We start from the raw sequence: 276,728 nt of genomic DNA, 5'->3' as shown, positions 1-276,728 counted from the left end.
CACACATACTGTATATACATACATACACACACACATACATACACACACACACACACACTCACACACACATAGACACACAATTTATAGAAAACAATTGTAGAAGAGGGCATATTTATCTGACCTTTTAGCTTTTCAAATTAAACTAAACACTGCTAAGTCCCACTTTTCCACTTTCCCCACTGTTTCATAACAGACAAAAGCAGGAAAAGTTTGCTGGAGACACAACATAAACTGATACTGGCTGTGTGTTATATGACCATGCAGAGTGGAGAAAGAAGGCAATAAAACCAGCAGCAAAAAAAATGGAGCATTTTTCAAAGTAATAAACTTACCTACTTATCGGTTCTCTCCTCCATGCTGAAAGCCCCCCCCCCCCACGCCTCCTTCTGTGCTAAGTTCAGCAAGGGAGTTTGTCTGCTCTCAGCGCTCAGGCTATTGCTAGCGCTGTCATTTTACAAGGCTTTACTGGGAGAAGTGTGGCTGTCATCCCTGCACTTCTTCCCAGCCATAGTGTGTCTAACCTTTCACCTCACTTAATATTCGGGGTGTACAATGAAACCGGAGTGTACTGGACACAATCCAGAGTACATACCAGTATCAGAAACCAGCCTTCCGGATCCCTCTCCACGTGCTGAATCTCACATGCCACTGACTTATGGACCATGATGGCAAGGCCTCTCTTTTTAGCTGGGTGGGAGGCCGTCTAACAAGTTCAGAATAACTTAGAATTCTGTATTAACATAGAACCTTGAGGCCAATGAGTCTCCTGGAGGAAGGCAATTTTTACATTAGTTTTTAATAGGTATCGTAGAAATAAATTCCTCTTTGTAGGCGAGTTCAATCCCTGAGTGTTCAGGGTGGCAAGCTTAAGTGCCATGCTGATTTAGGCAGGGGAGGAGGAGAGAGAGAAAAAAAAAAAGAGGGGGAGAGGAGGAGGGATAAGGAACCCCAGAAGACTAAGATTAATGGGGAGTAGCTGGGAAAAGACGAGTTAGCTATCACTAGCTCCACCGACACAGACTATTGTAAGTTTTAGTTTCTGGGTCTCTATTCGTGGATGACTCGTTTCAAGTTTGATTTAAAAGGTAAGGTCTGTGATAGAATAAACACAGCCAATATTTGCTCTATACCTTAAATAAGAGTAGAGCAGATCAGATAGTGGTGGGGGGAGGGGGTGCCGAAGACACAAATAAGTTATTGAGTAGAGTGGATTTTACAAATAGTAGGCTGAGTGGGCCCAGTTAAGGTGAACCTGAGCAGTGAAATAAACCTTAATAAGTGAGATTTATTACAGCTTTAACATATCAAATTTTGGAATTTCTAGTTCCAGTATAGTGCATAATCTTAACTTAGTGAAAAATCGAAATTACATAAGAAATTACATATGAACCTGGATCAACAAATATATAACAAGTAATTACAGAGAAATGAAGACATACCATCTTGAGTGTAAAGGACTGGTCAGAGGGTGTGGCCTCCAGTAGGCAGTTAGTACCTTGGTGTGGTGGCATCCCATCCCGTGGTCTAAAATTAGAGTTGACCAACTGGGCCGACCAAGCTTTCTGGAGTGTGAGGCCACCACACAGGAAGAGGAGGCAGGATGAGGGGGTGAGGGGGTCATATGAGGATGAAGATGGGATGCCCTGGTGCATGGTGGGGGTGAAGGATTAGGAAAGGGGGGTAGGGGGAATCTGGAATTATCTGGTCGGGTTGAGCTTGGGGTTAGAATACCTGGAAGGTTAGAGGCAATTGCCCCTGGGGTTAGTAACATACTCATTTCTATCCCATTATAACAGAATTAATACATGTAACTGATTTCAACCAAAACAGAGTGTAGGCAAATAATCAGAGAGTGCAGAGCTAACCAAATACTAACACAAATGTCATTATACAGTCTTCCAGGGTACCTGAAATGTGCTAACCTTTGCTACTTATTTGGTTTTAATGAGATAATACTTGACTGCCGAACCTTATTTATGTAGTGGTTTTCAAGCTGGGTGGAATAGGGCCTGGAGGGAAGTGGCATTAAATCGGATAAGTAAATGAAGGAAGGAGGAAGGTCAGGGTATAACCTGGTTGTGGGGCTCAACAGAGCAGGGGCCGGAGTCAAATAGATTGGTCAGTAGCTTTGTCCCATCTGTGAGTCTGTACACCTAGGGGGAGAGAATAGATGCAAGACCACAAAAAAAAACATAACCCCGGAACATTAACAACACTCGTAACATTTATAGGTTAAACATAGTCTAGCATGCTTTTCAAAAAGGATATGGGGTTAAGTATTCCAGCCATTTAAATGACCCTCAATTTAGGGTGATTAGTCCCAATGGAAATAAATGCTCTAAAGAATTTTTCACGGAAAGTATAGTAGTGTAATCTCACCACCACATCTCTTGGTTTGTCGTCTGAGAGAGCTCTCTGTCTGACTGCCCGGTGGACTCTGTCAATGAGAGATTCAGGGTCCTGTAGGGGACCAAGGGCAGTTGTGAACACTTCCTGCAGAGAGGATTGTAAGTCCTTAGGGGGAACACTCTCAGGAATGCCTCTCAGGCGGACATTATTATGCCTGGAGCGATCCTCCAGGTCTGCTATCTTTGACTCTAAGGTTGTGATTTGCCCTGCCAGATTTTCCGAATATGATATAAGGTTTGTGTGATCAACTGAGAGATCCTCTTGCTTGCGCTCCAGGAAATCAGTGCGCTCTCCAATTGAAGCAATATCTCTCTCTCTTCTAAACAGGACTTATCAAACCTTTTGCAGATAGACTCGTGATGAGAAGCCAATAGAGTTTTTATCTGGTCAATCATATTGTTGTTTGCACCTGCTATATCTGACAGGCTAGCTGGTAAAGATGTTGCGTTGAGGCCCTGCTCATTACTTGGTTCAGAGAGACAGGTTGAATTTGAGAGCTCATCTTCTGAACCCTTCTCTATACCCCTCTGGGACTGTTGAAAAAATTCTTTTACTGTCCTTTTTAGGCTCGTAAGACCCTTGAGTTTTCTTATCGGGGCCTGCGCCATTCTCCCACCTGGGTTGTTTTTGTAGTGTGGCAGGTGGGCAGGTAGTCCAGGTATGTGAACTGGGGTGATGTATGAAGGGGTTACTGCACTTAGAATGCTGTAGTGTTGCTCAGGAGCACCCTGTGGGCCCTAGCCCTAAAACATTATCTAGCCTGCGTTCATATTACACCCACACAGACAGTAACAGCCCCTCACAGAGCCACGTGGCTAGTTGCGGAGGGTATAAGACATGTTTGGACAGTCTGCGGGCCTGGTCAGGAAGATCTGATATAGTGGAAGAGGAGGGTAAATCCGTGCTCAATAGGGCAATCAGATTATTGTAAGAAGGGATAGGTTCAGGAGAGAAACTCCTCCAAAGCCCAGAAAAGTGGAAATATGTTGTTGGTCACCCAAAAAACTGTGACTTCTACTGTTAAGAAAATATTCCTTATGTCCCACTGTCTGAAAGATTGCAGCCTTATGTGTGGAATTCCACCTGAGGTGTTTATTGGGCTGACTGTCCTGCCTTAACAGTTATTACTGGGAGATGGGGTTTTTCCTCTCTGTTGCTGTGTTTCTGACCATTACCGGTTCTCCTAACTGCTTAATACCATCACGTGAAAAGGCCTTAGGCCTCCTGACTCACCGGGTCTCCCCAGAACTTGCAGGTCAGCTGTCTCCAGATCCCTCTGAACCACCCCGCCCGGGATAAAATTGAAGCAGAACGCCTGTGACTAATTAGGTACGCACCTGGAGAGGATTAGTGAGCCACGCTGCTGGGTGCTAAGGCTCTGATGGGTGACTTCACCCTGAGTGAAGTCGTGTACCGGATGGTCCCTAATGTCGGGGGGAGTCCCACTGAAACAAGCCGGGTTGAAGCAGGTCCTCAAATAAGGCGATATTCTTCTGTTCATCTCCCAAGATGGCGGCTTGTCAGCGTGGGTTACGGGATGGATATTGCGGTCAGGGCCATTGTTAGTCTCACATCTGCACTGAAGTTCTTCATTTAAAGCTTTGCTTCCTGTTGCTTACTGCTCCGGAGTGAAGCCCCGACCCTCCGGAGCATGGTATACTTGTGAGCTCAGATTCAGCAAGATGACAGCACGATCAGGGACTAAGTCTTTTAGAGATCAGCCTGCTGTACTTTTACCAAGTCCAGAGGTTATTCAAACCACCCCAACAAGTCCTTGGGCAGTTCAGATTGCTTTTAAAAGTTATATCAAGTACCTCTATTTAGGACTTCAATCTTTTATTTCTATGTTTAGACCGGAGCTCCCTGTAATAATGTCCAATCAGTATGGCTACAGGCTCTGCCCCCATATATTTACTATTTTATATTTACCTTAATGTTATAATATGTTTTTTTATATAATGATATATTTTTATATAATGATATATTTTTATATGACGGTATATGTTTTTAATACGTAACATACAGTATTTATATGTACCTATGTACAATAGAACATCAATACGCTAATGGACATTTTCTATGATATGGGATATGTATCCCTTTATATCATATAGGATCCAATGATTGGCCAACTTTTAGACCATCCAGACATTATATAAAGGCAAACTAGGCAGAAATAAAGCATCTTGATAAAGGCCTTGAACGTCTGAAATGCGTTGATGATTACTTGGATTACTGCCTGAGAATTATTCCTTTTTGAATACAGAGCGCTCTGTTTATTATATTTGGAATCTGGACTTTTTAAGAAGCAAGTTTGAATTTACCGCGATTGACACAGCTCACAATAGGATCACTATTGGAGAATATCAGTCACGTGACTACTACTGACCAGAGAGGAGTGTGACCCCCGGATAACAGCGCATTGGAGAAGTACCACGCCAGAGTCTGATTGCAAGGTAATCGACTGATATTGGGCTTACAAAGTACCATAACACTTGGGGGAATCATGACTGTCTCACTGACTTATTCATCTGTCTGTAAATTGGTTGAGCTGATAGCTGCAAAATAGTGATCGCAGGTAAATACTTTATTGAAGAATACTGAACTTTTTCCAGTCTTCCATGTTGATATCTCCAAACTTTGCCTAATCTATCCTATCCTAGGATCACTGTTAGGCGTTATCTTAAAAGGGGGGGGGGGGTGTCAGTTAGCACTTAGCAGTATTCTACACCTTCACCTGGAACTGAATGGGTTACCTGATGAGATATCTCGGGAACAGAAATCAGACACACAGCAAGAAAAATCTAATCACTGTTCTGTTTATTAAAAAGCGCACCATACTTTTATAGAAAATGGCTACAGTATATGGGGTTAAACAATGACGTATAATAAATCACACCATTTTACACAGCATGAGTTAAAACAATGGGGCACAGTAAAATATAATTATACCAAGAAACTAACAGTTTTAGATAACGGTGTATCCGGGCACATCGCAAAGGACGTTACAAGATACAAGTATTTCTAACATTAGCATATTTTCTTCACAGCATAATAAACTAAATTATAAGAAATATAGTAAACACATCTTAAAATGGTGGTTACACAAAATGGAGTCAGTCATGCTAAATATAGTCTAAAATTCAACCCTTTTATTCTACCAGAATAACATACTATGAAAATGAAATGACTATATAAAAAGGCTAACGGCTAGATTTAGAGTTTGGCGTTAGCCGTCAAAACCAGCGTTAGAGGCTCCTAACGCTGGTTTTGGGCTACCGCTGGTATTTAGAGTCAGTCAGGAAAGGGTCTAACGCTCACTTTGCAGCTGCGACTTTTCCATACCGCAGATCCCCTTACGTCAATTGCGTATCCTATCTTTTCAATGGGATCTTTCTAACGCCGGTATTTAGAGTCGTGGCTGAAGTGAGCGTTAGAAATCTAACGACAAAACTCCAGCCGCAGAAAAAAACAGGAGTTAAGAGCTTTCTGGGTTAACGCCGGTTCATAAAGCTCTTAACTATTGTGCACTAAAGTACACTAACACCCTTAAACTACCTATGTACCCCTAAACTGAGGCCCCCCACATCGCCGCCACTCTATTAAATTTTTTTAACCCCTAATCTGCCGACCGCACACCGCCGCCACCTACGTTATCCCTATGTACCCCTAATCTGCTGCCCCTAATACCGCCGACACCTACATAATATTTATTAACCCCTAATCTGCCGCCCCCGCTATTGCTGACACCTGCATATTTTTTTTAACCCCTAATCTGCCGCTCCGTACACCGCCACAACCTACATTATACCTATGTACCCCTAATCTGCTGCCCCTAACACAGCCGACCCCTAGATTATATTTATTAACCCCTAATCTGCCGCCCCCAACGTCGCCTCCACCTACCTACAATTACTAACCCATAATCTGCCGACCGGACAACACCGCTACTCTAATAAATGTATTAACCCCTAAAGCTAAGTCTAACCCTAACACTAACACCCCCCTAAATTAAATATAATTTAAATCTAACGAAATAAATTAACTCTTATTAAATAAATTATTCCTATTTAAAGCTAAATACTTACCTGTAAAATAAACCCTAATATAGCTACAATATAAATTATAATTATATTGCAGCTATTTTAGGATTAATATTTATTTTACAGGCAACTTTGTAATTATTTTAACCAGGTACAATAGCTATTAAATAGTTAATAACTATTTAATAGTTACCTAGTTAAAATAATTACAAAATTACCTGTAAAATAAATCCTAACCTAAGTTACAATTAAACCTAACACTACACTATCAATAAATAAATTAAATAAACTACCTACAATTATCTACAATTAAACCTAACACTACACTATCAATAAATTAATTAAATAAAATACCTACAAATAAATACAATGAAATAAACTAACTAAAGTACAAAAAATAAAAAAGAACTAAGTTACAAAAAATAAAAAAATATTTACAAACATTAGAAAAATATTACAACAATTTTAAACTAATTACACATACTCTAAGCCCCCTAATAAAATAACAAAGACCCCCAAAATAAAAAAATGCCCTACCCTATTCTAAAATTAAAAAAGAAAAGCTCTTTTACCTTACCAGCCCTGAAAAGGGCCCTTTGCGGGGCATGCCCCAAAGAATTCAGCTCTTTTGCCTGTAAAAAAAAAACATACAATACCCCCCCCAACATTACAACCCACCACCCACATACCCCTAATCTAACCCAAACCCCCCTTAAATAAACCTAACACTAAGCCCCTGAAGATCTCCCTACCTTGTCTTCACCACGCCGGGTTCACCGATCGATCCAGAAGAGCCTCCGATGTCTTGATCCAAGCCCAAGCGGGGGGCTGAAGATGTCCATGATCCGGCTGAAGTCTTCATCCAAGCGGGAGCTGAAGAGGTCCATGATCCGACTGAAGTCTTCTATCAAGCGGCATCTTCAATCTTCTTTCTTCCGGATCCATGTAGTTCATCCCGCCGACGCAGAACATCCATCTTCACCGACGACTTCCCGACGAATGACGGTTCCTTTAAGGGACGTCATCCAAGATGGCGTCCCTCGAATTCCGATTGGCTGATAGGATTCTATCAGCCAATCGAAATTAAGGTAGGAAAATTCTGATTGGCTGATGGAATCAGCCAATCAGATTCAAGTTCAATCCGATTGGCTGATCCAATGAGCCAATCAGATTGAGCTCGCATTCTATTGGCTGATCGGAACAGCCAATAGAATGGATGTTCCGCGTTGGCGGGATGAACTACATGGATCCGGAAGAAAGAAGATTGAAGATGCCGCTTGATAGAAGACCTAAGTCGGATCATGGACCTCTTCAGCTCCCGCTTGGATGAAGACTTCAGCCGGATCATGGACATCTTCAGCCCCTCGCTTGGGCTTGGATCAAGACATCGGAGGCTCTTCTGGATCGATTGGTGAACCCGGCGTGGTGAAGACAAGGTAGGAAGATCTTCAGGGGCTTAGTGTTAGGTTTATTTAAGGGGGGTTTGGGTTAGATTAGGGGTATGTGGGTGGTGGGTTGTAATGTTGGGGAGGGGGTATTGTATGTTTTTTTTTTACAGGCAAAAGAGCTGAATTCTTTGGGGCATGCCCCGCAAAGGGCCCTTTTCAGGGCTGGTAAGGTAAAAGAGCTTTTCTATTTTAATTTTAGAATAGGGTAGGGCATTTTTTTATTTTGGGGGTCTTTGTTATTTTATTAGGGGGCTTAGAGTAGGTGTAATTAGTTTAAAATTGTTGTAATATTTTTCTAATGTTTGTAAATATTTTTTTATTTTTTGTAACTTAGTTCTTTTTTATTTTTTGTACTTAAGTTAGTTTATTTCATTGTATTTATTTGTAGGTATTGTATTTAATTAATTTATTGATAGTGTAGTGTTAGGTTTAATTGTAGATAATTGTAGGTAGTTTATTTAATTTATTTATTGATAGTGTAGTGTTAGGTTTAATTATAACTTAGGTTAGGATTTATTTTACAGGTAATTTTGTAATTATTTTAACTAGGTAGCTATTAAATAGTTATTAACTATTTAATAGCTATTGTACCTGGTTAAAATAAATACAAAGTTGCCTGTAAAATAAATATTTATCCTAAAATAGCTACAATATAATTATAATTTATATTGTAGCTATATTAGGATTTATTTTACAGGTAAGTATTTAGCTTTAAATAGGAATAATTTATTTAATAAGAGTTAATTTATTTCGTTAGATTTAAATTATATTTAACTTAGGGGGGTGTTAGTGTTAGACTTAGCTTTAGGGGTTAATACATTTATTAGAGTACCGGTGCGGTCCGGTCGGCAGATTAGGGGTTAATTATTGTAGGTAGGTAGAGGCGACGTTGGGGGCGGCAGATTAGGGGTTAATAAATATAATATAGGGGTCGGCGGTGTTAGGGGCAGCAGATTAGGGGTACATAGGGATAACGTAGGTTGCGGCGGTGTACGGAGCGGCAGATTAGGGGTTAATAATAATATGCAGGGGTCAGCGATAGCGGGGGCGGCAGATTAGGGGTTAATAAATATAATATAGGGGTCTGCGGTGTTAGGGGCAGCAGATTAGGGGTATATAGGCATAACGTAGGTTGCGGCGGTGTACGGAGCGCCAGATTAGGGGTTAATAATAATATGCAGGGGTCAGCGATAGCGGGGGCAGCAGATTAGGGGTTAATAAGTGTAAGGTTAGGGGTGTTTAGACTCGGGGTACATGTTAGGGTGTTAGGTGCAGACTTAGGAAGTGTTTCCCCATAGGAAACAATGGGGCTGCGTTAGGAGCTTAACGCTGCTTTTTTGCAGGTGTTAGGTTTTTTTTCAGCTCAAACAGCCCCATTGTTTCCTATGGGGGAATCGTGCACAAGCACGTTTTTGAAGCTGGCCGCGTCCGTAAGCACCGCTGGTATCGAGAGTTGCAGTGGCGGTAAATATGCTCTACGCTCACTTTTTTGGAGCCTAACGCAGCCCTTCTGTGAACTCTAAATACCAGCGGTATTTAAAAGGTGCAGGGGAAAAAAAGCATGCGTAGCTAACGTACCCCTTTGGCCGCAGAACTCTAAATCTAGCCGTAAGAAAATTAGTAAATCTAATAACAACAATATAAACCTAATACTTCGGTATAACATGAATCTATGTGATAATACTGTAGAGAAATGTATTCACATTTACTGCTATAATATATAGACAAAATTTAAAAACTGAATAGGCCAATAGGGCACAGTTTGTCACTGCTCATAGGTGCGGTCCCTCCAATACTCTGCGTCTACCTCCCAGCATCCCCAAACTACTGGTCTATCTGCACAAAGACCCAACCAGCCCCCTATCTACCCCCAAACAACACTGCATCTTTATTTCTCAACCTGCATTGCTAGCACCCCCAAATAGCATCAACAGTTTCCTGCTCTGTACACTCTCCACAGTGAAGCATAGCATGGGAACAGCACAAGTATCTCTGGGTGGCATCTGATCACTTTAAGAACAGTCTTTGTCCTCTTAGAGCTCCAACTCCCTCAGACACTCTGCTTCAATACCATAGTCCATTTGCAGTAGGGTTGCTTTGCAAGTGTCCATCTGCAGGTTCATGCTGGAAGTCTGATGATTTGTTCATGGGGTGACAAGGAAAGCAGGTGTATCCTCATAGCAAGCAGACACTTGAGTCAGAAGGAGTCTAAGAAGGAAACAAGATGAGCACACACCCTGAAACAATCACAATTGTACCCAACAAAACGTCTTTCACCTTTTTCTAAGCATCACCATTTCCTTTAATAGCTTAACTTATCCTGTGTAATTTAAAACCAGGAAAACGTTGTGGATATATAATACAAACTAAATACATTGATTACTTTTACAGAGAATAACTCACAGCTTCTATATACAATTTAAATTATACCTTAAACATGAATACTAAGCAAGTAAAAACTGCTAGACTTCATCAAGAGGCTGCAAAAATTAAAAATAAAACAGTCAATAAAAACATTTTCTTTAAAATTAATTCCTTCACACTTTCTCTTTGAACTACCAAAAAAATAACCTATTGTTGTTTTATTCTGCAAAGCTACTATATGTAATGTTTAGAATTCTCCAAATATGATCTTAATAGAATCAGCTGTCTCATCTGATATAGACACTACTAATTTACTAATTATTTTATGCAACCTAAATTCTCTCGCACTCCTGTATGATAAAAGAATACAATCATAACATTATTAAAACTACAAAATCTCTTGAAAGGTAAACACATCTTTATGGTAAGAAAATTCCTTTTCGCTGACAAACACCTGGAATTACAAAAGTCAAATTGCAGATACCATACCAGTTAATAAAGGGAACTAAATACATTTGCTTTCATAACACAGATCCAATAAGAGCCATTGTAGGTAGAAAATATACCATCAATACCATTATAATTATACTACTCCCAGAACTCATATTTCTCTGTATAATTGATATAAATTTCTAGCTGAGATGTGTCCTCACTCTCTTTATTTCGATTAGTTTGATTATACACTAAAAAATTATTAAAATGGGAAATTCCTACAAAAACTTCCTATTCTCATACCCTTCTCCACTGCAAGACACATATATCCTTTCTTCGCTTAAATATTAAGGGCCGTATAGAAACATGGGTGAACCTTCTGTGTTCTACAATGATGAAGGGTCTAGAATATTTTGAGATATTGCAGCATTTTCTTTAAACTATAAAGGTGCAAACATATTCTCTATACTCAGTGGGCCATTCAATAGGTTACAATACTGCAAGGTTTAGAGTTACACTTATCTGGAAGGTTACTTTGTTTAAGTACATAAACTATAATGTGTACTAATACAAATAAGGCATACTTTTCAGCAGACAAAGCTATATGCCTACTTCTTATAACTAATATGGTCAATAAAAATAACACAATTACAAGAGAATTCAAAACAAGCAATATAAGTAAACAAGTTAAAACAATACTCCCCTAATTTAGCTGTGGATGACTCTGTAACAGCGTAACAGGTCCTCAATTCCAACAGGCAAGGCACAGTCAAGAGAAGGATAGTCTTTATGTTCTGAAGACACACATCATAGGAAACAGTCATAGATTACCCAGAGTCCAGTTCTGGGGCTGGTACCAGCGTGTAAAGCAAAGAATAGATCCAAAAGATAGTTCAGCAACTTTTACTGCAGTATGGTGGTTAAAATAAACTTGTCAAAAGGTCTTTTATCTTCTTTTTCTTTCCTTCACCTAGGTGCCAGGCATCTCTTTATTTAAAAGGTTTACTTGCATTCAATCTTCAGTCTTTTGGAGAGTGCACTATGGAATTTTATCAGTACAGATTTACCTAAATATGAAAAACTCAAAAATAATTTAGTTAGTGTTTTTACTTTCTGGATATAGTTTCATGATCTCATCCTGCAAATACAAATATTGTGTTAATAACATATTAATAATAAAAAACATTTTAGGTTCATTTTCTTACTTAAAAACAATCACCCAAATCACATAAAGATACTCATCGATACTCATTGATACTCCTCCCTTTGTTCGCGTGAAACACCCCATGTGTTACGCAAACACAATATAACAGCAAAACGAAAAGATAATCCATGCACTCCTAAAAGAAGTAGTATACTATTCTTAAAATCAGGCAAAATCAAATACACCTCAATATTCCATATTCCATTCATACAGCACCCTTCCACACACATTAACTACAAATAAAAACATAACATTCTCTTAGAAACCACTTAAAACCAACTGTCCATTAGACAAAACAAAACATTAACAGCCGGCACAAACTTTTAACAACCACAATCAACCTGAAATTCAACACATATACTTACATTCACTGAAACACAGCACTGAAAAATCCTACATTCTAGCAAAACACTACACATAATTAAAATCCTATAACAACCTTCTATTCCCTGGTTTTGCAACTTCTACCATGCACAATACTATGAGATCACCCTAATAATGCAATCACTTCAGAAGATCAATAAACTGCGCACATTTACAAATAAAATCCCTAATTTGATATTCAACATTTTGCAGCTCTCTGACTAAATATAACAATTGTATAAAAACAAAATGAGATTTCTAAAAATAATAATAATAATAATAATTTACACTAATAGATTAAAAGGACAGTTTGCCCAATAAAATGTCCCCTTTAAATTGTTCCCAATGATCCACCTCACCTGATGGAGTGCATTTAATTGTTTACAAATTGCTCCTTTACCCCTATTTTGGCATTTGAAATAACTGCTTCAGCCTGTGGTAAACCCACTTATAATTAAAAAAATTATATACTGGAGTCTCATCTATTGAATAGCCTAAGTAAACACAGTCAGAAGACGAAATCACATTCTCCGTAGGGCACAGGATAGTAAAGTAATAAAATTACATTTTCCATTGCTCTGTCTAAGCACTGAGCTCCGGTTTTCCAGACATATATCAGATAAGGACAATGAGATATGCTAATACCTGAAACTTTACCCATTGTAATAGGCTGTGATTTAAAAGCACAAAAGCAACTACTTCATATATACAAATAAACCTGAAAATACAATTTCTCCTACTTTTTATACTACACAGCTGGAATAGCAAATCATTGAAAACACATCAACATAAAAACTATTTTACAGTGTACTGTCCCTTTAAGGACTGACCATTTATAACATGTATATTACATATACTGTATAACCTAGCCATGATTAGGAAACTTGTATTATTACCATTAAAATGATATTTCTTTACTGTATCATAACCTGCATATTTAAATAAGAGCCATCACAGCATAAATAATATTACACAGTAATATGTAACCAATTTATATTAAAACTCTACTGAATTGCTCTACTTGCAACAGAAACATACCCAAATACTTTAGATACATTTAATAACATACAGTGTATAGTCTTTTCTTTTCTCCTTTTTTTAGCTCCTTGCATGAATCTTACATTACGCACATAACTCATTTGTATTTACCAGAAATAAAATCACTCCCATCATTACACTTTCCTTAGTTACTTCACTTGCAAAAACAATATATTTTATGTGCCTTTAACAGGAGGAAAACACACTAAATCTCTCTTCAGTCTTTATTTGCATTAAACAAATATCACTTAAAACTAAAAATGCTATTAATAACACACAGAATTAATAAGAAAAATATGACTTTTCTTTAAAATACTTCATTACAGCGTCACATTTCTTAGCTAAAAAACACTTTTATATACACACAGCTCTTGTCTGAATGCTTACCATTCAGAAAAAAAAATGCACCAAGGTCAGCTTTTATAGCGATACACACACAAGCACAAGCTTATATCAACTTGCATACCGTAAATTCACTCCCAAAATTGAGCAATTTTAACATACATAGCAAACTTTTTAAAGACACTGAAAACATATTTTATTAACGTTCTCTCTCTTTCAGGAAAACATATATTTCAAACATTCCAAAGACATTTAGAAATACAATAAGATTAACTTTCCACCAAATTTAAAATGCATGTGAAAGTGTCCGAATTTGCAAGGAATGGCCATTTTCCCAGCAGATTGAGACATAAACAAATTATTTTTAAACAGGATAATAAATCCTCAGATATTTAGTGTGGAGTAAACCTTTTACACATAACACGGGACACAGTGAAACATCAGACATACAAACACTTCTTACACAGCACTGGTCCCCCTTCTGTGCCTGTAACATTTCTGAATGCAGGAGAAAACTTTCTAGCTAAATTTACAGGGCTGTGATTACTAACATCTTGGAATCCTCCGTCTCCCTCCCTTTTCGGAGTGCACAGCTCCTTCCTTGAAATGAAACTGTTAACCCCTTCGTAGACATTAAAGATACAATAGCATTCTCCTCTTCTCTGTGCATTATTTAAAGCAGCTAGTGAGGGAAACATTGCAGGTGGAGGGGGCAGGGTGTTACAATCACACAGAGAGCATGTACAAAGGAACGGATTTGTTTTCTGAGGGTATAACGCTTCTGTCCAGCCTGACAGATTATCATTAATAAACACCTGCAAATCTAATTGCAAAATCTCTTGGTATTTCCCCTTTAACTGTTTTAGGATTTATGGTACGGAAAGTATTCTAACCAGCGCTAGATGGAATATTTTTGACAGTTTTATACTAAGTATTACTTCTCTGTATCTCAGCATTATTATCAATATTTTGATGTGAACAGATCCCATTTTAACAACAGTCTAATGGCAGCAATAAAATAATATCAGCAATTACTTTAATATTCTTAAGCACAGCACAAAAAGCAGTGAAGCACAAGCAATTAAGCAATAAGGCATCTACTTATCACAGCGTCAATTGAAAATACGCCCAAATTCCACGTCGTACTTGTCGCGAGATTGAATCGCCGTAATTATCAAAGTCTTAAGATCGCAAAAATTAGAAATTTATAACGTAACATACGATCCGACGGTCTCAATTCAACGCAGATCGATGCGAATAGAAAACCTCTGGAATTCTCGCGTAATTCTGTGTATTTGCCATGGTATTCGACACAATTTGAAGCTTTTCAAAAGTTATCAAAAAATTAACACTTACGCTCGCGTCTTATCCGACGCTGCGTATCTAGTTTTCAATCCGTCGCCTTAGAGGTTGCGGATGCTATAATAGTCAATGGGAATCAGAAAACTAAAATCTTATGTTGGATGTTGCTATAGTGAAGCATATCACCTAATAAAACTCAATGTAAAGCATTATTAAATATGTATACCCTTAAAAAAGAATGCAAATATATTATTGATCTACATTTAATGCATTATTAGATATAGGGATAAAAAAAGTGCTTTGGATGGATTATGCTCCAACTTTGTCTCTCTTTAAAAATCAGGGATTACATATTTTGTACACAGTTTTGCACTTGACTTGTCGCAATAATAGATATACAGAGAAAACAAAAGAACTACATAACAGGCTCAATTAGCAGCTAGCTCCCACTATTGTAAATTAAATATTTTATTTCCTATCCCTTTCAAATAGCGATAGATTTGAAATAAATACATATGATACTCTGATTACGTTATATTTGCAACTTAAATGTGTGTGTATATACATACTAAAATATGTATATACAATTTTAAAAATAACTCTAATTCCCTCTCCATTTTGCTAAGAATATGTTGCTACTTGCTATCTTAAAAAGTTGATTTAAAGAAAAAAAATTACAATATCTATATACAATAATGTGCTGAAAAGAAATGTGCTATGTTCGTGGACTGTACTGAAATGATATAAATAAAGTTGGGAAAAGCCCGAATAGCTGCGACATCGATGACTGTTAGTTAACACCAGTCCGATCCTCTTTGCACCGTACTTGACGCGCAGGTTTTTGACAGGTTTTTTGATAATTATGAGAGCGTATTGAGATCCGCGGCTGCGATATGTAGCAAAGTTTGGTGAGCGTATTGACGCCCGTGAATGCACCATAGTTGACGCTTTGATAAGTAGATGCCTAAGCGTCAACAAGTACCCATACCATTTCCAGTGATATTTAAAATAAACTATACTATATGCTTATATAAGGAAATATAACCAAGGTGAGACTTTAACTCACGCTAAAATTGCGCTACAACTTGCGCTAGGACTCAAACCTCCGCAAATGTACGCTTACTTTTGCGTTACAACTTGCGCTAGGACTCAAACCTCTGCAAATGTACGCTTCCTAGCAGGACTCAAACCTGTCTAGGGAAGTTAATACAGTGGAAAATGTAGAGAGAAAAAATGGATATAACAGAGCACTCAAGCAGAACTTATTAAGGATAATTCTCTAGAAGAGTGGATATGCAGGACTTGGGTGTATCATATAAAACATAACTTTTAATAATTAAAAAGTAAAAATATATATATTAATAGTGACAAACATTCACACAATAAGGTGTATATAAAACCAGTTAAAATGAATGATGAATGCTGAAATGCCAGGTATTGGCCATATAAGGTGTGTTAAGTGGGTAGATCTGGTAAGAAAGCACCATAGAGTGCTCGCGGATTGCACAGATACTGATCTGTAAAAGAAGATTAACTTCCACAAAATTGTCTAATTAGTGCAATGCTGGAGCGATGCTAGCACTTGTCAGAGTCCCACACTATGTATAATAGCACAAAATTAAGTTAAACAATCGTACCCATAAGTGTACTGGTCTGTTATATGAGCCAATACAAAAACTCAACAGTCAGATAAGGATACTATCAAAGTAACTTGTGTGTTAACATCCATGTGTAGCTATTGAAGGTTTAACCCACATATGAGGTGTGTTAGGTGGGTAGGTCTGGCAAGGAAGCACCATAAAATGCTCACGGATTGCACAGAAACTAATCTGCAAAAGAGGATTGACCTCACACAAAAATTATCTAACTAGTGCAATGCTGGAGCGGTGCTTTCAGTTAAGTTAATACAGTGCAAGTCTCAAACTTGCGCTATAAATTGCGCCAGGACTCAAACCTGTTCGTGGGAGATTAACCCCTTATATATCACTAACGCCATCCAGACTTTGGGTTCAGATTCACAGAGGGAAAAGCAGAGTAAAAAAACATTTATCTACTTACCCAGTGCGAATCCCATGCTCTGACACCAGAATTGTTAGGCATTATCTTAAAAGGGGGGGTGTCAGTTAGCACTTAGCAGTATTCTACACCTTCACCTGGAACTGAATGGGTTACCTGACGAGATATCTCAGGAACAGAAATCAGACACGCAGCAAGAAAAATCTAATCACTGTTCTGTTTATTAAAAAGCGCACGATACGGGGGATGGAATCAGCCAGGGAATGGAGCGGTCATGTTTGAACACAGCTCCGCTGTGAATGCAGTTATAGGGTCAATTTGGGACTGCTACCTGGGTGGAAAATGATGTTGTTAGGCTACCTAACTCATTGGAGCCAAAGAATATTCAATTGATGGTTGGCTGAGACTTGCATACACAGAGCTGGACATATTTTTCAGTCCGCGATCAGAGATCCAGCAACACGAGTGTGGCCATTTTGCCTGGAATTTTCTAAAGCACCACAGCCTCATAGCATACAGTGATGGTGGAACACATTCTAATGGAGATAGAGAGTCTCCTGAAACACCACCATATTACCCTGATTTAGTCCTTGCGGACGGCCACTCAGCTCTTCGTGCTAGATGTGCAGTCTCTCTCTGTGGGCGAATTCATAGTGGAGACGCAGGGGTTCAACAACTGTAAACCAACAAATTGCAGAAGAAATAGGGTCACCGATCTCATGCAAGCAACATGCACTGCAACTTTGCTGTCTGGTGTAACTATAGAAGGTGGCGCACCAAAAATTGTTGTACAGACTTTAGGCTCACTCAGATTTTAAGCATGACTGCTTAATAAATCGGCCCCCAAGACTAGAATTGGCAATCTTGTAATCATGGCCAGGCTAGGTCAGCAACATGGAAGCAGAAACTAGGCTTGTGGTCTTCAAATGTGGAATAGTCCAGATCAGTAGTTTGGAAACATAAACTGAATTTGGCAATCTCATAATCGGAAACAGGCCATTAACAAATTGTAACTGGAACTAGAAAATATGTATCCTGGAGTAGGACATTCAGCAGCAGCAACTTGTAGACCGGACTGGACAGACTCTTAGTCAGGATGGAACAGGCCAGCAACTTGTAAATAAAACAAAACAAGCTTGTATTAAGGTCAGACTTGTAAACTGGACAGGACAAGTTAGTAACTTAGTCAGATGGATCTGGTCAACAGCTTGTAGACAGGACTTGACAGTCACTAGGCAGCATTAGGGAATCCCTACAGGAATAGACATACTAACCTAATGCAAAGGAAGTGCCTTAGCCTTTTATAGGAAATGGCATGTGATGTTACGCCACATTGTTTTTTTTTGCCACTGCAACTTTAACTTTAGTATTAAGATAGTGTACAGGATCAGCATAGTAAAGTGTTATAGAAGACAGAGCAGTGTGACAGCTATGGTCAAAAATCTGTAAAAAAACTACCAAGTTTAGGAGGCGATGGGTGGAAAAGGCCTGTGTGAGAAGGGAGGATTGTTACAAATTTAGAAGACAGTGTAATCTAGAGGCAGAAATAAGAAATCCAGTTGAGAAGTGTGATAGTGAGTCTGGATTTATGTTAAGAACATTCTCCCAACTATAACTGTTAAACATCACCTTGCTATTTTGGATAGTAGACCAGTTCTATAAGGTGTAGAGAATTCTTTAAATATTTTTTGGATAGTGTGGATGAGCAGATCAGGGAGTGTGTACATGGTGCTATACATATGGGCATCATCTAAACAAGGGAGGGAACTAGTAAGTCTATAAAATAAGAAGCAAAAGAACACAATTTGTAAAGAGAAATCTCAAAAGCTGTAATGATCTACATTATGTATATACTGTATAGGAAGTTGGGGTCTCAAAGAAACCCCTGAAGAGAGAATATACTACATAAATAATCAGAAGACCAAAAATATGAAAGAGGGAATTCCAATGCAGTTGGCGGATTTAACACTTTTTTCATCAATCAGGTTGATGCAGTAGAAATAAAAAAATCCTTGTAGGAGCTGGTACATACCTAGCCCCCCCTCCTCCAGCAATGGGCTCCAGCTTCAGATTCAGCATGGAATGCCAAAGGTTCAGTGCCTGCATCTGAGTTCCATTCAATAAACTGTAAGCCTTACTAAACGTCAATTATGGAACTTACGGGAGTGGGTGATGCCATCACCAACCTGACCCAACAACTTACCAGTTTAGCCTAATCAGTACTTGTCTTACAGGAAAATAAAAAACAAAAAACACATTGGACCAACACATTGAAGGGCCTCTTCCTTCTACGCCACCAGAGGGTACCATTGTGCCTGAAGTAGTAACTAGCTCCACACTAGAACTACACTTTGCAATTCCTTAAAATATTTTAAAGAGAAGACAGCTGTCCATACAGACGACCCTTTCGAATGTTCCTAAAGCTCCAGCAACTGTTTCTGCAGAAGAACCCATGCAAATAGGGAGTGTCCAAGGCCATCTCACTGACTCGGAATATAAAAGGAGGTCTTTGAATTGTTGTGTCTCTACTAAGGAAATTCTGACTATTTGGCCAAAGAAAGCTGAGCTAAACCTAAGCCTTCAAGAATGAGAGTCTTGTAGGTTTTCCCACTGTGACTGGCTTTGGGGTAAGTGGATGTTTCATGGATACTCCTCTCAAAACATTATGGATATGTTGTCTCCACAAGTAAGTTTCAGTCCATATTCAATTCATAGATGGATCGAAATTGAAAAACGGACAGTTTTTTACCTACCTCAGAGGTTACTCTTTGGCAGGGGCGCTGTCAAGAGATAGTACTTACCTAGATCCCACCAAGTTCCAGCAACTGGCTTCAGCTTCGTTGTGAAATGCCTGATGCATGCCTGATGCTCTTTTGGCATGTGTGCGTACCACTTCCCAGGTTTAAATGGTCTATGCTTAATTTCAGGATCTCCCACCTAAGTGGTCTTAGGTGTGGGAGTTCCTATATAAACTTATTTAGCCCACAAGTCTGGGGTGAGTGATTGTAGAGGCATCTACCTTTGGTATGATATCATGTCTGATTGCCTTATATCCTGCCCTGTATCCTGCTTGAAATGCTGATGGGTACCCTGTCTGGCTGCCTTACATGTTGACTGGCATTCTGCCTTGTATTCTGCCAAATATCTTGCTTCAAGGGTTTCACCCTGATTTCAATAGTTATTTGCTGCTTTTTATCTTGGCTGCAATTTTGACTCACCTGTCTTTTCTCCTCACCTGTAGCAGAGTGTGTACGCTGCTCACTTCTCCCAGGCTCCCTTTTCTTTACTAAGATATGGTGAGTCCACGGCTTGAGTAATTACTGCTGGAAATATTACTCCTGGCCAGCAGGAGGAGGCAAAGAGCACCACAGTTAAACTGCTAAGTATCACTTCCTTACCCACAATCCTCAGTCATTGCCTTCGGTGCATGGAGGAGGCGAAGTTTAGGTGTCTGAAGAAATTTTTTTATTTAATCTACAAGCAAGTTTTGGGATATAGCCGTATTCCACGTCATTCTTTGCAGTCGGGTAGTGCTGGCTTTAAAGAAGTTAGGAACTTGTAAAGAGGTACTTACTGAGTTTTCCTAACAATTGCTGCCCTAGTTTAGAAAGCCAGAGTTGGCTACTCTGTTCTTTCTTTTTCAAAGGTCTCTCTGAAGAACTGTGTCTTCTCATACCTTGTAATTGTCTACATGCCAGACATCGGAGCAGGTAAGTGCTTTTTCTTGGGGAGACCATGCACTGAACAAATTAAAAGACACTGCTTTTTATTGGGACATAGATAATCCTGTTGTATGGGTTACACTGGGGCATGAAGCAGGCACTGTAGCATGTGTGAGACTAACATTTAAACTCTTTTAAAAAGAAAGGCTTTATTTTCTGACCCATATTTACTTGAAAAAACAATTCAAGTTTAAACTGAAAGTAAGGCTGCATTTTCTATTTCAGCAGCTTATTCATGTCCCCTTTTCTTTAAAATAAAACAATGCAACATTTTAAACTGTCAGGTTTGAAAAACCGGTTATTTCTGGTACTCAGTGTACCAGGAAGTAGTGCCTCTCTGTGTCGCAGCAGTAATTTGACAGATGCAAGGATAGCACATAGCAATAGCAACAGCCCAGGAAGCTGAGGTCCTAGGTTCAATCCCAGGGTTTGACAGTACTCCCTCCTCAAGGACCTCTCCGAGGGCCACCAGGCTTATAAATTTTAGCTGGGGATTGATCCTAATTTGGGATAAAATTGAAAGTGTATTTTTCCTTGGCTTATTTTAATTGAATATTAAAATCTTTGAAACTTATCTGTACAAGTTTATTTACTGTTTCACAACATGTCTGATATGGAGCAAGAGCCTGCTCTCATGAATTCATTCTTATTATGTTTAGATGCACAAATTGCAGTTCCTATGCAGTTTTTTTTTCTTCATGTGTCAAAAAAAACATGCAAAATAAAGGTAACATTTTTGAGCCTAATGTCTCTCATGATAATGCTGTTAAAATAATACCTCAGCTTTCTCCTGCTACGTCCCAAACCTCAATGGCATCACATGCAGTGCCCTGTGGTTCCTCTATAACTCCTAGTGGTGTTTATTTAAAAGCAGAAATTGCTGCCCAGGTATCTTCAGTGGTATCTGTGGCATTAGCTGCCATTCCCAGATTACACGGAAAATGCAAGAGGAAATCTAGAAATTCAGAAAGTAAGGTGCCTGTCCTCAGTTCTGCTTCCCAAGTTGCCCTTTCTCATAAGTCTGATGAGGCAGATACATTGGGACTTTCTGAAGGGTGAAATCTCAGATACGACGGTCAAGAAGCTGGAGTCTTATTTAAAAAGATTTATGTTCATCAAGGTATCCAATGGAAACCTGCGGTGTGTATTGCCATCATGACTAGTGCGGTATCTTATTGGTTCGATACCTTGTCTAATTCTAAGTAGAGACTTCCTTGGATGAAATTCAAGATAGGATTAAAGCTCCTAAGTTAGCCAATTCCTTTATTGCAAATGCCATTTTACAGGTTGTTAGACTAGGAGCTAAAACTTCTAGTTTCACTGTCCTAGCCCGCAGGGCGTTATGGTTGAAATCCTGGTATGCGGACGTTTCCTCTAAAGTCAAGCTTCTGGCGATTCTTTACAAGGGAATAACCTTGTTTGGACACGGTTTGGCAGAAATTCTCTCTGATATTATGGTTGGAAAAGGGTATTTTTACCTCAAGATAAGTAGAATAGGCCTAAAGGATGTCAGAGTAATTTTCGTTCCTTTCGTAACTTCAGAGGAAAGCTTTGCCCTTCTTCTTCCAAGCAGGAACAATCCAAGTCTTCTTAGAAACCCAATCAGTCTTGGAACAAGGGAATACAATTAAAGAAACCAGCAACTGATTACAAATCAGCATGAAGGGTTTGCCCCCGATCTGGGGGTCGGATCAGATGGGGGGGGCAGACTTTTTCAGTTCTCTCAAGCCTGGATACGAGATGTCCCAGATCCCTGGACTGTGGACCTAGTATCCCAGGGTTACAAATTAGAATTTAAGGCTTTTCCTCCCAGAGGCAGATTCCATCCCTCAAGATTATATGCAGACCAGATAAATAGAGAGGCATTCTTGAAATGTATACAACATCTTTCCTCCTTGGGAGTGATAGTTCCAGTTCCAGTGCAGGGAACAGGGTCTCGGGTTCTACTCCAACCTATTTGTGGTTCCCAAAAAAGAGGGATTTTTCTGTCCCATTCTAGACTTGAAGTGTCTAAACAAGTTTCTCAAAGTTCCATCCTTCAAGATGGAGACTATACACTCCATTCTTCCTTTGGTACAAGAGGGTCAGTTCATGAAAACCATAGACCTAAAGGATGCATATCTTCATCTTCCTATTCACAGGGACCATCAAGGATTCCTGAGATTTGCCTTTCTGGACAAACTTTTCCAGTTCATGGCCATTCCATTTGGTCTAGCCATGGCTCCCAGAATTTTTTCAAATGTTCTGGGGGCTCTTTTGGCAGTGATCCGTTCTTATGGAATTGCTGTGGCACCCTAACTGGACAACATATTGGTTCAGGCGCCATCTTTTCAGCAAGCAAAATCTCACACAGAGATATTGTTGTCTTTTCTTCATTTCCACGGATGGAATGTGAATCTAGAAAAAAGCTCCCTTTCCCCTGCTACAAGAGTAGTGTTCTTATGGACTATAATAGATTCTCTATTAATGAAGATTTTTCTGACAGAGGTCAGGAAAAACAAAATAATTTCCTCTTGCCTCTCTCTTCAGGCTACTGCTCATCCTTCAGTGGCTCAATGTAATCGGTCTGATGGTGGTTTCGATGAACATCATTCCTTTTGCTCAATTCCATTTAAGAGCTCTCCAGTTGTGCATGCTCAGACAATGGAATGGTGACCATGTGGATCTATCTCAGAGAATAGAGTTATATCAGTCGTCAAGGGACTTTCTCCCATGGTGGATTTCTCAGGAACATCTATCTCAGGGGACATGCTTTCTGAGACCTTCCTGGGTGATCGTAACCACGGACGCCAGCCTACTGGGCTGGGGAGCAGTCTGGAACTCGTTAAAAGCTCAGGGCCTTTGGACTCAGGAGGAGTCTGCTCTTCCCTTCAACATCTTGGAGTTGAGGGTGATTTACAATGCTCTATTGGCTTGGCCTTGGTTGTCCTCAGCCCAGTTTATGAGGTTCCAGTCAGACAACATAACCTCTGTGGCTTACATCAATCACCAGGGAGGAACTCAGAGTTCCATACCATGAAGGAGGTTACTCAGATTCTTCAGTGGGCAGAGACTCTCAATTACTGTCTATCTGCCATCCACAATCCAGGAGTAGACAACCTGGAAGCAGATTTTCTGAGCAGACAGACTTTTCATCCCGAGGAGTGGGAACTCCATCCGGAGGTGTTTTCCAGCTTAGTCCTCAAATAGGGGCTGCAGGAGTTAGATCTGATGGTGTCCCGTCAGAACATCAAGCATCCAAGATACGGTTTAAGGTCAAAAGATAAGCAGGCCTTTCTGATAGATGCTCTGGCGGTTCCTTGGGTTTTCAGGTTGGCATACCTGTTTCCTCCATTTGCTCTCCTTCCACGAGTCATTGCTTGTATCAAACAGGAGAGGGTGTCGGTGATTCTAATAGCCCCTGCGTGGCCTCGCAGGATCTGGTTTGCAGACCTAGTGGAGATGTCATCTCTCCCACCTTGGAGACTACCTCTGAGGAAGGACCTCCTGATTCAGGGTCCCTTCCTTCATCCAAATCTCGTTTCTCTGAAGCTGACTGCTTGGTGATTGAATGCTTAATTCTGTCTAAGCATGGTTTTTCAGAGTCGGTCATTGAATAGAAATATCAATCAGGAAATTGTTGTTCCCTCTCTGTGTCCTAATCCTTCTTCTTCCAAAGAACGTTTGTTACACAATTTGGATGTTGTATGTGCTCTTAAAATCTACTTACAGGCGACTAAGGATTTTCGGCCAGTCCTCTGCCCTCTTTGTCTGTTTCTCTGGGAAATGTAAAGGTCAGAAAGCTACTGCTACTACTCTTTCTTTTTGGTTACGAAGTATAATTCGTATGAAACTGCTGGACAGCTCATTCCACAAGAGCTGTTTCTTCTTCTTGGGCTTTCAAAAATGAAGCTTCTGTGGAACAAATTTGCAAGGCTGCAACTTGGTCTTCTCTACGTACTTTTTCCAAATTTTATATTTTTGCCTCGGCCGAGGCTTCTTTTGGGAGAAAGGTTCTTCAAGCAGTGGATCTTTCTGTTTAGGATTGCCTGTCTTGTCCCTCCCTATTTATCCGTATCCTATAGCTTGGGTATTGGTTCCCAACAGTAATTACTCAAGCCGTGGACTCACCATATCTTAGAAAAGAAAAACAAAATGTATGCTTACATGATAAATTTATTTATTTCCGGATATGGTGAGTCCACGGCCCCACCCTTTATTTTAAGACAGTTGTTCTTTTGACTATAACCTCAGGCACCTCTGCACCTTGTGTTACTCCTTTTTCTCCATTTCCCTTCGGTCAAATGGCTGGGGATTATGGGTAAGGGAGTGATACTTAGCAGTTTACCTGTGGTGCCCTTTGCCGCCTCCTGCTGGCCAGGAGTGATTTTCCCAACAGTAATTATTCAAGCCGTAGACTCACCATATCTTAGAAAAGAAAAACAAAAAGTATGCTTACCTGATAAATTTATTTATTTCCGGATATGGTGAGTCCACGGCCCCACCCTTTATTTTAAGACAGTTGTTCTTTTGACTATAACCTCAGGCACCTCTGCACCTTGTGTTACTCCTTTTTCTCCATTTCCCTTCGGTCGAATGGCTGGGGATTGTGGGTAAGGGAGTGATACTTAGCAGTTTACCTGTGGTGCCCTTTGCCGCCTCCTGCTGGCCAGGAGTGATTTTCCCAACAGTAATTACTTAAGCCTTGGACTCACCATATCCGGAAATAAATACATTTATCAGGTAATCATAAATTTTGTTTTTTTTTGGCCAAACTAGAGAACATCATCAGAGAGAGACAAGTTGCAGTCCCAGGATGATGATGTCATCACTCCCTATTTAACTGCCTCACTCCTGTTTGCCATTGTCCTTGTGTTGTCTAAGATCTCTGTGTGAGTTCCTGTGGTCCTGTTTCTGTGTATAACCATGGCCGATTCCTGATCCATGGCTTTTCCTGACTTTGATGATCTTCGTATTCCTGACCCGGCTCGTCTGACTACTCACTTTGGTTCCTGAGCCAGCTCGTCTGACTATCTGCTCTGGGTTTGACTCCTGGCTTCCTTTTTGGCTTTTGGATTCGTTATATTTTTTTGTTATTTTTTTAATAAAGGTGTGATTAATTTAGCATTTTATGTCTCTGTCTGCTTCCTGGTACCCTGAAACTTGCCTGGTGTCTTGCGATATATCCTGCCTGGCTGCTTTGTATTCTGCCTTGTATCCAACCTAGTATCCTGTCAAAAATCCTGCTATGTTTAGGTTTCTCTGGGCTCTAAAATCGCTCTATTTTTCACAACAATAAAACAGTGATTGTGACACTTCTTTTGAATTTCATTGTTGTTAAGTGATCACTGTAGCCCAGTATCTTGCTTATGAGTGATAGCAGGGATGGGTAAAGCATTATATCATGCACTACTATAGTGCAGAGAGGGATGGGAAACCTATCATTTGAAAAAAGAGGTACCGGTTCAGCTACCATAGAAATGGCAAATACCTTAGCTCACTCATGTTGTTCTTTTTTGGATGAGATAAGGGACTCTAAAGAACCCACTCCTTATACCTACAGTCAGGGCAGGACTGGGAATAAATAGCAACCCTGAAAAATTTAGACCAGCCCTATTTTCTGTTCACTCAGTATAATGTGCACACCCCATTTTTCTCAAAGGGGGTTACTGGGATATTCCTTCCCTCAATATTTTGTTTTAGAATTATATTAGTTTATATTTTTTTAAAAATCCAGATTGTTGTTATATGCACTCTAAAGCCCAATTACATCAATTAATGACCCCTTTAAATTGCAGCTTTCCAGCCCCAGATGCTACAGCCCACTGGTTAATCTCCCGGTATCCTGGAAGGCCAATCTGGCCTTGCCTACAGTTATCAGATATGTTATAAAGACTTGCATTGGTAGCTGCCTTGCAATCATCATGGTAATAACAATAAAATAGCACTAATATGTAGGCATTTATTGGCAGATATCACAGATCCTGGTTACTTTGTTGGTATAAATATTTTATGAATTGTGTTGCCATAGTCAGTAGGGGTACAATAATGCACACAGTCACTACTCTTTATATTGCTAAGTCTTGCGTAGTTTTCAAATACTTTTAATATTGAATCATTACAGTTTTCTCTCATTTTATATAATGATAATAATCTAAGAATATCTAAGAAAAAATAATTTCAGTGCCTAATTGCATCAGTGATTTTATTAGAAAATATAGAATAGACTAAGCGAAATTGCAGCAGATGATTAAAGGAACAGTGTACAGTATCCGCCCCCCCCCCCCCCTCTTTAATGTGTTTCTAATAAGCAATTTTACCTGCTGGAGTGTGTAACATTGTTTGGAAATAGCTCCTTTACATTTACCCACCTATACTGAAAATTGTAATACTTAAGTACTGGTTTTAGAAAAGCTGTGTAATTAAGAAGCTGCTCTCAGTGGGGGTTTAGAGAGATAGGTATTAATATGTAAATTTTCAGTAGAAAGTGGTGACGCCGCTCCAGTAAAAAGGCGTGAGACACAGAGCCAATCCTAGCAGGGATCCTCAAAGCGGACAAACAAACCCCGCCCTCAATAACGGCGTGTGTACTGGAAATGAACTGGTTGAAGGGTGCAAGCCTAGACAGAGCCAAGCTCAAGGTATCAAAGGTAGTTGAAAAAGGCAGCACTCCAGAAATCCGTAGTTAAAACAAAGTCCTTTATTAATCCAAAAATAAAAGCAAACTCACATAGTGATATCATGGTAGGAGGAGGCTGGGGTCCTGACATGTTTCATGCAATGCAGCACTTAATCATAGGATAATGTTGATAACAATCCTTTTGTCCAAAATATCAACTTATTTATGAGGTTTATTGATGATTTGATTTTTGTAGTTAGAGGTACTTTTGTATTTGAGGAATTTTTGAGTTATGTAAATGATAATGATCTCGGCCTAAGTTTCACAGGAGAGATCCAGGAAGAGAAAATTAATTTCTTAGACCTTACACTTATGGGATTGGTTGAAGAGAAAAAGATAATTACTAACACTTATAGAAAGTCCTCATCTGGTAACACTATTCTGCATGCTAAGTCATGTCACCCTAATCACCTCATTAAGTCTATACCAAAAAGTCAGTTCTTACGATTAACAAGAAATACTAACTCTGATGAGCTTTTTGAACAGCAAGCCAATAAACTAATTGACAGATTAGTAGTTAGGGGGTATAACAAGGAGATCCTAAAACGCACAGTAAAATGTATTAGAGAGACTCATTCAAACCGAGTCTCAACTAATCACAAATAATTTCCAAAGCAGCATAGATTCAATGATGATACAATAGTGTTTTCTACTGAGTTTTCCTTACAGTTCAATCAACTTTGTAATATTATTAAGAAGAATTTACCTCTTTTGGAAGGGGATGATTTATTATCTAATGTCACAAGCAATGTAAAATTTGTTTCAAAGAAAGCTCCTACTTTGGCCAATACGCTATCTCCAAGTTTAATCACTAGTCATCTGGGCAAACATGCGAGCAATTGGTTTTCTAAGAAAGGCACTTTCAAATGCCTATCCAGGAATTGTGTTACATGTGAAGTTATTTCTTCTGGTGATAGATTCAAGAGCACTGCCACTGGCGAGAGTTTTAATATGGAGTATTATGCAAACTGTGGCACAAACTTTGTTGTATAGTGTGAACTATATCAGGAACAATACATGGGTCAAACCTTTTACGCTCTTTACGCTCCAGAATAGGGGAACACAAGAGAGACATTAGAAATTATAAGGACTCTAGTGTAGCTAAACATTTTAATGGAATCCATTTTACAAATGAACCCAAAATTTTGGTATAGGTAATTTGTATAGCTAGGAAGCCATTGTGGGGAGGTAATAGGTTTAATATCATCACCAAGAAAGAACTGTATTGGATTTGGAAATTAGGCACTAGGGAACCAACAGAATTGAATAAAGAGACATTAGCTATTTTGTGGAATAAGACACATAGCATATTATATAATTTAATATAAGATATGTCCCCTTTTGTTTCAAACTGTCTCTTTGGTTATATTATTTTTTCTGTAGTTAATTCTAAGACTTAAGTCCTTTAGTATGATAGTATTGTGGTAATTTTCAGTGTTCTTAACATTGCGCAATTGTGCTGATGTAGCTTCAAATGAATTTTTTCAATAACAACCTTCTTTTATGGCTTGAGAAATATATATTTTTTATAAGACGAGATATTGTGCACTGATGGTCTATCACTATTATTATTACTATTATTATTAGACTGTTGAGGCTTAAAATGAGTACAGTACATTGTTAGACCAGATTTGTTGGTTTGAATATATTTGGTATTTTTTAATATGTTTTTTTATCTGTATTTACGTACTTATGCTGCACGTTGGTTTGGAGGTTGGCTTTGTTTCTGTACACAGCCGTTGATATGGCAACCATTATGGTTGCTTTTATTTATTGGCTGTGGCCGATATAAAGCTCTCCCCTTACGTGTAGGAGGTTAAGCCTATGATTAAGTGCCGCAGGGCACGGAACATGTAAGGTCTCCTCCTCCTTCTCCTAACATGTTTATCACTATGAGTGTTAATTTTAAACTATGAAATAAAGAAGTGCTTTTATTTTTTCACCTGAAGCCTTTTGGAGTGCCGCCTATCTTTCCTTTGTTCTGAATATACCTTGGATGGCTTAACCATCTTTTGGTTGGCACAACTCTATTGCGTACGTCGCATCTTGTGCACACCGGACTGCTGGAACCCTGCTGGGATTGGCTTTTGAATTCTGCCGCTCGCTCACGGACTAGAGCAACACCGATTCCCAACTACTTAACCCAACACTTACATAGCACACCTTTTAAAGCTAGCTAAAACCAATCAGCTCACTTAAAAAATCATCTCCTAGGAAACATTAGGTGTGCACTGCAAATGTGTTAAACACATATATGTAAAACAATAGTTAAAACCAAATTGAGAGATACAAAACCATTATTAAACTAAGATATAAATTCACCAAAGTGAAATATATCCAGCAGTGAATGGACCGAGTAGGGTGTAGATAAAAAATAACTTTTATTGTTATCCAAGGTAAAAATTGACTATAGCAAAGTCAATTATAGCAAAGTCAGCTGACGAAGTGCTGTAACGGCACGAAACATGTTGGATGTGAAACCACTATGCTGTTAGGTTGACTCTCTAGCTGTGGTATTGTTACTTTTTTGACTTTGCTATAGTCAATTTTTACCTTGGATACAAATAAAAGTTATTTTTTATCTACACCCTACTCAGTCCATTAACTGCTGGATACATTTCACTTCTGTGAATTTATATCTATGTGCCATTTCTTTTTAGCGGTCCTTATTGGGCTAAACCCGCTACCAGCAGTAAGTAAAAACACGCTTACCACATAGACTTTTATGTTTAAGTTCATATACAAACAAGATATCGCCTGCGTACCAGCACCAAACTTCACTATGTTTGTGAAATACAACCATCAAGGACACAAGTGATCATCAGCATATGTAGAGAGACAAACAGCCCCTGCATGGAAAGGACTATTGGTGAGTGACCGTTTTCTACTTTCTTTACTTAGGTTCAATTGCTTATACCGCTACAGATTATTCTGCTATATATATTTTGGCAAATTACACACTGATGCGGATACAAGTGTTTTCCTAAGGAAAAGAGCTACAGTGTTTACTACAACACCTATTTTATACGTATTAAAATGTAACTGTTAGCTACTGACTATAAGGTCCAACACCAAAAGCAAGAAGAAGAAATCTTTTTCCCCAGGCTTTGCATACAGCACTGCTAAATACGCCTGTTAGGGATAACATTCAGACTTTCTTTGTGTCTTACATTATTAAACTAATACATATATTGTATCAAATACAACAAGTCAGCCTCAATAAGAATTTGAAAATAGTAACATATTATACAGGGAGTGCAGAATTATTAGGCAAGTTGTATTTTTGAGGATTAATTTTATTATTGAACAACAACCATGTTCTCAATGAACCCAAAAAACTCATTAATATCAAAGCTGAATAGTTTTGGAAGTAGTTTTTAGTTTGTTTTTAGTTATAGCTATTTTAGGGGGATATCTGTGTGTGCAGGTGACTATTACTGTGCATAATTATTATTACTTAACAAAAAACAAATATATACCCATTTCAATTATTTATTTTTACCAGTGAAACCAATATAACATCTCAACATTCACAAATATACATTTCTGACATTCAAAAACAAAACAAAAACAAATCATTGACCAATATAGCCACCTTTCTTTGCAAGGACACTCAAAAGCCTGCCATCCATGGATTCTGTCAGTGTTTTGATCTGTTCACCATCAACATTGCGTGCAGCAGTAACCACAGCCTCCCAGACACTGTTCAGAGAGGTGTACTGTTTTCCCTCCTTGTAAATCTCACATTTGATGATGGACCACAGGTTCTCAATGGGGTTCAGATCAGGTGAACAAGGAGGCCATGTCATTAGATTTTCTTCTTTTATACCCTTTCTTGCCAGCCACGCTGTGGAGTACTTGGACGCGTGTGATGGAGCATTGTCCTGCATGAAAATCATGTTTTTCTTGAAGGATGCAGACTTCTTCCTGTACCACTGCTTGAAGAAGGTGTCTTCCAGAAACTGGCAGTAGGACTGGGAGTTGAGCTTGACTCCATCCGCAACCCGAAAAGGCCCCACAAGCTCATCTTTGATGATACCAGCCCAAACCAGTACTCCACCTCCACCTTGCTGGCGTCTGAGTCGGACTGGAGCTCTCTGCCCTTTACCAATCCAGCCACGGGCCCATCCATCTGGCCCATCAAGACTCACTCTCATTTCATCAGTCCATAAAACCTTAGAAAAATCAGTCTTGAGATATTTCTTGGCCCAGTCTTGACGTTTCAACTTGTGTGTCTTGTTCAGTGGTGGTCGTCTTTCAGCCTTTCTTACCTTGGCCATGTCTCTGAGTATTGCACACCTTGTGCTTTTGGGCACTCCAGTGATGTTGCAGCTCTGAAATATGGCCAAACTGGTGCAAGTGGCATCTTGGCAGCTGCACGCTTGACTTTTCTCAGTTCATGGGCAGTTATTTTGCGCCTTGGTTTTTCCACACGCTTCTTGGGACCCTGTTGACTATTTTGAATGAAACGCTTGATTGTTCGATGATCACGCTTCAGAAGCTTTGCAATTTTAAGAGTGCTGCATCCCTCTGCAAGATATCTCACTATTTTTGACTTTTCTGAGCCTGTCAAGTCCTTCTTTTGACCCATTTTGCCAAAGGAAAGGAAGTTGCCTAATAATTATGCACACCTGATATAGGGTGTTGATGTCATTAGACCACACCCCTTCTCATTACAGAGATGCACATCACCTAATATGCTTAATTGGTAGTAGGCTTTCGAGCCTATACAGCTTGGAGTAAGACAACATGCATAAAGAGGATGATGTGGTCAAAATACTCATTTGCCTAATAATTCTGCACTCCCTGTATATGTATATAAGTACACTTCACACAAAGTTACAAACACAATGTAATTAAAACATAACACACTTCAATTGTCTCCACATAATATAATAAAAGGTTTTCATGGGAAAGAGAGACATCCGATATTCATAGAATTTCACAAATTCAAAATTTCCATAAATTCCAGATTTTAAACTTTAAATTTTAAATTCTAAATTTAATTAACTTCAAATCTAAAGCCTATTCAATTTCAGAACACTTGCATATGGATATGTTATAGATGTGTATAAACCTCAATTGATAACCTGTATATTAAATAGGTGCAAACATACACATCAACATATCCAATGCCAATTCAATACTACATAGACATAGGACCAAAGTGGCACAATGGACTAAATAAAATCCACACTATGACACTGTAATCAAAGCAAGTAGTACACGTTGGTTTAAAGAAATGTGCTAGTGTCTATACAAAAAGGGAGAGACTATTCTACAAAGTAGCTTATGTCCCATTCTTTATTTAGACCCATGGGTACCCTGGTATCTAATTTCCAAATCCAATACAATTCTTTTTTAGACAGAATTTTATATCTGTTTCCACGCCTAATTGTTTTTTTTTTTTACTACATCTATAACTTTGACAGTAAATTTTGGTTCATTGGTAAAATGCAAACCATTAAAATGTCGTACCACTCCTGAATCCTTATTATAATTCTTGATGTCCCTTTTGTGCTCACCTATCCTAGAACGTAGGCAACGTGAGGTTTGACCTACATATTGTTCCTGGCACAGAACACATTCAACCAAATAGACTGCAAAATTTGTGCATAATGTTTAATATCAAACGTTTCCTTTGTGCTAAAACTCCTAAAAGTTACACCTGACAAAATTACTGCAAATGTTGTACAGTTTCTAGACAAACATTTGAAGGTTCCCTTCTTTGTCAGCCAATTACCTTCTACTCTCATTGAGCTACTATTTATCATACTGGGAGAAAGTTTGTTTGCCAAACTTGGAGCTTTTTTGGAAACAAATTCAATCTTGTCTACCACATCCGAGAGCATTACATCTCCCATCAAAATTTGCAAATTCTTTTTAATGATTTTGCACAAATCATTATATTGTAGTGAAAATTTTGTCGAGAAAACTATTGTTTCTTTGTTGAACATATTCTTTTTCGACAATTTATCAGATGTATTGATCTGTGTAGTCACATAATTAGTCTTAACTTGATGTAAGGTTTTTAGTAATTCTGATACGTCATACCCTCTAGCACTGAGTCTATCTATAAGCTGATGTGATCAAACAACTCATCCGAGTTAGTGTTAATTCTCAATCTTAAAAATTGACTTTTTGGTATCGATCTAATCAAATGCTTTGGGTGGCATGACTTGGCATGAAGAATTGTATTGCCTGCTGTAACTTTTCTATATGTATCTGTAAAAACCATGTTAGATTCAACTGAACCAACCAATGTAAATCCAAAAATTGTATCTTAGTACTTTATACTTCTCCCGTAAATCTTAGCCCTAAGTTATTATCATTGACAAAATGTAAAAAGTTCTCAAAATCAAAATCACCTTTAGTCACAAAAATAAGGTCATCGATAACTTGCATATACATACAAATATTATCAATGAAAGGACTATTGCTACTGTAGAGGCTGCCCAGTCCCCACCATCCCACAAACAAATTCGCAAAAGAGGGGGCAAATGTTGCCCCTATTGCGGTACCACATATCTGCAAGTAGTACTCTCCATCAAACATAAAATAGTAGTGGAATAGTAGGAACTCGACAGCCTCACACAGAAACAACTTAAACTCAGCAGAATAATTTGTGCGGGTATTTAGAAAAAATGCTATTGCCTGAATCCCTAGACAATGGGGAATACTTGAGTATAATGATACTGCATCGATCACCACCTACCTATAATCCTTTAATTTGTAAATTTTCAACCTAAGTACTGACTTTTGGGTAAACAGCGATAATATTGAGCATAGAAATAAAGATAAGTTATGGGTGTGCTTTTTAACTAGCAAAAACAGCTATTTCATATAAAAAATAATTTTACAGTATACTGTCCCTTTAATACATTAGGCTTTATTCTTCGATTAACACTGACTAAGCTGGTATCTTTTTTCCTTTTTTGTTCACTAGAGTGATCTATTTTTCTATCCATTACCAGAGAATTCTATAAGTTGGTGTTTGGTGTTGTTTGCTAATAGCTATATACTCTGTACAAATGTTAATTAAAATCCCTTTTTTGCATCCTGGGTTATAGTTTTCTGCCATTTTTCTAGATATCATCAAACAACAGCATAATAGCATATAATGTATATGAGTAACTCAACAGCAAAATAGTGAAAAGGGCTGAAACTGATGCTTAAACCCAGAGCATAAAGTTACAAACAACTTCAGCATAGTGGTAAGAAATGTCTCAACAATAAAGGGGTTAAATGAGCAGGATGTTCTTGTTTGTGTTGCCATAAAAGTATTAGACACAGTTAAATTAATCAGAGAAAATGTAAGAAGTCTGCTTTCTGTATATTGTATATTAGTCTAGGTCATCTAGGAATGCACAACTCTGTGGATACTATGGGATTAGTATGGGCTATGAGGTCTTCTAGTGGTCCCTTCCTCAGATTCTTCCATCAGGACAAATTTCCTGGTTTCCAGAAACTGTTCTGGCTCTGCCCATGCCATATTTCAGCTCCGCCCCATCCCCAGCCATGACCTATCCTGCTTACCTCACCTGTCACATCTCTGCCCACAAAACACCTCCACTAATACCAGTATATAATAGCAATAAAAAACTTCAAAACCTTAAAATTTAAAACATCAAAGTGTAATGCAAATTGTTAAAGAACAATATGATACATTGGGTGAAGTACCAAATAGATTGACAAACCTTATGAATAAATGGGGGAAATAAATAAATATACCACTAATACAGTCTATTATAGCTTACATCCCATGGTAGACTACTGGGGACTTGAGACTGTAGATATAGTTAGATAGATAGATAGCTAGATAGACAGACAGATTATAGATAGACATATTATAGATAGATAGACAGATTATAGATAGATAGATAGATTATAGGTAGGTAGATAGATAGACAGACAGATTATAGATAGATAGATTATAGGTAGGTAGATAGATAGACAGACAGACAGACAATCTGTTCTCTCTTCAGTTTATTGTTTGCCACACATACATTGGATTCTAACATGATAAAGCTACAAGATGGCCCCTATGTTGGATGAATGCTGTAGGTTGCATGCAGCAGTGCAAGGCACTATATAGATTAAAAAGCTCAGGTAAATAGTTTGGCACTTTCAGCTATTTCAGATGTTTCAAGTTTTTAAAATTATTTAAAAAAAAATAAAAAAATAATAATAATAATAATATATACAGTATATACATACATACAATTTCATGTCCACAATAGTCCATTATCTTATTTTTTTATGTGTTTCAGGTTAAACCCCTGAAAGAATACCAGAATAAATTAGTGCAGACTGCATTTCCAACTAGCTGCAATATGCATCCTTCACCATTAGAACACAATTTAGTTCCATCATCTTGCCCACACACCACTCATTAAATCAATTGTGAGGGTAAAATAGATAGATAGATTATAAGTAGATAGATAGATTATAGGTAGATAGCCAGATTATAGGTAGGTAGGTAGGTAGACAGATATATACAGTAGATATATAAAGATACATTACTGGTAGATAGATAGATAGATAGATAGATAGATAGATAGATAGATAGATAGATAGATAGATAGATAGATAGCTGATAGATATAGATAGACAGACAGATATATAGATAGATAGATAGATAGATAGATAGATAGATATAGGTTTAAACTGAGGTAGCAATAATCAGTTACTGTCACTAGGTGGCGAAATTGATTCCCATTTTTGTGACTCCAGCCGAAGAAACCGTTTTTTAAACTACCTTACACGAGTAAAGCAATTTAGTAACCAACATTGTTGTTAATATTAGAGTGCATAAACTGTGGAGATTATGGGAAGCAATGCAATACATATTGTACTTCATACATAAATCATAAGGCACAAGTCCACCTGTGCACGCTGCACTAGATTTGTAGAGATGACGTAATGCTTTGTGACAGACATAGCTATGACAGGGACGCTGTCTTTACACTGCCTTTAACTCTTTGGCTGCCGACGGCAGCTCTTATGTGTTTTTGCCAAAAATCTTCTTTGGCTGCCAAAGAGTTAAAAGATTTTATCACCGATAAATGAAAAGCAGACTGTCCTCAGCACCACACACTACTATCCTATCCTTGTGCTTTATCACTTGATCAGCACATTGTACTCACAGTGATCATCTATCTTCTTCCTGTGCACAGAAGCTTTCCCAGGGAAACTGAACGGTTGTCCATCCTCCTCCCATTCTGTGTGCAGCATCTGTGGGTAGCAGTGCTTCCCATGCAGGCGATCAGTGAGAGAGAGAGCTTGGGAGTCACAGCTAAGCAGCCAGGCATTGTGTGAACCGGCTGGGAGGCACACTGGGTGTTTATTTGTGGCCTCACACGTGGGGTGAATGAGGTTAATGTTACTGTGCTGTACCTGGAGCGAAGAACACATGGGAGAGGAGGAAGGTGAGTGAATAACTGGGTGATGTGCTGGGCATGTTCTGTTTGATCTAAAGCACCACCAGGGAGTACATGATCTGCAGGGTATTACTGGGTGCACGGCATATGTGTGTATTCATTCATTTATTAATGTATTGCATTATAGGCAATTGGATATGGTTAGTGGAATGTTTGGTTTCAGAGGCATTTGATTATGGCTGGTACATTGAGGATTAGGTAGAGGCAGCAGTGAAAAGCATGCACAGTAAGGATTTTGTGGGTGTGTATGGGGCATTGCATGTGGTGTAAGTGCCTGGTGTTAAGAGTAATGTAAAGGGATATTCAAGTGCAAAAATAGGAAATGCCCTGATGTGTTAGAACATTTTATTATTGCATGCAAAGAATTATGTGCTTAACCCCTGCAAAGTCCTCTTCACTGCAGCAATGCATTAACTGGTTGCTAGCTGAACACATCTGGTAAGCAAATGACAAAAGGTATGTGTGTAACCACCAATTACAGCTAACTCCCATTAGTGTATTGCTGCCCCTGAGCATACCTAGGTATACTTTTCAACAAAGTATACTAAGAAACAAAAAAGGAAATTTGATATTAGAAGCAAACCAAAATGTCTCTCTATCTGAATCATAAAAGTTTAATGAATAGGAGAAATATGGTAAGATTTCAAATTTCCATGGTACCTGCATCTCCTGTCCAGTCACATATTCTACTATGGGCCATTTTATATGGTATACAATACAAAACATTTAGAAATTATTACTTAAACAACACAAAATACTAAGTTTAATGTGCATAAAGCTTTAATGGCCTAGTATTTTATACTGCTTGTATCTCTCCTCATCAGGGAAAGTAGAAGTGCTGCTGAGATACACAAATCTCAATGAAAAACTTCCCTTTCCATAATGGGGGAGATATGATACTTAAAAGAGATGCAACATAAATATACAAATACACTACTCAACAAATGCCTCACTGTTTCAATGAAAATCAATAACATATTTTTCCTTTAATTCAGAAGGCAAGCTCATTGATTACATTTTCCCTGCACCCATTCCCAGTTCTTGTCCCAGGTATTGTAAAGCCAGTCAATTGCACCTGCATGAGGGTATTCCCATATTACCAGCTCTTATGTGTTTTTGCCAAAAATCTTGTAAGATTATGCACAAATCTATCAAGTGTGCAGAAGTCACATACAATCACAGTGACCGCCCACAAAAATGTGCGAGTGTGCTAAATAGCTGTTAGCCTCTCTTGCATCAGTGATGTCATCACTAGCTTTTAAGAATGCAGGTGATTAACAAGCTGGAAAACAAGTTTGCATATAGCTGCAGGTTGTCTGTTTTCCTCTTTGAGAAAACTACCGGACGTTGAGGCAGAACAGTAACTGATGGCAAATTGGATACATTGGGTAAGCTGTTTCCGAATAAATCAAGTAAGTTAGGGACATTTTATTAGGACCCATGAACATTTACTTTTATTTGCCCCTTTAAACCATGCCACATAGCTGGTAGATTATTATCTCACACTCTGTGCCTGATGGTCTAAATCTTTCTGCTCTGGAGAGATTATCTAAAATGTCTCTCAAACCTTTTTATAAAGACAAATATTAGCTTGAGAGCTGTTTATCTGTCTATGCTGGGTTCTGCACGAGAAGGAAAGATTTTTCAAGATGTTTTGATCATCAGATCCTCGGTTATAGCTACAATGACTCCAGACCAGTGTGTACTTTAAAGGGTCACTGAACCCAAATTTTTTCTTTCGTGATTCAGATAGAGCATGAAATTTTAAGCAACTTTCTAATTTACTCCTATTATGAAATTTTCTTCACTCTCTTGGTATCTTTATTTGAAATGCAAGAATGTAAGTTTAGATGCCGGCCCATTTTTGGTGAACAATCTGGGTTGTTCTTGCTGATTGGTGGATAAATTCATCCACCAATAAAAAAAGTGCTGTCCAGAGTTCTGAACCCAAAAAAAGCTTAAATTCATTCTTTTTCAAATAAAGATATCAAGAGAACGAAGAAAAATTGATAATAGGAGTAAATTAGAAAGTTGCTTAAAATTGCATGCTCTATCTGAATCACGAAAGAAAAAATTTGGGTTCAGTGTCCCTTTAAGGAGCAGCTTATATTATTTTGATGGGGGTGATGATGTTAGATGCAATAAATGGCAGATAATGGCTGTTTTATTATTGCAGGTATATAAACTTAGGTTGGGGTGCCTTTTGGGGCTTTGAGTGAGGGCAAGTGCATTATAAGTGAATAGATTTCTTGTAGTAATAAAGCAGTAGCTAGCTGAGTGTCCGCTGGTTCCATATGTGCTGTAGATACAGGTAGGTAGATTTAGTGGTTCAGGAGCTTTCTGTGGGTGAACTTTACAGTAGATAGTGAAAATTGTAATTGGTACTGACAATAAAATGCTGATTTTTAGGGGCATGAAACTAAAGTTTTCTATAATGTGAATGAGCAGTAATGAAACGTCTTAAAATATTGTTTGCATGGAAAAAAATCTAAATTGTTTACACTGATGAAAATGAATATATATAAGCGGCAGACCAGATAAATGGGTAGAGGGCTCTGTCCATGAGTGGATAACTGTTGTAGATCACCTTGCACAAAGGACAGCTGGGCTTGTAAGCTTTTATGCTTCCTACCACTCACCTATTGGTATAACATCAGTATGAAAACAGAATTATGTTTGCAATGTCTTTAAATTGTGCCATTGTTTATTAACATGGTAAAATCATTGTCCCTTTGTTTCAATTGCATTCTATCTAAATCTAATTGCTAATCTAGAATATTAGTGGGGCAGTACAGTCATAATTAATCTGAAACTTTCCTGTTTTAGAAAGGGCACACCATTTTATACAACTTTCCAATTTGATTATATTATCAAATTGGCTTCATCCTTTTGGTATCCTTTGTTGAAGCAACAATACACTATTGGGATCTAGCTGAGCACATCGGGTAAACCAATGACAAGAGTCATTTATGTGCAGCCAACAATCAGCAGCTAGCTCCCAGTAGTGCATTGCTGCTCCTAAACTTACATAGGTGTGCTTTTCAACAAAGGATACCAAGAGAGCAAAACAAATTAGGTAACACAAGTAGATTGGAAAGTTGCATGCTCTATCTGAATAATGAAATAACAATTTTGGGTTTCGTGTCCCCTTTACTGAATCTCTGTGAATTTGTATGACTGATAAAAGATCATGTAGTAGGCTTCATTACAAGAAAACTAACGTTTTACACTGATAAGTCTAATGCATCAAGTTCTAAAGTCTGCCTTGGTCACGTGATTGTCTTATGAGGGAATATCATTACATTCAAGGCCTAGATCATTATCTATGGTTAAAGGATTTACAGTGTCAAAATAAAGTTAATCCCACTTTAAAGATTTATCTTTAAGAATATTAATATCTAATCCTTAATAAGCGTAGATTATCGTCTAGGATAATCACAAACTATTTTCTATTACAAAACAATAAGGCTGACAAACTGTTAGCTAGTAGATTTAAAAGTAGTCAACTAAAATCTCAGATTAATTAGATTTAATATACCCAAAAGATATTTGATTAGTATTATAAAAAAATGTCATGTAAAGGTGAACAAGGGTTTATTAAATCAAGGTGAGATGGCTAAATTCTAAGAATGGTTCAACCTGCCTAAACTCTCTGAGGAACTATCCAGTAATTTGAACAATCTGAAAATAAAGGGAGAATATCCTTTTATGTCTTTAATTCCTTGGGCTCAGATGGATTTTGAACCTAATAAAACATAATTTGTTCTAAAGAGATTGTTTCCCTTTAAACACAAGTTTATAATATAATTATCATATAGAATTCTTTATAGGAAATTTTGTATGGAAAGAGCATAGCATTTCCAAATGATCTCTGTTAGCAAATTGTACAAGTTAGTTTTAAAAAGATGTTGGAAATGGTCATTGCTGCAACCCAGGCGAGCGGTAAGGTGTAATGGTACATTTGTTGATTGAAAATGTATTCACAATTAGTGGTTTAGAATTTGATTGTAATTGTTGTTCCATATTTAGCAGCAGCTGATCAGATTGATTTTATTTCTCGGTCTGGAATGAATATTAAGAAGTTGATTGATATCGAGGGATATTTAGAAATGAGATGGGGCTGTACACAGGTGTGGTGTCCGTCGGGCCAGCTGGAAATTCCTGTACCACCGTGACTTGAGTGTAGTTGTCTGATTAGAGTTGCTCCTTTATGTAACTTTCCTTATAAACTGCAGCTAAGGTGACAAAGACTGCAGACAGATAGGCGCAGGTAAAGGGGAGTGATATGAAGATATCCTGTTGTCATGTTTAAAAGGAATAGTCTAGTCAAAATGAAACTTTCATGATTCAGATAGAGCATGACTTTTTAAGCCACTTTCTAATTTACTCATAGTATCAATTTTTCTTTGTACTCTATTTCAAGTCGAAATATAAGCAGTTTTGCAATGCACTTCCCTTACCAAAAATGTTTCTAATAAAAGTTATTACTGTGTTTCTGCGGCATACGTACATATCCTGCAAGGGCCGTGCACCATTATTCAAACGCCAGACCTTCTCAGAGAGTCAGCAGGGGCTTGTATGGCACAAATTACATCGGAGCAGGAGTGGTTTTTTAATACTGGTGCACAGGTCCTCACAGTATATGTAAGTATGCTGCAGAAAAACAGTTATTACTTTTAGTAGGCACATTTTTGCTAATGGTTGTATATTGCAAAGATGCTTATATTTCAAATTGAATTAGCGCTGCGGAATCTGTTGGCGCTCTACAAATAACCGATAATAATAATAATAAATGCACCTATGCACATTTCAATTTTAACCTTTTTATCCCTTTACATTTAATTTTAAATGTAATGGATAGAGCATGACATTTTTTATTAACTTTCCATTTTACTTCTGTTATTTATTTTGTTCAATGCTCTTGGTATCCTTTGATAGAGAGTAATCCTAGGTGAGTTTAGGAGCGTGCACATGTCTTTAGTCTTTTAGAAGCATTGTCTGCAACAATGTTTGTAAGAATATTACACATTGTTGCCACAGAATGATAAAGACACATGTATACTCCTAAGCTCCTATCGCCTACCTAGGTTTACTTTTTAACAAAGGATGCCAAGATAACAAATGAAGGCCACATTACAAATGGTGCGCTAAATATTGCTTGTGTGCAAGTAATACCAATGCAAGCTAATATGTGCTGGTATTAAGCGCAATGCGAACAAGAGCTCGCGTTCACATTGCTAGGAAGGATTGCGCTCACAAGAGCTCTCTTTCATAGGCTCCAATGGTAAACTCGCTCTGATGCGTCAGAGACAGCATCAGAACCTAAGAGCAGTGAAGGAGGTAAGTAGCGCAGCAAATATAAATATATATGTATATGATTAAATACATATATATTTGTGTGTAAATATGTGTATATACATGCATATTAGCACATAAATATATACTGTATGTATATAATCATATACATATATATTTACTGGGAACACACAGTTCCCATAGACCGCAATGCAAAGTCATTTTTCAGTGCCCTTTTTTTCTAACACCTCCCACCCCCCAACTTTGCCCCCAAAATACTGCCTAGTTATATATTTTATCAATGGAGGGGAGGTAATATAGATAAATATCTCCTTCTGAAAGAGGCAGAATATATCTACAAATATAACACTTTGTATCCAGCAGGTTTAAATTCCGAACTGGATATTTCTCCGTTTCTGTTAGATTAAAATAATACACTTGGATTATGGGTTAGATTTAGAATTAAATCATTCCAAACACAATGCACTTTTTATATATTTTTTATTATTTATTTATTTATTTATTTATTTATTATCTCTTTATGTTTAACCCTTTCATGACATAGGCAATTGTTCAAGTTCTGAACGTAAACAAAACCTTGAATTTCAGCTATATGTCTTTTCAACCATAATTTACCCCTTTCACATTAAGTGCACCCACACTAATTATATATTGTTTTTTAGAGGACAGATAGGGCTTTCTTTTGGCATAAAAGATTTATTTCTCAACTATAATTTTAAATAAAAAAATCAAAGTAAGTGTGAGAAATTAAGAAATTTGATATCATCCTGATATATGTTACTGCAATAAAACACCCATACTTGTGTTAAGCGATGTCCCATGAGTATAACGATACCCCCCATGTACAGGTTTTTTGAGTTTTCTGGAATTTACAAGGCCCAACATACGGCCTACCCATTTACATAGAAATCTGGCACATTCATTTTCTGGGCTTAAGTTGCCTTTCATACATTATAGCAGCCCAGGAATGAAAATAACCCCATCATGGCATACCATTTACAAAAGTAGACACCCCAGGGTATTCCAAAAGGGCCATGTCACATCTTTTTGTGAAGCCCCTTAGGCATAACATCTGGCCAAATGTAGTGCTCATTTATTTTTAATGCGTTTTTTGCCCAAACACTGCATTTTGGCTGTTTCTGTCATCAAGCTTTTATGTTTTACTGCTATAAAACACACATATAAGTGTTTTTCAATGTCCTACAAGTACAACAGTACCCCCCATGTAAAGATTTTATGGGGTTTACAGAAGTTACAGGGCCAAATATGGGGTCTGCCCATTTACATGAAAATTTGGCACATTCACCTTCTGGGCCTATGTCCTCTTTGAGACATTATAGCAGCCCAGGAATGAAAATTACCCCATCATGGCATACCATTTTTAAAAGAAGACACCCTAGGGTATTCCAAAAGGCCCATGTCACATATTTTTGTGAAGCCCCTTAGTCACAACACCTGGCCAAATGTAATGGTCCTTTTTGTTGCATGCGTTTTTTGCACAAATACTGCACTTTGGCTGTCTCTGTCATCAACCTTTTATGTTTTGCTGCTATAAAACACACATATTAGTGTTTGTCAAGGTCCTACGAATAAAACAGTACCCCCCATGTACAGGTTTTATGGGGTTTACAGAAGCTACAGGGCCAAATATGGGGTCTGCCCATTTCAGTTTTTATGCATGGAAATTTGGCACCTTAATTTTCTGTGCCTATGTCCTCTTTGAGACATTATAGCAGCACAGGAATGAAAATTACCCCATCATGGCATACCATTTTCAAAAGAAGACACCCTAGGGTATTCCAAAAGGCCCATGTCACATCTTTTTGTGAAGCCCCTTAGTCACAACACCTGGCCAAATGTAATGGTCATTTTTTTGCATGCGTTTTTTTTGCACAAACACTGCACTTTGGCTGTCTCTGTCATCAACCTTTTATGTTTTGCTACTATAAAACACACATATTAGTGTTTGTCAAGGTCCTACGAGTAAAACAGTACCCCCCATGTACAGGTTTTATGGGGTTTACAGAAGCTACAGGGCCAAATATGGGGTCTGCCCATTTCAGTTTTTATGCATGGAAATTTGGCACCTTAATTTTCTGTGCCTATGTCCTCTTTGAGACATTATAGCAGCACAGGAATGAAAATTACCCCATCATGGCATACCATTTTCAAAAGAAGACACCCTAGGGTATTCCAAAAGGCCCATGTCACATCTTTTTGTGAAGCCCCTTAGTCACAACACCTGGCCAAATGTAATGGTCATTTTTTTGCATGCGTTTTTTTGCACAAACACTGCACTTTGGCTGTCTCTGTCATCAACCTTTTATGTTTTGCTGCTATAAAACACACATATTAGTGTTTGTCAAGGTCCTACGAGTAAAACAGTACCCCCCTTGTACAGGTTTTATGGGGTTTACAGATGTTACAGGGCCAAATATGGGATCTGCCCATTTACATGGAAAATTGGCACATTCATTTTATGGGCCTTTGTCCTCTTTGAGATATTATAGCAGCCCAGGAATGAAAATTACCCCATCATGGCATACCATTTATAAAAGTAGACAACCCAGGGTATTGAAAAAGGACTATGTTTAGTCTTTGTTTGTAGCCACTTAGTCACAACATCTGGCCAAAGGTAATGTTCATATTTCAGTTTTAGTTTATCACAAAAACACTGCCTTTTTGCTGTTTATATCATCCTTGTATATTTTACTGCTATAATACACCCATCTTTGTGTTCAGCGATGTCCAATGAGTACAACAATACCCCCTATGTACAGGTTTTATGTGGTTTCAGGAAGTTACAACGCCCAATATAGGGTCTGCCAATTTGCATGGAAATTGGGCACATTGATTTTATGGACCTTTGTTGCCTTTGAGACAGTATGGCAGCGCAGGAATGAAAATTACCCCACCATGGCATACCATTTGCAAAAGTAGACAACCAAGGGTATTGAAAAAGGACTATGTTTAGTCTTTTTTTTGTAGCCACTTAGTCACAAAACCTGGTCAAATTTAGTGGTCATATTTTTTTATTTGCCTTTTTCACACAGTCTTTTTTCTATTTAGATCAACATCATTATATTTTTTACTGCTATAATACACCCATATCTGTGTTCAGTGATCTCCCATGAGTGCAACAATACCCCCTATGCACAGGTTTTATGTGGTTTTATGAAGTTACAGGGCCCAATATAGGGTCTGCATAGAAATTTGGCACATTGATTTTCTGGACCTATGTTGCCTTTGAGACAGTATGGCAGCCCAGGAATGAAAATTACCCCCCTCATGACATACCATTTGCAAAAGTGGATAACTCAGGATATTCTAAAAGGAGTATTTTAGTTGTTTTGTATAACTTATAATGGCCTTAGAGTGGATGGGCTTAACATATAAAGGGACAGGACAAAGTCATGGGATTTATGAAGTTAGGAATACAGAATAATAAAATAAAATAAATTAGGAACACATACAGATTGCTTTCAAATTAAAAGTTTAACTCTGTGTGATATATTCGAAAGCAATCAGTGATACAGAGGCCAGGTTGAGAGGGGCAGTCAGGGCAATGGTAACTAGAATCCCTCCTCCCTCCTTTTTTATAGCAGACTCTGCATCTTTTCTGGGGTGTTAATTTGCAGGCAGTGGGGGGGATCCTAGTGGGAAAATGCCTGCCACAGAGTCGCTCGACATTTTCAGATTGAACAGTGGGAGGATTAGGGGTCTGGTTAAACAAAATATCAGATGTTACATTTAACACAAATTCCAAAAAAGTATAAGTTTTCCCTGTGCCTGTTTTTTTGTACAGCGCACATGCATTATATACTGCGATCTGCATAATATAAAAGGCTACTTTTTTGTACCAAGTTCTAGTTTTTCTTTGAATTAGATATGGCTGCAGGCACCGGTCAGCTAAATCTACCCCCCCCATGTTTTTGTTGTACTCCACAATGCACTTTGGCTTTCGGATCTGTGCAGATCTTCCCTTCACAGACACTGGCACTGTAGCTTCATCGTGCATTGTGGAGAGCATGTACACATCTTTTTTATCAGTGTACCGAAGGGCCAGTAGCTCATTGTGGCGTAAAGCTGACGTTGTGCCCCTACTTTTTTTTCCATATGTCAGCTTCTGGGGGAAACCTTTGCGATTTTTTCTTGTTGTGCCACAGGCCACGGTTTCAAAATAAGATAAAAATTTTAATAGCTCTGTGCTGGTGTAAAAATTATCGAGCCACAAATGGTACCCTTTATTTAGCAGGGGTAGTAGGAGATCCCACACAATTTTCCCACTTGTGCCAACGGAATCTGGGCAGCCAGGTGGATCCAAGTGGCTATCCTTTCCCTGGTAGATGCGAAATGCCCAGGTATACCCAGTACTGCATTCACAGAGCTTATAAAATTTTACCCCATAGCGGGACCTCTTGGATGGTATATATTGCTTGAAAAGCAATCTCCCCTTAAATTTCATGAGGGACTCATCAATGCAAATGTCCTGCTCAGGTATGTAAACTTCTTTAAATTTTTGGGACAGGTGGCTTATCAGGGGCCTTAGTTTATATAACCTGTCATGCAGGGGGTCATTTTTGGGGGGGCACTTGGTATTATCATTAAAATGGAGAAACCGCAGCAATTGTTCATATCTGTCCCTCTTCATAACCCCTGGAAAAAGAGGGGTAGCCAGGATGGGGTTCTGGCTCCAGTATGAACGAATGCTGGGTTTCTTCACAATCCCCATTATTAATGTCAGGGCCCAAAACTTTTTAATCTCTGGTGTGTCAGTGGGGTGCCAGCTATTTTTTCTGACATACAGAGATTGGGGATTTTTGGACAGATACTGGCTGGCATATAAATTTGTTTGAGCAACTATATGCTCAAACATGGTATCTGTCAGAATCAGGGACATATAGTTTATTGGCTCACATACTGGAACATCACTTGTGATGCCAGGAGTCTCAGTAAATTCTGGCATTTCTGGGGCAGTGAAATTTGGGGGTATCCAATTTTGGTCATTTGTGCGACGCCTCCTTTTAGGTGGCGGGCAGGGAGCACCAGCATCAGATGTATCACTCAGGGGCTCTATATTTGATGCCGTAAGGGTTGCGCTGTCAGACAGAGCAGAGAGGGTTTCACTCCCTGAATCTGCGGCAAGAATGGCATAAGCCTCTTCTGCTGAATAGCAAGCCATAAGGGATTTTTTTCAGTACAAATTACCACTTCACCACCACCAATTCCCACTTCACCTTCCCCAAAATCCCACTAAACCACCCCAATTACCACCTCCCAATTACCATCCACCTATTCCCACCCACCCTATTCCATCAGATTTTTTTTTTTTTTTTTTTAAAAATTATGAGTTTTTCTTTATATATATATATATATATATATTTATATATTTTTTTTTTTTTAGAAACTAAAAAAAAAAAAAGGAACTGGGAAGGGTAGTGATTGGGAACAGCAGGGAAGGGGTTAATAATAACTAAAGATCCCCACAAATAAACTTTTGGGCACTGATTAAAGCCCTGACAGGCTGATCACTGTAATATTAGGCTGATCACAGTAGCAGCTCAGTAATCAGCAGCAAAAACAATATATATATATATATATATTTGTAACCCCCACAAATAAACCCCCAAAGCTTTTGATCAACACTGATCAAAGCCCTAACTGGATAGCCAAGTTATATTAGGCTGATCACAGTAGCAGCTCTGTGATCAGCAGCAAAAAAAAAAAAAATATATATATATGGTATTTATTTTTTTTATGTATATTTTCCCCTCTCTAGCACTACAAAACTAAACTGTCTTCCTCTCTCTCTCAGATCGCACTGAGAGCAGAGAGGAAGCGGATACACTTGTAACAGCCAATGATTCCACTCATTGGCTGCTACAGTGTTACAGGGGACAATCGATACACCCCCTCCATGCTGATTGGATCCTGGGGGAGTGCCAGAGGTGCTAGGCACATCCCCCAACCGGATCCACAACAAACAAAATATCGGAGGGGGCACAGGAGCTGAAAACCGTTATGCCGTTCTATTCCGTCATAACGGCTCTAAAGCCCAGTGTAATTATGACGGAATGGAACGGCATAACGGCGTTAAAAGGTTAATACTGTTCACTAATTGCTTGTCCTTTTTTTTCTTTTCTTTAACCAGCCCTTTTAACTGGTTATTTATTGTCAATATGTCACCATATTAAAGTCAATAACTAACAGTATCTACTGTTATTTTTGATGCAGTATAACTATAAGTGTGTGATCACAATTGTTTTATTATTATAACACATACCTATCACTTTAGTTGGTATAAAAAATATTGCCATCATGTAATTTAGTCATATAGACATTTCCTCTAATATTTATTCAGTTTTTATACCACCTTATTGCCTAAACCACTGTTTCCACCTTTTGGTAAACTATTGCCAATACCACCTTTAACATTAATTAAAGAGCTCAACCAATGAAAAAGTTTGGACAGACTTTAAAGGAAGCTTTGGACTGCAACTCCTTTATCTTGAAAAAGCCCTCACGAAGGGAGAAACGCGTTGATGTTTTTTAATAAGTTGCAGCTAGAATAACCTACAATATTTGAACTTGTCACATACTCTCTGTGGGAACAGAGTTTTCTGCTGGGACTTGTCTATAAAAATATACCCAGGCTGAGATACCGAAAAATCGGCACATATACCCGAAGCCTGTGTCTACATCCACTAAATCTGCACTGCATAAGTGCCAAAGATTTTACTATCCTCTGCTGAAAGAATTTCCGTTGGAAATGCTCTTTAAAAGTTCTCAAGCACTATCTTAGTATCCAGCGTGCTAATTGCACTTAAAGGGACATTAAACACTTTGAGATGGTAATATAAATTTATTTTGTCCTCTTTGCCTGTAATTCCATTCTGAAATTGTGAGCTTTTCAGTTCCTGTTAGAAATGGAAGTGCAGAACACTGTTAAATCCAGCACAACCATTGGCTGCACACTCTAGTGACCTATTTATAATTGACCCTAATTGGCCACAGCAGAGAAGGTAACACAAGTTACAACATGGCAGCTCCCATTGTTTTATAGACACTAAAACTTTACACTTATTTTGTCATTTTTTAAAAAACTAATGAAACTTTAAAAAATACATCTACATGTTAGTCATGGACTAATCTTTTCTTTGAATGCATAATTCTATCTAGCATGTATTTAGTGTTTAATGTCCCTTTAAGAGCGGATACGTTCTCTCATCACATCGGGAGCATACAGATCAACCAGCTGGAAAGTTTTAAAAAAAAAAAAATCGACACCAATCAATAGGATCAGAGTACTCTGACAGATCCTGCACATGTGACCACAATGGTCGGAGACTCGAATTTTCACGGAGGTACAGCAGCCTGTAAGTTTGGTTGTTTCCTGTGTTGAACACCACCCCAAAGAAGTAAGGTAATATGTACTTATCTGCTCTAGGACTGTTAGTATAACAAACATTCAGCTGTGGATCCAAATTGTTTTTAACTGCCTGGAACTTTGCTATTTTTTCGGCAATCCTGCCTGGAACTTTGCTATATTTTTTTGGCAATCGTGCCATATGTGTTTAAAGGGACACTCAATCAAAATTAAACGTTCATTATTCAGATAGAGCATTTTAAACAACTTTCCAATTTACTTCCATTAACTAAATGTGCACAGTCTTTTTTTTTTAAAACTTTTTGAGTCACCAGCTCCTATTGAGCATGTGCAAGAATAAGTGTGTATGCATTTGTGATTGGCTGATGGCTGTCACATGGTACAGGGGGAGTGGAAATATACATAACTTTTAAAATTGTCAGAAAAAAAATCTACTACTCATTTGAAGTTCAGACTAAGTGCTATTGCATTTTCTTGTCATCGTTCATTTGTTGATTATGCAAATCTACTGTGTTGACTGGTCCTTTAAATCAAGTGGTGGCAATAATCTATATCTATTGATTTTATATTTGCTTCGTAACTATATCGGAGACGCCCGATTTTTATATTGTACATATTATTTACAATCCATCTTTGTTACAGTTTTTATTTACCTGAATGTGAGGTCTAATTAAAACTTACTTATTGATACTTTTGGTTATCTAGGAGTTCTTACATAGTAAGATATATCTATATTCCACGTATACTTTAATAATACCTATGTCGGTTTTGTCTGTAAACCTTTAGCCTTTGAGCGCTCCTAATATTTGTTTTGAATAAAGACTATTACTTAGGACAGACACCAGCATATACAGTTGTTCCTGCTAAGGCTGGTTTCCAAGCAGTAGGAGGATCCCATTTTTGGTACAAGCCGTGTGCCATCACACATATATGATCATGTACCAGCTATATACTTAAGGCATTTATAGCTTTATTAATAGAGCATAGTTCTAACACATAGGGCCTGATGATCAAAAAACTTGCTGGCATGGAGGGAAATCACACAAAATCTTTGGAATATTTGGAGTCCTGCATAGCGAGATAACAATCTCTCAATCCAAAATTTGCATTTCCAAATTTTTTTGAGGAACCTTACACTACTGACGAGACCTCTTAGATCATCTCACCTGAGCGGAGAGCTTTACATCATTGGGACAATGGAGAGATACATTACAGTTTTACAGGAATAGTCTAGTCAAAATTAAACTTTCATGATAGAGCATGCAATTTTAGACAACTGTCTCTTGGTATCTTTATTTGAATGTAAGCTTAGGAGCTGGACCATTTTTACTATCCTCTGCTGAAAGAATTTCCGTTGGAAATGCTCTTTAAAAGTTCTCAAGCACTATCTTAGTATCCAGCGTGCTAATTGCACTTAAAGGGACATTAAACACTTTGAGATGGTAATATAAATTTATTTTGTCCTCTTTGCCTGTAATTCCATTCTGAAATTGTGAGCTTTTCAGTTCCTGTTAGAAATGGAAGTGCAGAACACTGTTAAATCCAGCACAACCATTGGCTGCACACTCTAGTGACCTATTTATAATTGACCCTAATTGGCCACAGCAGAGAAGGTAACACAAGTTACAACATGGCAGCTCCCATTGTTTTATAGACACTAAAACTTTACACTTATTTTGTCATTTTTTAAAAAACTAATGAAACTTTAAAAAATACATCTACATGTTAGTCATGGACTAATCTTTTCTTTGAATGCATAATTCTATCTAGCATGTATTTAGTGTTTAATGTCCCTTTAAGAGCGGATACGTTCTCTCATCACATCGGGAGCATACAGATCAACCAGCTGGAAAGTTTTAAAAAAAAAAAAATCGACACCAATCAATAGGATCAGAGTACTCTGACAGATCCTGCACATGTGACCACAATGGTCGGAGACTCGAATTTTCACGGAGGTACAGCAGCCTGTAAGTTTGGTTGTTTCCTGTGTTGAACACCACCCCAAAGAAGTAAGGTAATATGTACTTATCTGCTCTAGGACTGTTAGTATAACAAACATTCAGCTGTGGATCCAAATTGTTTTTAACTGCCTGGAACTTTGCTATTTTTTCGGCAATCCTGCCTGGAACTTTGCTATATTTTTTTGGCAATCGTGCCATATGTGTTTAAAGGGACACTCAATCAAAATTAAACGTTCATTATTCAGATAGAGCATTTTAAACAACTTTCCAATTTACTTCCATTAACTAAATGTGCACAGTCTTTTTTTTTTAAAACTTTTTGAGTCACCAGCTCCTATTGAGCATGTGCAAGAATAAGTGTGTATGCATTTGTGATTGGCTGATGGCTGTCACATGGTACAGGGGGAGTGGAAATATACATAACTTTTAAAATTGTCAGAAAAAAAATCTACTACTCATTTGAAGTTCAGACTAAGTGCTATTGCATTGTCTTGTCATCGTTCATTTGTTGATTATGCAAATCTACTGTGTTGACTGGTCCTTTAAATCAAGTGGTGGCAATAATCTATATCTATTGATTTTATATTTGCTTCGTAACTATATCGGAGACGCCCGATTTTTATATTGTACATATTATTTACAATCCATCTTTGTTACAGTTTTTATTTACCTGAATGTGAGGTCTAATTAAAACTTACTTATTGATACTTTTGGTTATCTAGGAGTTCTTACATAGTAAGATATATCTATATTCCACGTATACTTTAATAATACCTATGTCGGTTTTGTCTGTAAACCTTTAGCCTTTGAGCGCTCCTAATATTTGTTTTGAATAAAGACTATTACTTAGGACAGACACCAGCATATACAGTTGTTCCTGCTAAGGCTGGTTTCCAAGCAGTAGGAGGATCCCATTTTTGGTACAAGCCGTGTGCCATCACACATATATGATCATGTACCAGCTATATACTTAAGGCATTTATAGCTTTATTAATAGAGCATAGTTCTAACACATAGGGCCTGATGATCAAAAAACTTGCTGGCATGGAGGGAAATCACACAAAATCTTTGGAATATTTGGAGTCCTGCATAGCGAGATAACAATCTCTCAATCCAAAATTTGCATTTCCAAATTTTTTTGAGGAACCTTACACTACTGACGAGACCTCTTAGATCATCTCACCTGAGCGGAGAGCTTTACATCATTGGGACAATGGAGAGATACATTACAGTTTTACAGGAATAGTCTAGTCAAAATTAAACTTTCATGATAGAGCATGCAATTTTAGACAACTGTCTCTTGGTATCTTTATTTGAATGTAAGCTTAGGAGCTGGACCATTTTTGGTTCAGCACCTGGATAGCACTTGCTGATTGGTGGCCACATTTAGGCACCAATCAGAAAGCGATACCCAGGTGCTGAACCAAAAATCGGCTCGCTCCTATGCTTACATTCTTGCTTTTTCAAAAAAAGATAACAAGAGAATAAATCAATAATAGGAGTAAATTAGAAAGTTGCTTAAAATTGCATGCTCTATCTGAATCATGAACGTTTAATTTTGACTACACTAATCCCTTTAAGGATTCACTGTGCATTAGCAGCTGGACCAAAAGAAAGTTGAATTCTAGTAACATTTACAATACAAGATGCATGTAGTATGTTATCCCAGAACATTGTATGGCCTGACCTATAGGCTAAGTGCCCCAAGAGAAGCTGGAGTGATCTTGCATGCATTTTTATTTTGTATTTATTTATTAATAATTAAATGCTATGTCAGAACCATAAAAGTTTAATTTTGATATTGATGTCCCTTTAACCCCTTAATGACCAACGACGTGCAGGGTACGTCCTCCAAAAAAATGTCCTTAACGACCAAGGACGTACCCTGCACGTCGTTGGTCTTTGAAAGCAGTGGAAGCGATCCTGATCACTTCCAGCTGCTTTCATGTTATTGCAGTGATGCCTCGATATAGAGGCATCCTGCAATAACTTTTTTAAGCAGTCCGATGCAGAGAGAGCCACTCTGTGGCCCTCTCTGCATCGGCTATGATCGTTGGTGGGTGGGAGCGTGTCCAGGGAGGCGAGTGGGGCGGCTATCAGTAGAGGAGGGGGGCGGGATCCCGTGTGCGCACGTGCACGGGAGCGTGCGCGCGTGCACGTGTCAAACTGCCCAAAAGTTAGAATTGAAGTGGAAGAGGCACAAGGTGGGAATCAGTGGGAGAGAGGGTGGGAATAAAAAATATTAATGATCTGGGAGAGGGTGGGGGGTTGGGTGTTAAGGGGGGTAAGCTACACTACAGAAAATCTTAAAATAAACTTTTGATTTCAAACTGGGTACTGGCAGACAGCTGCCAGTACCCAATATGGTGCACAATAAGGCAGAGGAGGGGGGTAGAGAGCTGTTTGGGGGGATCAGGGAGGTTGGGGCTAAAAACAAAAAAAAACTTTTATTTTAGTACTGGCAGACTTTCTGCCAGTACTTAAGATGGCGGGGACAATTGTGGGGTGGGGGAGGGAAGACAGCTGTTTGGGAGGGATCAGGGGGTGTGATGTGTCAGGTGGGAGGCTGATCTCTACACTAAAGCTAAAATTAACCCTGCAAGCTCCTTATAAGCTACCTAATTAACCCCTTCACTGCTAGCCATAATACACGTGTGATGCGCAGCAGCATTTAGCGGCCTTCTAATTACCAAAAAGCAACGCCAAAGTCATATATGTCTGCTATTTCTGAACAAAGGGGATCCAAGAGAAGCATTTACAACCATGTGTGCCATAATTGCACAAGCTGTTAGTAAATAATTTCAGTGAGAAACATAAAATTGTGAAAAATTTAGCGTTTTTTTCAATTTGATCGCATTTGGCGGTGAAATGGTGGCATGAAATATACCAAAATGTGCCTAGATCAATACTTGGGGTTGTCTACTGCACTACACTAAAGCTAAAATTAACCCTACAAGCTCCCTACATTCTCCCTAACTAACCCTTTCACTGCTGGGCATAATACACGTGTGGTGCACAGTGGCATTTAGCGGCCTTCTAATTACCAAAAAGCAATGCCAAAGCCATATATGTCTGCTATTTCTGAACAAAGGGGATCCCAGAGAAGCATTTACAACCATTTATGCCATAATTGCACAAGTTGTTTGTAAATAATTTCAGTGAGAAACCTAAAGTTTGTGAAAAAATTTGTGAAAAAGTGAACAATTTTTTTTATTTGATGGCATTTGGCGGTGAAATGGTGGCATGAAATATACCAAAATGGGCCTAGATCAATACTTTGGGATGTCTTCTAAAAAAAAATATATACATGTCAGGGGATATTCAGGGATTCCTGAAAGATATCAGTGTCCCAATGTAACTAGCGCTAATTTTGAAAAAAAGTGGTTTGGAAATAGCAAAGTGCTACATGTATTTATTGCCCTATAACTTGCAAAAAAAGCAAAGAACATGTAAAAATTGGGTCTTTCTAAACTCTGGACAAAATTTAGAAACTATTTAGCATGGGAGTTTTTTGGTGGTTGTAGATGTGTAACAGATTTTGGGGATCAATGTTAGAAAAAGTGTGTTTTTTCCATTTTTTTCCTCATATTTTATAATCTTTATTATAGTAAATTATAAGATATGATGAAAATAATGGTATCTTTAGAAAGTCCATTTAATGGCGAGAAAAATGATATATAATATGTGTGGGTACAGTAAATAAGTAAGAGGAAAATTACAGCTAAACACAAACACCGCAAAAATGTAAAAATAGCCTTGGTCCCAAACGGACAGAAAATGGAAAAGTGCTGTGGTCATTAAGGGGTTAATTTGGAGTTGTAACCCTTCCATCCCTATTGCATATTATCTTATATACTGTAATGTTTCTAATACTTTGCAGTACAAATTAATATTTAGTATCCCATTAATGGACCATTTTGTGGCTAACAGGACAGTATAAGTTCTTGAACTGGATGGTGTAAGTTATACTTCATACTTTATTACTAGTTTGATAAAGTTATTATCTAACATTTTAACAATGCATAAAATGTTTAATTATTGAAAGAATAACATTTTTTGCAATATACATTTATCATTAATTTTGCTGCCTTTTGCTGTAAAAAGTCTACTTGATTTTTTTTTGTTTATAAAATAGATAATCCCTGTATTACTAATTCCCCAGTTTTGTATAACCAACACGGTTATATTAACTCCTTAATGACTGTGAAGTACCCTGTATATTGCTGGACGTTAAGAGTTTGTCTGTTTGTAATAGCGTGGGTCTTGCCGCGAGCAGCAAGACTACGCTATTAAACCCTCTCTCCATCCTGCAGACGAGACCGTGCTATTAAAAAATAAACCCTCATAGAAAGACCAGCGACGTATATAGTTAATAAACTTTTTACCTCTATCATTACCTTGTATCTAAGCCTCTGCAGACTGCCCCCTTATCTCAGTTCTTTTGGCAGTCTTACATTTAACCAATCATAAATAACTCCATTGGAGTGAGCACAATGGTATCTATATGACACACATTAACTAGAACTGTATAACTGTTGAAAAACTGTCAACATTTTCTGAGATAAGAGGTGGCCTTCAATTGCTTATAAATCAGTTTAGGATCCTACCTAGGTTTAGCTTTCAACAAAGAATGCCAAAAGAACAAAGCAAATTTGATGATAAAAGTAAATTGGAAAGTTGTTTAAAATTGCATCCCCTTTCTTAATAATGAATGTTTAATTTTGACTTGACTGTCCATTTAATGTTCCTTTTTAAGCATCAGCCTTTCTACTGCTATTATATGAATTTGACTAAAAACGGTTTGTAAATTTGAAAACACTAAAAATATGGAAAATTAGATTTTGTTTACACTATTCCCTCATTGAGTAATTCCTTATGTTTGTGCCAAAAATACATTTTGGAGAGTTTTTAAACAAATTGCCTAAATAAATGCACATAGTATCTGTAAAGTTTGTGCACCAGGGGGTCGATCCGATAAAAATTGTCGCCCGCAAATGCCGGCGACGCCAATATTTGCGCGGGTTTGGTATCCTATATACGGCGTAACCTAGAAGTTACGCGCGTATATTTCTGCCGTCGCCCGTAGTTTTTTGGGCTATAGGCAGGTATACCAAACCCGCGCAGTTTGGTATCCAATATGCAGCGTAAGGACTTACGTGGCGAAAATGGAGAAAACTTACTCCATTTTCACCTCGCCACAAAAAGCAGCCGTAAGAAGCCTTACGCTGACTATTGGAGACCCGTAACTTCCTAAACTGGCAGCTAAAATAAACCTAACACCTAACGCATGCGCAATGTCTATCTCCCTGTCAACCGCGATCTTCTAAAATAAACCTAACACCTAACGCATGCGCAATGTCTATCTCCCTGTCAACCGCGATCTGCTAAAATAAACCTAACACCTAACGCATGCGCAATGTCTATCTACCTGTCAACCGCGATCCCCCCCCCCCCGAAATCCCTAATAAAGTTATTAACCCCTAAACCGCCGCTCCCGGACCCCGCCGCCATCTACATAAACTAACCCCCTACTGTGAGCCCCTAAAACCGCCGCCATCTACCTTATCTATCCCCTAATCTGACCCCTTACACCGCCGCCACCTATATAAAAATTATTAACCCCTAATCTAATCCCCCTATACCGCCGCCAGCTATATTAATATTATTAACCCCTAATGTAAGCCCCTTACACCGCCGCCATCTCTATTAAAATGATTAACCCCTAATTTAATCTACCTACCCCGCCGCCAGCTATATTATCTATATTAACCCTAAGTATATTATAGTTAATATAGGTATTACATTATATATATTAACTATATTAACCCTAATTATATTAGGGTTAATATAGTTACTATAGTATTTATATTAACTATATTAAATTAATCTAATTCATTTATAAACTAAAATATTCCTATTTAAATCTAAATACGTACCTATAAAATAAACCCTAAGATAGCTACAATATAATTAATAATTACATTGTAGCTATGTTAGGGTTAATATTTATTTTACAGGTAAATTGTTAATTATTTTAACTAGGTATAATAGATATTAAATAGTTATTAACTATTTAATATCTACCTAGTTAAAATAATTACCCAATTACCTGTAAAATAAATCCTAACCTAAGTTACAAATACACCTACACTATCAATAAATTTAATAAACTACAAACATCTATCTAAAAATACAATTAAATTAACTAAACTAAATTACAAAAAAAACAAACACTAAATTACAAAAAATAAAAAAAAGATTACAAGATTTTTAAGCTAATTATACCTATTCTAAGCCCCCTAATAAAATAATAAACCCCCAAAATTAAAAAAATTCCCTGCCCTATTCTAAATTAAACAAATTTCAAAGCTCTTTACCTTACCAGCCCTTAAAAGGGCCTTTTGTGTGGCATGCCCCAAAGAATTCAGCTCTTTTGCATACAAATACAATCCCCCCCCCATTACAACCCACCACCCACATACCCCTATTCTAAAACCACCCAAACCCCCCTTAAAAAAGCCTAACACTACCCCCCTGCAGATCTCCCTACCTTGTCTTCACCACACCGGGCCGAACTCCTGATCCGATCCGGGCGATGTCTTCCTCCAAGCGGCAAAGAAGAATTCTTCCTCCGGCGATGTCTTCCTCCAAGCGGCAAAGAAGAATTCTTCCTCCGGCGACGTCTTCCTCCAAGCGGCAGCAAAGTCTTCATTCTTCCGGCGGCATCTTCAATCTTCTTTCTTCGCTCCACCGCCGCGGAGCATCCATCCCGGCCGACTGCTGTACTACGAATGAGGTACCTTTAAATGACGTCATCCAAGATGGCGTCCGCCGAATTCCGATTGGCTGATAGGATTCTATCAGCCAATCGGAATTAAGTTAGAAAAATCTGATTGGCTGAATCAGCCAATCAGATTCAAGTTCAATCCGATTGGCTGATCCAATCAGCCAATCAGATTGAGCTCGCATTCTATTGGCTGTTCCGATCAGCCAATAGAATGCGAGCTCAATCTGATTGGCTGTTCGGATCAGCCAATCGGATTGAACTTGAATCTGATTGGCTGATTCAATCAGCCAATCAGATTTTTCTAACTTAATTCCGATTGGCTGATAGAATCCTATCAGCCAATCGGAATTCGGCGGACGCCATCTTGGATGACATCATTTAAAGGTACCTCATTCGTAGTACAGCAGTCGGCCGGGATGGATGCTCCGCGGCGGCGGAGCGAAGAAAGAAGATTGAAGATGCCGCCGGAAGAATGAAGACTTTGCTGCCGCTTGGAGGAAGACGTCGCCGGAGGAAGAATTCTTTTTTGCCGCTTGGAGGAAGACATCGCCGGAGGAAGAATTCTTCTTTGCCGCTTGGAGGAAGACATCGCCCGGATCGGATCAGGAGTTCGGCCCGGTGTGGTGAAGACAAGGTAGGGAGATCTTCAGGGGGGTAGTGTTAGGCTTTTTTAAGGGGGGTTTGGGTGGTTTTAGAATAGGGGTATGTGGATGGTGGGTTGTAATGGGGGGGGGGATTGTATTTGTATGCAAAAGAGCTGAATTCTTTGGGGCATGCCCCACAAAAGGCCCTTTTAAGGGCTGGTAAGGTAAAGAGCTTTGAAATTTGTTTAATTTAGAATAGGGCAGGGAATTTTTTTAATTTTGGGGGTTTATTATTTTATTAGGGGGCTTAGAATAGGTGTAATTAGCTTAAAAATCTTGTAATCTTTTTTTTATTTTTTGTAATTTAGTGTTTGTTTTTTTTTGTAATTTAGTTTAGTTAATTTAATTGTATTTTTAGATAGATGTTTGTAGTTTATTAAATTTATTGATAGTGTAGGTGTATTTGTAACTTAGGTTAGGATTTATTTTACAGGTAATTGGGTAATTATTTTAACTAGGTAGATATTAAATAGTTAATAACTATTTAATATCTATTATACCTAGTTAAAATAATTAACAATTTACCTGTAAAATAAATATTAACCCTAACATAGCTACAATGTAATTATTAATTATATTGTAGCTATCTTAGGGTTTATTTTATAGGTAAGTATTTAGATTTAAATAGGAATATTTTAGTTTATAAATGAATTAGATTAATTTAATATAAATTTAGTTAGGGGTGTTAGGGTTAGATAGACTTAATATAGTTAATATAAATACTATAGTAACTATATTAACTATATTAACCCTAATATAATTAGGGTTAATATAGTTAATATATATAATGTAATACCTATATTAACTATAATATACTTAGGGTTAATATAGATAATATAGCTGGCGGCGGGGTAGGTAGATTAAATTAGGGGTTAATCATTTTAATAGAGATGGCGGCGGTGTAAGGGGCTTACATTAGGGGTTAATAATTTTAATATAGATGGCGGCGGTGTTAGGGGCTCACTTTAGGGGGTTATAGATATAATATAGCTGGCGGCGGGGTACGGGAGCGGCGTTTTAGGGGTTAATAACTTTATTAGGTTGCGGCGGGGTACGGGAGCGGCGGTTTTGGGGTTAATAGCATTTTTATTGTTAGGCTAGTGAGGGGGGATAGCGGATAGAGGGTTAGACGTGTCGGGCTATGTTAGGGAGGCGTGTTAGACAGTGCGGGCTATGTTAGGGAGGCGTGTTAGACAGTGCGGGTGTTTTAGACTTTAGTCAGGTTTTATAGGCGCCGGCAGTTTCTAACGTGGCGCAAGTCACTGGCGACGCCAGAAATTTGTACTTACGCAGATTTCTGGACATCGCTGGTTTGTCAGACTTACGGCATGTTAGCATCTGACGGCGACTTATATGGGATAGCTCGAGTTGCGAGCTGAAACTGCGGGCGACGCCGGTTCCCTCGCTTGCGCCGCAAACTGCGATCTATATCGGATCGCGCCCCAGGTCTTAAATGATAGACATATAGGTGTATATACCTTTAAATCTCGATCAATGTGGCAGTGCAACATAGCATATTCCAACCTCTCGCTTTAATATAGCCAGGGAACTATAGAAGTGTATGTGTACCCACAAACATACAACACTACTGTTGTTATATACTAGTGCCATCATTTTTTCCCATGACTCCCCTTATTTATGTCTGTTTGAACACGTTTATTATTATCATCATCTTTGCGTTAGTTGTTTGTTATACTTATTTATAAGGAGTGGCTTTTTGCTACCGCAAAATATGTACTTTATTTGTAAAGATTTCCGTGATGATTTAGTTAAATAGATGGTGTTTTTACACATTTCATATTTTCTTACTGTTACATATATACACTGCCGTGAGTAGATGAAACTGAATTATTTTCTGTATATGGATTGGGGAAAGTTCAGCCAATGACAGAATGGGAGTTTCTTTATTTTTGAGTTTTAACCAATGAAATGGAATTTTTGGCTATTTAATGTGAACATTTAGATGTGGAATCACAGCTTTGGTTACAGCGCAAGCTGAAACATGTCAACTGATCCAGTCTATGTTTGCCCTCATTTTATGTTGCCTAAAAGAAAATACATAGCCTAAAATAATTCAGTTTTTTTTCTAGTTAAACTGTTTTAAATGGAAATTTTAAAAGTCACCCTCAAGCTCAGGAACATGGCAGGGTTTTTATCTCAGAGCTGGGAAACGCAATACTTACTTCAACATCAGAGAATGTAGGTTCTCTTGTTAGATACAACTAACACTTCTTGTAATTCCACTTCCTGAAGGCATTGTTTCATGACTGCAAAACGGAAATGCTCATACAGCATAGATATTACTTTTGTTCTGTGTAACTTGATACATATATATATATATATATATATATATATATATATATATATATATATAGTATCGGAAAAAAGCAGGCACTCTCCGTTTATATTCACAAACTTTTCTTTACTTTGTATCCAGTAACTGGATACAAAGTAAAGAAAAGTTTGTGAATATAAACGGAGAGTGCCTGCTTTTTTCCGATACTGTCTAAACTTGCTGCTGTGCACCCCGGATAGAAAGTTGAGAGTGCTAAACCTAAAGGAATTATATATATATATATATATATATATATATATATATATATATATATATATCTTGCTTGCTGTGAGTTTGCCCTTGCCTTCGGTCAACCACCTGGGTGCGATGCGTTTATAATATAACTCAAGTAAGCCAAAGCACTCACAGACTTTTCCAGAAAGTGAAATTTATTGTGAGATTTCGGGGATAAACAAATCTCCATCCTCGGACAAAGTAAATCAATTCCATGTGCAAATGTGTGTGTGTGTAAATATATATATATGAGTCAGCCTCCTTTGAAGTGCTGTGTGTAAGAAAGTAACTGTGTGCAAATTATCATTTCAGCTTGAATTGGATGGAACTTCCATACTCATTCGTGGTCACATGATATGTGTGCGTTACATGCATGTCCATATTGCTATAGAAATGAGTAAACTTCTTTGTCATGTGACATTCTATCTCAACGTGCTGTATAATTTAGCAGGCGCTACCCAGGTGCTGAACCAAAAATGTGCCAGCTCTGCTGCTTACATTTCTGCTTTTTCAAATAAAGATAGCAAGAGAACAAAGAAAAATGTATAAAAGGAGTAAATTAGAAAGTTGCTTAAAATTGCATGCTCTATCTGAATCATGAAAGAAAAAAAAATTGGGTTTTGTGTCCCTTTAAATATGCAAAAAATGGTGTATTAATTCCAAGCTGGAATCAAGGCTGTTTCTATTGCTACAAAAATACTTCTAATTAGAAGTTGCGCTAATTTACCAAGCTGTAAACATATAGGGTCGGACGTGTCCCATTTATCAAGCTGCAATAGCACTTTCGGGGACCCCAGTAAATTGGAAAGTCGTTTGAAATTGTATGCTCTATCTGATTTAGGTGAGACAATGACAAGAGGCATATGTGAAACCAGCAGCTAGCTGCTTCCTTCCCAGGGCATTCTTTGTTGAAAAGATACCTAGGTAGGTATGTGGAGCACTACATGGCAGAACATAGTGCTGCCATCTAGTGCTCTTGCAAATGGATAACATTCTTGTAAAACTGCTGCCATATAGTGCTTCAGACACGTGCATACTCCTGAGCTTACATCCATGCTTTTCAACAAAGGATACCAGGAGAAGGAAGAACATTTGATAAAAGAAGTAAATTATAATGTAATTTACAATTACATGGTCTATCTGAATCATTAAAGAAAGAAAATTTTTTCATGGTTCTTTAACTCACAAAAGAACCTTCACCTCCAGCTAAAAACCACATCATGCTCTAGACCAGAGCCATAACCATTTACAGAACGTATCTCTAGAAATGGTGGAGCCGCTGATTGAAAGCAGCAAGTAGTCAAATTTTAGTCACCATAGCGACCTGATTCCCGGTATTTGGCAAGCCCTGAGATATGGTATTATATTTTTGCATTTAAAGGGACATTGTACACTAGATTTTTCTTTGCATAAATGTTTTTTAGATGATCCATTTATATAGCCCATTTGGGAGTATTTTTTTGTAATAATGTATAATTTTGCTTATTTTTTAATAACACTGTGCTGATTTTCAGACTCCTAACCAAGCCCCAAAGTGTCAAATGTAGATTGAAGTGTACAGATTCCTACTTGCTACTCTTCCTGCTTTTAACAGCCCCTTTCAGTGGTTGTCCCAGCCTAACCTCATCAACACTGTAATCTGAAAGGTTATAGGTGTTGTTTTAAATAAACATAGCATATGCATTTTAAAACTAATCCAAAATGTATTTACCCCTTGGGCCAAATGGACGTAGATCTACTTTGTGCGGTACATAGCCCATCGTTTTGATAAGTAAATAAAAAACAAGGCTCTATTTCTGTTTTAAATTGAGTGATAGCAAAATGCTAAAAATTCCCTGGTATTTTGAGCAAGTTTTTGTTGAAAATCCCAGTAGCGAAGGGGTTAAAAAAAATTAATGAAAAAGTCTGGATTTTGGAATAATTCTGAATTGGAATTTGTGGATTTGTAACTATAATATTTTATAAGTATAAATTTTGCTAATTTGTGTAAGTTTGCCTGTATTTTCCTTATCAAATTCAATAACCTCATCTGTACAGTTTTCAGTTGGAAACTTGTAGTTTTAAGATAAAGTTTTGTACCCAAACAGTTTAATCTGCTGAAGGCAAAATGATCTCCCAGCAGAAACATTTTTTTTCTGTATTTTACTACCAACATTTCATTTATGATAATTTTCAATTAGCATAATAGTTCATTATTATTAATCATCATAATAAAAAAAAATATTTGTAAAGCACCATCAAATTCCTTTGAGCTGACCTCATAAAGTCACTGTTGTTTTCCTTCTAAATAGATGTACAAAAGTTAAATGCTGGATTATGCGGCTGTTTTGTAGTGGAAAACCATGTAACAACAGGTGGTGGATAGATTGAGAAATATATATTTTTTTAAAAGAGTTCAAAAATAGTGTAGAAGATCTGCTAAAATCACACTGCATACTCCATAAGAACAAATATAGATGAACACTATATCCTGTGTTTCCTTACAATTGATTCGCACTAAAATTTACAATTGACTCACACTAAAAATAGATACTGTATTTTGGTGCAAATTATGCTGAGATAAGAAAAGTCCTTTTATAATACAATATATTCTGCTGCTGTATTTTTGTTTATGATACAATGAAGTACAAGAAAATATTGTACAAAGACCTTGAGTATGTACAAACTCTCTATTTTCTTTTTAAAAGGTAAGAGTCCTCAGCTGCATTCATTACTTTTGGGAAATACAGAACCTGGCCACCAGGAGGAGGCAAAGATACCCCAGTCAAAGGCTTAAATACCTCCCCCACTTCCCTCATCCCCCAGTGATTCTTTGCCTTTCATCACAGGAGGTTGGCAGAGAAGTGTCAGAAGTTCGATATAGTCTCTTATGGAGGGTAGCACTCTTCGCAATGGGACTGGAGTTTGAAGTAATCCTGTCAGCCTCTCAGTGAGAGCATGGATGAAAGTTAGAGTCCGGAGATGCAGGGAGAGTTTTCCTGCGAACCCATCCTGACTCATATTAACAGCTCCTTGGTAATCAGCGTTGACAAGTTTCGCTGCCTACCTTTCTTCACTCAAGTCCATGTCAGAAGTGAGGCTCCTATCTGTCACACTTGAAGGGCCGTGTTCCTGTTCCACGGCGTAGATTCCGGTAAGATTGTTTCATTTTATTTCGATATGTGAATGTAATGTTAACGAAACAAGGTAGGGTCCCAGTAGGATATCTTAATAAGGAATCATGGGTTAATATCTCCTGAGGGGGGTTATTGAACAGGGGGGGCTTTTAATCATGTTTGTTATATGGTTCTATCTGCAAATGTGTAGCTATACTTAGGCTCACGACCTTTGTAGAACACAATGATGCGATCTTTCAAGATTGCACGCCCTTTTCGTGACTGGCACTTTGCACCTTGTGATGGATGCAGTTACGTTGTTTCTCACTTCCGTATGCTGACTGTGTGCGACCGATAGAGTCTTGCTCGTAAGTTGTCTGATTCACAGGAGGTGGTGAGTGCCCCAGCCATTGGGGGTGTTAAAGGGAGCCAGTTAGTTTTTTGTCTTTTTTGTAATCCCAAGATTATGGAGGATTCTGATATACGAAACACGGATGCCTCCGATACGGAGGATGTGTCTAGTGATGAATATGAAATGGCCCGGGTAATCAATGCCCATCAGTTATGTTCCTATTGCTTTTCTAGAGTACTCTCTTCTCCCGAAGCAGGGAGCTTAGAGTGCGTTGAGCCATCCGCCTCCAAGGTTTCCATGACCCGTGAAGCGAGTGCCCCAGTCCATTTCCTGGCTATGCAAGCAGGTGTCCCTATGGCCTTTACTTCTCCGGAGGGTGGCTTGTTTCCTCCAGAGGTTATGGCGCAGTTCTGCATGGGCATTTCTATGGCGCTGAATCATTTATATCTCTTAAGTGAAGTATTTCTAAGATACTGTCCGTGTTCCGTTAACCAAGGCCCGTCGAGCATTGGATCGCCCGATTCAGTTCGGCCTTCTATGGAAGTGTTGGCCCCTGAGGCTTCAGGGGCCCCTATCTCGGGGCCAGGGTCTTCAGTTGATCCAGCAAGGGATGATTTTGCCTTCTGTTATAGGCTGGCTTGCCTTCGTGTTCTTTTAAGACATGTTTTGGCAATGTTGGAGGATCCCAGTCCTAGCGGGCCGAGGGATCCGAGACCTTAGAAGCTGGATGGCAAACTCGATATGACGTTTGGGGATGAAGCCAATCTCCTTAACGTCACCATTTTTTTTTTATTTATGTTTTTTTGTTTCAAGTTCTGAGCTTGGGTGAATGGGCCTTTAATCGGCTGGTCCCGTTGTCGTCCTCATTCACCTTGGAAGTTCACCCGATGGGTGCTGCCTTCATTTTATTTATTTTTTTGATCCAGATGGATGTGTTTTTAATTTGTGTTTTTTTCATGTCTGTTAGAATTTCGTTTTTATGAACATTCTTCTCTGGAACCATTACTTGCGACTTAGGTCGTGTGGGCACTTCCTTGGAATTTGCGCACTTGTTGAATAATAGAATTATGTTTTTTTCTAGTTCATTTATCGATCCTTCGGGACAAATTTTCTTGGACCTTGGGCAGTTCTAGAGTGTCCTTATACCAGGCAGGTACTGGTCGGATACTTTTTCGGCTATTACCAGGGTTCATGTCACCCTCGTGGTGCTGATTAATCCTGCTGGATTCTGAATGTCACTTGGCCTATTCTATGGACTCCGGGCTCGGATTCTACCAAAGTATGAGGCCTGTTGTTTAAATGCAACCCCTTCGAACGGAGGGTTATGAGTGCCAATCTAGGTTGGTTGTTCGGGCTTCTCGCCTGGGATACGGATCTGTTTTTGGCTTGATGGACTCTAGGACTGAGTGGTTTTAGTTCGGCTTTGCCGGCAGTGTAACTAATGTGCAGTTAACTGGGCTTCGAGTTTTCACCCGTGTCGTCTATACTTTTTTAGGGTGTCAACTAATCAGGCTGTGGTGCCTTTCGAAGGTGCCACCTTTTGTACCCACCCATTGTTTGCATTCAGTGTCCTCTAGCTTGGGTATTGTTTTCCCAAAAGTAATGAATGCAGCTGTGGACTCTTATACAAAGTGTGACCTAATCACCCAAGGGGGGGCGCTGGATGATAGAAGTTCAATATAATAAACAATGGAAATTGGTGTACAATTCAAACATATAAATATGATCTTGATTTAAATATATATATGTATAGTGTTCTTAACAAAAATGAAATATAAACAAAGTCCTTTTGTTAGTGTAGACTGTTTTCAAGTAGTGGCTGCCTCCTCCTCACTGGCTGGTCCAGGTGAAACTATAGAAAATGAAGAAAGACAGAGGGGCGCCTCATGTGAAGTATCGTCAGGTGGAGACACAAAAAAATAACAAAATAGCCAAATGAGTACTCACATACTCTAGAAACACACTTATGTGTTAGTAGGGACAGGCTGCAGATTTGTAGAGGTGTGACAGCTCACCCGTTCAGTCACACTCTCAATGTTGTAGTGCTGAGGATGGAGTGGAGACACAGAAAAAATGCACTATATGTGCAGACCGTTAAACAAAACTAACAATGTTTGCTTAGTAGTATAAATGGGTACTCACATACTCCAAAAGCACACCAATGTGCTGGTAGAAGCCGGCTGCAGATTTAGGCAGGTGTGGCAGCTCACCCAAACGAACAGACTCTAGAAGCAGGTGCTGTTGTGACACGGTAGGCACAGTGATCAAAAAATGAGCTGCACTGAATGTTAGGACTACCTCTTGTAAGTAGTATTAGGCAATAGGTAGGTAGAGAAATCCACTCATAAGTAAAAGTGCAGGTATTTATTAAAAAAAAGTTTAAAAAACAACACATAGGTTTGTTATAAAAAGTGGATAGAATCACCCCAATACTTGCAACGCGTTTCTCGGTTAACAAACCGTTTCATCAGGCATATAATCTAACCTGATGAAATGGTTTGTTATCCAAGAAACGCGTTGCAAGTATTGGGGTGACATTGTTAACCCCTCTATCCACTTTTTATAACAAACCTATGTGTTGTTTTTTAAACTTTTTTTTAATAAATACCTGCACTTTTACTTATGAGTGGATTTCTCTACCTACCTATTGCCTGATACCACTTACAAGAGGTAGTCCTAACATTCACTGCAGCTCATTTTTTGATCACTGTGCCTACCGTGTCACAACAGCACCTGCTTCTAGAGTCTGTTCGTTTGGGTGAGCTGCCACACCTGCCTAAATCTGCAGCCGGCTTCTACCAGCACATTGGTGTGCTTTTGGAGTATGTGAGTACCCATTTATACTACTAAGCAAACATTGTTAGTTTTGTATAATGGTCTGCACATATAGTGCCCTATTTCTGTGTCTCTACTCCATCCTCAGCACTACATCATTGAGAGCGTGACTGAACGGGTGAGCTGTCACACCTCTACAAATCTGCAGCCTGTCCCTACTAACATATAAGTGTGTTCCTAGAGTATGAGAGTACTCATTTGGCTATTTTGTTATTTTTTTGTGTCTCCACCTGACGATACTTCACATGAGGCGCCCCTCTGTCTTTCTTCATTTTCTATAGCTGTGGACTCTTCCCTTCAGAAGAAAATGAAATTATCAGGTAAGCATACTTTATGTTTTTCTCTCTTTCTTTCTCCCCTTTGCTATATATTACTTTCATGTTTGCACCCAGGTGGCTAGGGCAGGTCTACTGTTTCATAAGTGATATATATATATATTTTTTTTTTACACTAGCCCTGGACCATAGTATAAGATGACGTGAGAATGGGTTAACAAAGCTCCCCTTAATATACCACACATCTGATAATATGGTAGCTAGGAACTTAACACCAAGTTACCTTAGGCACACACTGGCAGTCAAGGGATTAATTCACTGCTACATAACATTCATCAGCTAGAGTAGAAATGCATAATTAACAAGTGCCTAATGAAAAGTCAATGCAATGGGGGCATAGTTATCAAGCTCCGTCTAAAGACCGCTGCTCCATAACCTGTCCGCCTGCTCTGAGGCGGCGGACAGAAATCGCCAGAAATCAACCCGATCGAATACGATCTAGTTGATTGACACCCCCTGCTAGCGGCCAACTGGCCGCAAATTTGCAGGGGGCAGTATTGCACCAGCAGTTCACAAGAACTGCTGGTGCAATGAAAATGCAGAGAGCATATGCTGTCGGCATTTATCGATGTGCAGCGGACATGATCCGCTATATCGGATCATGTCCGCTTGCACAATCATAAATAGGCTCCAATAACTCTTTTTCTGGAAAATTTATATTTTCCCCATTTGCCGGCCCCCTGTATCATGTGACAGCCATCAGCCAACCACAGACTAGTATAGGTGTACCCTGTGAACTTGTGAAAATGCTCAGTAGGAGCTGGTGCCTCAGAAAATTTGTACATGAAAAGAATGTGCAACATTTGACAATATAAGTAAATTGGACAGTTGGTTTCCGCTAACACAAAATAATCAGTTGTTTATTTGACTTTGATTCTGTGTTATCACAGTTCTCTGATGTGGTCATCGTAATCACAATTTGAAATGTGCAATATTCCTATTGTGACTGCAGGGTACACATGTGGCTGTTTTTGTCCTATTTGAATTGCACACTGGATGGTTGTTTATAGGAAATACTATTCCCATCATGATGAACGCAATGCAGCATCAGCATCACTGAGGGCAACACACTAGTAAGCTGTGCTTGAACCAAGGGCTACATGCAGTAGACAATTCAGGGCTAGAAACGTTTGGAACATACCTATTTCTTGAGGTGAAATCGGAACCCGGGGCACAATTACATATACGGCGTAGACTTCAGCGCAAGCGCTGCAACCCGCGCCGCCCGTAATTTCACCTCGCACATCGGGGTATTACATAAATCCCGTCGGCAGTTCATAAAGTGCCGTAAGTCTGATAAACTAGCGAAGTCCAGAAATAAGTGTAAATACAAATTTCTGGAGTCGCCAGTGACTTACGGCACTTTAGAAACTGCCGGCGCCTAAGAAAAATAAAGAAAATAACAAATCTCCCGTAAAAGTCTAACACGCCTCCCAAAAATAAGCCTGACACGTAAAAACCCCTATATCCGCAATCCCCCCTCTCACTACTAATAATAAATATTTCTCCAACATAGGTGTGTCCGGTCCACGGCGTCATCCTTACTTGTGGGATATTCTCTTCCCCAACAGGAAATGGCAAAGAGCCCAGCAAAGCTGGTCACATGATCCCTCCTAGGCTCCGCCTACCCCAGTCATTCTCTTTGCCGTTGTACAGGCAACATCTCCACGGAGATGGCTTAGAGTTTTTTAGTGTTTAACTGTAGTTTTTATTATTCAATCAAGAGTTTGTTATTTTGAAATAGTGCTGGTATGTACTATTTACTCAGAAACAGAAAAGAGATGAAGATTTCTGTTTGTATGAGGAAAATGATTTTAGCAACCGTCACTAAAATCCATGGCTGTTCCACACAGGACTGTTGAGAGCAATTAACTTCAGTTGGGGGAACAGTGAGCAGTCTCTTGCTGCTTGAGGTATGACACATTCTAACAAGACGATGTAATGCTGGAAGCTGTCATTTTCCCTATGGGATCCGGTAAGCCATGTTTATTACGATCGTAAATAAGGGCTTCACATGGGCTTATTAAGACTGTAGACTTTTTCTGGGCTAAATCGATTCATTATTAACACATATTTAGCCTTGAGGAATCATTTTATTTGGGTATTTTGATATAATAATATCGGCAGGCACTGTTTTAGACACCTTATTCTTTAGGGGCTTTCCCAAAGCATAAGCAGAGCCTCATTTTCGCGCCGGTGTTGCGCACTTGTTTTTGAGAGGCATGGCATGCAGTTGCATGTGAGAGGAGCTCTGATACTTAAAAAAGACTTTCTGAAGGCGTCATTTGGTATCGTATTCCCCTTTGGGCTTGGTTGGGTCTCAGCAAAGCAGATACCAGGGACTGTAAAGGGGTTAAAGTTCAAAACGGCTCCGGTTCCGTTATTTTAAGGGTTAAAGCTTCCAAATTTGGTGTGCAATACTTTTAAGGCTTTAAGACACTGTGGTGAAAATTTGGTGAATTTTGAACAATTCCTTCATGTTTTTTCGCAATTGCAGTAATAAAGTGTGTTCAGTTTAAAATTTAAAGTGACAGTAACGGTTTTATTTTAAAACGTTTTTTGTACTTTGTTATCAAGTTTATGCCTGTTTAACATGTCTGAACTACCAGATAGACTGTGTTCTGAATGTGGGGGAACCAGAATTCCTATTCATTTAAATAAATGTGATTTATGTGACAATGACAATGATGCCCAAGATGATTCCTCAAGTGAGGGGAGTAAGCATGGTACTGCATCATTCCCTCCTTCGTCTACACGAGTCTTGCCCACTCAGGAGGCCCCTAGTACATCTAGCGCGCCAATACTCCTTACTATGCAACAATTAACGGCTGTAATGGACAATTCTGTCAAAAACATTTTAGCCAAAATGAACACTTATCAGCGTAAGCGCGACTGCTCTGTTTTAGATACTGAAGAGCATGACGACGCTAATAATAATGTTTCTGAAGGGCCCCTAACCCAGTCTGATGGGGCCAGGGAGGTTTTGTCTGAGGGAGAAATTACTGATTCAGGGAACATTTCTCAACAAGCTGAACCTGATGTGATTACATTTAAATTTAAGTTGGAACATCTCCGCATTCTGCTTAAGGAGGTATTATCCACTCTGGATGATTGTGACAAGTTGGTCATCCCAGAGAAACTATGTAAAATGGACAAGTTCCTAGAGGTGCCGGGGCTCCCAGAAGCTTTTCCTATACCCAAGCGGGTGGCGGACATTGTTAATAAAGAATGGGAAAGGCCCGGTATTCCTTTCGTCCCTCCCCCCATATTTAAAAAATTGTTTCCTATGGTCGACCCCAGAAAGGACTTATGGCAGACAGTCCCCAAGGTCGAGGGAGCGGTTTCCACTTTAAACAAACGCACCACTATACCCATAGAGGATAGTTGTGCTTTCAAAGATCCTATGGATAAAAAATTAGAAGGTTTGCTTAAAAAGATGTTTGTTCAGCAGGGTTACCTTCTACAACCAATTTCATGCGTTGTCCCTGTCGCTACAGCCGCATGTTTCTGGTTCGATGAGCTGATAAAGGCGGTCGATAGTGATTCTCCTCCTTATGAGGAGATTATGGACAGAATCAACGCTCTCAAATTGGCTAATTCTTTTACCCTAGACGCCACTTTGCAATTGGCTAGGTTAGCGGCTAAGAATTCTGGGTTTGCTATTGTGGCGCGCAGAGCGCTTTGGTTGAAATCTTGGTCGGCTGATGCGTCTTCTAAGAACAAGCTACTTAACATTCCTTTCAAGGGGAAAACGCTGTTTGGCCCTGACTTGAAAGAGATTATCTCTGATATCACTGGGGGTAAGGGCCACGCCCTTCCTCAGGATCGGCCTTTCAAGGCAAAAAATAAACCTAATTTTCGTCCCTTTCGTAGAAACGGACCAGCCCAAAGTGCTACGTCCTCTAAGCAAGAGGGTAATACTTCTCAAGCCAAGCCAGCTTGGAGACCAATGCAAGGCTGGAACAAGGGAAAACAGGCCAAGAAACCTGCCACTGCCACCAAGACAGCATGAAATGTTGGCCCCCGATCCGGGACCGGATCTGGTGGGGGGCAGACTCTCTCTCTTCGCTCAGGCTTGGGCAAGAGATGTTCTGGATCCTTGGGCACTAGAAATAGTCTCCCAAGGTTATCTTCTGGAATTCAAGGGGCTTCCCCCAAGGGGGAGGTTCCACAGGTCTCAGTTGTCTTCAGACCACATAAAAAGACAGGCATTCTTACATTGTGTAGAAGACCTGTTAAAAATGGGAGTGATTCATCCTGTTCCATTAAGAGAACAAGGGATGGGGTTCTACTCCAATCTGTTCATAGTTCCCAAAAAAGAGGGAACGTTCAGACCAATCTTAGATCTCAAGATCTTAAACAAGTTTCTCAAGGTTCCATCGTTCAAGATGGAAACCATTCGAACTATTCTTCCTTCCATCCAGGAAGGTCAATTCATGACCACGGTGGATTTAAAGGATGCGTATCTACATATTCCTATCCACAAGGAACATCATCGGTTCCTAAGGTTCGCATTCCTGGACAAGCATTACCAGTTCGTGGCGCTTCCTTTCGGATTAGCCACTGCTCCAAGGATTTTCACAAAGGTACTAGGGTCCCTTCTAGCTGTGCTAAGACCAAGGGGCATTGCTGTAGTACCTTACTTGGACGACATTCTGATTCAAGCGTCGTCCCTTCCTCAAGCAAAGGCTCATACGGACATAGTCCTGGCCTTTCTCAGATCTCACGGATGGAAAGTGAACGTGGAGAAGAGTTCTCTATCTCCGTCAACAAGGGTTCCCTTCTTGGGAACAATAATAGACTCCTTAGAAATGAGGATATTTCTGACAGAGGCCAGAAAAACAAAGCTTCTAGACTCTTGTCGGATACTTCATTCCGTTCCTCTTCCTTCCATAGCTCAGTGCATGGAAGTGATCGGGTTGATGGTAGCGGCAATGGACATAGTTCCTTTTGCGCGCATTCATCTAAGACCATTACAACTGTGCATGCTCAGTCAGTGGAATGGGGATTATACAGACTTGTCTCCGAAGATACAAGTAAATCAGAGGTCCAGAGACTCACTCCGTTGGTGGCTGTCCCTGGACAACCTGTCACAAGGGATGACATTCCGCAGACCAGAGTGGGTCATTGTCACGACCGACGCCAGTCTGATGGGCTGGGGCGCGGTCTGGGGATCCCTGAAAGCTCAGGGTCTTTGGTCTCGGGAAGAATCTCTTCTACCGATAAATATTCTGGAACTGAGAGCGATATTCAATGCTCTCAAGGCTTGGCCTCAGCTAGCGAGGGCCAAGTTCATACGGTTTCAATCAGACAACATGACAACTGTTGCGTACATCAACCATCAGGGGGGAACAAGGAGTTCCCTAGCGATGGAAGAAGTGACCAAAATCATTCTATGGGCGGAGTCTCACTCCTGCCACCTGTCCGCTAGCCACATCCCAGGAGTGGAAAATTGGGAAGCGGATTTTCTGAGTCGTCAGACATTGCATCCGGGGGAGTGGGAACTCCATCCGGAAATCTTTGCCCAAGTCACTCAGCTGTGGGGCATTCCAGACATGGATCTGATGGCCTCTCGTCAGAACTTCAAAGTTCCTTGCTACGGGTCCAGATCCAGGGATCCCAAGGCGGCTCTAGTGGATGCACTAGTAGCACCTTGGACCTTCAAACTAGCTTATGTGTTCCTGCCGTTTCCTCTCATCCCCAGGCTGGTAGCCAGGATCAATCAGGAGAGGGCGTCGGTGATCTTGATAGCTCCTGCGTGGCCACGCAGGACTTGGTATGCAGATCTGGTGAATATGTCATCGGCTCCACCTTGGAAGCTACCTTTGAGACGAGACCTTCTTGTTCAGGGTCCGTTCGAACATCCGAACCTGGTTTCACTCCAGCTGACTGCTTGGAGATTGAACGCTTGATCTTATCGAAGCGAGGGTTCTCAGATTCTGTTATCGATACTCTTGTTCAGGCCAGAAAGCCTGTAACTAGAAAGATTTACCACAAAATTTGGAAAAAATATATCTGTTGGTGTGAATCTAAAGGATTCCCTTGGGATAAGGTTAAGATTCCTAAGATTCTATCCTTCCTTCAAGAAGGATTGGAAAAAGGATTATCTGCAAGTTCCCAGAAGGGACAGATTTCTGCCTTGTCTGTGTTACTTCACAAAAAGCTGGCAGCTGTGCCAGATGTTCAAGCCTTTGTTCAGGCTCTGGTTAGAATTAAGCCTGTTTACAAACCTTTGACTCCTCCTTGGAGTCTCAATTTAGTTCTTTCAGTTCTTCAGGGGGTTCCGTTTGAACCCTTACATTCCGTTGATATTAAGTTATTATCTTGGAAAGTTTTGTTTTTAGTTGCAATTTCTTCTGCTAGAAGAGTTTCAGAATTATCTGCTCTGCAGTGTTCTCCTCCTTATCTGGTGTTCCATGCAGATAAGGTGGTTTTACGTACTAAACCTGGTTTTCTTCCAAAAGTTGTTTCTAACAAAAACATTAACCAGGAGATTATCGTACCTTCTCTGTGTCCGAAACCAGTTTCAAAGAAGGAACGTTTGTTGCACAATTTGGATGTTGTTTGCGCTCTAAAATTCTATTTAGATGCTACAAAGGATTTTAGACAAACATCTTCCTTGTTTGTTGTTTATTCCGGTAAAAGGAGAGGTCAAAAAGCAACTTCTACCTCTCTCTCTTTTTGGATTAAAAGCATCATCAGATTGGCTTACGAGACTGCCGGACGGCAGCCTCCCGAAAGAATCACAGCTCATTCCACTAGGGCTGTGGCTTCCACATGGGCCTTCAAGAACGAGGCTTCTGTTGATCAGATATGTAGGGCAGCGACTTGGTCTTCACTGCACACTTTTACCAAATTTTACAAGTTTGATACTTTTGCTTCTTCTGAGGCTATTTTTGGGAGAAAGGTTTTGCAAGCCGTGGTGCCTTCCATTTAGGTGACCTGATTTGCTCCCTCCCTTCATCCGTGTCCTAAAGCTTTGGTATTGGTTCCCACAAGTAAGGATGACGCCGTGGACCGGACACACCTATGTTGGAGAAAACAGAATTTATGTTTACCTGATAAATTACTTTCTCCAACGGTGTGTCCGGTCCACGGCCCGCCCTGGTTTTTTTTTTTTTAATCAGGTCTGATAATTTATTTTCTTTAACTACAGTCACCACGGTACCATATGGTTTCTCCTATGCTAATATTCCTCCTTAACGTCGGTCGAATGACTGGGGTAGGCGGAGCCTAGGAGGGATCATGTGACCAGCTTTGCTGGGCTCTTTGCCATTTCCTGTTGGGGAAGAGAATATCCCACAAGTAAGGATGACGCCGTGGACCGGACACACCGTTGGAGAAAGTAATTTATCAGGTAAACATAAATTCTGTTATTAACCCCTAGACCGACAACCCCCCACAACGCAATAAGCCTAATTAAACTATTAACCTCTATATCCGCCATCAAACTCACACCGCAAGTAATAACTAACGGCTAGATTACGAGTTTTGCGTTATGAGGGGTGCGGTACTAACTTGCAAGTTATTGTCACCGCTCACTTACCTACAGCGCTGGTATTACAGGTTTACAAAAACCCGGCGTTATCAGGCAGTAAGTGATTTTAGAGCAAAATTAAGCTCCATACCGCACACCAATACCAGCGCTGCTGAAAGCTGCGGTGAGCTGGTTTTACGTGCTCGTGCACGATTTCCCCATAGACATCAATGGGGAAAGCCGGCTGAAAAAAAGTCTAACACCTGCAATAAAGCAGCGTAAAGCCCTGTAACGCAGCCCCATTGATTCCTATGGGGAAACTAAATGTATGTTTACACCTAACACCCTAACATAAACCCTGAGTCTAAACACCCCTAATCTGCCGCCCCCGACATCGCCGACACCAACATTACACTTATTAACCCCTAATCTGCCGCACCGACATCGCTGACACCTACATTACACTTATTAACCCCTAATCTGCCGCCCCCAATGTCGCCACCACCTACATTATACTTATTAACCCCTAATCTGCCAGCCGACATCGCCGCCACCTACATTACAGTTATTAACCCCTAATCTGCCGCACCAATTTCGCTGCCACCTACCTACACTTATTAACCCATAATCTGCCGCCCCTAACATAGCCGCCAACCTACATTTATTAACCCCTAATATTCCGCCCCCGTCGCCGCCACTATACTAAAGTTATTAACCCCTAACCCTAACACCCCCTAACTTTAATGTAATTAATATAAATCCAAATAAAACTATTAATACCTAAATAATACCTATTTAAAACTAAATACTTACCTATAAAATAAACCCTAAGATAGCTACAATATAACTAATAGTTACATTGTAGCTAGCTTAGGTTTTATTTTTATTTCACAGGCAAGTTTGTATTTATTTTAACTAGGTAGAATAGTTACTAAATAGTTATTAACTATTTACAAACTACCTAGCTAAAATAAATACACATTTACCTGTAAAATAAAACCTAACCTGTCTTACACTAACACCTAACCTTACACTACAATTAAATAAATTACATTAATTAAATAGAATTAACTAAATTACAGAGGGGGAGTTACTTATTTCCCACTTTCAGTTGACTTTCCAGCTACCTTTTCAACAGAACTAAACTGAGAGCTTCTAAGTAAGTTTTTAAACAGTTTTATACTTGATTTTTATAACAGTATCTGTGCATTTTATTCTTTATAGTAGTGTCTATTACATGCAGTTATATGAAAATGAGTGTATACTGTCCCTTTAAAAGGGCTTTTTGCAGGGCATTGCCCCAAGATAATCAGCTCTTTTTCCAAAAAATACACAACCTCCCTTACATTAAATCCCCACACCCACCAAACCCCCCCAAATAAAATAACCTAACACTAAAAACCCTAAACTGCCCATTGCCCTGAAAAGGGCATTTGTTGGACATTGCCCTTAAAAGGGCATTCAGCTCTTTTACTGCCCACCCTATCTAAATAAAATACCCCCCCCCCCCAAAACCCCTTACAAAACCCTAAGTCTAACCCCCAAGTGGTCCTCACCTGTCCTGAAGTCCGGCGGAGAAGGTCCTGTTCCAGGCAGCGAAGTCTTCTTCCAAGCGGCGACCTCTTCTTTCTTCTTCCAGGAACCAGCCAGCATCGGGCCAGCTGTACAGTCACAGCCCGGCCCGACCGCGCCATTATACACAGTGTAGCTCGCTCCTGCTGTCAGACAGAGCAGGAGCGAGCTGCACTTTGTGTTATGGCGCGGTCGGGCCGGGCTGTGACTATACAGCTGGCCCGATGCGCTATGTGAATAAAACAGACCCACCCACAGAGCAGAGAGCGGGTCTGTAAAACAGCCGGGTTTTTTTAAAATTAAAAGGGAATATTACGTTTTATACAGATAAGGCTAATATAATGTTATATAATTCTGCACTATGTGCAGAATTATATAACATTATTTTTGAGGTTTACTGTCCCTTTAATGGTACATTATAGTGTAAAATGTTCTTTAGCTATAGTGAACATTTCAATGCTGCAGTATTGACTTTAGAAAGGCTATGTGAACAAGATGCAATAGAAGCAATGCACTACTGGGAGCTAGCTTAACACATTTTGTGAACCAATGACAAAAAAACATATAATCGTAGCCAACAGCCACCAGCTAGCTCATTTACAAAGTAAAATAATAATCGGAGTGAATTGAAAATTATCTTAAAATTCCATGTTGTATCTGAACCATGGAAGTTTAATGTTTGACTTTCATTTCCATTTAAAGGCAACAAAAAGCATACAAAAGATAGTACTAAAATATATTAAAATAGTTTGTGCGGAATATACAAGTAATTGTTTTTCTTTTGTATACATAAAAGAAGTGTATTGCACATTAAAAAGTTATGTTACAAGTGAAGTTGAGCAATTCATTTTACTTCCTTTTATTATCTTATATATTTAATTTTAATTGCATCCATGAGGCAATTATCCAGAGCATTTTGTCACAATATATTGATTATGTCTTTTTTTTATGTTGAACCCTTTGTGTATTTTCTATTGTTGTAAAGTATATTAAAGAGCTGCTATATGCCCAACACCTTTGCAGTAAAAATGTATTGTATGTTTTAATCTTAGCAATGGTGTAGTTTTCAGAACAGTATATTGAAAACTTTAAGGGACACTAAACCCAAATGTTTTCTTTCATGATTCAGATAGAGAATGCAATTTTAAACAACTTTCTAATTTACTCCTATTATCAATTTTTCTTTCTATCTTTATTTAAAAAGCAGGAATGTGATGCATAGCAGCCGGACCATTTTTGGTTGAGAACCTGGGTTATGCTTGCTCATTGGTGGGTAAATGTAATCCTCCAATAAGCAAGCGCTATCCATGGTGCTAAACCTTAAATGGGCTGGCTGCTAAGATCTACATTCCTGCCTTTAAAATAAAGATATCAAGAGAACATAAAGAATTGATAATAGGAGTAAATTAGAAAGTTGCTTACAATGTCATGCTCTATCTGAATCATGAAAGAAAAAATTTGGGTTCAGTGTCCCTTTAAATATGGAATGTTGCCTGTTCTAGACGATGATGTCATTTTTATAAGCTTTTTATAAGGATAGATCTATGCCTTTATATTCATTATTGTACTTATTGAGTTTTACAATTAGCATTTTCTTCACCAGCCAGTTTAATTTAGCATACTGTTTTCTTAGGATTGCCTTGATTACAGTAGGCATTGTTGCTATGTAGTCTGTTAATGGGTTAATTTTTGACATTTTAAATAGCAATATCAGATTCCTATATAATGCACGGCAATAATTTGTCAATATTTAATAATATGTAAAGTGTTTTTTCTACATTTATCTGTTTACATACTCTTACACTGTTATTTGTTTATCCAACTGAAAGTATAAATTGCCCTTCCGAGGTACAACTGAATATCATATCTGCAATATATTTACAAAAGCTCTCCAGCCAGTCTTTTAGTGCATCTACCTGTATAGTCATCAAATACTAAAGGAGTTGCAGTCAAAGCCAAATTGTAAACTATGTTTTGTTGAAGGTTGCTCTGAGGCCATTAATCATGTTCCAAAAGTCATTTGTAAGCAAAACAAACATAACTGACATGATGCCAATATCAGCATCTTCAAAAGTGTAAGGGATATACTCTTTAACCCCTTTCCTGCCAGAGAGAACTGCTCAGACGAGACATTTCAACATATTGACATAGGAATCGCTGTAATGTGCAGCACTTTGTGATATGATATCTTATCCTGCTTGGTTTACTTCAGAGGATCTCAGCTGCCCTGAAATGATAACGTTTATTGATGCAGAGTATTATTTAAGACTTGAGGCCATACTTGTTGGCAATTATTTAGAACTAAATATGTAGCACTAGTGGTCTTGAAATGTGAGTTTCTGAGATCTAGAACAAAGTATGCGAATAAGTGCAGACACATAGTGGATATTACATTTTCCTTCCATAGATCTGTGAAATAGTTTTTTTAATAAAATTAGATCAGATAGTTTGGCTACACTCAGTGCTTACAAATGTAACGAAGAGACAATAACCAGAGAGGGTGACCCACAGTGAAAGATCACTCCGACAGCACACGCTCTGTAGCCAAGTGTGACAGCAAGCCAATTAATCAATGTTTAGTGTGCCAGCTTCCCTGGAGGAAGAATTGATCAATACACTCTCTGCTTTATGCAGATATCCATATGCTTTGTAGGAAAGCTTGAAAAACAGGCAATTAGAAAGATGAGTAGGGCCTGGGATTTCCTTTTTCAGGTTAACCATGAATTACATTGTGTTGGGTTTAAGTGAGGAACCCTGAACCTTTTGTTTGTTTGTTTTTAATTAACTAGGGAAACATAATTTATGTAAGATGTGCGCACAGAGACAGCCTCATTTTAATCAGTCAGTAGTCTCACTGGTTATTGCTGATATTCTTTTCTTTAATATCTTTGATACTGGTAGTTGTAGACATAATATTCTGCCTTTTGTTTTGTTTAGGGAGCTGCAACAAGAAAGTGTTTTAATGTATTAGAGCATGTTGTTATTATTGCACAATTGTTTGCATGTACCTCACAAAGGGGGTTAACCACAGTAAATAGCAGAAGCAGCAATGCACTACTGAGACCTTGCTGAATACATCAAGTGAGCCATTGATAATGATAAGCATATGTGCTTAGCCATCAATCAAAAGCTAGCTCCCTGTAGTGCATTGCTGCTTTTGATCCCACCTAGGTATGTTTTCAATAAAGGATACCAAGAAAACAACGTACATTTGATAATAGAAGTAAAATGACATGCTCTGTCTGAATTATAAAAGTTTAGGTTTGACTTTTGGTCCTTTTAATTTAAGGATGTTTGAGAAACGTTGTGACTTGCGTATCTCAAGCTAGAATTACTGACAAACTGGCGCATTTTCCTCTGATCACCAGGAGATGGACATTGCTTTTAAGATATTTACACTGTTTTAGAATATATATGATTTATTTCAGCCCCAATCACTTCCCCCTGCTTTATTTTACTAGCACAAGCATAACCTCATGACAATCAAGCTGTTGTGCTCTTTGCGCCACATGTATGAAAGGTGTATTAACAATTTGCATCATCACATCTCATTATAATAAAAGTTCATTTGTATTTATCATTTTTCTTTACTCACAATTAAAACCAATGAAAGAAACGATGAGCAGAAACAGGACAGAGGCAGCACATTGGCTCACTGCTTGTTAATTAATTGTGTCTGCCGGTTCTGGGGTGAAGATCCTTTCCTTTGTTTAGAGCAGTCATTTCTTTCTAAACATGTCCTTCATTTTTGAAGTTTATTTTACATAGTTAAATATAACATGACTTTGTCAGTGTCAGGGTGGCATATGGCTGCACACAAGTCATCTGGGCATAAGGCAGAGTTTATGGATCTGGAGAAACTATGGTGGCAGCCGCAGGAGAAAACATTAATTCTGATTGGATCTGTCACCAGCTGAACAGACCACTGCATAATGCCAATTACAACCCCCAGCCAACTTGAAATGTTGCCTAAAATAATTACTCCAACCTATCTAAGGAGATTAAAAGAAGAAGAAAAAGAAAACTTTATAAACATTTCAACAAAACGTGGTTAGTAAATTGACAGTCAAAAGTATTATAAATTATTACATATCTAGCAGCATCTGGGATATATGACATTCATGATATAGTATAAAACCATGTAATATATACAATATACTATCCAAACTGGTTTAAATTAAATTCCAAATATGGCTTTACGTATTTCACAATAAAATAAAAAAATTCCGTAAGTACCTAGAATTTATTATTTAATATATTTTGAAATTCAGTTACATTTTATAAGATTTACATAGGATGTAAGTAATACACAGATATATATATATATATATATTTTTTTTAAAGTATTTTTATTAAGAATCAATGATACAACAAGATTGATAATATGAACACACAAAAATGAAAAAAAAGAATGCCATAATACCAGTCAAAGGATCAATCTTACAATGAAAATAACCAAATAATTATCTTGCATCATAGACTCTTGTTTTAACATTTTTAACAAAATAAACTAATAAATATGAAATTGGAGATACCTCAATGCTTGTCTCTTTATGTGATAGCGTCTACCTATGTAAATGTCCTAGAAATCGTGGTTGTGCTTAATTAAGAATAGATGATTTTAGTTGGCCTAGTGACTTTCAGGTATTGACAAGTGGATTATGTGGGGGCTCAAGAGACTTGTTATAGTTCTCCCATGTTATCTGCACTTCTATGAAATGTTCTTTTTTGTCTTTAACCATGAAGCCATACTCTTCTAGTTCAATTAGATCTGTGACCTTGTTACGCCACATGGCTAGCGTGGGGACCCTTGGCGATCTCCAGTTCTGTGCTATCAGAACTTTCAAACTATTTATCATAATTTTTAGCAAATATTTGAAGTGGGGTTGTGGCAGCTTAAGTGATTTATGTAGTAACCAAACAAGTGGGTCTAAGGGAATGTTCATTTGGAAGATATGTTCTATTTCCGAGATTATTGCTCTCCATAGAGAGTTCACCTGGGAACACCACCACCACATGTGACCCATGCCGCTACCCACATGTCCGCATCTCCAGCAGCGGTTATTGGTATGTGAAAAGAGCCTATGAAGTCTTTTGGGAGTTAGGTACCATCCATGTAATATTTTATAATTGAGTTCTGTAATTGCTGCCGACATGGAAGTCGATTTGATATTGTGAAAGATGTTTGTCGCTGTCTGAGGTGTAATGGTGATACCCAATTCCCTTTCCCACATCTCCATAGAGCAGGGAAGGTTGCCAGGGGGTGCCTGAGTGATGATAGTGTTGATATATGAAAGGCTGTGTTTAACAGGTGGAGTCGACGTGAAAAGTTTCTCAATGTTAGTCAAAGGTCGTAACATATTTAGGTGCTGTTGATGGGTGGTGATATAGTGGTGTATCTTTCTATAAGTGAACCAATTATTGGCCCAGTTGTGACCCAGTTCAGTAAGTTCACTTTGGGATTTTATTCTGTCATTAGTGTTTAAGGTCATGAGTTGGATGTCTGAGTCTTTATATTGGGTATTCATACCTGCAGTGAGGGTGAGCAATGAAAATTCACTGTTATGAAGAAGTGATGTCAGGGGGCTTGGGCAGGAGGAAATATAAGGATTTGTCCTGTTTGATGAGTCCCAGATTCTCAAAGTTTCTAGGGTGATGGGATTGTCTATTTGTCTATGAAGTGACTGGAAACCTGGGTCCCAGCATATAGTAGGGAGGTTAAGATTTGGGCTGAGTGCCCCTTCTAATGAGACCCATCTTTTGTGTTCCCTATGGATTCTCCAATCGAGAATCCTTTGGAGGAATATAGATCTACGATATGAATCTATGTTCGGGACTCCCAAGCCTCCCTGAGAAGTAGGGCGGGACATTGTGAGTTTATTAATCCTGGGTGGGCGTCTATTCCAAATAAACGAACTAAATAGTTGTTGCATTTGTGGGATGTATGTATTAGGGAGTTGGATAGGGAGGGTCTGCATAATGTAAAGCAATCTTGGGAAGATATTCATTTTAATTGTGTTTATCTTTCCTAGCCAGGACAGACGTTTCCTGGTCCAGGATGATAGATCTCGCATTAAGTTATTCCTTATATTATACACAGATATATTTTTAACTATTATATTATTTCAGACTATGCATCTTTAGGATACTTATTACTTTATTGTCTTTCTCTTATGATCTTTTCAGTTTATATTAAGTGGTTACTAACACTGCAGTCGATTATAATCGTTTAGAAATGTTTATCAAATTTCTTATCTATAAAAATCTCCATAGACTTTAATGGTGTTTTTTTGTAGTAAACAATGTTTCTAAAGAATTGTGATCAACCCCCCATAGTGTGGATCACAATCTTTTGTTTAATAATTATTGGCATGTTAGCAGCTACTGATGTGATATTTCCATCTTAATACGAGGAGAGTCCACGGCTTCATTCATTACTTGCGGGAAATAAAGAACCTGGCCACCAGGAGGAGGCAAAGACACCCCAGCCAAAGGCTCAAATACCTCCCCCACTCCCCTCATCCCCCAGTAATTTTTTTGCCTCTCGTCACAAGAGGATGGCAGAGAAGTGTCGGAAGATTCGGAGTAGTCTCTTATGGAGGGTAGTACTCTTCGGGAATAGGACTGGAGTTTTAAGTAGTCTTGTCAGCCTCTCAGTGAGAGCATTGACGAATGTTAGGGTCTGGAGATGCAGGGAGAGTCTTTCTGTGAAAACCATCCAGACTCGTATTAACAGCTCCTTAAGCAATCCGTGTGGACGAGTTTCTCTGCCTGCTTTCTGTCACTCAAGTCCATGTCAGGAGCGATGTGTCAGGGTGCCAAGAATCAGACTGAGACGAGAAGTGCAAAAATAATCACACCTTTATTAATAGCAAAAAATAATAAAAAGTCCACAAGTCAAATAACAAGCCAGGAATCAAAACCAGAGCTGGTAGTCAGACGAGCCGAGTCAGGGGCCAAAGCGAGTAGTCAGATGAGCCGGAATCAGGAACAAGGAGAACAGCAGAGTCAGGAACAAGCCAAGGATCAGGAACCAGGAGGGACGTCAGACAGCCAGGTAATACACAGGAACTCTCACAAACAGGTCTGAGACAACGAAAGGGCAAAGCATACTGAACAGAGGCCCTTTAAGTGATGACATTACAATTCTGAGACTGCATCCTGTCTCACACTGATGATGAACACCAGTCTGGCCATAAAAGGAAGTGCAGGAATTGAGCAGCATCACACAGTATGCACCAGAGTCAGCAAGGGAGGTGAGTAAAATGGCTGCCAGCAGCACATGGCAAACAAAACAGGAAAAAACCCTGACACTATGCTACAACACTGTCAAACTTGAGAGGCCGTGTTCCTGTTCCACGGCGTCGATTCTGGTAAGATTGTTTAATTCACAGTGTGACTCCTTTTATATGTATAGAATCAAGGGTTAATATCTCCGGAAGGTGATTTTGAACAGGGGGATTTATACATGATTGCTTTATTGTGTTTTTTTGCTGCGACATGTGTGAGATGTGGCTCTGGCAAGAACATTCGGGTTCTTACTTCATTTTGATTACTGCGTAGCCTGTTTAGTTTGGCGCGCTTTTTCTCAGCTGCTGGGGCGGTCCTGCATGGCACTCCATGTGACCGGGTGTGGCCTCATTCTCTTCCTTTTCCTGACTGTCGGTTGCAGGAGATGAAAGCGTTTTCTCTGTGGGTCATAGGAGGTGGTGAGTGCCCCAGCCATTGGAGTATAAAAGTGCCATTTTTTTTCTATAGTCCATATTAAAGGCGCAAGCTATGGACGACTCTGATGCATTAGAGGGTACTCCCTCAGTCTCTACCTAAATCTAATGCCTGTGTTTATTGTGAGGAGGCTATGGTATATCCGCCTGCTCAACTATGTTCCACATGCCTTGATAAAATAGTGATATCTAAAAAGAACAAGATGTTTAGTACCACTGAGCCGTCCACCTCTGAGGGGTCTCTGTCCGGTGAGGTGCATTCCCTACAATCATATCCGATTACACATGCAGCTCCCCAGTGCACTACTAATCCTCCTGCGGGAGGGCCCTGTGGCCGCCAGATTTTGCTCCGCATGATAAAAAGAATAAACCTAAGGGTCCTAATTTTCATCCCTTTCGTTCAGACAAGTCCCAATGACAGCAGCCTGCCGCAAAGCCCGAGCAGTCCAAGGGATCTTGGAAACCTTCTCAGTTTTGGAATAAGACCAAGCAGAGCAAGAAGCCAGCCGAGACAAAATTGACATGAAGGGGCGGCCCCCGATCCATCTCTGGATCTCGTAGGGGGCAGACTATCTCTTTTTGTGGAGGCTTGTATGAGAGACGTGCAGGATCCTTGGGTTCTAGAGGTTGTTGCCCAGGGTTACAGGATAGGTTTCAAAACTCACCCTCCCAGGGGCAGATTCCTCTTGTCAAATCTATTGTCAAGACCAGAGAAATGAGATGCCTTTCTAGAGTGCTTGAGAGATCTCTCATCTCTAGGATTGATTGTACCGGTACCTCTAGCAGAAAGAGGTCTAGCATACTATTCAAACCTTTTCGTGGTCCCAAAGGAGGGCACGTTTCGCCTGATTCTGGACCTAAAGTGCTTAAACAAGTTTATGTCGGTCCCATTGTTCAACATGGAGACGATAAGGTCTATTCTGCCCTTAGTTCAAGAGGGTCAGTTCATGACTATGATAGACTTGAATAAGGCTTACCTTCATGTGCCTATACACAAGGATTACTTCAAGTTCCTAAGATTTGCTTTTCTAGACCAGCACTTCCAGTTTGTAGCTCTCCCCTTCGGTCTGGCTACTGCCCCAAGAGTCTTTACGAAGGTTCTGGAAGCTTTGCTTGCGGTGGCGAGATCCAGAGTTATTGCAGTAGCACCTTATCTGGATGGCATCCTGGTCCAGGCTGGCAGAGGACCATTGGAGAGCTCTTCTACTTATTCGATCTCATGAATGTAAGATAAACTCAGGAAAGAGTTCTCTGGTTCCCAGTACCAGAGTGGAGTTCCTGGGCACGATAATAGACTCCATATACATGAAGATATTCCTGACAGACCAGAGACGTTTCAAAATTGCTTCCAACTGTCTTGCCCTTCAAACCTCCTCAAGGCCCTCTGTGGCCCGGTGTATGGAGGTGATTGGGCTCATGGTATCCAGTATAGATGTCATTCTATTCGCCAGGTTCAATCTCCGACTTCTTCAGTTGTGCATGCTAAGGCAATGGAACAGCGATAACTCGGATCTATCACAATAGATCTCTCTGGACAACCAGCCAAGGGAATCCCTCTCTTGGTGGCTTCGTCCAGATCAGCTGTCCCAGGGGACATCCTTCCTGAGACCATCCTGGGAGATTGTGACTATGGATGTGAGCCTCTCAGGATGGGGAGCTGTTTGGGGTGCTAGGAAGGCACAGGGCAGGTGGAATCGGGAGTCTTCGCTTCTTCCAATCAACATCCTGGAACTTTGAGTGATATTCAACGCTCTTAGGGCTTGGCCCCTCCTGAGTTCTTCTCAGTTCATCAACATTACCTCTGTGGCTTACATCAACCACCAGGGGGGAACGAGAAGCTCCCTAGCCATGAGGGAAGTATCTTGGATTCTGGATTGGGCGGAGACCCACAACTGCTTGGTGTCAGCGATCCACATCCCGGGTGTTGACATCTGGGAAGTGGATTTTCGCAGAAGACAATCTTTTCATTCGGGGGGAATGGTCTCTTCACCTCGAAGTGTTTGCAGAGATTTGCAACAGATGGGGGACTCCGGAGATAGATCTCATGGTGTCCAGACTCAACTTCAAGCTACCCAAATATGGGTCCCAGTCCAGGGATCCCCAGGTAGAACTGATAGATGCCTTGGCAGTGCCTTGGGGATTGAACATAGTTTACATATTTCCTCCGTTATCTCTTCTACCTCAAGTAGTGGCCCGCATCAAGCAAGAGCAAGCATTGACTATTCTGATTGCTCCGTTGTGGCCGCGCATGATGAGGTTTGCGGATCTGGTGGGGATGTCATCGTCTCCTCCATGGAGGTTGCCCTGTCACGGATCTGCTAGTACAGGGCCCCTTTGTGCATCAAAATCTAGATTCTCTGAGGCTGACTGTGTGGAGATTGAACGCTTGGTCTTAGCCAAGAGAGGTTTTTCTGAGAGGGTGATTGATACTCTCATTCAAGCCAGGAAGCCGGTCACCCATCGCATCTATCATAAGGTGTGGAGGACCTACTTACTCTAGTGTGAGACTCATTGATATTCTTGGCACAAGGTCAGAGTATCCAGGATTCTTTCCTTCCTCCAGGATGGTTTGGAGAAGGGACTTGCCGCTAGTTCCTTGAGGGGACAGATTTTGGCCTTATCTGTGTTACACAAGAAGCTCGCTGAGCTTCCTGATATAAAGTCTTTTGTTCAGGCTCTATCCAGGATTAGGCCTGTATTCAGACATTCTGCTCCTCCTTGGAGTTTGAATCTGGTTCTTAGGGTTTTGCAGAAGACCCTGTTTGAGCCTATGCATTCTCTTGACATTAAGAGACTGTCATGGAAGGTTCTTTTTTTCTACTGGCTATTGCTTCGGCACGCAGTCTCTAAATTGGCGGCCTGCAATGTGAGCCTCCTTACTTGGTCTTTCATGCCGATAAGGCTGTCCTTCGCACTGGGTTGGGATTCCTCCCTAAGGTTGTGTCTGATCGCAACATTAATCAGGAGATTGTAGTTCCTTCCCTGTGTCCTAACCTTTCTTCTTCAAAGGAACGGTTACTTCATAACTTAGATGTGGTTGGAGCTTTGAAGTTTTATCTTCAGGCTACGAAGGATTTCAGACAGACTTCAGCATTATTTGTTGTCTATTCGGGGAAGCCCAAAGGGCATAAGGCTTCTTCCACTTCCCTATCTTTTTGGCTGAGGAACATGATTCGCCTAGCTTATGAGACAGCGGGACATAAGCCTCCTCAGAGGATTACGGCTCACTCCACTAGAGCTGTGACTTCTTCTTGAGCCTTCAAGAATGAGGCCTCTATGGAGCAGATTTGTAAGGCGGATACCTGGTCTTCCTTACATACTTTTTCTAAGTTTTACAAATTTGACGTGTTTGATTTGGCTAAAGCAGCTTTTGGGAGAAAGGTTTTGCAGGCTGTGGTGCCCTCAGACTAGGGTCCGCCTCTTTTTTATCCTCCCGTTTTCATTCAGTGTCCTCTAGAGCTTGGTTATTTGTTTCCCACAAGTAATGAATGAAGCTGTGGACTCTGTGGACGAGGAGAGTCCACGGCTCCTGCCCAGTTCTTCGTTGGGCGGACCTAAATTTCTTTTGTTTTTCTTCTGGCACCATTTATAACCTGATATTTCTCCTACTGTTCCTTGTTCCCTCGACAGAATGACTGGGGGATGAGGGGAGTGGGGGGGGGGGTATTTGAGCCTTTGGCTGGGGTGTCTTTGCCTCCTCCTGGTGGTCAGGTTGTGTATTTCCCACAAGTAATGAATGAAGCCGTGGACTCTCCTCGTACAGATGGAAATTAAGTTATCAGGTAAGCATAATTTATGTTTTTCATTGTTGATCCAATCACAATCAGCCATTTTCATTGTTTATTGCCAGCGCTTTTTTCATGATCGGTTCAGTGAAAACTGGCTCTATACTTAAAGGGACATAATACTTCTATGCTAAATCACTTGAAAGTGATGCAGCATAACTTTAAAAGCTGACAGGAAAATATCACCTGAGCATCTCTATGTAAATAAAGGAAGCATGACTAAGCTGTGACCCCAAACGTCGCTGTTTTACCTGTCACAATAAAGTGCTAAAGGAGACTTTGGAGTGCCGTGGACGTTCTTTGGATTACTCTATGTAAAAAAGAAAGATATTTTAATCTCACAATTCCCTCAGCTCCCCAGAGTAAGTGTTCTGTAAAAAGTTATCTTTCAGTTACTGCCCAGCTGCAGGTAAAAAAAAGAACGAAGAAAAATTGATAAAAGGAGTAAATTAGAAAGTTGCTTAAAATTGCATGCGCTACCTGAATCACGAAAGAAAACATTTGGGTTCAGTATCCCTTTAGGACATTTTGAGGTAAAATATCTTTCTTTTTTACATAGAGATTCTTAGGTTGATAAACTCTGGAAAACATTTTTTGACTTCTTAATAAGTACCCCAAAAATTAGTTTGAATGTAACATTAGTTTTGCGCATTGGCAAAACACTGAAATTATCTGCCAAGATATTAGATGACTGTAAGAAGCATTTTCACCAGAAAGATAAAAATACTACCTGCTTAATCAATTAAAGTTAAGAAATAATAAGAACTTTTTCACTAAAAAAAGTAAAAAAAAAAAAAAAAAAAGGATCATTCAGCATAAGGATGAAATCTCCATTTTGCTTGTCATTAACTGGATATGAAACCCAAAAATGTTCTTTTGTGATTAAGACAGAACAAACCATTTTCCAATGTTTTCCCAATTTACTTCTATTATTAAATTTGCTTTGTTCCCATGATATTCTGTGTTGGCGATACCTAGGTAGGCATCTGGAGCACTAAATGCCAGGATATAGTGCTGCCATCTAGTTCTCTTGCAAATGGATAACATTCTTGCAAAACGGCTGCCATATAGTGCTTCAGAAATGGTTCCTAAGCATACATCCCTGCTTTTCAACTAAAGATACAAAGAGAATGAAGAAAAATGATAATAGAAGTAAATTAGAAAGTTGTTTACAACTGTATGCTCTATCTGTATCATGAAAGAAAAAATTTGGAGTTTCATATTCTTTTAATACTGAGCATTTGGGTTTTGGATTAAAAAATCTTGAGATTAACAACACAGATAACAAGTTTGTGTTATTTTAGGAAGGTAATGATTTCAAGCTTAAAGGGACAGTCTACACCTTGGTCATCTTAAATACTTACCTTAGATTAAGCTGCAAATAGCTTCCTGCACCTTTTCTATATTATGCAGCAGGAACAGTAAAAAAGTTATTTTAAAATGAAAATTGTTTCTGGCCACTTTGAAATGGCTGACAAACTGACCACTGATGACATCATGATCTGGGCTGCATATGGCATCCAATCACATTAGGCTCACTAGTTGGATTCAACAGACTGACAATGCTATTCAGCAGAGTGCCTAGATGCAGCCTAGATTGTGAGCTGAGCTTGGCAGCCATTTTAAACTGGCCAGAAACAATATTCATTTTAAATAAAGTTTTTTACTGTTCCTGCTGCATAATATAGAAAGGACACAGGAGGCTATTTGCAGCTTAATCTAAGGTAAGACATTAAAATGAGTAAGGTATAGACTGTCCCTTTAAGGATTATTACAAGCAAATGCATTTTAGGATTAACACAAATAGAAAACAGCAGATTTCCCATAGGTATAATAACTTGTATCCTAATGAAGTAATGCATACACATTCGTGGCTGGACAGTCATACGTCCAAAATAGCTGTTAAACCCCCAGGAAAGCACACTATATGTGCACCAGATGAACCTGTAAATCCAAACAGTTCCAAAGCTCCAAACAGGGTCAAATGAATAGGAGACTACTTTCAAACTCACCCCGCAAGTGCTGTTTAGGCAGAAAAATCTTCTTTGTTATTTAAACATTAAGCTTCCTCTTTACCTTGCATCAAAGGATCCCATCGTCTGCCGGATACAGGCTCCGTCGTCCCGGTGAACCGCAGCTCCGGTGCGGAATTACTCACTAGATGAGCCTCCTTTTGCAGCGTTGCCTTTGGTATGCAAGACCGGCGTGTGACGTCACACCGGGGGCGTGCCTATGCAAGGGCTTGCAGCGTGTGTGTCTCCCAAAAGCTTAGTGCCGTTTCTTCAGCTTTCCTAGGGGAAACAGGTAAACCAACAGCTTGCCATGGAAAGTGTAGAGGCTGTAAGGGCTCCAGATAAGAAGCGGGCTCCTTGTAGCCCGTAGATAATATAGACAAAGGAGTAGTGACAAAGGAGTAGTGACACCAGCAAAGTAACAGAGTAGTGACACCAGGAGTAGACAAAGGAGTAGTGACAAAGGAGTAGTGACACCAGCAAAGTAACAGAGAAACAGCTGGACCAGCTGTTTCTCTGTTACTTTGCTGGCGTCACTACTTATTTTTATTGTTTTTTCACAAATAAAGTTCGTTGGATTATTTTAAAACTGGGACTCCTGAATCCTCCTTTGTCTGCATTTTAGGATTGTCATCAAGGAAAAAACACTGACAATACCGTCCGGAAAATAAATCCTACCTCATTACACGTTAAAGACATATTAATGTATGTAGAAGTTACTGTGTCCCTCTAACTATAAACTCAAATCTGTTAACATTTTATTAGTTGTTTTTTACCCTCAGAGTCACCAATCTTGTTTTTTTTGGCTTACGCTTTGTTCATTATTACTTTTCTTCCCTAGGTAATGAGTTGCCAGTATGCGCCAGTTGTGGACAAAACATTTATGACGGCCGTTACTTGCAAGCCCTGGAATCTGATTGGCACGCTGACTGCTTCAGGTAAAACAGCTCTTGCTTCTTATTAAACTGAAAACACTGGGAAAGTTTCATAAAGTGTCTGTGTGACCAATAGTGTTAAAACGTTTCTTGTTCAGTTTTCACCCCAACATATACATAAGCTGCATGCATGTGCATCCAAAACATGCATGTGTGACGATGTGATTATGTCACACACATGCAGGCATTAGATGCTGGGCCTGTCTACATATACCGGGGTATCTTTGTGCATGAGAAAAGTTAGCACAGAGTGTGTGGTAACTTCTAAGATGCATTTTATAAATGAATGTGTATTGCAAAAATGCTTCTAGACCATTATTAAAAACTCTTATGTCCTTTTAAAATTACAGGAAACCCCATTTCTTCTGTTATGTGTGATCAGTCCACGGGTCATCATTACTTCTGGGATATAACTCCTCCCCAACAGGAAATGCAAGAGGATTCACCCAGCAGAGCTGCATATAGCTCCTCCCCCCTACGTCAGTCCCAGTCATTCTCTTGCACCCAACGACTAGATAGGATGTGTGAGAGGACTATGGTGATTATACTTAGTTTTTATGACTTCAATCAAAAGTTTGTTATTTTACAATAGCACCGGAGCGTGTTATTACTTCTCTGGCAGAGTTTGAGGAAGAATTTGCCAGAGTTTTTTACTATGATTTTAACCGGAGTAGTTAAGATCATATTGCTGTTCTCGGCCATCTGAGGGAGGTAAAGGCTTCAGATCAGGGGACAGCGGGCAGATGAATCTGCATTGAGGTATGTAGCAGTTTTTATTTTCTGAATGGAATTGATGAGAAAATCCTGCCATACCGTTATAATGACATGTATGTATACACTTCAGTATTCTGGGGATGGTATTTCACCGGAACTACTCTGTTAAAAGTCACTAATCCTTTTAATAAGTATTTATCATGTTAAACGTTTTTGCTGGAATGTAGAATCGTTTTACATTGCTGAGGTACTGTGTGAATAAATATTTGGGCATTATTTTCCACTTGGCAGTTGTTTGCTTTTAATTGTGACAGTTTCGATTCTCTTCACTGCTGTGTGGGAGAGGGAGGGGCCGTTTTTGGCGCTCTTTGCTACGCATCAAAAAATTCCAGTCAGTTACTCTTATATTTCCTGCATGATCCGGTTCATCTCTGACAGATCTCAGGGGTCTTCAAACTTCTTTGGAGGGAGGTAGATTCTCTCAGCAGAGCTGTGAGAATTTTATATTGACTGTGAATAAAAACGTTGCTCTGTAATTTTTATGTAAAATTTAATTATTGTTATTTTACTAATGGGAACAAACCTTTGCTAAAAGTTGTGTTGTTTTAAAGTTTGATGCTATAACTGTTTTTCAGTTCATTATTTCAACTGTCATTTAATCGTTTAGTACCTCTTTGAGGCACAGTACGTTTTTGCTAAAAAAGATTATAACCAAGTTGCAAGTTTATTGCTAGTGTGTTAAACATGTCTGACTCAGAGGAAGATATCTGCGTCATTTGTTCCAATGCCAAGGTGGAGCCCAATAGAAATTTATGTACTAACTGTATTGATGCTACTTTAAATAAAAGTCAATCTGTACAATGTGAACAAATTTCACCAAACAGCGAGGGGAGAGTTATGCCGTCTAACTCGCCTCACGCGGCAGTACCTGCATCTCCCGCCCGGGAGGTGCGTGATATTATGGCGCCTAGTACATCTGGGCGGCCATTACAGATAACATTACAAGATATGGCTACTGTTATGACTGAAGTTTTGTCTAAATTACCAGAACTAAGAGGCAAGCGTGATCACTCTGGGGTGAGAACAGAGTGCGCTGACAATACTAGGGCCATGTCTGATACTGCGTCACAGCTCGCAGAGCATGAGGACGGAGAGCTTCATTCTGTGGGTGACGGTTCTGATCCAAACAGATTGGACTCAGATATTTCAAATTTTAAATTTAAATTGGAGAACCTCCGTGTATTACTAGGGGAGGTCTTAGCAGCTCTCAATGATTGTAACACCGTTGCAATACCAGAGAAACTGTGTAGATTGGATAAATACTTTGCGGTACCGGCGAGTACTGACGTTTTTCCTATACCTAAGAGACTAACTGAAATTGTTACTAAGGAGTGGGATAGACCCGGTGTGCCGTTCTCACCCCCTCCAATTTTTAGAAAGATGTTTCCAATAGACGCCACCACTCGGGACTTATGGCAAACGGTCCCTAAGGTGGAGGGAGCAGTTTCTACTTTAGCTAAGCGTACCACTATCCCGGTGGAGGATAGCTGTGCTTTTTCAGATCCAATGGATAAAAAATTAGAGGGTTACCTTAAGAAAATGTTTGTTCAACAAGGTTTTATATTGCAACCCCTTGCATGTATCGCGCCGATTACGGCTGCGGCAGCATTTTGGATTGAGTCGCTGGAAGAGAACCTTAGTTCATCTACGCTAGACGACATTACGGACAGGCTTAGAGTCCTTAAACTAGCTAATTCTTTCATTTCGGAGGCCGTAGTACATTTAACCAAACTTACGGCTAAGAACTCAGGATTCGCCATACAGGCACGTAGGGCGCTGTGGCTAAAATCCTGGTCAGCTGATGTTACTTCTAAGTCCAAATTACTTAATATTCCTTTCAAAGGGCAGTCTTTATTTGGGCCCGGTCTGAAAGAAATTATCGCTGACATTACAGGAGGTAAGGGCCACGCCCTACCTCAAGACAAAGCCAAAGCTAAGGCTAGACAGTCTAATTTTCGTCCCTTTCGGAATTTCAAAACAGGAGCAGCATCAACCTCCACTGCACCAAAACAGGAAGGAGCTGTTGCTCGTTACAGGCAAGGCTGGAAGCCTAACCAGTCCTGGAACAAGAGCAAGCAGGCCAGGAAACCGGCTGCTGCCCCAAAGACAGCATGAACCGAGAGCCCCCGATCCGGGACCGGATCTAGTGGGGGGCAGACTTTCTCTCTTCGCCCAGGCCTGGGCAAGAGATGTTCAGGATCCCTGGGCACTAGAGATCATATCTCAGGGATACCTTCTAGACTTCAAATTATCTCCCCCAAGAGGGAGATTTCATCTGTCAAGGTTGTCAACAAACCAGATAAAGAAAGAAGCGTTTCTACGCTGTGTACAAGATCTGTTATTAATGGGAGTGATCCATCCGGTTCCGCGGTCGGAACAAGGACAAGGGTTCTACTCAAACCTGTTTGTGGTTCCCAAAAAAGAGGGAACTTTCAGGCCAATCTTAGATTTAAAGATTCTAAACAAATTCCTAAGAGTTCCATCGTTCAAAATGGAAACTATTCGGACATTCTTACCCATGATCCAAGAGGGTCAGTACATGACCACAGTGGATTTAAAAGATGCTTACCTTCACATACCGATCCACAAAGATCATCACCGGTATCTAAGGTTTGCCTTCTTAGACAGGCACTACCAGTTTGTAGCTCTTCCATTCGGATTGGCTACGGCTCCAAGAATCTTCACAAAGGTTCTGGGTGCCCTTCTGGCGGTACTAAGACCGCGAGGGATTTCGGTAGCTCCGTACCTAGACGACATTCTAATACAAGCTTCAAGCTTTCAAACTGCCAAGTCTCATACAGAGTTAGTTCTGGCATTTCTAAGGTCGCATGGATGGAAAGTGAACGAAAAGAAGAGTTCTCTTTTTCCTCTCACAAGAGTTCCATTCTTGGGGACTCTTATAGATTCTGTAGAAATGAAGATTTACCTGACAGAAGACAGGTTAACAAAGCTTCAAAATGCATGCCGTGTCCTTCATTCCATTCAACACCCGTCAGTAGCTCAATGCATGGAGGTGATCGGCTTAATGGTAGCGGCAATGGACATAGTACCTTTTGCACGCCTACACCTCAGACCGCTGCAATTGTGCATGCTAAGTCAGTGGAATGGGGATTACTCAGATTTGTCCCCTACTCTGAATCTGAATCAAGAGACCAGAAATTCTCTTCTATGGTGGCTTTATCGGCCACACCTGTCCAGGGGAATGCCATTCAGCAGGCCAGACTGGACAATTGTAACAACAGACGCCAGCCTACTAGGTTGGGGCGCTGTCTGGAATTCTCTGAAGGCTCAGGGACTATGGAATCAGGAGGAGAGTCTCCTTCCAATAAACATTCTGGAATTGAGAGCAGTTCTCAATGCCCTTCTGGCTTGGCCCCAATTAACAACTCGGGGGTTCATCAGGTTTCAGTCGGACAACATCACGACTGTAGCTTACATCAACCATCAGGGAGGGACAAGAAGCTCCCTAGCAATGATGGAAGTATCAAGGATAATTCGCTGGGCAGAGTCTCACTCTTGCCACCTGTCAGCAATCCACATCCCGGGAGTGGAGAACTGGGAGGCGGATTTCTTGAGTCGCCAGACTTTTCATCCGGGGGAGTGGGAACTTCATCCGGAGGTCTTTGCCCAAATACTTCGACGTTGGGGCAAACCAGAGATAGATCTCATGGCGTCTCGCCAGAACGCCAAACTTCCTCGCTACGGGTCCAGATCCAGGGATCCGGGAGCGGTTCTGATAGATGCTTTGACAGCACCTTGGAACTTCGGGATGGCTTATGTGTTTCCACCCTTTCCGCTGCTTCCTCGATTGATTGCCAAAATCAAACAGGAGAGAGCATCAGTAATTCTAATAGCGCCGGCATGGCCACGCAGGACTTGGTATGCAGATCTAGTGGACATGTCATCCTGTCCGCCTTGGTCTCTACCTCTAAGACAGGACCTTCTGATACAGGGTCCATTCAAACATCAAAATCTAACTTCTCTGAAGCTGACTGCTTGGAAATTGAACGCTTGATTTTATCAAAACGTGGTTTTTCTGAGTCGGTTATTGATACCCTGATACAGGCTAGGAAGCCTGTTACCAGAAGGATTTACCATAAAATATGGCGGAAATACCTATACTGGTGCGAATCCAAAGGTTACTCCTGGAGTAAGGTTAGGATCGCTAGGATATTGTCTTTTCTACAAGAAGGTTTAGAAAAGGGTTTATCAGCTAGTTCATTAAAGGGACAGATTTCAGCTCTGTCCATCTTGTTACACAGGCGTCTGTCAGAAAATCCAGACGTCCAGGCTTTTTGTCAGGCTTTAGCTAGGATCAAGCCTGTGTTTAAAGCTGTTGCTCCGCCATGGAGTTTAAACTTAGTTCTTAACGTTTTACAGGGTGTTCCGTTTGAACCCCTTCATTCCATTGATATAAAATTGTTATCTTGGAAAGTTCTGTTTTTAATGGCTATTTCCTCGGCTCGAAGAGTCTCTGAGTTATCAGCCTTACATTGTGATTCCCCTTATCTGATTTTTCACTCAGACAAGGTAGTTCTGCGTACTAAACCTGGGTTCTTACCTAAGGTAGTCACTAACAGGAACATCAATCAAGAGATTGTTGTTCCATCCTTGTGTCCAAATCCTTCTTCAAAGAAGGAACGTCTTCTACACAATCTGGATGTAGTTCGTGCCCTCAAGTTCTACTTGCAGGCAACTAAAGATTTTCGCCAAACTTCTTCCCTGTTTGTCGTTTATTCTGGACAGAGGAGAGGTCAAAAAGCTTCTGCTACCTCTCTCTCTTTTTGGCTTCGTAGCATAATACGTTTAGCCTATGAGACTGCTGGACAGCAGCCTCCTGAAAGAATTACAGCTCATTCCACTAGAGCTGTGGCTTCCACTTGGGCCTTTAAGAATGAGGCCTCTGTTGAACAGATTTGCAAGGCTGCAACTTGGTCTTCGCTTCATACTTTTTCCAAATTTTACAAATTTGACACTTTTGCTTCTTCGGAGGCTATTTTTGGGAGAAAGGTTCTTCAGGCAGTGGTTCCTTCTGTATAATGAGCCTGCCTATCCCTCCCGTCATCCGTGTACTTTTGCTTTGGTATTGGTATCCCAGAAGTAATGATGACCCGTGGACTGATCACACATAACAGAAGAAAACATAATTTATGCTTACCTGATAAATTCCTTTCTTCTGTTGTGTGATCAGTCCACGGCCCGCCCTGTTTTAAGGCAGGTAAATATTTTTTAAATTATACTCCAGTCACCACTTCACCCTTGGTTACTCCTTTCTCGTTGATTCTTGGTCGAATGACTGGGACTGACGTAGGGGGGAGGAGCTATATGCAGCTCTGCTGGGTGAATCCTCTTGCATTTCCTGTTGGGGAGGAGTTATATCCCAGAAGTAATGATGACCCGTGGACTGATCACACAACAGAAGAAAGGAATTTATCAGGTAAGCATAAATTATGTTTTCTCTTGTTAAGTGTATCCAGTCCACGGATCATCCATTACTTATGGGATATTCTCCTTCCCAACAGGAAGTTGCAAGAGGATCACCCACAGCAGAGCTGCTATATAGCTCCTCCCCTAACTGTCATATCCAGTCATTCTCTTGCAAGCCTCAACCAAGATGGAGGTCGTAAGAGTGTGGTGTTTTATACTTAGTTTATTCTTCAATCAAAAGTTTGTTATTTTTAAAAGGTGCCGGAGTGTACTGTTTATCTCAGGCAGTATTTAGAAGAAGAATCTACCTGCGTTTTCTATGATCTTAGCAGAAGTAACTAAGATCCATGGCTGTTCTCACATATTCTGAGGAGTGAGGTAACTTCAGAGAGGGAATGGCGTGCAGGTTTTCCTGCAATAAGGTATGTGCAGTTAATATTTTTCTAGGGATGGAATTTGCTAGAAAATGCTGCTGATACCGAACTAATGTAAGTAAAGCCTTAAATGCAGTGATAGCTACTGGTATCAGGCTTATTAATAGAGATGCATACTCTTATAAAAATGTAATATAAAACGTTTGCTGGCATGTTTAATCGTTTTTATATGTATTTGGTGATAAAACTTATTGGGGCCTAGTTTTTTTCCACATGGCTGGCTTGAATTTGGCCTAGAAACAGTTTCCTTAGGCTTTCCACTGTTGTAATATGAGTGGGAGGGGCCTATTTTGCCGTTTTTTTTGCACAGCAAAAATTACAGACACAGACATCCAGCTTCTTCCTGCATGATCCAGGACTTCTCTGAAGGGCTCAAAAGGCTTCAAAGTCGTTTTTGAGGGAGGTAAAAAGCCACAGTAGAGCTGTGGCAGTTGTTGTGACTGTTTGAAAAAAGAAAAAAAAAAAAAAAACGTTTTTGTCTTTTATTATTTTTTGGGTATTAAGGGGTTAATCATCCATTTGCAAGTGGGTGCAATGCTCTGCTAACTTGTTACATACACTGTAAAAATTTCATTAGTGTAACTGCCATTTTTCACTGTTATTTCAAATTTTGACAAAATTTGTGTTTCTTAAAGGTGCAGTAACGTTTTTTATATTGCTTGTAAACTTGTTTAAAGTGTTTTCCAAGCTTGCTAGTCTCATTGCTAGTCTGTTTAAACATGTCTGACACAGAGGAAACTACTTGTTCATTATGTTTGAAAGCCATGGTGGAGCCCCATAGGAGAATGTGTACTAAATGTATTGATTTCACCTTAAACAGTAAAGATCAGTCTTTAACTATAAAAGAAATATCACCAGAAGATTCTGACGAGGGGGAAGTTATGCCGACTAACTCTCCCCACGTGTCAGACCCTTCGCCTCCCGCTCAGGGGATGCACGCTAATATGGCGCCAATTACATCAGGGACGCCCATAGCGATTACCTTGCATGACATGGCTGCAATCATGAATAATACCCTGTCAGAGGTATTATCCAGGTTGCCTGAATTAAGAGGCAAGCGCGATTGCTCTGGAGTTAGGAGAAATACAGAGCGCGCAGATGCTGTAAGGGCCATGTCTGATACTGCGTCACAATATGCAGATCATGAGGACGGAGAGCTTCAGTCTGTGGGTGACATCTCTGATTCGGGGAATCCTGATTCAGAGATTTCTAATTTTAAATTTAAGCTTGAGAACCTCCGTGTGTTGCTTGGGGAGGTATTAGCTGCTCTGAATGACTGTAATACAGTTGCAGTACCAGAGAAATTGTGTAGGCTGGATAAATACTATGCGGTATCGGTGTGTACTGATGTTTTTCCTATACCTAAAAGGCTTACAGAAATTATTAGCAAGGAGTGGGATAGACCGGGTGTGCCTTTTTCCCCACCTCCTATATTTAGAAAAATGTTTCCAATAGACGCCACTACACGGGACTTATGGCAGACGGTCCCTAAGGTGGAGGGAGCAGTTTCTACTTTAGCAAAGCGTACTACTATCCCGGTTGAGGACAGTTGTGCTTTTTCAGATCCAATGGATAAAAAATTGGAGGGTTACCTTAAGAAAATGTTTATTCAACAAGGTTTTATTTTACAGCCCCTTGCATGCATTGCGCCTGTCACGGCCGCGGCGGCATTCTGGTTTGAGGCCCTGGAAGAGGCCATCCATACAGCTCCTTTGACTGAAATTATTGACAAGCTTAGAACACTTAAGCTAGCTAACTCATTTGTTTCTGATGCCATTGTTCATTTGACTAAACTAACGGCTAAGAATTCCGGATTCGCCATCCAAGCGCATAGGGCGCTATGGCTTAAATCCTGGTCAGCTGACGTGACTTCGAAGTCTAAATTACTCAACATTCCTTTCAAGGGGCAGACCTTATTCGGGCCTGGTTTGAAGGAAATTATTGCTGACATTACTGGAGGTAAGGGTCACACCCTTCCTCAGGACAGGGCCAAAGCAAAGGCCAAACAGTCTAATTTTTGTGCCTTTCGAAATTTCAAGGCAGGTGCAGCATCAACTTCCTCCGCTTCAAAACAAGAGGGAACTTTTGCTCAATCTAAGCAGGCCTGGAAACCTAACCAGTCCTGGAACAAAGGCAAGCAGGCCAGAAAGCCTGCTGCTGCCTCTAAGACAGCATGAAGGAACGGCCCCCTATCCGGCGACGGATTTAGTAGGGGGCAGACTTTCTCTCTTCGCCCAGGGCAAGAGATGTTCAGGATCCTTGGGCGTTGGAGATCATATCTCAGGGATATCGTCTGGACTTCAAAGCTTCCCCTCCACAAGGGAGATTTCATCTTTCAAGGCTATCTGCAAATCAGATAAAGAAAGAGGCATTCCTACGCTGTGTGCAAGACCTCCTAGTTATGGGAGTGATCCATCCAGTTCCGCGGACGGAACAAGGACAGGGTTTTTATTCGAATCTGTTTGTGGTTCCCAAAAAAGAGGGAACCTTCAGACCAATTTTGGATCTAAAGATCCTAAACAAATTCCTTAGAGTTCCATCTTTCAAAATGGAAACTATTCGGACCATCCTACCCATGATCCAAGAAGGTCAGTACATGACCACAGTGGACTTAAAGGATGCCTACCTTCACATACCGATTCACAAAGATCATCATCGGTTTCTAAGGTTTGCCTTTCTAGACAGGCATTACCAATTTGTAGCTCTTCCCTTCGGGTTGGCTACAGCCCCGAGAATCTTTACAAAGGTTCTGGGCTCACTTCTGGCGGTTCTAAGACCGCGAGGCATAGCGGTGGCTCCGTGTGTAGATGACATTCTGATACAGGCGTCAAGCTTTCAAGTTGCCAAGTCTCATACAGAGATAGTTCTGGCATTTCTGAGGTCGCACGGGTGGAAAGTGAACGAGGAAAAGAGTTCTCTATCCCCACTCACAAGAGTCTCCTTCTTAGGGACTCTTATAGATTCTGTAGAAATGAAAATTTACCTGACGGAGTCCAGGTTATCAAAACTTCTAAATGCTTGCCGTGTTCTTCACTCCATTCCGCGCCCTTCGGTAGCTCAGTGTATGGAGGTAATCGGTTTAATGGTAGCGGCAATGGACATAGTGCCATTTGCGCGCCTTCATCTCAGACCGCTGCAATTATGCATGCTGAGTCAGTGGAATGGGGATTACACAGATTTGTCCCCTCTGCTAAATCTGGATCAAGAGACCAGAGATTCTCTTCTCTGGTGGTTGTCTCGGGTACACCTGTCCAAGGGTATGACCTTTCGCAGGCCAGATTGGACAATTGTAACAACAGATGCCAGCCTTCTAGGTTGGGGTGTAGTCTGGAATTCCCTGAAGGCACAGGGATCGTGGACTCAAGAGGAGAAACTCCTTTCAATAAATATTATGGAGTTAAGAGCGATATTCAATGCTCTTCTGGCTTGGCCTCAGTTAGCAACACTGAGGTTCATCAGATTTCAGTCGGACAACATCACGACTGTGGCTTACATCAACCATCAAGGAGTTCCCTAGCGATGTTAGAAGTCTCAAATATAATTCGCTGGGCAGAGTACCACTCTTGCCACCTGTCAGCAATCCATATCCCAGGCGTGGAGAGCTGGGAGGCGGATTTTCTAAGTCGTCAGACTTTCCATCCGGGGGAGTGGGAACTCCATCCGGAGGTGTTTGCTCAGTTGATTCATCGTTGGGGCAAACCAGAGTTGGATCTCATGACGTCTCGCCAGAACGCCAAGCTTCCTTGTTACGGATCCAGAAGCGACGCTGATAGATGCTCTAGCAGCGCCTTGGTTCTTCAACCTGGCTTATGTGTTTCCACCGTTTCCTCTGCTCCCTCGACTGATTGCCAAAATCAAACAGGAGAGAGCATCGATGATTCTGATAGCACCTGCGTGGCCACGCAGGACTTGGTATGCAGACCTAGTGGACATGTCATCCTTTCCACCATGGACTCTGCCTCTAAGACAGGACCTTCTGATACAAGGTCCTTTCAATCATCCAAATCTAATTTCTCTGAGACTGACTGCATGGAGATTGAACGCTTGATTCTATCAAAGCGTGGCTTCTCCGAGTCAGTCATTGATACTTTAATACAGGCACGAAAGCCTGTTACCAGGAAAATCTACCACAAGATATGGAGTAAATATCTTTATTGGTGTGAATCCAAGAATTACTCATGGAGTAAGGTTAGGATTCCTAGAATATTGTCTTTTCTCCAAGAGGGCTTGGACAAAGGATTATCAGCTAGTTCCTTAAAGGGACAGATTTCTGCTCTGTCTATTCTTTTGCACAAGCGTCTGGCAGAGGTTCCAGACGTCCAGGCATTTTGCCAGGCTTTGGTTAGAATTAAGCCTGTGTTTAAACCTGTTGCTCCCCCGTGGAGCTTAAACTTGGTTCTTAAAGTTCTTCAAGGAGTTCCGTTGGAACCCCTTCATTCCATTGATATTAAACTTTTATCTTGGAAAGTTCTGTTTTTGATGGCTATTTCCTCGGCTCGGAGAGTCTCTGAGCTATCTGCCTTACAATGTGATTCTCCTTATCTGATTTTTCATGCAGATAAAGTAGTCCTGCGTACCAAACCTGGGTTTTTACCTAAGGTAGTTTCTAACAAGAATATCAATCAAGAGATTGTTGTTACATCATTGTGTCCTAATCCTTCTTCAAAGAAGGAACGTCTTTTACATAATCTGGACGTAGTCCATGCCTTGAAGTTTTACTTACAAGCTACTAAAGATTTTCGTCAAACATCTACCCTGTTTGTCGTTTACTCTGGACAGAGGAGAGGTCAAAAAGCTTCGGCAACCTCTCTTTCCTTTTGGCTTCGGAGCATAATACGCCTAGCCTATGAGACTGCTGGACAGCAGCCCCCTGAAAGGATTACAGCTCATTCTACTAGAGCTGTGGCTTCCACCTGGGCCTTTAAAAATGAGGCCTCTGTTGAACAGATTTGCAAGGCCGCGACTTGGTCTTCGCTTCACACTTTTTCCAAATTTGACAAATTTGATACTTTTGCTTCTTCGGAGGCTGTTTTTGGGAGAAAGGTTCTTCAGGCAGTGGTTCCTTCCGCTTAATCCTGCCTTGTCCCTCCCATCATCCGTGTACTTTAGCTTTGGTATTGGTATCCCATAAGTAATGGATGATCCGTGGACTGGATACACTTAACAAGAGAAAACATAATTTATGCTTACCTGATAAATTTATTTCTCTTGTAGTGTATCCAGTCCACGGCCCGCCCTGTCCTTTTAAGGCAGGTCTAAATTTTAATTAAACTACAGCCACCACTGCACCCTATGGTTTCTCCTTTCTCTGTTTTTTTTTTGTCGGTCGAATGACTGGATATGACAGTTAGGGGAGGAGCTATATAGCAGCTCTGCTGTGGGTGATCCTCTTGCAACTTCCTGTTGGGAAGGAGAATATCCCATAAGTAATGGATGATCCGTGGACTGGATACACTACAAGAGAAATAAATTTATCAGGTAAGCATAAATTATGTTTTTTTTCTTTATTGATTCAGATAAAGTGTATAATATAAAAGAATAAAAAATAAATCAATTTTACTTATCTAATCAAATTTACTTTATTTTCTTTGTATACAGTCGGCTAGATTATGAGTTTTGCGTTATGCGTGAAAAAGCTTCATAACACTGCTTTTTCACTACCGCTGCTATTACGAGTTTTGCAGGTATATCTGTACCGCACACTTTTTTGGCCATAATGCAACGTAACTACCGCATCTATCAAAAAGTCCTTTTTCAATGGGACTTCCATAGCACGGGTATTACGAGTTTGCCTGTCCGGCCAAAAAGTGAGCGGTACAGCCCATAACTACAAGATCCGTGCCGTAAACTGAAAGTCAGTAGTTATGGCTTTTATGTTACAAAGCCGTAACATAAAACTCATAACTAAAGTGCTAAAAAGTACACTAACACCCATAAACTACCTATTAACCCCTAAACCGAGGCCCTCCCGCATCGCAAATACTATATTCAACCTATTAACCCCTAATCTGCCGCTCCCGACATTGCTGCCACCATAATAAACATATTAACCCCTAAAACATAGCAAACACTAGTTAAAGGTGCAGTCTAGTCAAAATTAAACTTTCATGATTCAGATAGGGCTTGTAATTTTAAACAACTTTCCAATTTACTTCTATCATCTAATTTGCTCAGTTCTTTAGATATCCTTTGTTGAAAAAATAGCAATGCACATGTGCGAGCCAATCACACAAGGCCTCTATGTGCAGCAACCAATCAGCAGCTACTGAGCATATCTAGATATGCTTTTCAGCAAGTGATATCAAGAGAATGAAGCAAATGAGATAATGGAAGTAAATTAGAAAGTTGTTTAAAATGACATGCTCTTTCTAAATCACAAAAGAAAAAATTTGGGTTTCATGTCCCTTTAAATATTATTAGCCCCTAATCTGCTGTCCCTAACATCGCTGCAACCTACATTAATGTTATTAACCCCTAATCTGCTGCCCCCAAAATCGCTGCCACTATATTAAAGTTATTAACCCCTAAACCTAATGCTAAGTGTAACCCTAACACCCACTATGTTTAATATAATAAAAATAAATCTAAATAAAAATTACTATCATTAACTAAATAATTCCTATTTAAAACTAAATACTTACCTATAAAATAAACCCTAAGCTAGCTACAATATAACTAATAGTTATATTGTAGCTATCTTAGGTTTTATTTTTATTTCACAGGGAAGTTTGTATTTATTTTAACTAGGTAGACTAGTTAGTAAATAGTTATTAACCATTTACAAGCTACCTAGTTAAAATAAATACAAATTTACCTGTCAAATAAAACCTAACCTGTCTTACACTAACACCTAACCTTACACTACAATTAAATAAATTACATTAATTAAATACAATTAATTTAAATTACAAAAACCTCCCACTAAATTACACAAAATAAAAAAGAGATGATCAAATATTTAAACTAATTACACCTAATCTAATAGCCCTATCAAAATAAAAAAGTCCCCAAAAATAAAAAAAACCCTAGCCTACACTAAACTGCCAATAGACCTTAAAAGGGCCTTTTGCGGGGCATTGCCCCTAAGAAATCAGCTCTTTTACCTGTAAAAAAAAAATACCAACAACCCCCAACAGTAAAACCCACCACCCACACAACCAACCCCCCAAATAAAATCCTATCTAAAAACATAAGCTCCCCATTGCCCTGAAAAGGGCATTTGGATGGGCATTGCCCTTAAAAGGACATTCAGCTCTTTTTCAGCCCAAACCCCAAGCTAAAAATAAAACCCACCCGATAAACCCTTAAAAAAAACCTAACAGTAACCCCCGAAGATCCACTTACAGTTTTTGAAGACCGGACATCCATCCTCAACGAAGCCAGGAGAAGTCTTCATCCAAGCGGCAAGAAGTCCTCAACGAAGTTGGGAGAAGTCTTCATCCAAGGGGCAAGAAGTGGTCCTCCAGGCGGGCAGAAGTCTTCATCCAGACGGCGTCTTCTATCTTCATCCTTCCGACGCGGAATTCTATCAGTCAATCAGAATTCAAGGGACGCCATCTTGGATGACGTCCCTTAAAGGAACCTTCATTCTTCAGTAGCCGTAGAGAAGAGGATGCTCCGCGCCGTATGTCTTGAAGATGGAGCCGCTCCGCGCCGGAAGGATGAAGATAGAAGATGCCGTCTGGATGAAGACTTCTGCCCGCCTGGAGGACCACTTTTTGCCGCTTGGATGAAGACTTCTCCCGGCTTCGTTGAGGACTTCTTGCCTCTTTGATGAAGACGTCTCCCGGCTTCGTTATTATTATTATTGGTTATTTGTAGAGCGCCAACAGATTCCGCAGCGCTACGGATGGATGTCCGGTCTTCAAAAACTGTAAGTGGATCTTCAGGAGTTAGTGTTAGTTTTTTTTTAAGGGTTTATTGGGTGGGTTTTATTTTTAACTTAGGGTTTGGGCTGAAAAAGAGCTGAATACCCTTTTCAGGGCAATGGGGAGCTTAGGATTTTTAAATAGGATTTTATTTGGGGGGTTTGATTGTGTTGGTGGTTACAGGTAAAAGAGCTGATTTCTTTGGGGCAATGCCCCGCAAAAGGCCCTTTTAAGGGCTATTGGCAGTTTAGTTTAGGCTAGGTTTTTTTTTTTTTTTTTTTTGGGGGGCTTTTTTATTTTGATAGGGCTATTAGATTAGGTGTAATTAGTTTAAATATTTGATACTTTCTTTTTTATTTTGTGTAATTTAGTGTTTTTTGTGTGCAATTTAGTTAATTGTATTTAATTAATATAATTTAATTGTAGTGTAAGGTTAGGTGTTAGTGTAAGACAGGTTAGGTTTTATTTTACAGGTAAATTTGTATTTATTTTAACTAGGCAGCTAGTAAATAGTTAATCACTATTTACTAACTATTCTACCTAGTTAAAATAAATACAAACTTGATGTAAAATAAAAATAAACCCTAAGCTAGATACAATGTAACTATTAGTTATATTTACTGTCCCTTTAAAGAAAGAGATCAGTGAGTTTGCAAGCCCTATGGTAAGATTTAGAAACAGACAGTAGTTTCCATTCTTGCTGGCTTATCCAACACTAAACTGTCTTTCTTTATTTAGCCTCATTAACCAATTCCACTTCCTCTAAAAAACCCTTGTTTTTTTTTTAACTCACTGTCCCCGCTGTCAGTTCAGTTGATGATAGTGGCTTTTGTTTTGTAGGATTCTTGTTTAGTCTCATCCCATCACAGCAGCCCCCCTGAATAATGGAGGAGGAAACCTGGCTAAGACCAATACTATATTGTAGGGCATCTGTTTCCAGCAATAGAAATGAATCAGGGCACTTTGCTAGGGTTCATGTCAGACCTGGTGCTGCTAACAGTAATTGTGAAAAGAATGGATTACTGCTAGGGATTCACCCAGGATGCGTTGTAAGAATATTCTACGTAAACAGTAAAGTGATTTGTTTTACTCATTCTGCGGTGCTGTTTTTTTTTTTTTTTTACATTAAAGGGCCACGAAATTCAAAATTAAAGGGACATTAAACTGCTGTGCACAACTATAAAAGAATAGTAACTACTCACTATATTATTGTATATTATTGTATATATCATTTGATCCTGCATCTCCTTTCAAGTCAGTTTTCCTGTTTTAATAGCTTAAAGGGCCACTAAACCCAAAATCTTTCATGATTCAGATAGAGAATACAAATTTAAACAAGATTACAATTTACTTATATTATTTATTTTGCTTCATTTTTTAGATATCCTTAGTTGAAGAAAAAGCAATGCACATGGGTGAGCCAATCACACGAGACTTCTATGTGCAGTAACCAATCAGCAGCTACTGAGCATATCTAGATATGCTTTTGGCAAAGAATATCAAGAGAATAAAACAAATTAGATAATAGAAGTAAATTAGAAAGATGTTTAAAATTGCATTCTCTTTCTAAATCATGAAAGAAAAAATGTGGGTTTCATGTCCCTTTAAAGGTGCCAGATACTTAAGCTCCGCCTCTTCATACTGGGCGGTGCCATAGCAACAGTGCTATAATAAAATGCTCACACATTAGAGCATTTTTATTTTGCACTCTTATGACAATTTAGACAGAACATTTATAGTTTTACAGTACCTCATTATGCCCCTGTAGCCCAATATTACTTCTAATGCCATAAGCACGTTTTCTATGTCCATTTATTTTTTTGAAGTTGGATTTTTTTTATCATTGATGATGGCAATCTTTCAAATAATTGTTGTGTTATTGAGACTACTGAGAACAGCACAGCAATATAAGAGATTCTCTCAAGATACTTCACTGTACATTCTTATTTTAGCTTACAGTGTACAGTTTGCAATCTTATTGTCTAGACAGCTTTCTAATTGCTTGTATGTTTTTATTTTAGCGGTGCACTTATACGGAAACTGTAGATTAGTAAGAGACCGTAACTATATATTCAGCCCTTTGATCTTATATGTCTAATATTCTTCTTTGCGCAGCAAGTGTATGCTGATGGAGATACAGCAGAGAATACTGTCTGGATCTGTACAGTAACACGGGTTCACACACCTTGCTTACTCTTTTTTATGGCAAAAACTGCACGTTAATGAGAGAGTTTATGGTCACAATGAAATGAAGACATGAATATTACAAAACTCCCTATTGAATCATATATTGGATTATTGCATTATTATCCCGTCTTCTAAATAAAGGGAAATGTTAACATAGCGTAGTCTGCAAACCTGATACATTCATTTTAAGCTGGCAAAATGGCTTGGCACTGGGTGGTTAGAAGATTCTTCCTTAAAGGGACATAGAACCCAAAACTTTTCTTTCATGAATCAGATACAATTTTTAACAAATTTCCAATATACTTCTATTACATTTTCTTTGTTTTCTTTTTGTTGAAAAGCTGGAAATATAGCTCAGGAGCGTGCACGTGTCTGCAGCACTATATGGCAGCAGTGTTGCAAGAATATTACATATTAGCAAGAGCACTAGATGGTATCATATTTTCCTATCATGTAGTGCTCCAGAAGTGCCGCTACCTATCTAGATATCTCTTCAACAAATAATAACATGAGAACGAAGCAAATTTGACGATAGAAGTATATTGTAAACTTTTATAAAATTGTATGCTGTTTGAGTCATGAAACTAAAAAATTGTTTCATGTTCCTTTAATACCCTCCATAATGGCAAATTGATGTAGTCATTGTGTCTGCATAGAAAAGTCAGCAGATCAAGATGGCCTGACATGTATGTAAGTCAGTGACTAATACATCCTTCAAATTGATTGCATATCTAAATACCATTTGCAAATATGTAAAAGAAAAAAAAAACATTGTGCCAGTATTTATACGGTTCCAATGTTTCTGTTTTGATTGACACAATGGGCTCCATGTACGAAGCAGCGAAAGTTGCTCCGGAGCCTTTGCGGGGCAGGTTCGCATATGCGAGCCTGCTTCCCGCAATGTAAGAAGCAGCAGTCATTAGACCGCTGCTTCCTACACCCTACGCCACCTCTTAGGTGGCAAAGCAAAATCACCTAGAGCACGCTCGCTCTCGTGATTGACAGCCCCTTCAGTCGCGTGATTGGTCGCGCGATTGAAGGGGCGGGCATTACACACTCCAATGAGTGTGTAATGATACATACGGGCAAGCGGTGCCGCTGCCCGTGTGTAGTGGAGGCGGGCGGACAGCTTCGCAAGTTAAGAAGCTGTCCGCCCGCCTCATAGTACATGGCGCCCAATATCCCATAGACTGGAGTGAAAGTAGTAATACAATTCAGATGATGCTCTTGTTTTAGTCAGTGATAATGTTTTTGTTACCATTGTTCTATTGCCATTTAAATGTCGGTGGATTTGTGTCCATAGGTTTCGAGTTTGCATTTCATCAATTGTTCAGTATATAATCTAATATTATCACTGCCCTGTCCCTATCAGTCAAGTGAATGGAAATAGTGCTGCATCAAATCTGTATAGCTGACCCTTCCTCTTGTGCCAAATTACAATAACCACCTGCAGTATCTAAATCCACAAGTGTTTGTGTAAACATGTTTGAACTAGATGAGTATTTGGTGGACAAAAACTAGAAGAAAAGTGCTTGGTTGCACCTATTTTTGATCACCAAAATAGTCTTAATTGATGTTGAAACTCTGTTTTTAATTGTGGCACAATAAAAAGTTATTTTTTAATGTGTATATAGGTATAAGTACATGGCGTGCCAGTCTTTTTCTACCCATAGTGCTTGATATTACTGAGCACCCTGGTGATTTTACAGAGTGCGTTTCACTTTGGACATTGTGGTTAGAAACACAGATAGACAGAAATCGATAGACAGACAGATAGATAGACAGACAGACAGGCGGATAGAAAGATTTTTAAGGCTGTCTCCAAGAAGAAAAGGTTGGGCACCTCTAATATAGAGCAACTTTATTTCTAAGAAAATTATTTTAGTTAGAGATTGAATACATAGTTAAAGCTGGCCCAAGACCAGCAATGCACTGCTAGACTGTACCTGAACATAGTCAATGAGCCAGTGATGCAAGGGTTATTATATACGAGCAAAAGTGCAATAATAAAATACTTTATACATTATCATCTTGCACTTTTATGTTCATTTATTTTGAATAGTTGAATATTACAACTTAGAATAATATATCCTAGACTACAAACAATACCACAACTGATTCTTTAAATGGGCAGTTATTGTAATTTACAAATTTAAAGGGACATGCAACTCAATTTCTTTCTTCCAGTGCTATGTGGCACCAGTTTTGCAGTGCATTTCACAATGTTATAAAGTAGATGCCAGTTGTGTTTGCACAGTTTATAACATTGTTAAAATGATGTCATGATGAAATTAAAATAAATAAAGGTTTCTTCAGTAGGCAAGATAATTCAGGAATCATAGTAACTCAGTCAGACTCGAGGAAGCATATGTTTTTCTCTGTTGTTTTAAAATGTATTAGATATTTTACTTTTTTCTACACAGAACCTTTTTTTGTGTTTGTGATTTTGAGATGCCATTCTCCTCCAATAATGCAGCAAAATATCTGCTTAGCAACCAGTGAACAATCGGGCCTTTGGGCCCAGTTACCTGTTACCTTTATGTAACCTTTTTTCATTAAAATTCTTGATTTGAAGAGTCCTTTAGTCCTATGGCAGCATGCTGCCCTCTGCTATTGCCACAAAGATACTGATGCATTATTAAACTGTGCATATGCACAGTAGCTCTTTAGTCTTTCATCCACTGAGGCAATAAGCAGTGAGGAGAACACTCCCATTGAGTCTTTGGTTATGTAGTTTTTGCCAATACAGAAGACTGATCAGATGCTGCAGAAGGAGGTATTTAAAAATAGATTTGTTATGTGTTTTTTTTAATAAAGGGAGTTTTGGGTTATGTATAAAAGGGTGCAAGTGATGCATGCATCTTAATTCATCACCCTGGGTCCCATTAAATTGTGTAGTAACATTGTATTTTTAATGTAATATAATTTCTCTTGAACTTGCTGCTACTAAACATAAGGATCCTTAAACTGGCTGCTATGCAAATGAGTCTCTGATTATATCATAATAATACTTTTTTTTTTTTTATTCATATTCACATAATGTGACCTGTTAAGCTTGATGGCTTCTTGGGTGTCAGAAGTGGTGTGTGTGAGTTTACTGAAGAATTACTATAGTAAGGAAGACAAATATCACTTTAATCCTTAAATTGTGAATGGTGAATTAAGTAAGCATTTTTATTTTGTTATGTTATTATTGTGTTTTAGTAAACTTGACATGCCAAGGCAGCTATGTGAAGTCTTTTAGTCCTTGCAATATGCCACATGCTTAGTGAATTTTGTGAGGTGTATCAGCAGCATTAAAGGGACAGTCAAGTCCAAAAAAAACTTTCATGATTTAAATAGAGCATGTCATTTTAAACAACTTCCCAATTTACTTTTATCACCAATTTTGCTTTGTTCTCTTGGTATTTTTAGTTGAAAGCTAAACCTAGGAGGTTTATATGCTATTTTCTTAAACCTTGAAAAATGCCTCTAATCTGAATGCATTTTGACCTCTAGAGGGCATTAGTTCCTGTGTTTCATAGAGATAACATTGAGCTCATGCACGTGAAGTGACCTAGGAGTGAGCACTGATTGGCTAAACTGCATGTCTGTCAAAAGAACTGAAATAAGGGGACAGTCAGCAGAAGCTTAGATACAAGGTAATTACAGAGGTAAAACGTGTATTATTATAACTGTGCTGGTTATGCAAAACTAGGGAATGGGTAATAAAGGGATTATCTTTCTTTTTAAACAACAAAAATTCTGGTGTTGACTGTCCCTTTAATTAGTTAGCAATTTAGCGGTTCAAAGTCAGAAATTACCCAGTGTTCAAAGTCAGCTTTCATGTCTCTAACCTCAACAGTTTGCTGGTATAACATTTTAAGATTATGGATGAACATTAAATTCATGACTAAACATTTGTAAGATTCACTACATTTGAAATGTGCAAAATGGAAATTCTGAGAAAAATTAATAATGTGTTCCACAAAGTTGTCATTAAAGGATTAAAGAACATTGTAATATCCCTTTAAAACCCTTAGGACAGAAATAGCCTCCCAAAAATGCAAGGCTACTTCCCCCATCTAAAAAAGCAATTTGAGTGTGGTCCCTAGAGAAAGGTAATTATTGCCAGAGCCACATCCTGCTTTGCATGCTGTCACTGCACTGTTCTGGGAGAGCTCTGCTACAGATACGTTTATTAATGCATTATGCTGCATGTGTGTTTGCTTCTAAAAATGTCTTAAAGCAAAACAAGAAACATTGTTAAAAAGAACAGTAAATCATATTTGAATTTTATTATAATCTTAGCTACAGTAATATTGTAATTTTGCATTCATTTAATGATGGTCGATAAAAAAAAAAAAGCAGAACTATGTTATTTACCTTTTGCAAAGCATGTTCAAAATGTTTACCCTCTTTTCAATAACGCATTTTCTTCACAAAATGTAGTTGTCTTATCATTTTTTGTGATATATTATGCAAGAGGTAACAATTTCTTAGGCTTTTCTTAAATAGAAACATGCAAAGCTTGTATGTAAACATTATACATTTAAATCACTAATGTGTTACTGAAATAGTTAACCCGTTTTCTATTTATAGAATCAAATATTACTGGACCATCTGTATATTATTGTAGAATTCTTTTTTTGTGTGACAGCACTCTCTGTGACATCCTTAGATATGCAGATTATTGCATAATGCACACGTCAAATTACAGTATGTGTTTAAACTCCACACACACACACAGGATAGATAGATAGATAATAGATAAATAGTGATAGAGAGAAAGATAGAGAGATAGATATAGATAGATAAATAGATTTGAATGGATTATTTTGAATTAGTTTTTATTGTATTTGATGTGCATAGTTGGGTACTTGCCTGATCAAAATAAAAAATTAGCCCTGTCGGTATAAATGACTAAAATAAGTGGAATTATTTACACCTGAGATGTTCATTGTCAAATGGGAATATGCAGGATATCTTCTGACTCTGTAGTGTCTTAAAGGGACAGTAAAGTCATAATTAGACATTCATGATTTGGACAGAGCATACAATTTTAAAGAGCTTTCCAATTTACTTCTATTTTTTAATTTGCTTCCTTCTCTTGTTATCCTTTGCTGAAAGGTTTATCTAGGAAAGCACAGGAGCAGCAAAGAACCTAAGTTCTAGCTGCTGATAGGTGGCTGCATATATATACCGATTGTTATTGGCTCACCCATATGTTCAGTTGGAAACCAGTAGTGCAATGCTGCTCCTTCAACAAAATGATACCAAGAGAATGAAGCAAATTTGAAGATAGAAGTAAACTGGAAAGTTGTTTAAAATTGTATGTTCTACCTAAATCATGAAAGAAAAATTTGGGGTTCATGTCCCTTTAATGGGAATTTTAATCTTTCACTCCCCCACCCCCACACAAAAAAGTGCACCTTTCTGCTGTAATTGGTGGAGCACAGAGTTAGTTTTTAGGTATTAGGAGACAGCTGAAACCAAGCATTGTACTTAAAAACGTTACAACATAATTGTCCATTTCCTGCAATTAATATCATTTGTCTGTCTATCTAGCTAGCTGATTTAGCACATGGTCCCTTTAAGCACATGTTTAAAGTGACCATGTGCAAGAATACTGTGCTTAGCTTTTTAAAGCCCTGTTAAAAGTGAAATGTTTTGGTAGACTTGGACAAGGCTTTTGTCAAACTTAAACTTAGACGATTCAGACAGAGCATGTAATTTTAAGACACTTAAATTAAATTCTATTATCAAATTATCTGTGTTCTCTTGTCACTGGCTCACCAGTGTTGTGGCCAGCTAACTCCCAGTAGTGCATTGCTGCTCTGGAGCTCTCTTTAACTATGTGTTAAATTACTTTGCAGTGTTTAAGCACATAGTTATGTACAAGCAATAGTGCAATAATAAAATGCTCTAACACAGGGGTCATCAATTGTGGCCCTCCAGAGGTTTTGGAACTACATTTCCCATGATGCTCAGCCAGCTGAAATGCTGGCCGAGCATCATGGGAAATGTATTTCCAAAACCTCTGGATGTCCACAATTGATGACCCCTGCGGAGGCATTTTATTTTATTGTTTTTTTGCACTTTTATATCCCTTTAACTACGAGTCCTAGTAAAATAACCCTGGATTCTTTCCTAGATCTCTCTCTCTCTCTCTCTCTCACACTCTCACATGCTCTCTCTCTCACACTCTCTCTCACACACTCTCACTCTCTCCCACTCTCTCTCTCCCCCACTCCCCTGAAACAGTTGTTCTTCATCCATTACTGGATTAACTCTAGAAACAGTTTTAAGGTTTAGTAACAAACCCCATGGTAGAAAAGGGATAAATAAATTGTATTTTTCTCTTTACAAACCTATGTACAGACTAAGTGTTGGCTCTAAGAATGCAACAGACTCTGCGGAAGTTGTGAATGGTCTAATGAATAATGTGGCTTATATTTTTTTTGTCTGTAAAACAGCTGTGTGTACAGAGCTTCCTGTTCCTCTATCTAACTCACAGGGGTGGGCTGGGGAGCAGATCAGGGGATAGGCAGAGAGGTCAGGCAGCTGTGAGAACTGGCTGCATCGGAATATGGAGCAGAATCAACAGCCTGTGAAGAGACAGTAAGTAATGACACACAAATTAGTAGTGGGATAAGGCTTCAAGTAGCTTCTATATATGACAGATTAATGTGCACTGAATATCACTACTAGTTTTTGTTTTCACTTACGCAGTACAATGCTTCTGTATAACACGCTCACCTCTGTCAGAGATACTGCTGTTAGCTAAACAGGTGCTTCTCTGAAATAACTATGAATATACTACATCTATACTATATCTTTTATGTACTTTATAGCAAGTGGACTTAATGAACTATGTCTGATTTATTTATCAGGCTTTTTTTTCTAATCATGCTCAGTACATTTACAGGTCCTCAAAATTTTGTTTAAAACATCATCACAAAAAATGTTACATTTATTTTCATAAAATTAAGTTTTCTATTTTTTTTAACCATATCAAGTGGTACCATATATGTTTTTAAATCATATATATGAACTCAATGCAGGCCTTATGCTAGTGTTGGTAAAGGTTTATAAGACATTTGTCGTCACAAAAGGATATCCCTCTCTTAGTTCATTTCATCTGCCAGCCACAATGAGATCTTCTTGCATTTTTAATATTTCTTAAGGGCATATTTATTTTTCAGTTTTACTGATTGCACATATGTATCCCAGTGAGCTGATTAAGAGAAAAATGAAGAGATGGATTCAGAATTATTTTTTTTAAATTTGAAATGCAACTATTAATTTCTTTATTGATAGTATGGCCACGGTGTAAGAGTATCATGTAGTGTTACATACTTATAGGAATACTTTAAGCATAGTACCACCCTTTGAAAAGGGAAGAACGGCTGATCCAGGAAGCTATAGACCAGTAAGCCTGACATCAGCAGTGAGGAGGATACTGGAAAGGATATTCACAAGTACATTTGAGAAAACAGGATTATTAGTTCAAATTAGCCTGGTTTTATGAGAAATAGATTGTGTGAAACTAATCTAATTAGATTATTTAAAGGGATATGAAACCCAACATTTTTCTTTCATGATTTAGATAGAACATGCAATTTTAAACAACTTTCTAATTTACTTCTATTATTTTTTGTTCTTTTGTTATCTTTTGTTGAAAAGCAGGGACATATTCTTAGGTGCCCGTCCATTTCTGAAGCACTATATTGCAGCAGTTTAGCAAGAATGTTATACATTTGCAAGAGCACTAGATGGCAGCACTAGTTCCTGCCATGTAGTGCTCCAGATGCCTATCTAGGGATCTCTTCAACACATAATATAATGGGAACGAAGCAAATTTGATAATTGAGCCTAATTTTGCATATAGTAACTGTGTCCCAACGCAACAAGTTATCAGTCAACAAAAAAATTAAGGGGTTCCTTGATTTTTAAAAATTTGCTCTCCTTAATGTGGCAATATAACGTTACAAATAAGTAATTTATAGTGGTACTAACAAGGATAATATATGTATCTGATAATACTTAGAATGATACGAGTTGTTACATATAAGATACATTGTATCTAGGGAAAACCACATAGTAACTTACATTCAGCGTTTCAAATAGCTGGTGGGCTAATAAAGGGCAAAATAGTGGTATTAACAGTCCTTTATGGCCTAATAGTGGCAATATCAAGGCAATACTTAGACTGCACCTCACCTTAGATTGATATCTTCAGATATAATTGGTGAACGAATTTAAAGAGGCAGTAACTGGTAATAAAAGGTAAATCGTGCAAATACATTGTGAACCGATATTAACAAGTGCTTATTAGCGGTAAACACTGGGCAATATAGAGACTCTATTTTATACTGGTGTCTATGGATACATAGACTAAATCAAGTTAATGTGTTGGTAACTGGTAATAACAGGTATACATAGTAGACTAATTCATAACTGGTATTAACAGGTACAATATAGAATGAATTCAATGTGGATATAACCATTTACAACGGTATTAACAGGTAACCAGCCCTCATTGATTTAATAGTGGGGAACATAAGGGACCATTCATAATGTCTTTCTGACTGAAATCGGGGGAGTCAAGCAACAACGTTTACCACTAATACGGTAGTAACCAACCATAACAATAGAAATTATAGTGGAAGTAACCAGCAATAGCGGTAATAATAAGGTAACAGCTCCCTATAACTTGTTAGAGGTATTACTGGTAAGCATAAAGTTGGACCGGTATTAAACATTTCACGATTAACCCCCTTTTTCAAAGTGACAGTAACCAGTACCAACAGTAACACTAGGAAACTGCTCCCTATGATTCAAAAGTGGTAACCACTACGAAATAATTAATATGCATTTATGACCGATAATAGAGTGGCAGTAATCAGTAATAATTAAAATAACCATGGTGGTGGTAATCCACAACAGCGGTAATAATAAGGTAACAGCCCTCTAGAACCTTACAGCGGTAACTAAAAGGTAATCTGAGAGAATGCATTAAGGTCTGCATAATGTATGAATAGTGAACGATCTTAAAGTGACAGTAACCAATAACATTAACTCATACAGGGTATGAATAGGAATATAGCATTTATTGGCCAGCTACCTCACCAATTTGAAACGAGCATAACATACTTATATAGATCTATTCCCCTATTTTTTACAACTCAGCAAAGTATCACCTATTAAATATAGAAACATACAGCAACCCCATTTCTCTCTTTTTTCTCATACCACCTGTTATTTATGTCTATAATAAACATTAAGGAGATGTGTTTTTAACAAGAAGCGAAGGCAGCAGTTCAGAGAATAGACAAGCTGTCATTTTTTAACCAACATAATAAAAGTTAAATTTTAACATTACTGTTTGCTTACTGTCTGTACCCATATTGGACTTGATACATTTTGACAGTGTATAGAAGCATGCTTTTTTTACTCAGTTCACAAACTAGTGACCTGAGTTTATTGCAGCAAGTTATCGGTCCAAAACTCAGCAGCAGACAAAAATACTTTTTTTTCTTTCTCCTTGCTAGAGGTTATATCATGTGATCTCCCTCCCTCTTTTCTTATTGTAATCATTGGTGATCTGAATTTGATTGGCCCTTAACAGAGCTGGCCTCTGATTCGCCCTTGTGGAGCTTGTCCCTCTCATTGGTTATTTGGGAGATGCCTCCCTGATTGGCTCATCTGGCTCTGTATGTGTTTCAATATTTAATTTATTTGGCTGTCAATCCTGTATCAGCATCTATTAGCCCTATTTGGAAGTTAGAAAAACAAAACTATGTTATATATTTAAAAATGGGATTATTACAATTGTTATTTAATCTATTACAATCTGAACTGCATTTCCCCAGATCCATATATAGACATTTAATACAGTCTGAGGCATATATTTAATGTTTGAGAATGATACATTTTTATAGAGTATTTAAAATTATACCAGTTGTATTTCAAAAATGAATTTAAACAGCTACAATGTAACATGTGTTTCTGCTTGGCCAAACTTTCATCTAGACATAACGTCTAGAATTTGTGGATTCAACACAACAGGGGCAATCAAATCTTGCATACACTTAGGCCATTTCTGTTTATTTACAGGGGTCTGAAAAGATTATTACCCATCCTTGGCAGGAAATCAACTTCAAACAGAACAGCTATATGTTGACATCTTCTTTGAAATAACTGCCTGATCTTTGAAATGACTTTCTGAACTAATTAAACCAAATGTTTTCTTTTGAATCCTTAGATGTCCAAGGTATAGAGGGGGTCTGTTGTAGTTACAGTCTCACAAATAAATGAATCATTTGGTGTAGACAGACATTATTATATATGTACATTATTTAATAACATTCACAGATACTCTGACATAAATCCCCCTTCCAATTTTAAATAGATGTAAGACACATGTATTTGAATTGGCTTAAAGTCAGTGGTACTTGGTGAGTGAATTGACAGTATGCATCATAGACAGCCTTCTATGAAGAGAGTACATTATTTTTGATCCCTTACACTCATTAGCTAGGCATCTTTAAATTCTAATATTTCTTTAGTGCATTTGATGATATGACATTTGATTCTCCCTCTATGACTTGTAGTTGGGATCTAGGATGGCACGCTCGCAACTGATTAATATGGACCCATTTATCCATAAAAGTATCGTTTTTAGGGATCCTAATTTTATAGGCGACTGGAGATATTTTGTCAGTAACGACAAAAGGACCCTTCCATGATGGAAGAAATTTATTCTCCTTAACCTGATCTCTTCCAAAGTTATAAAGATAAACTTTATCATTTATTTCATATTCCTTTTTGGATGTTTTGAGATCATAATAGGTTTTAGTGTCAGTTGCAGCTTTTTCTAAGTTCCTTTGAGCAAATGCAAAGGCATATTGCAGGTGCTTTCTTAGGTTCTCCACATATTGATGTGTATTGGCGGCGTTTATCAAGCTCTGGTCTGATGTACGGTACAGTAGATGCTGAGGTAGAACCATTCTTCTACCAGTCATCAATTCAAAAGGTGACATCTTGGTAGCACTACTTGGAGTTGCTCTTAATGCCATTAGGACTAGAGGTAATTTTACATCCCAGTCTTTACCCGTTTCATTCACAAACTTTTTGAGGATTTTTACAATGGATTGGTTGTAATGCTCTACACCACCACTTGAGGCAGCTCTATAATCAATATGGAGCTTTCTTTTGACCTCAAATATTTTTTACATCTTGGTCATCACTTTGCTAGTGAAGTGGGTCCCCCGATCGGATTCGATTCGCTGGGGCAAACCAAATCTGGAAAACACGTAGTTGATGAGCAATGCTGCGCATGTTTCAGCACTATTGTTAGGTGCACTGATGCACTCTAAGTATTGAAAATTTGTGGTGATACTAATATCAGACTCAACTGGCTTCCCCTAAAGCTGATATTCTCCCAAACTCAGAAAATTGTGAAATGAAACGAGGGGGTGGGGTGCGCTCGAAAGAGAGCTGTGAGTGGGACTATCTGTATTGGTGACGTGAAGAATCAATCTATGATATAGAATTGGGTACATACACTGGTTACCCAATTAATGAGTTAATAATCTGTGCCTTTGTGAAGGAATATGGTTGATACTCTGTGATGATAATAGTAGTATTATGAATAATAATAATAGATGGTGAGGTTCTCCGTGATATAATATTATATCACGGAGAACCTCACCATCTATTATTATTATCCTATGCGCATATCCTATGGTAGTTCCCTTGGATAAGCTTATATCCTGTGGGGTCATGTTATGCACAATAACATGTATTGGAATAGTTCCAATATTTACCATAGGAGTATGGGTATTGTTATACCCAGATTTTGCATTCTATGGGAGATGCATATTAGTGTTTCAGAAGTTTTTAATTTCTGACCTCTTTTTACCTGTAAGGATAAGAGGAATTTATCAGGCCTAACAGGGATTATAACATTGTTAGACACCTGCATATTCACAGCATATTGCTGGTTTAATTTTAGGGCGCCATTTTCATCCTGAAATACTTCAGGGTCCCCCTTTAAACTGCTCCAGAGGCAAAGGTTAATCAAATCTATTTGTATGGCATATCTATCATTGCCAACATATATTTGATTATGGGGAGTATTTAAAACTAAAAACAGGTGCTTTGCTGATTTATTACCTATAGAGATAGATAATAAACATTTAGCTGTGACATTATAGCTTTCAGACCTGTCATCCAGACTGTGGACACAGTGGTCTTGGGGAGAAAGATATTTAATCACTTTAGGTTCAGCGATCTGCACTAATAAGCCTTCGCTTATATAGCTAGCTTGCTGTTTTAAGTTCAATTTAGCATACTTGGTTTTACCAAGGTCATGCACTTGCATAGGGATAAATAGATCATCCTTAACTCTCTCAATTCCTGCGAGGTATTGAGTGTGGCCTCCCCCTTTAGGAGATTTAGGGTCCCCCTTGTGGAGAGATATGGTTAATACATCGCCATCTAAGGAAATATTTGCTATCTTTGCAGGCAAAGTATTACCATCAGAGCCACTTAAATGAGTCTGATCATCTATTTGTAGGATAGTGATTTCAGGAATAGAGAATTGAAAATGTACAATTTGAGATCAAACACATGAGTATTATAGTCATATCACATCAAAGTAATTCCTATACATTCATCTTATTATATTTTAAGAGATGTATTTAAAGTTTCATAAACATTTAGTGCATAACCATATGGTATGACTTAGGTCACCCCATGCAGGCAATCCTTTATCAGCATCTATTAGCCCCATCTGGAAGATAGAAAAACAAAACTATGTTATATATTTCAAAATGGGATTATTGCAATTGTTATTTAATCTATTACAATCTGAATTGCATTTCCCCAGATCCATATATAGACATTTAATACAGTCTGAGGCATATGTTTAATGTTTGAGAATTATACATTTTTATACAGTATTTAAAATTATACCAGTTGTATTTCAAAAATGAATTTAAACAGCTACAATGTAACATGTGTTTCTGCTTGGCCAAACTTTCATCTAGACGTAACGTCTAGAATTTGTGGATTCAACACAACAGAGGCAATCAACTCTTGCATACACTTAGGCCATGTCTGTTTATTTACAGGGGTCTGACAAGTTTATTACCCATCCTGGGCAGGAAATAACTGCCTGATCTTTGAAATTACTTTCTGAACTAATTAGACCAAATGTTTTCTTTTGAATCCTTAGATGTCTAAGGTAGAGAGAGGGTCTGTTGTAGTTACAGTCTCACAAATAAATGAATCATTTGATGTAGACAGCCATATATATATTTTATATATATATATATATATATATATATATATATATATATATATATATATATATATATATATATATATATATATATATATATATATATATATATATATATATGTGTGTGTACATTATTTAATAACATTCACAGATACCCTGGCACTATATAAGTTCCTGGTAAGACCTCAACTTGAGAATGGAGTGCTGTTCTGGGAACCACATTAAAAAAAGAACATTGCAGAATTATAAAACATAAAGGGACCACAATAATAATAAGGTTAATGGAGGATTTAAACTATGGGGAGATGTTTGCCAATTGGGTCTGTTTACTCTAGAAAAAAGCGTTTGAAAGGTGATATTATCACTTTATACAAATATTATTATATAATGCAAATACCTCAGATCAATTTTAAAAATGGTTTAGCTACATTTCTGGATAAAACACAGAATTAAGGGACATAAATGTTTGTGTTAAATCAGTCAGCTTTCTAATTTGTATTGATTTTAGTTCAGTTGACGGCTTCTTTAGTGTAAATTTATGTAGGATCTGTATTGGTTGAACTTGATGGACCTCTGTCTTCTATTACCCTTATCTACTATGTTACAATGTTACTTAGATGGTTAATGGCCCCTATTTATTAAATGCTAGGCAGACAAGCTTCACTTCCAGGAGCCTATTTGCCTAGCATTGCGCTGAGTGGATAGCATATGCTGCCTGTACTTAGCATTGCACGAGCAACTGGTCATACAGCAGTGCCTCCTAGTCTTGCACAACCAATTACGTGAGTGCAGGGCTTGTTAATCATCTCATCAGGCTGGGGAGATCTTAAGACCACAGCTCCTTAACTAGCATTCCAGTTTAATAAATGTGGCTCAGGGTGGGTCACTTGCGATCCAAGTGCAACTCTGCACATCTGCATTCCAAAACCCGTATACCTGTTGTACTTGCCTATGTTTTGTAGTGGCTCTCTCACATATTCTCAAGACACATGCACATATTTTTACATTGTACCCTCTGAATAATGAAAGTTTCATTTTGACCTCCATGTGCCTTTAATGTAGTTATTCTATGCCCCTTTAAAGATTCCATCTATCATCACTCATTTTGTGGATGGTGAGGTACGGATGTCTTTCCAAAATTAGGATAATAAAATTGTTATGCAGTGAAGACAAAAACAGTCCCATCCAAACTAAAGCTAATCTTTTATTACATAAATGAAAAACTTGTTTCCACAATGTGGACAGGCTCCTGAACATATTGATAAACATAGTGTAATTTTAGTTCTGTGTATTTGTTGTTTGTATTAGCCTAAGGTGGTGAGCAACTAGAGGCCTGCTGCTTACTTGCTGCACTTTAAGGCTTTCCCAGCAGTTCACAAACTCTCTTCTGTTAAAGGAAAGCGAGTCCTGCACAGGGGCGGACTGATAAGCCGAGCAAATAGGACCTGGACCGTGGGCCCAGCATGTAGGGGGGGCTCACAAATGGTATCTCCAGGTATTCTGGTATGCTGCTTAAGCTGGGACTGACAGCTGCTCTATCAGTAACTAAGCAGTTAAGTGTGGGTTTAGTGGGGGCCCTTGTGCCTGGATGTGGGGTTTGTTGCTCTGGGGGCCCTAGAGTGTGGTGGTCCTGTCAATGGTCTGTTGCTGTGAGAGCTATGGAGTGTGGGGTCTTGCCCTGTAGGTTGGGGGCCCTGTCTCTGACCCTTGATGTTGTGGGACCCTGGAGGTTGGGGGGCCTGGTGGAGGCAAGGCAGGGAGGTTTCCATGTTCATTTGCATACATTTTAATAAATTTGGGTCAGTGTGAGACAGTGGGGGCCCTTCCCTAATTTTTGCCCGGGGCCCTGATTGGTCTTAGTCCGCCCCTGGTCCTGCAGTAGCTTCATAAAATCCTCTTCATCCTCTTCCTCCTCTTCCTCCTGCAACTCACCATCTACCCCACAGTGCATTTAAAACATGTTGGGTACAATATCAAAACATTTCTTTTATTATTGAGACAGAGCATACTATTTAAAAATAAAAAGTTTATAATTAACTTCTATTGTCAAATTTACTTTATTCCCATTTTATTCTTTGTTGAAGAGCTACCTTGGTCGGTGTCTGGAACACTACATGGCAGGAAATAGCGCTGCCATCTAGTGCTCTTGCAAATGGATAACATTCTTGTAAAGCTGCTGACACGTAGGGCGCAATCACATATACGGCGCAGGTTTCGGCGCAAGCGTGGGTACCCACGCCGTCTGTAATTTCACCTCGCACATTGGGGTATTACATATACTGCGCCGTTAGATGCTAAACTGGCGTAAGTAGGACAAACTAGCGATCTTCTGAAATGTGCGCAAATACACATGTTAGTCGTCGCAAGTAACTTACGCCAGTATTTTATCCATGGAAAGTGTCAATATAGAGTAGTTTTATGCAAATTAGGCTAACACTCCTAAAAATGAACCGCGATTTCATATAAAAATGTGACACGTAATTACGCTATTCAAAATTCATATATAAACCCATATATAAAGAGATGAAGGTAATACAATTATGATTTCCCATTGTTCTCTCCTTTAAGTATTGTTGATTGTTTTGAGAAGAAATTCAAAGTAAATAAGCAAGTATATGTCCACAATGTGATAAAGTACCTACAAGCTCAATCCATTTGATTATGTTGTGGCTTCAAACTATTTCAAATACACAAATGAACCTTAAAAAACCAATATCATAGTAAACTGTCCCTTTAACCTTGAGATGCTGCTTAAATGTATGTGTTTGTTAAGGCTTCCAGGGAGTTACGTTGCTTTTTTAGTCAGTGCAAGGGTTGCTGCGCCTGCAATATGTGGCGAGATGAGAATGGAGTAGATTTTCTGAATTCTGCGCGCGTAAGTCCTTACGCTGCATATTGGATACCAGATTGCGCGGCTGTTCTATGTTAGTCTATGGGTAAAAAAAATACGTCCGAAGGGTGGAATATACACGCGTAACTTGTATGCTACGCCGTATATGTAATACCAAAATTGCGTAAAAACTGGCGTCGCCGGCTTTTGTGGGCGACGCTGCTTATGTAATGGAGACCGTAGTGCTCCAGACATGTGCACGCTCCTGAGTTTATGTCCCTGCTTCTAAACAAAAGACACCAAGGGCTAGATTTATCAATGCTGAGGCGTACAGGGGCGCGTATACGCGCCCCTGTATGCCTCAGCTCGCCTGTGGCTGGGCGAAATTACCCGCAGGTAATTAACATTGCACACGAGCGCAATTTTGCGCTCGCGTGCAATCCCGCCCCCTGCCCGCGCACAGCCAATCGCGCGGGTAGGAGCTGTCAATCTCCTCGGTCGGACTCGACCGAGGAGATTTCATTTCGCCACAATAGAGGTGGCGAAGATGTTAGGGAAGCAGCGGTCTGGTGACCGCTGCTTGATAAATTGCGGCGAGCAAGTTCTTATGAGAACTTGCTGCCGCAAGGGCTAGATAAATCTAGCCCCAATAGTTTAAAATGACATGTTCTGTCTGAAACATAATTTGTTTTGGGGGGAGGGGTTTATATCCCTTTAAGGCTAGTTTTATTATGGGGTCCTTTTGCTGTCAGATTGCTACTGGCTGCATTTTGGCAGATCTAGGTTATTGTACAATATTTAACATATCCAATTAACAACAGTTTTAAATATTATAAAATTCTATAAAATCGTTAAAGAAATAAAAAAAAATGCTTTAAAATATTATGTACAGTATTCAATTAATAACATATTTGAAAAGAATTAAACTATGATTTGTAAATGGTCTCTATCCCTGTTATGTTTGGTCCATTTAGGACAATGATTGTGAACTTTTCTTTATGTAGCCAACCAAATTATGGCAGTGGAATTGCCTTGCCGACTCATATTTCAGTTGTTTTAACTTAATGACCTGTTCTTCAATTAGGCGATTTAGACAGAATATTTCTCAACTACAGACCTCAATTCCAACTAACACAGAGTTCTTCAAAATGTCTCTCCCACAAGCTAATGCAATAATGTCTCACATCCTCGCGGCTCTATTTCTGCTCTGATAATATCTGGAAAATAATGTAAACAAGATTTGAAGTATGCTAATAGCAAGCTATTGTTTGACTCAACTAGTTATAACTTAGAGTTTTCATTTTAGGAGATTCTCTTTAATTAAAGGGACACTAAACCCAAAATATTTCTTTCATGATTAAGCTAGAGAATACAATTTTAAACAGCATTCCAGTTTACTTTTATTATCTAATTTGCTTATTTTTTTAGATATCCTTTGTTGAAGAAATATCATGCACATGGGTGAGCCAATCACACGAGGCATCTATGTGCAGCCACCAATCAGCAACTACTGAGCCTATCTAGATATGCTTTTCAGCAAAGAATATCAAGAGAATTAAGCAAATTAGATAATAGAAGTAAATTAGAAAGTTGTTTAAAATTACACTCTCTTTCTAAATTATGAAAGAAAAAAAATTGGGTTTCATGTCCCTTTAATGAAACTGGGCTTTTGATTAGATGCATGTCGCATTAAAGGTTCATATAGAGAATACAATTTTAAATAACATTTTGATTGCTTATTTATTTAGATATCCTTTGCTGAAGAAATAGCAATGCACATGGGTGAGCCAATCACACAAGGTTTCTATGTGCCGCCACCAATCAGCAGCTACTGAGCCTATCTAGATATGCTTTTCAGCAAACTATATCAAGAGAGTGAAGCAAAATATATAATATAAGTACATTAGAAAGTTGTTTAAAATTGCGTGTTCTTTCTAAATCATGAAAGAAAAAATGTAGGTTTCTTGTCCCTTTAAAGCGCTATAAGAAGCAAAGTGTTTAAAACACTAAACTTTAGATTAGATTCATACCTACAGCAATGCCTTTAAAGTGACATGAAACCCAAAATCTTTCTTTCATGATTCAGATAGAGCATACCATTTTAAATAACTTTCCAATGTACTTCTATTATGGCATTTGCCTCATTCTCCTGTTATCCATTGTTGAAAGAGCAGCAACGCACTACTGAGATGTAACTGAACACATTGGGTGAGCCAATGACAAGAGGCATACATGTGCAGTCACCAATAAGCAGTTAGCTCCCAGTAGTGCATTCCTTATTCTGAGCCTACCTGGATATGCTTTTCAACTATGGATACCAAGAGAACTAAGTAAATTAGATATCAGAATAAATTAAAATGTTATTTAAAAATTGCATTGTCTATCAGAATCATGAGTTACATTTTCACTTTATTGTCCCTTTAAAGAGACATGAAACCCAAAATCTTCCTTTCATAATTCATATGGATTACGTTTTTAAACAAATTTTTAATTTACTTCTGTTGTCAAATGTGCTTCATTCTCTTTGTATCTGGGAGCTAGTTGAAAACATTGGCAAGCCAATGAAAATCAGGATAGAATTTCAGGCACCAATCAGCAGCCAGCTCCAAGCTCCTGAGCCTATCTAGATATTTCTTTCAAAAAAAGGATAGCAACAGAATGAAACAAATTAAATAATGGAAGTAAATTGGAAAGTTGTTTAAAATTGTAGTCAGCAAATATTACAGAACACCGTCCACAATTTTGACAGTAGCTTGGGACATGAAAATATCAGTGCCAAAAAAAGGCAATATGTTCTTTTATTTAGTATATTGAATATTATTATACTAATGTATTTGATTAAAGGAGTGAACGTATTTCAATAAAGCAGACATAATATAAATGGTTACAAACATTCCCTTTCATGATGAAACGCTAATACATTTATATTATGTCTGCTTTATTTAAATACGTTCACTCCTTTAATCAAATACATTAGTATAATAATATTCAATATACAGAATAAAAGAGCACAGTTGTAGGAAGCCTTTTTTGGCTCTGATACAGTATTTTGATGTCCCCAGCTAGTGCCAAAATTGTGGACGGTGTACTATAATATTTGCCAACTGCGGCACTGAGTGCATGCGTGCAAAGGGTATTAGCAAGTTTATTGTAGGCGTGACCGTAAGCGTTACGTAGGTAGGCAAACGTAACGCGGTAGGCAAACACAACAGAACACCCCATTTCACCGCCAAATATGATTAAAATGAAGGTCCATTTTGATGAATTAGTGCCCGGTTTTTAATAAACCTATTAAAAACAAGGTCACTTTAATTAATCAAAATTGACATTTCACTGTTTTCTTCAAAAACGTACCTTTTAATCCTGAATGCCGCTCCAGTAATTCCCCCGGCCGTCGGAAGCCTCTGCAGACATCAGAAATGACGAATCAGGCTTCCTCCAATCACAGCTTCCGCCCCGGGGGAATCTTGGCCTGATGCAACGCTGTGATTGGAGGAAGCCGGATTCGGCATTTTGGACCCGCGAAGACGGCTTGCGACGGGCGGAGGAAGTGCTAGAGCGGCTGCCAGGATTAAAATGTAAGTTTTTGAAGAAAACAGTGAAATGTCAATTTTGATGATTTAAAGTGCCCTTGTTTTTAATAGTTTTATTAAAAAACGGGCACTAATTCATCAAAATGGACCTTCACTTTAAATAAAAAAAATAGTTAACTTTTTCACAAACTTCTGTCACAAATGGTTGTAAATGCTTCTCTAGGATCCCCTTTGTTCAGAAATAGCAGACATTTATTGCTTTGGCATTACTTTTTGGTAATTAGAAGGCCGCTAAATGCCGCTGCGCACCACACTCGTATTATGCCCAGCAGTGAAGGGGTTAATTAGGTAGCTTGTAGGGATCTTATAGGGTTAAATTTAGCTGTAGTGTAGTAGACAACCCAAAGTATTGTTCTAGGCCCATTTTGGTATATTTCATGCCACCATTTCACCGCCAAATGCGGTCAAATAAAAAAAAAGTTAACTTTTTTCACAAACTTTAGGTTTCTCATGGAAATTATTTACAAACAGCTTGTGCAATTATGGCACAAATAGTTGTAAATGCTTTTCTGGGGTCCCCTTTGTTCAGAAATAGCAGAAATATATGGCTTTGGCATTGCTTTTTGGTAATTAGAAGGCCGCTAAATGCCACTGCCCAGCAGTTAAGGGGTTAATTAGGAAGCTTGTAGGGTTAATTATAACTTTAGTGTAGAGATAAGCCTCCCACCTGACATATCCAACCCCCTGATCCCTCCTTGACCCCCCTCAGACAGCTCTCTTCCCTCCCCCACCTCACAATTGTCACCGCCATCTTAAGTACTGGCAGAAGATTTGCCAGCAATTAAATAAAAGGCTTTTTTTTAATATATATATATATATATATATATATATATATTTATATTTATTTATTTTTTTATTCTGCAGTGTTGGATCCCCCCAAAACAGGTCTCTAACCCTCCCCCTCCCTGGTATCTGCAAGTACCCAGTTTGCTAACAAAAAAGTTTGCTTTTTTTGGCATACGTGGTGCGGTACTTTGGCTATTGTACCGCACCACGTATATATACATTGTCGCTTCAGGAAGCTAAAATTAATAAAGTAGCTTAGAAAGCTAAAATTAACCTTTTAAGCTACCTAATTAACCCCTTCACTGTCGGGAATAATAGAAGTGTGGTGCGCAGCTGCAATTAGTGGCCTTCTAATTACCAAAAAGCAATAGCAAAGCCATATAAGTCTGCTATTTCTGAACAAAGGGGATCCCAGAAAAACTTTTACAAACATTTGTGCCATAACTGCACAAGCTGTTTGTAAATAATTTCTGTGAGACACCTAAAGTTTGTGAAAAAAGTACCAATTTTTTTTATTTGATGGCATTTGGCGATTAAATGGTGGCATGAAATATACCAAAATGGGCCTAGATCAATACCTTGGGTTATCTACTTAAATAATATATATAGATTTGATAGGTAAATAAAAAAACAAGGCTATTTTTTCTGTTTAAATGGAGTGATAGCAAAAATGCTAAAATGCTCTGGTATTTTGGGCAAGTTTTTGTCTGGAAGTCCTGGTAGTGAAATGGTTAAGCTACGATCCAGAGATTAGTAGTATGTGCCCTAAAACCCCATTATTTCCAAAATCACAAGTAATATTAGAAGCATGTCCAGAGAAAGCTATTTAAAAAGATACATTTTCATAGCAAGAGACCTCCATCCAGAGTAGAGTTGCTACCTCAGCCATGTTTTCCTGGACACTTATAAGTTACGCATGCTGCAGGGTAAGCGGGCGGAACATGTATTGTGCCTCTGGACATCACATGATTAGTGCTGATGAACACCGCAATACATGTTTGTCCCTGCACACCCTACAGCATGTGTTACTCATAAGTGCCCAGAAAAACATGGCCAAGGTGACAACCCTAAACCAGAGGCATGTGCATAGTATCCCCTTTAAGAAGTCACATGCCCAGATATCAGACCACATGATGTCCCAAACAACCCAAAAGCTTTATGATCAGATATCTTACCTCAGTACTGCTTGTATGCTAGAATAAAATACCTCAGATAAGTATCATGTGTGCAGCCAGGTCACATTAAATCTGTTGCTGCTGTTCCTATGGCGTGACTCCTGTAATACAGAACAATTTGCATGAACAGGGAAGAAACATAACTAAGCCAGGTAGTTTGTTGCTTGTGGTGGGATCACTTTCACATTTCTTTTCTATTAAACAAACGTCGCCCTTGAGGTTATTTTCTGCATTTTAGTGTTTTGAATGTAACATTTCCCATATTTCAATATAAAATCATGTTTAAAGGAAAACCTTCAATGTATTAATCTAACATTCAGATGCTTCTTATAATCTTTAGTATGGTGGTCAGCATTCAAATGTTATATAGAAAAGAAATTACTTAAAGTTCAAAGAAACTTGCACTTTGACGGAAATCCTAAAAACTTAAATTCTTAATGGGACATAAAGTGCAAAAGGGCATTAAAATCCAATGATATATTAGAAAATTGTATTAGTGTACTATTTCTGGCATATAACTGTGTTTAACCCCTGCAAATGGATTAAACACATTATGAAAGTCAGCTCCAGAGCAGCAACGCATACTGAGCCCTAACTACAGATTTGGTGAGTCAATGTCAAGAGACATAAATGTATAGCAGCCAATCACCAGCTATCTCCCAGTGGTGAATTGTTGCAACTCAGCATATCTAGGTATGCTGAGGTGAAGTGTAAGTATGCCCCTGTTCTGTTATCAAGCATCTTGATGCTTAGAAAAGGAGGAAGCTGGACAAGGTGGTGCTGCAGTAAATAGATATTAGTGGGCACCGGGCATCTGAGCATGATATGCACACTCGTACTACTCTTAGTCATGTTGGGTCACTTAAATAGCATGGTGACAAAGGTCCCAGGAAATGTGTCTGGTAGTGTCTGCTTGATGCATAACTAGAGACTTCAAAGTCTCAAATCACATAGCTCTTTCACCTGCCATACTATGCAAAATAATATATATATATATACAGTATATACATATACCGCTTATATATAGTGGATATACAAAGTCTACACACCCTTGTTAAAATGCCAGGTTTTTTTGATGTAAAAAAATGAGACAAAGTTAAATCATGAGTATTTATATATACTGTGTGTGTGTATATATATATATATATATATATATATTTATATATATTTATATATATATTTAACACAGAAAAAAATACAGCGCTAGATCATATGGAGTCCCAAAACTGAAACACCAAAACTCCTGAATGAACAGGTCTCCTAATATTTAAGACCCCAAAAGAATCAGTTTATAAATTAATGGGGGTTGGAGAGGAGGATATCCAAACTTGCTTGCAGCCTAATCCCAAAGGAAAGAGGAATGTCGCCCGGGGAACCAAGAGATATTCCACAGCAAATCTGAAACAGAAGAAGGAACACAGCAAATAATCCCCTCTGGTGTAGTATGAAAAAAAGGCAAATTGGATATTCAAAAACAACAAGCCAAATGTGCACTCACGTGAAATAACCTCAACTCATATGAGGTATTGAAACAGCAAAAGGAGGGCATGCAAGCCTCAGGAGAGTTCAGATAAAGTGTCCACACTGTCCCAGCAGCCGTTCTCTGTTCAAGCAGAAATTCCACCTCTCCAGCAGAAGATTAACCACTTTCAAAGGGTTTATCCAGCCTGGTCAGTGAATGTGTGTACACCGTGTGTAAGGGATGGAGCTGGGCATGAATGGGGCATAAACTAATAGGTATAGCGAAAATGCTTTATTAGCATAAAATAACAAATATCTGTTATAAACACTGTACCACGCCTCCCTCTGTAGCTCAGTTTCTTTGAAGTGCTACGGCCTGGCTTTTATACTCTCTGGCTTTGTTTAAGAGTTTTTAATTGTGTGAGAGTTTTTAATTGTGGGATTGTTTTATGCCACAGTGGCTACAGTGTTTATGTTCCATTCATGCCCAGCTCCATCCCTTACTCACGGTGTACACACATTCACTGACCAGGCTGGATAACCCCTTTCGAAGTGGTTAATCTTCTGCTGGAGAGGTGGAATTTCGGCTTGAACAGAGAACGGCTGCTGGAACAGTGTGGACACTTTGGGGCATATTTATCAAGCTCCGTGTTTGTGGCGAGCCTTCAAGCTCGCCAGAAAAACAAGTTATGAAGAAGCGGTCTAAAGACCGCAGCTTTATAACCTGTCCGCCTGTTCTGAGGCGGCGGACAGAACTCGCAAGAAATCAACCCGATCGAATATGATCGGGCTGATTGACACTCTGCATTTATCGATGTGCGGTGGACATGATCCGCAATATTGGATCATGTCCGTCCGCACCTTGTTAAATAGGCCCTTTATCTGAACTCTCCTGAGGCTTGTATGCCCTCCTATGCTGTTTCAATACCTCATATGAGTTGAGGTTATTTCACGTGAGTGCACAGCAAAGGGGATTCTTTGCTGTGCGCTTTTCCCTCTTCTGTTCCAAATAGAGTATATACTAGTCCTAAAGCCCATTCACACAGGCCATTTTTTGCAGTACAGCAGTCCCACACCTTGCTCTTGCTCTCTCTCTCCCACTCTCTTTTTTGCTCTCTCCGCCTCTTTTTTGCGCTCTCTCACCCTCTCTTTTGCGCTCTCTATCGCTCCACCTCTCTTTTGCTCTCTCCCCCCTCTCTTTTGCGCTCTCTCCCCCTCTTTTGCGCTCTCTCCCCCTCTCTTTTGCGCTCTCTCCCCCTCTCTTTTGCGCTCTCTCCCCCTCTCTTTTGCGCTCTCTCCCCCTCTCTTTTGCTCTCTCTCTCCCCCCTCTCTTTTGCTCCCTCTCTTTTGCTTTCTCTCTTTTGCTTTCTCTCCCCCCTCTTTTGCTCTCTCACTCTTTCTCTTTTGCGCTCTCTCTCCCCCTCTCTTTTATGCTCTCTCCCCCTCTCTTTTGTGTTCTCTCTTTTGCGCTCTCTCTCCCCTCCCTCTTTTGCACGCTCTCTCTCCCCCCTCTTTTTCACTCTCTCTCTCTCCCCCTCTCTTTTGTGGTCTCTCCCCCCCTCTTTTGCGCTCTCTCTCTCCCCCTCTCTTTTGCGCTCTCTCTCTCCCCCTCTCTTTTGCGCTCTCTCTCTCACCCTCTCTTTTGCGCTCTCTCTCTCTCCCCCTCTTTTGCGCTCTCTCTCCCCCTCTTTTGCGCTCTCTCTCTCCCCCTCTTTTGCGCTCTCTCTCTCCCCCTCTTTTGCGCTCTCTCGTTCTCCCCCTCTCTTTTGCGCTCTCTCTTTCCTTCCTCTCTTTTTCGCTCTCTCTCTACCCCTCTCTTTTGCTCTGTCTCTCCTTTTTCTTTCTCTCTCTCTCTCTCTCTCTCCATCCCTCTTTTGCTCTTTCTCTCCATCCCTCTCTTTTGCTCTTTCTCTCCATCCCTCTCTTTTGCTCTTTCTCTCCATCCCTCTCTTTTGCTCTGTCTCTCTCCCCTCTCTTTTGCTCTCTCTCCCCCCTCTTTTGCTCTCTCTCCCCCTCTCTTCTGCACTTTCCCCTCTATTCTGCTCTTCCCCCTCTCTTTAGCTCTTTCCTATCTCTCTCCCCTTCTCTTTCTATTTCTCTTCCCTCTCTGTTGCGCCCGACCACGCCCCCGTCACACCCGACCACGCCCCACCACACCTGGTCACACCCCTAACCATGCCAGCCCCACCCACGGTCCCGTCCGTCCACGGTCCTGTCCGGCCACGCCCACTTTCACTGCAAAGTCGCAAACAGCATGGATTGTCAAGTAAGGCCAGGTGTGTTTGTCCTTGTGCTGTCTCAACTGCGCATGACAGCTTCGGACAAACACACTTGGCCTTTTATATAATAGGATATATATATATATATATATATATATATATATATATATATATATATATATACAACAGTACATATATGTAAAACCAGGATGTTGTATCATTGCTATATAACACATTTACATCCCACATCACCTTTAAAGCTGAAGACCATACTTGCAAGAGTTTTAATCCCTTGCTAATTTAGAACTTCTAGTCACTTTAATTTATTTTGCCTGCTTTTCACAGAATTTTCTTCTATAAACACTACTTACATTCCCAGAGGCTGGACTGTATCCTTTAAACTGAACTAAGCTGCAGTTTGCCTGACCAAGCTACATGCTACACAGTGATTGCTTAGAATAGTGCAGAAGCTCATTTACTTATGACCATTACAACGGGAACTTCAAGGGCTGCATCTCTGGATTGTTCTGCAGTAACACCATCTTTAAAAAAGCTAAAAATGACAGTTTAAAATCTTAATAAAACATTGACAGTGTTTTATGCAAATGTTTTGCAACATAGTGCTTAATGTATTGTATATGCTAGGCTAGCTGTTGGCCAGTGCTACACAGTGTTGCACATTATCACCTTTTGTTAAGAGCTGTCTGTATGATTAAGCTGCATGGTGTATTCCAATTAGGGTTGCCACCTCGGCCATGTTTTCCTGGACACTTATGAGTTACACATGCTGCAGGGTGTGCAGAGGGGAACATGAATTGCCCACCTAAACAGCACATGAATAGTGACCATGAACAGCACTATTCATGTTCCTCCCTGCATACCCTGAAGCATGTGTAACTCATAAGTGTCCAGGAAAGCATTACCTAGGTGGCAACCCTAATTCCAATCCAACAGAAGAGCCATGCACTGAGGGGTTTGTTCCAGTCCTCTAAAGAGACAGGAAAGTCAAAATTAAACTTTTATTAATCAGAGCATGTTTCAAACAATTTTCCAATGTACTTCTGCTTGTTCTCTTGGCATTCTTTGCTGAAAAACACACCGGTAGGTTCAGGAGCTTCTGATTAGTAGCTGTACATATATGCTTCTTATTATTGGGTCAACTGATGTGTTAAGCTAGCTCCCAGTAGTGTATTGCTGCTTCTTCAACAAAAAACACAACAAAAAGAATGAAGCAAATTTTTTAAAGGGATACTAAACCCACATTTAGCCACCAATCAGCAAGCGCTACCCAGGTTCTGAACCAAAAATGGACCTGCTCCTAAGCTTGGATTCCTGCTTTTTTTTAAAAAAAGATAGCAAGAGAACAAAGAAAAATTAATAAAAGGAGTAAATTAAAAAGTTGCTTAAAATTGCATGCTGTATCTGAATAATGAAAGAAAAAAATGTGGGTTTAGTATCCCTTTCATACTAGTAAATTGGACACTGAACCATGGACATTTTCTTTGGGTGTTATGTCTCTTTAACCTTTTACCGCCGTTATGCCGTTGTATTCCGTCACAACGTCGCTGTTATGACAGAATACAACGTCATAGCCAATGGCTGTCCTGAAGCCTACTGCGCTTGCAGGATTTGATTGCGGTCTGGAGGGGCGTTCCTAGCATTATAGGGGCACCCCCCAGACCCGATCCCATCATTGAAATCTTGCGATCGTTTGCACGATCGCGTGATTTCAATTTGTCTACATCGGAACAGTAAAAAATGATCTATTAAAAATATATTTTTAGTGCTGAGTTTTTTTTAAAAAAAAAACATTGTCAGATAAGACTTTCTATAGGATTAGAACAAATCCCTAGTTAATTGCTTTAAATTGGGTTTTACATTTGTTGCTATTCCTGTTTGTTATAAAACAATTAGACATCTCTGATATTGTGTGCTTTGTTTGTCTAAGACATTTTCTATTCATTTGCACTTTGCAGCTGTATGTCGGATTACCAGCTGACCTTAACAAAAATACTGGGCAACCAGCAGGTAGCAGTAATTGGGATAAACATCAGATCACAGATCAGACCAGATGGTCATGCAGCTCCTGTCAGCCATATTTGATCAGACAATTGCCAGTAAACTTGCCAGTTATCTCCTCACATTTGACCCTTGGTTTCAACATTTATATATCAACATAATAACTCAGATCAAAGTTCTGTCCAGTTTGTTTAGATTTACTTCACTGGGTAGGTAGTTGAAATACTGGAGTTCATGGTTAAAGGAGCACTAAATGCAGAAGAATTGCATAATTAGCAAGCACATAACAAAAAAACAAGACAATGACACCAACTCTAAATTTTGAATAAGCACTAGATTTATTCTGGCAGATTTATTTTTCTCCCATTTTCTGGATCCCTGTATCATGTGACAGACACTAGCCAATCACAGACTAGTATACATATACCCTGTGAGCTTGTGCACATACACAGTAGGAGCTTGTTCCCTTGAAGAAAATGTGCATAGAAAAAAATTGTACAAAATTTTGATAATGGAAGTAAATAGGAAAGTGTCATAAAACTGCATGCTCTATCTGAATCATAAAAGTTTATTTTGACTTAAGTGACCCACACTGGCAACAATACTGCATGCCGATCCATCACATTTCAAGCAGTTTTTCCCATGCATTTTGGACTTTCCTGTTTCATATGTCTTGGCCTTATAAAAAACACACTATGCCTGTTTTAAAAAGCCACATCATTCAATATTGTTCACATGATAATAAACACAATAATTTCCTGGCTTAATATGAGAGTTAAAAGTATAGTTCAAGGGGGGCGGAGCCGGAGCGCCATTTAAGATGGCTGCACTTAACTAAGCCCCTCAAAGTGGCGAGGTGTAAGGCATTAAATATAGTGAAACAATTTAAATCAGAAGTGGTGGCATTCAGCATAGCAACATTGGCTCTACTCATAAAATCGCCAACGGATCGCCTCGCGATAGTTGCGGCCTACAAATAACAGGTCTACCTCGACATGGCTGAAACCTGAATATTGATGGCGCTCAAAACTCTGGATAGAAAACCATGGTTGGGTAAGAGATATGCTCTAAAACAGCACAATACACAACCCAATACTGCAGGATCATACCCGACTTTGAAGTATTACACTAAAACTAGTGTGTAATGTGACAACCGCACAGCAAATGGATTATATAAAGCCAGAAGCACCAAACTATACAACATTTTAAAAATGAAAATGCAGGCTGCAGGAATATAAAAGTTTATATCATACAGATTTGTTAAATGTTAACTAGGAGTTCCAACTGCGATAAACCTAGCTATACATGACGCAGCATAAATAGACACACAAGGGAGGATTTATAAAGTGCACATTTCTGCTAAACAGGATAGCAGACACACAATTTTGTTTCACAGGCTAATATAATACAGCCTCACGATAATTCCTTAGAGATGGCCTCTAAGAGATTGACAAAGCAAGACAAAAATGATAAGTCTACTACAAGCAACGTCAACACTTTTTTAAAAATCTGTGGACAAGCAGAAAAATACTGAAGACCTTTCCGAACCATACATAGACAGAACACAAGAAGAAAACTACAATATGTATCAAAACTCAGATAAAAAAGCAGATTCAGACACAGGAGGCCCTATCACATATAAATCTATGGAAACACTTATAAATCAAGTAAAATAAGAGTGTGCTGATCTAAAGAAAAAAATTTACTGATCTAGGATAAAGAGTAGAAACCTTAGAGGGAGACAGGGATGACATCAGAAATACTATCCATGTCTAATAAAATGCACTCCCAACAGAAGCAAATAATGGAATTAGAAACTAAACTAGATGAAATTGAAAACAGAACTTGACACAATAACATAAAGATAAAAGGAATACCTGAAACGGTATTGGGACCACACTTGAGAAACTATCTGGATGGCTTATTCAGATCTGTCCTTGGAAATGAACACCCAGACACCCCAACTATTCAGATGGAAAGAGCACACCGCTCCTTAAAACCAAAACCTCCAGAAACAAGCCCACCCAGAGATGTAGTCATCTGTTTTGCAAAATTTCAGGAGAAGGAACTCATCCTACAACAAGCACGTAAGCAACAGAACTTCAAATACCAAGGAGCATAAATAAAATTCTTTGCTGACTTATCAATCATGACATTGCAAAAGAGTAGAGAATTTACACCCCTTACACAACACCTGAGATCCTTAAACATCCCATATAGATGGGGTTTTCGAGTGCAAATCCAAGTTGTAAAAAGTGGAAGAAGATATGAATGCTCACACGTCTCCGATATTAATTCCTTCTGCATCAAATTGAACCACCCCTCAGACAACTACAACATTTAAACCTGAAACCGCTGCTCTACAAGAAACTCATCATTCTCCAGCCACTAATCACAAATTGTGGAGTGAGGTTGCCAAAACCCCTCCATTCAAGAAACATCAATTTCAAGATCCTCAACATGCAAACCCCAAAACTTGACTATGCACACACAAGAGGATAAGGAACAATGCTTAAAATGTACTTCTTTAAACAAAGCAGGCTTAACACCCTGCCATGGACGAAACACCTCAGGACGTTTGGTCCTAAATCCTACAGACCTCATCCAAAGTTGTTGGTAACTATATTCTACATATAATGTAGACTCATTTGTTATGACTTAATGAGGTTTTTGTATTCTTGTTTTAAATTTGTTAAGTTTATAATCTTCAAGTTTGTAATCTACCAATTTTTTCAACTCATGCAGTTCATATTTATATATAATGACTCTCAACCAAAAGTTATAATACGCAAATGCAATAAAGAACACTAGGAAGTTTGTTTGTTCTAAACGGCATTGCTAAAATCCTACTAGAGAGACTTAGAACAGCAAGCAGGAGCTGTCGACATAAGTCAGAACTTCCGAAATATCTTCATATAGATATACTTAATTCTTATATCCTCAAAGACTACTCTGCCTCGCCTACATAGGATATGAATACTCTATGTAGCCTACATAGGATATGAAGACAACAAGCCCGTAAAAATCAACATATAGAGACAATATATACATTGCTTATATGTTTGTACGTGCTACAGTTCATGAGTTCACCAATTTATGTTCAATATTTGTTAGTTTTATGCGTTTTCTACATAGACTGTTTATGTATCACGACGATTTAGATACAACTAAAATATAAAGCCTAGATTCGCCATTGAGGATGCTATTGAATTATTAGGTTTATTATATTATTTGCCTTAACATTCTTTATTAAGCTTTTCAGTACATGAATATATATGTATCCTCAGATTATAATGTTCATTACTTTTAGTTATTGATTATTTTACAGTTGTAAAGGAAAATGTAAAAATGGTTTACAAGTTAGAATGTACATCTATAGATTTTATCTCAACTAAACACGAATTCTTATTATATCATCAATTAGTTGTGCAGCCAACACTTCAAAAACTGATACAAGAAACACAAAAAGTTAGCATCTACTACTCTTCCTAAGAGAAGAAATATCAGAACTCAAATAAACTACATTATATAGCCCCTCTTTTTCAGACTAAAATGATAAGATTCAACAACTACTTGTTAATTACCTATTTAACACCTAGCGGCCTTGGCACGACATACACTTCTAGAAAAGGCATATAAACACTGCACCTGAGTCATTACAAACAAACAACAGCCTTACCAGACCACTATTTGACCCCTATTTAAACCCCCTTTATCTCTTCCTTAAAAGTACTGTCTAGATTCAGTACTAATTATTATATTGCCCTCATTTAATTTCCCTAATCCACTCCCACAACACCCTCCCAAATACTAACCTGCACAACAAGAAACTCTTAATCAAACATCTATTACATTAAGCTCTTACCCATACCGCCTGATTGTACAGTATGCTAGAACATCCAAAACCTAACAAAATTAATATTGCAACACAAAACGTGAAAGGGTTTTTGTCAGCCCAAAAACGCTCCATTGCGCTCCATAACTTCTATAAAAAACATATAGATATAGGGGTCTATTTATTATTGTGTGGATGGACATGATACAATGTAGTGTATCATGTCCACTGCACATCGATAAATGCCAACAGCATATGCTGTCGGCATTTATCATTGCACCAGCAGTTCTTGTGAACTTCTGGTGCAATGCCGCCCCCTGCAGATTTGCGGACAATTCGCCGCTAGCAGGGGGTATCAATCAACCCGATCGTATTTGATTGGGTTAATTTCTGTCAACCCTATTTGATTGGGTTAATTTCTGTCCGCCGCCTAAGAGCTGATGGACAGGTTATGGAGCAGCGGTCGCTAAAGGCTCGCCTGAAACACAGGGCATCAAGCACAGTACTGAGCTTGATAAATTGACCCCATAGTCTTCATACAAGGGACCCATTTCAAGAAAAAATACGAACCCACCCTACCTTCAAGCTACTACGATAAATATTACACTAGCTCGAATACAACAAAAAAAAATGGTGTCAGTATATTGTTTAGAAAAGGCCTCCCTTTTGAATTATTACACTGCAAACGTGACGATGAAGGTAGATTCCTACTTTTAGTTGGCCTCTGCTACGGTAGACCCCTTACACTACCTAACCTATATGCTCCAAACCCCATTTTTTTTTAGAAAAGTGACGACCCTGCTACTTGATAATGCAAAAGGACCAATCTTTATAGCAGGAGACCTGAATTTCCCAGTCAATCCAACACTAGATGTATCTTTGGAGAAATCATACATGCCCCGTTTAAAACTAACTGGCTAGTATTACAATCTATACCGACCTTTGATACTTGGTGATTGACACACAGTACAACAAGAGACTACACCTTCTTTTCTCACCCACAGAAAATCTACACAAAACTAGATTACATTTTATGTGACCAATCGTCCCTGCAATTGCTAATAGACACCAAAATATCTCAAACTCCCTGGTCAGACCACACAATGGTGCTGAACTCATTTGCATGGCCACAAAAAACAGGTATAAGAAACAAATTGAAACTAAACAATATCATCTTCACAGACCCTACAATATTCAAACATATCACAGATAAAACTTCTCTCTTCTTTGTTATAAACGACCCAAAAGACACTTCAAATACCAATAATTAGGAAGCTTACAAATGCTTCATCAGAAGGGAAATAATTAAACAAATGTCACAACGCTGCAAACAACTTGAAATGACTTATAAATCACTCCTTTGCACACTAAGTACAGCAGAAAAAGACCACAAGAAAAATCCATCCTCTGAAGATTTACTGAGTAAATTAAATATGGCCAGGGAAGAACTTAACCAATATCTTATCAAAAATGCACAGACGAGCACTTGCCCTAAACACCAAATATTTTGCAGGGGAAAAAAAGCCGGCAAATTAATTGCCAGATCACTAAAAAGGAAAACATACAAGTCCTTCATTAGATCAATAAAATATGAAAATAACCAACACCAACATACAAGCGCAGACATCGCAAACACATTCTCAGATTATTATAGTAAATTATTTAACTTAGATAACCCTTCCCATAAGAAAGGACAAATTTAACGTTACCTTACACAACTGGATCTACCATCTTTGACAGAATTAGAAGTTCAAGACACAATTAAACAGTTAGCTTCAGCGAAAGCACCAGGCCCAGATGGTTTTACACCAAAATTTTACAAATTATTATTTCTGCACATCAGTAGACATCTGTTACAACTCTTCAACGTCATTAATAAAGACTCCTCCTTTACCAAACAAATGCTAGATGCAAATTTAACAGTTATCCCCAAGCCAGGGAAAGACCCTGACCAAATTACAAACTAAAGACCGATATCACTTTTAAATGTTAAATATCAACAAAAAAATTACAAAATGAAAGGGGGCGGAGCTAGCCAGCCATCGATGCAGCAGTGTTTTTGAAGAGCTCCTGAGAGAAAAAGTTTTTAAACTGGCAAAAAGCGATCTATATAGATTTGAAAGGCTATTACTAAGCACAGAGTAGCACCCTCAGCCTGGACACTCGAATTCAGCTTGCAAATCGCAAAGTTGTGGAGGTCGGAATCCGATCCGGACCTGAGTTCCAGAAGTAAACTAGGAAAGTCCGGGGCTGCGGCCTACTCCGGACCGGAAAGTTGCACCGGAGGCCTTCAAACATCACTGAGGCCATAATACCGGCCACGACTAAGATACACAGTGAGCAATTACCCCCAATTAATCAACAGGACCTGCTGCAATCAATGTAAAAGGAAAGCAGGAAAAAAACGGGATTTGGCGCGAACCGCCATTTTCAAGGTACGCATTTAAGCATTCTCTGACATCTTAACACACAAATACTTTCTGGACATCTGGGACATTATAAGAGACTAGTTGGGGGTATGTAAGACATTACATTCAGCTGCAAACAAGCAAAGAGAGAGACCTGAAAACGCCTCACAAGTCTGCAGCATACCACATCCATTATTACTTGCTCACAGGCTGCACTAATTTTAGAGCTGAACATTTAACTTGGGCCCTAGCTTTAACGCAATATCTCTCCTAGTAGAGGGGGGGGGGAAAGAGTCATCGGAAGCTAGCCTGCAACCTGGAGCAGTCTGGAACTGTCTTTGCCTGCCTTCACCAGTGAAACTACACTGTTATTTACTTGTGAAAAAATAGCACTCCCTCCTCACCCCTTTCCTGCCAGTTAGCCTGCTGGTGGGTCATATCCAAAATCCCCTGCCCGTGATGGTCCTGTGAGGACAGACTCCCCAGGGGAGGTGAGTGCTAACTGAAAAATAACTGAACCCAGAAAATAGAGACTTTCTATACTTTTTCCTGGATAATCTACATCACATAAATGGACTCTAGATAGGGTGATTTAATACTTATAAGGGCTGATTCCACCCGATGCTCTCTCACCCTCTAGCCCGCGGCAACTGAGGCGACAGGGAAAACAAGAGAGGTGATTACTGCAGGCCCTAACTCATCTCACCCTATCAGGAAAGATTGTCTTTTATATGCCAAGCTCCCTCTACTCTCAAGCACTAATGGACATAATTAATGATTAAATGATCTAGATGAAGATTACTTCGGGCATGTCTGTGTAAAGTCACGGAGCAGAGTGGCTCTCTGAAAGATTAAGGCTCCCAGGGCTGCTACGTAGCTATCAGAGCGATAGGTTCTCAAAAGCACGGAAACCTCAGCACCAACCAACACTCCCTGCTTTGGGAAGATACATCTAGAAGATGAAAAGCCGCACGCAATCGGTTAAAGAGTGCCTTTCCAAGTCACAACAGAAAAAGAAACAGGCTATGCTAGACCTCTCTCAACGGATGGATCAAGAAGAAGACACGGAGGATCCCCCCATTGTCTCCCAGAAATCAACCTCCTCTAATGAGGCCCTCTTAAAGCAGATAAAACAAATGTTTCATGAAGAAATGAGAGCGGCCCTTTCAGAATTAACACAATAAATTGCTGACATTGGTGAGAGAACTTCAGCAATTGAAGATAAAGTCGATGACTTAGTAGAGGAGATCCCAGAGTTACAAGCAACAGTGAGCGCACAACAAGCGCAAATACAAAAACTAGAGGACCACCTGGAAGATCTGGAAAACCGATCTCGGAGATCGAACATTCGCATACGCAACTTACCTGAAAAATATAATAACCTTCAAGACGTTATTACACAAATCTTCCAACAAATATTACCAGAGGAAGATGCATCTTTCCTTCTTATGGACAGAGTTCACCGAGCCTTAGTTAAGCCTCCAACACCAGGGGCCCACAGAGATGTGATAACAAAACTTCACTATTACCATATTAAGGACAGAATTATGCAAGCAGTGCGGGGAGTTCCAGAGATCACTTATGAGGACCATAAAATACAAATATTTGCGGATCTCTCCCCTATCACTCTGAAGAAGAGAAGAGAATTCAAGCCGATAGTAGCAGCCCTGGCTAACGCCCAAATTAAATACAGATGGGGATTCCCCTTCAAGTTGTCATTTACAGTAGACAAAACAACATACTCTTGTGCTACAATTGATGAGGGACAATCGATCCTAAACAAGCTCCATATCGAGAAATCATCACAGTCACCATCACAGTCTCCCAAGCCACAAAGGAAAGCTTTGAGTCGCACCTGGACACCTGTGCTTAAAAATGGGAAGGCTAAGAAGAGAAATCAAGAACCGGAGAGCCCGACCTGACTTGCAGAAATAATTCACAAGCTATGACTGTAATTCTGCACGTTCCCTAAAGGGAAGTATCACCACTAAGGGGGGCTTAAATTCTGAGAACAAGCCCGAAAGAAATGAAATGACTCTTGACCTGGACTTAATGTTTCTAAATAGTTAGATTATTGTTATAAGTCCAGAGCCATAGGGCTCACCCTTATCCAGAGTCTAAGTTGTTTTGGTTATATAACCGAGGTAATAGGCATTCAATATGCCAATAATGTATGCCCGAAGTTTCTTTTGTTGTATTATTTATGTTTGCTAGTTTCTTTACTTTACTTGTTATTGTTATTGCTATGTCATATTACATTCCTGGATCAAAGATCCAAGTTCGGACCGAACAAGGTCAGTTGTTCATTGATTTGTTATTGCTCAGACTAACCGTTACATATTTTCTCATCTTAGCATGTCATATATTACATAGAGGTATGTTACAGCAGCTATGTGTTCCACGAGACAGACTTGACAGCTCTGCTTTCATACAGGGAGGGGGTCCCGGCCAGCCAACGAGTGGTAAGCTTCTTTACCTGTGTTTCAGGAGTCTTCTTTATTTTTCTTTACTCACTCTCTTACTGTACACGTAGGTAGGGAATGTCTTTAAATATAGTCACACATAATGTTCGAGGGTTACACTCCCACATCAAGAGACGAAAAGCCTTAGACACATATAAATCTATGAAAGCCCACATCATCCTATTGCAGGAAACCCATTTTACAAAAATAAAAAACCCTAAAAATTGGGATAGAAATTACCCCACACAATTTCATGCCACCTGCCAATCCAAGAAATGCGGTGTTTCCATTCTGGTCCATTCAGAGCTAAATTTTAAGGAGGACGAGGTAATTATTGACAAGGCTGGGAGATACATTATAGTTAAGGGCAGGATACACGACACACATGTTATATTGGGAAATATATATGCCCCTAATGAATCTCAGGCCCCATTTTTGTCTAAGTTAGGAATGATGCTAACCACATGGAAAAAATCTCGCTTAATCATAGGGGGAGACTTCAATTTAGTAGCCAATGTTGAACTAGACAAGTCAGCGATCCCACGCACACCTCCATCTCAAAGTTCCAAGAAGCTTCTGTTTGATTTTATTCTTGACCACAACCTTGTAGATAGCTGGAGATATATAAACCCAAAAACAAGAGATTATTCATTCTACTCCACCTCACACAATGTTTACTCAAGAATAGACTATATTCTGGTTAGCCAAACTATGTCCCCTTTGATATTAGCCTCAGATATTATACCAACCACATGGTCGGATCACAACGTGGTACTAACAAAATTAAGTGGCTTAATTGACCCTCATAGGGGCAGAAGCTGGACTATAAACCCAACTTTGCTCAGAGATAAATTATTTACGCAAAATTTGCAGACAGAAATTTCTCACTTTTTAACACTTAATCAAAACTCAGTATCTAACCCCTTGTATATTTGGGGAGCTTTAAAAGCCTTCGCCAGGGGAATTCTAATAAAAGAATCTAACAAACAGAATAAAGCGTATTTGACTCAACTAGAAAGTACTAGAAGCGAGATTAAACACCTACAATCACAGCACCAGCTATCACTAGATGACAAAACATTAAAGCTACTGAGAGACAAAGAAAATGCTCTGGATCAGCTGTTGACAAAGGAGGCTACCAGGTCCCTAAAACTGATTGATACTCAATACTTCATTCAAGCCAACAAACCTGATAAACTGTTAGCATTTAAATTAAAAGAAATGACTAGGACATCCACAGTACCACAAATTCAAATGACAAATGGGCAGATCTCAAACCATCCACAGATCATTGCTGACACTTTTGCCCAGTATTACCAGAAACTTTATGCCCTGCCCCCACCCAAAAATCCTATCACACTAGATAGGGATACAAATGCATTCCTACAGGATTGTAACTTACCCAAAATAGCAACAGAAGACCTAGATAAGCTAAATTCGCCAATAACCATCCATGAAGTGAATTTAGCGATACGAAATTTAAAGATGGGTAAGGCGCCAGGCCCCGATGGGTACTCAGGTGTTTTCTATAAAACGTTTGCACAGGATCTTGGCCCCATCTTGGTTGAGAGTTTCAACCACATACTAGAGGGGGGGACTATCCCCAAGGAGCTTCTTGAGGCTCGTATATCAGTAATCCCTAAACCTGGGAAATGTAAACAACACTGTAAAAATTATAGGCCCATCTCCCTGATTAATTTAGATATCAAGTTATTTACAAAAATCTTAGCAACTAGACTAAATGACATTCTTCCAAAGCTCATCCATCAGGATCAGGTGGGCTTTATCCGTAATAGAGAGGCCCCAGATAACATTCGGAAAATTATTGATCTTGTGGACTATGCTTCCAAACAAAATGTGCCTTCTCTGTTTCTTTCATTGGACGCAGAGAAGGCATTTGATCGTGTAAACTGGGATTACCTCACCGCAGTGCTAAAAAATATGGGCTTTAGGGGAAATTTTTGTACAGCAATTTCGGCAATATACTCCCACCCTTCCGCCTTCATCAGAATAGCAGGCTATAAATCCTCACCTATAAAAATTCTTAATGGAACCAGACAGGGGTGCCCATTATCACCATTGCTGTTCGCCCTATGCATTGAACCGCTGGCAACAAGCATCAGGCAAAATGTAGATATTAATGGCATTAAGATAGGCGACAGGGAACATAAGATCAGTCTATTCGCAGATGACGTAATTTTATCAATTACTAAGCCCATGATCTCCCTCCCTCTAGTATACTCCACGATTAATAGATTCGCCGACATTTCGGGGTACAAGATTAACAATGATAAGTGCGAGGCAATCAGTACACATCTCCCAGAACATACCAAAAAATTATTGATCCTGAATTTTGATTTTAATTGGGCTGACAAGGGCATAAAGTATTTGGGTATCACAATCCCGAACAACCTGGACCATCTTTACAAATTGAATTACACACCTATGTTCACTCATATTAAAACTTTACTATCAAGGTGGAACAAACTAAACATCTCTCTATATGGCAGGTTGACATCAATTAAGATGACGGTTCTACCCAAAATTTTGTATCTCTTTCGTTCACTACCTATAAACGTTTCTACCACTGTGTTACGGAAAACACAAAAAGACCTGGTAGCGTTCATCTGGAAATACCGAAGATCCAGAGTCAATAAACAAACACTTCTCAGACATAAAACAGGAGGGGGGATGGGAATGCCAGACCTGGCAGCGTACTATTACGCGGCCAGGTTGGCACAGTCCTCTCTGTGGCATAACCACCTAGATAGAATTCAATGGGTTCAAATAGAATCAGATATGATGAGGATACACCCCATTTATAAATTATTGTGGACTGCTAAAAAAGATAGGCCCCCTAAATGGAGAAACTTTATTACTATAGCACACACACTAGCACTGTGGGAAACACTAACAACCAAATACACTTTGATACCCAAAGGGTCGAAGGCGACCCCCCTAGTGACATTATCTACCCATTATGACTTAACTACACAGGAAAAGTGGGCAAACAAGGGCCTGTACCGCATTGCAGATACCCTGGAAGGCACCAAGCTATTCACATTCCAACAATATGCCGATTTAAATAAACAAGGAAGAGAGAGTTGGTTTCATTACCTGCAATTAAGAGCGAGAGTAGATGAAGTTATAGGACAAAATCAGCTGACTGTTAGTTCTTATCTAGAGAGACTCTGTTTGGCCACTGAACGAATGAGAGGGGCGATCTCTAACCTATATATCCTATTTAATACCCCATCCAAGCTTAATAAACTACCATTTATGATAAAATGGGAGACAGAATTTAATATTACATGGACCGCTGAAAAGTGGTGCGATATTTTGAAGTCTGGTACTTCCTTTTCTATTTGTGCGCATTTGAAGGAAAACTTTCTTAAGGTAGCTTACAGATGGTACTTCCACCCATCGAGAATCCACGCAGCGCACGCGAACACATGTTGTTTACGTGGCTGTAATGAAAGCGGCACATATGCACATATGTGGTGGAACTGCTGTCATGTCTCACGCATATGGTCCCAAACATCAGAGCTCCTAAGTGAAATCCTAGATAGGCAAATTAACTTAACTCCTTCCCAGGCACTGTTACACGAGCCTATATCAAATCTATCCAGAAATGCAAACAAATTAGTAGCGCTGATTTGCACTGTAACCAGGCTAACTATAGCAAGATATTGGAAGACCACAGTACCCTCTTTTTTGATAATCAAGAATAAAGTTCACTATTATTACCAAATGAACAGTGCCTCCGCAGATATTCTGGATAGGAAAGAACAGTTTCTACTAATGTGGGAGCCCTGGATAATGTATACCGAAGCTAGAAATAGATAGAAGAGCTAAGTGAGGCTAGGATAGGAGTTATGAGTCTGGCCCCTGCCACTTCCGCTCCTGCCCAGCTAGTCTGGGTGGGTCACAACACATCTCCCTCTCCCCTCTGTAAGAGTTGAATCCAATTTTCCTGTGGTAGGGGCTAGAAATTCTAGTAACAACTTAAGGTCATGAATGTTGAGCCGGGTCCCCCTCCTGAGAGGGTCTAAATGAAGCATTAAAGAGTCCTCTAGGGATAGGACTGTCGACTGATGGTCGCGCTAAGCACATCTACTTATTACTTACTGTCTGCTGTATGGTGGTCTTTTTGTTATATACCTTTAATCATATTATTTAGTAACACGAAGAATTGTAAATCAATTGAAATTGTAACACGGTTGGTCTGATTTTATATTTGTAAAATGTTGAAAAATCAATAAAAAACTTTTTTCATTAAAAAAAAAAAAAAATTACAAAATTTACAAAAAATAAAGCAAAATATAGAAAAAGAACTAAACTCCTGGCACAGATCAGGCCACTTATCGCGACTAGGAATGGTTAATGCGGTTAAAATGTAAATTCTACCAAAAATATTATATCTCTTACAACCGTATTTATTAAATCTACAGTCTCATCAGTATTTTATCTGGTCTTATTCAAAACCAAGAATCCCTACTCATACCCTCTATCTTTCAAAGGAGCAAGGAAGCTTCGGAATACCGAATATAGTGAATTACTACAAAGCTACCCAATTAGCACACATTATTACATGGAATCAATCTACAAAACCAAAATTATGGGTAACATTGTATGCTCAATATTTAAAATACACTATAATACGAGACATATTCTGGATACCAAATAAATTCCGCCCAACAGAAATTCGACAAAACGCCTTTATTGAGGAAACACTGGACATATGGGATAAATTAATTACCACACCCAATAAAATCTCAACTCCGATTTCCCCTCTTACACCTATAATAAACAATAAAATATTCCCGGGACTCAGTATAAATAGACCAGCTATACATAAACACCTAAACACCTGGGGGTCAATTTATTAATGTGCAAGCGGACATGATACAATGTAGCGTATCATGTCCGCCACACATCGATAAATGCCGACAGCATATGCTAGCAGGGGGTGTCAATCAACCCGATCATATTCAATAGGGTTGATTTCTGTCCGCCGCCTCAGAGCAGGCGGACCAGTTAGCTGCTTCATAACTTCTGTTTCCGGCGAGCCTGAAGGCTAGCCGAAAACATGGGGCATCAAACTTCATATGGAGCTTGATAAATTGACCCCCTAATCTCTCTCGCATATAAGACACTACAATCACTAGATAAAAGAACTAGATATACAGATTACTGACCTAGAATGGAAAAAATGCTTTAAATCAATTAAAAAATCATCTATCTCCGCTAACATAGTAGAAACTAACTATAAACTACTATCAAGGTGGTACTTAACACCCTCACGCCTACAGAGAATTTACCCATCAATATCTCCGAAATGTTGTAGACTCTGTGGCGAATCAGCGACACTGTAACACATATATATAGTGGAAGTGCCCAATAATTAGACCCTTCTGGGATCAAGTAGATCAATATATCTCTAAAAAATGTAACCAAAACATAACTCTAGATTCCCAGATGATATTATTAAATAAATTACCTCACCTTAGATGCCAGTACAATACTTCATAACTCCAAATAATGCTAAATAGTGCTGAGATTGATCCCATGTTTGTGGAAAAAACACACCAATACCTACACTCCAACAGTGGCTAAATTAAACTAAACATGTACTCTCTTTAGAAGAAATGTACCACAGTTATTATGACAAGTCAGACCATTTCCTCAACATTCTTTTCCTAGAGTTTCCGGACTACCCCCCCCCCCCCCCGCCTTTTTCCCTTTTTTGATTTGTTTGATATTTTTTGTCAAATTGCAATTTAAATTAAAGCAAAGCTGATACGACTAACAGGCTGATGATACAATTTGTATTGTGTTTAACATTGTTGTAAAATTGTTTATAAACCTTTATGTTCATTTTCATGTACTCAGAATTTAACATTCATACATCAATAAAAATTCTTGAATTTAAAAAAGTATAGCTCAGTACACACTTTTAACCTATGAAACACAATTAAAAACACCAGAATGTTAATTTAGGGTTGTATTTGTGTGTTTGGATGTCTAGGAAATTACTCAAAATGTTATGACATGGTTAATTATTATTTAATGATTTAATTAATTATTGGGCTACATAAAGTAATATAGCTTCCACAATATGTGTGATAAGAAATTTAGAAAAGCACACAATGTATGTTGACACATTTGTAACAATAAATAGTATCAAGCATTGTATTTGAATATACAATTTTTATTGGAAAAAGGGCTGCTAGCTGGATGACCAGCTAAAACAAAAGCCATGTCACCCTGTTGCATGTCTCTGCCACTGTTGTCAGAGAAAATTCAGTGTTATTGTTTTGTGTGTGCGTGTGTGTTTGTGTATGTGCGTGTATGTGCGTGTGTGTTTGTGTATATGTATGTGTATGTGCGTGTGTGTTTGTGTATATGTGCGTGTGTGTTTGTGTATATGTGTGTGTATGTGTGTGTCTGTGTTTCTGTATATGTGTGTGTATGTGCGTGTGTGTGTATGTGCGTGTGTGTGTATGTGCGTGTGTGTTTGTGTACATGTGCGTGTGTGTGTATGTGCGTGTGTGTTTGTGTATATGTGTGTGTATGTGCGTGTGTGTTTCTGTTTATGTGTGTGTATGTGCGTGTGTGTGTATGTGCATGTGTGTTTGTGTATATGTGTGTGTGTGTGTATGTGCGTGTGTGTTTGTGTATATGTGCGTGTGTGTTTGTGTATATGTGTGTGTATGTGCGTATGTGTTTCTGTATATGTGTGTGTATGTGTGAGTGTGTGTGTGTATATGTGTGTGTGTGTTTCTGTATATGTTTGTGTATGTGTATATGTGTGTGTGTGTTTCTGTATATGTTTGTGTATGTGCATGTGTGTATGTGTTTATGTTTGTGTGTATATATATATATATATATATATATATATATGTGTGTGTGTGTTTTTAGACAAATATTTTGCCAGATAGCCGACTGAAATACAGAACTGTCTTTCTCACTACCAGACATCTTACAACCTTATTGGTAAACATGAGCATGACTAGCATAGGTAGATATGAATATCAATATCTCCCCCATAACTATTTGAATATTTTAACATAAAAATAGACTTTAAGAAACTGTCAAGAAGATACTGGAAGCATTTAGTCAAAGCAAAAGATGAACTTATGAGCTCTGGATCTGTAGATACAAGGTGGGAGTTTGCACAGAATAAGAAAAAGGGAAATAGATGCAAATAGCAGACTTGGCATCTGATGGAATGTCAAATCACTGTATGCAAAAAGATGCCCTCTAATCTATAATACAGATAGTGGGTGTTGTATGCGCTGTGCTAGACTTCTATGAATAGTAAAATAGATGGTACAGCTGTCTTTATCTGCTTCTAGTTGAATCTTTTTGTTTTCCATGGGAAGTGAGTCAGAGTCACAGAAAGATCACATGGGGTGGATTCCTGGATATGATACAATGACCTGTTGCAGACACACTGAATAAAAGCTGTGCTTTCTACATGGGAACTAAATGAAGAATAAGGAGAGTTGTGTGTAGTGCTTGATTAAAGGGACACGGAAGCCAAATTTTTTCTTTCGTGATTCAGATAGAGCATGCAATTTTAAGCAACTTTCTCATTTGCTCCTGTTATCAATTTTACTTCATTCTCTTGCTATCTTTATTTGAAAAAGAATGCATCTAAGCTTTTTTTTTTTGGTTCAAAACTCTGGACTGCACTTTTTTATTGGTGGATGAACTTATCCACCAATCAGCAAGAACAACCCAGGTTGTTCACCAAAAAATGGGCTGGCATCTAAACTTATATTCTTGCATTTCAAATAAAGATAGCAAGAGAATGAAGAAAATTTGATAATAGGAGTAAATTAGAAAGTTGCTTAAAATTGCATGCTCTATCTGAATAAAAAAAAAAATGGGTTTAGTGTCCCTTTAACACTCCACAAAGGTATTAGTCCTATGTCAATTATAGTTGGCCTTATATTATGTTTCACTACCATAAAAAGACTACCAAGCTCAAGTCTTTTTGGAAAAACAATTGGAATTCTGGGACAAGTCTGATCCAAATAACAAAGTGGGTGCAATACCATGTAACGCAGTGCAAACCCCCTCCCCCGATCCCAAACAGATTAATGAGCATTGTGATCAGTACCCAAGGTCATTGCTGGATATTAATGTTGTCCTGTATAGAGCACATTATTCGTGGTGCTGACGCTGATATTGTGTGGAGGGCACTTTTTCATGCTGTCAGCAGTCTAGAATCTGTTTATAGCAGACTACCTTGCTTTCTTGCCTTGTCCTCCACATTCCTCCCTTTGTGCAACCCTAAACCAGCATTTAAATATATCTGATGCATAGTGTGCACCTCTGCATTTTCTTTCCCATAGAAAAAATGCTGCTTGTGAAATTTCTGTGTGAAAGAAAATAAAACAATACAGGCTATTGCACTACACTCTTTGTGCATCATTAAAGGGACACTGAACCCACATTTTTTTTTATGCAATTTTAAGCAACTTTCTAATTTACTCCTATTATCAATTTTTCTCGGTTTTCTTGCTTTCTTTATTTGAAAAAGAAGGCATCTAAGCTATTTTTTTGGTTCAGCCCCATGGAAAGCACTTGTTTATTGGTGGGTAAATGTATCCACCAATCAACAAGAACAACACAGTGTGTTCACCAAAAATGGGCCGGCATCTAAACTTACTTTCTTGCATTTCAAATAAAGATACCAAGAGAATGAAGATTTGATACTAGGAGTAAATTAGAACGTTGCTTAAAATTTCATGCTCTATCTGAATCACGAAAGAAAAAATTTGGGTTCAGTGTCCCTTTAAAGTTATATGTGACTTTTTTTATATTCAGTTGAGATAGTAGATGTGACAAATCTGTATATATGCACTGCCACTGATGTGTATACTGCAGTTGTATGCCTCAGATATGAATACACAAACCCATCGCTAAAATCCACATCTATTACCATATTTATAAGGACATATACAGAGTCACATGATCTTCTGATGTAAATCTTCAAATAAAAAGCATTATTCACTTAACACAAATGTAAATCTCCCTTAAAGGGAAATTAACCCCTTGAGTGCTAATGTATTCACTTAACACAAATGTAAATCTCCCTTAAAGGGACATTAACCCCTTGAGTGCTAATGACGGCTCTGAGCCGTCGCAAAGTTTCCCACTTAGATGCTAACGACGGCTCTGAGCCGCCGCTAGCACTCACCCACCTGGGGACCTCCATCCACTCCCATGTCGGCGATCTGGCCTGTATAGTGATAGACATCGACGGGATTCACGTTTTGCGTAGTGACGTCATCGCACAACTTTATTTAAAACTGAAGCTTGTCAGTTATAGGGAAATGGGGGCGTGCTGCTTAGACCCATCGTTGGAAAGGTAATCGTGTAAAAAAATCATTTGGTAGTCTCTAAAGGCACATAAATAAAGATCCAAATTGCCTAGAGACCCCCAAAATAAATTTTCTAAAAATAAACTTGTTTTTTAAAAAAAAAAAAAAAAGTATTGGTTTAAGTACTTTAGCTAAATGATCACCGTGGTAACCAGCGTTACCGCAGTGATCACCTAGCTGAGAAATGTTGCATTCCCTTTTACAATGCGGACCGATATTATATGTGTAATCCCATGATCACCTGGATAATGTGGTTACAAATTAATAAATGGTAGAGTGAAGGTCAATTTTCATGTGAAAGTGTCCGGTTTTTAAAAACTATTAAAAAACTATTAAAAACAAGGGCACTTTCATTCATGCCGTTCAGCCGTTTTCATAAAATATACTTACCTTTTCTTCTTGAAGCCGCTCCAGTGCTTCGCCCGCCCGTCGCAAGCCTCTTCATACATCAGCAATGATGATTCCGGCATCCTCCAATCACGGCTTCCCCCCGGGGAATCAATGCCTGAGGCCACGCCGTGATTGGAGGAAGCCTGTTTCATCATTGCTGGGTAAGTAAACCAGGAAGAAGCAGGCGGACATTGTTTTAGAATGGCGATCCGGCATTTCAGAAGAACAAGGTATTTTTAAAATACGGTGCAATGTCAATTTTCATGAATGAAAGTGCCCCTGTTTTTAATAGTGTTTTTAAAAACCGGGCACTTTCACATGAAAATTGACCTTCACTTTAGAAAAAACACACCAAATAATATTTTTATAATCGGTCTTTTAGCGTGCGTGGAAGATGAGTAAAACACCATCTGTACGCAGCTCTCTCCATCTTTCAAAACTTCTGTATTTTTACTGCAAAGAAGCTTATTTTTGCAATAAAAATGATATTTTTTCTAGCAACATAATTCCTTTAAAAATATCTATTTATTTTGTAAAGAGAATAATGGCGAAGCGTCTCAGTGCTGAGGAAGCAGCTGAGTTCTCCTTCACTGATGATGCATATGGTATATAAACGAAATATTTCTAGAAAGTACACGCCCAGCAAATGAGGAGCCACGTGTATTTCTAGCACGAAATAGCAATGCACAGCAAATAACTAAACATGTTGCTTTGCTTAGAAAACAATATTCCTTTACTTACTGTGCACTCCAATTTTAATATATGTAGCCTCTCATTTGATGCGCCAAGGGGTGTGCTTTTTACAAATGTCTACTTTTTGTAGCAAATTTTAACTTCTCAAGTGGTTAGAACGGTTTAGTTGCAGACATGGCAATCTTGAAAACTTTTTTTTTTTTTTAAATAGTCTTTCAACTTTACCGGGTTATGTCTGCAATCAGACAGCTGTAGCCACCTGGGAAATTAAGATACATTACATAAAGAACACATTTTTGGCGCATCAAATTAGGGGCTAAATGTATTGCTAGCACAAAAATAGACAATGTAATAATAAGTGGAATATGGCTCTTATTCCATTAATTGCTGTGCACCCCAAATTCATGCTAGAAATACTTGTAGCCCCTTATTTGATGCACTAAGGGGTGTACTTTCTGCAAATGTGTGTTTTGTGTACCCCATTTTCATTTCTCAGGTGGCTAGAACTGTTTAATTGCTGAAAACAGTACAATACATTTTAAGATGCTGTTTTTGATAATTTAACAAATTGACATGCCTGCAATAAAACAGTGGGGAAAAAACAGTGAAATGTTCTTAATATCTGCTTATTTCAGACAGGTTACCTGCTACAAATATTTATCCACACAGAATTTGATGATAGAGCTTAGAAAAATAAAATTGCATACTATTATTTTTTGAGTCAGGAGTAAAAAAACCCCCAGTTTTTTCACATTTTACACACTATTTTTTAAACCTGATGATACATTCACATATAATAATTGTATATTTTGTATATTTTGAGTCTGCTGGGTCTGCTGAAAAAAACAATATAAACTTGTATAGTTTATTCAGACAAACCTTACTTCTAAATGTGTTTAAACGTGAACTGCAACAAAAAGCTCAAAACCAGCTTAACACACTGGTGGGAAATGGCTTAGCAGCCAAAGGGCTAAACACTAAGGGCCAGATTACAAGTGGAGCACTAAATATCGCTTGCGCAAAAGCAATATTAGCGATCCACTGAGTAATACCAGTGCACGCTAATGTTAAGCTCGCTTTCGCATTGCTAGGAACCGTTGCGCTCATGAGAGCTCGCTTCCATACGCTCCAATGCGAGCCTCATTCTGATGACATTAGAGACGGCATAAGAACATAAGCGCAGCGAAGGGGTAAGTAGTGCAGCAATGGCAGCAAATATAAATAAATATGTATATGATTATATACATGTATATTTATGTGTTAAGATGTGTATATACACATATTAACACATAAATATATATACATATATTTACAGGGAAAACACAGTTCCCATAGAAAAAAACGGCACTGAAAAGTGCCTTTACATTGCGAGCACCCAACTCCCGCCAACTTTACCCCCAAAATACTGCCTTCTATTTTTAGGACTATAGAACTTTGGTCAGCTTCTATTATTTCCAAGCCCTCAAGGGTGAAACATTTGCACCTCTTTCCCAGAATTATAGGAACAAGGTTGTTTTCACGTCTTTCAGAAGTACCAAGATTCAGAAATCTCAAGCACAAGTGACAAGACCTGGTAGATGCAATGTGCAGACTTCACGCTTAGTCAACTTGAGATTACATTTGTCAAGAACGTTCCAGTAGGAGCATGCCTGTGATGGTTTGAATAACTTTGGTCTGTCTCAGTTTAGAGTTATGGACACTGATAGCAAAAAATAATTGTTATCAAATAGAATTCAAGAGTGCTGCACTAGCAGATTTATTCAGCAAGTTTCCAGTACCCACAAATCGTGTACAGCAATTGAAACTTCATGATTTACATTATATTTCTTCTGGAACTATAAAGCCAATCATAGAATTCCACTTCAGCAGATCCATCCAGAGTTGTTTCTGGTTCCCAAGAATGGAAGCTTATAGCAGCTTGCACTAGATCTTCAACCCTTGAATAACCATTGTCCTTGGCTATATAGTACTGTGGGCCAGATCAAGGAAAGTCTTTTGAACAGTTGCCTTTCCAAAATAATAAAAACAACTTCTGATATCCTAATTCCAGTAGGAATAAAATGGGCTTGAGTTTGGAAAGGGGTGGGTCTTGGACAACCTTCAATGGGTATTCTTGACTTTGGATTTCCAACATTCACAACTGGGAGCAACTTTGAAGAGTCCTTTTATCCAAGGCCATTGGACAGAATGCATATCTCTGTTTCCCATAAATTTCTTCAACATTTTTAGATCATCTCATCAAAAAGTGTTGAAAATCCACATAGACAATATGGTATCAGTGTCCTATATCAGACTTTAAAGATCCACTTGAAAGTGTTCTACTGATGCAGGACCCAGATGTATTCTGTATATTTCTTAAATGTTTCTCCTAGACATCAAAGCAGCTGCTGGGTGCATATTATATGTTGCTAAAAGCTTCTTCTGGATAAGTTGAGCCGCAACAGAATTAATTTCAATCCTTTAAAGGGATATACAATGTTTAATCATGTATAGCTACACAAAAATTGCAATATACTTTTATTATTTATTTGGTAACCTTTTCCTGTAATTTAAAATTGTTGGTTTTATAAAATTCTACTGAGTTTCTATAAAGCACTGGTTTCCAAACCTGTCCTCAGGCCTTCCCAGCAGGCCAGGTTTTCAGGATTATCTTGGATGAGAGCAGGTAAAATAACCATGTTTATTATTATTATTTCACCTGTGCTCCAGTACAGATAGCCTTGAAATGTGGTCTGTTAGGGAGGCCTGAGGCAAGGTTTTAAAACCATTGCTATAAAGTAATGGGTGCCATCATGTTTAAACTTAAGTTTTCCACTTATCTATTTTTCCTGTTGTGGTCAATTAGCCTTGTTTGTACCTTCTTTTTATTGCCTCTTTTATATTTGTCCCTAATTGTCCTCAGCATGCAATATAGATAAGAGGAAAACTTAAGTTCAAATATGGTGGAGCCCATTACTTTATAAAAACAAAAGTACTTTATAGAAACTAATCCAATACATGTACTGTATATCTTCAATATTAAAACAACTAATATAATTGTAAAAAAAAAAACATCTACATATTCTAAGGCTGATCTTTGCTTTGAATGCATAGGCTGTATTTACTATTTAATATCCCTTTAAAATAATATTGCAAAATTGTATATGCACTATTAAAATACAATTATGAATTGGCCGAAATGTCTCGTTACTATTTTTAATGAGACTGTCTGTGGACATTTTTTGGACTTTATGTCCAGATCTCCTGTTACATCGCCACCTACTCTATAGTCAAGTTTGGCAAGTGTTTTGTGAATGAACATTTAGTGAATGAATGAAGAAGTGCAGGAGTCTCAATTGTAATATCCTGTCACTGCTTCAAATCAGATCCTCAAGGGAGCAGGTGGTACAGATTCTGATTGGCTGTACCTACTGCAGTGCAGCATATTAAAAATAACTGCCAGACAAAGCACTGAGAGGTCAGTGGTACCAGACAGAGACCACTAAGTTAAATACAAATTTATTTAAAGTTTGATGTAAAAAAAACTTGGGGAGTTTTGTGTCACTGTAAGGGAAAAACTCCTGCATTCAGACACACAAGGCAGTAATCATCATCACTTAGACATGATGGGGTAGATTTATCATAGTGCGAGCGGACATGATACGATGTAGTGTATCATGTCCGTTGCACATCGATAAATGCAGACAGAATTTGCTGTTGGCATTTATCATTGCACCAGCAGTTCTTGTAAACTGCTGGTGCAATGCCGCCCCCTGCAGATTTACGGCCTATCGGCTGTTAGCAGGGGGTGTCAATCAACCCGATCGTATTTGATCGTGTTGATTTCTGTCTGCGGCCTCAGAGCAGGCGGACAAGTTATGGAGCAGCGGTCTTTAGATTACTGCTTCATAACTACTGTTTCCGGCGAGCCTGAAGGCTTGCGCGGAAAAAGGGGCATTAAGCTCCATACGGAGCTTGATAAATCGGACTCCATGTTTTAATTTTGTGTAGACCACACATCTTCTGATTCTGTGAATGTCTGTGGAAAATCTTTGCAAAACACCTTGTGATAAATTTTCATTATAATGTTGTGTGTGGTTCAATACATTCTCCTGATATGTTTCCTTAAAGAGATAGTAATCACCAAAAATTTAATTCAAGGGTCATCGAGTGGGAACACATGGGAACGGAGTTCCTGCACTATTTTTGCAGGAGCAACTAAGTTCCTTCTGGACAGAGAACAGAAACACTTCAGTAAACACTGCTGCTGCTGGTGGGAGGAGCTGGAGCACTGTCTAGTTAGAGGGATAGTGAGATCCTCTAGTAATGGGCAGTAACACTTCCTACAATACACTAAATGTAAGCCTGTCAGTGATCCTGCTGTGTTATCACCCCGCAATATGTGTAACACATAGTGCTTACATTTCTGTGTGGCTTGCTCTGGGGTTATTTATTTTTCAAACCTAATGTGCCATAGCTGCATATAAAGCTTATCCTTACGGCACTGTGTTTCTAACACTAAGTTACTAGGAACTGCTCATGGAAAAACAGGGAGATTCCACCAGTGTGACTATCTCAGCGTTAATTCTCTAGGTTGTAACAATACCACTAGGAGCCTTGAGTCTTTCCACAAGGAGCCTTGATTCTATTTCAAAGTCTTTTGGGGTAGAGTATATCTTATCACACACAGTGCCTGCCCGGTCCCCAGGGTGCTTACATAGGATGGGTATAAAAAGGATCCACTTCTGATTCAGCTACGCGTTTCCACACTCTTATCCTTATCCGTCGCAATCCTCCATCAGGTCAGGCATCTGCACCAATTCCCTCTACAGGCTGTGCCCATTAGTTGTGCTAGTGGTCCTCTTTCTCGCTGTCAGTAGCCCCTCACTTCCGTGTTTCGGGATCCTGCGGCACCTAATTCTAAATAGGCTCTTAGTTTGCGGCCGTAGCTGATGACGTCACCCGGCTTCTCTCTGCTCCTGTCTGTTCAGCATCCAAGTTAGGGCTGCCGTTACCTTCTCCTGTGCTCACTCTCAGAGCCAATGAATCACAGAAATGAAAAACGATGTAGAGTAGCACTCTGATTCGTTAAAAACAAACGTCTAGATTACGAGTTTTGCATTATGAGCGGCTCGGTGCTAACTTGCAAGTTATTTCCACCGCTCATCTCCCTATAGCGCTGCTATTACAGGTTTTCATAAACCCGGCGTTAGCAGGCAATATTCCAGCGTTGAGCAAAATTGAGCTCCATACCGCACTCAAATACCAGCACTGCTTTGAGCTGGTTTTATGTGCTTGTGCACGATTTCCCCATAGACATCAATGGGGAGAGCCGGCTAAAAAAAAGCCTAACACCTGCAATAAAGGAGCGTAAAGCTCCGTAACACAACCCCATTGATTCCTGTGGGGAAAGAAAATTTATGTTTACACCTAACACCCTAACATAAACCCTGAGTCTAAACACCCCTAATCTGCCGCCCCCGACATCTCCGACACCTACATTACATTTATTAACCCCTAATCTGCTGCCCCCGACATCGCAGACACCTCCATTACATTTATTAACCCCTAATCTGCCGCCTCCGACATCGCCGACACCTACCTACACTTATTAACCCCTAATCTGCCGCCCCCAGTGTCGCCGCCACCTACCTACACTTATTAACCCCTAATCTGCCGTCCCCAACTTCACCGCCACTATACTAAAGTTATTAACCCCTAAACCTAACCCTAAGTCTAACCCTAACCTAACCCTAACACCCACTAACTTTAACATAATTAAAATAAATCTAAATAAAAATTACTATCATTAACTAAATAATTCCTATTTAAAACTAAATACTTACCTGTAAAATAAACCCTAAGCTAGCTACAATATAACTAATAGTTACATTGTAGCTAGCTTAGGTTTTATTTTTATTTCACAGCTAAGTTTGTATTTATTTTAACTAGGTAGAATAGTTAGTAAATAGTTATTAACTATTTACTAACTACATAGTTAAAATAAATACGTTACCTGTAAAATAAAACCTAACCTGAGTTACACTAAAACCTAACCTTACACTAAAATTAAATAAATTACATTAATTAAATACAATTAACTAAATTACAAAAAAATAAACACTAAATTACACAAAATTAAAAAGAAATGATCAAATATTTAAACTAATTACACCTAATCTAATAGCCCTATCAAAATAAAAAAGCCCCCCAAAATAAAAAAATCCCTAGCCTAAACCAAACTGCCAATAGCCCTTAAAAGGGCTTTTTGCAGGGCAATGCCCCAAAGAAATCAGCTCTTTTACCTGTAAAATAAATACAAACAACCCTCCATCAGTAAAACCCACCACCCACACAACCAACCCCCCCAAATAAAATCCTAACTAAAAAACCTAAGTTCCCCATTGCCCTGAAAAGGGCATTTGGATGGGCATTGCCCTTAAAAGGGCATTTATCTCTTTTTCAGCCCAAACCCTAAGCTAAAAATAAAACCCACCCAATAAACCCTTAAAAAAACCTAACACTAACCCCCGAAGATCCACTTACAGTTTTTGAAGACCAGACATCCATCCTCAACGAAGCCGGGAGAGGTCTTCATCCAAGCGGCAAGAAGTCCTCAACAAAGCCGGGAGAAGTCTTCATCCAAGCGGTAAGAAGTGGTCCTCTTCATCCAGACGGCATCTTCTATCTTCATCCTTCCAACGCGGAGCGGCTCCATCTTCAAGACATCCGGCGCAGAGCATCCTCTTCTGTCAATGGCTCTTCAAGAATGAAGGTTCCTTTGGGATGTCATCCAAGATGGCGTCCCTTGAATACTGATTGGCTGATAGAATTCTATCAGCCAATCGGAATTAAAGGTAAAAAAATAGGATTGAGCTTCAATCCTATTGGCTGATCCAATCAGCCAATAGGATTGAGCTTGCGTTCTATTGGCTGATTGGAACATTCCTATTCCCAGCACTCAGAGGTATAACGTAACACACACCAACTCCATGTGTGTAAAAACAAAAAAGTGTTCTTTAATTCCGTAGATCATTCATAAAAACAGCAGCAATAAATCAGATCAAACAAAAGTGGACGCAAACAGGTCAAACATGTTTTGTCTGTAATAACATAACTTCCTCAATGACCTATGGGATAAGGAACTACCATACATGCTTATATAGGGCAATAAACACACCCCCTTGTATAGTATTAGGATTAACCATTTAACTATTTGAATAAACACCACAATTGAAAGTGAACTTCCTTATCATGTTTCTGGCTACTGTTCACTTTGTAAAACGTATGTGCATAAATAGCATTACCCTTATCAATCTATCAATTAATGTTTACAATTTACTGTATAAAAAATATATATGCACATAGTTATTTTTATATAATATTTAAGCTAAATGAGAACTGTTTTATACACGTCCTGTACTTTACAAATATATGGTTAAACAATAAAGACAAGAGAAAACGAAGAAAAATGCAAAAGCTGGAATAAACATTATTACCATGATTAAGCGTGCAGTTTACCCACTTAAGATGACAATTAACAAATTATGCAAAACTTTAGTCTAAGGAGAGTTTTTTTACATCCCATTAAGGTAATAGCATACTATACATAACTTTAATTAACAAACAGTTTTACATCCCATTCACTATTTAAACCTGCAGGGATCCTAGTTCCCAAAGTGAAGATCCAAAAAACCTCCTGTTGTTTTAAGGATCTAATTCTATTACCCCCTCTGGGGTGTCTTTGTACATGTTCAATATCTTCTACTCTTAGTAATGAACTATTGGATTCGTGATATTTGTGGAAATGCTGGGTTATGGGTGTAGTTGATTTTGGGTCCTCAATTGCACGTAGGTGCTCCAAAAAATGGAGTATGACCTACATACTTCTTCCCACAGCCCTTGCATGTCACCAAATATATTACGCATTTTGTATTATAGTTTATGTAATGTTTGATGTTATAAGTTTTAGATTCATCTTGTGACATAAACTCATCTCCAAGAATGATATAGGAACATGTTTTATATCTCCCACTGCCACACCTATGATATCCTGGCTTTTTACTTAACCAATTCTTTTTATTCTCTGAAGGTAGCATGGAGGGTGACAACATATTGCGCAATGTTCGTGATTTCCTACTTACAGATGTGAGACCTGAATCGATTTTCTCATTCATAGTGTTGTCAGTTCGCAAAATTGGTAGTGCTCCTTTGATAATTTCACATATTTGACTGTACTCCCTACTATAAGTAATGATAAAAAGGGTTTATTATCATACTTGTTGTTTGGACTTTTCTTCCTATATTTGAGTATAGAATCCCTATCCATACTGTCAACCTGCCTTCTTGCAATGTCTAGCTGGCCTACATTATAGCCTCTATTTAGAATCCTCTGTGTGATTTAATTCGAGTACAGATTGTAATCGTCATTTGAGGTGCAATTTCTCTTTACCCTCATATATTGACTTTTAGGTATGGCCTTAATAATGTGGCCTGAATGACAGGCTCTAGCGTTGAGAACAGTGTTATCTGCTGTTGGTTTTCTGTATAGGCTGACTGTAATGTTGGTATTTGATTCATTAGTTTTAAGCATCGCATCATGGAAAATTCCATAGTAAAATCCAAATTCATGATGTTATGTTTAATATACTTTAGAAATTCATGCAAATCATTTAAATCATAAGACTTCCCTATAAACAGCAGGTCATCTAAATACCTGCCATAATAGCGTATGTTGTCTCTGAAGGGGTTTCCATCTCCAAAAAGTGGAACAGCTCCCACCAACCTAAATATAGGTTGGCGTATGTTGGAGCAAATTTTGCTCCCATAGCTGTTCCACGCTTCTGGAGATATAAATCTGCCTCAAACAAAAATAAATTATGGGTCAAAAGGTACTCAATAGATCTTATAATGAATTTCTCAACATTATCATCATAACCTGAGTACCTCTCTAGAAAAAACTCAATGGCTCGTATTCCTTGCTGATGTGGGATGGAAGTGTACAATGACACCACATCCACTGTAAGAAAACAGTAGGTGTGCTGCCATCCAACCTTTTCAACCTGTGTAATCAAGTCTGTAGTGTCACGTATGTAACTTTTAAGATTTGTTACAAGTGGTTGTAGATATGTATCCACCATTTCACTCAAGGGTTCATTTAATGAGCCAATACCTGTGATAATGGGGCGTCCGGGAGGCATAATGGGATCTTTATGTATCTTTGGTAAATAGTGGAATATTGCCGTTACAGGGTGATCTACCCTAAGGTATTCTGCATTTTTTCAGTAATTACTCCACTATTTAGCACACTGTCCACTATAGAATAAATTAATTTTCTATAGTTAAAGGTAGGATCTGTGGTCAATAACTCATAGACCTCCTTGTCGCCCAGCTGTCTATTTGCTTCCTTAATGTAGTCATCCTTATTAAGCAAGACAACATTCCCACCCGTGTCTGAGTTATGAATAACAATTGACTTTTCAGATTCAAGCTGTTAGAGTGCCTCATACTCTCTGTTGTTGAGATTGTTTTTAGAATAATTTTTTCTGTTAATGCTTTGATTCAAACGACTCAACTCATTCTCAACAGTTTTCTGAAACACTTCAACAGCATTGGTTCTGGAATGAACAGGATAGAAACTAGACTTTTGCTTAAACTTAGCTAAATCTGGTTCATTATTACCCATATCATATAATGAATTTTTACTCTCCATTTGAAGAGATACCAACTGTAATTCAGTACATACATCTTGGAAGTTATAGTCAAGATCAGTTCTAATGTTCACATCCTGATCTAATCCTGTAATGTCTGTTGTAACCCCTATATTAGTGAAAAAACAAGTGATCTTACAAATTTATTTACATTAACTTTTGTTCTGAACAAATTAAAGGGACTGGTAGGGGAAAAATTCAGGCCTAATGATAAAACCTTTTCTTCAGTTTTTGTTAATTGATATGCAGACAGGTTAATGACGTTCAAATTTTCTAGATGTACTTCCTCTCCTGACCCTATCTTTGTCTTCTTGGGTATCTGTGATAATTTTCCTGAGTTATATATGTTTTGTTCTTTCCCTTTTCTCCTACCTCTTCTGGTTTTCCTTTTTTGTCTTTCACTTTTTTCCTGACTATACCCTCCCCGTTTTTTGACACAGTAGATTCACTTATGTTAGGGGTAGTATCTGTCTGTAAAACAAATGCTGATACTGTGTTGTTCTCAACTCTTTCTTTCCCTGCACTGTCAAAGTTTGAGGAGTTATAATCGTAGTCAGTGTCCTGATTATTAAATGTGACTTTTTTGTTGGTTTGTTATGTTGTGTTCTCCTGAATTTTTTCCTACCTCCCATATGTGTCCACTTATACACACTTATTTTAATAGTCTTGTTTATCCCTAGAAATCTTAACTTTTTTAAATTTCCACATATTTTCTTTAAATTCAAGGATTGTACACCTGATTTTTTCATTATTAAGATCCATTTTTTTTGTTGATTTTTATATTCAATCGACAGATAGATCCATTAGAGACAATAAGCAATTTGTAAGAATGTCAATCCACTTTGCAATAAAAGTACTGTTAGTTACTTCAAAAGATGGAAATTTACGTATTTGCAAGCCCCTTGGAATACGTAGAAACTTTTTATATATCAAGAAAGTCTTAATATCAAGTTCCAATCGAGTGTCCACTTTTAATATTTTTTCCATTTTGAAGAATAAAGTATCCATATTTTCATTAGCCTCTTTTTCCATTGTTTCCTCATCAAAATCATCACATTTGATGTTTAAGTCCTCAAATTGCTGAAATACAAAGCTCTCAGTAGCCATACTGCCACTTCTTAATCCTCTGATTAGATGTACACACAATTGATAGTTCCTGCTGACCCCTTAACGTATAAACAGAATAAACTCTTTAGTATATGTATTATTATAGAGTCACAATATAGAATCTCCAGATATCACCAAATATCTCCAAATATAAAGCATCTGTATACTGTGAGGTTTTCTAAATTAGTCCACTCCCCCTCTCCTCCCCTTTACCTTTTGAATACACCTATGTTTGTCTTTAACAAGTCAGAATTATTAAGCCACTATAAAAGAAGTGGGCTTATGGGTTTAGGAACAGCTAAGACTACGGCTAATGCCAAAACGCATCAGCTGATCTTAAAGGTTGAAGGAGTAATATGTTGCTGAGTTACCCTGTTGGTTTCATACTGGTCTTTTAATTTGTCAAAGAACTAATAAAGAAGTACTGTTTTACCGTTTCCAAGTGCTCCTCTACATAGTTTTTTATTTCGGTTATTTAGCTCCCCTCAGCAGAAATAGGACTATTGCACCTTAAGTGGGAGACTCTGTGACAGAGGAGGATTCTCAGGCCCAAAAGCAACCATTCAACCCTTCATTGGATTTAATTTGCTTTCATTAACCAGTGTATAGATTATATACATATAAATACAGTTGAGTGTGTATGTGTGTATGTATATATATATATATATATATATATATATATATATATATAAAACAATATTAATTGTGAAGGGGGTGGAAGTCTTGGTGAGTTCCAACACTTTGTTTTGTAGGACTTAACCCCTGATGTCATTGTTTAAAAAGATAGATATTCCCTTTATTTTCCATTCCCCAATTTTGCATAACCCGACACTGTTATAGAAATACACGTTTTTACCTCTGTGATTACCTTGTATGTAAGCTTCTGCAGACTGCCCCCTTATTTCAGTTCTTTTGACAGACTTGCAATTAGTGCTGACTGTTAAATAACTCCACATGCATGAGCACAATGTTATGTATATGAAACACGTGAACTAACTAAAGCTGTGAAAAACTGTCAAATGCATTCAGAAAAAAGTCGGCCTTCAAGGACTTAGAAATTTGCATATGAGCCTACCTAGGTTTAGCTTTTAACTAAGAATACCAAGACAACAAAGCAAATGATGATAAAAGTAAATTAGAAAGTTGTTTAAAACTATCTGAATCATAAAAGTTTAATTTGGACTTTACAATCCCTTTAAGTGAATATTTTCAAATGGTTTTACTACTTTATTGGTTGATCGCAATCTACTGTATGATAATATTAGCATGTTAACGCCTGCCAGTCAGCTATTTTTGTTGTTATGATAACAGTCAGGTATTTTCATTGTTTATCAACACCACTTTTTTTCATAGTGAATTATGGCTCTATACTTATTATGTGCCAGTCCCGTTTTTCTGATCACAGTATATTGTAACATTAGTTTTGTGCATAAGCAAAACAACCTAAAATTATCCCTGTCATATTGGAAGACATTAGGCAACATCACCAAACAAATACAAATGCTACCTGCTTAATCTGATTAAATGATAATAAGCAAATTTATCAGCACACATAAGCTTATAAAAGACGTATACATATTTCATTGTCTTTGGAGCACAACAGGTTAATTGTCACCTATTAGCATCTTTACACACTATTAAAAGGGGTCATAAAGGCGATTCAGCTTGTGAAGTAATTGCTGATTTCATGAAATTGCTATTTTGTTTGTCCTTTATGCTGTGCATTTGGTTTTACGTCAGAACAATGCAGATAACAATTTTGTGTTGTTTTGGGAAGTAATGATTTCTGGATGTTAATGGCTAAAGCATTTTAGGGTTGTGATCACTGGAAAAACACTAACAATACTGTCTTACATTCTCTTATCTACTGCAACACAAACCCAATATTGTTAATAACCCCATTAATGGCACTTTTCTAATAGATTCGAATAGCTTAGGGAAAAAAAGAAACCCACCTGCTATACAGTGTCTTAGCAATAGAGTTCTGAAGCATTGGAATAAGTGCCAGTGTTATTCTTGTACATATATGATCTAAAAAAAACAAATGTGTGTTCTTCTAAGGCGTTTGTTTATGTATAAATATTTACAGCTGCATTGGTTCGGTAAGCTTCATTTTTTCTTTTCTTTTAAAGTGTATGATTAGTTGTGTCTGTTTTGCACTAACTAAAATTAAACTAAAGTGCAGTTGTCATATTTTATTACAGCTGTCTGTCCATAAGGAAATACACATGTCAGTGATTCTATAGAAGTATACGTATTTTTAGTGTGATGCATTTAACTCCACTTCCACTCTGGTTGCAATGCAGCCCGCATACAGAGTGATGCTGGAGGCTGCGGTATTGCAGTGTTCCAGGGATACTTATGAATGGCCAGCTGATCCTTTTTTGTGTGTGTAGGAAAGCCAGGACAATAGGATGAGAAAGCTTTCTTTTAAAGGCACAGTGTACCCTTCAATTCATTTGTACGTTATTCCTGCTAACAATACAAAGTTTCATATTAACCACTACTTAAACATTAAGAATTGAGGATGTTGTAAAATAACCCAATTTATATTAAGTATGTTGAATTTTTAATAATTGTGAATGTTGTAAAATAACCCAATGTGTATTAAGTATGTTGAATTTTTAATAATTGTGAATGTTGTAAAATAACCCAATGTGTATTAAGTATGTTGCTTTTTTTTTTTCAACCTACCAATAATTAATGTGAACTGATAAACATAATATTCTGATTGTAACACACCAGAAACGGTTATTAAACTTGTTCTGCATTGATATTATTAATAATAATCTGCACTCTTCTTGAACTTTGACATTCTTTTAGTTTCCATAGCGCCTGATTAGGTTTCTTATATGCAATATCCATTGGATCTATAACTTTTCACTAAAGCTAGAATTTCAGTATTGTACACTAACTGAGTGCAAAAAAATAATAAAGTTTTACAAAAATACAAAATTGATGCTATTAATTTTATGTTAAAAAACTGTGTTCAACTTCAGGTATTCAAGCAATACATGAAGTGGTAATACTGTATTTGTAAACCATTTCAGTAATTTATTAAACATTTGCATAAGGCTTCTAAATGATAGCTTGCTGAAACATTCCTATATAGTAAAGGACTTGTATAGAGCACCCCTGTGTTCACATTTAGTGACTGCTGTGCTAACTGATAACTGGAACACAAAAAAGTAATTTGGAAAAGATGACCTTGACACATAGGAAAGGAGGTGATCACAATGGGAATGACAAAATGCTTGTGTAATGTTTTCTGAGGAATAGATTTCTTGTTGTGAAATACACATAAAATTCCACTAGTATGGGGTAGGGCTAAATTACAGCAAACATTCTTCTCAATTCTGCATTTATAGTTTAAATTAAACAAACATGATGATGTATATGAATCAGCAGCAATAATGATTATTATCTTATTTGTAATACGGCAACAGATTCCATAGTGTTATACAGGGGGTACAAGTAATAAAGAAGCCAGGGAAGGAATGATCTAAAGTTCTCTGCTCCGGCGAGATGCTCTAAGAAGATTTGTCAGTACTGCGCGGTCCCTAAACATGTTAGAAAAGCAAGTTTTATCTTGCAATCTCTTTATCTTACTATGCAGGGCTCTAAAGGAAAGGATGAGACACCTACATTACAATACAATGCTCATAAAAAGCCCCCAAAGATTTGGCGTGATTTCTACCCATGACAGAGAGTTTTTTAATTGGGCGCAAGTAGAGAAGTTCATATTTTTATTGGACTTTGAACAACCATTAAAGGGACACAAAACCCAAAAGGTTTCTTTCATGATTCAGATAGAGCAGTTTAAACAACTTTCCAATTTACTTCTATTTTTAAAATTTCTTTCATTCTGCAGCACTGTATGTGGCAGTGGTTTTGTTGTACATTTGAACGAGCACTAGATGTCAGCACTATTTCCTGTCATGTAGTGCTTCAGGCATGTGCACGCTACATATCTAGTTATCTCTTCACCAGAGAATACCCTGAGAATGAAGCAAATAAAACTTTTTTTTTAAATTGTATGTGACATCTGAATCATGAAAGAATAATGTTATGTGTAATGCCCCTTTATTATTTAAAATTGATATTGAAACTAACTGGGAATGTATATTTGTTCACAGCTTATCCTTAGGGATATTGGCCTTACTGCCAGAAAGGGAAAATTCCTGCTGCTTTATTGGTGGTCAGGAAGACACCATCATATCTTCATAAGCACACAAAAAAAACCCTCTTTTTGGATGTAATAGACAAAAAAATAGTTTGCTGTCAAGATTGCCCAAAATGTTGCCTTTATATGAATGGTAAATCACTTTTATAGCAATGGGTATGAAACTGAGTGACAAGACCCAATGTGTCACTTGTATGTTGCAAACATTAATTTAGTTTATGGAAACCACTATGTTTCTGACAGTCTAGAGGTTAAATAATTGCTTCTGGTAAGCCCAAACCTGCATTTAAGATGTCTGTGAAACTTATAATTTAATAAAGTTCTTTTGAGAAAAAAAAATAAAAAATAAAAAAAAAAAAATTGCTTCTGGAAATCAAGGTGTTTAATACATGTTTTATGTATATGTCCAGCTCTACGGAATTTTGTGGGGCTACACAAATGAATGATATTATATGTGCGTTATATTTGTTAAGCACTATGGCTATTGTCATTAATATTTCCTTTCACAATTCTTATTAGAAAATAAATTGGGTCTTTCATTGCACTTAGTATTGTATTTTTTTGGGGTGTATTGTATGGATCAGGATTCCTTAGGTTATACTTTAAACGGTAATGATCTATTTTCTGTTGCAGTTAATGTTTCTACCTGATAATGACAAAAAAGAATCATCAGTAAAGTCTTCTAGACATATGTTGCTATTATAAATTGCTAAGATTCGACACTACAATAAAATAAGACTAGTGCTGGGTCTTTATTTACATTTTTTTATGAAATTGGGCGTGAGCTCAATTTTTTAAAATGAGGTTTTGTTCCTGCATTGGGCTGTCACCTATTTAACATTTGATGACTTATAAGGCCAAGTTTGAGTCCTGGGGCAAAGTTAGTAATGGATTGCCAGTTATGTATCTGCTATGTAAGGAAGTATGAGGTCTTTTAAATGTGTACTTACCTTTTCTTTGTGTGCCACTCATTCCCCTTGATAGTAAATGTGAGGGAACAAGCATACCTTTTATTAAATAGAGGATCTTCACTAGACACTAGGGGGCCGAATTATCAATGTGCAAGCCGATATGATCCGCTGTAGAGTATCATGCCCGCCACACATCAATAAATGCCGACAGCATACGCTGTCGGCAGTTATCATTGCACAAGCATTTCGCTAGAAATGCTTGTGCAATGCCACCCCCTGCACATTTGCGGCCAATCGGCCCCTAGCAGGTGGACCCTAGCAGGTGGACAAGTAAAGGAGCAGCGCTCTTAAGACCACTGCTTCTTAACTCCTGTTTCCGGCGAGCCTGAAGGCTCATGCGGAAACAGATGCATTCTGCTTCATTTGGGGCTTGTTATATCGACCCCTAGAAGTTTAATACAAGGAGTGTGAAGCTTAATATGATGGGTGCTGATTTACATACACAGAGGGATGTCTGTCTCTACCATTAAAGTGTGGGTGTTGTCCTAATCAGCCAATAGTAGGAGGAAGCACACAACTGATTGTTGTATTAGTTTCAGCTTAAATCTAAACTGTTTTTAATTAACATTTTATTTGAGACACAATAAACATTAGGTGCAGCGCAATTCATATGCATGATAGAAAATGTTTGATCTAAGTTTACTAAATATAATAATACCTCAAGACAGTCCATCTTCCTCGGTTCTTCATGCAACAAATGTTAACTACTTCATCATCAGAGTATTTTAGCCATTATAGTTTCACTTAGCACTGATAACGGTTTAACCTAATAGGTACCACATCTTAAAGGGATATGAAACCCAACATTTGTCCTTTATGATCCAGACAGCACATGAGATTTTTAACAAATTTCTTATTTACTTCTATAATCAATTTTCTTAGTTCTCCTGGTATCTCTTATTGAAAAGCAGGGATGTATGCTTAGGAGCCAGACCATTTCTGGAGCACTATATGGCAGCAGTTTTGCAAGAATGTTACCCATTTGCAGGTGCACTAGAGGGCAGCGCTATTCCCTGCCATGTAGTGCTCCAGATGCCTACCTAGGTATCTTTTCAGCACAGGATATCATGGGAACAAAGCAAATGTTATAATAGAAGTAAATTGGATTTTTTTTTTAAATGTTATGCTCTGAATCACAAAATACATTTTTGGGTTTCACATCCCTTTAACTGCAAAAATATTACAGGGAAGCAGGGGTGGTCGGAGACAACAATGTGTGTGTGCAGATAGCTAACCACCAAGCTAAATATACCTATGTTTTATTTTTTTATTATAATTTATATTTATTTCCTCTTCTCGTTCCTTTACCTCTCCCATTGCTAAGCACAGAGCACTTCTGTGGTTTGGGGGGGGGGGGGGGGGGTTACAGTAATGAATGGAGGTGCATGGCCCCCCTATGCCACCCCTGTAACTGCCACTGCTGTAGGGAGGATGCAGTCATTTTCTGTTGTGTTAGCAATGCTAAGTCAGTTACAGATCTGCTAAATAATAATAATAATAAATAAATAAAAACTTTTGTTCCTAATCCATAAGGTATAATTTGCTACTGTCTGTAGGAGATGCTATGTTACTGTAACCCTAGCCTGCTTAGTATGGGGACCAATCTTTTATGTATGGAGGGCAGAACCACAACTTTGGGAGGTTTGGCTATCTACCTGTCTATCCCAATTTTTTCTGTTGTTGAAATTGTTTTATTATTTTTAAGGCATTTGTACATAGAGAAAAGAATACAGAAAAAATAAAAATTACAATATTGTATTAAAAGATTATGTTAATCAAATAAAATCTTAGGGGCTGATTATCCAATGGTCTCTGGACTGGTCAGATTATTTAAGAATGCTTGCCAGTCCTTGTATTTCCCTGGTGGAATTACATAAAATCCTGAAGATGATAGAAAAAAGAGAGAAGCGCCAACATAGAGCAGTATCGTTTGGATATTTGTAGAGGCACAGGAGTAAGCCCCCCCCCCCAAAAGACGATCTACTCACAATCCAAAGTGCGGCACAAACCAAAGTGCCAGAGCAAGTCGGGACTGTTATGAGTCGCCCGACAGACAAGCTGGAATGCCACTGCGTCATTGCTTACGTCACAGGGGCTTGTCTCGTCTGTATGCCAAATCCTCCAAATCAAACACAGCGGTGTCCCGTCAGAGATTACCCCAATCATATGAGGTAATGTTTGTACTCGAAAGCCAGTGGCGACACTCCTCTGTGTTCTCCCTGTATTGGTCCTTAGGTCTGTGATTCTGGGGATTTTTTATCCTAGGTCACTTCCAAAGTCAGATGGATGTTGTAGGACACTCAAACTTGTTACAAACTTCCTGATAGAAACTTCCAGCTTTTTTTCTCTGTAGCGTTATATCTTTGTATCCCCCAGGAGTATGGTTTTGAGGCAGTAGGTCTCAGTTGAATATCATAGAAAGACAAAAGCTAATTACATAGTGTAACTCTGTCATAAAAGGTATTTATTACTGTTTACGTCAGCCACAAATGTTGGGAGTTGGCTGCCTACCTATTTTGGATTTTTGGACTCTATTTGGTATTGGTGGGGGAGACCTGGTCGGCGTGCAGTGGTCTGTTGTGCTGGACTGTTCCTGTTTATTATTGGACCATGGAGTTATACCCAGAGTATTGGAGTTATACCCAGACCTCAGTGATTGGAGGTGATCCTAACGGTCAGCATATCTTCACAGGATTTAATTATTTGTGTATATATGCTTGAATGCTTACCTCATTAAGGATTGAGGGTTATTAATGTAAGTGTAAATCTTTGTGTTTTAAACAGTAATAAATACCTTTTATGACAGAGTTACACTATGTGATTTGCTTTTGTCTTTCTATGATATTCAACTGAGACCTACTGCCTCAAAACCATACTCCTGGGGGATACAAAGATATAACGCTACAGAGAAAAAAAGCTGGAAGCTTCTATCAGGAAGTTTCTAACAAGTTTGGAGTGTCCTACAACATCCATCTGACTTTGGAAGTGACCTAGGATAAAAAAAATCCCCGGAATCACAGACCTAAGGACCAATACAGGGAGAACACAGAGGAGTGTCCCCACTGGCTTTCGAGTACAAACATTACCTCATATGATTGGGGTAATCTCTGACGGGACACCGCTGTGTTTCATTTGGAGGATTTGGCATAAAGACTGGACGAGCCCCTGTGACGTAAGCAATGACGCAGTGGCATTCCAGCTTGTCTGTCGGGCAACTCACAACAGTCCCGACTTGCTCTATCTGGCACTTTGGTTTGTGCCGCTCTGATTGTGAGTAGATCGTCTTTTTTTTTTTGGGGGGGGGGCTTACTCCTGTGCCTCTACAAATATCCAAACGATACTGCTCTATGTTGGCGCCTCTCTCCTTTTTTCTATCATCTTCAGGATTCTATCTACCATCATTTGGGAGTGCTGCCTTTGGATTCGTATGAAGCTACACTTTTGCCACACACAAGCTCACCTCTTTAGGGACTATTGATTCTTGACTGCTTTAGGAATTACATAAAGCCAATGTTTACCCAGAAAATAGTCTGTCTCGCTATACTGCATTTTTGTATGGGAAGAAGATCCATACATTACAAAAGTGCACAATTGAATTTGTAATTTAAAAATCATACAAAACAAATAATTGAACCAGTCAAACAAAAATACGTTATGTTAATAAAAAATCGTATTTTATAAAAAACGTAAAATTTGAATGTAAATTGCATATGAATACATTTTATTAAATATAAAATGTGCTGAACATGGGCGTTCCATGGGCGTGTATGACATTTTCTCTCAAATTCCAGTGTAAATCTCTAAACATTTCCACGCTACAGATTTCACAGGTTTTTTTTTTGTAAATGAATAGGTGGCAAGGTTGTGAGAAAATCATCAAACTACTTAATAACTTAATAGAAAACCACATGCATACGAAAATATAGGTGATTGTAAGATGGTATATGCAGAAAGCACCGTAATGTGATTTATATTGGCTGCAGGATTTCATTTTTAACCCCTTAATGACCAAGGACGTACGCCACACGTCCTCAAAAAAAATACAGTTAATGACCGAGGACGTGTGGCGTACGTCCTTGGTCTGGAAAGCAGCTGGAAGCGATCCTGCTCGCTTCCAGCTGCTTTCCGGTTATTGCAGTGATGCCTCGATATCGAGGCATCCTGCAATAACCCCCCTTGGCCATCCGATGCAGAGAGAGCCACTCTGTGGCCCTCTCTGCACCGGACATCGGTGGCCGGTATCGTTGGTGGGTGGGAGCAAGTCTGGGAGGCGGGTGGGCGGCCATCGATGTGCCGGGTGGAGTGGAGGGGGGCGGGATCGGGTACGGGACATACGGGGGCGCGCACGGGAGCACGCGCGTGCACGGGGGCGGCGGGCGGGCGCGTGCACTGGGTGGGAGCGGGAGGGAACCGCTACACTGCAGAAAAAAAAGGTTAAGAAAAGTTAAAAAAAAAACAAATAAAAAAATAATAATAATAATCTAAGGGTTCCTGAATGGGTGGGGGGTTGGTCTTGGGGGGGGGAAAGCTGCACTACAGAAAAGGGCAAAAAAAACCCCAAAAATCATACTTTTTTTTTTTACAAAACTGGGTACTGGCAGACAGCTGCCAGTACCCAAGATGGCGCCCATTAAGGCAGAGGGGGAGGGTTAGAAAGCTGCTTGGTGGGGGATCAGGGAGGTTAGGGGCTAAAGGGGGATCCTACACAGCAGCATATGTAAATATGCCCCCCCCAAAAAAAAGCCCAAATATAGCTTTAATTTTAGTACTGGCAGAGTTTCTGCCAGTGCTTAAGATGGCGGGGATAATTGTGGGGTGGGGGAGGGAAGAGAGCTGTTTGGGAGGGATCAGGGGGTCTGATGTTTTAGGTGGGAGGCTGAGCTCAACACTAAAGCTAAAATTAACCCTGCAAGCTCCCTACAAGCTACATAATTAACCCCATCACTGCTAGCCATAATACAAGTGTGATGCGCAGCGGCATTTGGCGGCCTTCTTATTACCACAAAGCAACGCCAAAGCCATATATGTCTGCTATTTCTGAATAAAGGGGATCCCAGAGAAGCATTTACAACCATTTGTGCCATAATTGCACAAGCTGTTTGTAAATGATTTCAGTGAGAAACCTAAAATTGTGAAAAATTTAACGTTTTTTTTAATTTGATCGCATTTGGCAGTGAAATGGTGGCATGAAATATACCAAAATTGGCCTAGATCAATACTTTGGGTTGTCTACTACACTACACTAAAGCTAAAATTACCCCTAAAAGCTCCCTACATGCTCTCTAATTTACCCCTTCACTGCTGGGCATAATACACGTGTAGTGCGCAGTGGCATTTAGCAGCCTTCTAATTACCAAAAAGCAATGCCAAAGCCATATAGGTCTGCTATTTCTGAACAAAGGGGATCCCAGAGAATAATTTACAATAATTTAAGCCATAATTGCACAAGCTGTTTGTAAATAATTTCAGTGAGAAACCAAAAGATTGTGAAAAAATTAGTGAAAAAGTGAACAATTTTTTGTATTTAATCGCATTTGGCGGTGAAATAGTGGCATGAAATATATCAAAATGGGCCTAGATCAATACTTTGGGATGTCTACTAAAAAAAATATATACATGTCAATGGATATTCAGAGATTCCTGAAAGATATTAGTGTTCTAATGTAACTAGCGCTAATTTTGAAAAATAATGGTTTGGAAATAGTAAAGTGCTATTTGTATTTATGGCCCTATAACTTACAAAAAAAGCAAAGAAGATGTAAACATTGGGTATTTCTAAACTCAGGACAAAATTTAGAAACTATTTAGCATGGGTGTTTTTTGGTGGTTGTAGATGTGTAACAGATTTTGGGGGTCAAAGTTAGAAAAAGTGTGTTTTTTTCCATTTTTTCCTCATATTTTATCATTTTTTTTATAGTAAATTATAAGATATGATGAAAATAATGGTATTTTTAGAAAGTCCATTTAATGGCGAGAAAAACGGTATATAATATGTGTGGGTACAGTAAATGAGTAAGAGGAAAATTACAGCTAAACACAAACACCGCAGAAATGTAAAAATAGCCTTGGTCCCAAACGGACAGAAAATGGAAAAGTGCTGTGGTCATTAAGGGGTTAAATTGCGCCCCCTGCTCACTTCGCCCTACACAGCAAAGTTTCCCTTTCCAGCGAGCTCCATTAATTTCAATAGAAGACATCTCGCCACTCGCAGGGACTGACCCTTTTTTAAGATTATTCCACCAGTGCAGCCTCTGCGGGGGCCGGTGTGAAAAACCACGTCAGATCTGGCAAGGTTTAGATAATCGGCCATTTAGTTGCTTCTGTTGAGGTGTTCCTTTTCTTCATTTTAGTATTTATCATAGTCCAAATGTACAGTTGTTTGTAGATTTCAATCATGAAAGGGAAGGTAAAAACATTATTTTGCTTAAAGGGACACAAGTCAAAATAAACTTTATGATTCAGAAATGGCATGCAGTTTTAAAGGGATACTGAACCCCATTATTTTCTTTCATGATTCAGATAGAGCATGCAATTTTAAGCAACTTTCTAATTTACTCCTATTATCAATTTTTCTTCATTCTCTGGGTATTTTTATTTGAAAAAGCAGGACTTTAAGCTTACAAGCCGGCCCATTTGTGGTTCAACACCCTGAAGCTTACATTGATGATTTTTAAAATAAAGATACCACGAGAATGAAGACAAATTGATAATAGGAGTAAATTAGAAAGTTGCTTAAAATTGCATGCTCTATCTGAATCGTGGAAGAAAAATTTTGGGTTCAGTATCCCTTTAAGACACTTTCCAATTTACTTCCATTATCAAATTTTGCACGGTCTTTTTATATGCACACTTTCTGGGGAACCAGATTCTACTGAGCATGTGCACAAGTTCACTGGGTATACGTATATTAGTCTGTGATTGGCTGATGTCTGTCACATGATACAGGAAGCCAGAATATGAGAGAGAAAAATAATTTTGTCTAAAAAAAACTACTGCTTATTTGAAATTTAGAGTAGGTGTTTAAATCATTGTCTTTTTATTATGCACTTTTGCTGCATTGAGTGGTCCCTTAAGCTAAATCGGGTATTTTATGATCAACAGTACCAGTGTGGGGACATATTTAATTGGTTTGTGTCGTTAAGGAGAAGAGGTTAGAGAGGAAGAAAAAAAAAATGGCCATTGATTCCTCTACTCTCGCCTCTATTGGGGTCCAGCTCTCCGTCAGTTGTTTATTGTGTAATTGACGGTCTTTCTCCTGGCGTCTGAATACATAATTTAGGGTACCCATAAGTCTAAGAACTGTCCATTACTATTTAAGAAGTCTGCGTCTAGTTCTTCCATTTGATAAAAATATGCTTCTTTCTGTTCTATCATAGTAAGATGAGGTATTTCTGTTTTCCAGTAGAGGGCAATACATATTCTGTTTGCAGAACATATAATGGATACAAACTTATTGTAACTGGAAAATGGAGAAGTGCATGTTCAGGGGAAAAAGGGACAGTATTTCTTACAAATAGAGTACTTATAAGTCTGGCCGTTAGAGTCCAGACCTTTATTATTTTGCAGCAATGCCACCACATCACTACATCCCCTAAAACATGTTGCGGTCTCTAGTTCGTAAGTCTGGTAGAGTGCAAATACCACCTATTTGCCGCCTTCAAATAGTTCAATTTTAATATAGTACTTGGTGAACAAGAGAAGCCCTTTTTAATATTTCTACCCAGGTCTTAACTGGCCACTCTTTTCCCAGCTCTTTTCATTGTCCCAATTTTAAGGGACTTACAAGCCATGCCTACAGCCTACCCAGATATGGCAATGGTCTACCTGTGACCTCTCCGCTCCTCATGCAGCCACACCCACAAAATATGGGCAGAACCTTTTTAATCTCCCGCATACTGGAAAGCTTCTGGGAAATGGTGGGAGATAGTCAAAATAAAACCAGAATATAATCATTTGTTAGTTACAAATTACATAGGAAATTATTATTATCAGTTATTTGTAGAGCGCCAACAGATTCCGCAGCGATATGAAATGAGTTACTATTAATGAATTTAATGTAACTGTATACACTACTGAAATGTACACAATTTGGTACAAATACACATACTTAAAGGGACAGTAAACTTGGATTTTTTTTTATTATAAATTATTAAACAGCGTTCTGTATTAATCACAGCAGTGTAAACATGACTGCTGTGTCTTCAATGTAAGACCACCAAATTTACCTCTAAAACACAGCTCTGCTTGACAATCACAAGGATACCGATTGCGCTATTGCGCTATTCCGCTTTATGAAGGTGTACTGCTGTATATCTATACAGGCCATCTGCCTTTCAGATTTCTTGCACATACGGACGTTACTCCGTCATCAGCACACACTATGGGGCCAAATTATCAATTTTACGAGCGGACGTTATACGAAGTAGCATATCATGTCCGCCGCACATCAATAAGGCTGAAGGCTCGCCGGAAACAAGGGGCATCAAGCTCCATACGGAGCTTTATAAATATGCCCCAGAATGTAAACAGTGACTCTCGCTGTGCATGCCATTGTGATTAACTGTTTACTTCTGTAGCTGTGTGCCAAGCAGAGGATGAACAAGCCCCTAATACAAAATAAGAATCTATTTAAAAAATAAAAGGTACAGCAATGTACTGGAGCGCGATCAAATGGAAGGGGTGGAACAGAGGCCAATACAGAAGATATTTTAAACTGTTAATCATTTAATATAATGGCATTTAGGAAATAAATTTAGCTTGAAACATCATGTGCAAGCATAGTAACATATAGATGTGGAATTTAGACCTCGATCACATACTTGGCAACGTACGCAAAAACCAGCGTCACCATTTTTTTTCTCAAATCACACTATCACAAACCCGGCGCAGCAGACAAGTTACGCGCGCTACTCCCATAGACTAACATAGAACTGGCGTCGGCAGTCGGTATCACAAAGGCAGCGCATGGACTTACACATACAGAATGGATATATTTTACTCCATAGGCATGCACAGCAAGCCTTGCGCACAGCAAAAAAGCAGCGTAAGTCCCTGGAAGGCTTAACAAACAACTAACGCATGCGCACTCACATACATTTCAGCCGAACATATCAAACAGTTCAACCTTTCCTGGCCACTTAAATAATCAAACCAGTATCTGCCCTCTGCAAGTGTGTCAAACCAATCACAAACCGCACAACCTCTCACCTGCAGCCTTAAAACACCTGACAGACAATGCACACCCTGATTACCCACCATGTGTCCCTTGCAGTCGGTTTATTAATTTCTTTCGATTTGATTTTTATGCGTGAATTCAACATTAAAAAAATACTCCGAAATGTGTTGTTTGCGCATATTTCTGAACCTCGCCAGTTTGGCCTACTTACGCCAGTATATCATATGGCGGCGTGTGTTATGTGATTGGCCCGATGTGTGAGGTGAACTTACTGGCGACGTGGGTTTCAGCAGTTGCGCTAAAAATTACGCAACATATGTGATTGCGCCCCTGATGTTTACTGGCACTTGAATTATCGAATGAGAAGTGGGAAAACTACTTTTTTTTTTTTTTTTTTTTTTAAATGTGGGAACCACTCAGTGCTGCTGAGGACCACAAAAAAGATGTTGCCTGCAAGACATTGTTTTGTCTATACTGATATCTGAAAAAACAAAAATAGAATAAAAACACAGAAAGAAATAAGGCCAGTAGACTACCAGCTGGACAGCCCTGATCTGTCTAAAATAAAACTAAAGATGATAATCATCTTAATAAATGAAGTATTAGAAAAAACACCAAACCCCTGACGTACAATTCCTATTGAAAATATTACAAATTGATTCTGCGCTGGATTTTTGTGATGTTTAACAAGCACCATCTAGTGTTAGCTGTGGAATTACAGGTCTTATGTGTTTAATATAGGGTTTTACACCACCTACAGTTATTGCTAAATGCTAAAATGTAGTTCAGAAGCTAAATTCAGAATTAGATGGACAGGACATAGTCATGTGGAGGGCACAGAGAATCACACAAATAGAACTGAGGCTAGATATTGACAGCACATTGACTACTAGTTGTTGTTTTGTTATAGATTGCTGGAAATAATTTACAACTTTACTATGTTACAATGCTATGGAGAATGTTTGTATTAGATTTATCATATTTGAAGACTTCAAATGAAATTAAAGTGTTATGATTCAATATGATGCAATTTTCTAAAACTTTCTATTTTTCTTCAGTTATCAAATTTGCTTTAGTATTTTATGTCAAAAAGCATACTTAGGTAGGCTGGGGAGCAGCAGTGCACTACAGGGAGCTATGTCGTGATTGGTGGCTGCACATTTATGCCTCTTGCCATTGGTTCACTGGATGTGTCCAGCTTTGATCACAGTAGTGCATTGCTACCTACTTTTCAACAAAGTGTACCAAGAGAACAAAACAAATTTGATAATAGCGGTAAATTAGATAGTTGTTTCATGCCCCACCTGATTCAGGATAGCTTAATTTTGACTTTACTGTCTCTTTAAGCAAAGCATACAGGTGAGTAAAAGTAAAGATTTAATAGTAAGCTAAGAGAGACGGCATCTTATTTGGTTACTGTCTTCTGATAACCACTCTGTGTTCTTCCTTTAAAGTGATTGATAAGTCTCTTGCAGGTAAAAGGGAACAAACAAATGCAAGATATTGTGTAAATAATATACCTGTGTGTATTAACAAGTCAACTGGAACATGAAACCCAAAATGTTTACTTTATTATTCTGATAAGTAATACAGATTTAACAAAGAATCCATTTTACTTCTATTATCAAATTTGCTTTGTACTCATGCTATTCTTTGTTGAAGAGATATCTTGATCGATAGGGGCCAATTTACTATGCATCGTATGCTGCAGTTTCCACCGGAAACAAGAGTTAAGAAGCAGCGGTCCTAAGACCTCTGAGGCGGCGGACAGCAATCATGCCAATCTGATATGATTGGGATGGTTGACACCCCCATAGCGGCCAAATGTGCAGGGGGTGGCATTGCACAATTATTTCGCTAGAAATGCTTGTGCAATGATAAACGCTGTCGGCATTTATCGATGTGGGGAGGACATGATCTGCTGCAGCGGATCATGTCTTCCCGCACATTCGTAAATAGGCGCAATCAAGTTCACATGCCTGAAGCACTACATGACAGGAAGTGCTCTTGCTACTGTATACCATTGCTGTGCCTTTAATGATGTAAGTGTAAGAATAGTTGAGAGTAGACATGCTGCAGCATTTTGTATCTGCATTATATAAAGACACCCTGTATAGAGACAGTTACATTTGCCTGACAATGAGTCAATAGACAGTCACAGACCATGTAGTCTAAGGAAAGCTATAAGCTGCAGGAGCTACACTGACTAGTGACTGAAGTTATAAATGGCTTTTATCTGTTTTAATAATTCACTGTCAGTAGACCTAGAGTTTTATAAGAAACAATCCAGAAATAGCTAAGCATTATATAAGCTCATCAGCGTAGCATAAAACTAAAGAGGAGGAAGGCTTTTTATGTTGTGTCATTTCCTATATAGCTTATGGGCGATATTACCACATTATATATCACTCTGTTTAGTTTGTATCCTCTTGTTGCTTCCTTTACTGATTATCTTTTTGTACATATGCTGTTGCCACAATGACTTGGTTCCTTTATTATTTAGTTATTTACCAGCCGATGCTGGTTTTCTACACGGGAGTCCTTGGAGACTTCCTCTGGGACCTCTAAAAGGCCACTTCTGGAGCACAGGTTTATAAATCACTGTGGCCAAGCCATTGGTTATTTGGTTTGTTCTATAGCAATGACATCCTACACATCTGAGACATGGAGGCCGAATTATCAAATGTCTGTCGGACCTGATCCGACAGTGCGGATCAGGTCCGACAGACCTCGCTGAATACGGAGAGCAATACGCTCTCCGTATTCATCATTGCACCAGCAGATCACTGCAGACTCGCGGCCAATCGGCCGCCAGCATTGGGGGTGTCAACAACCCGATTGTACTCGATCGGGTTGAATTGAGGCAATTCCTGTCTGCCTGCTCAGAGCAGAGCAGCGGTGTTTCTGGTGAGTCTGAAGACTCGCTCAAGCTCCATTCGGAGCTTGATAAATGGGCCTCAAGGTCGCTGTCATCTGGAGCGATACATTATAATTACAATCTAAATGTTGTAGTGAGCAACTACATTAAAGGGGCAGTAAAATCAAAATGAAAGCTTTATGATTGATATAGAGTGTACACGTTTAAACACATTTCCAATTCACTTCTATGATCAAATTTGCATTGTTCTCTTATTATCCTTCATTGAAAAGATACCCACATTACCAGTATTGCACTTCTGGGAGCTAGCTGGTGGTTAGTGGCTGCACATATATGTCTCATGTCTTTGGCTCACCAGATGTGTTCAGCTAGTTCCTAGTAGGGCATTGCGGTCCCTGAGACTACCTTTCAACAGAGGATACCAAGAGAACAAAGCAAATTTGATATCAGAAGTAAATTGAAAAGTTTAAACTTCCATGCTGAATCAATATGATGGTGAATAAGATGAAAATATTTGGTGGATACGTTCTAGAGAATATTTCTTTTACGAGAGTTCACAGGGGTTATATTATTTTATATATTAAACAAAAACTGAGTTGTTACACTTTTATCCCACCATACCATCCTGTACTGACATAATCTGTTTTCATATTTATTGTTCAGGTGCAGTGACTGCGGAGTGTCCCTGTCTCACCGGTACTATGAGAAGGATGGCAGGCTGTTCTGTAAGAAGCACTACTGGGCACGGTTTGGTGGGATGTGTCATGGCTGCTCCGAGCACATTACTAAGGGTCTGGTCATGGTGAGTATTCAAATGCATACAAAAAAAATGATGTTTTACAAACAACTTAGGTTGTTAAATATATATTGCTAATTTTCTGTTCCATGGCATTTACTTAAAGGGATATAACACCCCAAAATGTTCTTTTGTGATTCAGACAGAGCATACAATTTTTAAAAAGTTTCCAATTAACTTCTATGATTAAAGTAACTTGGTTCCCATTGTAATCTTTGTTGAAGAGATACCTAGGTAGGGGCACCACATGACAATAAATTGTGCAGCCATCTAGTGTTCTTGCAAATAGATAATATTCTTGCCATATATTGCTCCCGACATATGCACGCTCCTGAGCTTACACCCCTGATTTTCAACAAAAGATACAAAGAGTACAAAGTAAATTAGAAAGTTGTTTAAAACTGCATGCTCTAACTGAATAAAATGGGTTTCATGTCCCTTTAAAAGTCCCCAAACCCCTTATTTATCCTTTATAATAGAAATCTTTATACACAGCTATATATTCCAACACAGTTAAAGGGACAGTAAAGTCAAAACTAAACTTTCATGATTCAGATAGGGCATGCAATTTTAAACAACTTTCCAATTTACTTTTATCATCAAAATTTGCTTTGTTCCCTTGGTGGTATTTTTGAAAAGCTAAACCTAGCTAGGCTCAAACTGATTTCTAAACCGTTGAAAACCGCCTCTTATCTCAGAGCATTTTGAACGTTTTTCACAGTTAGACAGTGTTAGTTCATGTGTGGCATATAGATAACATTGTGCTCACTCCCGTAAAGTTATTTAGGAGTCTTCACTGATTGACTACACTGCATGTCTGTCAAAAGCACTGAGATAAGGAGGCTGTCTGCAGAGGCTTAGATACAAGGTAATCACATCATTTTGGTGTTTTACTGTCCCTTTAACCTTTGTTTACAGAACTGAGGAGGTAGCAAGGAAACTGAGGAGGCAGCAACACTAACGCATACGTTTAGGAGTCAGTGTAGTCATTTTTATAAAGAATAATCCTAAACTTATGGAGCTAGAAGTAGTTAGAAGCCGTGGCTCCTGGGATTTGCCAAGTCCTCATCATTCAGATTTCTTTCTGTGTGATAATTTGTTCTGAGATGTTACAGATTCAGGCAAATCAGTACAGAATGGCTGTTTGAATCGGTTTCATTAATGTGGGTAATAAACATCCTTAATCGCACAGGAAATCTCAGAACTCTTCTTTTTCGTTTATGAAACTGTCCTTAATTACCTCAATATGTTCAGTTTAGGTTTGATAGAAATCTGAGTTACTGCTACAGAAAACACATACTAGGAATTACAGAGTGCTCAACAAAACATCTTGCCAGCCGGGTGGCATGATGAAGTGGCCAGACGGGGGCAATGTAATACTTTGCAATATATTAACATTTTCTGTTATTTATACATGTTACTTAAAGGGACATGAACCCCCAAAAATTTCTTTCAAGATTAAAACAGACCTTACATTTTAAACAACTTTCAAATTCCCTTCTATTATCAAATGTGCTTTGTATTCTTGATGTCCTTTGTTGAAAAGCATATCTAGATAGGAACAGGAGCTGGGAGCTAGCTACTGATTGGTGGCTGCATATATGTCTATTTTCAATGGCTCACTCACTGCTGTCTTCAGCTAACTCCAGTGATGCATTGCTGCTCCTTTAATAAAGGATAAAAAGACAATGAAGCAAATGGGATAATATAAGTAAATTTATCTTAATCATGAAAGAAAAATGTTTGGATTCATGTCCCTTTAAGCTATCCAAAGCACATAAATTGACTTAATGTTAATTTGTGCAACACATTTTTAACACAAATTAATGTTAGCTAAATTTAGCTTAAAGGGACACTGAACCCAAATTTTTTCTTTCGTGATTCAGAAATTTTAATCCACTTTTTAATTTACTCCTATTATCAATTTTTCTTCGTTCTCTTGCTATTTTTATTTGAAAAAGAATGCATCTAAGCTTTTTTTTTTTTTTTTTTTTTTTTTGGTTCAGACCTCTGGACAGCACTGTTTTAATGGTGGATGATTTTATCCACCAATCAGCAAGAACAACCCAGGTTGATGACCAAAAATGGGCCGGCATCTAAACTTACATTCTTGCATTTCAAATAAAGATACCAAGAGAATGAAGAAAATTTGATAATAGGAGTAAATCACAAAAGAAAAAATTTGAGTTCAGTGTCCCTTTAATATTGGCTTAGATTTTAGCCGGGTAGTCTGGAAAATCAGACGGGTGGATTACTCCTTAAATAGGTCCTGGGGAGAACACTGAATTACTATTCAGTGACTTGCTAAAAACTACTCATTCCTTGACTGCCTACTTATATGAAAAGTTCTTGTGCTAGTCCGTTTAAACTAATGCTGTGTTTTTACAGGTAGCCGGTGAACACAAGTATCACCCAGAATGCTTTATCTGTGCTCGCTGTACCGCGTTTATTGGAGATGGGGAAACGTATGCACTGGTGGAAAGGTCTAAACTTTACTGGTGAGACTGGGATCATGTGTGTGTGTTTTTTGTTAGACCCTGTGACTGCCGAATGGATAAAAATGCATTTAATATGTTACTGTTCTATTCTACGGTATTCCAGCCTTAATGCTAAATGAATTATTTATAAATGTTAACAAAAACAGGAGAAAATGACAGCGCTACACTGAATCAGGTGGGGCACCAGTAGGACTTCCCCTTTAAAAAAATAATCAAAAAGTAAAAACGGGGTGTATCTAATATCTGTTTCTCAGAAGACACACAACCACTCCCCTATAGTATAAACATATGGGACATAAATACAATCACCGATGTACACAACAGATATGTGAAAATACAACAGTCCCAAAATAAAACAGTCCCAAAACCGTAGCTGGTTTAAGTCACACAAAAAGCATATAGACTGATTGTAGCAGGATTGGTGTGTTAACTTAGCTGAACCAGATGGAGGCAAAGTTTGTTCAGTAAATGTGCATACACGGCAAATCCGACGTGGTAATGTCCAGTTGGTCTGATGGAATATATGCTGAAGGATCCTTACAGGAGCAGCTGATGAATCACGGAACTCCAGCTATGTGTATCCCGTTGCAGCAAGCTGTATAAGAAATGACAAGAAGAAAACAGCGCATCCACGAATCACAGCAGCGTTTATTCAGGTAAATGACACACACAGAAAATTGCACACTTACAAGATGACAGTAATGTATGAGCGGTAATGCCCTCTGGCTAGTTGTCTTTCGCCTGTAGCAAATCTCAGCGGGAACACCTCAGACGCCGACCAGCAGCACCAAGAGACTCACTTCCTGTCACATACGGCAGGTGCCAAAGAGAAACTCAAAAGAGCAGCAGTCCTAAACACTTTGATGGTAGGAGTTAGTTACCCTACGCGTTTCCTCTGCACACGGGCAGACTTCTTCAGGGGTATATGAAAATACAAGCTAACAAACTACCTGTAGGACTGCAATTTATACACACACCTCTGACATACTTCCTCTCAGGAAGGGATTTACCTTTTTACCACATATATCCTAATACACTCGTATCTGACAGATTACTTGGATTACATGGGCACTAGTGGTTAAAAAAGGCTCACACATATATAACTACACTAAAATAGCAACATATCTAAACAAGTATTAAATGCATTTAGCTGTATAAAAAGATATATATAGCTATATTATAATTCATAAAATCATTTGATCCATATAAAAACACCAACATAAATGCAAACAATGTATAAAGCCACAAGAATTAATCAAGATATAAAACTAGCCCTATACTAAATCTAAAAAAAAAAAAAAAAAAAAAAAACTCTATCTCTAGTAGACCTAATACTAAAATTTATAATAAGATAAGCCTAATATTTATTACCTATAAAATTGAGGATGTGGAGTATTAAATTTATTAAATACTTAAATAAATAAAATAGATGAAAATTTTTTCATATTAACCCATGAATGCCTGGAGGTCAATATCAATATTTAAACCTTTTGGTTCCAAACACTCTAAGCGATGGATCCATTTGGTTTCGCACTTTCTAAGTAGCAACAATCTCCTATTAGGACATGGTCCAGGTTTAATTTGTTCCAAAATTCTAATCTTCAAATCACTAAAATCCCTATTATGTACATAATTGAAATGGTTAGATACACTATGTTTATCATACCCTGATTTAATGTTCTCAACGTGTTCGTACCACCTTCTTTTTATACATCTTTTTGTACGACCTACATATATTTTCCCACATTTACATAACAATTGGTAAACCACATATGTGGATTTACAGTTTGTTCTACCCTCTATTATGTATTTTTTACTTTTAGCAAAGTTGTATATTTCATTACCCTTCAAGACATGATCGCACATGATACAATTTTTTCTAAAACATTTAAAAGTACCAGCTTGTGCTTGCAGCCAGTGGGAGGAGGGAATAATGTTACTTTTTAATTTTGAGGGAGCCACCATACTTTTTAAGTTCCTATTTTTCTTAAAGATAACCTGGGGATTCATTCCTATTTGATCTTTTAAAATAGGGTCACCCCTTAGTACTTCCCAGTGTTTCTTCAAAATGTTCTTAACTACTTGAGCACCCTCATTATATGTGGTGATAAATTTAACCTGACTGTGGTTATCCTGGAATCTGTTGTTATTCTTGGTACTCTTATAATCTCTGGGGAAAGTTCTACACTTTTCCTTTGCCTCTTCAATTAAATCTCTGTTATATCCTTTTACTAACAGTTTATTTTCCAGAACTTTGGCCTCGTCCATATAGTCATCCTCATATGTACAGTTCCGCCTAATGCGTCTAAACTGTCCATAAGGGATATTGTCCTTCCACCTTTTTAAGTGTCCACTGCTGGCATTTAAAAAGCCATTTCTGTCTGATGGCTTTCTAAAGTTTCTAACAGCCACTTTATTTTTTTTTATGAAAAGGGTAATATCTAAAAAAATCGATAGAATCCCTGTTAGTACAACTCGTGAAAGTGAGATTATATGCATTGTTATTCATGTATTTTAAAAATTCACTTGCTTCTTCTTCCGTTCCTTTCCATATAAGTACTATATCATCTATATACCTGTAAAACTTATGTATATTATCTCTATATGGATTATTTTTCCAAATACATTTATTCTCATAATAGGCCATATAGATGTTGGCATATGACGGTGCCATTGTGGTACCCATGGCCGTACCCTGTATTTGCCTGTAGAAAGTTCCCTCAAACTGAAAATAATTATATTCTAATATAAAATAAATAGCTTCTGTCAGAAAATCTACATGGATTTCTGGGATATTCCATCCTCCACACATCTCTCTAAAGGCAACTACACCTAAATCATGGGGGATATTTGTGTAGAGGGCGGAAACATCACATGTCATCCAAATGAAGTTAGGGTCCCATTCCATACCTTCTACTTTATTTATAATATCAGCTGTATCTCTAATGTATGATTTTATTGTTTTGACCATTGGTTGAAGGTATCATGTGCGATCATGTCTTGAAGGGTAATGAAATATACAACTTTGCTAAAAGTAAAAAATACATAATAGAGGGTAGAACAAACTGTAAATCCACATATGTGGTTTACCAATTGTTATGTAAATGTGGGAAAATATATGTAGGTCGTACAAAAAGATGTATAAAAAGAAGGTGGTACGAACACGTTGAGAACATTAAATCAGGGTATGATAAACATAGTGTATCTAACCATTTCAATTATGTACATAATAGGGATTTTAGTGATTTGAAGATTAGAATTTTGGAACAAATTAAACCTGGACCATGTCCTAATAGGAGATTGTTGCTACTTAGAAAGTGCGAAACCAAATGGATCCATCGCTTAGAGTGTTTGGAACCAAAAGGTTTAAATATTGATATTGACCTCCAGGCATTCATGGGTTAATATGAAAAAATTTTCATCTATTTTATTTATTTAAGTATTTAATAAATTTAATACTCCACATCCTCAATTTTATAGGTAATAAATATTAGGCTTATCTTATTATAAATTTTAGTATTAGGTCTACTAGAGATAGAGTTTTTTTTTTTTTTTTTTTTTTTAGATTTAGTATTGGGCTAGTTTTATATCTTGATTAATTCTTGTGGCTTTATACATTGTTTGCATTTATGTTGGTGTTTTTATATGGATCAAATGATTTTATGAATTATAATATAGCTATATATATCTTTTTATACAGCTAAATGCATTTAATACTTGTTTAGATATGTTGCTATTTTAGTGTAGTTATATATGTGTGAGCCTTTTTTAACCACTAGTGCCCATGTAATCCAAGTAATCTGTCAGATACGAGTGTATTAGGATATATGTGGTAAAAAGGTAAATCCCTTCCTGAGAGGAAGTATGTCAGAGGTGTGTGTATAAATTGCAGTCCTACAGGTAGTTTGTTAGCTTGTATTTTCATATACCCCTGAAGAAGTCTGCCCGTGTGCAGAGGAAACGCGTAGGGTAACTAACTCCTACCATCAAAGTGTTTAGGACTGCTGCTCTTTTGAGTTTCTCTTTGGCACCTGCCGTATGTGACAGGAAGTGAGTCTCTTGGTGCTGCTGGTCGGCGTCTGAGGTGTTCCCGCTGAGATTTGCTACAGGCGAAAGACAACTAGCCAGAGGGCATTACCGCTCATACATTATTGTCATCTTGTAAGTGTGCAATTTTCTGTGTGTGTCATTTACCTGAATAAACGCTGCTGTGATTCGTGGATGCGCTGTTTTCTTCTTGTCATTTATAAATGTTAATGTCACAAAGTGGATGAGGAAACAATTTGGTAAATCCACATATGGTTCATTTTTGACCCTCAGTTCTAGAATAAAACCGCAAGCAATAATAATACTTAATTAAATACTATATTTTTTTTACTAATTGTCTAATGGTTCGGTATGTTGCAATTATGGCTATATCCATATATTTCTAAAAGAAACCAGAAGCCAAGGTTAGCTGCCTTCATTTTTTGTTGTGTCTTTTAATAGGTTCCAACTATAAGCAAATTTGTTTTTCTACATCAAAAGGTCTCAATGTGAGAATAATATCTGAGTAGTCAGAATCACATCTTCAATACTTCATAAAATGTGATTGCCCTCTAAAAATAAAGCAAATGAAGAATCTCAGGAATTGCCGCCCTGCTCCAATCTAAGATTTGCAAAGGCACTCTATGAAAAAGCACAAGTGATTAAACTATTATATGTAAGATGCAGAACTAACCGATAAGATTACTTACTCTAGCTCGGGGGGTTTCAAACCTGTCCTCAGCCGTCCCTAGCAGACCAGATTTTCAGGTGAAATAAACGTGGTTATTAACCTGCTCTCACACAAGGTAATCCTGAACATCTGGCCTGCTACGGAGGCCTGAGAGCAGGTTTGAAAACCCCTGCTCTAGCTTGATGTCTTTAGATATATCTCTGTTTTTAAGTTTAAGATGTGTGATGCCAATGTGATTTCTTTCTGTCTCTCCCCTGTCTGTCTCAGTGGGCCTTGTTATTATCAGTTTGCAGTCACTCCTGTGATAGACTCTCCAACTTCTCGCTCTCCTCACACTGTGACACTGGTGTCTCTACCAGCCTCAGATGGCAGGCGCGGTCTGTCAGTTTCCATAACACCATCCTGTGCCGAGCATTCTCATACTGTACGAGTCCGAGAGTGAGTACTCAAAGTATCCTATGGCAAGCACACAAAATACACTCAGCAACTTCTTTTAGTATTTTTATGTCTCAGATCATCTGTGCTACACTAATCTAATGCAGAATCATTTTACATTTCCATACATTCAGCTGCACACTTGCCTAGATTCACTACATTTATGAAGAGCTAGGCTACTGAAGCATGTATGAACTCTTAGGGATTGTCTCCATTTATGTAACCAAGACATTGAATAGCTTTATTTTTCTAGAGAGTTGTTAGTGAGTCAAGACAGTAGGATCTGAATCTTCTAAGCATGGCCACTAATGGCAAACACACCACACCTAGGCTCTACACTCACCGTAGCCACACTTTATCATACACACACACAAACACACCACACCTACGCTCTACACTCACCATAGCCACACTTTATCATATACAGACACACCACACCTATGCTCTACACTCACCGTAGCCACACTTTATCATATACACACACAAACACACCACACCTACGCTCTACACTCACCGTAGCCACACTTTATCATATACACACACAAACACACCACACCTACGCTCTACACTCACCGTAGCCACACTTTATCATACACAGACACACCACACCTATGCTCTACACTCACCGTAGCCACACTTTATCATACACACACACACACAAACACACCACACCTACGCTCTACACTCACCATAGCCACACTTTATCATACACAGACACACCACACCTATGCTCTACACTCACCGTAGCCACACTTTATCATACACACACACAAACACACCACACCTACACTCTACACTCACCGTAGCCACACTTTATCATACACACACACAGACACACCACACCTACGCTCTACACTCACCGTAGCCACACTTTATCATACACACACACAGACACACCACACCTACGCTCTACACTCACCGTAGCCACACTTTATCATATACACACACAAACACACCACACCTACGCTCTACACTCACCGTAGCCACACTTTAGCATACACAGACACACCACACCTACGCTCTACACTCACCGTAGCCACACTTTAGCATACACACACACAAACACACCACACCTACGCTCTACACTCACCGTAGCCACACTTTAGCATACACACACACAAACACACCACACCTGCGCTCTACAATCACCGTAGCCACACTTTATCAGACACAAACACACCACACCTACACTCTACACTCACCGTAGCCACACTTTATCATACACACACACAAAAACACCACACCTACGCTATACACTCACCATAGCCACACTTTATCACACACACACAAACACACCACACCTATGCTATACACTCACCGTAGCCACACTTTATCATACAGACACACAAACACACCACACCTACACTCTACACTCATCATAGCCAAACTTTATCACACACACAAACACACCACACCTACACTATACAATCTCCGTAGCCACACTTTATCATACACACACACACACAAACACACCACACCTACGCTCTACACTCACCGTAGCCACACTTTATCATACACACACACACACACACACACACACCTACGCTATACACTCACCGTAGCCACACTTTATCAGACACACACAAATGCACCACACCTACGCTATACACTCACCATAGCCACACTTTATCAGACACACACAAATACACCACACCTACGCTCTACACTCACCATAGCCACACTTTATCAGACACACACAAATACACCACACCTACGCTATGCACTCACCATAGCCACACTTTATCAGACACACACAAATACACCACACCTACGCTATGCACTCACCATAGCCACACTTTATCAGACACACACAAATACACCACACCTACGCTATACACTCACCATAGCCACACTTTATCATACACAAACACACAAACAACCATGTGGTAAGCATTTATTTTTCACTGCTTTGTTCAGGGTTGATGCTGATTGCCTAAGCCCAGATGTCCAAAGTAGTATTCATATTGGAGACCGAATTTTGGAAATAAACGGCACGCCCATTCGCAGTGTCCCTCTGGATGAGGTATAAACATTTTACTTTCTCATCTCTTGTCATCTGCACAGCTTCATTGTATATGTTGCTTTCACAGCAGAGTTTTTTCTCCCTTCTGCTTAGATTGATGTCCTGATACAAGAGACCAGTCGCCTCTTGCAACTGACCATTGAACATGATCCCCATGAGACACCCACTATGCCCACCCCCTGCACAGAGACTGTAGTCAGACGCCAGAGGCCTGTCACGTAAGTAGCTGCTGTACTGAAAATGCACCAATTATATGGTATTGCTATTGATTAATAGAGGGAAGTGCATTGCAAACAGATACCTGACTTCTCTGTGATCTGTTACATAGCCTCAATGCTAACTTAAAAAATATATCAGTGGAAACTACTTGTGGTATTGACTCAATCATTTTAAGAAGCAAATTTGCTCCTAAAATGTTGGAAAGTTGATCTTTCCTATAGCAATTCCTATAACAAGGTCTTCAAACGCTGCAAATGTCCCAGCCTTTCTATATACCCAGCCTCTGGCCAATTGCTAAGCCAGGTTTTCAAGATTCCATTGATGAAATTAATTAAATGACAATGGACTAGATTACAAGTGCAGTGCTAATTTATTGGGTGCCCACAAACAGTCAAACACACCTGTTTACAGGCGCACAATAAATAACTAGCCATTGCAAGAGGGCAGACCTCTCGTTATTATTATTATCAGGTATTTGTAAAGCACCAACAGATTCTGCAGCGCTAATTTTTAAATGTCCCCCAATTGCCCCCAAAATAACATGTGAGGTCGCTTTTTAAAAAAAAATTAAAAAGTGGCATTTTATTTTATTTTTTTAACTGCCCTAAGCAGTTTTGGGGGTAAAGTTGGCGCGAGTGGGGTGTAAGAAACAAAACGGCACTGAAAAGTGCCTTTACTTTGCGGTCTTTGGGGGATTGTGTGTTCCTAGTAAATATATATGTATATGCTTATATACATTTATATTTATGTGTTAATATGTGTTTATACACATAAATTTATATATATATATATATATATATATATTTGCTGCCCATCACTGCGCAACTTACCCCTTTGCTGCGTTAGTTCTCATGCCATGTCTGATAGCATGAGAATGAGACTCTCATTGGAGCTTATGGAAGCGCGCTCTCTTGTGCTGGTATTACTGAGTTGAGCACAAATATCGATTTCACGGAAGCGATATTTTGTGCTCAATGTTTAATCTAGCCCGATATGTTGGTGTTGTTAGACTAAACATTTTTGCATGTGTGCACTTGTGTGTATGTGTGTGTGTGCGTGCGTGTGCGTATGTGTAAGGAGCACCTACTAAAATATTGGTATTTTCTAACACATGGAAGTTTATACATTTTTGAATAAGTAATATAACAAATGAGAACGATAAACACTGAACAATGTAAAAAATCAAGAGAATAAAATTTACAAAACATGGAAAAATGGTCAAGTAAGTAAAATGGATTTTTTTTATTTCAGAAAATGATTTATGATTACTAAATCAAAAGTATTAGTGGAACTCTTTATAGAATGATACATGGGTACCATATGGAAGGAAAAAAAAAAACTTTTGCAGTATAGAAATTATTATCTTAACCAGTGAAAATCGTTCTGATTCGCTCAACTACTGTGGTTTATAATATCCGACCTTTATATATTGCACTGCAAACCAATCCTAAAATTTTCATGTCTTAACGGCAGATAGTGATATGGATTTCAGGCTTACAATTCACCTACACTTTGAATATATTTATTTTACAGCTTTGAAACATGCATTAAAAACTATATATGTTTAGCCAAAAATATTATAGAAAAACAGGCAGAGCAAATAGGGAAATAACTACAGATTTCCCCAAATACAGACATCTTTAATTTCTTTAAATTATTTCTGTATTTTTTGTCTCTGTCCAGACGTAGCTGCAGTATAGACAGATCGCCCGGATCAAGCTGTGTTGGTTCCCCTGCCTGCCCTCGCAGGGACATGTGCCGATCTGAGTCTGTGCGAGGTGTCACTGGCTCTCATCGTATCTTCCGGCCTTCAGACCTAATTCATGGGGAGGTGCTTGGAAGGGGCTGCTTTGGACAGGCGATTAAAGTGAGTGTCTTGAATTGTTGCTTCCTGTACACAGTTATGGTTGGTCAGGCTGTGAGCTGCCTACCCTTTGTATTGCTTTGCTCTCTGTATAATTCATAAGCACGCAATGTGCAGTCATTTGACACATCTTATGCACTAAGGTTCATTGTCTCTGCATACTTTTCATGTCTGTTGTTCTTATGCAGTTGATGTTCAATTTTCTCTATTACATTCCAAGTCTCAAAAACCATTTCCTTTCTCAAGTATCAATGCTCTGATTTCCCACTGTAGATGTGTGTTGTTCTGAAAATATATCCGTAAGCTCGGTACTCTCCTTTCTTACAGGTTACTCATCGTCAGACTGGGGAAGTGATGGTCATGAAGGAACTGATAAGGTTTGATGAGGAGACACAGAGAGACTTCCTTAAAGAAGTGAGTTCAAATGTATCTGTTCGCTGTCTTTGTAATAATAATATAATGTGCATCTTTATAATTCAGGACACACCTAGATTCTTTTATGCCTGTATCACCCAATGATTTAGATCATGTATTTTAATTATAATACAATATTATGTAAAATAATTATATCATAACAATTATATCAAAATGAAAAATATGTGAATTAATTACATATGTGCATCAAACTGTCTCTAAACTTTTTAAAGACATAGGGGCCGAATTATCAAGCTCCGAATGGAGCCCCTGTTTCCGCCTTTAGATAGTTAAGACCGCTGCTCCATAACTGGTCCACCTACTCTGAGGCTGCGGACATCAATCTGCCTGATCCTATACGATCGGGTTGATTGACACCCCCTGCTAATGGCCGATTGGCCGCGAATCTGCAGGGGGCGGCATTGCACAATCAGTTCACAAGAACTGCTTGTGCAATGATAAATGCCGACAGCGTATACTGTCGGCATTCATCGATGTCTGGCGGACACTTGAAAGTGATGCGGCATATACTGTATAGGTAAAAAGCAAACATACAGATTTTCTAGCAGTGCGCACAAACTTTACCCTATTAAGTCTGCCGCCAGTAATTTGGACATTTATATATGTAAAAAACTGCTTTAAAAAGCTGTAAAAAGCTTAACCTAGGAGGTTCATATGCTAATTTCTTAGACCTTGAAGGCCACCTCTTTCCAGAATGCATTTTAACAGTTTTTCACCACTAGAGGGTGTTAGTTCACGTATTTCATATAGATAACACTGTGCTTGTGCACGTGAAGTTATCTGGGAGCAGGCACTGATTGGCTAAACTGCAAGTCTGTCAAAAGAACTGAAATAAAGGGGCAGTTTGCAGAGGCTTAGATACAAGATAATCACAGAGGTTAAAAATATATTAATATAACAGTGTTGGTTATGTAAAACTGGGGAATGGGTAATAAAGGGATTATCTATCTTTTAAAACAATAACAATTCTGGTGTAGACTGTCCCTTTAAAGGCCCTTTACAATAGGATGTACCCTTTAAGGAAATTGTGAGGTAAAACATATTTCTCTTGTAAGGTGTATCCAGTCCACGGATTCATCCATTACTTGTGGGATATTCTCCTTCCCAACAGGAAGCTGCAAGAGGATCACCCACAGCAGAGCTTTCTATATAGCTCCTCCCCCAACTGCCACCTCCCAGTCATTCTCTTGCAGCTCTCGACAAGGGAAGTAGCTAGAGAGATGTGGTGAATTAAGGTAGTTTATCTTCAATCAAAGTTTATTATTTTCAAATGGTACCGGAGTTGTACTATTTTGGCTTCAGGCAGAAAGGGAAGAAGAGTCTGCCTGAAGTTTTTTGATGATCTTAGCAGTTTGTAACTAAGGTCCACTGCTGTTCTCACACATAACTGAAGAGATGGGTAACTTCAGCTGGGGGAATAGCGTGCAGAGTTTCCTGCTCTGAGATATGTGCAGTTTTACATTTTTCTAGAGAGATGATAAGCTAGAAAATGCTGACAGTACCTGATTTATTTAAGGTAAGCCTGATTACAGTGATTTAATAATGACTGGTATCATGCTTGCTGTAAAGGGTAATATTTTTGTTATTTACTCTCATTACTTAATAGATATAATGTTTGCTTGATGTATATAAACGTTTACTACAAATGGTGATAAAACTTTATTCTGGGGCCCAGTTTTTTCCACATGGCTGACTAGATTTTGCCTAGTGATAGTTTTTTTAAGGCCCTCTCACTGTGAGTACATGTTGGGAGGGGCCTATTTTCGCGCCTTAATTGCGCAGTAATTTTTGCAGCTTGAGACATCCAGCTTTCCTGAAGGAGTCCCCTGACATATAGGACCCCTCTACAGGGTTTTTGTGCCTTCCAAAATCGTTGTATGGGCAGGTAGGAGCCACAGTAGAGCTGTGACAGTTGGTTGTGACTGTTTAAAAACGGCTATATCGTTTTTTTTTATCCGGTTTTGAAACTAAGGGGTTAATCATCCATTTGCAAGTGGGTGCAATGCTATTTCAGTCTATCATACACACTGTAAACATTTCGTAGAATTTACTGCTTTTTTCACTGTTTTGCAGTTTATGTGATTGTTTTTTTCTCTTAAAGGCACAGTACCATTTTTATTTTTTGCTTGTTCACAGTTATTAAAGTGTTTTCCAAGCTTGCTGCTCTCATTACTAGTCTGTTTAAACATGTCTGACATAGAGGAAACTCATTGTTCATTATGTTTAGAAGCCATTGTGAAACCCCCTCTTAGAATGTGTACCAAATGCACTGATTTTACTATAGATTACAAAGACCATATTCTGGCTTTAAAAAATTTATCACCAGAAGAAATTGACAAGGAGGAAGTTATGCCGTCTAACTCTCCCCACGTGTCAGAACCTATAACTCCCGCTCAGGGGATGCCAAGTACATCTGGCGCGCCCATTGCATATACCTTACAAGATATGGCGGCAGTTATGAATCATACCCTTACAGAGGTATTATCTAAACTGCCAGGATTGCAAGGAAAGCGAGACAGCTCTGGGACTAGAATAAATACAGAGCTCTCTGACGCTTTAGTGGCTATGTCTGATACACCCTCACAATGTACTGAAGCTGAAGCAGGGGAGCTTCAATCTGTGGGTGATTTTTCTGATTCAGGGAAGATACTTCAACCTGATTCTGATATGTCTACATTTAAATTTAAGCTTGAACACCTCCGCATATTGCTCAGGGAGGTCTTAGCAACTCTGGACGACTGTGACGCTATTGTAGTCCCAAAGAAATTATGTAGATTGGATAAATACTATGCAGTACCTACTTACACTGATGTTTTTCCAATCCCTAAGAGGTTTTCTGAAATTATTACTAAGGAATGGGATAGACCAGGTGTATCGTTCTCTCCCCCTCCTGTTTTTAAAAAGATGTTTCCTATAGACGCCGCTACACGGGACTTGTGGCAGACGGTCCCTAAGGTGGAGGGAGCAGTTTCTACTCTAGCTAAGTGTACCACTATCCCTGTCGAGGACAGTTGTGCTTTTCTAGATCCAATGGATAAAAAATTAGAGGGTTACCTTAAGAAAATTCTTATTCAACAAGGTTTTATTCTCCAGCCTCTTGCATGCATTGCCCCAGTCACTGCTGCTGCGGCTTTCTGGTTTGAGTCTCTAGAGGAGGCTCTACAGGTTGAAACCCCGTTGGAAGATATTATTGACAAGCTTAAGGCCCTTAAGCTACCCAATTCATTTGTTTCTGACGTCGTTGTTTATTTAACCAAGCTAACGGCTAAAAATTCAGGTTTTACTATTCAGGCGCGTAGGGCGCTATGGCTTAAATCCTGGTCAGCTGACGTGACTTCAAAGTCTAAACTTCTCAACATTCCCTTCAAAGGACAGACCCTATTCGGGCCTGGACTGAAGGAGATCATTTCTGACATCACTGGAGAAAAAGGTCAGTCTAGTCTTTGGCCCTTTCGAAACTTCAAGAGTGGCGCAGCTTCAACTTCCTCTAACACAAAACAAGAGGGAACTTTTGCCCAGTCTAAGCCGGTCTGGAGACTTATCCAGACTTGGAACAAGGGGAAACAGGCCAAAAAGCCTGCTGCTGCCTCTAAGACAGCATGAAGGAGCAGCCCCCGATCCGGAAACGGATCTAGTAGGGGGCAGACTCTCTCTTTTCGCCCAGGCTTGGGCAAGAGATGTCCAGGATCCCTGGGCATTAGAGATTGTGTCCGAGGGTTATCTTCTGGAATTCAAAACCTCTCCCCCAAAAGGGAGATTTCATCTCTCACATTTATCTGCAAACCAGATAAAGAGAGAGGCATTCTTACATTGTGTTCAAGACCTCCTAGTTATAGGAGGGATCCACCCAGTTCCGCAGGAGGAACAGGGGCAGGGCTTCTATTCAAATCTGTTTGTAGTTCCCAAGTAAGAGGGAACATTCAGACCAATCTTAGATCTCAAGGTCTTAAACAAATTTCTCAGAGTCCCATCCTTCAAGATGGAGACTATTCGAACCATCCTTCCTATGATCCAGGCGGGTCAATATATGACTACCGTAGATTTAAAGGATGCTTATCTTCACATCCCGATACACAAAGATCATCATCGTTTTCTCAGGTTTGCCTTTCTAGACAGGCACTACCAGTAGCCCCTTACTTAGACGACATTCTGATACAGGCATCGACTTTTCAAATCACCAGGTCCCATACGGACATTGTTCTGGCATTTCTGAGGTCCCATGGGTGGAAGGTGAACAAAGAAAAGAGTTCTCTATCACCTCTAACAAAAGTTTCACTCCTAGGGACTCTGATAGATTCGGTAGAAATGAAGATTTACCTAACAAAGGCCAGATTGTCAAAACTTCTAGACTCTTCAGTGGCTCAGTGTATGGAAGTAATCGGTTTAATGGTAACGGCAATGGACATAGTACCGTTTGCCCACCTACATCTCAGACCGCTGCAACTTTGCATGCTCAGTCAGTGGAATGGGGATTACACAGATTTGTCCCCTCTACTAAATCTGGATCAAGAAACCAGGGATTCTCTTCTCTGGTGGCTATGTCAGGTTCATCTGTCCAAGGGGATGAGCTTCTGCAGGCCAGATTGGACTATAGTAACGACAGATGCCAGCCTTCTGGGCTGGGGTGCAGTCTGGAACTCCCTGAAGGCTCAGGGCTCGTGGACTCAGGAGGAGGCACTCCTTCCGATAAACATTCTGGAACTAAGAGCGATATTCAATGCTCTTCAGGCTTGGCCTCAGCTAGCTGCGGTCAGGTTCATCAGATTTCAGTCGGACAACATCACGACTGTAGCCTATATCAACCATCAGGGGGGAACAAGGAGCCCCCTGGCAATGTTGGAGGTTTGAAAGATAATTCTATGGGCAGAGGTTCACTCTTGCCATCTCTCAGCTATCCATATCCCAGGAGTAGAGAACTGGGAGGCGGATTTTCTAAGTCTGCAGACTTTTCATCCGGGGGAGTGGGAGCTCCATCCGGAGGTATTTGCCCAGCTGATTCAACTATGGGGCAAACCAGAACTAGATCTCATGGCGTCTCGTCAGAACGCCAAACTTCCTTGTTACGGGTCCAGGTCAAGGGATCCCCAGGCAGCGCTGATAGATGCTCTAGCAGCGCCCTGGTCCTTCAGCCTGGCTTATGTGTTTCCACCATTTCCTCTGCTCCCTCGTCTGATTGCCAAGATCAAGCAGGAGAGAGCTTCAGTGATTTTGATAGCTCCTGCGTGGCCACGCAGGACTTGGTATGCAGATCTGGTGGACATGTCATCCTTTCCACCATGGACTCTGCCGCTGAGGCAGGACCTTCTACTTCAAGGTCCCTTCAAACATCCAAATATAATTTCTCTGCGTCTGACTGCTTGGAGATTGAACGCTTGATTTTATCAAAGCGTGGTTTTTCCGAGTCGGTCATTGATACCTTAATTCAGGCTCGAAAGGCTGTCACCAGGAAAATCTATCATAAGATATGGTGTAAATATCTTCATTTGTGTGAATCCAAGGGTTACTCATGGAGTAAAGTCAGGATTCCCAGGATATTATCTTTTCTCCAAGAAGGATTGGAGAAGGGATTGTCAGCTAGTTCCTTAAAGGGACAGATTTCTGCTCTGTCTATTCTTTTGCACAAGCGTCTGGCGGATGTTCCAGACGTTCAGGCGTTTTGTCAGGCTTTAGTTAGAATCAAGCCTGTGTTTAAACCTGTTGCTCCACCATGGAGTTTAAATTTAGTTCTTAAAGTTCTTCAATGGGTTCCGTTTGACCCTCGTCATTCCATAGATATCAAGCTTTTATCTTGGAAAGTTCTGTTTTTGGTAGCTATCTCTTCGGCTCGAAGAGTTTCAGAGTTATCTGCCTTGCAGTGTGATTCCCCTTATCTGATCTTCCATGCAGATAAGGTAGTTTTGCGTACCAAACCTGGGTTTCTTCCTTATCAATCAGGAGATTGTTGTTCCGTTACTGTGTCCTAATCCTTCTTCAAAGAAGGAACGTCTATTACACAATCTTGACGTGGTTCGTGCTTTAAAGTTTTATTTACAAGCTACTAAAGATTTTCGTCAAACATCTGCATTGTTTGTTTTCTACTCTGGACAGAGGAAAGGCCAAAAGGCTTCAGCAACTTCTCTTTCTTTTTGGTTAAGAAGTATAATCCGCTTAGCTTATGAGACTGCTGGCCAGCAGCCTCCTGAAAGAATTACAGTTCATTCCACTAGAGCGGTGGCTTCCACATGGGCTTTTAAAAATGAGGCTTCTGTTGAACAGATTTGTAAGGCGGCGACTTGGTCTTCGCTTCATACTTTTTCTAAATTCTACAAATTTGATACTTTTGCTTCTTCGGAGGCTATTTTTGGGAGAAAGGTCTTACAGGCAGTGGTGCCTTCCGTTTAAGCGCCTGCCTTGTCCCTCCCTTCATCCGTGTCGTATAGCTTTGGTATTGGTATCCCACAAGTAATGTATGAATCCGTGGACTGGATACACCTTACAAGAGAAAACAAAATTTATGCTTACCTGATAAATTTATTTCTCTTGTGGTGTATCCAGTCCACGGCCCGCCCTGTCATTTTAAGGCAGGTGTTTTTTATTTTTAAACTACAGTCACCACTGCACCCTATAGTTTCTCCTTTTTCTTGCTTGTCTTCGGTCGAATGACTGGGAGGTGGCAGTTAGGGGAGGAGCTATATAGACAGCTCTGCTGTGGGTGATCCTCTTGCAGCTTCCTGTTGGGAAGGAGAATATCCCACAAGTAATGGATGGATCCGTGGACTGGATACACCAAAAGAGAAATAAATTTATCAGGTAAGCATAAATTTTGTTTTTTCAAAAAGAGATGTTCATTTGATATTTTCTAGATTTTCCCAGATAGGCTGCATCACTTTCAAGTGTCCCTTAAAAGAGACATCAAATTAAAATTGTAATTTTCTATAAAATGTTTAATTATTTATAGTTACAAAATAAAATGTTGAAAATCACTTTCATTATTTATTTTGTAAGTTTTTCCAGTAATTTAACTGTGAGCTTTTGTGGTTTTCCCATTGCCACAGAGCTGCTGAAGTGCATTCTGCTAGATCCAGAGCCCTAGTCATGCAATATTTTACATAGTAACTAATAAGTGCAGAACCTCATTTACATCTGTCCCTTATTAGTCACAGTGAAGGAGAAACAAATAGGGAGAGTATTCAAAGCAAATCTCATTGGACTGGAAATTAATGCTTAGAAAAATGGTAATTTTAAATGCTCTTTTAACATTCATTTTTCATACTGATTCTGCAGTGCGATGCTTAAAGGGACATTGTGCACTAAATTTCTATTAAATGATCCATTAATATAGCATTAATATGCATAGTTTTGCTTATTTTTTTTTAATAATATTGTGCTGATTGTTAGACTCCTAACCAAGCCCCAAAGTATCAGATGTAGACTGAAGTCTACAGATTCCTGCTTTCTCTTGTTTGTGTAATGGGTGTTTTCATATCCAGGAAAGTGGTGAGTGGCTGCTTTCTCAGCCTTTTTCAGTGGATGTCCCAGCCTAACCTCATAAACAGTGCTAAACAGGGAGCCTCTAAGTAAGTTTTTAAAAAGGTTTTATACTGGATTGTTAGATCAGTATCTGTGCATATTCTTCTTTATAGTAGTGTCTATTACATGCAGTTAAATGAAAACTGTTGTATTATATCCCTTTAATTGCTAATGTATACTGTACATGTATAAAAATGACTGTAATGTCATGCCTTGAAAAATGCATGGTCCTTTTCAGGTTCTGTTTTAATTATGCAGTTTGTGGTTACTCCCTTCATCAGCTGCTTTATAAAACCTGCCAGTGCTTAACCCTTTACAAGCACAGATACAGAAAGAGAACCAAAAAATACACCTGATGCAGCTCTCTGCACCCGGTGTTCTCTTTCAAAGTATACAAATTTTGTCTAGGAGGCAGAGTTTTTGAATATGACCATTCAGTGATTAAAGGGCCACTGTAAGTAAATATTTTCTATGCCTGTTACTAACTAACTACCCCAAATACGCTTTTTATCAATAGCATTTCATTAACATATCTCTACCGTATGTCAGAAATATTGTCTGCAAATTTAATTGTTTTCCAAACCCACTCCGTGGGTATCCTTTGCTCTTCACCAATCCGTCTCCAATACCTAGGTTTCAAAATGGCGCTTTAAACACAAAGTTATTGGTTTAAGTATTTTGAACACTCAGTGCTGAAAATAGTGGGCAGGATAACGTGACATCATCAGCGAATAAAAGATATAACTTTTAGAACGTTATGAAACTTCGTTTTGGAGAAAATATAGGTCAGTAGGTTTTAATTAATGTTTATTAACTTTAATATGTTAGTTGTTTAGCTTAAAAATTATAACAGAAAGTAATCCTTTAAGGCTTTAATAGCGCTGTGTGAGCAAGTGCTATGTCATATACAAGAAAATGATTCCTGTGACCAAGTCCTCAGTGGTAAAACTTAGCTTTTATTTTTAAAAAGTGTAAAAAGTAAATTTACAGACCTTGGAGATGTAAAAATAGTACTATGTATTCGATGCTGTTACCTCCGACTCCCAATTCGCGTCACCAGACGTGTTTCGCCATAGCTTTATCGACGGGTCCTGTGTCACCTCAGTGTGATCATACACCCTGTTGACAGTCTCTGTTATAAATATCCAGTCCTACTGTTGTTATTCATAGGTTTATTTATATTAAATCTAACTCTATATGTTCTACAGTTCCTCAATATGTCAATAAATATTGTCATTGGTGTTTTAAAGAAATTCAAAAACATTTGAAACACTGCAATTTAGGTTACATTGTATATCAGGGATGGCCAACAAAGATCACAGACAGGCTGGGCATTTAGGTATCTTTCTACTTGTAACAGGCAGCTTTATCTTCATTACATAACCTGATTAGCTAAAGACAAGCAACAGAATTCCTGGCATGTTTAAGGTCATAGCAAACTAGGATTAACCCTTTCGTGTCAGGGCTAAAGTACCTACATCGGAACAGCTGTTCCGATGTAGACAAATTGAAACCACGCGATCGTGCACACGATCGCGAGATTTCAATTATTGGATCACATCTGGGGGGCTTCCCTACAACCCTAGGAACGCCCTCAAGACCGCAATCTAATCCTGACAGCACAGAAGGCTTCAGGACAGCCGTTAGCTATGACGTTCTATTCCGTTATAACGGCTTTAAAGCCCAGTCTAATTATGACGGAGTAGAACGGCATAACGGCTTTAAAAGGTTAAACATCATCAGCCTGTGTGACAACACACATTCTTCCTGTGGGCCTCAGCTATTTCACTGCATTAAAGGGACTTACAAGTTAGTTTTCTATAGTATCAAACAGCACCTGCTGTAATAAAGCATTAAAAAATGGGGATGCTTTATTTTTTTAATTTTTTTAATTTATTTATTTTTAAACTCATTTAGCATAGCAAAGTACCTTCCAGTAGTAAGCTTGGGGCTAAAGGGACACTGACCCCAAATGTTTTATTTCATGATTCAGATAGAGCATGCAATTTTAAGCAACTTTCTAGTTTACTCCTATTATCAATTTTTCTTTGTTCTCTTGCTATCTTTATTTGAAAAGCAAGAATGTACGTTTAGAAGCCGGCCCATTTTTGGTTCACAACCTGGGTTGTTCTTGCTGATTGGTGGCTAAATGCCCCCTACCATTAAACAAGCACTGTCCTGGCTTAGCTTAGATGCCTTCTTTTTCAAATAAAGATAGCAAGAGAATGAAGAAAAAAAAAAAAGGAGTAAATTAAAAAGTTGCTTATAATTGCATGCTCTATCTGAATCACAAAAGAAAAAAAAAGGGTTTTAGTGTCCCTTTAACTGAGAGCGAATGCAAACAATGTAAGATTCTTAATCGCAATCATAAATAAGCTTAAATAACTTGACACACCCTCATCTAACATTACAATTGTGTTTTTTCTTCCTTTTAGGTGAAGGTTATGAGGTGTCTAGAACACCCAAATGTGCTAAAGTTTATTGGTGTGCTTTACAAAGACAAAAGGCTGAATTTTATCACAGAATACATCCCAGGAGGAACATTGCGCAGGGTCATAAAGTCTATGGTGGGTGCACTGAATTCAGTTATTTCTTTTACTTTTTGTTTAAAAAATTGTTCATCTCTTTGTTTCTGTTTAAATATTCTCATCTCTTTCTCCAGCCTCTATATACAATTGTTAACAATAAAATAGTTATTTTATTTTAAACAATAGTTTAACCCCTTGAGTGCTAATGACGGCTCTGAGTTTCCCACTCTGGTGCTAATGACGGCTCGTCACTAGCACTCTCCCAACTTGAGGGAGATCTGGGGGCTCCCACCCACTCCTACCCCGGCGATCGGTGCTGCATAATGAAAGGCATCGCCGGGGCTTCCTTTTTGCGTGGTGACGTCACGCGCAATAAACGCGATGACATCACCGCACAACTTTATTTAACATGAACAATGCTAACTATAGGAGCAGGGGGCATGCTGCTTAGAAGCCTGTATCTCAGGCATCTAAGCAGCTACAGAGCCCCAAGACCCACCATTGGAAAGGTAATCGCCTAACCTTTCCAACGGTGTAAGTCTTGAAATAAGTAAAAAAAAAATATTTTTAAAAATAAAAAACCCTTTAAGAAAACCTTAGCACCCAGGTGGGAAAGTGCTTAGCATTCAAAGGGTTAAACAAATGCCTCAATATTTTATGAAATTGTGTAATATACATTTCCAGGTAGGTAGGCTCAGGAACAGCTAGCTGCTGATTGGTGGTGGCTGCACATATACACCTCCTGTTATTGGCTCATCCAGTCTGTTCTGCTTGCTTCCAGTAATATATTGTTGCTCTTTTAACAAAGCATACCAAGAGAACGAAAAAAAATTGACAATAGAAGTAAATTGGAAAGTTTATTAAAATTGTATGCTTTATCTGAATCATGAATGGAAAATTCTGTGTTTCATGTCCCTTTATGTAATTACCTCAGTAGTATAAAAAAATGGTACAGTGTAATACTGGTACGGTATCCACATGTCCAGAATTTCTACTGGCTGTCTAGTAAAATATTTATAAAAAAAACTGACACCGATTGCATCTTATCTGAGGTCTTAAATAAGGATATAGCTTACATTGGAACTGATCTGAGGTCTGATGAAAGTATACGGCTGAATGGGCTTTAGTGGAATTTGCCTGATATAGGGCTAGATTACAAGTGGAGCTCTTATTTATCAGTCGCCCGCAAACACGCAAATTTGCCCGTTTGCGGGGGTTAGATAAATAATCAGCCATTACAAGTGGTTGGTTATTGCTACCGCTAGCTTGCAATCAGATCTCTGGTTAATTTTATAAATGTGCCCCAAATGCCCCCAAAATACAGTGGTGTGTATATATTAAAAAATAAAAATTGTAGCATTTTATTTTTGAAAAAATAACTGCAGCAGGTTGTTTTGTTTCTGGGCTAAAGTTGGCGTATGTGGGGTGTTAGAAAAAAAAATGGCACTGAAAAGTGCCTTTACATTGTGTTCTATGGGAACTGTGTGTACCCAGTAAATATATATGTATATAGCTGATACGGATGATTGACCCTAGAATTAATATGGTTCCGGTTTTTACCCACTTACTGAAAATAAATACTATGTAAGTGTGTAATGCACAGAGGTATAAAGTACATTAATTTAAACAAGAAAAAGTACCCAGAGGTGATACAGAAATAAATATATCCCCCCCCACCACCACCACCAGATGGGTTCAAGTATACCCTTGTCTGGCACTCAATCTGACAGCAGCCCTTATATTGAGAATTCAGAGGTCACAACATATAAATGCGTCAAACAATATATTTAATTACACAAAAATTCCTGATCAAGCCACAAAGCGGCAACTCATGATTATAGTCCATGCAGGATTATTGAATAAGGGTACCCTTGTAGAGTATTCAGGGACCTCCCTGTTTGTATTTAACACCAGGTTATTATAATATTATAATATGGTGGGTTATTCCACCATATTAGCAGTCCCTTGATTAGTATGTACAACACAAGCGCTCAAGTGAATGGCTCCTTTAAGTAAGGTTAGTGCTAAGCAGTTTCCCCCAGTAGTAAGGTCCGTCACTATTGCAAGCATAGGACAGGTAAGTAGTCATCCCACTATACTCACATTCCTTGTGGTATCCAAACCGATCATTGTTGTGTGGTGAGTGGGGCTTCATCAGATGACCTACCTTATCCTCCTGTTCCACTTGATTTCACTGTCCATAATGACCGTGATGGGGTTACAGATGCGGTTCAAAACTGACTGCTTACCAGGCCAGATGTTCTGTCATATCCGGAGTCTCCTTAGTAAGGCATAGTAGCTTGTAATAGCTTGTAAGGGTCCTGGTGTGTCCATCAGAAGTATAATGTAAACCGCACCAAACAATACACAAACAGCACCTTCTTTCCTTTGTTTTTTGTTGCCAGTGGAACAGAGGAGACTGCTTTCCTCTCCAGTATTCAAGTGTTGTAATAATCCACAGCACCAAATATTATAAATAAACCTTAGAAATGTATTATGGTCGGTACGTTTGTACCGACCATAATACATTTCTAAGGTTTATTTATAATATTTGGTGATGTGGATTATTACAACACAGAAGTATAATGAGGCTACCTTGCTCTGAACTTAAAGGAGCGATTTACTTGAGCGCTTGTGTTGTGCATACTAAGCTAGGGACTGCTAATATGGTGGAATAACCCCACGACTGGTGTTAAATACAAACAGGGAGCTCCCTGAATCCTCTACAAGGGTACCCGTATTCAATAATCCTGCATGGACTATAATCATGAGTTACCGCTTTGTGGCTTGAACAGGAATTTTTGTGTAATTAAATATATTGTTTGATGCATTTATATGTTGTGACCTCTGATTTCTCAATATCCTCTGGAAAATAACTTTATACCCTTTTTTAAATTAGATGGACTAAAGTTAAGTTTTACCTACTCCGATGCTCCTCATTTCAAGTTTTGTTTGCCTATATACACATATTAACACATAAATATATATGTATATATACATATATATTTATATTTGCTGCCCATCGATGCGCGACTTACCCCCTTCGCTGCGCTAGTTATTATGCCTTCGAGCAATGTGAAGGCAAGCTTGCGTTCACATTGCTGTCAACTTGTTATACAAGCACACATTAGTGTTCTCTGTTATTACTCAGTGCAGCGCAAATATCGCTTACACAAAAGCGATATTTAGCGATCCACTTGTAATTTGGCCCATAATGTCTAATGATGACAATTACATTTGTTGAGGAAAGTTGATAGCCATAAAAACTTTTATTTGTTTAAGTTTATGAATGCCACACTTTTCTGGTTGTAGTTACAAAAGTCACCTAGTCTGTTGCTGTGGGGTTTTTTTTTGTGTTTTTTTGAGTAACCAATAAGTCAAAATCACTATTATTTCTGCAGGATGCTCAGTATCCATGGAATAAGAGAGTCATTTTTGCTAGAGATATTGCTGCAGGAATGGTGAGTTTTGTGTTTCCTGCTTGTGTTTCTCCATTTTCTTTAGTCTGAGAGTCGTTCAGCCTCTGTCTTTTTAATACAATATTAGATTGATCTCATTCATTGATGACATTTTTAAACTTTCTCTTCCTTTTCAGACATACCTTCATTCTATGAATATAATACACCGTGACCTAAACTCTCACAACTGTCTTGTGCGTGAGGTAGGTATATCTTTTTTTCCTTCCCTTTTCATTTTTTTTTTTCTATCAAGCATTTAATTTACAGCAAACTAGGTCTCATGGTAGTACAGAAAAAAGAAAAAGTGACCCACTGGAATGCAGTAAAATAATAAAAGTGTTTTTCATGAACTTAGTGCAATAAAATATACTAAGCAGTGATTACAGTACAGTAAAACAAAGCAGTGATTAAACTATAAACGCATTACTTATCTTTGGGTTTTGGATAAGGCATTAATAGCATGTAACAGAGCTGAGAGTCATCATTCAGTGGAACACAGGCAGCTAATTCCACAGGTGCTGTGTTAGCCTTCTCTCCAAGATGTTACCAAAAAGTCTCTCCTGCCTCCCTTAGAAATTCTAATAATTAAACCTACAGTTTAGAAAACATGTTTAACATCATGTCAGTCATATTATTTCATTTAGCAAGTGTTTTAGCAGAATAATAGTGTTCTCATTGCAAGCAATATTGTTAGCCTAGCACTATCTGTCTCTTAGAATATTACAGACCCTCTTTCTAGATAAGAGCATCTGCTATAAGAACAGAAGTGAATACAAGTGTAACTTATTTCTTAAAGGCAATACTCTCAAAGTCATATGTGATATAACTGTGTATATGTTAGATTCATTATTTGTGCATGAAATCAAGAACATTTTCTAATCCCTTAGATGAATCATTCCCAGGGTATTGTTTTTCTGGATCATCTGATTTTATGTTGTCTTATTAAATAGTGATGGTTAAACGTTCTTGATTAGAATTAAAAACAACGAAAAGCATAATTTCAATATTAATGGGAGGAGTGTCCACTGCTTCATTCATTACTTGTGGGAATTAAGAACCTGTCAGAGTCCTGTCAGCCTCTCAGTGAGAGCATAGACGAATGTTAGAGTCCGGAGATGCAGGGAGAGTCTTTTTGCGTAACCATCCCGACTCAGTTTAACAGCTCCATTAGCAATCAGCGTTGACGAATTTCGCTGCCTGCTTTTCTTCTCTCAAGTCCATGTCAGGAGCGATGCTACTACCTTGTCACACTTGAAGGGCCGTGTTCCTTTTCCACGGCGTTGATTCTGGTAAGATCATTCATTTATATATATATATATATATTTGATAACGCAAGAAGACAGGGTCACAGTGTGGCTCCTTTTATCTTTATAGAATCTATGGTAATTACCCTCGGAAGGGGGCTGTTGAACAGGGGGGATATTATTATGCATAATATTGTTTATTGTGTTTTTCTACTGCATTTGTGTGAGATGAGGCTCTGTTAGTGTGGAACACAGTTCATTAGCGAGAGATTGAGGCAGGCTTTTTTGGCGCGTCCTTCTCTCGAATGCAGGGGCGGTCCTGCGTGGCACTCCATGTGACCGGGTGTGGCCTCTTCAACTTCCTCTTTCTAGACCTGCATTCAAAGGAGACAAAAGCTGTTTCTTGTAGTCCAGGTCATAGGAGGTGGTGGGTGCCTTGGCGATTGGGTATAAAGGTGCCATTTATTTTTGATCAAGTCCGTAATAAAGGTGCAAGCTATGGACGACTCTGATATGTTAGAGGATGCTCCCTCTTTATCCAAACCCATTAACTGTGTATATTGTGAGGAGGTTCCAGTCAACCGCCTATGCAACTCTGTTCCACATTCTTTGACAATATTGCTATTTCCAAAAAGAATAAGATATTTAGTACGACTGAGTTGTCCACCTCTGAGGGCTCCCTGCAAGGTGCGTTGCCTGCAATCATCTCCGATTACACAAGCAGTTCCCCAGGGCCTTACTAATCCTCTTGCAGGAGGGGATCTTTGGCCTCCAGACTTCGCCGATCAATTACAGTCGGTGGTTGCTGTGGCCATTAATGCGATGCCTCGCCCTACTAAGCACAAGCGGAAGGTACAGCACTGCTATCTATTTCAGGGTTCTTCCACTCCACTGGATGTCTTTGACAGATTATCCGCTGAGGAGGACAACTCCGACTTATCGGAGGATTTCACTTCTGGGTCGGAATCGGCTACGTCTAGGCCTCCGTCTGCGGAGGAGCCAGATTTAAAATTTGAGATGGAGCATTCGCGCTTTTTGCTGAAAGAGGTGCTTGCTGCGTTGGAGGTTCAGGAACCGAAACTACCGGAGGAACCTTCAATCCCTAAACTGGATAGAGTTTATGAGGACAGGCTAGTGCCCCAGGCCTTCCCGGTTCCAGTCAAAAGGGCTAACATTATTAAGAATGAATGGAAGAAACTTGGTTCGTCCTTTTTCCCCTCTTCTTCATTTAAAAGGCTTTTCCCCGTTCTGGACGCGCAGCTTGAACTGTGGGGAACTGTCCCTAAGGTGGATGGTGCTATCTCCACGCTTGCTAAGAGAACGACTATTCTGCTAGAGGATAACTCCTCTTTCAAGGAACCCATGGATAAAAAATGGAGTCCATGCTGCAGAAGATGTTCCAACACACGGGGTTCGTTTTTCAACCGGAGGCGTCGGTCGCTGCGGTGGCTGGTGCAGCTACCTACTGGTGTGACGCTCTATCAGCTATGGTAGAGGTGGAGACTACTCTCGATGAAATTCTAGAACAAATCAAGGCTTTAAGAGTGGCGCATTCATTCATTTGTGATACTAACATGCAGCTTATTCGCCTGAATGCTAAGACATCAGGTGTTTCCGTTTTAGCCCGCAGGGCTCTGTGGCTTAAGTCATGGTCTGCAGACATGACTTCTAAGTCTCATTTGTTTTCCCTCCCATTCAAGGGGAAGGTTTTGTTTGGCCCGGGCCTAGATTCTATCATATCTATGGTCACGGCTGGCAAGGGTGCCTTCTTGCCTCAGGATAAGAAGACTAAACCTAAGGGATCTACTTTTCACCCCTTTCGTGTAGGCCAAGTCTCAGCGCCAGCAGCCTGCCGCAAAGTCGGAGCAATCCAAGGGATCTTGGAAGCCAGCTAACTCTTGGAAGAAGTCTAAGCAGAATAAGACCCGAAGGAGGTCACGTTTCGTCCAATTCTGGACCTATCAGGATGGGGAACTGTTTGGGGTGCCAGAAAGGCACAGGGCAGATGGACTTGAGAAGAATCAAGTCTACCGATAAATATTTTGGAACTTCGAGCGATATTCAACACTCTGAGGGCTTGGCCCCTTCTGGGATCGTCCTGATTCATCAGATTCCAGTTGGACAACATTACCTCAGTTGCTTACATAAACCATCAAGGGGGACAAGAAGCTCCCTACCCATGAGGGAAGTATCTTGGATTCTGGATTGGACGGAGACTCACAATTGTTCGCTCTCAGCGATCCACATTCCGGGTGTGGACAACTGGAAAGCGGATATTCTGAGCAGACAGATGTTTCATCCAGGGGAATGGTCCCTCCATCCCGAGATGTTCGCAGAAATCTGCAGCAGATGAGGGATGCCGGAGATAGACCTCATGGCATCCAGACTCGATTGCAAGCTACCCAGATACAGGTCGCGATCCAGGCGGTACTGATAGATGCCTTGGCGGTACCCTGGGACTTCAACCTAATTTAAATATTTCCCCAGTTACCTCTTCTACCTCGGGTAGTGGCCCGCTTCAAGCAGGAGCAAGCTTCGACTATTCTGATTCCTCCGTCATAGCCGCAGAGGATGTGGTTTGCGGTTCTGGTGGAGATGCCGTCATCTCCCCCGTGGAAGTTACCTTATCTCAGGGATCTGCTGGTTCAAGGTCCCTTTCTACATCAAAATCTATATTCCCTGAAGTTGACTGTGTGGAGATTGAATGACTAGTCTTAGCCAAGAGAGGATTTTCGGAAAAAAAAAAGTGATTGGCACTCTCGTTCAGGCCAGGAAGCCGGTCACTCGACGCATCTACCAAAAGGTGTGAAGGACCTACTTGTCCTGGTGTGAGGAACAAGGATATCCCTGGTATAAGGTCAGGGTATCCAGGATTTTGGCCTTTCTCCAGGACGGTCTGGATAAGGTCTTGCCGTCAGTTCCCTAAGGGGACAGATCTCTGCTTTATCTGTACTGTTGCATAAGAAGCTTGTGGAGCTTCCTGACATTCAGTCCTTTGTTCAGGCTCTGGTTAGGATCAGGCCTGTCTTCAGGAATCCGGCTCCTCCTTGGAGCTTAAACTTGGTTCTTAAGGTCTTGCAGAGGGCTCTGTTTGAGCCTATGCATGCACTTGACATTAAGGTTCTTTCTTGGAAAGTCCTATTATTACTGGCTATTGCATCGGCGCGCAGAGTCTCTGAGTTGGCGGCCTTGCAATGTGAGCCTCCCTACTTGTTTTTTCATGCCGATAAGGCTGTTCTTCTCACTGGATTGGGATTCCTTCCCAAGGTGGTATCAAGTCGTAACATCAATCAGGAAATAGTAGTTCCTTCTTTGTCTCCTTCGAAGGAGAGGTTACTTCATAATCTGGACGTGGTTCGGGCATTGAAGTTTTATCTTCAGGCCATGAAGGAGTTCAGACAGATTTCATCCTTATTTGTTGTGTATTCAGGGAAGCGCAGGAGACAAAGGGCCTCTGCCACTTCTCTATTTTTTTGGTTGAGGAGTATGATCCGTCTGGCATATGAGACAGCGGGACACAAGTCTCCTCAGAGGATTACGGCTCACTCGACTAGAGCTGTGGCCTCTTCTTGGGCCTTTAAGAATGAGACTTCTATGGAGCAGATTTGTAAGGTGGCCACTTAGTCTTCCTTACATACTTTTGCAAAATTTTATAAATTTCACGTTTTTGCTTCGGCGGAAGCAGCTTTTGGGCTGGCTGTGGTGCCCTCTGTATAAGGTCCGCCTCCTTTTACCCTCACATTTTTTTCATTCAGTTTCCTCTAGTGCTTGGGTATTTGTTCCCACAAGTAATGAATGAAACAGTGGACTCTCCTCCCATTAAGATGAAAAACATAAATTATGCTTACCTGATAATTTAGTTTCAATCTGTGGGAGGAGAGTCCACTGCATACGTCTGTTTCTCCAGTGGGCGGACCTAAATTTATTGTTAATCTTCTGGCACCATTTATACCCTGATATTTCTCCTACTGTTCCTTGTTCCCTTTGCAGACTGGAGGATAAGGGGAGTGTGGGAGGTAGCCTTTGGCTGTGGTGTTTTTGCCTCCTCCTGGTGGCCAGGTTCTTAATTCCCACAAGTAATGAATTAAGCAGTGGACTCTCCTCCCACAGATGGAAATTAAATTATCAGGTAAGCATAATTTATGTTTTAATAAACCCCTTGACTGCCAGCCGCTGCAGTGTATTGATAGGGCTGATATGTATTGCAATGCTATTAATTACAGCTTTATTGCAGCCAAAAGGTAACAGTATGTCACTGACTAAACTGGCCATATATCTTTTTCTGCATTTTTATACCATTGTTTTAGTGGAATTTATGGATTAATATATGTGATCTGAGGCTAGGGAGTTGCATAAATTGTTAAACTGTATTTGTTATACAGGATGGGAGCCTGGTGGTTGCAGACTTTGGACTTGCTCGTTTGGTTGATGAAGCTAGAGACTTGCGTAAAGACCGAAAAAAGCGTTACACTGTAGTGGGAAACCCATACTGGATGGCACCAGAGATGATAAATGGTAAGTGCACTAATGTTAAATAAAAACTACTTTTAGCTGTCGCTAACATTGGTAGCTTACGGCTCCATTTCTCTTGTAAGGTGTATCCAGTCCACGGATCATCCATTACTTGTGGGATATTCTCATTCCCAACAGGAAGTTGCAAGAGGACATTAACAGCAGAGCTGTAATATAGCTCCTCCCCTAACTGTCATAGCCAGTCATTCTCTTGCAACTCTCAACAAGCTAGGATGTTGTAGGAGAGAGTGGTTAAATATAGCTAGTTTATTTTCTTCAATCAAAAGTTTGTTATTTTTAAATAGTACCGGAGTTGTGCTATTTTATCTCAGGCAGTAAATAGAAGAAGAATCTGCCTGAGGTTTCTATGATCTTAGCAGGTTGTAACTAAGATCCATTGCTATTCTCACATATGTCTGAGGGGATTACACAGATGAGGTAACTTCAGCGAGAGAATGGCGTGCAGTTTATTCTGCTATCAGGTATGTGCAGTTATAATTTTTTCTAGAGATGGAAAACACTAGAAAATGCTGCTGATACCGGATTAATGTAAGTTAAGCCTGAATACAGTGATTTAATAACGACTGGTATCATGCTTACTCCCAGGGGTAATACCCTTATGATATTGCAATATAAACGTTTGCTGGCATGTTTAATCGTTTTTATATATGCATTGGTGATAAAACTTTATTGGGGCCTAGTTTTTTCCACATGGCTGGCTTAAATTTTGACTAGAAACAGTTTTACTGAGGCTTTCCACTGTTATAGTATAAAAGTTACAGTTGGTGCAGTTAAAATTACAAACTGTGACATCCAGCTTCCCTCAGGAGTCCCCTGTATGCTATAGGACATCTCTAAAGGGCTCAAAGGCTTTCCAAAGTCGTTTATTGGGGAAGGTAGGACCACAGCTTGCTGTGGCAGTTGGTTGTGACTGTTTAAAAAAAAAAAAAAAAAAAAAAGGCTATTTCGTTTTTTTGATCCGTTTTTTGAACTAAGGGGTTAATCATCCATTTGCAAGTGGATGCAATGCTCTGCTAGCCTATTACATACACTGTAAAAATTTCGTTTGATTTACTGCATTTTTTCACTGTTTTTCAAATTCTGACAAAATTTGTTTCTCTTAAAGGCACAGTACCGGTTTTTATATTTGCTTGTTAACTTGATTTAAAGTGTTTTCCAAGCTTGCTAGTCTCATTGCTAGTCTGTATAAACATGTCTGACATAGAAGAAACTCCTTGTTCATTATGTTTAAAAGCCATGGTGGAACCCCCTCTTAGAATGTGTACCAAATGTACTGATTTCAACATCACGACTGTAGCTTACATCAACCATCGAGGGGGAACAAGAAATTCCCTAGAGATGTTAGAAGTTTCAAAAAATAATTCACTGGGCAGAGATTCACTCTTGCCACCTATCAGCTATCCATATCCCAGGTGTAGAGCACTGGGAGGCGGATTTTCTAAGTCGTCAGACTTTTCATCCGGGAGAGTGGGAACTCCATCCGGAGGTATTTGCACAACTGATTCTCCGTTGGGGCAAACCAGAACTGGATCTCATGGCGTCTCGCCAGAACGCCAAGCTTCCGTGTTACGGATCCAGGTCCAGGGATCCCAAGGCGACACTGATAGATACTCTAGCAGCGCCCTGGTCTTTCAACCTGGCTTATGTGTTTCCACCGTTTCCTCTGCTCCCTCGACTGATTGCCAAGATCAAGCAGGAGAGAGCATCAGTGATTCTGATAGCACCTGCGTGGCCACGCAGGACCTGGTATGCAGATCTAGTGGACATGTCATCCTTTCCACCATGGTCTCTGCCTCTGAGACAGGACCTTCTACTTCAGGGTCCTTTCAACCATCCAAATCTAATTTCTCTGAGGCTGACTGCCTGGAGATTGAATGCTTGATTTTATCAAAGCGTGGCTTCTCCGAGTCAGTTATTGATACCTTAATACAGGCACGAAAGCCTGTCACCAGGAAAATTTACCATAAGGTATGGCGTAGATATCTTTATTGGTGTGAATCCAAGGGTTACTCATGGAGTAAGGTCAGGATTCCTAGGATTTTATCTTTTCTCCAAGAAGGTTTGGAAAAAGGATTGTCAGCTAGTTTCTTAAAGGGACAGATTTTTGCTCTGTCTATTCTTTTGCACTAGCGTCTGGCAGATGTTCCAGACGTTCAGGCATTTTGTCAGGCTTTAATTTGAATCAAGCCTGTGTTTAAACCTGTTGCTCCACCATGGAGCTTAAACTTGGTTCTTAAGGTTCTTCAAGGAGTTCCGTTTGAACCTCTTCATTCCATAGATATCAAACTTTTATCTTGGAAAGTTCTTTTTTTTTTTTTTTGGTAGCTATTTCCTCGGCTCGTAGAGTCTCTGAGCTATCTGCCTTACAATGTGATTCTCCTTATCTGATTTTTCATATGGATAAGGTAGTCCTGCGTACCAAACCTGGGTTCTTACCTAAGGTGGTATCTAACAAGAATATTAATCAAGAGATTGTGGTTCCATCCTTGTGTTACACAATCTGGACGTGGTCTGTGCTTTAAAGTTTTACTTACAAGCTACTAAAGATTTTCGTCAAACATCTGCTTTGTTTGTTGTCTACTCTGGACAGAGGAGAGGTCAAAAGGCTTTGGCAACCTCTTTTTCTTTTTGGCTAAGAAGCTTAATCCGCTTAGCCTATGAGACTGCTGGACAGCAGCCTCCTGAAAGGATTACAGCTCATTCCACTAGAGCTGTGGCTTCCACTTGGGCCTTTAAAAATGAGGCTTCTGTTGAACAGATTTGCAAGGCGGCGACTTGGTCTTCGCTTCATACTTTTTAAAAATTTTACAAATTTGATACTTTTGCTTCTTCGGAGGCTATATTTGGGAGAAAGGTTTTACAGGCAGTGGTTCCTTCCATTTAAGTTCCTGCCTTGTCCCTCCCTTCATCCGTGTACTTTAGCTTTGGTATTGGTATCCCACAAGTAATGGATGATCCGTGGACTGGATACACCTTACAAGAGAAAACACAATTTATGCTTACCTGATAAATTTATTTCTCTTGTGGTGTATCCAGTCCACGGCCCGCCCTGTCATTTTAAGGCAGGTAATTTTTAAATTTAAACTACAGTAACCACTACACCCTATGGTTCCTCCCTTTCTCGGCTTGTTTTCGGTCGAATGACTGGCTATGACAGTTAGGGGAGGAGCTATATTACAGCTCTGCTGTTAATGTCCTCTTGCAACTTCCTGTTGGGAATGAGAATATCCCACAAGTAATGGATGATCCGTGGACTGGATACACCACAAGAGAAATAAATTTCTCAGGTAAGCATAAATTGTGTTTTTTAACAATTCAATGGAAACAAGCTCTAAGTTTGCAAAGCCGTACAGGTGATGTGTATAAACACTAGATTTAGAACTTTTTAGCGCCCTCCTTTGTTTGATTATTTTATTTTGGAAATGTTAATTTGCAGATTGTGGTTCTTTTGGTGTGTAGTATATATTTGCTCATAAGATCACATTGGAATATCACAGGGACAAAGTAACTGAGATCTGGTTGGAATGCACAATCTACAGCTGAAGAAATTCGAGAGTAAACAGACTGTAGCAGATAACTGGTAGCAGTGCATTGGCTGAAAATTTAAGATAGTACTGGGCAGGATGATTCTGAAGATTAGCAGAAGAACAAAAGCTAAAGCCTGGCTGCATAGCACAATATTAAACTGCAGGGTGCAGTATAAAGTCTGAAGTTAAATACTGGCTGCATTGCAGAGGTAGAAGATGGAAACTGACAAAATTGCACAGAAGCTGAAAGCATTCTGCAGTGCGCAAGCAGAACATCTCATGCTGGGCCTAAAACAGAGATTGCCGATTAGAATATTATATAGCTATGGGGTATGCTTATTAAATTAAGGCTAATACATGAATATCACTTGTGTTCTCCCTGCAAATGGCATTTTTAAATAGCTAAACAGCTTTTATTCCATGTTTTTTTTTCAGCCATAAAAAATCAGCATGTTTAAATTTTAGTGTCCCTTTAAATAACTGCTTCTATTTCTTTTTTTTGACACAATGAGTCCACGGATCATCATTAATTACTGTTGGGAATATCACTCCTGCCCAGCAGGAGGCGGCAAAGAGCACCACATCAGAGCTGTTAAATATCTCCTCCCTTCAGTTGCAATTGGATCTCATGGCTTCTTGACAGAATGCCAAGCTTCTGAGGTACGGTTCGAGGTCAAGGAACCCTCAGGCTGTATTGATAGTCGCTCTGGTGGTACCTTGGATTTTCTGTCTTGCATACCTTTTTCCTCCGTTTGCTTTCTTCCTTGAGTCTTGGCTCGAATTAAGCAGGAGAGGTTGTCGGTGATCCTCATTTCACCAGAGTGGCTTCGCATGATTTGGTATGCAGTCCTGGTGGACATGTCTCTTTTTCCACCTTGAAGACTTCCATAGGGGAGGGACCTTCTACTTCAAGGACCCTTCTTTCATCTAAATCTATTTTCTCTCAAGTTGACTACTTGAAAATGAACGCTTTATTTTATCCAAGTGTGGATTTTCAGAATCGGTCATTGAGACCGTGATTCAGGCTCGTTAGCCTGTGACTAGGAAAATTTAACCATAAGATATGGCGTAAATATTTATTCTGGTGTGAATTCAAGGGCTACTCTTAAAAACGAGTAGAGTTCGGATTCCTAGAATTAGGTCTTTTTCTCCAAGAAGGTTTGGAGGAGGGATTATCGGTAAGTTCCCTAAGGGGTCGAATAACTGCCTTGTCTATTTCGTTACATGAACGTCAGGCGGACTCCCAGACGTACTTTCGTTTGGTCAGGCCTTGGTGTGGATCAGGCCTGTGTTCAAATCAGTTACTCTTTCTTGGAGTCTTAATTTAGTTCTTAGGATTCTTTAAGGGGGCTCAGTTTGAGCTGGTGTATTCCTTAGATTTCAAGTTGTTATCTTGGAAAATTTTGTTTCTTCTGGCTATTTCCTCTGCTCGTGGAGTGTCAGAGCGCTCGGCTTTACAGTATGAGCCTCCTAACCTTATTTTTCATCGGATAAGGTGGGTTTTTATGTACTAAATTTAATGGAACATTAATTAAGAGATCGTTGTTCTTTCCTTGTGTTCTAATCCTTCTGTGTATTATGATTCTTTGTACAGACGACTTAGGATTTTCGTCAGTCTTCTGTTTAACGTTAAAGACAGAAGGCTAAGGCTACTTCTTTTAGTTTGTGGGAATTCACAATGAAGCCTTTTATGGAACAGATTTGCAAGTCTGCAACCTGGTCCTCTCTTCACACTTTTTCAAACTTCTATAAATTTGACTCTTTTGCCTCGGCTGAGGCCTATTTTGGGAGAAAGCAGTGGTGCCTTCCGTTTAGGTTTCCTGTCTTGGCCCTCCCTTATCATCTGTGTAATCTAGCTTGGGTATTGATTCCCAACAGTAATTAATGATGATCCGTGGACTCATTTGGCTAGATTACGAGTTTTTCTCGGTAATGGTGTGCGGGGCTAACAAGCCTTTTTTTCTCACCGCTCACTTAAGACAACGCTGGTATTACGAGTTTTCTTCAGGCCGGCGTTAGCCTCAGAAAAGTGAGCGTTGAGCAAAATTTAGCTCCACATCTCACCTCAATACCAGCGTTGCTTAAATCAGCGGTGAGCTGGCTGAACGTGCTTGTGCACGATTTCCCCATAGGAAACAATGGGGCTGAGCTGGTTGAAAAAAAACCTAACACCTGCAGAAAAGCAGCGTTCAGCTCCTAACGCAGCCCCATTGATTCCTATGGGGAAATAAAAGTTATGTCTGCACCTAACACTCTGACATGAACCCCGAGTCTAAACACCCCTAATCTTACACTTATTAACCCCTAATATTCCGCCACCTACATTATATTATTAACCCCTAATCTGTTGCTCTGGACACCGCCGCCACCTACATTATACTTATGAACCCCTAATCTGATGCCCCCAACATCGCCGAACCCTACATTTTATTTATTAACCCCTAATCTGCCCCCCCCCCCAACGTCGCTGCAACTATATTAAATTTATTAACTCCTAATCTGCCGCCCCAAACGTCGGTGCCACTATAATAAATTTATTAACCCCTAAACCTAAGTCTAACCCTAACACCCCCCTAACTTAAAGAGACATTAAACCCAATTTTTTTCTTTCATGATTCAGATAGAGAATACCATTTAAAACAACTCTCTAATTTACTTCTGTTATCTAATTTGCTTCATTCTCTTGATATGGCTTACTAAAAAGCATATCTAGATAGGCTCAGTAACTTCTGATTGGTGGCTGCTCATATTTGCCTCATGTGATTGGCTCACCCATGTGCATTGCTATTTCTTTAACAAAGGATATCAAAGGAATGAAGCAAATTATAAATTAGAAGTAAATTGGAAAGTTGCTTAAAATTGTATTCTCTGTCTAAATCATAAAAGACATTTTTTGGGTTTAATGTCCCTTTAAATATAATTTAAATACATCTAAATAAATTTACTATAATGAACTAAATTATTCCTATTTAAAGCTAAATACTTACCTGTAAAATAAACCCTAAGATAGCTACAATATAACTAATAGTTACATTGTAGCTATCTTAGGATTTATATTTATTTTACAGGCAACTTTGTATTTATTTTAACTAGGTAGAATAGTTATTAAATAGTTATTAACTATTTAATAGCTACCTAGTTAAAATAAGTACAAATTTACCTGTAAAATAAATCCTAACCTAAATTACAATTACACCTAACAGTACACTATCATTAAATTAATTACATAAACTACCTACAATTAACTGCAATTAAATAAACTAAAGTACAAAAAACCCCCACTAAATTACAGAAAATAAAAAAGAATTACAATTTTTAAGCTAATTACGCCTACTCTAATCCCCTAATAAAATAAAAAAGCCCCCCAAAATAAAAAAATTCCTTACCCTATACTAAATTACAAATAGCCCTTAAAAGGGCCTTTTGCGGGGCATTGCCCCAAAGTAATCAGCTCTTTTACCTGTAAAAAAAAATTCAATACCCCCCCAACATTAAAACCCACCACCCACACACCCAACCCTACTCTAAAACCCACCCAATCCCCCCTTAAAAAAACCTAACACTACCCCCTTGAAGATCACCCTACCTTGAGACCTCTTCACCCAGCCGGGCACAAATGGACCTCCAGAGGGGCAGAAGTCTTCATCCGATCCGGCCAGAAAAGGACATCCAGACCGGCAGAAGTCTTCATCCAGGCGGCATCTTCTATCTTCTTCCATCCTGAGCGGAGCGGGTCCATCTTGAAGACATCCGACGCGGAGCATCCTCTTCCATTCGACGGCGACTGAAGAATGAAGGTTCCTTTAAGTGACGTCATCCAAGATGGCGTCCCTTCAATTCCGATTGGCTGATAGAATCCTTTCAGCCAATCGGAATTAAGGTAGGAAAAATCCTATTGGCTGATCCAATAGGATTTTTCCTACCTTAATTCCGATTGGCTGATAGGATTCTATCAGCCAATCGGAATTGAAGGGACGCCATCTTGGATGACGTCACTTAAAGGAACCTTCATTCTTCAGTCGCTGTCGGATGGAAGAGGATGCTCCGTGTCGGATGTCTTCAAGATGGACCCGCTCCGCTCTGGATGGAAGAAGATAGAAGATGCTGCCTGGATGAAGACTTCTGCCGGTCTGGATATCCTCTTCTGGCCGGATCGGATGAAGACTTCTGCCCCTCTGGAGGTCCACTTGTGCCCGGCTGTGTGAAGACATCTCAAGGTAGGGTGATCTTCAAGGGGGTAGTGTTAGGTTTTTTTTCAGGTGGGATTGGGTGGGTTTTAGAGTAGGGTTGGGTGTGTGGGTGGTGGGTTTTAATGTTGGGGGGGTATTGTATTTTTTTTACAGGTAAAAGAGCTTATTACTTTGGGGAATGCCCCGCAAAAGGCCCTTTTAAGGGCTATTTGTAATTTAGTATAGGGTATTGTATTTTTTTTATTTTGGGGGGCTTTTTTATTTTATTAGGGGGATTAAAGTAGGTGTAATTAGCTTAAAAAATTGTAATTCTTTTTTTATTTTCTGTAATTTAGTGGGGGGGGGGGTTGTACTACGTTGGGGGCGGCAGATTAGGGTTTAATAAATGTAGATAGGTGTCGGCTATGTTAGGGACAGCAGATTAGGGGTTAATAAAATTTAACTAGTGTTTGCGAGGCGGGAGTCTGGCGGTTTAGGGGTTAATATATTTATTACAGTGGCCGCGATGTCCGGTCGGCAGATTAGGGGTTAAAATTTTTAATTAAGTGTTTGCAATGTGGGGGGGGGGCCTCGGTTTAGGGGTTAATAGGTAGTTTATGGGTGTTAGTGTACTTTTTAGCACTTTAGTTAAGAGTTTTATGTTACGGCGTTAGCCCATAAAACTCTTAAGTACTGACTTTTAAATGCGGTAGGAGTCTGGACAGGAGAGGGTCTACCGCTCACTTTTTCCAGCATTTGTAATACCGGCGTTAGGAAAATCCCATTAAAAAGATAGGATACGCAATTGACGTAAGGGGATTTGCGGTATGCGAAAATCGCGGAAAAAAAGTGAGTGGTACACCTGTACCTGCCAGACTTGTAATACCAGCGGACGTTAAAAAGCAGCGTTAGGACCCCTCAACGCTGCTTTTTAAGGCTAACGCAAGAATCGTAATCTAGGCGATTGTGTCATAAAAAAGAAAACAAAATTTATGCTTACCTGATACATTTATTTATTTCGTAACACGATGAGTCCACGGCCCGCCCTGTTATTTAGACAGGTTGTATATATGTTATAAACTTCAGACACCTCTGCACCTTGTTTCTTCCTTTCTCTCCTTTACTTTGGTCGAATTACTGGGGTGGTAGGGAAGGGAGGAGATATTTAACAGCTCAGCTGTGGCGCTCTTTGCCGCCTCCTGCTGGGCAGGAGTGATATTCCCAACAGTAATTAATGATGATCCGTGGACTCATCGTGTCAAGAAATAAATAAATTTATCAGGTAAACATAAATTTAGTTTTTGTTTTATTTTTTGGATGTATTTTCCTGTTTCAGTTTCTATTGAGCAATACGTTTTTTGAGTATGTTTTGTGCCTTAGTGATGCCTGGAAAAAAATTAAGATCTGTATGGGTATATGGAGCTTTTAATGGCAGATCATTTTCAAGACAAAATTTAGATACATTTTATAAAGAAATCAGAAGCAAATATTGTCATGGGGAGAAGTGTATGGGACACACTTCTCCGAAAATTCCTATTTTTTTATTTTTCAATATGTACCTATTTATATAGGTCTACATCCATATACGATCAGCTAGCTCCCAGTAGTGCATTGCTGCTCTTGAGCCTACCTATGAATGTTTTTCAACAAAGGATACCAAGAGAAGCACATTAGATAATAGAAGTAAATTGGAAAGTTGTTTAAAATTAGATGCTCTATCTGAATCATGAACATTTAAATTTGATTTTACAGTCTACTATGCTTTAAAGGGACACTGAACCCACATTTTTTTCTTTCATGATTCAGATAGAGCATGCAATTTTAAGCAACTTTCTAATTTACTCCTATTATATTTTTTTCTTCTTTATCTTGCTATCTTTATTTGAAAAAGAAGGCATCTAAGCTTTTTTTTTTTTTTTTTTTTTTGGTTTAGGACCCTGGACAGCACTTTTTCATTGGTGGATAAATGGACAACCCAGGTTGTTCAACAAAAATTAGCCAGCATCTAAACTTACATTCTTGCATTTCAAATAAAGATACCAAGAGAATGAAGAAAATTTGATAATAGGAGTAAATTAGAAAGTTGCTTAAAATGTCATTCTCTATCTGAATCACAAAAGAAAAAAATTGGGTTCAGTGTCCCTTTAAAGTTTTATACATACATATATATATATTTATATATATACATAGCCAAGAGTTAGTGTTGTATGTACTAGGACAGATTACAAATGGCACACTAATGATAATGAGGTTTGCAATATGCAGTATTGCTGGCCCGCGCTAACATTGGTGCGTGACTTGATATTACAAGTCCATAGTTATTCGCATTTACCAGAGAAGGGTTAGTGCAGCCGACATCGCTCTAGAGCAACCTCTACTTTTAATGGAGATTGTGAACACGCTTATTTGCGCTCGTATAACAAGTTGAAAGTTATTGGTTGCACTCAAGCAAAAGCCGAAACAATAGAATATTTAGTGTGACTTGAGAGCTGAAGTTAAGTCTAAAGGTTACAAAAAATCCACAAAACACATCCAAAACATATTAAAAATAATAATAATAATAATATATATGTCTAAATATGTATATGAGTGTATGTATCCATGCTATTGAGCACCCAGGGCTGTGCATGTTGCAGGGTCATTGATGTGTACCCAGTTCAGTCTGAGACTGCAGTCCCCTTCCATATTTGTATATATCTATGGTGATTACCCTGTGCACCCTTGATTTGTTCCCAGTTTGCTTGATTGAGAGCTTGCATTTTTTGGATGTATTAGGGACCCATGTTTTGGGAGAGACCTTGACGTAGTACCTGGGCTTGTCCCATTGGGCCAGATGGTAACTAACGCTTCCATTTTTGCTTTTATTCTTAGCTGAGTGCTTGCAAGTGAGTGCTAGACTTCCTCTGTATGTTGTGTTAATTTGTTTTGTAATTTTCCCTATGGGCCTTGCACCCAGACCTGTCTGGGGTTAACTGTCTGGAACTCTGGGAATGGTACAGCTACATGTAAGTGCTATTGAGCACCCAGGGCTGTGCATGTTGCAGGGTCATAGGATGTGTACCCAGTCCAGTCTAAGGGGCCCATTTAACAAGCTCCGTAGGGAGCTTGTGGGCCCGTGTTTCTGGCGACTATAATTAAATAAATTATTCCTATTTAAAAATAAATACTTACCTATAAAATAAACCATAAGATAGCTACAATATAACTAATAGTTACATCGTAGCTATTTTAGGATTTATATTTATTTTACAGGCAACTTTGTATTTATTTTAACTAGGTACAATAGCTATTAAATAGTTAATAACTATTTAATAGCTACCTAGTTAAAATAATTATAAAATTACCTGTAAAATAAATCCTAACCTAAGTTACAAATACACCTAACACTACACTATCAATAAAGTAATTAAATAAATTAATTAAAATGATCTAAACTAAAATACAATTAAATAAACTAAACTATATTACAAAAAAAACAAACACTAAATTACAAAAAATTAAAAAATATTACAAGAATTTTAATCTAATTACACCTAATCTAAGCCCCCTAATAAAATAAAAAAGCCCCAAAATAATAAAATTCCCTGCCCTATTCTAAATTCAACAAATTTCAAAGCTCTTTACCTTACCAGCCCTTAAAAGGGCCGTTTGCTGGGCATTGCCCAAAGTAATCAGCTCTTTTACCTGTAAAAAAAAGAAAAGTCCCCCCCATTACAACCCACCACCCACACACCCCTACTCTAAAACCCACCCGATCCCCCCTTAAAAAAACCTAACACTACCCCATTGAAGATCACCCTACCTGGAGCCGTGTTCACCCAGCCGGGCACCGATGGGCCAGAAGTGGACATCCGGAGGGCAGAAGTCTTCATCCGATTGGGGCAGAAGAGGTCCTCCATCCAGCAGAAGTCTTCATCCAAGCGGCATCTTCTATCTTCATCCATCCGGCGTGGAGCGGGTCCATCTTGAAGACATCCGGTGCCCGGGTGGGTGAACACAGCTCCAGGTAGGGTGATCTTCAATGGGGTAGTGTTAGGTTTTTTTTAAGGGGGGATTGGGTGGGTTTTAGAGTAGGGGTGTGTGGGTGGTGGGTTGTAATGTTGGGGGGGTCTTGTATTTTATTTTACAGGTAAAAGAGCTTATTACTTTGGGGCAATGCCCAGCAAAAAGCCCTTTTATGGGCTGGTAAAAGAGCTGATTACTTTTGTAATTTAGTATAGGGTAGGGAATTTTATTATTTTGGGGGGCTTTTTTATTTTATTAGGGGGCTTAGATTAGGTGTAATTAGATTAAAATTCTTGTACAATTTTTTTATTTCTCCAACATTGGTGTGTCCGGTCCACGGCGTCATCCTTACTTGTGGGATATTCTCTTCCCCAACAGGAAATGGCAAAGAGTCCCAGCAAAGCTTGTCACATGATCCCTCCTAGGCTTATAGAAGGCGTCATTTGGTATCGTATTCCCCTCTGGGCTTGGTTGGGTCTCAGCAAAGCATATAGCTGGGACTGTATAGGGGTTAAATGTAAAAACGGCTCCGGTTCCGTTATTTTAAGGGTTAAAGCTCTGAAATTTGGCGTGCAATACTTTTAATGCTTTAAGACACTGTGGTGAAATTTTGGTAATTTTTGAACAATTCCTTCATACTTTTTCACATATTCAGTAATAAAGTGTTTTCAGTTTGAAATTTAAAGAAACAGTAACGGTTTTATTTTAAAACGTTTTTTGTGCTTGATTGACAAGTTTAAGCCTGTTTAACATGTCTGTACCATCAGATAAGCTATGTTCTATATGTATGAAAGCCAATGTGTCTCCCCATTTAAATTTATGTGATAAGTGTGCCATAGTGTCCAAACAAAGTAAGGACAGTAATGCCACAGATGATGATATTGCCCAAGATGATTCCTCAAATGAGGGGAGTAAACATGATACTACATCATCCCCTAATGTGTCTACACCAGTTTTGCCCACACAGGAGGCCCCTAGTACATCTAGTGCGCCAATACTTATTACCATGCAACAATTAACGGCTGTAATGGATAACTCCATAGCAAATCTTTTATCCAAAATGCCTACTTATCAGAGAAAGCGCGATTGCTCTGTTTTAAACACTGAAGAGCAGGAGGGCGCTGATGATATTTGTTCTGACATACCCTCACACCAATCTCAAGGGGCCATGAGGGAGGTTTTGTCTGATGGAGAAATTTCAGATTCAGGAAAAATTTCTCATCAAGCTGAAACTGATGTTGTGACATTTAAATTTAAATTAGAACATCTCCGCGCACTGCTTAAGGAGGTGTTATCTACTCTGGATGATTGTGACAATTTGGTCATTCCAGAGAAATTATGTAAGATGGACAAGTTCCTAGAGGTTCCGGTTCCCCCCGACGCTTTTCCTATACCCAAGCGGGTGGCGGACATAGTAAATAAAGAGTGGGAAAGGCCCGGCATACCTTTTGTTCCCCCCCCTATATTTAAGAAATTATTTCCTATAGTCGACCCCAGAAAGGACTTATGGCAGACAGTCCCCAAGGTCGAGGGGGCGGTTTCTACTCTAAACAAACGCACTACTATTCCTATCGAAGACAGTTGTGCTTTTAAAGATACTATGGATAAAAAATTAGAGGGTTTGCTTAAAAAGATTTTTGTACAGCAAGGGTTCCTTCTACAACCAATTTCATGCATTGTTCCTGTCACTACGGCAGCGTGCTTCTGGTTCGAGGAACTAGAAAAGTCGCTCAGTAGAGAATCTTCATATGAGGAGGTTATGGACAGAGTTCAAGCACTTAAATTGGCTAACTCTTTTGTTTTAGATGCCGCTTTGCAATTAGCTAGATTAGCGGCGAAAAATTCAGGGTTTGCTATAGTGGCGCGCAGAGCGCTTTGGCTAAAGTCTTGGTCAGCGGATGTGTCATCCAAGACAAAATTGCTTAACATTCCTTTCAAAGGTAAAACATTATTTGGACCAGATTTGAAAGAGATTATTTCAGACATCACTGGAGGAAAGGGCCACGCCCTCCCACAGGATAGGTCTTTTAAGGCTAAAAATAAGCCTAATTTTCGTCCCTTTCGCAGAAACGGACCAGCCTCTAATTCTGCATCCTCTAAGCAAGAGGGTAATACTTCACAACCCAAACCAGCCTGGAAACCAATGCAAGGTTGGAACAAGGGTAAGCAGGCCAAGAAGCCTACCACTGCTACCAAAACAGCATGAAGGGATAGCCCCCGATCCGGAACCGGATCTAGTAGGGGGCAGACTCTCTCTCTTTGCTCAGGCTTGGGCAAGAGATGTTCAGGATCCTTGGGCGCTAGAAATAGTTTCTCAAGGTTATCTTCTGGAATTCAAGGAACTACCCCCAAGGGGAAGGTTCCACAGGTCTCAATTATCCTCAAACCTAATAAAGAGACAGGCATTCTTACATTGCGTAGAAGACCTGTTAAAGATGGGAGTGATACATCCAGTTCCAATAAAAGAACAAGGAATGGGATTTTACTCAAATCTGTTCGTAGTTCCCAAAAAAGAGGGAACATTCAGACCAATTTTGGATCTGAAGATCCTAAACAAATTTCTCAGGGTTCCATTGTTCAAAATGGAAACCATTCGAACGATCCTTCCCACCATCCAGGAAAGTCAATTTATGACCACCGTGGATTTAAAGGATGTGTACCTACATATTCCTATCCACAAGGAACATCATCAGTTCCTAAGGTTCGCTTTTCTGGACAAGCATTACCAGTTTGTGGCACTTCCATTCGGATTAGCCACTGCTCCGAGAATTTTCACAAAGGTACTAGGGTCCCTTCTAGCGGTTCTAAGACCAAGGGGCATTGCAGTAGTACCTTACTTGGACGACATCCTAATTCAAGCGTCGTCCCTGTCAAAAGCAAAGGCTCATACGGACATCGCCCTAGCCTTTCTCAGATCTCACGGATGGAAGGTGAACAAAGAAAAAAGTTCTCTGTCCCCGTCAACAAGAGTCCCCTTCTTGGGAACAATAATAGATTCTTTAGAAATGAGGATTTTTCTGACAGAGGTCAGAAAATCAAAACTTCTAAGCTCTTGTCAAGTACTTCACTCTGTTCCTCGTCCTTCCATAGCGCAGTGCATGGAGGTAATAGGTTTGATGGTTGCAACAATGGACATAGTTCCTTTTGCACGAATTCATCTAAGACCATTACAACTGTGCATGCTCAAACAGTGGAATGGGGATTATACAGACTTGTCTCCGATGATTCAAGTAGATCAAAAGACCAGAGATTCACTCCGTTGGTGGCTGACCCTGGACAATCTGTCACAGGGAATGAGCTTCCGCAGACCAGAGTGGGTCATTGTCACGACCGACGCCAGTCTAGTGGGCTGGGGCGCGGTCTGGGAATCCCTGAAAGCTCAGGGTTTATGGTCTCGGGAAGAGTCTCTTCTCCCGATAAACATTCTGGAACTGAGAGCGATATTCAATGCTCTCAAAGCTTGGCCTCAACTAGCAAAGGCCAAATTCATAAGGTTTCAATCAGACAACATGACGACTGTTGCATATATCAATCATCAGGGGGGAACAAGGAGTTCCCTGGCGATGAAAGAAGTGACCAAGATAATTCAATGGGCGGAGGATCACTCCTGCCACTTGTCTGCGATCCACATCCCAGGAGTGGAAAATTGGGAAGCAGATTTTCTGAGTCGTCAGACATTCCATCCGGGGGAGTGGGAACTCCATCCGGAAATCTTTGCCCAAATAACTCAATTATGGGGCATTCCAGACATGGATCTGATGGCGTCTCGTCAGAACTTCAAGGTTCCTTGCTACGGGTCCAGATCCAGGGATCCCAAGGCGACTCTAGTAGATGCACTAGTAGCACCTTGGACCTTCAACCTAGCTTATGTATTCCCACCGTTTCCTCTCATTCCCAGGCTGGTAGCCAGGATCAATCAGGAGAGGGCCTCGGTGATCTTGATAGCTCCTGCGTGGCCACGCAGGACTTGGTATGCAGACCTGGTGAATATGTCATCGGCTCCACCATGGAAGCTACCTTTGAGACAGGACCTTCTTGTTCAGGGTCCATTCGAACATCCGAATCTGGTTTCCCTCCAACTGACGGCTTGGAGATTGAACGCTTGATTTGATCAAAGCGTGGGTTTTCAGATTCTGTAATAGATACTCTGATTCAGGCTAGAAAGCCTGTAACTAGAAAAATTTACCATAAAATATGGAAAAAATATATCTGTTGGTGTGAATCCAAAGGATTACCATGGGACAAGATAAAAATTCCTAAGATTCTATCCTTTCTACAAGAAGGTTTGGAGAAAGGATTATCTGCAAGTTCTCTAAAGGGACAGATTTCTGCTTTATCTGTTTTACTACACAAACGACTGGCAGCTATGCCAGATGTTCAAGCATTTGTTCAGGCTCTGGTTAGGATCAAGCCTGTTTCCAGACCTTTGACTCCTCCCTGGAGTTTAAATCTAGTTCTTTCAGTTCTTCAAGGGGTTCCATTTGAACCCTTACATTCCGTAGATATTAAGTTACTATCTTGGAAAGTTTTGTTTTTGGTTGCAATCTCTTCTGCTAGAAGAGTTTCAGAGTTATCTGCTCTGCAGTGTTCCCCTCCTTATCTGGTGTTCCATGCAGATAAGGTGGTTTTGCGTACTAAGTCTGGTTTTCTTCCTAAAGTTGTTTCTAACAAAAATATTAACCAGGAGATAGTTGTACCTTCTTTGTGTCCGAATCCAGTTTCAAAGAAGGAGCGTTTGTTACACAATTTGGATGTTGTCCGTGCTCTAAAATTCTATTTAGAGGCTACTAAAGATTTCAGACAAACATCATCCTTGTTTGTTGTTTATTCTGGTAAAAGGAGAGGTCAAAAAGCGACTTCTTCCTCTCTTTCCTTTTGGCTTAAAAGCATTATCCGTTTGGCTTATGAGACTGCCGGACGGCAGCCTCCTGAAAGAATCACAGCTCACTCCACTAGGGCTGTGACTTCCACATGGGCCTTCAAGAACGAGGCTTCTGTTGACCAGATATGTAAGGCAGCTACTTGGTCTTCACTGCACACTTTTGCCAAATTTTACAAATTTGATACTTTTGCTTCTTCGGAGGCTATTTTTGGGAGAAAGGTTTTGCAATCTGTGGTGCCTTCCGTTTAGGTGACCTGATTTGCTCCCTCCCTTCATCCGTGTCCTAAAGCTTTGGTATTGGTTCCCACAAGTAAGGATGACGCCGTGGACCGGACACACCAATGTTGGAGAAAACAGAATTTATGCTTACCTGATAAATTACTTTCTCCAACGGTGTGTCCGGTCCACGGCCCGCCCTGGTTTTTTTAATCAGGTCTGATGAATTATTTTCTCTAACTACAGTCACCACGGTATCATATGATTTCTCCTATATATATTTCCTCCTGTCCGTCGGTCGAATGACTGGGGTGGGCGGAGCCTAGGAGGGATCATGTGACCAGCTTTGCTGGGACTCTTTGCCATTTCCTGTTGGGGAAGAGAATATCCCACAAGTAAGGATGACGCCGTGGACCGGAGAAAGTAATTTATCAGGTAAGCATAAATTCTGTTTTTTTGTAATTTAGTGTTTGTTTTTTTTGTAATATAGTTTAGTTTATTTAATTGTATTTTAGTTTAGATCATTGTAGGTATTTTATTTAATTAATTTATTGATAGTGTAGTGGGAATCATATTGTGGTTTGCAACTGCCATTGCTTTGTAAGGATTTTATAGTAGTAAATAAGGTGCTTGTTATACAATTGTGCAATATATTCACTATATAAATAACAACTGCACATGTAGCTTAGTGATATCATGCGGAAAGCCTTCATTTTACAGACCCTGCTTCATGCATATCAACTCTCTGGACAGACAGTACACGTAGGTTAGTAATTAGTTGAAAACATCTGATATTGCACAAGGAAGATGACAAACAAATCTCTACAACCTGGCATGTTTTTTTGGTACATTCTTAATCTCTCTTTATTAACATTGTACTCTTCTTGTGAAGCTTAAATTCTGCGTGCTTGAGATGTGTGTGTCTCTTCTTGCAGGAAGAAGTTATGATGAGTCTGTCGATGTATTCTCCTTTGGGATAGTGCTCTGTGAGGTATTTATGCTGTGTATTACTGCTTTGGTTTTTTATATTCTTCAATCCCCTGCATTTCCCTTTACTTGCTTCTGGATTTTTTCCACTTGTGAATTCCATGGGGCTGAATTATCATGCTCCATAACGCTACATTGTATCATGTCCGCTCGCACATTAATAAATATTCCCCCATATGTGTAAGAGTTTGCCACTTACCCTGTTGTATCCATCAGAATTCATATAAACAAACTAATAAAACATTGTATGGCAGCTAAGGTTTTTTTTTCTTAGTTATTCCAGTCCATTAAAATAGCAGACATTTAAATCTGTACAACTGTATGAATTATATAACAAGATAGTCTAGTAAAAGACATAAAAAAAACACACGGCTAGATTACAAGTTTGGCGTTAGAAGCTGTGCGGTGCTAACGAGTAGTTTATGCTCACCGCTCACTTCCAGACAGCGCTGGTATTACGGGTTTTTCCAAACCCGGCGTTAACCGCAAAAAAGTGATCGTAGAGCAAAATTTTGCTCCACATCTCACCTCAATACCAACGCTGCTTACGTTAGCGGTGAGCTGGATGAACGTGCTTGTGTACGATTTCCCCATAGGAATCAATGGGGGAGAGCCGGCTGAAAAAAACCTAACACCTGCAAAAAAGCAGCGTTTAGCTCCTAAACCCATTGATTCCTATGTGGAAAATACATTTATGTCTACACCTAACATGAACCCCGAGTCTAAACACCCATAATCTTACACTTATTAACCCCTAATCTGCTGCCCCCGACATCGCCAACACTTACATTATATTATTAACCCCTAATCTGCCGCTCCGGACACCGCCGCTACCTACATTATACTTTTGAACCCCTAATCTGCTGCCCCCAACATCGCCGACACCTACATTATATTTATTAATCCCAAATCTGCCGCCCCCAATGTCGCCGCAACCTACCTACACTTCTTAACCCCTAATCTGCCGTCCCCAACGTCGCCGCCACTATATTAAAGTTATTAACACCTAAACCTAAGTCTAAACCTAACACGCCCTAACTTAAATATAATTTAAATAAATCTAAATAAAAATAACTATCATTAACTAAATTATTCCTATTTAAAACTAAATACTTACCTATAAAATATACCCTAAGCTAGCTACAATATAACTAATAGTTACATTGTAGCTAGCTTAGGGTTTATTTATATTTTACAGGCAAGTTTGTATTTATTTTAATTAGGTAGAATAGTTATTAAATAGTTATTATACTATTTAATAACTACCTAGCTAAAATAAAGACAAAAGTACCTGTAAAATAAAACCTAACCTAAGTTACAATTACACCTAACACTACCACTATAATTAAATAAATTCCCTAAATTAAATTAAATTATCTAAAGTACCAAAAAAAACCCACTAAATTACAGAAAATAATAAAAAATTTACAAGATTTTTAAACTAATTACACCTAATCTAAGCCCCCTAACAAAATAAAAAAGCCCCCCCAAAATAAAAAAGCCCTACCCTACACTAAACTACAAATAGCCCTTAAACCTTTTGCGGGACATTGCCCCAAAGTAATCAGCTCTTTTACCTGTAAAAAAAAAATTACAAATCCCCCCCAACATTAAAACCCACCACCCACACAACCAACCCTACTCTAAAACCCACCCAATCCCCCCTTAAAAAACCTAACACTAACCCCCTGAAGATCACCTTCCCGGGAGACGTCTTCATCCAACCAGGCAGAAGTGGTCCTCCAGACGAGCAGAAGTCTTCATCCAAGCCGGGCAGAAGTGGTCCTCCAGACGGGCAGAAGTCTTCATCCAGATGGCATCTTCTATCTTCATCCATCCGGCGCGGAGCGGGTGCATCTTGAAGATATCCGACGCGGAGCATCCTCTTCTTCCGACGGCTACGACTGAATGAAGGTACCTTTAAGTGACGTCATCCAAGATGTCCCTTCAATTCCGATTGGCTGATAGAATCAGCCAATAGAATGCGAGCTCAATCCTATTGGCTAATTGCATCAGCCAATAGGATTTTTTCTACCTTAATTCTGATTGGCTGATAGAATTCTATCAGCCAATCGGAATTGAAGGGAAGCCATCTTGGATGACGTCATTTAAAGGAACCTTCATTCAGTTGTAGCCGTCGGAAGAAGAGGATGCTCCGCGTCGGATGTCTTGAAGATGGACCCGCTCTGCGCCGGATGGATGAAGATAGAAGATGCCGTCTGGATGAAGACTTCTGCCCGTCTGGAGGACCACTTCTGCCCGGTTGGATGAAGACGTCTCGCGGTAGGTCGATCTTCAGGGGGTTAGTGTAATTTTTTTTTTAAGGGGATTAGGATTGAGCTCGCATTCTATTGGCTGATTCTATCAGCCAATCGGAATTGAAGGGACATCTTGGATGACGTCACTTAAGGGTACCTTCATTCAGTCGTAGCCGTCGGAAGAAGAGGATGCTCCGCGGCGGATATCTTGAAGATGCACCCGCTCCGCGCTGGATGGATGAAGATAGAAGATGCCGTCTGGATGAAGACTTCTGCCCGTCTGGAGGACCACTTCTACCCGGTTGAATGAAGACGTCTCGCGGTAGGTCGATCTTCAGGGGGTTAGTGTTATTTTTTTTTAAGGGGGTATTGGGTGGGTTTTAGAGTAGGGTTGGTTGTGTGGGTGGTGGGTTTTAATGTTGGGGGGGATTTGCAATTCTTTTTACAGGTAAAAGAGCTGATTACTTTGGGGCAATGCCCCGCAAAAGGCCCTTTTAAGGGCTATTTGTAATTTAGTGTAGGGTAGGGCTTTTTTATTTTGGGGGGGGCTTTTTTATTTTGTTAGGGGGATTAGATTAGGTGTAATTAGTTTAAAATCTTGTAAATTTTTTTATTATTTTCTGTAATTTAGTGTTTTGGTACTTTAGATTAAGGGGTTAATAACTTTAATATAGTGGCAGAGATGTTGGGGGCGGCAGATTAGGGGTTAATAAATGTAGGTAGGTGTCGGCGATGTTAGGGACGGCAGATTAGTGGTTAATAAAATGTAACTATTGTTTGCGAGGCGGGAGTGCGCCGGTTTAGGGGTTAATATATTTATTATAGTGGCGGCAATGTCCGGTTCGACAGATTAGGGGTTCAAACATTTTTTTAAGTATTTGCGATGTGGGGGAGCCTCGGTTTAGGGGTTAATAGGTAGTTTATGGGTGTTAGTGTACTTTTTAGCACTTTAGTTAAGAGTTTTATGCTACTGACTTTAAAATGCGGTAGCAGTCATGACAGGAGAGGGTCTACCGCTCACTTTTTGGCAGACTCGTAATTCCGGCGCTATGCAAGTCCCATTGAAAAAAAGAGGATATGCAATTGACGTAAGTGGATATGCGGTATTTCCGAGTCTGGCCAAAAAAGTGAGCGGTGAGCCTGTACCTGCAAGACTCGTAATACAAGCGGGCGTTAAAAGCAGCATTGGGACTGGCCAACGCTGCTTTTTAAGCCTAACGCCAAACTTTTCAATTGGAATTTTTTAAGAAAGGTTTACAGATCTCAGTAAGAAAAGATATATAATCAAAAGAAAGGTAAAACATGATGGCTAATTAATTTAGTATGATTGCAATTCTTTTCACTTAAAGGGTCAGTCTGCTTGAAAATTTTTATTGTTTAAAAATATACAGCTAGATTACGAGTTTTGAGCGCTATAGGGTTTTTAATGACCACCACAAGAGCGGCGTTATTTCAACCCCTTATAGCGCTGGTATTACAAGTTTAAAAAAAGCAGGCTTGTGCAGGCGATATGGTGGTGTTGAGCTCCATACCGCACTGAAGACAAACGCTGCTGTTACGTGATCGTGCACAATTTCTCCATAGACATCAATGGGGAGAGCCGGCCAAAAAAAAGTCTTAACACCTGCGAACGCGGAATGAAAAGCTCTGTGACGCAGCCCTATTGATGTCTATGGGGAAAATAAATTTAATGTAAACACCCTAACATAAACCCCATGTCTAAACATCCCTAATCTGCTGCCCCTAACATTGCCGCCACCTACATACAGTTATTAACCCCTAATCTGCTGCCCCTAACATCGCCGCCCCCTACATAATACAATTACCCCTAATCTGCTGCCCCTAACATCGCCGTCCCCTACATAATACTATTAACCCCTAAACCTCTGGCCTCCCACATCACTACCACTAAATAAATATATTAACCCCTAAACCTAACCCTAACGCAGCCCTAAGCCTAATACAGCTAAATTAAAGTTACAATTATTAACTAAATAATAACTATTTTAAACTAAATACCTGTAAAATAAAACCTAAGCTAGCTACAATATAACTAATAGTTATATTGTAGCTATCTTAGGTTTTATTTTTATTTCACAGGTAAGTTTGCATTTATTTTAACTAGGTAGACTAGTTAGTAAATAGTTATTAACTATTTATTAACTACCTAGTTAAAATAAATACAAACTTACCTGTAAAATAAAACCTAACCTGCCTTACACTAAAACCTAACATTAAAAAAAACACACTAAAATTACTAAAATTAAATCTAATATATTACAAAAAAATTACCTAAATTACAAAAAAAAAACACACTAAATTACACAAAATAAAAACCTAGCCTAAACTAAAATACCAATAGCCCTTAAAAGGGTCTTTTGCAGGGCATTGCCCCAAAGAAATCAGCTCTTTTACCTGTAAAAAAAAATACAAACAACCCCCCAACAGTAAAAACCCACCACCCACACAACCAAACCCCCCCAAATAAAATCCTAACTAAAAAAACATAAGCTCCCCATTGCCCTGAAAAGGGCATTTGGATGGGCATTGCTCTTAAAAGGGCATTTAGCTCTTTTTCAAGTGCCCAAACCCTAAGCTAAAAATAAAACCCACCCAATAAACCCTTAAAAAAACCTAACACTAACCCCCGAAGATCCACTTACAGTTTTGAAGACCGGACATCCATCCTAAACGAAGCCAGGAGAAGTCTTCATCCAAGCGACATGAAGTCCTCAACGAAGCCGGGAGAAGTCTTCATCCAAGCCGACAGAAGTGGTCCTCCAGACGGGCAGCATCTTCTATCTTTATCCATCCGGTGCAGAGCGAGTCCATCTTCAAGACATCCGGCGCGGAGCATCCTCTTCAATTGAAGTCTTCTTCCAGAATGAAGGTTCCTTTAAGTGACGTTATCCAAGATGGCGTCCCTTGAATTTCGATTGGCTGATGGCTGATAGAATTCTATCAGCCAATCATAATTAAAGGTGAAAAATCCTATTGTCTGATGCAATCAGCCAATAGGATTGAGCTTCAATCTTATTGGCTGATCCAATCAGCCAATAGGATTGTGCTTGCATTCTATTGGTTGATTGGAACAGCTTGTGGGGGCTTTCGGTTTAGATGTTAATAGTTTATTACAGTATATTTCGTTGTGTGGGGCTAGCGGTTTAGGGGTTAATAGGTTTATTGTAGCGGCAGTGTGGGCGAACGGCAGATTAAGGGTTAATAATATTTAAATAGTGTTTGTGATGCAGGAGGGCAGCGGTTTAGGGGTTAATAGGTTTATTATAGTGGCAACGATGTTGGGGAGCGGAAGAATAGGGGTTAATAAATTTTAATAGTGGCGGCGATGTCCGGAGCAGCAGATTAGGGGTTAATAAGTATAATATATTGTTTGGGAATGCGGGAGAGTCTCAGTTTAGGGGTTAATAGGTAGTTTATGGGTGTTAATGTAATTTGTAACACTTTAGTTATGAGTTTTATGTTACAACTTTGTACTACTGACTTTCAGATGGCGGTACAAATCTTGACGGTATAGGGTGTACCACTCACTTTTTAGCCTCCCAGGCAAACTCGTAATACTGGCGCTATGGGAATCCCATTGAAAAAGGACATATTTAAAAGTGCGGTGCTGATGTTGCATGACTGGCTAAAAGGTGTGCGGTACACCTATACCGACGAGACTTGTAATAGCAGCGTTAGGGAAAATTAAGCGTTATGGGCCATAATGCTGATTTTTCACTCATAACGCCAAACTCGTAATCTAGGTGATAGATAATCCCTTTATTACCCATTCCCCAGTTTTGCATAACCAACACTGCTACATTAATACACTTTTTACCTCTGTGATTACCTTGTATCTAAGCTTCTGCAGACTGCCCCCTTATTTCAGTTCTTTTGACAGACTTGCATTTTAGTCAATCAGTGCCCTCTCATAAGTAACTCCATGGGCATGAGCACAATGCTATCTATATGGCACACATGAACTAGTGCTGTCTAGCTAGCTGTGAAAAACTGTCAAAATGCACTACGGTAAGAGGATTAGAAATTAGCATATGAACTTGCCTAGGTTTAGCTTTCAACAAAGAGTACCAAGATAACAAAGCAAATTTGATGATAAAAGTAAATTGGAAAGTTGTTCAAAATTGTATGCCCTATCTGAATCATAAAAAAAATATTTTGACTAGACTGTCCCTTTAACTATTAACGCTATTCCATTATTTATTTTTTTATAAATAATTTATATATTTGTATCACTTTTTTCAAGAAAATCTAGGCATTCAATTATTCAATTCAATAAAATAAAAGGTAAATAACTACAATTAAAAATATAGCATTTTGAATAATTTTATAATTATTATTTTATTTTAATTTTCTTTTAACTTTCAAAACAATTGCAATCAGCATTTAACATTCTGATTATAGGATTTAATTTGAATTGACTAAATACAGCAGAATTACATAATTAAGAAGTGCATAATAAAAAAGACAATGCAATAACACTCTGAATTTCAAGCAAGAAATTTCTGACAAATTAATTTTTTCCTCCATTTGCCGGCCCCTTGTATCATGTGACAGCCTTTAGCCAATCACAGACTAGTATAATATACCCTGTGAACTTTTGTACATGCTCAGTAGGAAATGGTGCCTCTGAAAGTGTGAATATAAAAATAAAATGTGCAAAATTTTATAATAGAAGTAAATTGGCTTTAGTGTCCCTTTAATTTCATATTTTAAAAGAACCAAAAAGATGCTGAAAAGTGATTTCAGAGAAACTGTAATATCACTGCCCTCATGCAATGATCTAAAAAGCTTGAAGTCAGTGTGTTATAATGGGATTCGTATGACTTCAAATTCTGATTGGATTGGGGCCACTGAGTCTCATCTGTGTTTTTTTTTAATTCATTGTAACCCCATGCAGACTCTATTAATGACATTATATATTTTTGCTGTTCTTTTTGTTCCTTGCAGATTATTGGGCGAGTTAGCGCTGACCCAGATTATCTTCCTCGTACTATAGAATTTGGGCTGAATGTCTCTGGCTTCTTGGACAGATATTGCCCCCCGAATTGTCCTAAAGGCTTTTTTCCTACTGCTGTATTGTGCTGTGATCTGGACCCTGAGAAACGGTAATTAAAAATCTAATACCCACTTCCTGCACTTACCCTAAGCAAGCTGCTGAAGTTAAATACTACATGCTTGCTGACTGGGTAACAGCAACCAATTGTGCCTCCAACTACCCAATAGATCCCACTTCACAACCTCATCATCTTACATCTATAATAATTAGAGCTTTTATTAAATAAAGTGTGTATGTATTACACATTATAGGTTTGTTTATAGATAACATATAATGGCTTATTTCTACATATACACATATCTTCTGATAGTTTTACCTTTTGATATCAATTATGGAGTATAATTACTAAGAACTATTATTGTGGTAATCAAATGCTAAAAACACTTGTCAAGCTAGTTCTGAATATTGCATTGTCTTTAGACACTGTATTTCTTTGGAACATAGGTAGACTTATTGATGTTATACTCTCTACCTTACCAGTGACAAAAATGCCTGCTCTTATTTTATCCAAGTACATTGTCATGATCAGCTCCATGTGTCTTCCCTGTCTTGTTGTTGCAGGCCAAGCTTCTCGCAGCTGCAGCTTTGGCTGGATTCTCTTCTCAGGCACTTGACACTGCAGCTGCCTCTCAGTTCACATCTGGAACAACTGGAGCGGAACTTTTGGGAAGTTTATCGTAGGGGAGAAAGTACCCTGCATGTGCACCCTGAACTTCCAGAATAACACCAGTCAAGAAACCGATAGCTCAACAGAAAATAGATCTCCCAGATTGTGTGTGGGGGAACCATCATACTGCTTACCTTGCACGGAGTGGGAAAGCTACCCACATCCCAGTTTCATAAAGGAGACCAGATGACTAAGAACTGATGGGATGCTTAGAGAGGTCACAGAGAAACATTAAGGGTATTCCAAAGATACAGAGTTCTAGATGCATTGAGTGCCTACTGTGGTCTGTTGGTTTTGTAATGGTTCTTATTGGCTTATTGTCTGTAATTAAATTATTTTTTTAGTGTGACACTGTCTAAAGCCCTGAAGGAACCAGTACAAATTGTTTAGTGGTTTAGCTTCATTACACAATCACTCCCCTCCCTGCATGGCTCCTCTGTCTCTTGACTTTTCTGCAAAGGAGCATCCTGCACCTTGTGTATATAACTGTATATTTAGACTGTGCATAATTTTGTGTACATAGCATCCATAATGTCTGTAACATTTTGCATTTCACCTGTGCCGATCTTGTTCTTGTTGCCAATAAGAGCCTCATCTTTTCTCTACCTACCCTTTGTGCATTCGAAGAGTTCAAGCGAATGTGAATGCACAGGGTCAAACAACAGCAAAGAAATGCTGTGAAGTGTTAGTGTCTTACTAGTATATATGCATTATGCATCAGCTCATACTGGTCGATCACACTTTACAATCATTTAAGTTAAGGTACGTATCTTATGACACATTTAGCACTTAAAGATAGGTTAGTATCCATTACAAACCACCAGCATTCAATTGCCCAAAAACTAAAGTTGTAGGTGGTTCTTTTTAAGACACATACACTGAATGTGAATCAGCTTGCTCCAAGCAATCTATGTAACATAACTTAAGAAATTATTATACATCTCTTTTATTTTTATAGGGAATGTTTTTAATTTTGGGCAAGATAATATATTTTATATGGAGCATGCCATTGAATGCTTTAACCACACGCTTATAGTGTGTTTGTGGAAGATGACTTCCATCAACATCAATGACTTTAAGATCAATACCAAATTATTAGATTTATTCAAAATAAAAATAGATTTGCTTCACAGTCATATTATAAGATAATTTGTAGAATTCTAATAGGGTTCCCAGTTTGTAAAGCTAATCGATTTGCTACTTTTTAAGAGTTCACTTCATGTTCATCTTTGATATCTTCATTGTTCGTACAGCAGACTTTTTTGCACTTTTTTTTGGCCTTTGTCGATAAATATGAAATTTCACTTCTGCCTTATATATTCTCATTTAACGTATACGAACTCAAATTAAAGAAGTCTTTTTTTTTAATAATTCTTAAGTTAGCAACACATTTTTACTAACATTTGCCTTTTATGGTAAAAATGTTTTGGTTGCAAAATATATATTTCTGCATTTTCCTGAGTGTTATGATGTTTGTTATATCCAAAGATATATTCTACAAGAGTATAGTACATAAATGCTTCAGCCCATTTTAGCTTGTTATCTGTAATCTGTTTTTCAATTATATATATATATATATGCAGACATATTTGTGACAACTGACTCAAACTAGAGGGGACAATCACAATTAATATTCCCTTTTCTTCTTTTGTGAAGTGGACTTTTAATCTTTTTGGTTTTTTTGTCAGACGACTTTGGCATATTTAATGTACCTTATCAGTTTTCTGAAGTTCCAGAAAAAAAAACTGCAGGTTGTATTTTAGTTGCTATTATAGATTGTGAAACCTTAATAAAAAAAAAGCCATAAATATACGCAGGAACTTAGGTACATTAATCTCCTTCATTCTGTACTGTATGTTCATGTGTGTGTTCCATTCAATCTCTGCTTTTTTCTGGAGACTGTTAAGCCGTGTCTTTCGTGTAGTGATAATGCAAAAAGCTGTTTAGATATCCAGGATTTTCAGATTTCATAAATATATTCTTCTTTCTAGAAAGCAGTTATAGGCTCTATCTTAAGGGATCAATAAATCACTATATGTAAAAGCCAAAAAAGTATTTTCACCTGGGCATTAGATACATGTATAGGGAAATTTTTAAAATGTTCTTCTGTAAATGCATACAGGCCTGATGTCATGAATTCAGTGCACATACAGACAGCTATAAAACTGCACGTCTGTGCTTAGAAGCACATTAAAATAGATGCAGAAATAGTGTTAGGTTCCACTTTCTGATATTTATATCAACTTAATATGCAGGTAGCCCTCAGTTTACGCCGGGGTTAGGTTCCAGAAGGAATGGTTGTAAATCAAAACCGTTGTAAATTGAAACCCAGTTTATAATGTAAGTCAATGGGAAGTGAGGGAGTTAGGTTCCAGACCCCTCTCAAAATCGTCATAAGTAACACCTAATACATTATTTTTAAAGCTTTGAAATGAAGACTTTAAATGCTAAACAGCATTATAAACCTATTCAAATAATCACAGAACATATATTTAAACTAAGTTAAATGAACAAAAACATTTGCTAAACAGCATTATAAACCTAATAAAACAATCACACAACATAGACTTTACTTGCATTTTTCTGCAAACCGTTCTTTCTATGCATTCCAATCTGGATTGATTTATAGACGGGAAGATCTTGTTCCTTTAAAAGCTGCTTGATATCTCAGGTCTGGTTAAACTGGTTAATTTCAGCTTGCTTGGCTTGCATATCTTTGCTGCAACACAAGTGGATAGCTCCACCTACTGGCTATGTTAATCAATGCACTGCTTCTTAATGCTTTTCAATAGCAGTCACATGACGAAAAAAAGGTTGTTATTCTGAAACAGTGCAAATTGAACCGTTGTAAACCAAGGGCCACCTGTACTTTGTTTACAAATTGTGAAAACACACAACCTATACATCGACTGTCTATTATACGATTACTACAGTCTGTTGTAAAGAATGAAATGCTTGTTTTTGTTTTACTGAGGCACGTTTTATCTCTATGGTATCTGCAGTTTACTGGGTAGTATAAGTGAGAGCCCCTCTGCGCAACATCACAAATGCCCTTAAAAGGAAAGTTGAACCTACACAGAACCGTGGAAAAAAGGCTGAACTATGTGTAATAATGATAGGTGATACACAAAGGTTACCTACATTCAGCATTTTATGAAACACCTATCAGTTAGAAACCAAACACAAAAAAAACTAAAATTGCGTTTATCATTTCAATACTAAGTGCAAGTAATAGCAAATACTTATACAGGGTCCGTCAGAATAACCTGACTGTTTCCTGTCAATAAACACAGACACAGTTTTCCTGTTCAAAATGTTTATTTAACATCATGAAAAAGAAGTGTATACCATTTTTAGTGGTATCTTAGTTTTATAGCTAAACCACAGCTAAACTATACCAGAAGCAAAAGAAAAAAGTTATGTCTTAGAAATGACATCCTTCAGGTGATTCCCGTAATTTCGGATACATTCATTCATTCTGAACCTTCTCATTGCTCACTGGATCATTTCCACAGGTATTGCAGAGATTTCATCCTGAATGGCAGTCTTCAGCTCAGCGGTGGTCTGGGGTCTGTGCTTAAAGGTGGTCTGGGGTCTGTGCTTAAAGGCTATTGCTTTCAGGTACCCCAGAGGAAGAAATCACACACCTCGAGATCAGATGAGCATGCTGACCAGGCAACATCATCACAGAGAGAAATCAGGTGCCTAGGGAACATCTGATATTCCTAATGTAAGGGCATGCTTTACAGCTGACCAGTGTGGAGACTGCACAAATGTTCGCCTGACAGCTTCAATATTCTGAGGTGTCCTGACTAGGGATGGGCGAAGGTGTTTATATTTGAATGTTAGAACAAATGTTATTGTAGAAATTTAATTTACATAATTGAATGTTGATAAGAATGAATATTCATAAAAATTCTATTATCGAATGTTATTTACAGTTTTCAAATGTGACATTCGAATTTGAAATAGTATTTCTAGTCTACAACTGTGTTGTATAAATGTAATATTCGAATTCGAATGTCGCATTTGAATTCGAATATTACATTTATAAAACACAGTTGTAGACTAGAAATACTATTTCGATATCAAATGCTACATTCAAATTCAAATGCGACATTCGAATTCGAATATTACATTTATACAACACAGTTGTAGACTAGAAATACTATTTCAAATTTGAATGTCACATTTGAATTCAAATGTGACATTCAAATATTACATTTATAAAACACAGTTGTAGACTAGAAATACTATTTTGAATTTGACATTGGAATATAGATTTCAAATTCAAATATTACATTTATAAAAACACAGTTGTAGACTAGAAATACTATTTTGAATATTACATTTCGAAATTGAATGTGATATAAAATACATAGCTAAACATTCTATTATTCAAACTAATATTTTCAAATGTTATTGAAAAATTCAAAAATGAAAATTTGAAAATAGAATGTTATATAAACATTCAAAATTCAAATGAACCAATGTATCAAAATTAGTTTTGAATTTAGAAATTTTAAAAACATTCGCCCATCCCTAGTCCTTACTGCACGCACTCTGCCTGAGCGTTGTTTTTTTAATGCAGACCCTGTTTGACGCTGTGTTTTAATCAGAGTAATTATGTCAGAAAAAGCTTTCTATCACGAAAGCACAGTGCTCTCCGGTCCACAACATGCTCGCAACGCAAATGCTATTGACAGTATAGAACATTAAAATTACCGGCACCCACCCTACACTAATAGCGCAGGATGATCTTGCGTCACAAAATCATCACGTTATTCTGCTGGACCCTTTATGTTATTATAAGAATCCCGTAGTTCTATCATCTGTAGGCACCACTTAATGGTGATTTCAAAAAGACAACTTTGCTGTATAGTTAATTTAAAAAAAAACAACTTTAGCCTTTTTTTTAACTTCAAGATCAGTAACTTGTGCTCATAGTCAATGACAATCTCTGACCCTATACAGATGCTGCTTACCCATCATGCATGTCCTTACCTGTCAATCAAGCAAGGAAAAAGTATACATCAATCAGCAGCTAACTATACTTTGGCATTAGGACATGGGGTGTGCAAGAGGTGCTGATCTCCTTAAAGGGACACTAAACCCAAAAATTGTATTTCATGATTCAGATAGAGAATACAATTCCAATATAATTCTATTATCTAATTTACTTCATTCTTTAGATATTATTTGCTGAAGAAATAGCAATGCACATGAGTGAGCCATTCACACCAGGCATCTATGTGCAGCCACCAATCAGCAGCTACTAAGGCTATCTAGATATGCTTTTCAACAAAGGATATCAAGAGAATGAAGCAAAATAGATAAGAGAAGACAATTGGAAAGTTGTTTAAAATTGCATGCTCTTTCTAAATCATGAAATAAAAAAATTGGGTTTCATGTCCCTTTAACCCTTTGGCTGATAAGCGATTTCCCACCTGGGTGCTAATATTTTATTATTTTATTTTTGACATTTTTTTTACTTTTTTTTTTTACTTTTTTTTTTTTTTTTTTTTTTTTTTACAGACCCCCAAGACTTACACTGTTGGAAAGTTTAGGCGATTACCTTTCCAACAATGGGTCTTGGGGGTCTGTAGCTGCTTAGATGCCTGAGATACAGGCTTCTAAGCAGCATGCCCCCTCCTCCTATACTTAACATTGTTAAGTATAAATAAAGTTGCACGGTGACGTCATCATGTAATTGCGCATGACGTCACCGCGCATCACGTGAAGCCCCGGCGATGCCTGTCACTCTGCAGGCACGATTGCCGGTGTAGGAGCAGCAAGAAGCCCCCAGATCTCCCTCAAGGTGGGAGAGTGCTAGTGATGGCTCTGAGCCGTCATTAGCACCAGAGTGAGAAACTCTGTGACGGCTCAGAGCCGTCATTAGCACTCAAAGGGTTAAAGGGACATAAAACCCAAAAAAATTATTTCATAATTCAGATAGAGAATATAATTTTAAACAACATTCCAATTTACTTCTATTAGCTAATTTGCTTCATTGTTTAGATATCCTTTGTTGAAGAAATAGTATGCACATGTATGAGCCAATCACATGAGGCATATATGTGCAGCCACCAATCAGGAGCTACTGAGCATATCTAGATATGCTTTAAAACAAAGGATATCGAGAGAATGAAGCAAAAAAGATAAAAGAAGTAAATTGGAAAGTTGTTTTAATGTTGGCATATTCATTCTAAATCATGAAAGAAAAAATGTGGGCTTCATGTCCCTTTAAGTCATAAGCAACCTATTAAAAAAGAAAATCATCCATTATATTGCAAAGTGCATTACTGCAGTATTTACTATTGATGTGTCTGCTCTGTAAGACAAAAAAAAAAAAGATAAAAAAATATTTTGTTGATTATTCTGACATTCCAGGAACTTTATCCAAGAGAAATTTTAGGTTAGCGACATTTTGATGTTTTTTGTCACGGCCACTTACAACTGTACGTTTCAAACTGATTGTAAAATACTAAGGGCTGGATTTATCATGCTACGGCAGCCAGGGGCGTACACATGCACCCCTGTCCGCCCCAGCTTGCCTCTGGTGGAATTCAGCATTGCACAAGAATGCTATTTTGCGTGTGATTGGCTGTGCGCGGGCAGGAGCTGTCAAACTCCTGGGGGGGAGATTGAAATTCTCCACCTAAAAGGTGGAAAAGAGTTAGGGAAGCAGCGGTCTCATGACCGCTGCTTGATAAATACGGACTGCAGGTTATCTTGTGAGAACCTGTAGTTTTAGTGAGGCGAAAGGCATGATAAATCGTCACATAAGGGGCAGATAAAAATCACCATTAATTAAACCCCTTCAGTTTTCTTAACTTCTTCTTTTTGGCCATTTCACTGAAATCACAATTCCTCAAGAGTGTAGGGTTATAGAGCCTGTTTAAGCAGAGCGCTTTTAATAAAGAATATTTAAAATTGCTGCTATAAAACAACAGCTTTGCCTTAAAGGGATTTTTTTCTTTCATGATTCAGAAAGAGCATGTCATTTTAAGCAAATTTCTAATTTAACAATTTTTCTTTGTGCTCTTAGAATCTTTATTTGAAGATCCATTTAAGTGGTTATCTGGTAATATTTTAATAGGCATAGATTCCATAACAGTAGCTATCTGTAAACAAACACCCGGTAAACCAAGTTTGCAGATACATAAGGGATAAAAATCATGCAACAGTATTATGAACAGGTAACATTTTACTTAAGATGAGTGAATCATTTTATTCTTTTCAACAAAAAAATGAAGATTCTGATGTATTTTCATCAATTTTGCATATCTTATCCTTAAAATATAGATAAAAGGATGTGCTGGCCAAATTGATTATGAAAGCAAGATTGTGCCTGGTCTGTTCTACTGAATGTTAGAATATTTGCTGTTAGTATAACAGGAAGCGGCTTATCTTGTGCTTATACTACATTTATGTGCTGCCCTTTCATTTTGATGTTGGTCACTATAGTAATTATGGGACTATTTGCCTTGAAAGATTACATTCTGGATGTACAGAGAAGAGTCACATTATTTTTTCATATGTAGCTGCTTAGTGCTGCCACTTTAGTGCCATTTGTGGTATTATGGCACACTTAGTGTATGCACTTTGACCTGGAAGTTGTTATGATTGGTACGTTTGGTACAAAACAAATTGAAAATGCATAAACATTTCCCAGTATTCCCAACATTTTGTGTGTGTTTTTTTTCTATTATGGTCTGGCTTGCTTTGTGAAAATATACATAAAAATGACCAATATTTGCCTGTAGAATGCTGCCAAAATATGTGAGATTCCCTTGGTTTATTAGGCTCTACATAAGGAAAATTAGTTTTTAAGTCTGAACTTCCTGCGACACAAACAGTTAGATTACACAAGATTACGATTGGAGCGCTAACAGTTATGTGCAAGCAAAAAGGGGTTTATTGTTTGTGTTAGCATTGCTTGGATTTACCGCTTATAATACAAGTTGGAAGTAAACTCATAAAGCTGTTTATTTGTGTGTACAGATGTAATTATGTATTTATATGTGTAGACATGTATTTATAGACACACACATATATATATATATATATATATATATATATATATACACACACAGTTGTATGCAAAAGTTTAGGTACCCCTGACAATTTCCATGATTTTCATTTATAAATAATTGGGTGTTTGGATCAGCAATTTCATTTTGATCTATCAAATAACTGAAGGACACAGTAATATTTCAGTAGTAAAATGAGGTTTATTGGATTAACAGAAAATGTGCAATATGCATCTAAACGAAATTAGACAGGTGCATAAATTTGGGCACCCCAACAGAAATATTGCATCAATATTTAGTAGTGCCTCCTTTAGCAGAAAAACCAGACTCTATAGGCTTCCTATAGCCTGTAATGAGTGTCTGGATTCTGGATGAAGGTATTTTGGACCATTCCTCCTTGCAAAACATCTCCAGTTCAGTTAGGTTTGATGGTTGCCGAGCATGGACAGCCCGCTTCAAATCACCCCACAGATTTTCAATGATATTCAGGTCTGGGGACTGGGATGGCCATTCCAGAACATTGTACTTGTTCCTCTGCATAAATACCAGAGTAGATTTTGAGCAGTATTTTGGGTCGTTGTCTTGTTGAAATATCCAGCCCCGGCATAACTTCAACTTTGTGACTGATTCCTCAACATTATTCTCAAGTATCTGCTGATATTGAGTGGAATCCATGCAACCTTCAACTTTAGCAAGATTCCCAGTAACGGCACTGGCCACACAGCCCCACAGCATAATGGAACATCCACCAAATTTTACTGTGGGTAGCAAGTGTTTGTCTTGGAACGCTATGTTCTTTTGCCGTCATGCATAACGCCCCTTGTTATGAACAAATAACTCAATCTTTGTTTCATCAGTCCACTGCACCTTCTTCCAAAATGAAGCTGGCTTGTCCAAATGTGCGTTTGCATACCTCAAGCAACTCTGTTTGTGACCGTTCTCATCATCCTTTGCCTCTCCGATATTTTACTTGGCCTGCCACTTCTGGCCTTAACAACAACTGTGCCTGTGGTCTTCTATTTCCTCACTATGTTCCTCACAGTGGACACTGACAGCTTAAATCTCTGCAATAGCTTTTTGTAACCTTCCCCTAAACCATAATGTTAAACAGGTGTTTTCCGGTCATTTGAGAGTTGTTTTGAGGCCCCCATGTTGCCACTCTTCAATTGGCCACCTTAATTACCTTTACTCATGATTGGATGCACCTGTGTATGAAGTTCAAGGCTTAATGGGCTCACCAAACCAATTGTGTGTTCCAATTAATCAGTGCTAGATAGTTACAGGTATTCAAATCAACAAAATGACAAGGGTGCCCAAATTAATGCACCTGTCTAATTTCGTTTGGATGCATATTGCACATTTTCTGTTAATCCAGTAAACCTCATTTCACTACTGAAATATTATTGTGTCCTTCAGTTATTTAATAGATCAAAATGAAATTGTTGATCCAAACACCCAATTATTTATAAATGAAAATCATGGAAATCGTCAGGGGTGCCTAAACTTTTGCATACAACTGTGTGTGTATGTGTGTATATATATATAAATATATATATATATATATATACACACACACACATATATATAAGCATATTGGAGCCCTTTGCAGTGAAGTAAATGAAAACATGAAAAAAGCATTTTTATGCAATATTCATATTGAATAAAGTGTTATACTGTGTATTTACTGTAAATATTCCACATTCCAATGTTCTGCACATAACAGAAAATGTTCTATGTATTTATAAATAGATATTCATCTTCCTCTCTCTCTCTATCTATATATATATATATAATATCATGCATATATGTATATATATATATATATATATATATATATATATATATACACACACAAACCCAATTCTGAAAGAATTGGGACACTATGAAAAATGCAAAAACAAACAAACAAAAAGAGCCGTTTGAAAATTCAATTCACCCTGTACTATATTGAAAACACATTATTAACACATTATTTGATGTTTTACTTTGTGAATTTAATGTATTTTTGAAAATATACACTAATTTCAAATCTTAGGACTAATAGCGAAGTGACAAGTTAAAATAAAAAGGTGATGTGAAACGGGTGATCCTCCAAAAAAGGCCTAGTCCTTCAACAGTAAGGATGGGTCGAGGCTCGCCAATCTGCCAACAGATGCTTCAGCGAAAAATCACATACTTTGAGAACAACATTCCCCAAAGACAAATTGGTAGCATTTGGGGCATTTCACCTTCTACAGTGCACAATATAGTTAAAAGATTCATGGAATTGGGTCAAAGGCCGAAAACCACTTCTAAATGCGAGTGATTTCCGATCCCTCAGACGTCACTGTCTCAAAAACCGTCATGAGTCTGTAATGGATATCCTGACATGGGTTTGGGAATACTTTGTCAGTGATTTAGCATATGAGTATTATGTCCATTTAACTAATTGGTGTCTTCAGTGCCAAAACACATAATATGTGGTATTAAAAGAAAAGGTGATGTTACACAGTGGTAAGCAGTCGACTGTCCCAACTTTTTTGGAGTGTTTTGCAGTCATCAGTTTTGAAATGAGTTTATATTTTCAAAAATACATTAAATTCACAAAGTAAAATATCAAATAATGTGTTACTAATGTGTTTTTAATATAGTACCGGGTGAATTTAATTTTTAAATGACTCTTTTTGTTTGTTTGATTTTTGCATTTTCCATGCTGTCCAAACTTTTTCGGAATTGGGTTTGTATATATATATATATATATATATATATATATATATATATATATATATATATATATGTGTGTGTGTGTGTGTGTGTGTGTGTGTGTATATATATATATATATATATGTAGTACCAAAATACGATCAGATATATTTAGAAATATGTATTTAAGAATAAATAGAACATATTCTTCTATATGAAGAACATTGGAATGTGAAATATTCATATTTTCATGTCGGGTTAGCACACTTGAGAATATGAAATCAGGTTTGTGCACGAGTAGGTTGTTAACACAAAAACGTGATATTCTAAGTTTGGCTTTTTGCACGCTTGAGGTTAGTGCTGGTGCGAAAACAGTTTATTTTCAGCTTGCAATACGAGCGCTACCCGATGCGCATAAAAAGCTTCTAGCGGAGAGAGCGTGCGAGTGAAAGCGTTAAATAATGCTTCAATTGTATTCTGGCCCAAAATGAAATAATAAAAACAACCTAATTCTGAATTTAGATATGAAAAAGGTAAAGAATAAGTACAAAATGTTATCTGGCATTGGGTCTTATCTACAAGTCTCTGAGCTTGCGATTCTCGAAATCTTGTCTGTACTATGTAGCCCCTATTGGTGTTATCTAAAGGCAGTTTTTACCTTGAGAAGAGTGTGTCTCACAAAGGGGTGTTTTGTGCATGTAAGTATGAGATGCAAACATAAAGGGAAACTAAACACCTTGCAATTACAAGACATTTCTGTTACTATAGAATAGCATATCAGCCAAGTCTTGTTTTCAAAACAAATCAACATACTTTTTACTGCAATTATTTTACAAAAGTCCATCCCCATTTGCCTTATTTGGAGGAGCCAATCAGGGCTTTAGTCTGCAGACAACAGAGGTAGGCACTGTCATAAAGTTAGTATAAAGGGGATTGTTTTGCCGTTATCAGTTAAAACCAATTAGGGACATATACGTATGTAGCATAGTAAACCTTGAGAAATCAGCAGGTTGAGACTCTGAGAGTTAGAAAATGCTCTATTTTCATAGCTAAATTACATGAAAAGGGGACAAAAATGCAATATTGAGAATATATTGCATTGTTGTTTAATTACTCATAATTAAACATTTGATATAAAAATCTCAAGGTGTTTACTGTCCCTTTAATGCACACAGTAGAACTAAAAATAAAACCACTGCACATGCAAAAAAAACAAACAATAAAACTGCATAAGAAAAAAGCGAGCAAACATTGAATGACAATGGATAATTATCTCTCTAGAGATCGACTGACATTTTAGCAGGATAAAGTAAGATAGAAGGTCGTGTGTATTTGGAGGTATCATTGGGGTCGAATAAACAAAATCAAAGCCCCAATATAAAATTGGTCCACTTTACAAAGGCGCCACTGAATCTCCAGGCAACTGCTGATAGTTTCCCAAAGTGATGCTCCGGTCAGCTCTTCCAAAGGAAACCAAACAATCGCCGATATAGGAAAAAAGAGAGGAGGCGCTCCAATGTCACAGTAATTCTATTCAGCTGAAATCATCAATCACACAGCATCCATGCTATAGAAATATACTCACAAAAGTAATGCACAATACCAAGTACAAATCCAGCAGGCTAGACATATTAGTAGACCCCCAGCTGGATAACTCTGGTATATCCAAATATTGTCACAACTGGATCATCTTTTTTAAGCAGAGTGCACACTTGTTTAACAATCCCCAATCTTAGGGTACTTACATACAAAAAGCTACAGGTAATAGGTGAAAAAAATAGAATGCTTATAAGCTCAAAAACTAATTAAAGCTTATTGATTTAAAAAGGGAGAGAACCATAAGAAAATGCAGTCATAATCTGCTGCCCTTTAAAATTAAAAACACACCTCTGCCTGTAATTGTGTACACATGTATTAATGTGAATATACAGAGGCCATCAGTCAAGATTTGATAGTGAGAGGGTTTGTAGGAGGCTAATACTGTGGGTAGACGGGTGCTATGATGTAGGGCTAAAGTTCGCATTAATATTTAAAATGAACCTGTCCTCAGTGTAAATTGGTGCAAATACATTTTCCCCTTCATGATTATTCCCACTACCACCATCCTTCCCCCATAAATTATTATACACATTTTAAATAAGTTAATGATAAATTATTATAATTATCAGGCAGAGAGCAGTTAAAATAATATTAAGCCCATGGCGTGGTTACTTTTCACATTGCGCTTCCTCAGCTTGGCGTGGATAAACATTATCAAACTTAGCCCACTCGTGTTATCTGACAAAATTACATTGTGACTCCTAGCAATTTACATCATTACAAAGCGACTCCTGGCAAATTATATCATCATGGAGCGACATTTTTCTCATTAACCAGCATGTACCTAAATAAAAACAAAGCACGCCATGAGGTTATATTCTCTATTGGATGGCGCCATCTATTGGAAAAACTTGAAAAAAAACCTCAAATCGTACCCAAAATAGAAATGCTTACCTTCCAAATAAAAATGAATACAAATTTTAATTTGTGATCAATGTAGTAATTAAATTACAATCACTATCCCAAAGTGAATAAATGCAAAAAGGTGCATAAGAAACATATTTTACACAATGTGAATTAAATACATAATACACATATGCATATTCACATACATATTTTTTATTAACCTAACCTACTAAAAACAATTACGTAATGGTATACACACACACACACACATCTTTCATCATAAGTGCATCGTGATTAAAAAAAACTAGACAAGTGTTCACATCCTCTGGGGAAAAAATAAATTAAATTCCAGTATAACCTTCATAACAAAATCCTTAAGAGGCTATCTCTAGAAAGCTGCCAAATCCAAATTTTCATTTAAGTCTCCTGGATTTAGAGTTTTAATTTCCATATCCAGAAGGTTTCTCTGTGTCTTAAACAAAGAAAACAATTTGGGGATTAAAAAAAAAATTAATTAAATCATTTTTTTATTGAGGTATTTAAGGAATACAGACAATCAGTTTTCCAATTTATCGTGCTTCAAATTGTACTTATGTTATAGAACAGCAGAAGTTTTGCAAGATACAATATTCAATAGGAGTTGCTGTATGACATTATAGCATTCTATGGTATGGGAATGTTTCACAATATGATAATCTATTGGAAGACAATAACTACATAATATAGCACCTCATTTTTTTATATTTTGAACAATATAACAAATTGTATATCCTCTTCTAGTATATTTAAACCGCTAGTAATATGTGATCCCCATATAGTAGGTAAGGGTCTCTCATGTACCCATTAGAATGTTACTTTTAGCTTAGGGGGTTTCAGGGAAAGCAGGAAAACATAATGGTTTTGAGGGATGCATTTTCCTATGCTTACAAAGTAAGTAGTATCTGTCGGGGGGGGAGAAGTAGGATTTGTCAAAAATAGTACTATGAAAGTTAGAGCAGGTGTGTAAGGTAGTGCTGTAAATATTTTAATAACAGGCATTGTGCATATGAGATTGGGTGCTACTTGGGGTTGGAATTATCCTATGGAAGTGCTGTCTAGGGCAGGGAGAGGTTACAACATTATAAAGATTCCTCACTCTCATTTTATATGAAATCTAGGCTGCTGACAGCACAGCCCTCATATAACCAACTATCAAAATACTACAATACAGATATCAGCCCTGTCAGAGACTACATAGACATATATGAAATCTTTATCAGATATCATGTAAACAGATATAATGTGATACATGGATTGTCCACATGGAGTAATATTGCCCAGTCCAGCAAGATATAATTACGTAGTGTAATATGGTTAGACTAGTCAGAGGTATGATTGATGTATCCATATAGCACATTATGGGAGCAAACTACAAAAGTGGAGAAGTACAAAGGTCTGCTGTGATATAACGTTTAGCTCTGTGTTGCCGCTTTCACAAATAAATGGTTGGCTGAGGTAGAAAGCATAGTGCAGAAACCATGTTGGGCTAGTCTATAAGTGTTTAACTATAAAAATTAGTACTGGAGGTAATAGTTATGTTAGTCAAAACAGACACAAATATTGGGAAGCAAATTCTGTTTAGCAGTGTATCTCACAGTAAAATACTTGTAAATATAATCAGATGTAATAGATAGTCTACCTAAAAACAGTCAGCTATAAAACATAAATAACCAAAGATCATATGCTACTATTTACTACTTAGTGTAAAATAGCAATTAAACATGTTAAAAACACATCTATAAAATCCAATGTCAAATTTATTCATATAACACACAAATATAACAATATTTACCACCAGTAGTATCTAACAGTAAAATCTAAAAACAAAGAAATCTAATACACAGACTATATAGAAGAAATAACTATTTTGTCATTGATGACATTTTTATTATATGGAAGGGAGACAGAGAACTGGTAGAATATTTTATAGAAGATCTAAAAGATACAAAATGTGGCCTAGATTTTACATATGAAGTAAAGTAGCACCCATGTCAGCTTTTTAGATATGGATCTGGATATAGAAGGGACTAACATAATTAGTAAGACCCACTTCAAAAAGGTTAACTCAAACAACTATATCCATAATACCAGTTGTCATTATAAAAAGTGGAAGGAGAATATTCCGAGAAACCAATTCCTAAGAATCCTAAAAAATTGCTCCAGAATAGAGAATTATGCTCAACAAGCCAATAACTTACAATAAAATTTGAACAAAGAGGCTATAATGAAAACATAATTTCTAAAACTAGGGTGACAGCAAGAGGAGTAGTTTATTAATAGATAAACACAAATATACACAGAAATCAAACAGAAGGGGATTAGAAATACCATTTATAACAGACAATAATATACATCATGATAAAATCAGATCGATAGTCAACAAACATTGGTATATGCTACAGATACCTAATTATAGGCCCAATTGTAGGAGAACAACTCGAAGAAAGAACAAAGATTGTTTTTGAAAAGGCTAGACATTTTAAAAATATTCTAGCACCCAGTATCATAAAAATAGAAAACAAGCACTGCACTTTAGATCTAGAAAAGAAAAAAGTACATGGATTATTTCCTTGTATTAATTGTAAGGCCTGTAAATTTGGTATGAAAGTAAATCAGGAAAATCAAGCACCACACAAAAAGAATATGGCCTAGATTACAAGTTTTGCGTTAGGCTTAAAAAGCAGCGTTAAGAGGTCCTAACGCTGCTTTTTAACGCCCGCTGGTATTACGAGTCTTGCAGGTACAAGTGTACCGCTCACTTTTTTGGCCAGACTCGGAAATACTGCAAATCCACTTACGTCAATTGTGTATCCTATATTTTCAATGGGACTTGCATAGCGCCGGTATTACGAGTCTTCCAAAAAGTGAGCGGTAGACCCTCTCCTGTCAAGCCTGGTACCGCATTTAAAAGTCAGTAGTTAAGAGTTTTACACTACAACGCCGTAGCATAAAACTCTTAACTAAAGTGCTAAAAAGTACATTAACACCCATAAACTACCTATTAACCCCTAAACCGAGGCCCTCCTACATCGCAAACACTATAAAAACATTTTTTAACCCCTAATCTGCCGAACTGGACATCGCCGCCACTATAATAAATATATTAACCCCTAAACCCCCGCACTGCCGCATCGCAAACACTATTTAAATATTATTAACCCCTAATCTGCCGGCCCTAACATCGCCGCGACTTACCTACATTTATTAACCCCTAATCTGCCGCCCCCAACGTCGCCACCACTATAATAAAGTTATTATCCCCTAAACCTAAGTCTAACCCTAACCTCACCTAAATTAAATATACTTTAAATAAATCTAACTAAAATTACTACAATTAACTAAATAATTCCTATTTAAAACGAAATACTTACCTATAAAATAAACCCTAAGCTAGCTACAATATAACTAATAGTTACATTGTATCTAGCTTAGGGTTTATTTTTATTTTACAGGCAACTTTGTAGTTATTTTAACTAGGTAGAATAGTTATTAAATAGTTATTAACTATTTAATGACCACCTAGTTAAAATAAAGACAAATTTACCTGTAAAATAAAACCTAACCTGAGTTACAATTACACCTAACACTACAATTAAATTAATTACCTAAATTAAATACAATTAATTACAATTAAATAAAATTATCTAAAGTACAAACCCCCCCCCACTAAATTACAGAAAATAATAAAGAAATTACAAGATTTTTAAACTAATTACACCTAATCTAATCCCCCTAACAAAATAAAAAAAGCCCCCCCAAAATTAAAAAAGCCCTACCCTACACTAAATTACAAATAGCCCTTAAAGGGCCTTTTGCGGGGCATTGCCTCAAAGTAATCCGCTCTTTTACCTGAAAAAAATTACAATCCCCCCCCCCCCCAACATTAAAACCCACCACACACACAACCAACCCTACTCTAAAACCCACCCAATACCCCCTTAAAAAAACTAACACTAATCACCTTACCGGGAGACGTCTTCACCCAACCGGGCCGAAGTCCTCAATGAATCCGGGAGAAGTCTTCATCCAAGCCGGGCGAAGTGGTCCTCCAGACGGGCAGAAGTCTTCATCCAGACGGCATCTTCTATCTTCATCCGGCGCTGAGCGGGTCCATCTTCAAGACATCCGACGCGGAGCATCCTTTTCTTCCGACAGCTAAACACAGAATGAAGGTTCCTTTAAATGTCGTCATTTAAGATGGCGTCCCTTCAATTCCGATTGGCTGATAGAATTCTATCAGCCAATCAGAATTAAGGTAGAAAAAATCCTATTGGTTGATGCAATCAGCCAATAGGATTGAAGTTCAATCCTATTGGCTGATCCAATCAGCCAATAGGATTGAGCTGGCATTCTATTGGCTGTTCCAATCAGCCAATAGAATGCCAGTTCAAGCCCATTGGCTGATTGCATCAGCCAATAGGATTTTTTCTACCTTAATTCCGATAGGCTGTTAGAATTCTATCAGACAATCGGAATTGAAGGGACGCCATCTTGGATGACGTCATTTAAAGGAACCTTCATTCTGTGTTTAGCCGTCGGAAGAAAAGAATGCTCCGCGTCGGATGTCTTGAAGATGGACCCGCTCCACGCCGGATGGATGAAGATAGAAGATGCCGTCTGGATGAAGACTTCTGCCCGTCTGGAGGACCACTTCGCCCCGGCTTGGATGAAGACTTCTCCCGGATTCATTGAGGACTTCGGACCGGTTGGGTGAAGACGTCTCCCGGTAAGGTGATCTTCAGGGGGTTAGTGTTAGTTTTTTTTAAGGGGGGATTGGGTGGGTTTTAGAGTAGGGTTGGTTGTGTGGGTGGTGGGTTTTAATGTTGGTTGGGGATTGTAATTTTTTTTTCAGGTAAAAGAGCTGATTACTTTGGGGCAATGCCCCGCAAAAGGCCCTTTAAGGGCTATTTGTAATTTAGTGTAGGGTAGGGCTTTTTTTATTTTGGGGGGGCTTTTTTATTTTGTTAGGGGGATTAGATTAGGTGTAATTAGTTTAAAAATCTTGTAATTTGTTTATTATTTTCTGTAATTTAGTGGGTTTTTTTTGTACTTTAGATCATTTTATTTAATTGTAATTAACCCCTTAATGTAATGACCGGACCATTTTTCAATTTTCTTACCCTTAATGACAATGGCTATTTTTACATTTCTGCAGTGTTTGCGTTTAGCTGAAATTTTCCTCTTACTCATTTACTGTACCCACGTATATTATATACTGTTTTTCTCGCCATTAAATGGACTTTCTAAAGATACCATTATTTTCATCATATCTTATAATTTACTATAAAAAAATATATAAAATATGAGGAAAAAATTGAAAAAAAACACACTTTTTCTAACTTAGACCCCCAAAATCTGTTACACATCTACAACCACCAAATAACACCCATTCTAAATAGTTTCTAAATTTTGTCCCGAGTTTAGAAATACCCAATGTTTACATGTTCTTTACTTTTTTTGCAAGTTATAGAGCAAAAAATACAAGTAGCACTTTGCTATTTCCAAACCACTTTTTTTTCAAAATGAGCGCTAGTTACATTGGAACCCTGATATCTTTCAGAAATCCCTGACTATCCATTGACATGTATATATTTTTTTTTTAGAAGACATCCCAAAGTATTGATCTAGGCCAATTTTGGTATATTTCATGCCACCATTTCACTGCCAAATGCGATCAAATAAAAAAAATTGTTGACTTTTTCACAAATTTTTTCACAAACTTTAGGTTTCTCGCTGAATTTATTTACAAACAACTTGTGCAATTATGGCATAAATGGTTGTAAATACTTCTCTGGGATCCCCTTTGTTCAGAAATAGCAGACATATATGGCTTTGGCGTTGCTTTTTGGTAATTAGAAGGCCGCTAAATGCCGCTGCACACCACACGTGTATTATGCCCAGCAGTGAAGGGGTTAATTAAGGAGCTTGTAGGGAGCGTTTAGGTTTAATTTTAGCTTTAGTGTAGTGTAGTAGACAACCCAAATTATTGATCTAGGCCCATTTTGGTATATTTCATGCCACCATTTCACCGCCAAATACGATCCAATAAAAAAAACTGTAAAATTTTTCAAAATTTTAGGTTTCTCACTGAAATTATTTACAAACAGCTTGTGCAATTATGGCACACATGGTTGTAAATGCTTCTCTGGGACCCCCTTTGTTCAGAAATAGCAGACATATATGGCTTTGGCGTTGCTTTTTGGTAATAATAAGGCCGTTAAATGCTGCTGCGCACCACACTTGTAATATGCCTAACAGTTAAGGGGTTAATTAGGTAGCTTGTAGGGTTAATTTTTAGCTTTAGTGTAGAGATCAGCCTCCCACCTGACACATCCCACCCCCTGATCCCCCCCTGACCCCCCTCAAATAGCTCTCTTCCCTCCCCCACCTCACAATTGTCACCGCCATCTTAAGTACTGGCAGAAAGTCTGCCAGTACTGAAATAAAAATTATTTTTTTATTTTTTTCATATAGTCTGCAGTGATGGATCCCCCCTTACCCCACAACCTCCCTGATCCCCCCCATACATCTCTCTAACCCTCACCCTCTTCCTATTTGCCGCCATCTTGGGTACTGGCAGCTGTCTGCCAGTACCCAATTTGCCCCCAAAAAAAGTTTTTATTAACTTTTTTTATATAAAACCTTTGTTTTCTGTAGTGTAGCTGGCCCCCCTAAATAATCTACTTCCCTCCCCCTCCCAGATCCCTTACTAAACAATAGAGCTCCCCCTGCATCGGCCTCTGTATTTTTTAATTATTTTTACTTGCGGTGATTTTGCGTGCACGCGTATGCGCGTGCACCCGCCGCCTCCGCCCCCCCCCGGCTACAACCGGAACCGTGCAATCACCGACAATGCATTGCTACATTGTGATTGCACCGGTAAGGAAGTTGGAGCATACCCTCCTCCTACAAGCTGCTCCCACCCACCAACGAAAGTGTGCACAACAATCGCCGATGCAGAGAGGGCCACAGAGTGGCCCTTTCTGCATCGGTGGGTAAAATAGGGGATTGCAGTGAAGCCTCAATATTGAGGCATCACTACAATCCCTTGTAAGCAGCTGGAAGCGATCATGATCGCTTCCAGCACTTCTAACAACAGAGGACGTACCAGGTACGTCAATTGTCATTAAGGAGAGTTTTTCCAATGACGTACCTGGTAAGTCCTCTGTCATTAAGGGGTTAATTGTATTTAATTTAGGTAATTAATTTAATTGTAGTGTAGTGTTAGGTGTAATTGTAACTTAGGTTAGGTTTTATTTTATAGGTAAATTTGTCTTTATTTCAACTAGGTAGTTATTAAATAGTTAATAACTATTTAATAACTATTGTACCTAGTTAAAATAAATACAAAGTTGCCTGTAAAATAAAAATAAACCCTAAGGTAGCTACAATGTAACTATTAGTTATATTGTAGCTAGCTTAGGGTTTATTTTACAGGTAAGTATTTAGTTTTAAAAAGGAATTATTTATTAAATGATAGGAATATTTATTTAGATTTATTTAAATTTTATTTAAATTAGGGGGTGTTAGGGTTAGACTTAGGTTTAGGGGGTTAATAACTTTAATATAGTGGCGGCGACATTTGGGGCGGCAGATTAGGGGTTGATAACTATAATGTAGATGGCGACGATGTTGGGGGCAGCAGATTAGGGGTTAATAAATATAATTTAGGTGTCTGCGATGTTGGGGGCAGCAGATTAGGGGTTCATAAGTATAATGTAGGTGGCGGTGGTGTCCGGAGCGGCAGATTAGGGGTTAATCAATATAATGCAGATGTCGGGGCGGCAGATTAGGGGTTAATAAGTGTAAGATTAGGGGTGTTTAGACTCGGGGTTCATGTTAGGGTGTTAGGTGTAAACATAAATGTATTTTCCCCATAGGAATCAATGGGTCTGCGTTAAGAGCTTTACGCTGCTTTTTTGCAGGTGTTAGTTTTTTTTCAGCCGGCTCTCCCCCATTGATTCCTATGGGGAAATTGTGCACAAGCACGTTTAGCCAGCTCACCGCTAACGTAAGCAGCGCTGATATTGAGGTGAGATGTGGAGCAAAATTTTGCTCTACGCTCACTTTTTTGCGGTTAACGCCAGGTTTGTAAAAACTCGTAATACCAGCACTGTCTGTAAGTGAGCGGTGAGCATAAACTGTTCGTTAGCACCGCACCCCTGTTAACGCAAAACTCGTAATCTAGGCGTATGAAATTAAAGACATAATCAGGTGCACTGATAAAAATGTTATATACCTCATCCAATGTCCGTGCAATAGGCAGTACCTGGGAGAAACCTCACAACCCCTTAGAGATAGAATACAAGAGCATTTGCTAAATATAGAGGATGGTTTTGAGGGCCATCTACTCTCCAGACACTTTAAAGGGACATAATACTTGTATGCTAAATCACTTGAAACTGATTCAGTATAACTGTAAAAAGCTGAAATATCACCTGAGCATTTCTATGTAAAAAAGGAAGATATTTTACCTCATAATCTCCTCAGATCACCGGAGTAAGTTCTATGTAAAAAAATATACTTCAGTTGTTGTCCAGCTGCAGGTAAAAAAAAAAAAGAAATGAACTGCAGCCAATCAGCATCAGTAGTGTGAAGGTTAGGAACTCTTTTACTGTGATCCATATATCAAAACAGAATGCACCTGTCATGGTTGATTATATATTTCTTACCTGTTCTATGTAAAAAATTTGCATCTATTGTGTATTATTATTGTTTTTGAATTTTATTGTACCCTATTCTATCAATGCAATGTTTTGTGGACCCAGGACATACTTGGAAACGAGAGAAATCTCAATGTATCCTTCCTGGTAAAATATTTTATAAATAAATAAATAAATCTCATGAGATTTCACTTAACTCTCATGAAATTTCATAGTAAACTTCCTTAAACTGAATAGGGAAATAATATGAGTGTGCACGAAGGCTCACTCCCTTGCCTGTCCCTGGACAGACATACTGATTTGCTGCTTAAAGTCCTTTGCAATGGGGCTTGAATACTTAGGACATTTTGAGGTAAAATATATTTAATTTTTACATAGAGATATTCAGGTGATATTTTCTAGTCAGCTTTTTACAGCTATGCTGCATCACTTTCAAGTGTTTCAACATTTAGGTATCATGGCCCTTTCAGGAAAATCACAAGCAGAACACCAAAAGTTTAAATTATTGAAAGATTAAGAAAATTAACAAAGACTGGAGAGGAGGGAGTATTAATAGACAGTTATTGAAGACAGAGGCTGAATTTATTTATAATTTCAAAACCCTGGAACCCTTTGGGCTTAATGTAATTTAGATTTGAATGCATTTTTATAAATGAGCAGTAGATTCACTTTATTTAAATATGAAATTTTATTAAACAACTGATAAAGATAATTTTTATTTTTTTAGAACCCTTTGGACACAATGTAGATTTAGAATATAATGCACTTTTTTAGCACTAGATTCACTTTATTTAAAATAAGAAATTTTATGAAATCAATATTAATATGTTTTCACAACTGATAAAGATCAAATTTATTTATTGATTTAAACGTCACGTTTTTGTATAATAGATTGTGTAATTATATCAAATCCAAGTATTCTATTTCGGCCGGGGAAAAACTTTTGATAAATTTTGACCATTTACTGAAAAAAGCTACAATTTCGCGTTCTGAATTCAGGTCTGTAGCGAGTTGTTCTATCCGGTATTGTCTTTTAAGATAGTTCTTTACCTCATTCATTGTAGGTATGACTCTAATTTTCCATTTTTTGAATATCAGGTTTCTCACGGCCAAAATAACTAGGTTTAATATTTTAGCATCTCTGAAGTCCTCCTTATTACTAGATAGAAAGATTATAGTTAGGGGAGTAAGTGTGAAAGGATTTATTTTCACCACTCTACATAACCAGTACTCAACTCTGTACCAGAATTGTTTCATTTTTGGACACAACCACACCATATGCAATAGGTCTGCGGCCAATAAACTACATTTTGGACATTTATTGAAGACAGTATTGTTCCATCTATAGGCTTTGTCTGGTGTGTAGTATATCTGATATATAAGCCTTATGTGAGACTCTCTCCGGGTTTCAGCTATAGTGGTATCACAAAGTAATGTGAGTGATCTCTTGATTTGTGCTTCCTTATCAATATTCATTGATAAATGATCTGACCATTTTAAAGCTAATTTCTCTATATTGCCGCTGCCCCTCTGGGAGTTAAGATAGGAGTACCACGGAGAAATAGAGTAAAGGCCTGCCTTAATCAAGGCAGGCCACGCCTCTAATCTCCCCCAGGTCCACTTCCAGTTAAATTGGTTATACAATTGACTGGTATAATGCCTAGCTTGCAGGTAAGCAAAGAAATCTTGGTTACCAAGATTGAATTCCAGTTTTAGTTCTTGGGAAGATTTAATAATTCCTGTTTCTGAATGATGTAGCTGTGCAGCATATCTGAGTCCTTGTTCCTGCCATTTTTTCAAGTGCGGAGCTTGTGAGCCCTCTTGAAATTCTGGATTGCCTATAAGAATTTGGAATCTAGGAATGTTAGTATTTACTCCTACTAATACACCAATCTTTTTCCATGCCTGGATTATAACATACAACGTTTTAAGATTTTTCACCTGTTTAGGTATTAAATGAGTTGGTGTATGTAGTAGCGATACTGGCTTCAAAGGATGGATTATGCTATTCTCTAACCTATTCGTGAAATAATCGGCTTCTGCTATCCAGTCTGCCGCAATTCGGCCTAAGAAAACTAAATTATAGAGATATAAGTTTGGAAGAGCCAGCCCAGCGAATTGCTTTGCCAGATATAATCTCTGCAAGGAGATTCTGGGTTTCCTTGACTGCCATATGAATTTTCGAAGTGCCATATTGATTTTCTTAATGTCCTGTATCTTAACTATAAGCGGGAGATTTTGAAGAATATATGATATCTTTGGCAGAATTATCATTTTGTATAGGGCAATACGCCCAGAGAGAGAGAGAGGCAAATTTTGCCAATCTCTCATAAATGTGATGGCACGTGCGATGGTTGGGGTGATATTTAAGGAATACCATTCCTGAGGTTTGGCTGAGACTATTATCCCTAAATATCTAAGCGAATCAACAACTGTTTTAAATGGGTTATTTAAGAAAATGCATGCAATTTTAAGCAACTTTCTAATTTACTCCTATTATCATTTTTTTCATTCTCTTGGTATCTTTATTTGAAAAGCAATAATGTAAGTTTAGATACCGGACGATTTTTTGTGAACAACCTGGGTTGTTCTTGCTGATTGGTGGATACATTCACCCACCAATAAACAAGTCCTGTCCAAGGTTCTGAATCAAACATTGGCTGGCTCCTTAGCTTTTTCAAATAAAGATAGCAAGAGAACGAAGAAAATTTGATATTAGAGTAAATTAGAAAGTTGCTTAAAATTACATGCTCTATGTGAACCACGAAAGAAAAAAATTGGGTTCAGTGTCCCTTTAAAAGTAATTATGTCGCTTTAACTATGAGAAAAAAAATGTCCCTTTAAGAATCCAGATTAAGAGGAGGATAATTTGGTATAAATAGAGAGAACTACACCTGACTAACTGATCTTGAAAAAGGCTATTGAAGCTGAAATGTGTTGATGAGAAGAGATGAGTAGTTTATACATCGCAAGGTTTTAAACAGTAGCAAAGTGATCCATTTCAGAGCGCGCTTAAGGACTTTTTATGAAAATTAACAGCTGCACATCGGAGCAATCTGCAAAATTTACTCTGCTGGTAATCTGCTCTTGCCATTGGCCAATCTACTACCTTGTGACCGGAGCTCATGAGGACAGAGTTTGTGGAGGAAGATAGACGCTAAGTCTAGTAAGGAGCTGCAGTGGGTAAGAGTGGTGAAATCAAAGTGCCTTTGTATTCCGGTGAGTCAACCGGTTCACATTTGGACTGTTAAGATTGTGATCAAAGCATCTAGTCTTGGCTTCAAAGGTATACCAAAATTTCTCTAGCAAACGGCGGAACACATCACGGGTACAAATAACCTATACCTGCCAACAACTTGGGACTGTTCTATATTATGAAAGCTAATTGTTAAAACATAAACTATTTATTACAAACCACTAAGGGACATTAATATATTTCTATATTTGAAGGGGCAGCTAAGCTATAAATCTAGGGTTTTATTCTTATATGGTACAGTATACCCAGGGATACTTTTTCAGGAGTCGGCTGAGTAACATAATGATCATTTTCTAACCCTGGAATTTTCAGACATACAGTATGTCTGCCCCATATAGAGCTCTAGTTAGAGAAGGATATAACCATATACTAGACTTAATATGTCAGTTAAACTTCTCATTCATTGACCGTTATGTGCAGTACCTCCAAACATTTTATAAACTAACTTTGTCAACCAATGCAATAATATTGTTAAACTGTCAGGTTAACGTAAAAGAAACATAAGCATAAACTTACTATGGCAGTTTACATATGTCAAGGAGAGTGAGTCCCTATCCCACACCTATTTTAGCAATTTTGATGACAAATACAATAGGGACCACATTGGATTATATGGCTCTCAGTGTTCCGGAGAATATTCACATTTAGGGTACAGACGTCTTGAAAATCAGTCATTTATATACACAGGAGGAGATCAAGCAGAGTTACAAATATAGAGTTTCTCTGATCAGACTAGCAGGTCGTCATGAAGAATATATCTTATGTGCTGTTGCAGGGCTAGGCCCTCCATACCTATGGCAAATAAGCAGAAGTCATTACCCAATGCCAAGTTTACATATTGTATCTGCTGCTGGTCTCTTATATCTTTCAATGGGTTCGGAGTTTATAGTAGACCTTGAGCTTTCTACAGCATTTCTTCCCGCTGCTTCCTTTTCCTTTTACAGACTCTACACATGCTGCCGCCATCATACTTACTTCCAGCTTCTCAAATAAACCATCTATGGTCAGAGCAGCAATTTGGAAATGATCACCCAGTTCCACGTCCTTTATGGATTGCAACTCCCATTGCACATTTGCAGCCTCACTCAGTATTATTCACTTTCGTAAGGGAGATAGGTGAGGTGCAGCATTTAAGCCACTGTCATTTAAAGCACTTAGCTCTTCTGTAGGACTGGCTCCAATATAGAGGTCACCATAGTCCCCAGGCTCTGTTTGAGGTTTTGAAAATGTGCATCAACATGAAGATGTAATTGCTGTACCATATATCAATAGCGCCATTTTAAAAGCTCCGTTATCAGCAAAGGTTTCTGCTGTGCAGTCAGATGTACATCAGGCTTTATATAAAAATGATAGGTCCCCAACTTCCATAAGGTATTCCACATGTACCAAACTGTAGTTTGGAGGAGAGAATAATTATATCTGAAGAATGGTTCTCATAGTGTTGTGTGGCAATCCTCTCAGGCTTATGAGGTCACAATATTGAATCACGGCACCCAAGGTACTCCACTATTTTTGCTGATGAGCTTATGTGGTATCTCATTGAATAGACAGACTGTGTAGTAGTGATCATTATGCAGGCTTTTGTTGCTATACAGACACCCAATGCTATCGATCTGGGTAGGAAAGGTGTTTTGAAGCTTTAAGGGTTGTCTCTATATTTGAGTCTTGGAATGTTAAAGCATATATATCTGCGCCATCAGGTCTTACTGGCATAACTATAGATATGAAGGGCTGGCGCATCCAAGATGGCGGGCGCAACTTGCGTTGTCTGGATTTTCGTCCCTCTGCAACTCTGCTGCTTCAACCTAGCATGGTACTGTGCATGGAGAATACAGTGATAGATCCGTCCTGTTTTTACTGGTGTTGAGCGGCTAGGATGGGTGTATGACCGCTTCTTTGGAACACTGTTGCCGGAGCTCCGGTGTTATGCAGCCATCTTAGCTGCTGCGGCTCCACCCCCCCAGGGATTTTGGGTTTTATTCAATGGGCATAATAGTGTAAATATTTTTTGCCCTTTATGTTGGCAAACAATTACGTTGGGATACACAGTTTCAGGAAACCCTTTTTCACATTTCTACGATGCTCACTCTAGCACGTAGTGATCTACTATTACCCACAACACTAGATCAGACATATGACATATTAACTTCCACATGTGATTCTACTCTTGATGGGGTATGTTTCACCAGTGGCATTGGATAAGGAGACACTTTTATTCTTAATATATTTACAAGTATAAGGTGAAGATTTGCCACATGTGTAGACCCCTCAGACAAACCTAGTTGTGACCAATTTCTCTTTTCCTTCTTTTGTCCCTTACTTATCCTGAATGAAGTGAATACAATTTTACTGGATGCTAGGGCATTCTTAAAAATACATACTGGTTTATCCCCAATAAGGTCCTTTAAAATAGGATACTTTTTCAAAATTGGCCAATACCTTTCCAAAATTTTCACTATTTTCTTATAATTTCCATTAAACTGAGTAATGAACTTTTGGCAATTTTTTCATCATTTCTCTTATTCTTTTTTTTTTTTAAAGTTCCTTTCTATCTGTTTTGGAAGCTTTTGCTATGCTCCCATTTATAAGACATGACTTATAGCCCTTACCCAGGAACCTACTTTTTAATATTTCAGATTCCCTATTGAAATAATCAACATAAGTACAATTAAGCCTAACTCTGCAAAATTAACTATATGGTACATTATCTAACTACTTTGGGTGATGATTATGTTTACGATCAATGTAACTGTTACAATCTACGTTCTTAAAGAATGTCTTGGAGCAAACGTGTCCTCCATCACCCCATCTTAAAGTCACATCTAGAAAATGGATACAGTCTCTGAATACAATGAGAAAAGAAAATCCCTAATTCATTATTGTTCAACTGATTAACAAATAGATTCTCTACTTCCAAATAAGGAGCAGATCATCTATGAAATGGCCATAGTAGACTATGTTCACCTAAAGGTAAGATGTATATAAGTGCATGACCTCAAAATAGTCCATAAAAAGGTTTGCAAAACTTGGTACAAACCTTGTCCCCATGGCTGTAACACAGATTTGGAGAAAAAAAATTATCCTGATAAACAATATAATTGTGAGTCAATATGAAATAAATTGATTTAAAAAAATATTGTACTGGTCGTAAACCCAGGTCATGTTTAATATTGGAATATAAAGCAGAAATATCACAACTGATCCATATCGAGTTACCCAAAGGATTCACCTCAATATTATTAAATTTTTTCCAATCTATTGGCTAGAGTTTTGCATTATGAGCGGTGCGGTACTAACTTGCAAGTTGTTTACACCGCTCACTTACCTACAGCGCTGGTATTACAGGTTTACAAAAACCCGGCGTTAGCAGACAAGAAGTGAGCGTAGAGCAAAATTGAGCTCCATACCGCACTCCAATACCAGTGCTGCGGTGAGCTGGTTTTACATGCTCATGCACGATTTCCCCATAGACATCAATGGGGAGAGCCGGCTAAAAAATTGCCTAACACCTGCAATAAAGGAGCATAATGCTCAGGTAACGTAGCCCCATTGATTCCTATGGGGAAAGAAAATTTATGTTTACACCTAACACCCTAACATGAACCCCGAGTCTAAACACCCCTAATCTTACACTTATTCACCCCTAATCTGCCGCCCCCGACATCGCCAACACCGACATTATACTTATTAACCCCTAATCTGCCGCTCTGGACATCGCCGCCACTATATTAAACATATTAACCCCTAAACCGCCGTACTCCACCATCGCAAACACTAGTTAAATATTATTAACCCCTAATCTGCCGCCCCTAACATCGCCGCCACCTACCTACATTTATTAACCCCTAAACTGCCACCCCCAACATGGCCGCCACTATAATAAAGTTATTAACCCCTAAACCTAAGTCTAACCCTAGCCCTAACCCTAACACCCACTAACTTTAATGTAATTAAAATAAATCTAAATAAAACCTACTATTAATAACTAAATAATTCCTATTTAAAACTAAATACTTACCTATAAAATAAACCCTACGCTAGCTACAATATAACTAATAGTTACATTGTATCTAGCTTAGGTTTTATTTTTATTTCACAGTCAAGTTTGTATTTATTTTAACTATGTAGACTAGTTAGTAAATAGTTATTAACTATTTACTAGCTACCTAGCTAAAATAAATACAAATTTACCTGTGAAATAAAACCTAACCTGAGTTACACTAACACCTAACCTTACACTACAATTAAATCAATTACATAAATTAAATACAATTAACTAAATTACAAAAAAAAACCCCACTAAATTACACAAAATAAAAAAAGAAATTATCAGATATTTAAACTAATTACACTTAATCTAATAGCCCTATCAAAATAAAAAAAGCCCCCCAAAATATACCCCCCCTAGCCTAAGCTAAACTACCAATAGCCCTTAAAAGGGCCTTTTGCTGGGCATTGCCCCAAAGAAATCAGCTCATTTACCTGTAAAAAAATACAAAATAAAACAACCCCCCAACAGTAAAACCCACCACCCACACAACAAACCCCCTAGAAAGTTTTGGAAAGTCATAAATAGCTTGCAAACTCCCCCAATCCACTCCCAACCCTCCACTGTCAAAGTGGACAACCAAACCCTGCAAATGCCTTTAACAATTATTTTGTTGGATGCTCCACCACCCTGATTGACAAACTAATAAATGACACACATCCTGAAACTACAAATGTGGATCAGGCCACACTAGATCTGCGAAGACCCAAAATAGAGAAGTTCAATTTTAGACCTGTACCTATCAATGTCATTAAGAAACACCTTAATAATATAAAAATGAAAAACCAGTCTGGACCTGATCAAATCCAAGCAATGCTGTTGAAGCTCAGTGCGCCGGCAATTGCTAAACCTGTCACAACCCTAATTAACGAATCCTTGGTGTCTGGATACATACCCAAACTTTGGAAGACTGCAAGAGTAGTGCCTATCCATAAAGGTGGTGAGATAACCTTGGTTTCTAACTATGCCCAATATCATTGCTCCCAGTATTGTCTTAGAAAAATGCGTCCATACACAACTATGTGAGTATTACCAACAATCTAACTATCTGACACCCTGATCAATCAGGTTTTCACCCAAATCACTCCACTACAACTGCCCTCCTAAACGTTTGCAATGACATCCAAACTGGCATAGAACAAGGAGACCTAACTGGAGCTATTTTCCTTAATTTTGCAAAGGCCTTTGAAACAGTAGACCACGACATTCTACTGCTCAAACTAAAAAACTCAGGTATTGGTGATTGTCCGGTGTTGTCCGCTAACCTAGTTTCGATCATATGCATCGGATCGATCACAATATGTCTCCATTTCTGACAGGGACTCCCTCCCTCTCCCAGTCACGTGTGGTGTTCCCCAAACTTCCATTCTCGGCCCCCTACTATTCACATTATTTATAAATGATCTGCCTAATGTCTGCAAATCCTCAACTCTACACATACGCAGACGACACAGTAATCTATGCAAGCAAATCCAATCTACCGCAGCTTGAGGCAGTGCTCCAAGACCAATTCACAGAGGTAGAAAAGTGGATCTCAAAAAACAAACTCTTCCTAAACACTGACAAAACTTTCACAATGATCTTTGGAATGGTACCTAAATTACACAAACTACAAAATTCCCATGCATCATTCCTATGCATCAAAACAGAATCAAATTGCACACTGACCGCAGTCCCCTCTTTCAAATACTTGGGTATGTTGTTAGACCCCAATCTATCTTTTGGCCTCCACATAGAAAAACTTGCATCTAAACTTTATCCAAAACTAGGTGCCCTGTACAGAAACAAACCTGCCTCAGCCCTGCAGTAAAGGAAAAGATTGTACAGCAAATGCTGATGCCTATCATGGATTATGGGGATGTAGTATATGCACCTGCATCACAAACTCACCTTAATAAACTTAATACATTGTATAACTCGTTCTGCTGCTTTGTGCTACAATGTAACTACAGGACCCACCATTGTGACATGCTAAAAGAACTAAACTGGCTGTCGCTGGAATCCAGACGCACCCTCCATCTTTCCAGCTTTGTGTTTAAAAGTTTTTCTTGGAAGCTCCCACCCTACCTGAGCAGAATGCTCTCCCCGGCTATTCTCTCCTCCTATAACCTCTGATCCAATACCAGCACATAATTTAGTTTGCCTCAATACAAAAAGAAAGCAGCTCGATCCTCCTTTTCCTACAGAGCGCCACAATTATGGAACAACCTCCTGCACACTTTCAAACCTTCCCCAAGCCTAATATCCTTTAAGAGATCCCTCTCTACATATCTCAAAACAGAATGCACCTGTCATGGTTGATTATATATTTCCTACCTGTTCTATGTTAAATTTTTGCATATATTGTGTATTAATATTGTTTTTGTATTATTGTACCCTATTGTATCAATGCAATGTTTTGTGGACTCAGGACATACTTGAAAACGAGAGAAATCTCAATGCATCCTTCCTGGTAAAATATTTTATAAATAAATAAATAATGTTGCCGCTCCTCTGCCGTAATAAAAGAACCACAGCATAAAACACAGGGAGGTAAAAACAGTACTGAGCCCACACAGGAAAGAGGAAGATAAATGATCTCCTGCTCTTTTTAAGGTAAGTTTAGACCCACTCCTCCTAAAGCAACAATTTAACAATCTTAAATCATGCCTCTATCTTCCAGGGAGAGTTAGTCCTTAAGTTGCTCCAGTCATATTTCTTCCTTACACTTACATTTACACTAATACATCTGGTACCGAAAATAGCTCAATGCCGCTGCCTGTGGCCATATAGAAACAAATGACAAATAACATGCCTAGTATTTTGGTAGACAAATATTAACAAAGATACATGTTAAAGGGACCCACCATTTTTTTTCTTGATTTAGACAAAGTATGCAATTTTAAAGAGCTTTCTAAACTGCTTATATTATATAAAAAAATGTCTTTGTTCTCTTGGTATCTTTTGTTAAAATGCTGGGATGTTAGCTCCGGAGTGTGCATGGGTCTGCAGCACTGATTGGCAGCAGTTTTGCAAGAATGTTATCCATTTTTGCAAGAGCACTAGATTGCAGTACTATTTCCTGCCATGTAGTGCTCTAGACACCTAGCTAGGAATATCCTCAACAAAGAATACAATGAGAACAAAGCAAATTTGTTAATAGAAGTACATTGGAAATGTTTTTTAAACTGTATGCTCTGTCTGAATCAAAAAGGAAAAATGATTGGGTTTCATGTTCCTTTAATTTTCATATTATAAATAGTACTCTCCATACACTTCATGCAAAATGGTATAACCATCCCCTTATACATATGAAGTATGTACTTTGGAATCCCCTATTTCACTTTGTCGGTCCTCTTTATTAATTTACATTCTTTGAAACTGTATTCTTCTGCACAAGCAAACTAACTCTCATCCCTATCAAACCCAAACCTATAGAATACAATACTATACAGCTTCGCTAATAATATAAAATGATATACAATCAATAATACATTATAAGAAAATGATTGAGAAAGACAAGCTACAGTTTTCCATAGAATTAGGGATCACTTGATAGAAAACAATATAAATCACCTACCTTCCAAATCCTGCCCTCTTTTTATAAGAATTCATGTGGTAATAGCACACATAATACTCATAATGCTCAGTTTGCCTTTAAAAACAGAATTTATGCTTACCTGATAAATTACTTTCTCCAACGGTGTGTCCGGTCCACGGCGTCATCCTTACTTGTGGGATATTCTCTTCCCCAACAGGAAATGGCAAAGAGTCCCAGCAAAGCTGGCCATATGGTCCCTCCTAGGCTCCGCCCACCCCAGTCATTCGACCGACGGACAGGAGGAAATATATATAGGAGAAACCATATGGTACCGTGGTGACTGTAGTTAGAGAAAATAATTCATCAGACCTGATTAAAAAACCAGGGCGGGCCGTGGACCGGACACACCGTTGGAGAAAGTAATTTATCAGGTAAGCATAAATTCTGTTTTCTCCAACATTGGTGTGTCCGGTCCACGGCGTCATCCTTACTTGTGGGAACCAATACCAAAGCTTTAGGACACGGATGAAGGGAGGGAGCAAATCAGGTTACCTAAACGGAAGGCACCACAGCTTGCAAAACCTTTCTCCCAAAAATAGCCTCCGAAGAAGCAAAAGTATCAAATTTGTAAAATTTGGCAAAAGTGTGCAGTGAAGACCAAGTCGCTGCCTTACATATCTGGTCAACAGAAGCCTCGTTCTTGAAGGCCCATGTGGAAGCCACAGCCCTAGTGGAGTGAGCTGTGATTCTTTCAGGAGGCTGCCGTCCGGCAGTCTCATAAGCCAATCGGATAATGCTTTTAAGCCAAAAGGAAAGAGAGGTAGCAGTCGCTTTTTGACCTCTCCTTTTACCAGAATAAACAACAAACAAGGAAGATGTTTGTCTGAAATCTTTAGTAGCCTCTAAATAGAACTTTAGAGCACGGACAACGTCCAAATTGTGTAACAAACGTTCCTTCTTTGAAACTGGATTCGGACACAAAGAAGGTACAACTATCTCCTGGTTAATATTTTTGTTAGAAACAACTTTCGGAAGAAAACCAGGCTTAGTACGCAAAACCACCTTATCTGCATGGAACACCAGATAGGGCGGAGAACACTGCAGAGCAGATAACTCTGAAACTCTTCTAGCAGAAGAAATAGCAACCAAAAACAAAACTTTCCAAGATAGTAACTTAATATCTATGTAATGTAAAGGTTCAAACGGAACCCCTTGAAGAACTGAAAGAACTAGATTTAGACTCCAGGGAGGAGTCAAAGGTCTGTAAACAGGCTTGATCCTAACCAGAGCCTGAACAAATGCTTGAACATCTGGCACAGCTGCCAGTCTTTTGTGCAGTAAAACAGATAAAGCAGAGATCTGTCCCTTTAGAGAACTTGCAGATAATCCTTTCTCCAAACCTTCTTGTAGAAAGGATAGAATCTTAGGAATTTTTATCTTGTTCCATGGGAATCCTTTGGATTCACACCAACAGATATATTTTTTCCATATTTTATGGTAAATTTTTCTAGTTACAGGCTTTCTAGCCTGAATCAGAGTATCTATTACAGAATCTGAAAACCCACGCTTTGATAAAATCAAGCGTTCAATCTCCAAGCCGTCAGCTGGAGGGAAACCAGATTCGGATGTTCAAATGGACCCTGAACAAGAAGGTCCTGTCTCAAAGGTAGCTTCCATGGTGGAGCCGATGACATATTCACCAGGTCTGCATACCAAGTCCTGCGTGGCCACGCAGGAGCTATCAAGATCACCGAGGCCCTCTCCTGATTGATCCTGGCTACCAGCCTGGGAATGAGAGGAAACGGTGGGAATACATAAGCTAGGTTGAAGGTCCAAGGTGCTACTAGTGCATCTACTAGGGTCGCCTTGGGATCCCTGGATCTGGACCCGTAGCAAGGAACCTTGAAGTTCTGACGAGATGCCATCAGATCCATGTCTGGAATGCCCCATAATTGAGTTATTTGGGCAAAGATTTCCGGATGGAGTTCCCACTCCCCCGGATGGAATGTCTGACGACTCAGAAAATCCGCTTCCCAATTTTCCACTCCTGGGATGTGGATCGCAGACAAGTGGCAGGAGTGATCCTCCACCCATTGAATTATTTTGGTCACTTCTTTCATCGCCAGGGAACTCCTTGTTCCCCCCTGATGATTGATATATGCAACGGTCGTCATGTTGTCTGATTGGAACCTTATGAATTTGGCCTTTGCTAGTTGAGGCCAAGCTCTGAGAGCATTGAATATCGCTCTCAGTTCCAGAATGTTTATCGGGAGAAGAGACTCTTCCCGAGACCATAGACCCTGAGCTTTCAGGGATTCCCAGACCGCGCCCCAGCCCACTAGACTGGCGTCGGTCGTGACAATGACCCACTCTGGTCTGCGGAAGCTCATTCCCTGGGACAGATTGTCCAGGGTCAGCCACCAACGGAGTGAATCTCTGGTCTTTTGATCTACTTGAATCATCGGAGACAAGTCTGTATAATCCCCATTCCACTGTTTGAGCATGCACAGTTGTAATGGTCTTAGATGAATTCGTGCAAAAGGAACTATGTCCATTGTTGCAACCATCAATCCTATTACTTCCATGCACTGCGCTATGGAAGGACGAGGAACAGAATGAAGTACTTGACAAGAGCTTAGAAGTTTTGATTTTCTGACCTCTGTCAGAAAAATCCTCATTTCTAAGGAATCTATTATTGTTCCCAAGAAGGGAACTCTTGTCGACGGGGACAGAGAACTTTTTTCTTTGTTCACCTTCCATCCGTGAGATCTGAGAAAGGCTAGGACGATGTCCGTATGAGCCTTTGCTTTTGACAGGGATGACGCTTGTATTAGGATGTCGTCCAAGTAAGGTACTACTGCAATGCCCCTTGGTCTTAGAACCGCTAGAAGGGACCCTAGTACCTTTGTGAAAATCCTTGGAGCAGTGGCTAATCCGAATGGAAGTGCCACAAACTGGTAATGCTTGTCCAGAAAAGCGAACCTTAGGAACTGATGATGTTCCTTGTGGATAGGAATATGTAGGTACGCATCCTTTAAATCCACGGTAGTCATAAATTGACTTTCCTGGATGTTGGGTAGGATCGTTCGAATAGTTTCCATTTTCAACGATGGTACCCTGAGAAATTTGTTTAGGATCTTCAAATCCAAAATTGGTCTGAATGTTACCTCTTTTTTGGGAA

General features: G+C 38.8%; 1 protein-coding gene across 2 annotated transcripts; it reads left to right on the top strand.

Moving 5' to 3' along the window:
- The first annotated feature begins 36,593 nt into the window (after nucleotides 1-36,593).
- Nucleotides 36,594-242,673, top strand: LIMK1 (LIM domain kinase 1). 2 transcript variants are annotated; one of them, XM_053706326.1, is made up of 16 exons: nucleotides 36,594-36,769; nucleotides 91,474-91,570; nucleotides 183,478-183,616; nucleotides 185,999-186,108; nucleotides 191,093-191,263; nucleotides 193,178-193,283; nucleotides 193,377-193,501; nucleotides 195,186-195,369; nucleotides 195,694-195,780; nucleotides 205,746-205,877; nucleotides 209,240-209,299; nucleotides 209,434-209,499; nucleotides 214,923-215,055; nucleotides 232,808-232,863; nucleotides 240,086-240,243; nucleotides 240,756-242,673. In XM_053706326.1, exons 1-16 carry the CDS (start codon nucleotides 36,712-36,714, stop codon nucleotides 240,916-240,918), a joined length of 1,845 nt encoding a protein of 614 aa, XP_053562301.1. In that variant the 5' UTR covers nucleotides 36,594-36,711; the 3' UTR covers nucleotides 240,919-242,673. The 2 variants fall into 2 exon arrangements, with proteins under 2 accessions (XP_053562301.1, XP_053562302.1); XM_053706327.1 differs by lacking the exons at nucleotides 36,594-36,769; nucleotides 91,474-91,570 and adding an exon at nucleotides 114,759-114,857.
- The last annotated feature ends 34,055 nt before the right edge of the window (nucleotides 242,674-276,728 follow it).

This window comes from Bombina bombina, chromosome 3 (genome assembly GCF_027579735.1).
Source record: "Bombina bombina isolate aBomBom1 chromosome 3, aBomBom1.pri, whole genome shotgun sequence".
Lineage (NCBI taxonomy): Eukaryota > Metazoa > Chordata > Amphibia > Anura > Bombinatoridae > Bombina > Bombina bombina.
The sequence above is the reverse complement of the archived record's forward strand: the minus strand, read 5'-3'. Positions and strand labels throughout refer to the sequence as shown.

What these genes read in the sequence shown, in the direction of transcription:
- LIMK1 (XM_053706326.1), top strand. Translation starts at nt 36,712, where the DNA reads ATGAGGTTAATGTTACTGTGCTGTACCTGGAGCGAAGAACACATGGGA. An exon ending in GCTTTGGACAGGCGATTAAA is followed by an intron (nt 195,370 to 195,693) that starts GTGAGTGTCTTG and finishes CCTTTCTTACAG; the next exon opens with GTTACTCATCGTCAGACTGG. An exon ending in GAGATATTGCTGCAGGAATG is followed by an intron (nt 209,300 to 209,433) that starts GTGAGTTTTGTG and finishes CTTCCTTTTCAG; the next exon opens with ACATACCTTCATTCTATGAA.